The sequence below is a fragment of the Cetorhinus maximus genome, chromosome 2 (assembly GCF_964194155.1).
Source record: "Cetorhinus maximus chromosome 2, sCetMax3.hap1.1, whole genome shotgun sequence".
Taxonomy (NCBI): Eukaryota; Metazoa; Chordata; class Chondrichthyes; order Lamniformes; family Cetorhinidae; genus Cetorhinus; species Cetorhinus maximus.
Window position 1 is genome coordinate 138,664,819 of NC_135880.1, and position 256,687 is coordinate 138,921,505.

The window sequence follows — 256,687 nt, forward strand, 5'->3', positions numbered from 1 at the left end:
GGAAACCAGTGGGTGGGAAGGAAGACATGTCTGAAGATTGTTTTGGAAAGTGACATCATCGGAACAGATGCGACAGAGGTGAAGGAACTGAGAGAATAGGATGGAGTCCTTACAGGAAGCAGGGTGTGAGGAGCTGTAGTCGAGGTAGCTGTGGGAGTTGGCGGGCTTGTAATGAATATTGGTGGACAGTCTATCACCAGATATGAAGCAGAGAGGTCAAGGAAGGGAAGGGAATTGTCGGATATGGACCATGTGAAGGTGATAGAGGAGTGGAAATTGGAAGCAAAATTGATAAATTTTTCCAGGTCCAGACGAGAGCATGAAGCGGCACCAAAACAGTCATCGATGTACCGGAGAAATAGTTGTGGAAAGGGGCCTGAGTAGGACTGGAACAAGGAATGTTCCACATACCCCATAAAGGGACAGGCATAACTGGGGCCCATGCAGGTACCCATAGCCACACCTTTTATTTGGAGGAAATGAGGCAAGTTTAAGGATATATTGTTCAGTGTGAGAACAAGTTCAGCCAGACGGAGGAGAGTGGTGGCGGATGGGGCTTGCTCGGGCCTCTGTTCAAGGAAGAAGTGGAGAGCCCTCAGACCATCCTGGTGGGGGATGGAGGTGTAGAGGGATTGGACGTCCATGGTGAAGAGGAGGCAGTCAGGGCCAGGGAACTGGAAATTGTTGCCATGACATAGGGCATCAGAGGAATTGCAAATGTAGGTAGGAAGAGATTGGACAAGGGGAGAAAGAACAGAGTAAAGATAGGAAGACACGAGTTCCATGGGGCAGGAACAGGCTGACACGATCGTTCTGCCGGAACAGTCCTGTTTGTGGATTTTGGGGAGGAGGTAGAAGCGGGCTGTCTGGGGTTGGGAGAGTATGAGGTTGGAAGTTGTGGAGGGAAGACCTCCAGAGGAGATGAGGTCAACGACAGTCCTGGAAACAATGGCTTGATGTTCGGTGGTGGGGTCATGGTCCAGGGGGAGGTAAGAGGAAGTGTCTGAGAGTTGGCACTCAGCCTCTGCAAGTTTGAGGTCAGTACGCCAGACAACAACAGCACCACCCTTGTCGGCAGGTTTGATGACAAAGTCAGGGTTGGACCTAGGAGAATGGAGTGCAGCAAGTTCAGAAGGAGACAGGTTAGAGTGGGTGACAGGAGCAGAGAAATTGTGACAGCTAGTGTCACGCTGACAGTTCTCAATGAAAAGATCAAGAGTAGGTAAGAGGCCAGAGGGAGGGGTCCAGGTGGGGGGAGAATACTGGAGGCGGGCGAAAGAATCCGTGGAACGTGAGGAGGACTCCTGCCCAAAGAAGCGAGCACGGAGACGAAGGCAGCAGAAGAAGAGTTCAACATCGCGCCGAGCCCGGAATTCATTGAGGTGAGGGTGTAAGGGTATAAAACTGAGTCCCAGTTCTCCTTTCATTAGTGACCTGGTGATGGGATCTTTTCTTGCTGAGGCCTCAGCTGAAAGATGGCACTCTGACAGTGCAGCACTCCCTCAGGCTTGATGATGTGCTCAATGCTCTGGAGAAGGATTTTAATCCTTGGCCTTCTGACTCATGGGTGAGAGTGCCAAAACCTGAACCAAACTGCCATATAATTCAGCACTTGTAAAAAGTATCTTAAAAGGGGTATTATTGTTACCTTGGAGGAGGGAACAGGTCAAACACAGCCATGTGTTTTTTAATCACCCAGTATAGGAAAATAGGGTGGAATTTTACTGCCCTGTCACAGCAGAGGTGGAGCCGTAAAATGTGGCAAGCCATTCGAAAGTACATTGACTACAGCGGGGCCATAAAATCCCGCCGGAGTAAAATTCTGCCCGTAGGAACTGTCAGCCTCCAGAGCCTATCCACCATTCCATTGGATCATGGCTGATTTATACCTTAACTCCAAGTACTTACTTTTGCTCCTAACACCTTACCCTTACCAACACAAATGTATTTGTCAATCTTGAAACTTTCATCATCCGAAGCATTTTGGGGGAAATGATTTTCAAATTTCCATTACCCTTAATGTGTAAAAAATGCCTCCTGATTTCACTCCTAATCGGCGTAGCTAAAATTTTAAGATTACGCCCACTTGTTCTGGATTTCCGCACCAGAGGAAATAGTTTCCAATTTTAAACACCTCTAATAGATCATACGAACATACGAAATAGGAGCAGGAGTAGGCCACTTGGCCCCTTGAGCCTGTCCCACCATTCAATGCGGTCATGGTAATCTGTTTGTGTTTCGAATCCTACATTCCCATCCATCTCCAATGACCTTTGATTTCCTTGCCTAACAAGAATCTATCTACTCTGCCTTAAAAATTTTCAGTGACCCCGCCTCCACTGCCTTCGAAGGCAGAGCATTCCAAAGTCGCACAACCCTCTGAGAGAAAAAAATTCTCTTCATCTCTGTCCTAAAGATCACCCGTCAACTGTCTAAATGCAAGGGAGCACAAATATCAGCATCACATACTCCCAGGTTAGGTGCAGCAAAGGTTAGACACAAAATGCTCAGCATCCAGGCCTCAAGCATTTCTGAGTGAAGCTGCCAGTTTACTGCCCATTTGATTAGACACTGGCCCACTGGGACCTGAGTTTGAGTGGTCCAGCCCAGGATGGTGGGATAAAAATCCCCTTCCTCTGCTGGCTGCAAGGGTCCTATTATGAAAAGATTTTGGAATATATTAACCCTGCCCCTAGTGAAACTCACAAAACCCGCCTCAGTTCCGCACGCTGTTATGCATACAAACAAGACAATACTAGTTTCACCATATGAATAATTAATTGTTCAAATGAATCATGTCACTGTAGTAACTTTCCAACAGCAATAAACCCCTTTAATAAAGACAAAGAATGCAGGGAACACAGTACGGCAGGGCCCAGTGAAGCCAATCAGTGTTTTGGCCACAGACTTTCTGATCAGAACTAAAAATGTAAGGTTAAGTGAACACCTTCATGATGCCAAACAAAGTGAGTAGGGACACAGCAATAGCTAGAAGTAATGATGAAAAATGGTTTAGGATATGGTAGTGTAGTGGTTATGTTACTGAACTAATAGTCCAGAGCCTGGGCTAATAATATGAGAACATGATTGTCTGAGAATTTGAGTTTGGTTTAAAAAACACCTGAAGATAGAAAGATAGTTATCAGTATAATTGATGATCAAATCATCAGTTTGATGCAAAAACCCAACTGGTTCACTGATGTCCTTTATGAAAGGAAATCTGCTGTCTTTACCTGGCCTGGCCAATATGTGACTCCAGTCCCACACTTCAGTGATTTCTTCTTAACTGCCCTCTAAAGTGGTCAAGCAAGCCGTTCAATTGCATCAAATCAGGGCAACTAGAGATGGGCATTAGAGATAGCCTTGCCTACAACACCCATATCCCAAGAATGAATTTATTTAGCAAATGCAAATCCCGAAGCCAAATGAGTTTAAGGTGATTAGTCCGCCACTTAATCTGTAGAGGGACACTCCTCAGTGATATGCAACATTATTTGTGTCTGTCCACAAGTGCACAAGGGTTTGCACAGAGGCCTCAGAGCTGGAGGTTGGAGAGTCCTGGTCTGTCCTGAACCTGTTTAGCAAGGACCATTCTCACCGTGGTTGTTCAAAACCTGCCATTCAACAGATGATGTTTGTCACAAGGAACTTGTTAGTGATTTCCTGTGTTTCCCATTCCTTGATCCAAAAGATGTTAGCTGGTAAATCTTGCCCAGGAAGGTTGCTCCATATGGGGCACCGAGATGAAAGGTGAGCAGTAGGTGGGTTGAACAGTTAATCATGCAGTGGTAAGTAAGGTACAGCATGGATAGTTTCAACCAGCTTGTAGGTTTTTGTCAGTCGGCAGATGTGTGGTGGAGGGATGTTTGCAAGGGCAGGGAGTGCTGGGACGGGTGGTGAGCAGAGGGTTTCAACTATGATGCATATCATTGCGTTCAACTGAGTGTCCACAAGGTGTGTGTGTGATGACCTGTGCCAGGCAAGTGCACACTACTCTGCTGCGGAGTGTGGTAGGGCAAGTGCTGACGTCTGGAGTATTGTGCCAGCAGCGCCCCACATAGATCCAGCAAGTTTGGTTAGTAGATTGTTTCTGGTTTTGGCCTTTACTGCTCTTTTCTTCAAATGTCCCCAAAAGGGCAAGGTCCTATCTAGAGTAACCCCCAAGTATGTTGGGTTAGGATCATACTTTAGTCTCTGGCCCTCCATGTAGATATGCAATTCCTTTTTTGACACTGGCATTGCAGAGGTGGAATACACTGGATATGGTTTTGGAGCGATTCAGTGCATCAGTTAATAGCCATGGTCATGAAAGTAAGTTTTAGGCTGCAGCTCTGTCTGGTAGGTCAAACTCTGAATAGATAGGAAATATTGTGTGGTGTGACATAAAGGTGTGAGAAAGTCTAAAATTGACCCCCATCTTTTTTTAAAAATGGAGAATGGCCTAAAAATGTCAGATGAAATGCAAGGGTCAGTTCAACCAGCCAGGGATGGTGTGTGAGAAAGGTAGAATGAGAGCAAATGGTTCCTCTTAATATTTCAGAGAATGGAATTTGGCAGGGAAAACTTACCCTGAGCATAGCCAGTTATTTAAATTCTTTATACAGCTCTGTTTACTTCTGGGCTCAGTGAACGACGCCTGTCTGAATCAAAATTGCTGGTTTTGTCATTTACATAGTTGGTGAACAAAGTCCAATTATTGTTTAACTAAAGTCAGTGATAATAAATCCACAAGCTTTCTGCAGAGTGAAATAATTTCTGAAAGTCGGAAGATCGTTGCCTTTCTCTTTGAGTGGGATGGGTTCTGGTGCTTGTCTGGTTACTGGAACCTAGGTATTTTGGAGGTGTGGAGCTGAGGGGAGGGGGCGGGGATTGTTGTATTGTCCACAGTGCCTAATGAAAAACATGGAGGTAGAGCCTCTTGACTCCAGATCTCTGCCTTGCAAAGGAATAAATTGAAATGAATGAATACATCATGGGACTGAATAGAATTGGAATAAATATCAAAGGTTGAATGGCGAGTGCAGAGTGTGATTGACATCATCAATCTCTGCTGCAGTCCATACTGTTGATACTAACCTGTCTAGTTCCAGGTTTTATTGCCTGAGGCCCAAGTTTCCATTGCAATTTGCCTCAAGCCAAAAATTCCAATGCGCATATTCATTGCTCCATGGAGTGCTGCTGTGGTAACAGAGGTTTGAAAAGTTTTTATTATTATAGTTGGGGGCCAGGTTCCGTTGACAAAAAAGAAAACTCATTTTTATTGCACTTTTCATGTTCTCTGGGCACCCCAAAGCACTTCATAGTTTGTGAGGTACTTCTCATAGTCCGCTTGACTCTGAGTCAGAAGGTTGTAGGTTCAAGTCCCACTTCAGAGACATGAGCAGATATTCAGGCTGACATTACAGTGTGGTACAAAGGGAGTGCTGCACTGTCGGAGGTGCCATCTTTTGGATAAGATATTAAACTGAAGACCTGTTTGCCTTGTCACATGGATATAAAAGATTCTATAGCACTATTTCAAAAAAGAGCAAGATGATTCTCCCCAGTTTACTGGCCAATATTTCTCTGTCAACCAATTTCACAAAAACAAATGACCTGGTCATGATTGTTGTAATGTGCCTTTAAGGGATAGCAGCATGCCATCACTTTAAGGGAAGTGTGTCATGTGATCCAGACTCAGTTTCACTTCAGCCTGGAGCAGAACACAGGCACACAGCTCTGCAGCTCTGATGTCTTCAAGCTTTATATCCATGTGTATCTGTTCCCATGTACCTAGTCTTAATAAATGAACACACAATGTGTTTGCACAATCCCTTATGAGTGATTGGTGCCTTTATATCATAATAAAACACATGACAATGACCACATTGCTGTTTGTGAGACCTGGCTGTGCCCAAGTCAGCTACTGTTTCCAACATTACAACAGTGACTACACTTCAAAAATACATAACCTAGCTGAGGTGATTTGGGATGTTGTGAGGTCATATAAGCCACTATATGGGCTGAATGTTATCTGGACGGCGCGGGTCATGGCAGCGACACCAAAAACGGGTGTCGCTTCTGCACGAGCGACATGCAGCCGGCAAATGCAATCACATGGTGGCCAGCCTGTTAATGGTCTGGAGGTGGGAGAGGGCGTCCAAATGGCCAGTGGGAGCTGGCCACCAGGTGCTGATCGCGGAGTCACCTGACTAAAAGGCAGGTTCTGGCACCATCTTTAAAGGGTTTCCACACCTGCTAGTGGTACTGCCTTGTGCTTAGGTTTGCCTCAGCAACAGTGCTGGAGATCACTGTGGCTCAACCCTGGACCCCTCCATCCCTGTGACTCAATCTGCTGCCACCATGGCAGGGGGAAGACACTGGGTGGTCCCACAGTTTAGCAATGCTTCCCTATACGTTCCCTTCCAGGCTGTAATGGAAAGGCAAGAAGTCCTCTTTCCAAAAGAAGGCAAGCAGAGACCCTGACCAAGCAAGCCTGGATGGAGATTGTGGAGGAGGCCAGCAGCCGTGGGGTCACTCCCCCCTGTTCCTGGGTACAGTGCTGCAAACGAATCAATGATTTCCTTAATTCATCCAGGGTGTCCCCCCCCCGTATCTCTCCCCTTGTTGGGGCTTGCACGTGGCAATTCAAGATGGAGAGGAAGTAATTACTCAGGCAGGAGCATATTCTTTCAGATGCATGGCTGCATCTTGACGACAGTCGACCATTTGTCTTTGCTGACCCCTATCTCATCTTTTGTGAGCAAATGTATGGCAGAGGCATTTGGGAGCCTCCATAATGGGCCATCGGCATACGTGTTGTGCCAGATTCCGGTGGGAAAACTAACGGTGTTCCTCCTGCTTACAATAGAAATGGGCCCACAACAACAATGAATGGACAAAGACTAATGGAGAAACCCCAGATATTTGTGCTCTGACCCAGCAGAGAAGAGGCCCTGGAACTGGCTGACTCGCAGGCCAGCTGCACAATTACTGATGACATGACAGGAACATCAACACAGGAGAGTGGTATAGTGGTCATGCGTCCACCATTGGACATATAGAGATCCACATCAGGCATGGTTGAAATGAGGAGATGTGAAGCCCTTTACTGTTCAAGAGGAAAGAGACCCAGGCTGTTCATCCTTTTCTAATAGATATAACATTTCACTTTTGATATTATACTTGTAAATCTTAATTGCACCCAATCCAGTGTATCTATTTCTTTTTTTATAATATGGTGACCAGAATTGTTTATGGTGCTCCAAGTGTGGTCTAACCAAGGCTTGATACCAGTTTAGCATCCTTTCTTTACTTTTCTGTTCTATTCCTCTGGATATAAACCCTACTGCTTCTTTTGTGTTTTTTATGGTCTTATTAACCTGTGCCACTACTTTCTGTGATTTGTGTATTTATTGTCTCATATCTACCCCATTAAGATTCACATTATCTAATTAATATTCAATCTCCTTATTTTTCTAAACAAAACATAACCCCTCACATTGATCTATGCTGAAATTAATTTGCCAATTATATGCCCATTCTTCAAGTTTATTAATATCCTCCTGTAATTTGCTGCAGTCCTCCTCAGTACTGACTATCCGCACCACCCCCACCTCCCCCAGACCCTCTCCCCCACAACCATTCAGTATCACCTACAAATTTAGAAATGATGTTTTTGATTACAAAGTCCAAATTATTAATGTAAATTGTGAACAGCAGTGATCCTGGTGGAACACTACTTCACACGTCTGCCATTCTGAAAAAACTGTCCTTTGCTCCCACGCTCTGCTTTCTGTCTTAAAGCCAGCTGACGACTCATTCTGCCATTGTTAACTCCTCAAAAAAATCAACGAGGTGGGTCAAGCTAGATTTCCCCTATTGAAATCTAAGCTGTTTATCCATTATTATATTTTTGCTTTCTACCTGTTCTTCTACTCACTTCTTTGGTAGAATTCTACCTCTACTGGCTAGCTGATTGTGCCCTGGACATTTTTTCACCTCCCTTCTTAAGAGAGGTATAACGTTAGCCATCCACCAGTCTTCTGGCACTACACCTTGTCCGATACATTATTAAAATTTGTAGTAATTTTTTCCCTAGACTCTTTTAAAATACACGGATGTAATCTGTCTTGCCCAGGGTTTTTCCCCCTTTAAGTTTGATTAGTTCAATTAATATTTTATCTCTTTAACTTTAAATGCAGTTATCTTATTTCTAATCTCACCTTCTGATGTCATGTTCACTTTTCCAGTTTCCTAGTAAATACTGAAGCAAAGTAACTATTTAATATTCCTGCCAATTCTCTATCGCTGTCTATGATATTACCCTATCTATCATTAAGTGGCCACATTCCCAACACAACTTTACTTTTTCTTTTCATGTGACTGTACAGAATACTTTAGTATTTTATGTTCCTTGATAAATTAATTTCATAGTTCCGCTTTGCTCTCCTAATGGTTTTTTACTTCCCTTCTAAATTTTTCATATTCTCCCTTGTCACGCTCTTCCCTGATTTCCATGTACTTTGTGTCTCTTTCCTTACTTTCAATATTTTTCCAGTGACTCATTAATTGTTAGCTTGTTCTTGTTTTCTAATGGAATATACTTTTCCTGGGGCAGAATTTTCTGCCTTTCGGGCGGGCGGTGCGAGAGCGGGCATGGGCAGGCGCAGACCAGATCGGCGCCCGCGATTGGATCCGCGCCACCATTTTATGCAGGCAGGCCAATTAAGGCCCGCCCAGCATGAATCCCGCTGAGGACAGCGGGAGTAGGCGGGTGCTGGCGGGACTGCAATGGCCACAGGGTCCAATGGCGAACCGGCGGCCTGTTTTAAAAAGTTGCTACAGCCTTTCAAAGGCTGCGAATCATGGCCAGTGGAAGGGCTCCCCAGAGCGCTGCTGGTGAGCAGGCCAGGCAGAAGGGTAAGGCAGGGGGGGCACTGAGCCCCTCATTTTTCAGATGATTGCCTTGCTGCCCTCCTCGAGGAGGTGGAAGCATGGCGGGAGGTCCTCATACCCCAGGAATGGAGGAGGAGGCGCCCCCACATGACCAAATGCGCCTGGGAGGAGGTGGCAGAGATTGTGAGCTCCCGCGACGTGGTGCAATGCACCTGGATCCAGTGTCGCAAGCGCTTCAATGACCTATTGTGCTCAGGAAGGGTGAGTACCATGTTGGGATTGGTCATTTAACCGAGCAGGTAGGCTTTCTCCCCGGTAACCCCGCCCCCAACTCTGAGTGTAGTGACTACATTGAATCATTGATGGCATGTGTCCTTCGCTGGGTGGGCCAGCAGATATTGCCCATGCCGAGGTCACCCTGAGAAGGTGGTGAAGAGATGGGTTCTGCCCTCGCAGCATGTGGTACACTAAGACCCACATGACTGTTTTGGGGACAACCTGGAGGAGCTGCACCTATGCACAGTGCTGGAACTCCAGGACATGTCAAAGTCAGGGTGAAGACATGCTGGGAGGGGAGCTTCAAGGTGGCGTTGGCACCGATCGATCTGCTGTCCTGTGCACTCCACGTGCTTGCGCCTCCTTGGTATGGAAGGTTAGACCGTGTGGTGCCTAATGTGATGTAGGCAGCATTTGGCCAAGGGTGAGGGGGACAGGGGGAATAGGCCTAGCATCTTTGTGTGAGTGTTCGGCAGCAGCGGGGTGAGGAGGCACTGGAGCCCTGCAATGTCCCTCTCTGGTTGGGGTGGGCTGTCCACGTACAACTAACACTAATCAATGCCCTTCTCTCCTTTTCAGGAGAAGAATGCATATAATGCCGCCGAGCATTCTCAGCCAGTTTGAGCAGGAGGCCTTGGATTTGGAGAGGCACCAAGCGCCCAAGTCCACCGGTGTCGGTGAGGCTGGGGTGCCACAGGCAGGTATGTTTGCTCAGCACTGAGGTCACCATTGTTCTCCCAGCAACCATGGCAGTGCTGAATGTTCAGTGATTGAAGTTTGCAACATGGCTTGACCATTGCTTATGGAAGGATGAGCACATAATGATCCGGGGGACAGGGATGCACATTGACATTGTCTCCACGTTAACTGATCCAATGTCCTTGTTCTTCCTTTCAGCATCAGCGGAGCAGGGCCGGGAGGAGGAGCAGCAGAGGCCCCTTCTCACACCTGAGGGCCTTGAAGTCTCACCAGCCTCACACCATCTCTGCCAGGCAGGCACCAGCGCAGATACTAGCACCTCGGTGGGAATTAGAACATTGGCTAGTCTCCCGGGGCACAGCGGTGAGGGCACTTCACAGTCGCTGGAGGAGCTGGGAGAGACAGAGAGTGGCCATGGCGCCAGCAGTCACAGGACTGCAGGGGACCAGGCACATGCTCAGTCGGTGCCTGATGATGTGCCTCTGGAGTCATCCGCAATGCAGCAAGTGCAGGAAATGCGGCCGGGTGTGTGGGGGCATCTGGTGGAGATACCTGAGGCTATGCTTGGCTTGGTGTCCATGGTGGAGGAGTCTATGCCGACTATCGCCAAAGCAATGAGCCTCATGGCCGAGCGCCACGCGTCCTCCATGGAGAGAGTGGCGACTCTTGTGGAGAGGCTCCTCCAGGAGACGCATCAGGGCTTCCTGGGGATGCACTCGGACCAGCAAGCCCTCACATCGGCATTGACCTCAGCTGGTCAGTGCCAGTGTGGGAGATGGTCTGGGCACCAAGTTTCCCAGCTCGGTGCCCATCTATCCACGGTGAGCAGGGAGGTCTGAACTGACCTCACGTCGGCGCAGCAGCTGCCTGTCATCTCTGCAGGCTCCTCTCAGGGTGCTCTGGATGAAGGCGACAGCTCCTCCGCCCTTCTGCCAGTGACCGTTGCGTCCAGTGAGGCTGTGACGACTGGGGAGATGCCAGCTGTGGAACTGGCCACTCCCTCCCAGGTGGGGCCAGCACAGGCTCCACGGGCCAGAGGACGACCATCAGGGTCATCGAGGCCAACAGGACAGCAGAGTGAGCAGGCTGTCTCAGATGCCAGTCCCAGCGAGGGGTCAGCACCAAGACATGGCACCCGAAAACATAAACGTAAGGCACCTTAGGCACACCACGGGTTTATCACTGGTGCTTTTGTCTTGGACCGCAATGAGGTCTTTATGAGTTGGTGTGATTTTTAACACCTTTATCATTTTGTTTCATTAAGTTTCTTTGGTTGTAATATTAAATTCAGATATGTCACAATAGCTGAGGGTGCCTCTTTTCTTCTGCAGGTGGATGGTTTCCAAAAATGTTACGAGTGATTTGTGGGACATTCAGCTTTATTAACAAGGACCTTAGTTAATGTTCCTATTCAGGCAGATTTTGCACTTAGGCATCGAGTATGGAGCCTGCAGACCAGGCTTGTCCTGGAGGTCCATATGTGGTGTACTAGCTGAAGGTTCATTGGATTAAAGCCTCCCGGGTGTCCCTGCCTCCCTGGAGTATGCCCAGGTCAGCGTCTCCCCCTCAGCGTTTCCCTGTGCGTGTTGATCCTCGGACTCACTGCTAGACTCATCGTGTGCAGCCACAGCCGCTACGTCGACGTCTTCATCGTCCACTGCGTCGCCTCTTTCCAGCGCAAGATTGTGGAGAGCACAGCATGCAACCACTATCAGCGACACACGATCTGGGGGTACTGGAGTGCGCCCCCTGAGCGGTCCAGGCATCAAAAGCGCATCTTGAGAATACCAATGGTTATCTCCACCACAGCCCTTGTGGAGGCGTGGCTCCTATTGTACCGCTGCTCAGCTTCTGTTCTTGGATGGTGGAGAGGTATCATGAGCCACCTTCTGAGGGGATAGCCCTTGTCACCCAGCAGTCATCCATCAAGCCGGGCTGGAGCACTGAAGAGCCCCGGCACCTGGGAGTGTCTGAGGATGTAGGCGTTGTGGGAGCTGCCTGGGTACCTTGTACAGACTTGCAGAATCAGCATCCTGTAATCACACACTTTCTGCATGTTCATGGAGTCAATGCCCTTCCTGTTGGCTAAGGCACCCAGCTCACCTGCTGGTGCCTTGATGGCCACATGTGTGCAGTCTATTGCACCCTGGACGCGGGGGAAGCCAGCAATGGCCGCAAAGCCTCTGGCTCGCTCTATCTGGCTTGCCTGGTCCCAACGGTGGTGGATGAAGGTCAATGCATGCCTGAACAGAGCGTCTGTCACCTGCTTGACACAAGTGTGGACAGCTGACTGGGAGACACCGCAAAGATCACCCACCGAGCCCTGGAAGGAGCCAGAGGCATAGAAGTTGAGGGCAGCTGTGACCTTTAGTGCTGCTGGCATGGGGTGTCCACCCACACAGTTCATGGAGGTCTCAGGCCCAATCATCTGGCAGATATAGTTGACTGTCTCCCTTGAGAGATGGAGCCTCCTTTGGCACTGCACCTCAACCATACTGAGGTAGCTGCTTCACCACCTGTATACCCTGGCAGCGGGATAATGGCGTCTTCTGCAGCCCCTTCCACCTTGGACAACCTCTTGGCCCTGCGCCCCTTGTGCCTGTGCCTGTACTCCCAAAGGTGGCTCCCCTGAAGGCTGAATGTGCATTCCTGGCCTCCTCCCCCTTCTAGCCCTCCCTTCCTCCTCAGAGGAGGTGCCTCCAGTGGAGAGTTCAGCTCCCATTCCCAGGCTAAGGGAAGCTTCCTGAAACATGCAGCCAAGAAAGATTCCTCACTGTAGAGTGCTGACCTGAAGGTTGTGATTCCAGTCCAAGCAGCTAGTATGAGTTTTGAAGTATTGCAGGTCACACAGGCAAGTATCAGTAACTTTGAAGAATCAATATTTGACAGAGCACACTCGTGACCCCACTGAGCCCTCTTATCTCGCCCGTGGATGATACAAATTATAGATTATACAAATGTGTCCTTCCCGCCTGCCTGTTGCGTCCGTGCGCCGACCCAAAGATTGCATGGGCCCCGACAAATCGCCATCAAATGGTGCCTCAAGGGACCTACGTGACCCGTTAATTAATGACGGGCACGCATCAAAGATCAGCACGCACCCGCCCAATGAAATATCGCAATGGCGCGCAGTGATGTTGGGGCGCTTACCTGATGTCACCACATGTCATTTTACGCGCGGGCGTGCAGGACCCGCCCCTGCATGCCAACAGGAAAGTTCTGGCCCTGAACACAATTGAACACCTTTTGAAATGTTTCCCATTGCTGTTCTATATCATTGTGTGTCAGTATTTTTGGCTATTTTACTTTCCCAATGCAGCTGAAGTTCAGCATGCTGTTACATGGGGAAGAGGAGACTCCACCTTCTTCACCTACTGAATTCGATACCTTTTCACCTTCTGCAACAGACATTCCCATCTCTTCATTGCCAATGTCCTCATGACCCTCGCAATCTCAAGTGCTGCCTCTTCCATTGTAGCCAGGATGGTGAGCTGAGGCGTTCCTTGTCCATGGTGCGTCCTCTCCTTCACATTGTGTGCCATCTTCTCCGGCAAGGACAAAAGAGAGAGAGAACTAAGGCAATGTTGCCCTCCAGCAGCTCCTCTAAATAAGATGCTGAATTCATCAGTGCTGCCAGGTCCTCAATAACACGGGGGCTTTGAGCCTTGCTGACGGGTCAGTGACTACCCTGGGAACACATTTCTCCCATGTTCAGAAGAACCAGGTGCCCTCGAGATACTCAGCTGTGTCTGTTGGAGGCTGGAGGCCTGCTTATTTTGGCCGGGTGGCCTTCTCCTGCCACCCTCTGGGAACAGCCAAAACATGGCCTCAAGGGTGGCATCGCTAAACCTTTAGGCAGCTCTGCTGTGGGTGCCTGGCCTCAGCCTCTTCTCCTGTTGACTTCTGCCTTCTATCGAGTTGCAAAATGGCTGCCACAGTAATGGTTGACATCATGCCATGAAATTGGGCCCACAATTTCAGACTCCCACCTCCTTCCTGTGCCCACTGTCACTAATTGGCCAACAAACCAGACCTCCAGCCAATTAGGGACAACGTTGGGGAAATTCAAACCCTGTGACTGCTTCACCCTTAGGGGAGTGTCAGGACCCGGAAAGGGTTCCGTGTCGGGGTCCCGATCCCAAATGGAAAATCCTGCTATATGTCTTCTTGTAATCTCCTGTCAAGTATTAACAGCATAGGAACTAGTGACCTCATTTTCCCTCAAGGAGAAAAGTACTACAGCAATAGGTAAATGTAGGTCATGCTTAACAAAATAAAATGCTCAACAAGGAAATCTTACCAAATGTCTGAGTTCAGTGACCCAGTGAAGATTACACTGAACTGGAAAGCCTGCTAAATGTAAATGCAGATATTTGCACAAATAATAGCTTCTCCTGTATGGGCTGGTTCTCAGTCAATAAAATTTTAGTCCTAAATAATCTTGTAAATGAGCACGCCACATGCCTTATGAATCTTTCACCAACCTTCCACTGTAAAATGTAAACAATTCAGAGACAGTGAATAAAACCTAACTGAAGTTTCACAATGTTTAAAAGCCATGGGGACCTATTTACTAGCACAGTTGTTCTCAAAGTCTTTTGCTTGAAGGACCCCTTTTCACATAGATTAGTAATCATCAACCCCCATCTAAATTATAGCACTATATAATACTCATAATATGAAAGTACTGCGTATAAACAGTGTTTTAAGAGTGCTTTTAATGAAACAGGTATTTACTTAGAGTAGCAATTTGAGGACTATTCACTGATGTAGACAACGATGAGACAGACCAGACACACCAGAGATAAAGGATCAATCGCATTTTGCTCTCAATATGGTTAAAGTTTGCCTGTTAATGGCATACACACAAAGTCAGTTCACAGATCACATCCAATACAAACAGCTATTGGCCAAATTAGTATTAACAGCAGCCTCACCCCATTCAGATGTTTCACAGGCTCAAAGCAAGTTATTATTTTGACTTAAAAAGTAACTTCCCATAAACATACGAGTTTCCTTTACTCCAATTCAATTACAGAGTGGTCATTTGCACATTCTCAGAATATTTTACAGACCTGTGCAAACCCAGTTCAGCCCCTTAGTATGATTTAATCGACAACAACTCGTATTTATGTAATACCTTTAATGTAATAAACCATTCCAAGGTGCTTCACAGGCACTTTATGAAGTATAATTGGACACCAATACACATAAGTCGACACTTGAGAAGATGGCAGAAAGGTTTGGTCAAATAAGTAGGTTTTAAGGAGTATTTTAAAGTGGGAAAGAGAGGTGGAGAGTATTGCGGAGGCAAGGGTCTCAGCAACTGGAGGTATGACCACCAATGATGGAACAATTAAAATCAGGGGTGCTCAAGAAACCAGAATTAGATGAACACAGATATCTGTGGGTTGTGGGGCTGGAGGAGATTGAGGAGATAGGATGGGGTGAAACCATACAGGAATTTGAAAACAAGGATGAGAATTTTAAAATCAAAGTGTTGCCTGGTTGCCAATGCAGGTCAGTGAGCATGGGGGTGATCAGTCAAAGGGACTTGCTGCAAGTATACAGTCACGGGGAGCAGACTTTTGGATGTCTCAAGGCCTCAAGGTTACACATGTTAGAACGTGCGAGGCTAGTCAGGAATGCATTGGAATAGTTGAGACAAGAGGGTGACAAAGGCATGGGCGAGGGTTTCAGCAGTAGATAAGCAGGGGCAGAGATGAAGTAGGGCAATGTCAGGGAGGTGGAAATAGGCGGTCTTAGTGATGGCAAGAATATGTTGTCAGAGGTTCATCTTGGAGGCTCATTTATGACACTAATTATTCAAGGAATTTACATTACTGCAACATAGCTTAAGATTTAAGTAAGTCAAACTGGCAGCTTTTCCACAATCACAACAACAAAACTAACAAGAAATTAATATAAACTTTTTTTTTGGCAAAAATATACTTTATTCATAAAATATCTTCAATCACATTCCAAACCATTTCAAAAACACCCTTACAAGGGTACAATCCGGTTAAACTTTTACAAAATGTATCACCAGGTGCATCAGTACAAACAATGTTACCAATCATTTACAGCCTTTCATTTTGAGCTGTACAGCCCGAGGGACTCTAAACAGTTCCCAGTCCCTCGGTGCACTGTGGCAGAAAGGTCTTAGACAGCGACCCTTCCCCATTGCGCCTTTGCGGCAGCTGCCCCAAGCTTTAGTGCGTCCCTCAGCACGTAGTCCTGGACTTTGGATTGTGCCAGTCCGCAACACTCGGTCGGGGACAAATCTTTGTGCTGGAAGACCAACAAGTTTCGGGCAGACCAAAGCGCGTCTTTCACCGAGTTGATGATCCTCCAGCTGCAGTTGATGTTTGTCTCGGTGTGTGTCCCTGGGAACAGCCCGTAGAGCACAGAGTCCTGTGTCACAGAACTGCTCGGGATGAACCTCGACAGCAACCATTGCATCTCTCTCCAGACCTTCTTTGCAAAGGCACAATCTACAAGGAGGTGAACAACGGTCTCGACCCCACCACAGCCACCTCGAGGGCAACGTGCAGAGGGGGTGAGACTCCTGGCGTGTAGGAAGGATCTGACGGGGAGGGCCTTTCTCACCACCAGCCAAGCCACGTCTTGGTGCTTGTTGGAAAGTTCTGGCGATGAGGCATTCTGCCAAATGACTTTGACAGTCTGCTCGGGGAACCATCCCACAGGATCCACCCTCTCCTTTTCCCTCAGGGCCTCTAGGACGTTACGTGCTGACCACTGCCTGATGGACTTGTGGTCAAAGGTGTTTTTCTGCATAAATTTTTCCACGAGGGACAGGTGGTACGGCACGGTCCAACTACTTGGAGCGTTCCGCGGCAGCGTGGCCAGACCCATCCTTTGCAACACCGGGGACAGGTAGAACCTCAGCACATAGTGACACTTGGTGTTTGCGTACTGAGGGTCTACGCACCGCTTGATGCAGCCACACACAAAGGTGGCCATCAGTATGAGGGCGATGTTGGGCACGTTTTTTCCCCCTTTATCTAGAGGCTTGTACATCGCGTCCCTGCGGACACGATCCATTTTTGACCTCCAGATAAAGCGGAAGATGGCTCGAGTGATCGCCACCACGCAGGAGTGTGGAATGGGCCAGACCTGCGCCACGTACAGCAACAGCGAGAGTGCATCACACCTGATGACCAGGTTCTTACCCGCAATGGAGAGGGAGCGTCGCTCCCACATGCCCAGTTTCCTTTTCACCATAGACACTTGCTCCTTCCAGTTCCTAACGCATGCCCTGGTCCCTCCGAACCATATCCCCAGCACCTTCAGGCCGTCAGCCCTGACAGTGAAGGGGACAAAGGATCGGTCAGCCCAGTTCCCAAAGAACATGGCCTCGCTCTTCCCACGATTTACCTTGGCTCCCGAGGCCAGTTCGAACTGGTCGCAGATGTGGATCAGTCTGTGCACCGACAGCAGATCCGAGCAGAAGATGGCGACATCGTCCATGTACAGGGAGGCTTTTACCTGAGTGCCTCCACTGCCTGGGATCATCATTCCTCTTATGCCCGGATCCTTCCTGATGGACTCGGCAAAGGGTTCTATGCAACACACGAAAAGAACAGGCGAGACAGGACAGCCCTGCCTGACTCCAGATTTAATCGGAAAGCTATCTGTTTCCCACCCATTGATTGAGACTGCGCTACTGATGTTGGTGTAGAGCAGTTGGATCCAATTTCGAATTCCGTCCCCAAACCCCATTTTGGAGAGCACATCCACCATGTAGGTGTGCGATATTCTGTCAAAGGCCTTCTCCTGATCCAAGCTGATGAGGCAGGTATCCACACCCCTGTTCTGTACATAGGCAATCGTAGGAAATTAATATAAACAGGAAGTGCTAGAAACATTAAGCAGGCCAAAGGCAGCATTGTAATGCACCTGCTCACTGCAGGAGGCCAAACTGAACGCACTTTAGTATCAGAGCAGCAATTGGCCTCCCACCTCACCTCCACCAAGGGTAAATGCTAACTGCTGAGAACCATGGCAGCAGAGGTGCCCATCACCATAAAGAAGGATGAATATTTGGGAGCTTCAGCTATTTATGCAGGACCGATGCTAACCGCCATTAATTTACATAAAGCCATTAATTTACATAAAGCCATTAATTTACATAAAGCCATTAATTTATATAAAGCGGGCAGCTTGCCTTTCTTTTTTCGACTGTTTCTCCCCTTTGTATTTTTCTCCTCTTACTTGCTGGAGAAATTATTATGCAGACCCTGTGAAAAGTCTCTTGGTGCCTCTAGGAGTCTGTGCGAATCATTAGTAGATTAGTCAGTTACAGTGGACAATCATCATCGTCAGCCACAGCCCAATGTCAGCTGACTGCTTCATGACTGACCCAGTCATTGTCCCAGTAAACTTTGGGAAAAGCTTTGTCCTTTTCGTGGGCAAACGTGAGCGTTTAGAAAAAAAACAAAACCATGAGATTTGTAGGTCCTAGGGCAAGACCATGAGCAAGGCTTAGAAATCACGTATTTTGCAATGAATTTGTGAGAGTTGGCATGTCTGAAAGTGAGGGCGGCCAGCTTACCTGAGGCTAACAATGAAGGGGAAGAATATTTTTGCAGCTCTTATGTTTTGCTGAGGAATTGGCTTTTTAAAACAAGCTGCAGCAATCTGTTGTGCTTTGGCTGCAGTGAGCTGAAACTTGCACTGAGGCTTCACCCGAGCATCTTCAGTGACCTTGAGAGAAATTTCACCAAAACCCTGGAGAAGGTTTCTGCTGATTTTCCTCTGGTTACTGTGGAAATTCAACTCTGCAGGGTTTTAGCAAGGTTTCTTGCTTGACAGCATCTGGCACCCTCTGCTGTCCAAGCTCATTAAGTGCAGTAAATCCCAATCTGATCCACTCTGATTCAAGCAAAAGTGATATGAATCACTGCAAACTTCCTTATACTGTTTCCTTTTGGTCATTCAGTCTCACAAAAAACTCATTGCAGGTTTAACAAAGTAAGAGATAAAAGTGGGCCAAACTAGCTTTTGACAAGGGAATGTAATCAGAGTATGCCACATTCATTAACTTTTTCAGAAGTGTATGAATAAAAGCTGCATCGATACCCGATTCCCTTGCATATTTGCATGTTCTGAAACAAAATTGAATCGGGTACCATTATTAAACTGTATAGTTTTAGAAGAGATGTTAAACTGAGGCCCCATCTTGCCTGAGGTGGATATAAAATATTCTATGTAATGATTTGAAGAAGAGCAGGTGATTACTTCCCGATGCCCTGGTCACTATTCATCTTTCATCCAATATAATTTGTGGGACCTCGCTATCCGCACATTGGCTCCATGCTTCCTCCACTAACGAGTGATTACACTACAAAAGTATTTCATTCACTGTGAAGTGCTTTGGAATCTCTTGAGGATGTGAAAGGTGCTATATAAACACAAGTTCTTTCTTTTGCCAACCAATAATGCAGTGACTGTAGTTGGAAAACTTGTAGACATGGACATAATTGCGAGGCTTGGCTACAATGTCCTCATGGTCAAATAGCCAACTGACACTCACTGCCTGGACTCATGGGTGAAGAACACCCATTTCAATGAGGTGATGCAGGGAAGGCTGGTGCTGGTCAATGACATAGCATTGTTCTATCAGTAAACACATTTGTTTCAAAAAAAGGAGTTTTTGGAGTGCGTTGAACTAATGTAATCTGGAAGAACATCTCCTCATGAAAAATGTGGCATAATGAAAAGTAGATCCAGGCCTGACCAGACTGTGAGCCAATTCTTTTATTTTATATTTGGAAAACAACATTCTATAAGTTCAGGTAGTTATAAATCAATGAGGGCGCAATAATCATCATACTTGCCTTCTCTTTTTGGGGCTGGATTTTCAGCTTGGCGTACAGGTGCGCGCCCAACGCGCACGAGCGTGAAATAGCGAGTGATGACATCAGGCGAGCGTCCTGACGTCATTGCGCACTCGCGTGATATTTCGGTCGGCGGGCATGCGCAGGAGTCAGCACCACACCCGCCGACAATTAAGAGGGCTGTTAAGCCCATTAATAAACTAATTAAACTGAATTTTTCCCTGCCCTGTCCAACCTTACGGTTGGCGGGTGAGTGACAAGACCAAGCAGCCTTTAGATTTTTGAGGAAAACTCATCCATGGGCGGGTTGAGGTTTCCAATGTTAATTAAAAATAAAATACATTTTTTTTTAAACTCATTTTTAACATGTCTCTGCTCATGTCAGACCTGGCTTTCTGTAGTCATGTGACTGTGTCATGAGGCTGCCTCTGGAGACATACATCTGACAGCATTCAATAAAGACTATCACTGAGACAGACACTGATGAAGGCTGCTGTCCTTATACATGAAACACTTCCCTCCCTGTCATGAGACCCCCACACTTACCTGGTTCTGGACTCTGAGACTTAGAATCTAGGGACTCCTTGTAATCCCAGTCCTTGCCACTGGTGCTGCAATCAGATTGGCCAGCAGCTCTCTGAAGCGGGACTTGCTCCCGAGCGAGGGGTAGAAGCCCTGTCTCCAGCTGATTAACACTCCTCGGAATGTTAAATGGCTGTGGGGCTGCTGTAATTGGTGGCGATGCTTCCCATGTCAACTCTTCAGGTGGCATAGCAGGAAACCCTGCCATCCGAAACATCCTGCTCCACAAAACACATCTTGCCAATTTGAGGACCTACTCATTATCCTGACTCTCTGTCTCCTATTTCCCAACCAATTCCCTGCCAATGTCAATGGGTTGCCTCCAATTTCATGTGCTCTCATTTTTGTTGAAGCTGTTATGTGGAGGCTTATATAACTCTTGCCAACATGTAAACCTTGAAGCAGGTATGGCTCCTGTGCCCCATTTCTTGCATGTTAACCCTGTCTGACTCGGTAGCACTTTCACATCCAGACCAGAAGGTTCACCTCTAGGTCAGAATTTGAGCACATAAGCGCAATTTTAACCCAGCCTGCCACACAGGTAGCAGTGAAAGGAGGGATGAAATCAGATTTGGGTAATTTCCAAACTGTTTATATGCAAAGCATTTATCTCATTGAGGTTTGTGAAGTCTTGCTGTGTGCAAATTGACTGCCATTTGCCTGCTAAACTACAGTTTCTAAACTTCAAAAATACTGATTGGCTGTGAAGTGCTTTGGGATGTCCCAAGAATGAGGACGGTGCCACATAAATACAAGTTATTCGCAGAGTGATGGGAAAAGATAGAATCCTGTTAATGTTTTATCTGAATGCTGCTGTTGGGGTTTCTAAAGTAACAAACTTCTCCAAGAGCAGGATTTTTACCTTGTCGGGCGGGCGTGGCAGGCTGGCCTGTGAGCGGCCGTGAAACCAACCATCATCCAAACAAATGGCCGGCCAGCATGAATCGCGTGCTGAAACGCTCAGCGCTGCCTGGGTGGGGGGGGCGGGGGCGAGGGCGAGGAGGGCGAGCACGGAAGTCAGCGCATGCCTGTGAGTGCGCTCAGTGAATGCTCCCTGAAGGCACAGAGCTGCCTCAGGGAGCTGAAGGCTTCTAACATTCAAAATAAAGATTTTAAAATTAAGGTAAACATGTCCCCTCATGTGGCTAAAAGGGTTAAATAATGAGGACAGTTTGCATAGATTAGGCTTGCATTCCCTTGAATATAGAAGAGTAAGAGGTAATCTAATTCCGTTTTTACATCATTACGAGCCATCGCCATTGGCATCGCCATCGCCATTGGCATCGCCATCGCCATTGGTGTCCTCATATCGAGTCGTTATGTGTCATCACAGGTTGGCTCGTTTAATGTTCATCTTGACATCTGGTTCAGTGACCCAATCAGCACCATTGTGAAGAAAGGTGTTTGCACTCAAGGGAACTTTGATTTTTGGGGGAAAAAAACCCCAGAGGCAAAGTTCTGAAGAAAGAGTATCCAAAGCAAGAGGTTTTTTTTTTGCAAGCATAAAGCTGAAGCCTGGCCTGCTCATCTCTGTGAGAAAGACCCATTTCTTGACTCTGCAAGCTGATTTCAATTTTGGAGCTTCAGCAGCACCTGCTATGGATGAGGCGCAGAAGCCATTGAGGTTTTGTGCGAGAGAGGTATTTTCTACCTTACGCAGGTGCAGTAAAATTGTTTTCCTTGTCTCTGAGTTGATTGGGTGAAAAATACAGGTCGTACCCTTCAGGAGGCTGACTCTGAAGCCGTCTGCAACTCCCCCAAGTCAGGCCTTTGTTCAAGTTTGCAGCAGGTAAGGCAGAGGAGCCATTTTAACATCAGTGAGAGAGCCATTTGCAGCATCTGAGGATCAGCATCGAGGTTCTAAATCACTCAAAGCCACCTCCGCTGAAACACTTTTGGGATATCCTCAAAGCATTCCAGAAAAGGTCAAACATCTCCACCAACTCATGGTGACCAACCAAAATGGGAAAAGGTTCATTTGGGAAGGCATCAAACACAGAAACTGGGATGTTCTGGTCCCGCCCGTGGCAGGCGTAATGGCGGGTGGGAAGGGAAAAAGTCCATTCCCTGTCAGGGTCAAAACAGATTGCGATCATCTGCTCCTGCCCTCAATGGCGGCGCTCTTTTCCTACCATGCCATGTTGGGAATGCCATTTGAATACATTCGAATATCATGAATGTTCAATATTAAGGCAGCTTGCCAGAATCACGCCCCCATGCTGGATCAAAAGGCCACACCAGTGTCTAAGCAGACCGGCATCATTCACAACCACATATAAACAATGCACCTGGCAACCTGCACTTCACGCTTGACTCACACAGCGCTCGTGGCACCTCGGACTCCACACCGGCTTCGCAGGAAGCAACACTTCACTTTCAAGGGGGGCTCTATATACCAGGCCAGTGGCAGGGGTGGGTTGTAACGTGCTGCAGGGCAAAGGCTCAACTGGGGTTGGGGTTGGGGAGACAAGACAAAAGCAAGGGAAGGGGCTATAGAGCAAGGGCTCAACCAGGGCGGGGGGGATGAAAAGACAGAGGCAAGGGAAGGGCCTGAAGGACAAGGGCTTGATTGGGGGGAGGAACAAGACTGAGGAAGGCTGTACTTGGATACATGACTGGGAGGGGAGATTGAGGAAGGCTGTACTCAGATACATGACTGGGAGGGGAGACTGAGGAAGGCTGTACTCAGATACATGACTGGGAGGGGAGACTGAGGAAGGCTGTACTCAGATACATGACTGGGAGGGGAGACTGAGGAAGGCTGTACTCAGATACATGACTGGGAGGGGAGATTGAGGAAGGCTGTACTCAGATACATGACTGGGAGGGGAGATTGAGGAAGGCTGTACTCAGATACATGACTGGGAGGGGAGACTGGAAAAGGCTGTACTCAGACACATGACTGGGGTGGGGTTGGGGGAAGCATCCACTGGGCCAGAAATGGGAGAGAGTCCCTTACAAAAAGATAGAAGTGAGCTGGGGCCAGAGTGGGATTGTGGAGTGATGAAGTGCTTCAGCTTACATTGTTGAGCTTCTAAAGACAGTCCTTGTCCCAGACAAGAGAGGGGGAGGGCATGTCAGTCCACTGTCAGTCGTGCCCAACATTGTATGGGCAGGGCATGGTCATCACCTCACGCACGGCAGTATGTGGGGGGTTTCTGGCATAGTACTTGGCTGCAGATGGTACAGTAACAGTCAGGGGAGGCACATGCAGCTTGTAGATGGGGAAACAGCTAGTGTAAGGGCGGGCACTGGATGCTCTCAAGGGGGGTCCCTATATGTGACATAATAGTAGGCCTCAAGATGGGGAAGGGTAAGCTCTACATAGGACATAGGCACATCCACCTCAAACAACGCAGGGGGTAACACAGGAATATCAACCTCAATTACAAAGGGATCAAGGATTACAACGGGAGGACTGAGAGTAATAGGAGGGAGGGAAACCTGAACATTATACCTATCCAGAACAATGGGAGGGATTTCCACAGTTGGACAGGGAGGGTCGAAACTGGCCTGGTAATAAAACCTGAGGACCACCATCTTGGAACCTCAAGCAAGTTGGTGCGCAGGAAGTGAAACTAAGGAAAAGCGCTGTTGGGAAGAACTGTTAGGGCTTCTGAGAGGAGTGGACCACAGCACCGGAGGGTCGATTAACGGTGCATCCATCTGGAACCTGTATTATCACATGAGGAGGAATGCACAGCTGAGACATGTTAGGAGCATCTCAATAACTATAGAGGCAATATGGAGCTTTCAATGTAAAAGTGCATTCATGTGAGACTAATTCCAATGCGTTCCAATTATTGATCTCCCTGCAATAGCCCATTGTACCAACTGTGGTAATTCCCCAGTGTGATAATGATTCTAAAAACAAGTGGGCACTTGGACAAACAGGAGAAGCCTCTTGGAAACCCCACCTCAGAACCCTGAAGCTACCAGGTTCAGAGATGGGAACTCCCAGGTGCCCCCTAAAAGCATCTTATCCCCTCACAGAGCACGTGCCCTCATGTGTATTGCAAAGGATGTAGTCATAGTGTCCAATGAATGAGTAATTTAATGCCTTGAATAAATGCAGGACATCTAAGTGCCTGGCCAAATCCATTGCATTGCAGTAGGCCTACTGAAATGGGGCTGGGTTAGGGGAGGGCGCGGAGGGGGGTGGGCAAAGCATACTGTGACACTGAGAGCAGTCATTGCGATGGTCAGGAGTGTGTTGGCTAATAGGTGCCTGGATAGTAACCAAGCCCTTGATCCCACAGTCACTCACGAGTCAGTGACAGAAAGAGAACCTTTGTAGGCTGGTGTTCAGTCATGTCCTGCAGAGAGGAAATCTTCAGGAAGCTGGAGGGTGCATTTAATGTTGCCTGCATCATCGCATGGAGGCAGGAGGAAATGCGGAGAAGAGTGCTACAGCAGCGCCAGGCTCACCAAATGGAGGAGCTTCACCCTGATGAGCAAAGGACAACAGGGCCGCCTCCGGACCCAGAGGATGAGGCTCTCAGAAATGCTGTACAGAAGATGCATGTCTTTTCTGCAGATGAGCGAGAGACAGTGTCGTTGATGCCTCCACATGTCTAGGGAGCTGGTGGCTCACATCTGCCACATTCTCCATGAGTTGATGCGTAGGGATTGGGAGGACATCCTCTGCCAGTGGCTCTGAAAGTCCCTGCAGCTCTTAACTTCTACGCAAGGGGCTCTTTCCAGGGCTCCACAGGGGACCTCTGTAGGATCCTTCAAACTTCCACCTACAAGAGCATACAGGGCAGTGATGAATGCCCTGTTTGCCAAGGCCCACAATTTCATACACTTCGCTAGAAATCAAGCTAGCCAGGCAGCCAGAGCACTGGGCTTTGCTGCTATTTCCAGATTCCCACTGTGCAGGGCGCCATCGACTGCGCTCATGTGGTCATAAAAGCCTCCCTGGCAACAGGAAATGCAATACATCAACAGGAAAGGCTTCCACTCACTCAATGTGCAGTTGGTCTGCAACCACCAAAAACACATCATGCAAGTTTGTTCGAGATACCCAGGAAGCTGCCACAACTCCTACATCTTGAGTAGATTGCAGGATCCCGGACACCTTTGAGGGACCGCACAACATCCAGGGCTGGCTCCTCGGTGACAAAGGCTATCGGCAAAGGACGTGACTGATGATGCCTGTCTGACGGCTACAAGATCCAGCTGAGGGAAGGTACAACGGTGCTCATTCCACCACACGGACATTGATGGAGCAGGCCATTGGCACCTTGAAAATGCAATTCTGATGCCTGGACAGATCTGGCGGAGCACTCCAGTACACTCCCCAGGGAGTCTCATGGATCATCGTGGTTTGCTGCACCCTGCACAACCTGGAGCTGCAAAGTGGGTAAATGAGATTAGGTAGTTAGGTCAGGTGTTTCTCACGTGTCGGTGCAGACTCGATGGGCCAAAGGGCCTCTTCTGCACTGTGAATCTGTGATTCTGTGAACTTGCCAGATGCCGAGATGGAGGAGCTGCATGTCTCCTCCAATGTGGAGGACATCAAGTCTGATGAGGGTGATGAGGTTGAGGAAGCTGAGGCTGCAGGGGAAGAAGCCTTGGCCTGGGTCAATAGAGACAGACATGCACATGAGGTGCTCATAGCCACCAGGTTCCAAGAGGATGGCGATGAGTAGCAATGCTTATCCCGTCGGAACAATGCCCTCCATGATAGGCCCACATCACCACCAGCAGGGCTAATCTCCTCAACCATCTTCTTCAATCGGAAATTGAGCATTTAGACATTCTTTTCACCATGTCCTCATCCTTTGAAGGATGATGAAGCCTCTGGGGCACGTGTCCTGGCTGAGATGAGGTACCAACTGCTGGAGGTTATTCCAGTATCACAAATCAGAAGGTGCTGCCTCTTCGAGCATGTCTCCAGCATCCCAGTTGCTAAAGCAGCTGACAAGAGGCAGGAGTTGCACTGCAGTCCTCGGTGGAATCATGGCGGTGTACTTTCAGCCTGACAAAGTGCCTCAAGAAGATCCATTTCCAGCAACGGATAAATGCCTTATGTGTCACTTTGATAGTGATTCTGTGAGGCTAGACGTAGGCTAAGGCAGGCGAGGATGTGCAACAGGTGTTAATGCTTGTTCAAAGCACTCAGTCCTCATTGTTACCTTAATCCCCATTACATTGAGACCCTCCACTCTCACTTAGGGATATGGGACTCCAGTTAGCCTGGCCTTTCAATGGACATTGATCAACTCACGATGGCCATTTGCCTAGCGGAGATGAAAAAGTCTCCTTTTCGACACTATCAGTTTCCCATAATCGTCAGCCCTGGACCTTACGACCCCAAAAATGCAGGCGCACTATGGAGCCCTTAAGGTTCCGCTTTGTTGAAAATAAAGGGCACGCATCAGCTGCATTACATCCTAGCTCCAACCCACTTCTGTCCTGAGCATTGTCTTCCCATCAGGCTCACATATGAGCATCGAGACCATGCCCAATGATTCCATTAACTGCAAGACACCTCCATATGGATGTAGCATCGCTGAGCTCGGTGAGTGTTTAGGGGAGGGGAGGCTAAGCAGAGTGAATGGGCCAGCGCTGCATCCCTTATAAATTGCAAACCCTCATGGATGACAGGGAGCATGGAGTTCAAGGAAAGATTACCCTTCTCCATGCACATCTACATCTCTCATTGCACACTACACCTTCACCTTTCCACAATGCAGATGAGTCAGGAGACTACATGAGCCTCCATCTTACACAAGCAAGAATGAACGTCACTTGAACCTGCAAAGTATGTCGACAAGATGCCTTGCACAAGCACACTTTACATTGAGGGTGAGGCGTCACTGATGTCGGGAATGAACTGAGAAGGGACACACACTGTGATGAGATGGCTGCACACAACATCGACCAGAGGCACATGATGCGAAATCTGTGATAAGTGGGGGGAGGGAACATGGTGTGACATCTGATCAAGCACAACACAACTCAGCACAGAGGAGGCATCCACAAGAGGAGATGTGGAATGGGTGCAATTCTATTTACATTGGCGGAAAGTATATACATGTGGTGAACACCCAGGCCACCATCGTACTCCTAATATTTCTTGATCTTCCTAATCCTATCGCTATGTCTTAGTGCAGCCCGGACATCCACAGTGGAGGTGGAGGCAGCCTGCTGATTGCTATGCCCTGTTGTCTGTGATGACTTTGGTGGGCATCCTCTAGAGGGCTGGGACTTGCAAGGCTTGCAAAGCCCTGCTTTGGGATCACAGGCAGAAGGGGTCGGGATTAGCTGAACACTCCCGGAGTCACCTGGGTAGCTGGCCCCAGGGTGTCCAGCTGCTGCTCCTCATCCCTAAGGGTGCCTGAGGGCCCCTGGCTGACTCCTTGAGGGGAAGGGGCACCTGGAGTGAGATATAGATGCCCTGGCCCCCTCTCATATAGCCACTGGTGGATGCCACCAATGCCTTCAGCAACGGAGTGTAACTCCCATAGCAGCACAAGCACAATGTCCTGGACCAAGATCTCCATGGCAGCCACCATCCCACCGGTGTTGACTTTGGTGTGCTGGCACGCCAGCGCTATCTCTTCAGATTGAATGCAGATGGACTCCTCCATTGTACGTTGCATTCTGTGGCATGCAGCTGACAGCCCTGCTTGATAGTCCCATGTCTGTTGCTGCTCCTCCAACATGTGCATTAAGGCCGAGTCTGCAGGCTTGTCATCTGACTGGCACTCAGCAGAATCCTGGCCTCCAGCAGTCCCTCAAAGTGCCAGCGGCCTTGGGTGTCACTTCCTCCATCTGCTGTGTACCAGGATCTGTGCTGTGCCCACCAGAGTGTGACACTGAGCCTGCTGCAGGTCTAGGTCCTGCTGTGGTGTGTGTCTATAGGTGGAGACTGTGGGTGGAGACTGTGGGTGAGTGCTGTGTTGGGCCTTCCACAAGTAGGTCCTCAAGATCCACATCCGAGGCGTCCTTGGGAGATGAGGGTTGGCTCCCAGTGTTCATAGGGTACTTGGCTGTAGTGTCTTTGAAGGAGAGTAGAGGTAATTAATGCATGGCAACAGATTCAAAGACATAACATTGTGCTCACAGTCTCAGTGTCTGAAGGATCAGCTGGTGCAGGGTCCTCACTTGGGTGTGTGCCACCGACCTCACTGTCACCTCAGGCACAGTCCCAGTCCTCTCCGGCCAGGTGAACTGCAAGTTCCTCATGCTAGGTGAGGGCCCTCAACTCTGGCATTCCACCACCAGCCTGGGATCTTTCCCTCTTATTGTGGGTGAGCTTGACCTGCATGAAGACAAGTGGAGAGAGTGTGAGCAGGAAGCATGCCAAGGCAGATGAAAAGGCTGCTTGCCTTGTGTGGGTGCTGAGTGGGGCCTGTACCAGGATGAGGACACAAGCTGCACAGGATGTGAGCCCAGATGGAGAAGTCAGAGTGTGTGTGGGAGAGTGAGTGGTGATGTCCCTTGTGTTGGTAGTGTGTAAAATCGCTGTGGACAGTCATCCTGTGAATGTGTGAGGGGCCTTTTGAGACTGTGAGCTGAGAGGGATGAGAAGGCTGACTTACCCTGTCATAGGGATGAGATCATTCATCTGTTTGCGGCACTATATTGCTGTTCTCCTGTGGACTGAGTCGGCACTCACCACCACAGACACCTCCTCCCAAACCGGGTTGGTGACCTTGTTGGACTTCCGCCAGCCATCCCAGGAGTAGTGAAGGTCACAGTGGGCCTCGACAGCATCCAGGAGGTGACCCAGCAAGCCGTCATTAAACTTGGGGGCTGCACTGTTCCTGCTTTTGGGGGCCATCCCTCACCTGGAACAGTCCAGGGCTGCAGACATTGAAAGATCCGTGTGCGGGTGCGGTTTAAAGATGGCGCACGAAGCAAGGATCCACTGATGTCAGAGCGTGTTGGGTGAATCACAGGCTGCCTGCCGGTGAAACTGTGCGTTTCCAGCTGAAGCATATTTAATGAGGCGAGAAGTGGACAATCGGGTGCAAAAATTTGGCGTCGCAGTTGGAGGGAAAAAAGCTCTTTTTCCCGCCCGCCACCGCACTTAGTCCCTGGAAGGAAAAATCCCGCCCAGAAGCTTGGTCAGGAACATGCGGAGGCTAAGTCAAGGCGACGGAATGTGTGTAAAACCCTCCAGGCCACTCCTCTAACTGACCCTCCAAACAAAACCTTCCCAGATGCGGCAGAGTCTGAAGATTGTACATTGGACTTATTAACCATTTCAGAACCCATCAAATTGGAGTGGAAGCAAGTCATCCCCGAATCCAAGCGACTGCCTAAGAGAGAGAGAGAGACTGGTGAATATTATCTCATTTCAATTTTACAGTATTCCTTTTATATTTAGTGATTTCTTTTACTTTGCAAGTTACTTCAGCAAGGAATGAACAGTGCTGCGAATCTATGGTACAGTTTTTTTTCCAGGCAGAAATGTCCGTAGGAACCTACCTCTAGCTTTAACATTGATTCCTATGGCAACCCATGATTCACTTAAAGTCGCTTCACTTAAAGTTGCGATTTCAAGAATGCAACCACAACTTTAAGTGAGGACTTACTGTGCAAGATAGTTTGGAGTCATTTAAATGTCATGAACCTTTGACCCAGCCTATAAGTTATCAACAAATAGAGACGTGTCTAATGCTAAGGAAGGCAGAAAGTAGAAAAAGGTACACCGTAACAGCAACAAAATCAGATCTAGGCCGTTCAGGGGTGATGTCACGAATTGTTCCTTCACACAAAGCATAGTGGAAACCTGGAATTCGATCCCGCAAAATGGATGTTGAGGTTGCATCAACTGAAAATTTCAAAGCTGAGATGATAGATTTTTGTTAGGCAAGCATATTAAGAGTTTTGTAACCAAGTTGTGTAAATGAAGTTAAGATACAGACCAGATCTAACTGAATGCCAGATCAGGCTTGAGGGCTTGATTGGCCTTGTTCCTACTCTTGTTCCTATGCTCCTGATCCTATAACCAAGAAACAGAACCATTTTTCTGCAGCATTTTATAACTGTGACTGTTTCTCTGATTCAGAATTCATGGTCTGATGATGGAATACACCCTAAATGTTAAACGGTCCTCCTCTTTACTGACAGGCTGACCTGCTGTGTACTTCAAAAATTTACATTATTTTTCTTTGTGTCAGAAGTCTCAGTGTTTATCTGTAAAAGACATGGTTGCTGCTATTGAATGAAATTCCCTTCTCTGCTGGCAGTCACTATGCTACTGCTATCATCTGTCTCTCAATTTGAGGATGGCATCTACTCAGAGTTGTAAGTCTCTGCCATGGGTCTTCATGTAACTGAACAGGCCGATTCTTTACCCCCAGGTCTTTGGGCAGGTTTGTAGTGTAGGATTTGCTTCCCTTTTGTTCCTTCTCTGCCACCACTCTGCCTCATCATTAAAGCATTTTGACTCAAAGAATGGTACAGCTTGATGGACAAATTGTTTCCATTTAGAACGATTGGTAACAAGGTCCTCCCAGTCATTCATGTCAATGTTGCTGCACTTCAAGGAGAGCTGAGTGTCTTTGAAGCATTTTCTTTGTCCTCCCCTGGAACACTGGCCATTTGAGAGTTGAGAAATCAGAACATGGTAGGGGATATATTTTTCAGCCGTTTGGACACAGTGTCCAGTCCATCATAGTTGATTTTGCAGAAATTTTGCCTGAGTGCTTGTGGAGCTAGCTCCAAGGAGGACACTAGCATTTATTTGATGGTCGTCCCATTGAACCCGGAGAATGTGGCAGAAGCATTACTGATGGAATTTCTCTTGCGCTCTTGTGTGCCCCTAATACATAGTCCAGGTCTCACTGCAGAACAGGAGTGTGGTGACGACAACTGCTCTGCACATTGGGCTATTGTTGACTTGTGGAGGTCTTCGTTGTCAAACACTTGCTGCCGTAGTTTGTAGAAGGCTGAGCTGGCGCTGCTGATCTGGTGTTGGATCTCCTCATCAATGGTAATCTTTTGAGAGAGGTGGCTGCCAAGGTATGGGAGGTGTTCAACATATTCCAGTCTCTCCTTCAACATATATCAATGTAGGCGACTCTTAAATACCCTCTGAAATGGCCTAGCAAGCCATTCAGCTGCATAAAACCACTATAAAAAAGGAATGAAACCGGACGGACCACCTGGTATTGAACTAGAAAGTAGAATCGACAGCAACAAACACAACTCTATCGACCCTGCAAAGTCCTCCTTACAAACATTTGGGGGCTTGTACCAAAACTGGGAGTCAAGCATCTGCCTGACATAGACATACTCATGGAATCATGCCTTACAGACAATGGCCGGGATTTGCCAGCCCCATCGTAATGGGACCCACCACGGGAAATACAATGCCCAACCAAAAGCCCATTGACTTTCGGTGGGACTGGGCGATCCCAGTGGCGGGCAGGGGCAGAAAATCCTGCCTAATGTCTCAGAAACCACCATCACCATCCCTGGCTATGTCCTGTCCCATTGGCAGAATAGAACCACCAAAGGTGGCAGCACAGTGGTATACAGGCAGGAGGGAATTGCCCTGAGAGTCCTCAACATTGACTCCAGACACCATGAATTCTCATGTCATCAGGTCAAACATGGGTAAGGAAATCTCCTGCTGATTACCACCTACCATGCTACCTCGCCCCAAACAGCTGATGAACCAGTACTCCTCCATGTTGAACACCAGTTGGAAGAAGCACTGAGGGTGGAAGGGCAACAGAGTGTTCTGGTGTGTGACTTCAATGTCCATCACCAAGTGTGGCTCGGTAGCACCACTATTGATTGAGCTGGCTGAGTCCTAAAGGATATAGCTACGAGACTAGGTCTGCAGCAGAAGGTGAGGGAACCAACAAGAGGGAAAAACATACTTGACATCGTCCTCACCAAGAGCTTCCATGGGTATATAAAAAGAAAAAGGGTAGCTAAAGTGAGCATGGGACCCTTGGAGGATGCGACTGGAGAATTGATAATGGGGAACAGGGAAATGGCAGGTAATTTAAACCAATATTTTGCATCGGTCTTCATGGTGAAGGACACTATAAACATCCCAAAGATATCAGATAAGCAAGGAGCTAATGGGAGGAAAGATCTTGTAACAGTCGCTATCATGAGGAACAAAGTATTTGACAAACTAATGGGACTAAAGGCAAACAAGTTGCCAGGACCTGATGGCCTGCATCCAAGGGTTTTAAAGAAAGTAGCTGCAGAAATGGTGGAGGCATTGGTCGAAATATTCCAGAACTCACTGGATTCCGGGAGGGTCCCAGAGGATTGGAAAACCACTAATGTGATGCCCCTGTTCAAGAAGGGAGGGAGACAAAAAGCAGGAAGCTATGGGCCAGTCAGCCTAACATCTGTCATTGGGGAAATGCTAGAGTCCATTATTAAGGAAGAAATAGAAGGACATTTTGAAAAGCTTAACACAATCAAACAGAATCAATTTGGTTTTGTGAAAGGGAAATCATGTTTGACAAATTTGCTACAGTTTTTTGAGGATACAACAAGCAGATTTGATAAAGGAGGACCGGTAGATGTAGTGTATTTGGATTTCCAGAAGGCATTCAATAAGATGCTACATAAAAGGGTATTGCACAAGATAAGAGCTCACGGTAATGGGGGTAATGTATTAGCATGGATTGAGGATTGGTTAGCACACAGAAGACAGAGAGTTGGGATTAATGGGTATTTTTCAGGTTGGAAAGATGTAACTAGTGGAGTGCCACAAGGATCAGTCCTAGGGCCTCAATTATCTATGTTAATGACATGGACGAGGGGGCAGAGTGTAATGCATCCAAATTTGCTGATGATACAAAAATAGGTGGGAAGGCATGTTGTGGTGAGGACATAAGGAATATGCAAGGGGATATAGATAGATTGAGTGAGTGGACAAAAACTTGGCAGTTGGAGTTTAATGTAGGAAAGTGTGAGATCATGCACTTCGGTAGGAAGAATCAAAAGGCAGACCATTATTTAAATTGAGAGAGACTCCAAAAAAGTGCAGCACAGAGGGATCTGGGTGTTCTTGTGCATGAAACACAAAATGTTAGCATGCAGGTGCAGCAAATAATTAAGGTGGCAAATGGAATTTTGGCCTATATTGCTGGGGGGTTAGAGTCTAAAAATGGGGAAGTCTTGTTACAACTGTACAGGGTGTTGGTGAGGCTGCACCTGGAATACTATGTACAGTTTTGGTCCCCATATTTAAGAAAGGATATACTGGCATTGGAGGCAGTTCAAAAGAGATTCTCTAGGCTGATTCCTGGAATGAAGGGGTTGACTTATCAAGAACAGCTAAACAGGTTAGGCCTTTATTCATTAGAGTTTAGAAGAATAAGGGATGATCTTATTGAAATGTACAAGATTCTGAGGGGGCTTGACAGGGTAGGTGTTGAGAAGATGTCTCCACTAGTGGGGGAATCTCGAACTAGGGGACATACAGAATAAGGGGACACTCATTTAAAACTGAGATGCGAAGGAATTTCTTCTCTCAGAGGGTAGTCTAGAACTCTCTACCCCAGAGAGTTCTGGAGGCTAGATCACTGAAAGAATTTAAAGAGGAGGTAGATAGATTTTTGAAATATCGAGGAGTTGAGGGCTATGAGGAGCTGGCACAAAAGAGGAGTCGAAGCCTGGGACAGATCAGCCATGATCTTAGTGAATGACAGGGCAGGTTTGAGGGGCCAAATGGCCTACTCCTGCTCCTATTTCTTATGTCCTTATGCTCTTATGATCGCAGGATGTTCAGCACCATTTGCAATTCCTCAGATACTGAAGCAGTCCATGTTCAAATGCAACAACACCTGGACAATATCCATACTTGGGCTGACAAGTGACAAGTAACATTCACGCCACACATGTGCCAAGCAATGACCATCTCCAACAAGAAAGAATCTAACCATCTCCCCTTAACATTCAATGGCATTACCATCACTGAATCCCTCACAATCAACATCCTGGGGGTTGCAATTGACCAGAAACTGAACTGGACCAGCCATATAAATACAATGGATACAAGACCAGGTCAGAGGCTGGGAGCTATTCACCTCTTCAAAGATTAACTGCCCTCTGGTGTGAGTATTAGGTACTGGCTAAATGGAAAACTCTTTAACCTCAGGCACCTCTGTGCCAAAACTAAACTGACCACCATAGACACACAGGATCTACAGTTTGCAGATGACTGCAATGTCATTGACCACTCTGCACCAGCCTTGCAAGCCACTTTCAATCTCTTCCATTCTTCATACAAGAGACTCGGCCGGTCCTTAAATGTTGTCAAAACAAAACTCATATGTCAACCCGCACCTGTTCAGTCAAATAATCCACCTCCCATATTATTTGTTTATTCATTCACAGTATTCAGGTGTCACTGGCTAGGCCAGCATTTATTGTCCACCCCTAAATGCCCTTGAGAAGGTGGTGGTGGGCTGCCTTCTTGAATCGCTACAGTCCATGTGGTGTAGGTACACCCACAGTGCTGTTAGGGAGGGTGTTCCAGGATTTTAACCCAGCGACAGTGAAGGAACAGCGAGATATTTCCAAGTCAGGATGGTGAGTGGCTTGGAGGGGAACTTTCAGGTGGTGGTGTTCCCATGTATCTGTTGCGCTTGTCCTTCTAGATGGTGGCGGTTGTGGGTTTGGAAGGTGCTGCCTAAGGAGCTGCCTAAGGAGCCGTGGTGAGTTTCTGCAGTGCATCTTATAGATGGTGAACACTGCTGCCACTGTTCGTTAGTGGTGGAGGGAGTGAATGTTTGTGGAAAGGGTGCCAATCAAGTGGGCTGCTTTGTCCTGGATGGTGTCAAGTTTCTTGAATGCTGTTGGAGCTTCACTCATCCAGGCAAGTCCTGACTTGTGCCTTGTAGGTGGCAGACTGGCTTTGGGGAGTCGGGAGGTGAGTTATTTGCCACAGGATTCCTAGCCTCTGACCTGCTCTTGTAGCTACTTGTGGCTAGTCCAGTTCAGTTTCTGGTCAATGGTAACCCCCAGGATGTTGATAGTGGGGGATTCAGCGATGGTAATGCCACTGACTGTCAAGGGGCAATAGTTAGATTCTCTCTTGTTGGAGGTGGTCATTGCCTGGCATTTGTGTGTCATGAAGGTTACTTGCCACTTGTCAGCCCAAGCCTGGATATTGTCCAGATCTTGCTGCATTTGGGCATGGAAGACTCCTCATGGGAAGCCTCCTGACATTGATTGCCACATGAAGAGTGGCACTAATTGCATTTTACTTTGAAGAAATTGGCACATGTACATTGGGTTAAATGGCTTCCTTCCACACTGTAATATTCTTTGATTCTATGACCCTAATAATAGCAGATCAGTCCAAACTGAAACATGATCCACTGAAATATTTGGGGCTGGGACTTCACATCAACATAAGGTTGCTGAAATGAACTGGATGAGCTAGTTTCTCCCCCACGCAAAAAAATAGTTTAATATTATTGAAAAATGCATAAGTAATCTTAGGTTTAATCCTTTTATTAAGCATGTGAGATGTGGCAAACTGAATAAAAATTATTATTTATTATGAACCTGACAAGGTTCCGCATCTATTATGCTGCTGCCATAAAAAAGCAACTTCTACCAACCATACAAACATCGGTCAGGCTATTGTGACAAAACATCACCAAAGAGAGGAAGAGGACTGCTAATAAACTATAGAATTTGTACCAGAAGATAAATTTGTCTATATCACAGGGCTCTTGTCAAGAGCATTGAAAGGCTGTTTGAAGAAAAAATGAATGGAAATTTTGAAGAGAGCTATTAGCTTGACGGATATGGAAAAGGTTAATTATACTTTTCAGTATGCTTCAAATTACTTAGTTTCATGAATTTGCTCTCCTTGTACATGCAGGAACTTATATTGGGAATTTGGTCCTGCAGAGCAGTGTGCCTGGAATATAGCCTGCCTGAATTTCTATTGCCCACAGTTTTCCAATGATTCTGGCACTCTTTCTGTATAAAATTGGATAAGACCCAAAAACAGGCTTTGGGATCCCAGCGTGTGATTAATCTGTGTCTGTTCATTGTGCTGCAATGTTCTGCAATATTTTTGTGTGATGTCATGTTTGAGGAGCTGTCAGTGTATGTGAGTTGTGGGTGTAAGACTTGCATCAATGCTAAGTGTGTGAGGGTAAAGAAAAACATATTAACTGAAAGGTTGGGTACTGATTGATGGAGATGGTAGGTGAGCAATGGGGATGTAATGAATGGAGCAGTGGATGCGGCTAGTGGTGCAGTTGGTAGGATGTGCCATTTGAAGATTGAACTCTGTCACCTTGGCAACATGTTTCAGATCATGAATCTTCTTTCTGCACCGCATCCATGTTCTTGGAACTACAGCCCAGACACTGATTTCTACTACTACTTGTTCCCTATTTGCATAACATAAGCATTTTCACAGCATTAGGCAAATAGATTTTTTTTTTAAAGTCTGACTCTATACTTACACAAAATTATGGTTGAAAATGAAGACATGCTGTGAAATGCTGCTGAACCATAGGGTATATTTATAATTCACCACTTTGAATGATGCATGCGCTTACAAGCCTAATGCTGCCCTTCTTGCAATGAATGCTGCTAATGAGGCAATTTAAATCATAAAAGCTTACAGCACAGAAAGGGGTATTCTTTGCAAGAAGAGTCATGCTCAGCCTCACAACCCTGGTTTTTGTCTGTAACCCTGTACGTTCCTCATCCTCAAGTAGCTTCACAGCTCCCTTTCAAAATTCTTTAAAATTATTTATGGCATAATTTTCCAATATCTTTTTGGATACAACATTCCACAACATTAGACAACTCTCTAAGTAAAATAATGCAGAATTGATTTTCACCCATAGCCACCTGCAAATGTTTTATAAACTGCACAAGTGTTCCTTGGTAGGCTAGGTGCAATTGTCATTGGATCATTAGAAAGTTGCTGTTATTGTATTTTTATCTTGGAGAATAGCATGAAGTATTGGAAGGATTTGTAGGCTAATTAATGATCTCACAGGTCCTTCCATCTTTATACCTGTTGATAGGGTGGTCAGTCCTACAAGGTGGGTGGGTTTTATAGGCTCCATAGGAGGGGGCCAACCACAACCATACTTGTGGATAAAAGCGAAATACTGTGGATACTGGAAATCTGAAATAAAAACAGAAAATGCTGGAAAAACTCAGCAGGTCTGGCAGCATCTGTGGAGAGAGAAACAGAGTTAACATTTTGAGTCTGTATGACTCTTCATCAGAGCTTGTGGATGTCAACCCAAAATTCAAAACCAGAGCTGTGGTCTTCCCTGACTTGCTCTACCTGGAGCAGATTTCAAAGCCAACCCCTTTTGGTTTAGAGAAGGGAATGTTACCATTGTGTCATAGTCTTACTTCATTAGGAAGCAATTTGTTTGTTTCATTGGGGTTAGTGACTTTTTTTTATCTTTCACGGGATGTAGGTGTTACTGGCAAGGCCAGCATTTGTTACACATCTCTAGTTGCCCTTGAACTGAGCGGCTTGCTAGGCAATTTCAGAGGGCATTTAAAAGTCAACCACATGACTGTGAGTCTGGAGTCACATGTAGGCCTGACCAGGTAAGAATGGCAGGTTTCCTTCCCTAAAAGACATTAGTGAACCAGATGGGTATTTATAATAGCTTCATGGTCAACATTACTGAAACTAGATTTATATTGCATTTTTATTAACTGAGTTTAAAGTCCGCCAGCTGCCATAGTGCAATTTGAACCCGTGTCCCCAGAGCAATAGCCTGGGTCTCTGGATTACTCGCTTAGTGACGTAATCATTACATCACCACCTCCCCTGAGAGCAGAGTACTGCTGTTTTGGGAGGGTACAATAAACTGTTAAAAGAATACCGAGGCATACTGAGTTGTGAGACTGGGCCATGTTCTGCACCTGGACAGGTTCAGGTCAGGCTTTAGAGTTAAGAGTTTTAGAGGGATGGTGTGGGTTCACCCACTTACACCATAATGGAACATGCATAATTTTACACAAAACTCTAACTGTGATCTAATTAATGTTTTGTACATTACCTTATTTTATACTGTGGATTTTAATTCCCAGGTTAAGCTGGAGAGGGCTGATGAACCTCCTACTCAGGAGTCTTCATGGGATGCCTGGCTGATTTTAATGGTTGACTTTTATCAATATCCTGCTGGCTAGCTATCTGCTTGAAATGGGCATTCAGAGGCAGGCAACTGGCTGCCAGCAGGTGAAAATCAGGTAGCTTAAAGGCTGCCACCAGGACTCTGCTAAGTCGTGTGGGAGGTTTGGTTTTGTAGGCTGGAAGGGGATAGCCACCTAAGGTTTCTACTCCTTCCTGTCCCACAAAGAAAAGCTTTGTACTCACTTTTTGGGACATCCACTGGATATCCAGCTAGGTTTCACTGGTTGGTAGAAATGGCAGCAATATTTAAGATTTCCATACGACCAAAAGAAACCAAATTCCGCCCAACAGCCCCACTGTGTGCTGCATCATTCTCCTCTCAATCTTCCTCTCAACTCGCCAATGTTGTATTGTTTATTGCTCAGCCAAGAACAACTGATTCTTTCAGGAGGTAAAACATTAACTGTAATTTTATTTGGGTTATCTGGAAGAGGGGTCAGTACTAGTGTGCAGAGTTCTGTCTACAGTTTGTGGTTAAGCCACCTTGAGACCGCTTCCATTTACTTGAAGATTAGTTACTATTAGTCCATGGTACAAGTGATTGTAAAAGATTCCCACAAGTGTCTTAAAAATTAACTACCAGCTAGATAATTGGCAGATATATTTAGATCCAAAGCATGTTGCCTAATGACTACCAGCGCAATGTGGTGAGTTGAATAAAACTTTTCTTTGATAGGTGCATCTAGGTGGGTTCGAGCCCCATAGGCCACAATACAAGGCTTGAATCAGCATTCACATTAACTCAAATATCTCAGATTACTGCTGCTACCAGATATTGGTGTTCCCTTTTTGTATTCACTGACCAACGAACTGGCAATGCTGAGAGCAGACCTTTTCAAACCTTCCGGTGCCAAAAAAAAAGATCCAGGCAGGGAAAATCAATGGTGAAAGAAAAGGATACAAAGAGGTAGAGTTACTTGGAAGCTTAGGAATACAGGCTGAGGAGCTGGGAGATGTCAGTCATCACCTTCTCAGGGCAACTAGGGATGGTCAATAAATGACGGGCTTGTATGCAATGCCCAAATTCCCAGGAATCATTTTTTAAAAAATGATGGTTCATCACCACAAAAAAGGTGTAATTGCAATGTGACAAGTTTACATGAGCAGTGGAGATAAGAGAAACTCACTTGCGGAAGCTTTGATTTCCCAGGGGTAGACAGCATTGCAGCTGGGTCCCTACCTGCACAGCTATCTTCAATGATATCCATGGAGAACATCAGGCCACACAACTATACAAACAAATTTCTCCCCCAAGGAATTTATAATGGAATTGTAGGCAGATGATAAGATTTTTGATATGAAATTAAGTACTCTTCCATGATGTTGCACAGGAACTGTCTTTAGGTATCAGAAGGTAAAGAATAATAGGACCAAATTCAAGTGTTGACAGCGGTCATGGGGCCAGAGGGAAAATGTAGAGTGGGAAGAGGTAAGGTAGTGGAGTTAGACACAAAGGGATGGTAGTAGATGAGGGTTCGGCCCTGAGGGGATTGAAATGGGTAGAGCAGAACTAGAAGCTGGGAGCATTCCTGTTGTTATAAAATAGCAAATCATCTGATTCACCATGAGCAATGCCATAGGGGATTTAATACTCTCTCCTGCAATAGGCCAGGATGCTGGATCAATTAAAATTTTCAAGAATGAGATAGATTGATTTTTGTTAGGTAAGTGTATCAAGGTGGGTGAAAAGCAACTTACAATTATATAGAAACTTTAGCATAGAAAATGGAGTTAAGGAATCAATCATGATCAGTACAGAAGGTTTGAGGGGCTGAATAGTTCTGATGTTCCAAGTTAAATCAATCCCCAAAGCATGGAAAATAATTCCAGAATAGCATTTAATAAGAATGGAATTTAATTGATTTAGTTATGGTAAAGACCCTAATGTTATTCTTTACATAGTATACACAATGCTATTGTCATAAAACAATGAATTATCTGACTTACTATGAGCTATGCCACAGGAGTTTTAATAGTCTTACATAAAAGTCTGGGATCTAATGTGCATTTTGCCAGTCATACTTCTTGTGCCTCATTTCAGCGTCATGCTGTGTAGCTCATTCCAATTGCTGACACACTTTCACCTGATTGGCTGAAATGTTGTATTCGTAAAACAGCGACAATTCACACCAGGACATATTTAAATCTGGCTGTCAAAAATCAGAATTGTCCAAAATTCAGACATTTTTGAAAATATTTCTTTTGATATTCAGTTAAATGAAATTCGGACTTCTTGTCCAACCACCAGGACAATCTGCACCAAACAAGTTAACTGGCTCCACTACTTGTTTACAGTGGCTCACTGGTCTAGTTCCCATGCTCCAAGTCGACCTGAGCAACCCTTGACCCCACCCGATCCAGCTCAGCCCGAACTGCCTGACTTCTGCGCATGCAGATTAGTGCTGTTGTTGTATCTGTAGCATTTACTGTGATTTCCTGCATTTTTTGCCATTGCATCATATCAAAAAGGCCAGCCGATATCCCCATGGGTAGCACTGCAAAGATGAAGCATATTTCATTGCCTGTGGCCAAGAAAGTGGAATTACTGCAGAATTTGAATAGAGATGCGTTAGTAGGAAAGCTAAGTAAGGAGTATGGGTTGTGTACCTCCACCATTTATAATTTAAAGAAACAGAAAGACCAGATCATGAATGTTTTGCTTAAGATGATGTTCAGAAAGAAATGAATGAACAAAAAACTATGCACACATCTAAAAGTGATGATTCAAACAAAGTGGTGGTGGAGTAGATGCGACTAAGGAGGAGTGAGAGGATGCCATTGACTGTGTGGATGTTGATTAAGCAAGCCAAGGTTTTCTGTGATGAACTGAATATGCGACTACACTTCAGGTTGGTTACCTTAATTTATTATGGCATCGTGGAATAAGGCAATTAAAAGTGTGCAGTGATAAAGCCTCTGCAGATCATGAGGCAGCTGAAAATTACATAGACAAGATGGCCAAGTTAATTGCTGATGAAAACCTTTTGACTGAACAAATCTATAATGCTGATGAAATTTCCCTATACTGGCATTACATTCCAAGGAAAACTTTAGCAACAGTTGACGAGAAGATACCAACAGCTGTAAAAGGTGCAAAAGACAGGCTTACTACACTTGGTTGTGGTAATGCGGCTAGGACGCATGTAAGCTGATGTGTATCAGAAAAAGCCAGCATCCAATATGTTTCAAGGGGCATAAGAGTCTTTCCAGTTCACTATATGCTAACAAGAGAGTGTGGGTAACTAGGCAAATTTATTTGGACTGGTTTGAGAAGTACTATGTTCCTGAGGATCGTGCTCATTGTAAGTCAGTTGCATTTGATGAAAAGTGTAAGATATTGTTGTTGCTTGACAACTGCTCAGCACATCCTGGTGATAAATTTCTCATGAAAGAATGTGTTTGGTATATATCTAGCCCCAAACATGACATAATTTACCCCCGAGGGTCCATCCATTCCAACTTATGCCACCTCATGCCACCCACCCACACCCATGGCCCCTGATACTCCCTATGCCAACCCATGCCCCTCTACCCACAGCCCTTGGGCCCTCATACCCAAATGCCCCCCACATCCCATGGCCCTTTATAGCCCCTATGGGCCAACTTAGTACCAACTTATGCCAACCCATACCCCCACCTTCTTTGTGGCACTGATAGTAATTTTGATGTTTTCTTCTGCAATGTGTCTTATAACTGTAATTCTGTAAATCACCAACTTCTGGGCATACGCTAGGTTTTCTTTTTAAGCATGAAACCTAACATTAATTGATAAAGAACATAAAAAAGAATTCAATCTTCTAGAATCATAGACGTTTACAGCACAGAAAGAGAAAATCCAGCCTATTATACTGTTTTGGCTCTTTGAGTGTTAATAATTTTGAATGCTGCAGATGATACAAAACTTGGAAGTGTATTAAACAATGAGGCAGATACTAATAGGATAAAGACAGACTGATGAAAGGGGCGGCACATGGTAGATGCAATTTAAAGCAGAGAAGTGTGAAATTATGCATCTTGGATCAAGGAGTGAGGAGGGACGATATGAACTAAATGGAATAATTTTAAATAGCATGCAGGAATAGAGTCTTCGGGGTGCATATACATAAATCTTTGTAGGTAGCAAAAGTCTGTTAAAAATACATTTGGGGTCCTTGGCTTTATCAATAGAGGAATAGAGTACAAAAGTAAGGGAATTATGCTCAGCCTTTATAAAATACTGATTCGGCCTCAGCTGGAGTATTGTGTTCAATTCTGGGCACCAGATTTTAGGAAGCATGTCAAGGCCTTGGAGAGGATGCAGAAGAGATTTATTAGAATGGCATCAAGGATGAGGGAGTTCAGTTATATGGAGAGATTAGAGAAGATGGAGTTATTCTCCTTTGAGCAGAGAAGGTTAAGTCACAATTTGATAGAAAGGTTCAAAATCATGAAGGGTTTTGATAGAGTAAATAAAGAGAAACTGTTTCCCATGTTACAAGGGTTGGTATCCAGAAGACATTGAATTTGGGAGTTATATGGATTACCTGGCTCCCAAATGCATGTAAATCAAAATATAAGACTCTACCTCAGCGGGGTTATCTCATGTCAACTGGATTTTGCATCAGGTGGAGTACAACAGCTGCCCTACAAAGTCGTGTCTTAAAAGTTATAGGAGATGAATTGGAACTTTATAAATTTGCTTTCCAATGTTGTTTTAAGGTCAATGATTTGGATGAGGGAGCCAAATGTAACGTTTCTAAATTTGCTGACGACACAAAACTTGGTGGGAATGCGAGCAATGAGGAGGGCGCTAAGAGACTTCAAGGCGATTTAGACAAGTTGAGTGACTGGGCAAATATATGGCAGATGCAGTATAATGTGGAGAAGTGTGAAGTTATCCACTTTGGTAGGAAAAACAGAATGGCAAAGTATTATTTAAATGGTGATAGATTGGGAAATGTTGATGTACAAAGGGACCTGGGTGTCCTTGTACACCAATCACTGAAGCAAGCATGCAGGTGCAGCAAACAGTTAAGAAGGCAAATGGTATGTCGGCCTTCGTTGCAAAAGTACATGAGCAAGAATGTCTTACTGCAGCTGTACAGGGCCTTGGTGAGACCACACCTGGTGTGCATTTTTGGTCTCCTTACCTAAGAAAGGATAAACAACATGGGTACAGTGCCGGAAGTGCTTCAATGATCTCCTGTGATCGGGAAGGGTGAGTACCATGTTGGCATGGGTCACCTAGCACAGCAGTTAAGAGCTGCCCATCCCCCTCTTGGACCTCACAGATTTTACAGTATGAGTGGCAAATGTCAAAGAGGAAGCATTTGGCCAAGGGGTTGAGCCCTGGCTGCTTAGAATGAGTGTCTTGCAGCTCCAGGGTCACGAATCGACTGAGCCCTGTGAGATGTTGACCAGGTTGCAATGGAAATGCAAGTACAGAATGGACTAATCAATGCTCCTCTATCCTTTCAGGAGAAAACATCCCATAATAATGCCGAGAGGTTGCGGACTGGCAGGGGTCCGCCCCAACTATTCATCTTGACCCGTTTTGAGCAGGAGGCCATGGAGCTGGAGAGGTGCCATGTGCCTAGGTCAACCGGCCGTGGTGAGGTTGGGGTGCCACGGGAAGGTAAGAGTGCAGTGCACTGAGGTCAGAATGTCTGTCACAGCAACCATTCCACTGTAGTCTCTATATTGATGTAGGCCTCGAACCTGTAATCCCCATTGATAATGGAAAGACGAGGGCATCCTGATCCGGGTTTCAGGCTTGCACATTACCAATGTAATGACTTCAACTAATGACATGTCCTTGGTTCTTCCTTTCAGGCTCACCAGAAGCCCGTCGGGGTCAGGAGCCTGAAGGCCCACCGCTGACCCCAAGAGGGCAACACCCAACAGAACGCACCTACATCACACTCTCTCTGCCAAGCAGGCACCAGCGCCGATACCAGCACCTTGGTGGGCAATAGATCGGCAACTAGTGTCTCACAGCAGCTTGGTGGGCAATAGATCGGCAACTAGTGTCTCACAGCACATTGGTGAGGGTACTTCACACTCACTTGAGTTGCAAGCAGAGGCAGGGAGTGCCCAGGGCACCGGCAGTCAGAGGACTGCTGGGACCAGGCATATGCTCAGTTGATGACTGATGATGGGCCTCTGGAGTCGTGCCTGAGGCAGCAGATGCTGGACATCCAGCAGGGTGTGCGGGAGGATCTGGTGGAGATACATGAGGGAATGCGTGCTATGGTCTCCGTTGTGGAGGAGTCCATGTGGAGCATGAGCAATGCGATGACCCTCATTGCCGAGTGCACTGCCTCCTCCATGGGGAGAGTGGCGACTCTCATGGAGAGGCTCCTCCAGGAACTGAATCAGGGGTTTCTGGGGATGCACTCAGACTTGCAAGCCCTCACACCGGCAATGACCTCAGGTGGTCAGTGTTAGTGTGGGAGATGGATTGGGCACCCAGTATCCCAGCTAGCTGCCCGCCCATCATTGGTGAGCAGGGAAGTCCACAGCAACCTCACGTTGGCACACGAGCTGCCTGTCATCTCTGCGGGCTCCTCTCAGAGCGCTCCAGATGAGGGCAGCAGCTCCTTTGCCCTTCTGCCAGTGATCATGGCATCTGATGAGACTATAGCGACTGGGGAGAAGCCAGCTGTGGGACTGGCCACTCCCTCCCAGGTGGGGCCAGCACAGGCTCCATGGGCCAGAGGACGTCCACCAAAGTCATCAAGGCCAACAGGACAGCAGAGTGAGCAGGCCATCTCCAATGCTGGTGCCAGCGAGGGGGGAGCACCTAGACGTAGCACCCACAAAAACAAACTTAAAACACCTTAATCACAACGTGGCCTGAGCACGGGTGATATTTGTTTTCTCCACTTTTAATTTAATTCAATTCTTAAGTGGTATGATGGAGAACACCTCTGAATTTCATTTGTTAACCTTATGGCAGGTGCCATTTCATTAAATGTGTTTTTGTACAAGTTCTGCAGGTGCAGGGCAACCCATGATGTTATGATTGACTTGTTTCTCATTAAACTTTATTGAAGTGGCACAAAGCAAATGTTGTTGACCAAGCAAATGTTCTGATCAGGGATTGAGTATGGAGCCTGCAGCGCTGGTATGTGGTGGTTGTTCTTATTTGGTAGGCTAGCTGAAGTAGCGTTGGATCAAAGCATCCCGGGTGTCCCTGCCTACCTGGAGGTTACCCAGGTCAGCTTCTATGCCCTCAGTGTTCTCCTCACTGTGCTCGTCCTTGGACTCACTACGAGACTCATCGTCTGTTGCCTGAGCAGCTGCATTAAGATTTTCTTCCTCCACTGCATCGCCCCTTTCCAGTGCCAGATTGTGGAGAGTGCAGCATGCAACCACTATCAGTGACACACGATCAGGAGGGTATTGCAGTGCGCCCCCTGAACGGTCCAGGCATCAGAAGCGCATCTTGAGAAGGCCTATGGCTTTCTCTGCCACTGCCCTTATGGACCATGGCTCCTGTTGTACTGCTGGTCGGCCTCTGTTCTTGGGTGGCGGAGAGGCGTCATGAGCCATCTTTTGAGGGGATAGACCTTGTCACCCAGCAGCCATCCATCCAGTCAGGCTGGAGCACTGAAGAGCCTCGGCACCTGGGAGTGTCTCAGGATGTAAGCGTCACGGGGGCTGCCTGGGGACCTTGCACTGACTTGCAGAATCAGCATACTGTGGTCACACACTATCTGCACGTTCATGGAGTGGAATCGATTGCTGTTGATGAAGGCACCCGGCTGACCCACTGGCGCCTTGATGGCCACATGTGTGCAGTCGATGGCACCCTGGGCATGGGGGAAGCCAGCAATCACTGCAAAGCCTCTGGCTCACTCTGCCTGGCTGGCCTCATCCTTAAAGTAGTGAATAAAAGTCAATGCGTGCCTAAACAGAGTGTCTGTCACCTGCTTGACACAACTGTGGACAGCTGATTGGGAGACTCCACAAAGATCACCCACTGAGCCCTGCAAAGAGCTGGAGGCATAGAAGTTGAGGGCCACCATGACCTTCAGCGCCACTGACATGGGGTGTCCACCCACACAGTCAGAGCTGATCTCAGGCCCAATCCTCTGACAGATGGAGGTCACTGTCTCCCTTGAGAGATGGAGCCTCCTTCGGCATTGCACCTCAGACATATTGAGGTAGCTGCATCGCCGCCTGTAAACCCTGGCAGCAGGATAGTGGTGTTTTCTGTGGCCCCTTCTGCCTTGGACTACCTGCTAGCCCTGCGCCCCTTGTGCCTGTGCCTCTCCTTCTACAGGTCACTCCCCTGGTGTCTGAATAGGGACTCCTGGCCTCTTCCCACTTCTGGCCCTCCCTTCCTCCTCAGAGGAGGTGCCTCCAGCGGAGACCACAATCCCCATTCCCAGGGTAAGGGAAGGCTGTCTGATACCTGGAAAGCCCCAAGTGGTGTGAAGCCTCCGGGAGCCTGGGAAACAACACTGAGTCCTGAACTGAAGCCTTTTATTTCTGTCAAAGCAGCTCTGAAGCGAAATGAAGATGTCCTGCTCACACAAGCAAGCAGCAGCAAGTTATAAGCTAAAGTTCAAACTACTCGCATTAATAAGCCTACTCACCTACTCTTATCCCGCCTGTGGATGAGGTTTTTGAAAATGTAGCCTGCCCGCCTGCCTGATCCGCCCGTGTGACGCCCTGAAAATAGCACAGGCCACGCAAACTCCTGAACAATTGGCGTCTCAAGGGCCTTAACTGACCAATTAATTAATGGCGGGTGCACCTCCGCCTTCATTGCGCGCACGCCCAGTAAAACATCACGAGGGTGCGCATTGACGTCAGCACGCTCGGCCGACATCAACGTGCTTCATTTCTCGGTCAGACGTGTCGGGTGCGCACCCACACGCTGACCTAAAAATTCTGCCCTAACGGCGTCAAGGGGTATGGGGAGAACACGAGAGTACGGTGTTGAGATAGAGGATTAGCCATGATCATATTGAACGGCAGAGCAGAATCAAAGGGCCGAATGACCTACTCCTGCTCCTATTTTCTATGGTTCTGTGTTAGGAGAAGATGGGCTATTTGCTCGTGGAACAGTATAGCTGTTCATAGCAGCTTGTGAACTTTGAAGTCAACTGGAGGACATTGGAGCTTTTTGTAGGTTTTTTGACTCCAGTTCATAAGAACTCAATTCACTTGAATACACCCAAAACCAGTTCACAGCCTTTGAACAGTGCCAGTTTCTTACCAGGACCAGCAATGTACACTTCTACAATATCTTGACACATGCTGACTTTTGGACTTCAATATCCATTATGCCAACAATAACTAGTTTAACTAGCCTAACATACTTAGTGCATTCCAGTCCCTCCAACAAACAAGAAACAGGTGAAAACCTTGTGCTATCCCAAGATTAAATGACTCTAACCCACAGGCAGAATGGAGAGTCTAAGGTGTGAATGCAGCTTTTTTGATCTGAGTGCACTCTGTTTTACTTCTGTGATGTTCTTTGTAGTACTGATAGTACTTTCGATGCTTACATTCTTTTGCAATGTGTCTTAAAACTATAATTCTGTAAATTACTACCTTCTGGGCACACACCAGGTTTTTTTCTGCAGCATGAAACCTAACATTAATTGATAAAGAACATAAAAAAGAATTCAGCCTTCTAGAGTCATGGGCCGGGATTTTCCGGCCTTGTCGTGGCAGGAGCAGCCGCGGGGAATTCGGTGGCCCAGCCAAAAGTCCATTGATTTTCGGCAGGATCGGACAATCCCAGGGGTGGGCGGGGCCGGAAAATCCCACCCATAGACATTTACAGCACAAATGTGGTCGACTCTTAAATGCCCTCTAAAGTGGCCTAGCAGGCCACTCAGTTGTATCAAACCGCTACAAAGTCAATAAAAAGGAATAAAACCGGATGGACCACCCGGCATCGACCCTGGCACCAGAAACTTCAACAGCAAACTCAGCCCTGTGGACCATGCAAAGTGCTCCTTGCTAACATCTGGGGGCTTGTGCTAAAATGGGGAGAGCTGTCTCACAGACTAGTCAAGCAACAGCCTGACATAGTCATACTAACGGAATCGTACCTTACAGATCATGTCCCGGACACCACCATCACCATCCCTGGGTGTGTCCTGTCCCACTGGCACGACAGACCCAGCAGAGGAGGCAGCACAGTGGTATACAGTTGGGAGGGAGTTGCCCTGGGAGTCCTCAACATCGACTCCAGATCCCATGAAGTCTGCTGATTACCACGTACCACCCCCACCTTGGCTGATGAATCAGTGCTCCTCCATGTTGAACACCACTTGGAGGAAGCACTGAGGGTGGCAAGGGCGCAGAAGGTACTCTGGGTAGGGGACTTTTTTTAAATTCATGCATGGGATATGGGCTTCGCTGGCTGGATTGCTAAATCTGTTTGAAATCTATCCCATTTAGCAAGGTGGCAGTGCCACACAACATGATGGGGGGCATCCTCAATGTGAAGACGGGACTTTGTCTCCACAAGCACCGTGCAGTGCTCACTCCTACCAATACTGTCCTGGACAGATGCATCTGCGGCAGGCAGGCTGGTGAGAATGAGGTCAAGTATGTGTTTTCCTGTTGTTGGTTCCCTCACCACCTGCCGCAGACCCAGTCTAGCAGCTATGTCCTTTAAGGCTCAGCCAGCTTGGTCTGTGGTGGTGCTACCAAAGCAATGTTGGTGATGGACATTGAATTCACCAAGGCTTCTTCGACAGCATCTTCCAAACCCACGACCACTACCATCTAGAAGGACAAGGGCAACAGATAGATAGGAACACCACCACCTGGAAGTTCCCTTCCAAGTCACTCACCAACCTGATTTGGAAATATATCGCTGTTCCCTCACTGTCACTGGGTCAAAATCCTGGAACTCCCACCCTAACAGCACTGTGGGTGTACCTACACCACAGGGACTGCAGCAGTTCAAGAAGGCAGCTCACCACCACCTTCTCAAGGGCAATTAGGGATGGGCAATAAATGCTGGCCTAGCTAGCGATGCCCACATCCCGTAAATGAATAAAAAGAAGACACCAGCATATGGAAATAGAAGAGAAGAATCACGTGTGTAAATTTAGAATACTAAGCAGTGCTTAAGCAGGAATAGGTCCATATTAGATAGGAGTGGACTAAGAGGAAATAGTAAGTTGTTAACTAGGTTCAGAGTACAAAAAAGTAATAAAATCTATATTAGCGTTACTGTGCATTTATATGAATGTGCAGAGTATGGGAAAAAAATTGGTGTGTTACAGGCCCAGATGCTATGTGGAAATATGATGTTGTTGCCACAACAGAGACCTGGCTCAAAGAAGGGCAGGACTGGGTATTAAATATTCCTGGATACAAGGTGTTCAGGAAAGATCGGAAAGAAAGGAAAGGGGGAGGGTTGGCAGTATTGAATCAAGGATAACATTGCAGTTCTGGAAACCCAGAGGGGTCAAGGACAGAATCTATCTGACAAGAGCTAAGAAAGAAAAAAGTGCAATTGCATTGCTCACTTTAGTCTAAAGGCCACCGGCCAGTGAGGAAGATATAGAGGAACAAATTTGCAAGGAAATTACAGAAAGGTGCAAGAATTATAGAGTAGTTATTATGGGAGGTTTTAATTATCTGAATATAGACTGGGGTAGTAGTAGTGTAAAAGGCAGAGCTGGGCAAGAGTTCTTTGAGTGTGTTCAAGAAAATTTTCTACAGAATATATTTCAAGTCAAACATGAAAGGAGGTACTGCTGGACCTGGTTCTTGGGAATGAGGCCAAGTGGATCAAGTTTCAAATTGCCTCCTTCTGTGCTGTAACAATTCTGTGTCAGTAGGCGAACATTAGGGGACAGTGGTCATAAGCTTTAGGTTGGCTATGCAAGAGGACAAGCAACAACAACATCAATCAGGTGAGAGTGGTCTGGCCAAGATAAATTGGAATCAAAGGCTAGAAGGCAAAGCGGTATCTGAACAATGGGCTGCCTTCACTGAAGAGATAGTTTGGCACAGACAAGGTATATTCCCATGAAGTGGAAAGGCAGGGCAAACAAATCCACAGTTCCTTGGAGAACAAATGAGAGATGAAGAAGAAAAAGTGCACTTATGACAGATGTCAGGTGGACAATACAACCAAGGGCCGGGCTGAATATAAAAGGTTCAGAGGGGAAGTGAAAAATCATATAAGAGAAGCAAGGAGAGAGTATGAAAAGAGGCTGGCAGCTAATATAAAAGGGAAAGATGGAGAGGCTGGGGGACTTTATGCTGTAATCCCAAATCTTAGGGCCTCAACAGCTGAAGGCATGGTTGCCAATTACAGGGCAACTCGAATAGGGGAAAGTCAAGAGGCTAGTGTTGGAGGAGTACAGAGTTCTTAAAGAATTGTGGGGCTGGAGAAGGATAGAGAGATAGGAAGTAGCAAGCCCAGAGGGATTTGAACATGAGGATTAGGTGGAAATGTTCAGGCACCAGGAGCCAATGTAAATCAGCAAGCATAGGGGTGATGGGTCGATGAGACATACTGTGAGATAGGATACCATTGAAACTCTAATCCACGGTTTCATCCATTCAGGTTTGACTTCCATAACAAAAACAGAATTACCTGGAAAAACTCAGCAGGTCTGGCAGCATTGGCGGAGAAGAAAAGAGTTGACGTTTCGAGTCCTCATGACCCTTCAACAGAACTGAGTAATATTAGGAGAGGGGTGAAATATAAGCTGGTTTAAGGTGGGGGGTGGGGGGAGAGAAGTTGGGGGGGGGATTGGTTGTAGGGACAAGCAAGCAGTGATAGGAGCAGATAATCAAAAGATGTCACAGACAAAGGAACAAAGAGGTGTTGAAGGTGGTGATATTATCTAAACGAATGTGCTAATTAAGAATGGATGGCAGGACACTCAAGGTACAGCTTTAATGGGGGTGGGGTGGAAAGACTGACAGGGCATTAAAGGCATAGATTTAAAAATAATGGAAATAGGTGGGAAAAGAAAAATCTATATAAATTATTGGAAAAAACAAAAGGGAGGGGGAAGAAATGGAAAGGGGGTGGGGATGGAGGAGGGAGTTCAAGATCTAAAGTTGTTGAATTCAATATTCAGTCCGGAAGGCTGTAAAGTGCCTAGTCGGAAGATGAGGTGCTGTTCCTCCAGTTTGCGTTGGGCTTCACTGGAACAATGCAGCAAGCCAAGGACAGACATGTGGGCAAGAGAGCAGGGTGGAGTGTTAAAATGGCAAGCGTCGGGGAGGTTTGGGTCTTTCTTGCGGACAGACCACAGGTGTTCTGCAAAGCAGTCGCCCAGTTTATGTTTGGTCTCTCCAATGTAGAGGAGACCGCTTTGGGAGCAACGAATGCAGTAGACTAAGTTAGGGGAAATGCAAGTGAAATGCTGCTTCACTTGAAAGGAGTGTTTGGGCCCTTGGACGGTGAGGAGAGAGGACTTGAAGGGGCAGGTGTTGTATCTTCGGCGTGGGCATGGGGAGGTGCCATAGGTGGGGGTTGAGGAGTAGGGGGTGATGGAGGAGTGGACCAGGGTGTCCCGGAGGGAAGGATCCCTACGGAATGCCACCGGGGAGGGTGAAGGGAAGATGTGTTTGGTGGTGGCATCATGCTGGAGTTGGCGGAAATGGCGGAAGAAGATCCTTTGAATGCGGAGGCTGGTGGGGTGATAAGTGAGGACAAGGGGGACCCTATCATGTTTCTGGGAGGGAGGAGAAGGCGTGAGGGCGGATGCGCGGGAGCTGGGCTGGACACGGTTGAGGGCCCTGTCAACGACCGTGGGTGGAAAACCTCGGTTAAGGAAGAAGGAGGACATGTCAGAGGAACTGTTTTTGAAGGTAGCATCATCAGAACAGATGCGACGGAGGCGAAGGAACTGAGAGAATGGGATGGAGTCCTTACAGTAAGCGGGGTGTGAGGAGCTGTAGTCGAGGTAGCTGTGGGAGTCGGTAGGCTTGTAATGGATATTGGTGGACAGTCTATCACCAGAAATTGAGACAGAGAGGTTAGGAAGGGAAGGGAAGTGTCAGAGATGGACCATGTGAAAATGATGGAGGGGTGGAGATTGGAAGCAAAATTAATAAATTTTTCCAGGTCCCGGCGAGAGCATGAAGCAGCACCGAAGTAATCATCAATGAACTTGTATAGGACACGAGTTCGGTCTCAGCTGGCGCATTGCATCCGGCTCCAGGGATCACACTTTAGGAAGGATGTGAAGGCATTGGAGAGGGTGCAGATAAGATTCACGAGAATGGTTCTAGGGATGAGGAACTTCAGTTATGAAGATAGATTGGAGAGTTTAGGGTTGTTTTCCTTGGAGAAAAGAAGGTTGGGAGGGGATTTGATAGAGGTAGTCAAAATCATGAGGGGTCTGAACAGAGTAGATAGGAGAAAATGTTCCCACTTGTGAAAGGGTTGAGAATGAGAGGGAATAAATTGAAAGTAATTAGTAAAAGAAGCAATGGAGACATGAGAAACTTTTTCATGCAGCGAGTTGTTAAGGTCTGGAATGCACTGCCTGAGAGTGTGGTGGAGGCAGGTTCAATTGAGGCATTCAAAAGAGAATTAGACTGTCACTTGAAAAGGAGGAAAGCGTAGGATTACGGGAGGAGAGAATGGCACTATGTGAATTGCTCCTCTGGAGAGTCGGAGTGGGCACGATGGGCTGAATGACCTCCTTTGTCTCTGTAACGAGTCTGTGATTCTGATTAGCCAATCGGAGCGCTGAATGGAACGGTCAGTCCACGTACTGAACGAACGACCAAACAGGGTGGCGAAAAAGGTTGAGGGGGGGGGAATTCGCCGCCCAGGAGGGGTTCCATACGTGCGCGCCCCTTCCCCCGTCAGGCGGTGTGTTGTACGTGCGCGCCCACATTGTCGTGAACGCGCGATATCGCCCGTGTCGGCGTGCCCTTCGTGCGCGTTACCTGCGTCTCAGTGACGTCGCTCGGCGTTGCTGCAGTGACGGTGGAAGATGGCGGCGCGGCGGAGTCAGCTTTCTCCCAGCGCCTCGGATCCCGGGCCGAGCTCGGCCACGGCCCCGACCTCCGACAGGCCCGATTCACCAGGATTCACCGGCGGTAATGCCACCCCCCCGGGTCCTGGGGCGACGGCGCCGCCAACAGTAGGAGGAGGAGGGGCGGTGAGTGACTCGGGCCGCGAGCTGTTCGAGGCCTGCAGGAACGGCGACGTTTTGCGGGTGAAGCGACTGGTGGATTCAGGCAATGTGAACGCCAAGGACATGGCCGGCAGGAAATCAACGCCGCTGCACTTTGCCGCAGGTGTGTAACCCCGTTTCCCGGGAACTCGGGCGATCAGAGCGGGGCCTACGGAAGGTGGGGGTGGGCGGCTGCCTCCTGATGCGCCCGGGAGCCCGGTACTGAGATGGAGCCTTAGCTTCGGGGCCTTGGGACTCGCCGCCGTCAAAACAACGCAGCAACTGTGCGATGTGGCGTGGGGGCGGCGGTGAATGTAAATGTTCCTGTGTGTATGGAGAAGAGCAGTAATAAGGATCACCGGAATCAGCGACCGGGAACGCTGGGCCCCATTGCTACTGTGTGAATATTAAAAACTAATAACCCCACGCAATCTCTACTATATACCAGGGATTCATGTTACTTAAATGGACACTATCCTTATAGAGATCGGGAGCTAAAGAAAATGTTGGGAAGAATGGTACGAGGAGAATAACCCTTTTTTCTGTTGTGATGATGTAAACAATAGTTTCGTTATTGGGTCATTTGTAAAGGGAGAGGGCGGTTGTCCTGAAATTGTGTTTGACGCAATTCTCTTTTCTCAAGTGAAAGTTGTTTGTCAACAACTATGACTGTATGACTCTAGGTCCAATAGGGGAAGATTTACTCTTGAAATTTATTCTCTGACCCCCTTAGGTGACCAAAACCAGTCGAGATGATCTTTCGGGTCATGTTTAAAACCACTTGCCTTCTATATGATGCGATCCCTGCCCAGCCAACAGCCAAATGCTTTTTTTCTTTCATGCTGACTGTTCCGTGCAGTTGCTGTTGCAGTTTTTCAGTTCTCAGGGTCCCCCCAGAAATATTGGAATTACATTCCTTCCTTCCTATTTACCTGATCCAATTTATTTTCGCTCATACTCTTCTCAACCATGCTGCAGTGAGCTGTGGTCCTTGAGTTTCTCAAATGTTGAGTTCTAGAAAGAAATCTCAGGGTGATTACAAAATTGGATATAGTTCAGTTCCCACTACCTACTGAACTGAAAGAACTTGGGTAGGATGTGGTTAATATTGTACAGTTGTTTTAAAAAAAACATTCAAGTGCAAAAAAACATTAAACTGGGTTTTGAAAAACAATGAGATATGTGGTACTTTGTTATACTGTTCCTGCAATTCAGCAGATCTCATTTAAAGTTGCTTTTTGGATGGATTGAAGTGTGGGGGTTTTGAACAGGTCATGTAGACTGTGCATGAAATCCAATAAAAATAGGTAACGCTGAGGTACTAAATTGTATTGTACTTTCTGACAGACTTTCATCAGTTTCTATTGATGTGTTAAGTTCAAAAATAGAAGAACTGCATGAAATGACTACAGAAGGAAATGATCAAGTGCTTCATGAGGCACAAAGGCACAGTGGACCAAGCAGTCACTTAGTTTGCCCAAATTTCTAGGGTTTCTTTGGGGTGGTTCAAGCATTTGTAGGACAGCTGGCCATGGGTTAAAAGGGTACATGTGGGATGGATAAACATTCTGCAGTTATGTTTGTTTTTTTTTGGGGTGGGGAGGGAAAGGAATTCGGGCATATTTATTCTCAAAGTAAGCGGACAATGGAGTGCTGCCTATGGTAGGGTTGAAAAAACTATGTTGATGTATAACTGGCTTTTTCTAGGTCCTTTGCAGTGTGTAATTTTTTTTGGATTAATATGAGAAGTTTGATAAACGTAGGGTACCTCTCTGGAAGGTTGATAAATAGTTTAGGTTATAATTAAAATAGTCAAAGTGCTCCCCTGGGTGCTTCAGTTCAGTTGATTCAAAGAAGGAGTTTTAAAAAAATACAGTGAAGGTCATCAATGTAAAATATGCCCTGCAAAAGCGACATTATTAAAATGATAAAATAAAGCAAAATACTGTGGATGCTGGAGATCTGAAATAAAAACAAAGTTCTGGAAAGGCTCAGCAGGTCTGGCAGCATCTGTGGAGAGAGAAAGAGAGTTAATGTTTTGAGTCCAATATGACTCTTTTGAAGAAGAGTCATATTGGACTCAATGTTCACTCCATTTCTCTTCACAGATCTGCCAGACCTGCTGAGCCTTTCCAGAACTTTGTTTTTGTTAAAATGCTGTTCAACGTCTGATCCCAAGTAAGAAATGAACTAACTTGACATGTAAAACAAAAACAAAAAATGCTGGAAAAATTCAGCAGGTCTAACAGCATCTGTGGAGAGAAAGAGAGTTAACGTTTTGTGTCCGTATGATTCTTCGGAGCTTTTTTGCTTTTAAATTTGATATGTAACTTAGTTCTGGAATGTTCATTATTACACTGTACATCCAAGCCAATTCACATGACATTTTTCATTTAAATTTTGTCTCAAGTCAGAAAGTAATACTAATTTAAACCATTATATTTTATCTTTTTGTTGAAAGCAATTTCACTTTTAATTATCAGTATGGTAGTGAAGTGTTATTAAATGTGTTTTTATGCAGTAAGCTATTTTATGGATACTTAGAGTATACACAGACCACATCACAAGTCAGTAATTTTATTTTTTAGGCCTAGTTTTATATTTGATTGAAATTAACTTTTTGTGCTTGTATTGTTTGTTGCAATGGTTTTGCCATTGAATCTGACTTAGGATTTGGTTGAATGTGAGGTTATTTTCTGATATTTGCTGCTGGCAACAATTAACTGAAATATTTAGAATTGAGTCTTGAATTTAAATTAACTTTTTTGTTTGGAAGACGTTACTTTGAGATGAAGTTGGATGCTTGAAGGTTACACTTCACTGCAAATTCCTTTGCCCCCATTTTTACCGTGCTGATACAAATTTGCAATTGTACATTTACTCTTAGCTTAAGTGTGTTTAGAATCAGGTGGGCCTATGACTTGAAGCATTCCCACATTCACTAAAGGACTAAGAAGTCTTGTGACAGTTATTTTACAGATAGAGTAGATGTCCTGATTAGCGAATATAGTTGTAGAGCACCTTTGCCCCTGGTTGAAGCTGTTATATAGCCTGGTAAACAGTTGTATCTTTGAAGTGCGTTCTTATTTTTCAGTCTCCACAGGTTTCTTAACAAATTTTGATGCTGCTGTATAAAATATTAATTTAACAAGGAATACATTAATACCAGGTCAAATGGAGTGAAATTAATTTTGGCACCTTTTAAACATGACTATAAACTCCTGAATGTTTCTTAACTTAAGGCACAGATCAGCCATGATCTAGTAGAACGGAAGAAAAGCTTCAAAGGGCTGAATGGGCTTTTCCTGTTTCTGTGTAATTGTAACAGCTAAAACATAAGCCTGATGTGAATTTACAAGGGTTTACTTTGAGATAGAAAATTAGAAATTGTATTGATTTTTTTGTACCTTGTATACTTTGAAGTTAACAGCTTCATGTTGGGTGAATTATACAGCCCCTGTTGCTGCAGGCCTAGAATAGTTTTAAAATGGATAATGAGTTTTAAATGGAAATTGTGAGGTAAGAGGGAGTTGGGGATTGAATGTTCCCTCACAACCGTGAGGAGCATATATTGACAGCTGTTCTCAAACACCTCATCACATCTAGATGCAAGCTCCTGGCCTCCTCTTGTTTGTGAGAAGAGCTGTTCACACTTTGGAGACATCCATATGCCTCAGTTTGTTTCTTTTTCTAAAGTGGGGATGCTAGAATGTTAAACAGTTTCCTACAGACTTCTGAAGCTCTGCAAATTTATAGGAGGAGACCAGCTCTTTGAAAGAACTATCCAATTGGTCCTATTCCTTTGCTCCTTCCCCATAACCCTGCAAATTTTCCCCTTCAGGTTACTTTTAAATTGTTTTAAAATAGACTTCTGGTTAATGAAGTTTGATACTAATGGCTTATTTGGTCAGAAATTTCCCCTTGAGTTCAACTAAAGGATATGGTTGGGAGATATAATTTCCAAGAACTTATGACTGGAATAGATTATTTGGCCTGTGGTGTATAAGAGCAAAAGACGTAGGAGCAGAAGCAGGCCATTCAGCCCATCGAGTCTGCTCCGCCATTCAATGAGATCATGGCTGATCTGATAATCCTCAACTCCATTTTCCTGCCTTTTCCCCAAAGCCCTTGATCCCCTTACTGATTAAAAATCTGTCTCTGCCTTGAATATATCCTCTGAGAGAAGAAATTCCTCATTTCTGTTTTAAATGAGCTACCCCTTACTCTGAGATTATGCCTACTCACTTAACCTATCTATATCCCTCTGTAGACTCCTTGTGTCACCCTCACCACTTGCCTATAAAAGTAGGAAATTCTGTTTTCATTATTGTTAATAGACTATTTGTGATGCCAAAAGATATTGATTGAATAAGGAAATCTTCATCCTGCACATTAAAGACTAAGTGTGTAAACTTGGAAGTTAATAGAGCTAGTTTTTGTCTTTATCCTGTGCTGCGTGTTCCGTTGTTCAGGAATTTTGCCAATGTTGTTCTGTTGGGATGGTGTGAAATTGGCCAGCGGAGATGTTTGGTTTAAAAAGAAACATATTCTACCAGCAGGGAATCGTCTAGCTTCAGCCCAGTTCCCTTTGCCATGCGTAGGACCAGTAACTTATTGTATATGCTAGTTTTCAAATGCCAATCCGCAGTCTGCATTGCTGCAACACAGCGGCAGAGCCCATATGATAAAACTATCTTATTGGTGTCTATTAGAGCAAAGCTGTTGGCCGAATTCAATTTTTAAGTTATATTGCGACATTTAATTTTGCCATTTGCCTAAAAAGCACCTGTGGTAGCCATGACTGCAATTATTTTCCATTAAACGTTTTTCATGATAGCACGACATATAAGTCACAAAAGTTAATAGCTACTACCTATTGGATTTATTCTGTTGTCCAGTCTCTTCCCACCTACATTTGCAATTCCTCTGATGCCCTAGTTTCCTGGCCCTAACTGCTTCCTCTTCACGATGGACGTCCAGTCCCTCGACACCTCCGTCCCCCACCAGGATGGTCTGAGGGCCCTCCACTTCTTCCTTGAACAGAGGCCCATACAATTCCCATCCACCACCACTCTCCTCCGTCTAAGCCAAACTTTTCTCTCACTGAATAATTTTTCCTTTAACTTGTCTCACTTTCTCCAAATAAAAGGTGCGGCTTTGGGTACCTGCATGGGTCCCAGTTATGCCTGCCTTTTTGTGAAGTATGTGGAACATTCCTTGTTCCTGTCCTACTTAGGCCCCCTCCCACAAACTTTTTTTTGGTACACTGATGACTGTATCGATGCCACTTCATGCTCTCGTCTGGACTTGGAAAAGTTTATCAATTTTGCTTCCAATTTCCATTTTTGATGGTAGAGTCTACCAATATTCATTACAAACCCACCAATTCCCACAGCTACCTTGACTACACCTCCTCACACCCTGCTTCCTGTAAGGACTCCTTCCCATTCTTCCAGTTCCTCTCGCTCCATTGCATCTGTTCTGATGATGCTACCTTCCAAAATGGTGCTTCTGTCATGTCTTCCTTTTTCCTTAACCAAGTGTTGTGCCCCCCATCCCCCAACAACCATGGTTGACAGGGCCCTCAACCTTGTCTGACACATCTCCCGCATCTCTGCCCTCACTCCTTCCCTTCCCTCCCAGAGCCATAATAGGGCTCATCTTGCCCTCACTTTTCACCCCACCAGCCTCCGCATTCAAAGGATCATCCTCTACCATTTCCATCATCTCCACCATGATGCCACCACCAAACACGTCATCTCCCCCTCCCCCTGACAGCATTCCATAGGGACCGTACCCTCTGTAGCACCCTGGTCCACTCCTTATCCCCTCCCACAGCACTCTTCCCATGCAATCGCAGAAGGTGCTGCAGCTGCCATTTTACCACCTCCCAAGGGCCCAAACACTCCCTTCAGGGGAAGCAGCACTTCACTTGCACTTGCTTCAATTTGGTCTACTGTATTCACTACTCCCAATGCAGTCTCCTCCATGTTGGGGAGACTAAACGCAGACTGGGCAACCGCTTTGCCGAACACCTTCGCTGAGCCCGCAAGCATGACCCAGACCTTCCTGTCGCTTGCCATTTCGACACACCATTTTGCACTCATGCCCACATGTCCGTCCTTGGCCTGCTGCAATGTTCCAGTGAAGTCCAACGCAAACTGGAAGAACAGCACCTCATCTTCCGGTTAGGCACTTTACAGCCTTCCGGACTTTGAGTTCAACAGCTTCAGACCATGAGCACTCTCCTCCATCTTTACCTCTTTTTTTTTAATCCAATGTTTTTATTTTTATTTAAGTTTATTTGTTTATTTTGTTATTTTTTTTTTATACTTTATACATTTTTTATCCTTTTTTCCCAACCCCCCTTTCCCCCACCCCACCTCTTCCACAGGATCATCTGTTACTTGTTTCTGTGTTGTGTTTTCACAGAGCACTGATCCTTGTTCTGCTTTTAACACATTCTGCTAGTTACCTTTATACGACTATCAGCACCACCTTTAGTTTTTAACACTACCATTAACACTCCCTTTGTCTTGAGTCTATGACATCTTTGTCAAACTCTCCTTAACTCCCACCGATCCCTGACCTATTTTGTTCCACCTGCTCCACCCCTCTTAAACAGTATAAAATCCATCACATTTCTACTTCTCTTTAGCTCAAGTCCTACAGACTTGAAATGTTAACTCTGTTTCTCTCTCCACAGATGCTGCCAGACCTGTTGAATTTCTCTAGCATTTTCTGTTTTAATATGTTGTAAGAACCCATTTGGTTCACTACTGTCCTTTTAGGGAAAAGCATATACTGTCCTTATGGAGTCTGGCCTAAATTTGACTCCAGACCCGCAGTAATGTGTTGACTTTTAACTGTCTTCTGAAATGGTCTAGCTCAGATGGCTCACCACCACCTTCTCAAGGCTAGGCATTTAGGAATGGACAATAAATACCAGCCTTCCGAGCAGTACCCACATCCCAAGAATGAATTTTAGAAAGAGATTTAAAATGTTTGGGAATTTGTCAGGATAGTACATACATATTTGTTGCATGTAGGATGACCTAAGCTAGTAGAATTAACTGTTGGAACCAGATTTGGTTCTGCTACCTGAAGTGTGCATTTGTTTGATTTTTTTGTATCTGATGTTCATGTAAAATGTTTGAGCAGCATGCTCAATTATTACAAAATTTTGCAAAAAGGATATAGATGCGGTTGCAAAGGTGCAAAAATGGTTTCCAAGGATGTTACTAAAACTATGTGTAATTATCACAGAAAACTAAACAGGTTAGGCTCTTTTCACTAGGTAGGAGGAGGCCGAGAGGCAACCTGATAGAGATCTTAAAATTATGAAGGGGTTTGATAGGGTAGATAAAAGAAAGGGTGTTTCGACTGTTGGGTTGTCTAAAACGAAAAGTGATAAATGTGAAATAGTCACCAATAAATTCAAAAAGGAATTCAGAAGAACCTTTTTTACTCAGAGTGGTGAGAATGCAGATCTTGATAGTAAAAACAGTTGAGATGATTAGCATAATTGTATTTAAAGGGAAGCTATACAAGTACATGGGGGAGAATGGCATAGAAGCATATGCTGATAGGGTGACATGAAGTAAGGTGGGAGGACGTACGAACATATGAATTAGGAGCAAGAAGAGGCCATATGGCCCCTCAAGCCTGCCCCCCCCCCCCATTCAATAAGATCATGGCTGATCTGATTGTGGCCTCAACTCCACATTCCGCATGCCTCCGATGACCTTTGACTCCTTTGTTAGTCAAGAATCTGTCTACCTCTGCCTTGAAAATATTCCTTGACCCTGCCTCCACCGTTCTCTGGGGAAGAAAGTTCCATAGATTCACAATCCTCTTGAGAGAGAAACTTCTTCTCATCCCTGTCTTAAATGGGAGACCCCTTATTTTTAAAGGCTTGTTTGACGGCTGAACACCGACATTGAATCTGTTGGGTCGATTGGCCTTCTCCTGCGTTGTAAATATATGTGATACTAGTAATATTTTTCCTAACTCCTGCAGCAACCAGAAATTATCCCATTTGTTTTGCAGCTGCCTCAATTTTATTTACACCCTATGATACAAGGCACAATAATGAGTTTTCTGTCTGCCAACTAGATTGTAAAGGTTTGCAGCAGAGACGCTTTGATTTTCAAGTGATGCTTATTAAATCATATCTGGTGCTGCTGTTTGGTTTCTTCAAAGGTCTTCGACTAAGAGTTGGCATTTTTGGGCATTGAAATTTGGCTCTCTGATGTAGAGAAATGGACACTGGTGTCTTTCAACCATTTAATATCAAGGTATTGTATACGTTTGTGTGACCAAATGCTGAGTGATAGCTTTAAGCTAGATAGATAGCGATTTAATAGTTTCATCAAACATTGTCTGATGTCTTTGATATCCTGATGTTGGATAGCAATGTCCAGTTATGATTTTGTACTCCGCTGATTGACCAGCAAAGGGTTGGTCATAACCATCTGACACTCCATACAGTTGGAAGAGCATTGAACTACTGTAGCTGAGTGTCTCCCTATTGCAACCCCACCCCTCTGGGATTCATCAGGAAAGTCTTTGTGCGGAAAATGGAAGGTGAGGCGTGCATCATGTTGGTAGCAGCTGTAATCAGTTATTTTCTTGGTTTAGTCTATTCCAAAAACAATGTACAATCACTGCTGGGTGTAGTTGGCTACTTGTAATCAGAGTGAGAACGAAGGGTAATGTGAGAGCTATTCACCAATAAACCAAATGCAAGGGCATAAGCATTTTCTCTATCAGAGGTGCTACCCTCTCAATATGTCCCATACACTCATGTCATCCACAGATTATACTGCAATTTGGCCTTTTTGGAACAAATTGCAATTCTACTCACTACATTATTTCGAGACTTGATGAACAATAGAATATAGTGACATATTTCACTAATACTTGGCAGGTTGAAACATCTGATATGATGAGGAAATTGTAATTTGGCAATTGTTTTCACTGCCTTTAATACTATACATTTCCCACAGTTTGTTCTGTAGCAGTCCATAGTATTTAATTGTGTCTCTAGTACCTTGAGACAGAAAACTTCGGCTGCATATTTTTGCCCTAGCTTTTTTACTTTCCTTTCCATCTCCTTAGCCTGTAGATACAAAGCTAGGTGTTTCCTTGCCCTTGCTGAAATTGACAAATTGAGCATGTAATTCTGGGGCTTTTCTGGTGTAACACTCTGCAGTACATTAGCTTTTTTGAGCTATTGGGGACTTTGTCAACTGTGATTCAGACAAAAAAATCTGAATTTGGCATTAGCTGTGTGCTGTACCATGTTAAAATAAAGCTTGAATTTTTTTCACTCCCTCTTGTTCAATTTCCTTGCACTTAATTATAATTCTTTGGATACTCGTGCTCTGATTTGCTTACCCTCTTTAAAAATTGATGTAGCAGAATAATCACTTTTGCTTGTATCACACTGAAATATCCATATCGCAGTAATATTCTTGAGCTCAATGTGTAGGCACTTGACCACCTCTTGTCAGTATGCTGGACATCTGGAATTGCATATGAATCTAGGTGGGGGAAATTAAGTAAGAAGAAAGGCTTCAAAGATGTAGCAGGAGGCATGTTGTGACTCGTATGTGCTGCCTCCTGTGAGTTCTGATCTCTTTACTTAACAGTAAGAGATTTGTTAATTTAAGTCATGCATTTAAGGCTCTTTACATGACCGCTTTTTGTATTTGAACCATTTTATATTCTGTCAGACTTCTAGTTTAAAAAATCCTAGTAGATTTCCTGTGGTATTGGTCACAGTGCTATTCTACCATGCAATTTTTGTATGTCTCATTACACAGCTGTGTTTCCTCACTCTGTGGAGCATTCTCCATATCTTAATTATCTCAGTTTACCAGGCAGAAACACAAAGTGGCCTGGTTTCATATGTGTGCTTAAAGCTTTGGTGAGTTGTGACAATTTATCTGCCATGACTGTTTTATCATTGCCTAATCTTAATACACATTACTACTACTTGCACCCTGAAGTTCCAGTTTGTGGTGGGGTGGGAGTGTTGCATCTCGTTAGGATATGTACCCTCTTGTCCTGAGTAATGAGTATTTCTGAATTCCTTTATAGTTAATGATCATCATCTGCAGCAGACAAAGCATCTGTATGGCAAGGTCTATGGGAGGGTCTCGAGGTGACCCTGGCCCGCGTGGTCCTGAGAGCTTCTGTGCAAGGACATTGAAAAGGGAAAAAAATTAACATCAAGCTTTATTTTAACATGTTGCAGCACACGGTTAATGCCAGTTTCAGTTTTTTTATCTGACTCACAGTTAACAAACCTCTCTCCTCTGATTTTTGTCTGAATTTATAGAATTTAAGTACCATCATGCTTTGTGGCTATTGATGTGTATAAAGCTGGCACTGGTTCCTGGAGAATCAGAATACCCATCCATTGCTGCAAATCCTGACTGTTGGCAGCATGGTTAGCCCTGCTGGCATGACTTGACGTTGCTCACACTCTTCATTGAACAAGGGCATTAGTGAGTAAGGATACCTGGTCATGATTAAAGGATAGCGATTGAATCAAGGATTGCTTGTGATGCGAAAATGTTGAACTTTGCACTGATTATAAAGGCCACTTGAACCCTGAGGTTAAGCCAACCTGAATGTTTGGGATTTATATTGATTTTTTTTGGTGGTTCTGCTCATTTTCAGTCGTGGCGGAGTTTGTTTGCTCTATGACTGTTCGGTGTTCATAGTGAAGTGCTAGCATTTAATGCAGTTTTTTTGGGAGATTATATTTGATCCAAAAGCTATTGCCATAATAAATATTAAGGCAGTATGAGGTTATGTTTGGTTGATTGCAAGAATGTTGTTGGGTGATGGCACTTGAATGAACAGGTTGCATTTTAAGAGGGAAGACAGCCGAAACCATCAGTCAACAGATGATTCAAGTCTGCCTTTAGCATTACAATTCCATTATGGAAAGAATTTTATGATATGCTTTTGCACAGGGCAGAATGGAATGCAATGAAGCTTTAGTGAATTTAAAACTACAACTATTTATATATAGTACTTTTTAAGCATAGCAGGACACTGCAGGTTGCTTCAGAGGTATAATCAGACAAAAATGGACACCAAGATAAAGGAAAAGGAAGAGATAGTATAAGGACTGAAGGAGTATCTTATAGAAGGAGGCAGAGAACTATAGAGGCAGAGGGGCTTAAGGAAAGAATTCACAAGTGTATGGCCTAGATGACTGAAGGCATGGCTGACAGTATGAGGTGAAGTAAGGGTGGCATGTACATGTGCCAAAGTCAGGATTGGAAGTGAATTGTAGGGCTGGAGGAGGTTACAGATATTGGGAAGTGATTTCAGGACGGAGATGAAATTTTTAAACTTGAACTGCCGGGGACCTGGGAGACAATCTGGGTTGGCAAGGGGTAATGGGTGAGCAGGGTTGGTGTGGGGTAGGATACAGAAAGCAGAACTTTGGATGAGCTGAGGTTTGTGGAAGGTGCAGAACTGAGACCAGTGGAAGAGCATTGGAGTATTAGTGTATGGAGATGACAATGGATTGCGAGTAAGAGTGAGAGAAACTGAATTGAAGGTTGAAATCACAGAGGATGAGAAGTTGCTGAGGGAAGATATCCCAGTGAAAAGCTTGACGGAGGAGTAGTCATGATAGACAGGGGGCTTAAAGGAAAGGTGAGAAAAGTACTCAAAGGTGGTCACATCACTTCTGTGGCAGTTTAGCCAGGGCAGATAGCGTAAACTAAAGCCAAGCAGGGAGGCTTTGCACAGTGTCGGCACCTGTTTTTCAGCCAAGGATAGGATGTTAATCCAGTCATTTGTAATAAGGTAGTGGATGGCTAGAGCCTTGTTATTGAGGGCATAGATATTCTGCAATTAAATGAGGAGCAGGGGCTGTTTTCCATTGGCAAAAGATCAGCAAGAGAGGATGGTGGAACAGTTCAGGTTGCTCCTCATAAAAAGAACCGGCCAATATGATTCTGATGTTACATTTTTTTCATTTGTAAGTGAGAAGTGCCATTAAGTGCATTATGTCAGAATAAATGATTAAAATTGGTCTATGGACATATCACTTATCATGTGGGAGAGATTGAAATTCATAGAATAAAAAGTTAATATGGTGACAAAATCTGAAATATAGAATGTTAGTACTGTGTAAACATTGAGGCTTTAAGTACCTTTGAAAAAGACAAACAAATTTGTTTTTCATTCCATACATTGTAAATACAGTCCAGCTGAATTATTTCTGAGGAAGTTGCATGATGAACAGAAACTAAAATGTCACTAATTCTCATTGTATAAAGTCTAATTTCATTTTCCACTTCTAAGGCTTTGTTCCTCTTAGCGAACTGCCATTGCTAAAGATTTGGAGCTTTGTTTCTAGCCTCTCAAAATGGGCCGTTAAACTAAGTCAAAAAATCAGACATTCTGATTAAAGGTTACAAACCTAAAATTTGTTTCCTTCTCCACAGATGCTACCAGACCTGCTGACTATTTTCAGCATTTTCTGTTTAAATATTCTGTTCCAGCTTTCCAGACTTTTTTGTTCCTTCTCAGGCTTTTTAAGAGACTAAGGTGTCACCACTAGGTTATTTTCAGGACAATCATTTATTGCTAAGGTAGTTAGATAATGACCAGACCCATGCTCTCTAAGTTAAAGGGCATCCCCTCTCCACCAACATCTGCTAAAAGCATTAAATATCTTGCATAATACTGCAGCGCATTCAAGATGGCTAATGTTCATGCTAAACAAAATAAAAACAGAATTACCTGGAAAAACTCAGCAAGTCTGGCAGCATCGGCGGAGAAGAAATCGGTCAACGTTTCGAGCCCTCATGGCCCTTCAGCAGAACTGAAGCATAGTTTCAACAAGGGAGAAATATAAATTGGTTTAAGGTGGGTGGGGGGGAAGCGACACATTCAGGGTGTGGTGTGAGCAGATAATCAAAAGATGTCAGAGACAAAAGGGTCAAAGAGGTGTTGAAGGTGGTGGTCTTTGTCTGAGAAAAGTGCTAATTAAGAATGCAAGACAGGATAATGTTCATGCTTGTCATGTAAAGAAGGCATTGCTTAAACACAACCTCTTTTAAGTCTTTCCATATCAAAGCCAGATAAACCAGTGCAGTAAGCATAGGAAAGTCACCTTCATCCTGCTGGACACCACTGAATATGTAATGGAACTGATTAGTATTAAGAAAACAATGGCAAGCACCTTTGTATTATTTTTGCTGAGAATTCATCAGTAAATTAAGGGATGACTTCATACGATTTGACTTCACACAGGACTTGGAGATCAGGCACTGCCTGGGGCAAACATTCCTGTTGAAACAAAGTCGGTGTCAGTCAATTCTGGTACCCTCCTGACTGCATTTTCTTAGAGATAACAAACAGTGTAAGTCTCCCTGAAGACATTGGAAAGAACAATTTAAATTTAATATAGTGCCTTTTATGTAAAAGTTATCCAACTGCACTTTGCAAACATGCCTGGTGAGGCAGGGTGTTGCAGATTAGGAGAGGTTGACTAAAAGCTTGATGAAGATATTGCTTTGAGATTGCACGATAGTTGATTGTGGTAACAGATGCCCTGCTAACAATAGGGCATTGAACTGCAATGGAATCACGCTCAAAGTTGATATATTGTGTACCTTGTACATCACTTGAGAGCAGTAAGCTTGGCCCTGGAACACCACCTAATCATAGTTACAAGAAAAGCAAGGATGTGATTGAGCAACGCTGGGTTGGTGCATATCAAATTATGGTGGGGGGGCATGGCAGGGGAAAGACAATTTTGATAATTTGTAACCCAGTTGAGTTTATCAGGGTCATAAGATTATTCCCTTGCCTTAGCTTTTAACTGAGATGGGCAATATAACAATGGGTGTTTTGACATCGCCGTTATGAGTGGAAAATCCATTTTTGTGCATTCCAATAGTTTGAGGCTCCTTCAAGTCAACCACTAGATCCCACAATTCTGTTCAAATTTGTCCCCTTTCTGCTGACCGCATATACAGAGGCACAACATCAGCTTTAAGGTCCAGGCTTAGATATCCCGTTCGCAGTTTTTGTTCTGTCTGATACTTTAGAATGTGCAGCAATTTACTTTGATGTATGTGGATTTCTGTGCCCTTGGAACAGTTGATGCCGTGCAGTAGAATCTGTTGTTGATCATGTATTGTCAGGCTCTGCCACCTACTGCAGGCCCACAGACTGTGCAGTTGCAGATGTATCGGACTGACTTCTTTATGCGTTTGTCTATCAGAATTCATAATGAGGGAACAGTCCGTGTTGTGGTTGCTGCTTCTGCTGTTTCTATGTTTGAAACTTCTCAGGTCTAGAGGTTTAGGAAAGGCAGTTCTGTGATGAGTGGGTTTAGGCCCAATTGTTTTTAATTCACTGATGAATGAGCTGTCTTTTTCTGTCTTTCAACTCTAAGAAACTCAAACAGCCAGTGATAAAAGCATAAAAAACGCAAAAACACAAAAACATGTCTGAGACTTTAAGGGCTGGGTAGGTCACAAGACAGATCCATCAGAATGCATGCCCCATTTTGGATATCCATCTGCTAGTTTGTTCTCCTGTGATATATGGAAGATAAAAAGAGGAAGGTGGGCTGATACAGTAATCCCTCACTTATCATCCCAGTTGTATTTTTTAAAAATGTGGCTCTAAGCGATACAACTTCAAGCAAATTAGATTTTCCGTTAAGAGTTAATGTATAAATTAGGTTCCGCAGCGAGTCTTTCCATGAGCCCCAATTGTCCTTCCCCAGTCTCAGTTACCTGGATGTGAAAACAGTGAATCGATAGTACTTTTGGTCATTTGGAGCGAGGCAGCAAGCAGGGCATTGGCAAGGCAGTGAACAGGGCAGAAGCAGGGCTGATCTGGGAATTTCCCAAGCCAACTGCTGATTGTAGACAAACCTCCCACTGTTCCCTTGCCCTGCTGACGGTGATGGCGATATGCAACACTGACACCAACTACGTATGCAAATGACATACAAAGGAAAATGGTGACACTAATCGGAAAAACAGGCCCTAAAGAATAAATGACTTTTAAACGAAACAATGTTGAGCGGGGAGCTTAAAGCAAGGACTTGCTGTAGTCCCATTGTTTTATTTTATTCAGTCACTTAGTACATTATGTTCAGGTACTGGTGAGAATACTGGAAACATGAAATCCAGTTTTTAATCACTGAAGGATTAATTTAGAGGTGTGTGTGTTCCAGGCCTGCTTTATCAGGTTTGCTGTAGTTTTTCTTATTAACATGAATGAAAACACAAATATTGATGGGAAATTAGATGCCCCCCCTCCACCAACTCCCAATTAGTGCATGCTGTGTATGCTCCCTCCTCCAACTCCCAACTAGTACATGCTGTGTATGCCCCCCCACCAACTCCCAACTAGTGCATGCTGTGTATGCCCCCCTCCACCAACTCCCAACTAGTATATGCTGTGTTTAAAGTTAATTACATCTTAAAAATCATGTATTACCCTTTCTCTTGCCCTGTAAATATCAGCTCCATGGGCATTGGCTGTTCCATCAATCTGAAACATTAGCCCCGTTTCTCAGTCCACAGATGCTGCCTGATATGTGTATTTCCAACATTTTCTGTTCTTATTTAATGCATTTTGTTTGTTTTGTGGTTTTATAAAATAATTCAGAACTTTAATCTATCCTGGATTTAAGACTGCTGCATGAATTTCTCAGAAGTTCAATTTTTACCTCCTAATTTGTTCAGTTTGGTCATGGTCAAGGGTGCACACTTTCATCTAGCAATTTATTTGTACCAACGGTTCCTAGGGATAACAACTAATACCAGATCCGCCTGTTTGGCTTCACGTCTGTCCGCAGGATATTCACACAAAATCTGGAGATAACTTTTCTTCCCTATTTATCTTCTCAAAACCATCCATATTCTTATATCTTAAGTTTCTGCAGTTGGCTGGTTAGAGCCTTGTTGAAACGTTTTTGCGAATTCTTCCTTAGAAGAATGAGTATGGGAGAGTGTGTGGTATCCTGTTATCAAGATGTTTCAAATATATCAATTGAACTCTGTATATGTTTTAAGTCCAATATTTGTGGCCACTATTTTGTACCATATGAGCGACTCTTGATAATAGTGAAGCCAAAGCATCTCATCAACAGCAGTAACTTGTATAATTTTTTAACATAGTAAAACATCCCAAGGTGCTTCACAGGAGCATTATCAAACAAAATTTGACATTGAGCCAGATGATGGGATACAGGGAAGATGACTATAAGTATGGTCAAGAGGTAGGTTTCAAGGAATTACGTCTTTTTGATTATTGAATTCTGCCCTTTTAAATGTTTTTCTGACCTTCGCTTCCCCTCTCCATCGTCCTTTTGCTTCACTCTGGGTGTAGATAACCAGTGCATGTTTTGTTCTCATACCTGATCCTATCCATTGCCACCACTGACTGGCTGCTTTGGAGACTGCCGGAGCATCAGCCGATATTGGCTGAGTAATACGCGCAAGACTCCTCATATGAGGAGAGGTCTGTTTGTTGAGCATTCATGGTGGATTTTGTTGTTATGGAGACGGGGCTTGCGGCAGGCACTTTCTTCAGACCCAGAGCACAAATGAGTGAATTTTAATAAAGGGTTTCAGCCTACCCTGAACACAAAACTGCTGAATGGGAAAAGAGACCCAGTAATGGTGACGTTCCTTAGCCCCAAGCCATGTTCTGACCTGACATGAGCGTCTGTTCATGTTGGCTGTTGAGCGAAGGAGGCACAGCCCACTGTCATCACACTGACATTTCTGATACTTTGGTAGGGTTCATATTCTGTTCCTTTATCATGGGGTAACTGGAAAGTCAGCATGCTGGCCAGATCAGGTGGCTGTTAGATGTTATGAATGATTTGCCTTTCTCAAAGTTACATGGAGTGTAATTTGTAATTTTGAGATTTATTTTGGGATTATAGCAGGGATGGAAACCAGGTTGGAGGGATTCAAACACAGACTTCTGGGAAAATTGCATCTGGATTTGGAAGGTGACAACATGTCTACAAACTTTGGAAAGAAAAGGGAGATGGAGATGAAATGGTAGTTTGTAAGGGTGGAGGGATGAAGGGGATTTTTCGAGGAGAGAGGTCATGACGGCAAATTTGAAGGAGAAGCACCTGAGGAGAGAGGACCATTAATATTATCCGCTAACCTGAGGTCTTGATAGGGAAGTCCACAAGCTTACACTTTGAAAAGCACAGATATTACTTTTAGCCTTTGTCCAAAGCTTACATGTCATTTTGACTTTTTTGGATTACCGCTGTTGTGATCTCATTTTTATCAGTAAGCAGGGTTTTACTCCTTGACCAACTCAGCAGAATCACCTTCTTAATTTAACGCTTATCCAGCAAAGGCAATGCAGCAGCTGACCCTGGCACTGGTACAGTCCCACAGGAGTTGATGATTCACTTGCTAGTGACTCAAATGTTATTGTGTTACTAAAAATAAATCTGTTTGTAAGTGCAAACAACTAGCTTCTGTTGCTCAAGAAGTTGTGAAAACTGGATGATTTGTTCCCATGGGAATAAATATTTCTGTCTTCCCTCTTTCCTCTGATTCCCAAAATCAAAATATTTCAAAGGGCAGAGAACATAGCCAAGACCATTGGATTTTTTGACTTTCATATAAGTGAATTGTGCATTTAGTAACCATTAGCCTGTTGTCCTAATTATCAGGGATAGCAGCTCTTTTGCATATTACAGACAAGGCTACTGTTTTTATTGGCAAACCTGACTGAATTTTGGATTGTGATTCCGAATGTCAGTAAATAACTTAAATTCCATACTTCTAATACATAGGTTTACAAGTTCTTTAATCACTGGAATCAAGCGATCATTTTGTTGGCTTTAACTTCTCTCACAGTTCACATGGTCAGAATTTAGTACATCTATCATGCAGCAGGGATATTTCAAGTTATTGCAGCACATCCTTCATCTGAAGTGGGAGAGCTTTCCTTGGCTGTTTAGAATGGGCTGGTAACTGGTGTGGTGTATTATAGAATAGTTCCTAAAAACCTTGGAATTAAGCAGTTTAAAAAAAATAGAAAAAATAAAATCAAAAGAATGGTTACATTCTCTGAGACCATTTAAAGTCGTAATCACAGAATCACACTGCAGAAGAGGCCCTTTGGCCCATTGAGTCTGCACCGACACGTGAGAAACACCTGACCAACCTATCTAATCCCATTTACCAGCACTTGGCCCAAAACCTTGAATGTTATGACGTGCCAAGTGCTCATCCAGATACTTGTTAAAGGATGTGAGGCAACCCGCCTCCACCACCCTCCCAGGCAGTGCATTCCAGACCGTCACCATCCTCTGGGTAAAAAAGTTTTTCCTCACATCCCCCCCTAAACCTCCTGCCCCTCACCTTGAACTTATGTCCTCTCGTGACTGACCCTTCAACTAAGGGGAACAGCTGCTCCCTATCTACCCTGTCCATGCCCCTCATAATCTTGTATACCTTGATCAGGTCACCCCTCAGTCTTCTCTGTTCCAACGAAAACAACCCAAGTCTATCCAACCTCTCTCCGTAACTGAAATGTTTCATCCCAGACAACATCCTGGTGAATCTTCTCTGCACCCTCTCCAGTGCAATCACATCCTTCCTATAATGTGGCGACCAGAACTGCACACAGTACTCCAGCTGTAGTCTCACCAAGGTTCTACACAACTCCAACATGACCTCCCTGCTTTTGTAATCTGTGCCTCGATTGATAAAGGCAAGTGTCCCATATGCCTTTTTCACCACCCCACTAACATGCCCCTCTGCCTTCAGAGATCTATGGACACACTTGCCAAGGTCCCTTTGTTCCTCAGAACTTCCTAGTGTCATGCTGTTCATTGAATACTTCCTTGTCAAATTACTCCTTCCAAAGTGTATCACCTCACACTTTTCAGGGTTAAATTCCATCTGCCACTTATCTGCCCATTTGACCATCTTGTCTATATCTTCCTGTAGCCCGAGACACTCAACCTCACTGTTAACCACTCGGCCAATCTTTGTGTCATCTGCAAACTTACTAATCCTACCCCCCACACAGTCATCTATGTCGTTTATATAAATGACAAATAATAGGGGACCGAGCACATTCCCTGTGGTACACCACTGGACACTGGCTTCTAGTCACTAAAGCATCCTTCAGTCATTACCCTCTGTCTCCTACAAGTAAGCTAATTTTGAATCCACCTTATCAAATTACCCTGTATCCCATGTGCATTTGCCTTCTTTATAAGTCTCCCATGTGGGACCTTGTCAAAGGCTTTGCTGAAATCCATATAAACTACATCAACTGCACTACCCTCATCTACACACCTGGTCACCTCCTCAAAAAATTCAATCAAATTTGTTAGGCATGACCTCCCTCTGACAAAGCCATGCTGACTATCCCTGATCAAACCTTGCCTCTCCAAGTAGAGGTAGATACTCTCCTTCAGAAATTTCTCCAATAGTTTCCTTACCACTGACGTGAGACTCACTGGCCTGTAGTTCCCTTGCTTATCTGTACAACCCTTCTTAAATAGCGGCATCACGTCCAGTCCTCTGGCACCTCCCCCAGGGCCAGAGGGGAATTAAAAATTTGGGTCAGAGCCCCTGCGATCTCCTCCCTTGCCTCCCTCAGCAATCTGGGACACAAATCAACCAGACCTGGAGATTTGTCCACTTTTAAACCTGCCAACACCTCCAATACCTTGTCACTCCCTATATCAATTAGCTTAAGAACCTTGCAGTCTCTTTCCCCGAGTTCGATACCTTCATCCTCAACCCCTTGGGTGAAGATGAATGTGAAATATTCATTCAACACTCTAGCGATGTCCTCTGGCTCCACCCATAGATGTCCCTTATGGGCCCTACTCTTTCCCTGGTTATCCTCTTCCCATTGATATACTGGATTTTCCCTACTTTTATGAGCCAGAACTTTCTCATATTGCTCTCTTTGCTCTCCTAATTGCTTTCTCAAGCTCCACCCTGCACTTACTGTACTCCACTAATGCCTCTGCTGATTTGCTTCCCTTGTACCTGCTAAAAACCTCTCTTTTCCTTCTCACTGTAACCTGAATATCTCTGGTCATCCATGGTTCTTTGGGCTTGTTACTCCTTCCTATCACCCTTGAGGGAACATGTTGAGCCTGTACCCTCCCCATTTCCTTTTTGAACGGCCTCCACTGCTCCTCTGTAGATTTCCCCACAAGTAGTTGTTCCCAGTCTACCTTGGCCAGATCCTGCTGTATTTTACTAAAATCCACTCTTCCCCCCAATCCAAAATATTTTTTTGCAGCTTGTCGATTTCTTTGCCCATAACAAACTTAAACTGTACCATGTTGTTGTCGCTATCACTAAAATGCTCGTCCACCACCACCTCAGCCACCTGTCTGGCTTCATTCCTCAGAATTAGGTCCAGCATTGCGCCGTCCCTTGTTGGACCCTCTACATATTAACCTATAGGTTCTCCTGTACACATTTCAAGAAATCCACTCCATCCAAGCCCTTAACACTACGTCTATCCCAATTAATGTTGGGAAAGTTGAAATCAGCTAATATAATTACCCTATTGTTATTGTTTTTACACACCTCCACAAATGGTGCACATATTTGCTCCTCAACTTCCTGTTGACTATCTAGGGGTCTATAATAAACACATAACAATGTGGCTGCCCCTTTTTTAATCCTAAACTCTACCCACAAAGCTTCATTCGATGCCCTCTCCAAGATATCATCTCTTCTTACTGCAGTAACTGACTCCTTAACTAATAATGCAACATCTCCTCCTCTTTTACCACCCCTGCTGTCTCGCCTGAAGCTTCTATATCCCGGAATGTTGAGCTGCCAATCCTGCCCCTCCCTCAACCACGTCTCAGTGATAGCTACTATATCGCAATTCCACGTGACAATCCTCACCCTTAACTCATCCGTTTTACCTGTAATACTCCTGGCATTAAAGTAGAGGCCATCCAGCCTTGCCTTACTCCCTTGAAACTTAATGCTCCCTCTGACTTGATTGTTTTACTGTTTTATGATGTGTGCCTATTCTGCTAACATTCTGTTTCCCCTCCCCCTGCTGAATTAGTTTAAACTCCTCCCAACAGCACGAGCAAACCCGCCTGCAAGGATGTTAGTCCCGCTCTGGTTCAGACGTAGACTGTCCCGCTTGTACAGGTCCCACCTTCCCCAGAAACGGTCCCAGTGATCCAGGAATCTAAAACCCTCCCCCCTGCACCAACTCTTAAGCCACGTATTCATCTGCGCTGTTCTCCTATTTCTGAGCTCGCTAGCATGTGGCACAACTTGGTTGAACCATGCGGCTAGTTAGTGTTGGGTTTGAATTCCAGCAGGATTCACCTAACATGTCATCTTCTGAGAGATAAAATAAGCTCCATGTTTTAGGATATTAGGTGGGAACAGGAAATTCCATGGGCTGTACAAAGGTTGCCACACTTGTTTCGACTAGTTGGTTGTTAATAGAGATAGGGACCAGCAGTGCAGCTAAGTGCAGAAACCGATTGAAGACTAATCTGGGGTGTGATCTCTTTTTGAAGTTTATCCAGTGTAAACATACATTGAAAAAGCTTAAAATTGGGGTTTAATTTAAAAAGAAAAAGTTCAAAAGATTTGAATACCTGCAAAAGAAAATATAAGTTACTTGAGGCTGTAAAAACAAGTGCAAAAACAATCTAGGGCTATGCTATGTGGAAACCTTGACAAGTACCGATAAAGTAAAAAGGAGAAACTGCAAGTGCTATAAATCTTAAAAAAACAAATGCTAGAAACATAAAGGTAACTGAAATAAAAAGGTAGGTAGGCTATAATGTTTGGTCGTGCATCAGGAGACGGAAGCAAGCAATTTAGTAAGGTTTGGAAAAAAAAATGTGGCAGACTGAGCTGATCGACCAGTTTCCATCAAGGTGTTCATGTGTTAATGTCTAGTTGGAAACAACTAATGTAAAATATCAATACGGTCCTGTATGCAGATACAAAGGACAAAGAAATTTGGAAGTAGTGGAGAAGTAGATGAATAGATATGAGAGGTCTCTGTACACAATGTGATAAAGAGAGAAGAAAAATGCATCAAATAAGAAATGAAGAGAAAATGCAAGTGAAATACAGTGGTTCAGCCAGCCACAGGATGAGAAAAAGATTGTGTTGAATTCAGTGTGATTAAGGATGTGGTAAATAAAGTAGGAGACTGATGCCCAAAATGGACATAAAATAAATTAATGAGATATAGTCTGTTGGAGACAGAGTAATAGGATAATTTATGGCACAGAAGGAAGCCATTCAGCCCATCGAGCCATTTATGGTACAGAAGGAAGCTGTTCAGCCCATCCAGCCCTAGTGTCCCATTTCCCCCTGTTCTATCTCCGTAGCCCAGCAAATTTATTCCCCTCAAGTGTCTGAACAATTTCGTTTTGAAACCATTGATTGTCTCTGCTTCCACCACCCTCGTAGGCAGAGAGTTCCAGATCATTATGCTTTCGCTGCATAAAAAATGTTCTTCCTCACACCACTGCACCTCTTGCCCAGACCCCTAAATCTGTTTCTTCTAGATCTTGTACTATCAGCTAATGGGAACAACTTTTCTTTGTCTACCTGTCACCTATCAGACCTCCCATCAACACCCTTTGCTTCAAGGAGAACAACCCCAGCTTCTCCAACTTAACCTTGTAGCTAATTTCCCTAATTCCTGGATAAATCTCCTCTGCACCCTCTCAAGAACCTTCTCATCTTTCCTAAAGTGTGGTACAGGTATGGTTAAAGACCATTCCATTAAATTTATAATTGCTTCATGAACAATCCCGAGCTGCCACTTTTGAAGCCATGTGTATGGCTGTTCCTTTGCACAACAGACAGACTATATTTGTAAGCTTCCTTGGGTCAGCTGTTTTTCAGGTCCATCTTTCTGCAGGTGTGCAAGCTCGGCTGAGAAGCCCCCTCCTTGAATCTTGACCCAGGCGGAAAATGGTTTTCATTCTCCAATGCAAATGTCCTCCAATTATCAATGCCTCACAGATCAGCTTCTCTCAGAGAAATAACATGAATTGTTCAGCTTCATGATATACCATGTTAGTCGTTCCATCTGTCAAACTGTCAACCAAGGGGACAGATGCCTTTATATGATGAGTCTTGCCATCTTAAAAGGACAATTCTTCCTCCTCTATTGCCAATCTTGGCTTGCTCCTTTGTGTGTGTCATGAGTGTTTGCAGTGTAAGATAAAATAAATTCTACATGTTGGATAATCCAGCTACCTTTACAATGCTGAGAAAAATTGCAATTCTTAGAAGATGTTTTATTGTACAGGAAGTGAGCTGCACCCAAGCAAAGCCATGACTGATGTGTCTCAAGTTGGTGAGAATTTTTGTCACTGATAACTGCAGCAGGAATGTCCATGTCTTTTAATTATTACACTTATACATGTCTTTAATGAAGTGTAACTTCCTGTCTGCCATTGTTTCAGTATTTCTAGCTGCATTAATTGTGCAGGATGTGAAAAAATAGCAGCCCCTGCTTTCATACTACTGTTTTGACAAGTTGCATAAAATTATTTTTTAAAAATCACCAGTTTGTAGATAGCTCATCTACGTACAATATAAATATTGTCAAAATGTTGATTTGATTTTTTTTATTCGTTCATGGGATGTGGGCGTCACTGGCTAGGCCAGCATTTATGGACCTTAATCCCTAATTGCCCTTGTTTGAAGGGCATTTAAGAGTCCATCACCTTACTGTGAACCTGGATAGAAAATATAGACCAGACCAAATAAGGACATTTCCTTTGCTAAGAACATTAGTGAGCCAAATGGGTTTTTACAACAATTGACAATGGTTTTGTAATCATCATAAGACTTTTAATTCCAGATTTTTACTGAATTCATATTTCACCAGCTGCACTGGTGGGATTTGAACCCAGGTCCCCAGAGCATTACCCTGGGTCTCTGGAATACTACTCCAGTGACAATGCCACTACGCCACTGCATTGGAAGCAGTTCAAAGAAGGTTCAATAGGCTGATTCCTGGACTGACGGAGTTGTCTTATGAAGAAGTATTAAGCAGGTTTGGACCTATAATCATTGGAGTTTAGAGGAATGAGAGATGATATCGACACATATAAGATGTTGAGGGACCTTGACAGGGTAGATGCTGAGAAGATGTTCCCCCTCGTTGGAATTGATAGAACTAATGGGCACAGTTTCAGAAGAAGGAGTCTCCCATTTAAGACCGGCTTAAAAAAAAATTCTTCTCTCACAGGGTCATTAACCTTTGGAATTTTCCATCCCAGAGAGCAGTAGAACCTGGGTCATTGAATATATTCAAGGCCGAATTAGAAGATCTTTGATTGACAGGGGAGGGCTATGGAGGGCAGGCAGGAAAGTGAAGTTAAGGACACAATCATATCAGCCATGACCTTAGTGAATGGCAGAGCAGACTCAATAGTCCAAATAGCCTACACCACCTATTTCTTATGTTATTTCAGACAGCTTATTTGAAATTAGTTTTACTGCTAACTTCCATTAAAATTTAATCTAAAAGGCATTAATATCAAATATATACTGAATTCACATTTTATTCAAGTAACTAATCACCCTGTTTTAAAAAGGCACGCTTTTGTAGAATATCCTCAAAATATTGATACTAACCATGAGCTGAAGCAGCTATACATGCAAAATAGATTGAGTCTTCACACTTTTTTCCCCCCATTAAAAAATGTACTCAATGTTTATTTGCACAACAGTCAAATATTGTTAGATCTACTATCAGTCAGTAGAACTTTGAGAGGCTGACCTCTTCAAAAAAGAATATTCACAGTATAGCAAATATTGGCCAGTGTTTTAATTGGCAAATTGGCCAAAAATGCAAAATTTAGAAAACAAGCCTTTGAGTTTGTTTCAAACTGGATAAGTTGGAATCTTGACCAGCTGTAGTTGTTTATTAGGAACACATTTGATGAGCGTAATAAATGCATTTTGTCATAGGCAGTGCTGCAACATGACCTAAAGGCAGAAGTTGAAATCATTACTGCTATTTATTTACATGCAACCTTTTGCGAAAGAGAATGAAAGCTAAGAGAGTTTGATAAGCAAATTGAGGTGAAACAGTAGTATAAGGTAAGAATCTAGTGAGGGAAATTGCTTAAAAGTAGTGATTATCAAAAGGAAATTATATCTACAATAAGTACACATTTTTTGTCACTCTAAAGAAGCTACCTGTTTGCTGCTTCCTTCCCTTTCTGTGTTCCACAAGTGCACGTTTCATGAGTTCATTCTAAATCAGATTTCCTCCTTTGAGAAAATATATTTTTTTCCAACCAGTGGCAGCAAACGTTAAGAACTTGTAGATTTAGGTCCATATTGCATTTTTCAGTGGTTGTGTCACACACAAATGCCCATGCATTGTTTCTCTTAGTTTGTGGTCAGTGTTTAAAGTTGAAGCATGACTATTTGCTTTTAAATATAAAATAGATTTATGTCTAGAATTTGTAGTAACTTTTGGTGATTGGGAAGAGAGCAATTTAGCTTATGATCCCAGCTGCTTTTTTGAACTGCTTTTATAATGGCCTTAATAACCTCTTTGTAAGGGATTTTTTGTGACCGTTGTAATCTTCTGTTTCAAAGATGCTATGATGTGTATAGGGTCACATTGCTGTCCAGTTTTGTTCTGTAATGCCCTATGAATATTGATTGTCAGGGAAATGTAATGTATAATATCCTGATTGTTCAAAATTCAAGTTGGCCCTCAAATTTGAAACCTGACTTCCTTTTGGGTGGGTAAAATACAGCATTGTTTTTCTACAAAGTTTCAAACAGGTCAGCACTGTCATCTAGGATTGTTATATGCGAGCGTTTTGCTTTTATACCTATCTTGAATTGTATTGTTTATAATCTGCATAAATAAGCTGAATGATGTTCTTGCATTGAAAAGAATATTGTTGATTCTCGAAGGGTTGTAATGCTTGTGACCCAAGAGTTAAACACTGTAGCATTGCTAATTGAATTCCTTTTGACTTAATATTCTTGTAGTATTGGGCAGTTGTGGAATTGCAGTTTGTGGATGATTTAACCACGGAATTTTGCATCTTGTTTCAGGATTTGGCAGGAAGGATGTTGTAGAGCATCTCTTACAAAATGGTGCAAATGTTCACGCACGTGATGATGGCGGTCTGATCCCGCTACACAATGCCTGTTCGTTTGGACACGCAGAAGTGGTCAGTTTGCTGCTGTGCCATGGAGCAGACTCAAATGCTCGAGACAACTGGAATTATACTCCCTTGCATGAGGCAGCGATCAAAGGAAAGATTGATGTCTGCATTGGTAAGTAATTTACAATGTTTGGAAAATTATCCAAGATGAGCAGCACATAGAGACAGAAAATGTTTCCATTAAGATGTTTTGAAAGTGACTGAATAGCAGGAAGGTGCAAGGCATTTGGTTAACATTTCAAATATAGATTTGAAAAAGAAAAGGAAGCTCAATGGAGCTCTTTCAAACTCTCTCAGTTCAAAATACTTACGCTATTTTGGATTTTGAGCAATAGCTAACCAGAAACTTCAAAAAAAATGCTAAAGACTCCAAACCAACGCTGGTTATAGGTATAATACATATAAAAGCATGCACTTAACTTGACACGAATTAAGCTGCTAGCATATTAAAGAGGGGGAAAAATGAAAGCATGTTTTTGCAGTGTCTCAAATCTTTGGAGGAGGATAGAAGTACTGAAGACACTGGATTTATTTGCTAAGGGAGCAGGGAGAATATGCTACCAGGAAATTTAGATTTTTGATGAGTCTTCTATCATTTTGGAGTTCACTCTGAGTCTGCCATTAAAGTCAGAAATAATTATCTTGGAAATAATACAAATACTTTAAACACGAAAATATTTGTTGACCTTGATACAGCTTGACAGCATCCGGTTCCTTTTATTAGGAATTTGACCCTTGTGTGACTGCGTGGCAGTTGTTTGTGTTGCATGCTGACATTTAACATTTCTGATCCATTGCCTGCTTTTACAGTTTTGCCAGAAAAATTTGCACAAATTTAAATTTCTCTCACTTGCTCCATTGTTTGTCGCTAAGTCACTGTGTGGCTTGATTTTTCTTCCTATTCACTGTTGAATCATATGACTCATGGTTTGAGGGACAGGTTACTTAATGGTCCTTGGATAAAGAGCTTGGTAAGGAATTTTGCTGGTCTTCGACTACTTAGCTTGCTGCTGTGAGGCAAACTTTCATTTGAGTTAGTGTTTTGCTTTTACTACAGTCAGTGATTTCACTGCAGTGATATCATTGATTTTAGCCCTGTCAGAATTAATGTTCACATTCCACCTCTCATGATTGTAATTGACATATTAATCACACTAGTGAATGATTGATTTTAACCACATTACACCTACCAATTTAGTTATACTTCAATGAATTGCTTTGCTTCACAATCTCTTTGGCTAGAGAGCAGTTAGAGTTCATTTGAATCTCCCTGCAAACCACATCCCACCCCTCCCATCCACCAATAATAGTAATCTGTTCCAACAAACCCCAAAGGCCTTGGTGACTCATGGGCAACCTTTGCAGCACAGAATGTGGAATCTGCACCAATTTCAACTGGCAAATGTCACTTGGTTCATCAGGTTAACTGCCAATGGTTAGAGTAAATGGTTTGAACTCCCCTTTTCACAGGAACTTTATGTGGCATAACGTGATAAGTAATCTGAATGAGAAAAAGTGAAAGATACAGTGAATGGACACAATAATCTGCATCTGAAGCATTAATACAGTTTGCAGTTCATAGCCTTTATTCATCTTGTTCCCAGAGAATAACAGTTTCTACGTCTGTATGAAACCTCCCTTCCTGTTGGTGTCATGTATTTGTGATTACATAATTTTGTTTAAATGTGATCAAAACAATAAGATTTTAAAATCAATAGCTGCCTGGTAGGAATTGTCGTGTGTGTTCAGTCTGTTTGACTCAGTACCAGTGTCACCTCTGAGTCACAAGGCAATGGGTTCAGATGACTGGATTTGGACCTGGGTTCTAGCACTCCAGAGCAGTGCTGAGGGAGTGTTAGATTGCTGGAGGTGTTCTCCTTTGCACATGACATTATTTCAAGAAGAGAATGGAATTCTGGACATCAATCCTCCATTGCCCAACATTACCAGAAACAGATTAGCGTGTCATTATTCGTGGGATTTTACTGATTCAGATTGATTTGCTGCATTTGTCTGCAGAACAATCAGCCCATTTAAAAGTAATCCACTGTATCTGAAATGTTTTGGTCATTTCTGAGAGATGTGATGAGCTTTGTAAATGCATGCCTGTTTTCATTTTATTGAAATTCTTAAGGAGTTCAGATTAAGCTTTGGGATGCCAATGTACAGAAACACAGTACTAGTGTGGTTTACGCTATTAGCTAATGTCAGAGACCAAGGTTAAATGTGTTAAGCATTTGTTTGCTGGTATTTTACAGCATATTGACAAGATCTGTATTTACTGTGAATGAGGAGACTGTGCAACACTCATAAAGTGTGAGCCCTCATCTAAGTACACTATCTCTCTAGTGCGCGTTTCTATTTCTATTTTCCATTGCCTGTAAGGTACTCATTCTTAAACTGGAAGAAAGTTGCTACTGTGAATTCATACTGGCCAATGTGATGGTCTGAATTTGGACTGTATTTAATATTTTCATACTTCATTAGCTCTACCTGATGATTTGAACCCTAATAGTGAAGAGCTAGTAGACCACATGTGCTCAGAAGAAGTCATATGGATTCGAAATGTTAACTCTGTTTCTCTCTCCACAGATGCTGTCAGACCTGCTGAGTTTTTCCAGCATTTTCTGTTTTTATTACATGTGCATGACAGTTGAGTTCTACTCCCTTGTGAGGCAATTTGCATATAGCACAGGATGTTTAAATATACACTAATTTTAACCTGGTGATGTTGACTCCAGGTCTAAGAGGTTGATTGTCCACATAAAATGTGAATAGTGGTGTGCTCTCATCTTTATGCTTTTAAATTCCAGCCTTCTAAGATAAATTGCATTTATTAATTTCCACTCCCACTAGAGGCCTCTATTTCATGCACCTAGTGAAACTCTGGACTTGCTGTCCAGGGTTGTCAAGCTTTTTAACTATAAAAAGTCAGCAGTTGAACTTGAATCTTTGCACAGCCAATGCTAACTATACATTTTCTAGCAAGATTTATCAGATAATAAACTAAGGCCATTTGTAGGATTGCCAATGCTGCCCTGACAAAGATCAATGACCTCGACACAGAAGAGAGAGCCTTTCTAGGTTATTTATTGTCTCCCAGATGGTTTGTTTAGCCACTGATCTCCTTCCCCATCCTGTCATCCTTTAAGTTTGCATCAATGCACCTGGTGCACTTACAGCCATTCAAGATGCCAATGCTGGAGAAGGAAGTTCTTCATAATTGCAACAATTTGCAGTATTAAGCACTGGATGAAGTGTTAGAAGTGGCATGTGTTCTTCATTCACATTGTTTATTTAACAATGAGAAATTGCCCTATATTTATGAAGAAATTGGGTGGACACCATCCTAAGACTGTGCATGGGCAATGTTGATACCATCCATGTCAAATACTCTGCCCCTCATCTCTGCATCCCAAGTAGTGAACCATTGTCCCAATTGATAGTTTAAAAACATGTAGGTCAAAAATGTGATAGGTTTTTGCGCTCTAAAACTTATTTCTAAATAAACAGCATTGTGTCAAGGCCTATGCCCCATTCAAACACCATTCCAGATATTAGCCAGTGCTTTGTATTGTGCTCATGAAGCCTCAACTTTGTTGGTTCTCTGAAACTGGCCCTTGAAAATTGCGTTACCAGTTTTATTAGTAAGAGTGAGCAAGACTGATTTACGAGAAGTTGCATCACAAATTTAGTTCAACTTTTAAGAGGTTGTCCTTTAGATTCTTAGTCTTGACATTAAGACAAGGATGAGATCAGTCCAGTAGTGAGACAGGATGGGATAACTACTGTAGTGAGAAATGATCTGGGCTTGCAAGATCAGAATGTAGAATCAGTTTGGGTGGAAATAAGAAATAGCAAAAGAAAGAAGTCACTGGAGGGAGTAGTTTATAAGCCCCCTAACAGTAGCCACACTGTAGGACAGAGAAATCAGAAATAATGGGGGCTTGTAAGAAAGATACAACAATAATAGTGGACAGTTTTAATCTTCATATAGATTGGGCAATCTTAATCTTCATACAGATTGGACAAATCAAATTGACAAAGGTAGCATTGAACACAAGTTCATAGAATGTTCAGGACAGTTTCTTAGAACACTATGTTCTGGAACTAGCTAGGGAGCAAGCTTTTTTATACCAGTTAATGGGTAATTAGACAGGATGGTCTCAAAGTAAATGACCCCCTACGCATCAGTGATCATAACATGGTATCATTTCATACTCAGTTTGAATGTGAGAAATGTGGGCCCGTAACTAGTATCTTAAGTGTAAATAAAAGCAATTACAAAGGTATGAAGACAGGATTCTCTACAGTTGACCAGGAAAATAGACTAAAAGATAAGACTGTAGAAAAGCAGTGGCAGATATTTAAGGAGATATTTTCTAAATCTAAACATAAGATAGATTCTATTGAGAAAGAAAGACTCCGAGAAGGATGCACCATCCATGGCCAACTAATGAAGTTAAGGATGGAAGTAAATTGAAAGAAAAGACATGCAATACTGCAAAGATTAGTGGTAGGCCACAAATTGGGAAATTTTTAGAAACCAGAAAAGGATGCCTAAAAAAAGAGTAATTAGAATGAGAATAAACTGGCAAGAAATCTAAAAACAGACATTAAAAGCTTCTGCAAGAATATAAAAAGGAAAAGAGTTGCTAAAGTGAGCATGGGTCCCTTAGGAAATTGCAGAGACTATAATCAAGTATTTTGTATCTGCCTTCGCAGTAGAGGACACGAAAAGCATCCCAATGATGATAGGAGAAAATCAAGGAGCAAAAGGGAAGGAGGAAATTTAAATGATCACTATCACTAGAGAAAAAGTACTAGGAAAACTAATGGGGCTAAAGATTGACAAGCACCTTGGACCCGATGGCCTGTAGCCTGCAACCTGTGTTCTTAAGAGAAGTGGCTGCATTGATTGTAATCTTCCAAAATTCCCTAGATTCTGTAAATGTCCCAGCAAGTTGGAAGACCACAAATGTAACACCACTATTCAAGAAAGGAGGGAGACAAAGCACAAAATCATAGGCCAGTTAGCCTAACATCTGTCTTTGGGGAAATCTTGGTATCCATTATTAAGGAGGTAACAGCAGGACATTTAGAAAATCATAATACAATCGAGCAGAGTCAACATGGCTTTATGAACGGGAAATGGTGTTTGACAAATTTATTAGAATTCTTTGAAGGTGTAGTAAGTAGGGTGGATAAAGGGGAAACCAGTAGATGTAGCTTATTTGAATTTCAAAAGGCATTCAATAAGGGGCCACATAAAAGGTTACTATGTAAGATAAGATCTCATGATGGTGAGGGTAATATATGAACATGGATAGAGGATTGGCTGACCAACAAGAAACAGAGTCAGGATAAAGGGGTGATTTTCATTTTGACTAATTGTAAGTAGTGGAGTGCCAAGGGTAATTTGATAGGTCTTCAAGATTGTCAAGATGATGATGAGACAGATATTGATCAATTGTTTCCATTAACTGGCGATAGAGTAATGATAGACAAAAATTTAACATAATCACAATGAATTAAAGGTGAGGTTACAAAAACATTCTTCATGCAGAGGATGGTTATGTTGTATTTTGTGCTACACAATTGTTGAATCAGATCCCATTCTTTTCAACGGGCTAAGTCGCTGCTTGAAAAAGAAGACTATTGAAAGTTTTAGGGAATGAACAAGAGTGCAATTATACTAAGTGAAGAAAAATATGCAATTCTTGCAACAGTTGGCCCATTTCTGTTATATGACTATGAAACGCTTTTGTGCTAGACCTAGCTGATTTAGCTATAATTAAAGTTTCCTGATTTCCGCGCTCTCACTGCCCATGTTGGACTGTCTCGAACATTGAGAGATGCAGATCAATTTTGATTACTTTCACACAGACTTGCCAGATATACAATTTGTTTGAATTCCTGTGTGTGATATGATCAAAATCCATATTGCATATAACGAAGGTGGTACATCCAGAATATTGATTACTCGTTCAAGATCTTAAAGAAGTGCAGGACCTTACGGATAATTCCTTCCACGCTGTGTCTTCCCATTAGTTTGGAGAACTGCATATTTGTGTATGTGGTTTTGAATTACCCTAAGGAATGAAGAATACTAAAGATGCTGTAGGAGATCTTACAGTAGATTGAAATCATTGCAAAAGGGGATTTTTTTGTTTTTAAGAAAAACTCTGTTAGAACCCTGGAGAGAGTGATCAAAGTCAGAATGATTTGAATGATTTTATCATGTTTTTGTTTCAAGGTCCCCAAAAGGGCTGAATGCATTCCTTAAAAAAGAATCCAGGGCTTTTGTGAACATTTAGCAATGCAGAGGTATTCAAGTTAGAGCTCATGAAGAAGAATCCTATGCGGATGAGAAGGCCTGTCGATGCCTGATCTGTCACTCAGGTTTGCGTTCAAAGTGAATGATACATGTAGATTTAAATAGCTGAACATTAACTTGCTGTTTCACAGGATTGAAGAGTCTGTACCTTGTTAGATTGAGATAGTAGCCAACTTACATTTTAAATTTGAAAATATCAAAGCATATAATTTTATTAGAATGTAGTAGCCTTACCAAATGCCCTAATAGTGAAATATTTGAGTTAGAAAAGCCCTTTCCTTCCTCAGTCCTGTGCTAAGGTGATGAATAACAAGCAGGATTTGATTCAGTGTATGTGCTGAATGTACTGAAAAGCTAATGAAAGAGGCTTTCTGATGCATCAAGTTTGAAGGAAAAAATAGCAAAGCTTGATTATGTTAGCCATAGAGTATAGATTTTATTCATTCACGGGAATTGAGCGTCACTGGCAAGGCCAGCATTTGTTCCCATTCCTAATTGCCATTCAGAAGGCGGTGGTGAGCTGCCTCCTTGAACTGCTGCAGTTCATATAGTGTGGGACTAGATACAGCTATCCCTCATTTAGCACTCCTTATGTGTTCCCAAATAACGGTGTGCTGAACGAACACCACATTATCATAAAAAAATTAGAAGGTGGGTTACGTTCCTGATCAGTAATTTTTATATTAAAAAGCTATAAGCTGCCTTTAATCTAACTGATCCAAAAATCCTTTTTCTATCTCTTAACTCATAATAACTTAGTAACTCTTAATAACTTACAGTACAAACTCTTTCAACTTAACTCCTGTTCATCACTTCCTGCCTCCAGCTCACTGCACTTCCAAACACTTCACCTCACCGGCTCTCCCGACTTGCCACTTCCCTCCCCAGCCTTCCCGATCACCACCTCTCCCAACTCGTGGCTTCACTTGCCGACCCTTCTGGTTTGCTGCTTCCCTTCCACCCCCGGGACCTCCCGCTTGCTGCTTCTCTTCCCCCCCCACCCTTTGCTGTGCCCCCGACCCGGGCCTCCTCTTTGCCGTGCCCCAGCCTGGGCCTCCCACCGGCCGCGCCCTGGCCCAGGCCCCCGGCCATGCTCCCTGGTCAGAGATGAGTTACCTGCTGCAGAATTTCCAGCCTCTGAGCTGCTCTTGAGCCACAGTGTTTATATGGCTGGTCCAGTTAACTTTCTGGTCAATGGTCACCCTCAGGATGTTAATGGTAGGAGACTCAGTGTTGGTAATGCCACAGAATGTTAGGGGGAGATGGTTAGGTTCTCTTTTGTTAGAGATGGTCATCACTTGCATTTGTATGGCACGATTGTACTTGCCACTTATCAACCCAAGCCTCAATGTGGTCTAGGTCTTTCTGCCTGCGGGCTGGAACTGTTTCCATATCTGAGGAGTCATGAAGAGTACTGAACACTTTGCAGTCATCAGTGAACGTTGCCTCTTTTGACCTTATGATGGAGGGAAGGTCATTAAGGGATATAGGGAACAGGCAGGACAATGGAGTTGAAACCCAAGATCAGCCATGATCGTATTGAACGGTGGAGCAGGCTCGACAGGCCATAAGGTTCTTGTGTTGATGAAGCAGTTGAAGGTGGTTGACCTAGGATAGTCCTGCACTGGTGATGTGGGCTGAGATGATTGGCCTCCGACAACCATCTTTCTTTTGTTGTGGCACAGCCGATGGTAAATGCTAAGTTGTTCAAATCCCAAAGGGAAACTTGAAACAGCTGCCACAACTTGTTTTGCAGTTTGTATAAATTCCGAGATGCGTGCCTTGAATTCAGTAGTAATAAGACCACCAAGTCTTAACAGGTTTCTTACCAAACTAAATTAAACCTTTATTGATAGAATTAACGAGATCAAACTTTTATTAATAAGGTAAATGATTTTTAAATACATACATAGATCTGCAAATAACTACTATGATAACTTTTAATTCTCCTAATCAATCTAACCCCCAGTTACACTTTCATTAAGGCAACAGTAAGACACACAGATTTTAAAAGACCAAGGCAAAGAAACATGATACCTTGAACAAACCGAATTCAAAGTGTGTTTTCTTAACTTCAGTTCTTTGAAGACAGCAGCTTGAGGCATAGATGCTGAAGGCTTTTCACACTTGTAAGATCTTAATATGCCTACTAAACTTCACCTGGCTAGGTGACACATTTCACTCCTCCTTTGAAAACAATCTAGCCTGGTTTATTTAAAAATGCAAACGTATTTATACCGTACATTCTAAACTTCCCCCATGTTTACATCAAAGCCTTCAGACCAGCTGCCTTTAATCCAATTAAGTCTCTCTCTCTCTCACACGCACGCACGCAGACGCAGACACATCCACTATTACTCTATTTTACAATAAATTCCAATAACATTGAGAATTATATCTTCCTGATACTTTGTGCCAAATATTACTCTTAACAGGGGAGAGTTTCCTCTGATTCCCGTAGAGTAAAGGGTTAACATCAGAAGAATACATGATGTTGATATAATAAAAGAAAGCAAAGGCCAGGCGAGCGCATGGATTCCTTCTTCAACAATCTGTATAGGGCTGGCAGGGAACTCTGATTATGGAATCTTAAGGGATGAGCTGATTCACGACAGAATTGTAGTCAGGGTCCTAAGTGACACATGGGGAGATGGTGGCATAATGGTAATGTCACTGGACTAGTAATCCAGAAGCCCAGGATAATGCTAAGGGATCATGGGTTCAAATCCCACCTCAGCAGTTGGTGGAATTTAGACTCAATAAATAAATCTGGAATTATAAAGCTAGTCTGAATAATGGTGACCATGACAACTATCATCGAATGTCGTAAAAACCCATCTGGTTCACTACTGTCCTTTAAGGAACAAAATCTGTCATCATTACTTGGATTGGTCTACAGACCCACACTAATGTTTGACTTTTAAATGCCCTCTGAAATGGCATTTCACTGCAAGTCACTGAGTTTAAGTGCAACAAATGCTGGCCTTGCCAGCGTCACCCATATCCTATGAAAGAATTAAAGAAAAAAAATCTCTTTCAGACAAGAGAGGATTTAACACCAGTAAAAGCAGTGCAGATTGCAAGATAAATGGAACTCAGGAAACCGAATCAGGCGTTTGTTCGCGGGGAAGGAAAGGCCCCGTGGAGAAGATCGAGTGAGATCATTCAGTTTGAATGTCATAAATGAGAATGCTTGCCAAAGCCTAAGCGCGCCAACTGACCTTTGAAATGTCTCAGGTGTGGCAGGAGCAAACGGCACAAGTGAGAAGAATGCCCAGCAGGTGGGGAAGAGTGCCACAACTGTGGAAAAACAGGCCATTTCAAAACAGTTTGTCGTTCAAACACTGACAACCTGTAAAAAGAGGGAGAAAGTTTTAAAGCAGAACCACATACAAGAAGTGAACGAAACACAAGCAAAGGAATTAACCTTACTGGGGGAGGTAAATAATACTGAAAACAAGTATTGGAGCATTAAACTCAAAGTGGATGGGCAGCCCACGGAGTTTAAACTGGACTCCGGAGCAGGGGTTTCAGTTTTATAAGATGAAGTCAAATGGGTCAAATAGATTACATTGCAATCCTCATCTATTAAATTTCAAGGCCCTGGTGGGACAACTTGAAGTGAAAGGCCAGCTCATGGCAAAGCTGAAATATGAAGACCAAGAAATTCTCAAACCTCTCTGGCATTCAAAATCCAGAATGCTCTCTACTAAGCAGACAGGCATACCTAAAACTGAAATTAATCTATAAAGTGGATGAAGTTGCTGATGAGAATTTGATTGAATTTTACATCTAGTTTGAAAGAGCGAAGAATGGGTCTAAGACTAGTATCTTAAACTTAAATAAGGGCAACTATGTGGGCATGAAAGCTGAGCTAGCTGAAATAAACTGGGCTACTAGGCTAGAGGATAGATCAATAGAAAAGTAGTGGCAGACATTTAAGGGGATATTTCAGAATACTCAGAATAAGCGTATTGCTACTATAAAGAAAAAATCTAAGGAGAGGACGCACCATCCATGGTTAACTAAAGAAGTTAAGGAAAGCATCAAACTTAAGGAAAAAGCATATAATTGCGCAAAGATCAGATGATTGGTCAGAATATAAAGAAATGCAGAGAATAACTAAAAGGTTAATCAGGAGAAAAAAATTAAGGAAGCTAGCTAGAAATATAAAAACGGAGAACAAGAGTTTCTACAGGTATTTAAACAGGGAAAGAGTAAGTAAAGTGAGTGTTGGTCCCGTAGAGAGTGACAATGGGGAACCAATAGATAATGGAATGGTGGATGAAATGAGCAAACATTCCAGTAATAGCTGTAAATTAAGAGGTGGAAGGGAGAGGGGAACTTGGTGAAATTACAATCACTAGGGAAGTGGTGCTGGACAAACTGATAGAGCTGCGGGCTGCCAAGCCCCTGGGTCCAGATGGACTTCACCCTAGGGCATTGAAAGAGGTGGCTAATGAGGTAGCAGATGCATTGGTATTAATTTTCCAAAATTCACTAGATTCTGAAAAGGTTCCATCAGACTGGAAAGTAGCAAATATAACCCCTCTATTCAAGAAGGGAAGGAGGCAGAAAACGGGAAACTATAGGCCAGCTAGCTTGACGCCTGTCACGGGAAAGGTGTTAGAATCGATCATTCAGGAGGTTAAACCTGAGCACTTAGAAAAACTCAAGGTAATCGGGAAGAGTCAGCATGGTTTTATGAAAGGGAAATCATGTTTAACCAATTTATTGGAGCTATTTGAAAGAGTAACATGCTCAGTGGATAAAGGGGAGCCTGTAGACATGCTGCACTTGGATCTGCAGAAGGCATTTGATAAGATGCCACACCAAAGCTTATTGCAGAAAATAAATGCTCATGGTGTAGGGTATAACATATTAGCATGGAGAGAAGATTGGCTGGCTGGCATAAAACAGAGTATGCACAGTGGGTCTTTTTCTGAATGGTAGGATGTGACGAGTGGAGTCCAGCAGGGTTCTCTGCTGGGACCTCAACTTTTTACAATTTATATCAATGACTTAGATGAGGGGAGCGAAGGTATGGTAACTAAATTTGCAAATGAGACAAAGATAGGTAGGAAAATATGTTGTGAAGAGGATGTAAGGAGGTTGCAGACAGATATAGATAGGTTGAGTGAGTGGGCAAAAATCTGGCAGATGTATAATGTAGGAAAATGTGAATTTGTTCACTTTGGCAGGAAGAATAAAAAAGCAGAGTATTACTTAAATAGCAAACAGTTGCAGAACTCTGAGCTGCAGAGGGATCTAGCTGTTCTAGAGCGTGAGTCACAAAAAGTTAGTATGCAGGTACAGCAAGTAATTAAGAAAGCTAATGAAATGCTATCCTTTATTAGAAAAGGAGCTGAACATAAAAGTAAGGATGTTGTGCTTCAGTCATACAGGGCACATCTCATATATTGTGTGCAGTTTTGGTTTCCTTATTTAATGAATGATGTAAATGCATTGGAGACGTTTCAAAGGAGGTTTACTGGATTGATACCTTGAATGAACAGGTTGTCTTATGAGGAAAGGTTGGACAGGCTTGTTTCCACTGGAGTTTAGAAGAGTGAGAGGTGACTTGATTTAAGTAAATAAAGTATTGACAAGGTGGACATGGAAAGGATATTTCCTCGTGGGTGAGTCCAGAGCTAGGGGACACTGTTTTAAGATTGGGGGTTGCCCTTTTGGGACAGAGGAGGAGAAATTTTTTTCTGAGGGTTGTGTGACTTTGGAACTCTGCCTCAGAAGGCAGTGGAAGCAGGGCCATTGAACACTTTTGAGGTAGATGGATTCTTGTTAGGCAAGGGAATCAAAGATTTAACAGGGTTAGCTAGGAATGTGGAGCTCGAAGCACAAAAAGATCAGTCATGATTTTATTGAATGGTGGAGTAGGCTTGAGGGACTGAATGGCCTACTATTGCTCCTATTTTGTATGTTCATATGAAAACCACAGCAGTACGTTTCGAAATTAATTCCCAAAATTGTTTACAGGTTCTAAGAAAGCAGAAGCAATTGCTTTTTGTGGACAGGACAGGCTTTATAGGCTTTATAAGGCTCTGGTCAGACCACATTTAGAATATTGTGAGCAATTTTGGGCCCCGTATCTCAGGAAGGATGTGCTGGCCCTGGAGAGGGCCTAGAGGAGGTTCACGAAAATGATCCCAGGAATGAAAGGCTTAACATATGAGGAACGTTTGAGGACTCTGGGTCTATACTCGATGGAGTTTAGAAGGATGAGGGGGGATCTGATTGAAACTTACAGAATACTGAAAGGCCTGGATAGAGTGGACGTGGGGAAAATGTTTCCATTAGTAGGAGAGACTAGGACCCGAGGGCACAGCCTCAGAGTAAAGGGAAGACCTTTTAGAACAGAGATGAAGAGAAACTTCTTTAGCTAGAGAGTGGTGAATCTATGGAATTCATTGCCACAGAAGGCTGTGGAGGCCAGGTCATTGAGTGTATTTAAGACTGAGATAGATAGGTTCTTGATTGGTAAGAGGATCAAAGGTTACAGGGAGAAGGCGGGAGGATGGGGTTGAGAAACTTATCAGCCATGATTGAACGGCGGAGCAGACTCGATGGGCCGAATGGCCTAATTTCTACTGCTATGTCTTATGGTCTTTTGGACCTTTCATCAGAACTGGTTATGATTAGTGCAAGCATGGCTTTTGAAAAACAAGTCTCTTGGCAGTTCCGTCTGTTACTGACTACAGTGTAATAAAACAAAATGAAAACAAATTCAGCATTGAATCATAACTATAAAGGAGGCATAAAACAACTGCAAAGTTGTGTATGTAATGTTTAAAAGTTAGAATGCTTTAGACATTGACCATAAATGAAAACTGAGTATTTATGCAGATTAAATGGAGTTAGACATGCAAAGACATGCTATATCTGCAATATAGCTGCAAAGTTAGTACTACCTCAACAACAGTCAGTTTTAAAATGTGCTCGTCTATTTGGAAATCTATCTGATATCTCACCTATTGATAATATTGAACTCACTTAGCTTGTCTGTAAAGGAAAACCTCCTTGAAGGCTGACATATTTTGTATTTCTGCACTTTGGTATTTAGGTGTGGATTTTTTTAAAAATCAGTTAAGATAGTGGATTGCATTAGCAGAGGGATACAGTACAAACCAAGAGATTCAATCACGTATAACCTGTCAGATTCCAGCTGGAGCGCTGTGTTAATAATTGGAAGGGCATTCCCCTTGAAAGGCCCAAATGATGAAAGCCTAAGTTTGTTTTCTCTTTGGACAAAATGAAATTTCTCGGTGATCTCAATGAAAATTCCAAGATTGTAAAAGATATTGAGACTGGATATGCTTCATGACATGTGGCCTCATGATAACTGGTTGACTACAAAAATTTGTACACGTTTGTATTTTTATAGTGTAGAATGCAAGTAGGGGAAAGCCAAACAAGGTATGTATAATACCGAAACAAATCACCGTCAACTTGATTTGTAATTTTCCAGAATTTAATAAAAATTGTGAACAATTTCTATCTTCAAAACCGAACTGCATTCGAAAAACACCACCTATACTATAATAAATAGTCCTACATGGACTTTGAATGAGAATAAATCCTAAGTTTAGTATTTTTGAACAGAAATTTGTACTCAAGGATCCATTCACTGCTTTATTATATTAGTATTGTTTATGCCAGTTACCATTTAATTAGATGACTGCAGGCATTAAGGATTTTAGCCCACCCATTATATTTTGTTGGAATACTTCCAATGTTTTGCCAGGTTTGCTTTAATATAAGTACTAACCTATGGAAGGATTTTAGCCTGTCCATATTATTGCATAAACCTAGGATAACTGTTATATATTGGGTCGTTGAGCTCAAGACTGAACATAGTAAAACTGAGAATGTTTCATGGGTGCTAGCAGGTGCATTTACTGCTGGACATGCTGCCTCTGAAAACTCGGACAATGCAGTGTGTCCATGAATGATTTATATTATCAAGGTCATATCCCAATTGATCATTCTTTGATTTGTTTCTCTGACAACAGTAAGTGTTTGCTGCAGTGCAAGTTTGTGCAATGTATTACTATTCATGTACAATACCTAGAAGAGCCTCAACAGTTAGCAGTGTTTGTGTTCCTGAGATGAGATATTGCTTCTGTTTTCCATGTACAGTTCTTCTGCAGCATGGAGCTGATCCCAACATTCGGAACACTGATGGAAAGACAGCTCAAGATTTGGCGGATCCTTCAGCAAAAGCTGTACTGACAGGTAAGATGAGTTTGATCTTGCCAATGTGTCTTTGCTGCATTCCTGTATTATCTTTTCTGCCATCACACCCCCTCCAAAGAGAGATCTTGTTGTTTTAATTAAATCAGTGTCAACAACTTGTAAGCTACTATCCTATTCTTAGTAACACATACAGTCAACATTAAATATTAATTGCTGTGCTCTAATTGGTATGGGTTGCTTCTTGTTTGAACAGTATAGCATTAGTAAGAAATGCCATTCGTTATTCAATGCATTTTATATTCATTCCTTTTAATGCCAGTTGTCTAAGAACTTTGCTTTTGAGCTATTAGTGTAAAGCTAATCAACAATACAGAAACAGGCTAGGCTCTTTCAAGTCTGGTCCTCCATTCTTATAGATCATGGCCGATTTGTACCTGAACTATATTTATATACCTTTGATCTGTATCCCTTGATACTCTTGTCTAATAAAAATTTTTCAATTTCTGTCTTTGATAATGTCAGCATCATAGCTTTTGGTGAAGAGGTTTCCTGATTTCCATTACGCTTTGTATGGAAAGATTTCTTAATTCACTTCTAAATGGCTTAGTTCTTATTTTAAGATTTAGACCCCCTTGTTCTGGATGAGGAAATAGTTTCTCTGTATCTGGGCTATCAAATGTCTTTATCATTTTATCACCTTGACTCGATTACCCCTCAACCTACTACGTTCAAAGGAATGCAAGCCAAATTTATTTGTGGTAATTGACAGAAGAACCAGAGGTAACATGAGATGGTGAAAGCAAATTCAATAATAATTCTCAACAGGGAATTGGATAAATACTTGAAGGGGAAAAGATTGCAGGGCTATAGGAAAAGGGCAAGGGAATGGGACCAATTGGATCGCTCTTTCAAAAAGTCAACACAAGCAGAGTAGGCTGAATGACTTTTGTTCACGAGAAAAGAGGACTAGCCTGTTCGTCCTTTCCTGATAGACATAATCTTTTATTTCTTGTACTATACCTGTAAAATTTTTTGTACTATCTTCAGTGTCTATCATTTTTACAATATGGGATCCAGAAGTGTACACAGTATTCTAAATGTGATCTAATTAAAGTTTGATACCAGTTTAGCATAACTTCTCTGTTTTTCAATTCTGTCCCTCTAGAAACAAACCCTAGCGCTTGGTGTGCTTTCTTTATGGCCTTGTTAACCTGTGTCTCTTTAATGATTTGTATATTTGTAACCTAAATGTCTCTGTTCCTCTACACTATTCAAATTCTTTCTTTCCGAGTAATATGCAATTGTCTTGTTTTGTAGTATCTTTCACTTGTGGTGAAAATCATTTGCCAATTATATGCCCATTTTGCAACCTTATTCTATGAAGTTTATACTCTTATAATTTATCCCTTTAAGGCCTGGTATTTTGGGAGATCCCATGCTGTACCTGCTACAAGGCCAGTATATCTTTACTGAGGTCCTGTGTCTAAAAATGACCTCATCTCATGCTCTCCCCTCCATCTTTTTGCGCTCTCTGACCCCCTCTCTTCACACTCTGATCCTGGGGTCAAAATAATTCTCCTCTTAAGCCTCTCCTTGAGATTTTCTCAAGCGCTACTTTTTGATTTTTGAGGGCTCCTTTTTGGTTTTCAGTAACTCCTTTCTCATTCTCATTAACTTCTTTATTAGGTGATGCAGTCGCGCTCTAATCTGGGTTGTATCTGGGTTGACAAATGAGGCATTTGGACTCTCACAAGCAGAATTTGAAGAATTCATCAATATCCTCAATCATCACTCCTCCATTAAACTTAAAACCACAACACACAGAGAAAGCATTACTTTCCTAGACACTACAGTATTTAAATTGGCACATGAAAACAACAGGCATAAGTAGCAACAAAATTTTTTTTCAAAACAACTGACACACAACAAGAGGGTACACAAAGGAGAAAAGGCTAATTAATCTTGTTAGGGATGAGTGACCATAATATGATGGAATTTTGCATTATGTTTGAAAGTTTGGTAGTTCAATCTGAAGCCTGGGCCTTAAATTTGAACAAAGGAAGTTATAAAGGTATGAGGGGCAAATTGGCTGAGGTGAATTGGGAAAATACATTAAAAGGTATGATGGTACACAGGCAATGGATAGTCTTTAAAAAATTATAACATAGCTTACAGCAATTGTACATTCTTTCAAGGCACAAAATGCCCCCAAAAAAGTCAGTCAACCGTGGCTAACAGAGTTAAGGATTGTATAAGATTAGAAGAAAAGGCCTGCAAAAAGAAAGTGGGGAGCTACAGACCTGTTAACCTTAGATCAGTAGTAGGGAAAATGCTAGAATTTATTATAAAAGATGTGATAAATGGACACTTGGATAATGATGATTTGATTGGGCATAGTCAACATGGATTTATGAATGAGAAATCATATTTGACGAACCTGTTGGATTTTTTTGAGGGTGTTATTGGCATATTTGATAAAGGGGAGTCTGTGGATGTAGAGCACTTGGAATTTTCAGAAGGCTTTTGATAAAGTCCCCCACAGGAGGTTGGTTCGCAAAATTAAAGCACATGGGATAGGAGATAATATGTTGACATGGATTCATGGAGTGGTTAACAGGCAGGAAACAGAGAGTAGGAATAAATGGGTCTTTCTCACAGCAGGCTGTGGCTAGTGGGGTACCGCGACGATCGGTTTTGGGCCCCAGCTGTTCACAATATATATCAATGATTTGGGTGTGGAGACCAAATGTAATATTTCCAAGTTCGCGGATGACACAAAGCTAGGTGTGAATGTGTGTTGTGAGGAAGATGCAAAGTGGCTTCAAGGGGATTTAGACACTTAGTGAGTGGGCAAGGAAATGGCAGATGGAATATAATGTAGAAAAATGTAAGGTTATCCACTTGATAGGAGGAACAGATGTACAGAGTATTTCTTAAATGGTGAGAGATTAGAAAGTATAGATTCAGAGGGACCTGGGTGGTCTCATCAATAAGTCACTGAAAGCTAACGTGCAGGTGCAGCAATCAATAAGGAAGCTAATGATATGTTAGCCTTTATCGCAAGAGGATTTGAGCACAGGAATGGGAAAGCTTTGCTTCAGTTGTATAGATATTTGCCTTTATTAGCCGAGGCATAGAATATAAGAGCAGAGAGGTTATGCTGGAACTGTATAAAACACTGGTTAGGCCACAGCAAGAATATTGCGTGTAGTTCTGGAAGCCGCATTATAGGAAGGATGTGATTGCGCTAGAGAGACTGCAGAGAAGACTTATCAGAATGTTTCCTGGGCTGGAGAGTTTTAGTTATGAGGAGAGATTGGATAGATATATTTCCCCTGGAGCAGAGGAGATTGAGGGGGGACATGATTGAGGTGTATAAAATTGAGGGGCCTAGATAGGGTAGACAAGAAGGAACTTGGTGGCAGGGGGCATAGATTTAAGGTAAGGGGCAGGAGGTTTAGAGGGTTGCTCCCTATGCTCCCTAGCGTAGACACCCCTAAAATACTTTATCTCATTACAATTCATTACAAACTCAGCATTCCCTTCATTACAACAATGCCTATACTTGAAAAGTATTACATTGACTGAATAACACTTTGGGATGTCCCAAAGTCATAGAAAGCATTATTAAAATGCAAGTTGTTTATTACTATTTGGCATCTTAGTGTATTCGAAAAGGTTGCATATTTGCACGACTGGGACCTGAATATTCGCGGGTATTTGACAGTTTGGAAGGATAGCAAGACAGGAAAAGGTGGTGTGGTAATTTTGTTAGTCAAGAATGCTATCAGTACAGCCATTAGCTCAGCTGCGAAGAAGGGTCATACGGACCCGAAATGCAACTCTGTTTTTCTCTCCACAGATGCTGTTAGACCTGCTGAGTTTTTCCAGCATTTTCTGTTTTTGAGTGAGAAATGATCTTAGTTCAGAGGATTAAAATGTAGAATCAATTTCGGTGGAGATAAATAACAAAGGAAATAAGTCACTGGTGGAATTGATTTATAGTCCCCCTGACAGCTGCTACACTGTAGGACAGGGCATGAATCAATAAATAATGGGAACTTGTAAAAAAGACACTGCAATAATTGTGGGAGATTTTAATCTTCATATAGATTGGGCAAATCAAATTGGCAAAGGCACCCTGGAACATGAGTTCATAGAGCAGGGCTTCCCAAACTGTGGGTCATGACCACAAGTGGGGTCGCGAGATAGGAGATTTTGGGGTCATGCGTTCCGAGACAGCAATGACTGCAGTGGAGCTCGGACTGAATGCTAACAGCTGCTCGGCCCTTGTAGATCTTAGCTTTTTTTTTGTTGGTGGGCTTCTCTCATAGGCCTGACTGCTGCTGTGAAAAAACCTGTAAGAAGGTAGGTGTTTATTTTTTGTAGAAAGATTGCCTTTTCATCAACATCACCCACACTCCCTCCAACAGCTGAAGCCTCTCCCTCCACCCTGCTGAATAGCTGAAGCTTCTCCTCCCCTCACTGAACAATTGTACCCCCCAGATTTTAACTCTGGGGTCACTAAGTCTGAGGTATTAAAATGGGGTCACACCAGGAAAAAGTTTGGGAAGCACTGTCATAGAGTGTACTCTGGACAGTTTCTTAGAACAATGTATTCTGGAACCAACCAGGGACCTGATAATATGTAATGAGGCAGGATTAAGAAATGACCTCATAGTAAAGGATCTCTAGGTATGAGTGATTGTAATGTGATAGAATTTCACATTCAGTTTGAAGATGAGAAATTTAGGTCTGAAACTAGCGTCTTAAGCTTAAATAAAGACAATTATAAGGATACAAAGACGGACTTGGCCAAAGTGGACTGGGAAAGCAGGTTAAAAGGTAAGGTGGTAGAGTAGCAATGGCAGACATTTAAGGAGATATTTCATAACTGTCAACAAAGATATATTTCATTGAGAAAGGAAGCCTCTACGAGAAGGTTGCACCATCCGTGGCTAACTAAGGAAGTTAAGGATGGTATCAAATTGAAAGAAAAGATGTGCAATGCTGAACAGATAAGTGGCAGATGAGAAGATTGGAAAAATTTCAGAAATCAGCAAAGGATGACTAAAAAAGTAAGAGGGAGTAATTGGAATATGGGCAAAAACTAGCAAGAAATGTAGAAACTTTTAATGTCTGTTTTTATAAGTGTATAAAAAGGGAAAGAATAGCCACCATGAGCATTGGTCCTTTAGAGGGTACTGGGATACTGAGGAATTAATAATGGAAAACAAGGAAATGGTAGAGGCTTTGAACAAGTATTTCTTCACAGTAGAAGACAAAACAAAAACAACTGAAGAATAGTAGATAAGCCGGGGACGAAAGGGAGGAGGGGCCTTAAAGCAATCACAATCGCTAGAAAAAAAGTACCAGGAAAGCTAATGAGACTAGAGGCTGACAAGCTCCCTGGACTTGATGGCTTGCATCTTGGTGTCTTAAAGGAAGTTCCCAGCGGATTCGTCAAATGCAACACCACTGCTAAAGAAAGGGGAGAAACAGAAAGCAGGAAACCATAGGCCAGTTAGCCTAACATCTGTCATTGGGAGAATGCTAGAATCCATCATTAAGCAGGTGGTAGCAGAACATGTAGAAAATCGTCATGCAATCAGGCAGAGTCAACATGGTTTTGTGAAAGTGAAATCGTTTGACAAATTTATCAGAGTTCTTTGAGGATGTAATGAACAAAGTGGATTAAAGGGGAACCAGTAGGTATAGCGTATTTGGGTTTCCAAAGAGCGTTTGATAAGATACCACATAAAAGATTACTGTGCAAGGTAAAAGCTTGTGGTGTTGGGGGTGACATATCACCCATGGATGGATAATTGGCTAACTAATGGGAAGCAGAGTCGGAATAAATTACTCATTTTCAGTTTAACAAACTAAACTTGTGGACTACCGCAGGGATCCCTGCTGGGACCATAACTATTTATGATCTATAGTAATGACTTAGATGAAGAGTACATTGCAGCCAAATTTACAGGTGATGCAAAATAGGTAGGAAAGCGAGTTGTGAGGAGGATACAGAGAGCCTGCAAAGGGGTCTGGATAGGTTAAATGAGTAGGCAAAAAATTGACAGCTGGAGTATCGTGAGAAAGTGTGATGTCCACTTTGGCGGGAAGAATAAAAAAGTAGAATATTATTTAGATAGATACTGCTGTACAGAGTGACCTGAGTTCCTTGTACATGAATCACAAAATATTAACATTCAAGTAATTGGGCAAATGCAACGTTGGCCTTTATTGCAAGGGGGATGGAGAATAAAGATAGGGAACTATTGCTACGACTGTGCAAGACATTGGTGAGACCACAGCTGGAGTATTGTGTACAGTTTTGGCTCTGAGGAAGGATATACTTGCATTGGAACCAGTTCAGAAAAGGTTCACTAGGTTGATTCCTGGGGTGAAGAGGTTGTCTTATGGGAAAATGTCAAGCAGGTTAGGTCTTTACTCATTGGAGTTTAGAAGATTGAGAGGTGATCTTATTGAAACATATCAGATTCTGAGGGGGCTTGACAGGGTAGATGCCGAGAGGATGTTTCCTCTGGGTGAATCTAGAAATAGTGGTAAGGGGTCTCCCATTTAAGACAGATGAGAAGGAACTTCTTCACTCAAAGGGTCATTAATCTTTGGAATTTTCTTACGCAGAGCTGTGGAGGTGGACCATTGAATATATTCAAGGCTGAGTTAGGCAAACTTTTGATTGACAAGGGAGTCAGAGGGCTTTGGGGGACAGACAAGAAAGTGCTGTTAAAGTCATAATCAGATTAGCCACTGTCTTATTGAACGGCAGAGCAGGCTTGATGGGCCGAATAGCCTAGCCCTCTTATTTCTTATGATTTTTTTGATCTTATGAATTCATAGTTTTTTTTAGATTAAAAATCTATGTGGAATAAATGCTATTACTTCCCCAGCTACCTCAACAGTCATTCTTCCTCCTGGGATCCTATTCTCACTTTATAATGTGTTCTCCCCCATTTTCCAGATGTAGTTCCCCCTTTCAATATTAATTTAATTTTCAGGGGCACAATGTGTCTCTGACCTTCACAAGAGCCAAACTCTCCATGTTCAGAAGCATTCTACCTCTGCCTGATTGTTTGTTGACGTGAAGAAATTACTAAGCTATTTTCCTCACTGTACATATCAGTTGTAAGTAAAGGAAACACTGAATAAGCTGAAAAAAATGAAAGTTGCCTTTTCCACATTTTCTATTAATTCAAAAGGCAAACCTCTTTCTATTTTGAGTTTGTCAAATTGAAACAAGATCCTCGTTTTGAACCACCACTACCAATTCAACTTTCCTTCTTATTACTAAAATATAAGCTGCAGCATAAAAACTAACAAGTACCTTTCTTGTGTAGTGGTTATGGTACTGAACTTAAAATCTAGAAGTCATGTGTTCAAATGCTAAAATTTAATTCAGTAAATCTGGTAATTTGTGAACTAGCATATTACTGTATTACTGGCTGCTGACAGTATTCATTCTTCTTCCATACCTATGGTAGTTCTTTGAAAAAAAAAGTATACTTTTTTTGTTTCTACTGGTGACAAAGATCCACAGGTTACCTTGATATTTGTGCACATTAAATTCATTCCACGCATGGATGGAAAAAACTAGAGGGAACATTGCTCTCTGCTTCCCTCCTTTCAAATTCTCGCTCCCCTCTTCATGCCCTTCCTCCACTCCCCCCTTCCAAAAATAAGTGCCTGGAACCAGTGGTTCTGTAAAAATCATAAATTTAGTACCAAATTAAAATACTGTAGATGTTGGAATTCTGAAATAAAAATTTAAAAAGCTGGAAATGCTCAGCTGGTCAGGAAACATCTGTGGAAAGAAGCAGAGTTAACGTTTCAGGTCTATGACCTTTCATCGGATCTGTGTTCAGAACAGCAATTCTGATGAAAGGTCATCAAACTAAAACGTTAATTCTTTCTCTCTCCGCAGATGCTGTCAGATCTGCTGAGCATTTCCAGCATTTTGTGTTTTTATGTCATGAATTCCAGTGTTTGCGTGTCCAGGCATTTCTGGGATAGAAACAAGCTACCACATCAGGTACCTGTCTCAGCTTTGATCTCCCAGTGCCTCCTGCTGCCCTTGTGCTGCTCAGTGACTTGCTGTTCTGTTATGATACTTAAGAATTAGCCGAGCGGAATTGGATTAGTCACTGATTATCTGATCTGTTCATAACTTTCACTGTAGTGGAAGGTAACTACATAACGTTTATTGGAAGAGTTAAGAAAATCAAAGCCATTGCCTTCAGTTGTTATTACAAACTTCATGACAAACTTTGTTCTCCAGCCGCCAACTGCATCCCTCTCCTTGGCAGCTATCCAAGGCTGAATCATACTGCTCGCAAACTTGGTGTCATATTTGACCCCAAGGCACGCTTTTGACCACATATCCGCACCATCACTAAGACCGCTTATTTCCATTTCCTTAATATCAACCGATTCCTCTGTTGCCCCTGTCATCTGCTGAAACCTGAATTCATGCCATTGTTACATCCAGATGTGACAATTCCAACGCATCCAAGCCAACCTCCTAAACTTGAGGTAATCCAAAACCTCACCCATGTAGTTCATAGAATGAATACAGGACAATTTTTTAGAGTAGTATGTTCTAGAACCAACAAAGGAGCAGGCTATTCTAGACCTGGTAATGAGCAATGAGACAAGATTGCTCAATAACTTCATTGTAAAGGAGCCTTTCGGTGACAGAGATCATAACATGATGGAATTTCATGGTCAGTTTGAGGGGGTGAAGTGTGGGTTTAAGACGAGTGTTCTAAACTTGAATAAAGGTTAGAAAACAAAGCTAGCTAAAGTGAACGGCGAAACTACGTTAAAAGGTAGGACAATGGGGGTACTTCCCAAAGGTACTTGAAAATCAAAAAGTGAATGGAAGGGAGGAAATTAAAACAATCATCATCACTAGGGAAAAGGTGCTGGGAAAACTATTATACCTAAAGGCTGACAAGTCCCCAGGACTCGATGGCCTGCATCCTAGGGCCTTAAAAGAAGTGGTTGCAGAGAGATAATGCGTGAGTTACAATCTTCCAAAATTCCTTAGATTCTGGAAGGATCCCAATGGATTGAAAAATAGCTAATGTAACACCTTTGTTCAAGAAAGTGAGGGGCAGAAAGCAGGAAGATACAGGTTAGTTAGCCCAACAACTGTCATAGGGAAATTTCTAGGATCCATTATTAAGGAGGTTATAGCAAGACACTTAGAAAATCACCATGTGATCAAGCAGAGCCAACATGGCTTTGTGAAAGGGAAATCATGTTTAACTAATTTGTTAGATTTTTGAGGAAGTAACAAGCAAAGTGGATAAGGGGGAACCTATAGATATGGTGTACATGGATTTCTGAAAGGCATTTGATAAGGTGCCCCATCAAAGATTGTTACACAAGGTAAGAGAACATGATATAGGGGGTAACATATTCACATAGATAAAGGATAGCTAAGTTAACAGGAAGTAGAGTGTAGGGATAAATAAGTCTTTTTTGGGTTGGCAAGCTGTATTGCCACAGGGATCAGTGCTGGGGCCTGAACTATTTACAGTCTACATCAATAATTTTGATGAAGGGACTGAATGCATGATAGCTAAATTTGACGATGATGCCAAGATAAGTAAGAAAGTAAGCTGCCAAGAGGAGGTAGGCTTACCCTATGAAGAAAAGTTGAACAGGTTGGGCCTATACGTATTTTGTATTTGGAAGGGATGTGGCTAGGCCAGCATTTATTGCCCTAATTGCCCTTGTTCAGAGGGCATTTAAGAGTCAACCACATTGCTGTGGGTCTGGAGTCACATGTAGGCCAGGCTAGGTAAGAACAGCAGATTTCCTTCCCTAAAGGACATTAGTGAACCAGATGGGTTTTTACAACAATCGACAATGGTTTCTTGGTCATCATCAGACTTTTAATTCCAGAATTTTTTTATTGAATTCAAATACATTACCTTGGGTCTCTGGAATACCAGTTCAGTGACAATACCACTATGCCACCACCTTCCCATAGAGCTGGAGTTCAGAAGAATGAGAGATGATCTTATTGAAACATATAAGATCCAGAGTTTTAAGAATAAATTAGATAGATACATGGATAGGAGAGGTCTGGAGGGTATTGGACTAGGTGCAGGTCAATGGGACTAGCGGAATAATATTTCGGCACAGACTAGAAGGGCCGAATGGCCTGTTTTCTGTGCTGTAGTGTTCTATGGTTCTAGGGGACTTGATAGGACAGATACTGGGAGGATGTTTCCGCTTGTCTGAGGGTTGGGGGAGCGGGGGGGAACTAGAAATAGGGGACACAGTTTAAGAATAAAAGGTCTCCCTTTTAAGACTGAGATAAGCAAAAATTTTTCTCTGAGGGTCATTAGTATGTAGAATTATCTTCCCCAGAGACCAGATGAGGCTGGGTCATTTAATTTATTCAAGGCAGAGTTAGACAGATTTTTGATAGACAAGAGAGTCAAGGGTTATGAGGGCAGACAGGAAGGTGCAATTGAGACCACAACCACATCAGCCATGATCTTATTGAATGGTGGAGCAGGCTCAAAGGGCTGAATAGCCTGCTGCTGCTCCTAGTCTTATGTTCCTATGCCCTTGCACCAAGTCTTGGCCACCCGTCATGCCTGTGCTTTTTGACCTACATTGGTTCCAGGCTAAGTAACACCTCGATTTTTAAAATGATCTCCCTTGTTTTCAAATGACTTCATAGCCTAGCCCTTTCCTAAACCTGTACTCTCCTCCAGTCTTACATCTTTCGGAGATATCAATGCTCCACTAATTCTGGCCTCTTGAACATCCCTGATTTTAATCACTCTGCCATTGGCAGCCATCCTTTCAGTTGCTGAGGCCCTAATTTCTGGGAACCCCCCCACCCCACCCCATAAACCTCTCTACCTGTTTATCTCTTTTTTATTCATTCATGGGATATGGGCATCGCTGGTTTGCCAGTGTTTATTGCCCATCCCTAATTGCCCTTGTTCAGAGGGCACTTAAGTGTCAATCACGTTGCTGTGAGTCTGGAGTGACATGTAGGCCAGACCAGGTAAGGACAGTAGATTTACTTACCTCGAGCATAAGTGAACCAGATGGGTTTTTACAACAATCGACAATGGTTTCATGGTCATCATTAGACTTTTAATTCCAGATATTTTTTTTATTGAATTCAAATTCCACCATCTGCCATGGCGGGATTCAAACCCAAATCCCTGGAGCTTTACCCTGGGTCTCTGGATTACTAGTCCAGTGACAATACCACTATGCCATTTCCTCCTTTAAGGCAGTTCTTTAAACCTACCACTTTGATCAAGGTTTTGGCCTAAAACTCCTTCTATGGCTTGGTGTCAAATTTTATTTGATAACGCTCCTCTGAAGTACCTTGGCATGTTTCACTATGTTAAAGGTGTCATATAAATGCAAGATGAGATTGTCTGGATAACTCATTCATTAGCCATGCTGTCCAAATCCCTATTTAGGTTTAGTGTTTTCAATGTTTAACAGTCTGTTTTTGGCAGTTTTCTAGCACTTACAATTTATTGTTCTTGTGACACCCTTTATATTCTAGTATTTTGCCACATTTGAATATTAAGTGTAGTTTCGTTACGTAAAATGTGTGCAGATGATTGCAATATTTACTTCCATTTGCAGTTCCTCAGATAATGGAGTAGTCAATGCCTGCGTGCACCAGTACCTGGGTAACATCCAGGCGTGGGCTGATAAGCGGCAAGTAACAACTGTGCCGCACAAGTGCCAGGGAAAGACCATCAGCAAGAAGTGAAAGTCTAATCGCCTCTGCTTGACACTCAAAGCCCAAATCCCCCACGGACAGCACCTCAACCTCTGTAGGGGAGACTTTTTCCTGTAAATATGATAAATAATATCATCTTGTTTATTTAAAAAGAGCTCAATCTCTGCATATGAAAGTCTTAGTAGCTACAAGGGCCCCAAGTGACTGAAACTTTATCAGTTTCAACCTAGTTCTTTGTGAATTTGTCTCCAGAAGAACAAAATTACTTTTAAGTGTCAACTTCACTCTGATGTAGGAAGCTAACTGCCATGGTGCAACAGCAAGTGGGATACTGTGATTGGTTTTTGTAAAGTCGAAACTTATGTTTGTGCATATGTAATTTCTATTAAACCTCCAAATGTTGTATCAGATTTGCACACTCCGAAAAAAATGCAAGTACAAATGTTTCTTGTGACAAAAAAACTTTAAAAAAACACTTGTGCTGGAAATACGTTTTTCAGATAGCAATGTCATTATATGAACGATGTAAGAGTCAGTGGAAAAGGGAGGGGTGTGAGGTATTGGTGGGGGTGGATTTCTGAGTAATAGCCTTGTTTCACATTTTTAACTATTTCAAAAATGCCCCTAGTTTAAAATGTGCTCGATCATAAACATTTTTACTTGGCCAACTTAGGAGAAATAAACCTAGTTGAAAGCAAGCCGTATCATGTAAATAATTGAGGATTTGGGCATTGATCACGCTTAGTGTTTACTACACCCTCCACTAGCCTCGTTGCCTCTGACTTGAAACTGTTCATTTCATTTTTAAAACTTTAATACCAGTTCCGCCTCCCTGCCCATAATTGGAATATTTCGATTTTGTTTTTGCTACAGCTGTGTGTGCAATGCAATGACCTTTCCCTGAAAGTTGTGTGCGGTGTTCCTTGCCTTCCCCCTAGAAGGTGACTTTGAGGACTTCCATTTATGTATATTTTTTAGTATACAGTCAACTCCCACTGTTCGTGACACCCTCTGTCACAAATTTGTTTACCTGTGCGAAACTGTACACCTGGTCATGGCCCCAAATCTTCGCCTATCTATGATTTAACATTTAAAACTTCTCACCTAAAAGATATAGTGGTCCTGAAATAAATAAAATAATTTTAGAGGCCATAAAAAGCAAGGTTTCCGTGTTGCCTTTTCCCTGTAGAAAGTGCACACTGCACATGTGCTGCCTCTAACTGCACGTGGTTTACTGTGATTTACAGGATTCAGCAACTCCCGATGAATATTTTTCAGTACAAGTACAGTACAGGACTTCACAAAGAATGAGTTGAATGAGAACCAAGCAGAAAATATTCAGGAAAATGATCACTTGACCAATAAGTCACAGTCTTAGACTGAAAAATGGTGCAAGTGCTACCATGTTGGCCAGGGAATGCTCTGTCAATGAATCCACAATTAGGTATATTAGGCAGTCTGAAAAAAAGATAAAGGCCTCTGTTAGCATTTTGGTAGTCATACTGCCAGGTTTAACTTTTATAAGTAGGAGAGATCCACACTTGGAGAAAATGGAGAAGTTACTCAACGTGTGGATAGAGCAGCATCAAAGGAGCACCCCAGTTAATGGTTCAATCATTCAAAATAAGGCACTTGAATTGTATCAGCACATTAATAGTAGTAAAGAGGATAGTGCTGGTGTCACTGGTGACTATGAAATTGGTACAGAAGGTGCCTCTCCTTTGACTTCCAAAGGATTCTTAGCCAGCTCAGGATAGTTTGATCGCTTTATGAAGTGTTTTGGGCTGCATAATGTGAAGTTGATGGCTAGGCTGCTTCAGCTGACCATGCAGCTACAGGAGAGTTTCCCAAAGCGCTGCAGGAGTACATTGAGGAAAGAGGCTACCAGGAGGGCAGGTCTTCAATGTAAACGAAACTGGACTGTTCTGGAAGAAAATGCCAAATAGGACCTACATACAAACATAGAATTAGGAGCAGGAGTAGGCTACTTGACCCCTCTAGTCTACTCCACCATTCAATAAGATCATGACTGAACTGATGATAACCTCAACCCCACATTCCTGCCTACCCACGATAACCTTTCACTCCCTTGTTAATCAAGAATCTATCTAGAAGACTCTGTTTGCACCACCTTTTGAGGAAGAGAGTTCCAAAGACTCACTACCCTCTGAGAGTTTCTAACATACAAATTATGACCTCCTTATCAAAAGAACAAAGGACAGCGCCTGATTTTAAAGCAGCAAAGGACAGACTGACATTTGCTTTCTGCCAGAGGTCAGGACTTAACTGAAGGAAAATAACCTGTATCTCAAGGTTCTGCTAATCCCAATAAGCACCTGGGCATCCACACTCTCTTGCAGAGGTCCATCCAGATGTTGACATTTTGCTTTTACCCCCAAATACGACTTCAATTATCCAACCAGTGGGCCAGGGGTCATTGCCTCATTCAAAGCTTACTACACCTGATGAAGTTTCAGCCACATCCTTCAACTTATGGAAGCAGATCCGTCAACCACAGTCCGTGATTGCTGTAAGGAATTCAACATCCTCATAGCAGTAGGCATAATTATGCATGGGATGAAGTTAAAGCTTCAACCATAAATGCCGGCTTAAAAAAAGTTTGGCCTGAGGCTGTGAACGATTTCACAGAGTTCCCCAATGTGGATGCTGAAGTGGCCAGGATTGTTGACCTGGCAAAAAAAGTTGCAGGGTAGGGATTTGAAGACCTGACCACAGGTGACAAATTTTACGTTCTTGTTTTCTTGCATTGTCAAACAAATTCCTGCAGTAAAATTGTCTTGAATTTACTCAAAAGCATAGGGCAGAATCATCCCAGATTTGCACTAAGTGCGGTAACAGGTGGGAAAAAGGATGTTTTACCCGGCAGCCGCAATGACGGCTTTTCATGCCGTATCGTCTTAATTCCGCCTCATCAATAATGCATTCGTGGGAAGCACACAGTTTCGATGGTGGCCGGGTTCTCATTCGCCCACCACGCCATCACCTCACCGCTTCATCATGCCGGGTGCCATATTTAAAGTGCAGCCGCACGGGCACCTCTCAGTGCTTCCAATCAAGGACTTCTGCAAAGAAGAAATGGCCCTGAAAGAAGACTGCAGCCCCCCTTGACCACCTTTTTGACGTAGTGGAGGCCCGCCGTGATGTCCTCTACCCCAGCTCTGGCCGCAGGAGGAGCAGTAACATCACCAATTCAGCATGGGAGGCAGTGGCTAGAAAAGAGGACAGCCACCCAGTGCCGATAAAGGATGAATGATCTCCTCCGTTCCGCCAGGGTATATCATTCGTGTCATCACTCTCAGCTCTCACACTCTCAAACCCATCACACATTCATAGGAATCTCACTCACTGCCAGTTCAAGGGACATCACCATTCACTCTCTCACACGTCATCATCCTCAACCTGTCCATGGGACCACTCACCACCCACACATGCCAGGCACACTTATCATCCTGCCTGTCAAGTGTCCTGCTTACACACCGTCTCTATTCATGCAGGACAAGCTGGCACACAACAAGAGGGAGAGATCACAGACTGGTGGAGGAATGCCTGATATCAAGGTCCACCCAGCTGGCTGGCGAGAATCTGGACTGGCCCTGTGCTGATGGTGAGGTCAGCGGTGCTCTACCAAGTGAAGATCCAGCAGTGCAACATCCATCAGGCAACCATGCTGTGAAAGGTGTGTCCTGTTCCGCAGTCCCATGCCATGCACTAATTATCTCTCCTTGCTTTTGCAGGCATGTCTGGGAAACAACTGACGGAGTCCACGACCCAGGGCCACCAATTAAGCCCCGAAGAAACTTCTGCAGAGGAATCTGAAGGCACCTTCATTGAAGACCCGTCACAATGCTCACCCAGCCCTGCACCACCGCAGAGTAGCCACGGGATCACAATCTGGTGAGCACATTGCACTGTCTGATCCACAGCAGGCGGGGGCATGGACTTACAGGTATCTGGCATTCGCAGGCCAGAAATCTGCTGAGTCCGAGTCAGATGAGGAGCCTCTGGACTCGGTCATGTGTCAGTTGCTGGAGTTGCAAAGATAAGCTCGAGAACATGAGGAAGGGGTGTCTGCTGCACTCCTCAGATTGCAGGCACGATGGAAGAGACAGTCTACCTTTAGGCTGAGGTGATAGCACCAGATACCAATACACCGAGGCCAACACTGGTAGGATGGCGGCCGCCATGGAGACCTTGGTCCAGGACATCGGCTGCATTGCTGCGCAGGCTGAACTCCATTGCTGACGCCATTGTTGGCCTCCAACAGTATGTACGCCAGAGGGGTGCGGGGCAGCTTGATCTCCATCCAGCTAGCCCTTCTCCTCGAGGAGTCAGCCAGGGGCCCTCGGGCACCCATATGGCGGAGGATCAGCAGGTGCACACCGTAGGGCCTCTCCGGCAGTGTCCGGCCCATCTGAATCTTCTCTTCCTGTGACCCCAGCAGCCCCTGCGTCACAGGCTGAGGAGGGTGCCACAGCCACACAGCAGGACCCCAAAAGCAGGCTGGCACCCTCCAGGTCTCGACCCTGCAGATGACTTCTGCCAAGGTCATCACAGGCAGTATAACAGTCAGTAAGCTGCCTCCACTTCCGCTGTAGATGTCCTGAGAGCACTAAGACATAGCAGGAGGCTTAAGAAGCTGAAGTTGCACAGCCTGGACACGGCTGTTAATCACTTGTAATGTTCACCATTGTAAATGAACTCCCAAAAATGTCTCCCTGCCTATGGCTCCTTGTTCTGATGAGCAGTGATCGTGTCACTCAGATGTGAAACCTTGGTTCTTGCACAAGATAAAGCTTTGTGCAGCCTTCAGACCAAAGTGATGGTCCAGCCTCACATTCACTGGACACATTACTGACGCCTGCACCTCGATGGTGCTTGTCATTGCTGCTAGAATGACGTGGGCAAGCATTAGAGTTCTGTCATTCTCTGAGTGCTCTCAGCACCTTTAAGGTGGGGCTGGCCCCCATCTCATCAGCATCTGTGACCAGTGACTCTGTGTTCCTGAAGGGGTCAGGTACCAAAGACGGACAAGGATCAGGTGCTTTTAAAGTTTCACGGCCGAGTCTCCATGATGTGACCCTCATCACAGAGTGCAAGTGAGCTGCCCTCAGCCAGACGAGTCAGGCATTCACGGGCTATGTGAAGATCTATGGAGTGTCCTCACTGCATGTTGTCATCATCCTTCTGGAATCTAGCAACTATTGGGGCCTCCACTGCATCCCCATGATAGGAGCCTGATCACAAAGGGTATGTGCACTGCCATCAGCCAGACTGGAGTCAAACATTTGCGGATGCAATATGAGGATCTATGGTGTCTCCTCACTGGATGTCGTCATCATCCTCCACAAACCTGGCAGCTGAAAGTACCTCCTGAGTGTGCCTGTCTTGGCTGACCAGTGTGATGGCCTCATCGCTGTAATGCTAGCCTTCGAGGATCTCCTCGCCCTCATCCCCGCCGACATCCTCCTCATCAGAGGAGACGTCCAGCTGCTCGATCTCCTCCTCAGCCAGCTGCTCTCCCCATTGCAGCACCAGGTTGTAAATGGCGTAGCAGGCAACGACGATGTGTGACACCCTCTGTGGACTGTATAGCAGGGCTCTGCTGGACCAGCCCAGGCACCAGAACCTCATTTTCAGCATCTTGCTCTACCGAGGTGTGAGTTACAGCATGAGCCTTGTTGTACCGTTGCTCTGCTGCACTCTGAGGCCGCCACACTGGTGTCATCAGCCCTGTCCTGTATGGGTAGGCCTTGTCCCCGAAGAGTTACCCCTGCAGCCTCTGGACAGTGGAAGACGTCAGGGATCTGAGACCGACTTTTAAAAGGGAGAATGTTGGAGTCATGGACACTGCCTGGGAACTGAGTGTGGACCTACAGGATTTGTTTTTGGTGGTCGCACAGCAGCTGAACATTTATCGAACGGAAACCCTTACGGTTGACATTGTTAACAACCTGTTGCGATGGGGATCTGAGCGCCACGTCAGTGCAGTTGATGGCACCTTGCACCTGTGGAATACCTGAGACCTGGGCGAATCCCAATGCTCTTGCATCCTGGTTTTCCTGGTCCTGGACGAAATACACAAAGTTGTGCCCCTTCGCAAAGATGGTGTCCGTGACCTCATGGATGCATTTGTGGGTGGAGGCTTGCAATATCCCACAGAGGTCACCTGTGGAGCCCTGAAAGGAGCCACCAGCATCAAAATTACGTTCTACCGTCACTTTCACAGCCACGGGCAGTGGATGCCCTCCATGTCCCCGTGGCACCAAATCCTGCAGCAGCTGGAAGATCTGACCAATCAGTTCCCTAGACGTGTCCCCTAATGCATCCCGGAGAGTGCTGGCCACCATTTGGATGGTCAGAGTTTAGTGCTGCCCAAGACCCCACCCACCTCCACCTGACCGATTGGCGGTAACTTTGCCCACTGGACTGCATGCTGTCCTCTTAGCTCAGGAACAGACATTCTCCTAACCTGCACTGCAGGACTGCTCTGTTAGCTTGAACCAGGGGGCAGACTGATCCAAACCTGAATTATGACATTGCAAGGGCTGAGAGCGCCTCCACCAGTGACTGCTCCATGGCCAGCTTTAGCAAGGAGATTGAGTAGAGAGAAAGAGAGGGGCCCCACTGAGCATAGAGAGAGAGCCCCCAGTGAATACATTTAGACAAATGAGACTTTCCCTTAAATAGAGCGGGCAGACTTTCCTTTTAAAAGGGAGCGGGCAGACTTTCCTTTTAAAAGGGAGCGGGCAGACTTTCCTTTTAAAAGGGAGCGGGCAGACTTTCCTTTTAAAAGGGAGCGGGCAGACTTTCCTTTTAAAAGGGAGCGGGCAGAGTCACGAACCACAACATGGCGCAAGTTCCGGAGAAGCAGCTGATTGGTGAGTAGGATTGGTGAGCATTTACAGTCTTTAAAGTAAAAGTAAGGTCTTTAGTTTGTGTATGGGCCTCTAGTCTTTTTCTTTCTTAAAATTAACTTGTTAAGTATAAGATCGATACTGGTGTATAAAAATAATTACAATAAAGTGTAAAGAGCAAAGATACTAGAGTAATTAACTAATACATTAAATAACATGCAATAGTGATGGCAGGGCGGGTGATGCGTTGCTGCTGCAGCATGTGGGAGCCATAGAACACAAAGTTAATCCAGAGCGAACACATCTGTATTAAGTGTTTGCAGCTCGAGGAACTTCAGATCCGAGGAGGAGCTGGGGTCTGAGCTGCAGACATTGCGCCACATCAGGGAGGGGAAAAGTTACCTGGACACTTTACTTCAGGAGACGGTCATACTCCTCAGATTAGGTAATTCCAATTTGATCTGTTTTCAGGGAGAGGAGGGTGTGACTGCAGGTGAGGCAGATACGGGGACCTGGGGGTAGCCTCGGCTCCTGCAATTGTCTAAAAGCTGCGAGGTTCTTCCAAGTTGTGAGGGCAAGAGCAGGGAGGATGAACGAACTGACCATGGCATTGTGGCACAGGGAGGCATTCAAGTGGGGTAAGGAGATAGGAATGTAGTTGTGGTAGGGGACAGTATAATTAGGATGATAGATACTGTTCTCTGCAGCCGTGAGCATGAGTCCCGAAGGCTGTGTTGCCTGCCCAGTGCCAGGGTTAAGAACTTCTCCTCAGGGCTGGAGAGGAACTTGGAGTGGGCGGGGAGGGATCCAGTTGTCGTCGTCCACATTGGTACCAACAACAATGATAGGACTAGAAAGGGGGTTCTGCTGAAATAATTTGAACAGTTAGGAGCTAAATTAAAAAGCAGAACTTCCAAGGTAATAATCTTGGGATTACTACCTGAGACATGGGCAAACTGGCATAGGGTAAATAAAGTTAAGGAGTTAAATGTGTGACTCAAAGATTGGTGTGAGATGAATGGGTTTCAGTTCATGGGGCATTGGGACCCGTACTGGGAGAGAAGGGAGCTGTTTCGATGGGACAGGCTTCACTTGAACCGTGCTAGGATCATTGGCCTGGCAAATCGAATAAGTAAGGCTGTAGAGAGGGCTTTAAACTAAATAGAGGGGGGAAGGGTTCTGGAGAGGAGCTACATAGGCTTACAAAGCATATACGATTCTTAGGGGGCTTGACAGGGTAGATGCTGAGGCGTTGTTTCCCCTTGTGGGAGAGCCTCGGACCAGAGGGCATAATCTCAGAGTAAGGGATCGCCCATTTAAGACAGAGATGAGGAGGAATTTCTTCTGTCAGAGAGTAGTCAATCTGTGGAATTCTTTACTGCAGAGGGCTGTTGAGGCTGTGTCGTTAAGTATATTGAAGGCTGAGATAGACAGATCTTTAATCAGTAAGGGGATCAAGGGTTATGGGGAAAAGGCAGGAAAGTGGAGTTGAGGATTATCAGATCAGCCATGATTGCATTGAATGGCGGAGCAGACTCGATGCACCAAATGACCTCCTTCTGCTCCTACGTCTCTTGGCCTAATCATGCAACTGTTCTGCAGTCCACTAAAATACTCATTATTTTGCAGCCTCTGCATGAGGGGTGAAAGGTTCAGGGGCATTTGGTGGCAATTTCATGCCTCTGTGTTGCTTGAGTGGACAGATAAGCTAGAGACCCGACTCCAAGCAAGCCAACTTGGCTGTGTCCGAACTGTCTTAGCTGCGGAAGAATGGTCACTTTATACAAGGTTCCCTTAATGCATGGCCACTTCCCTCCCCACCACCTCACACATGTTTGTGCACTGCCATCAACTGCAGCGCAGCACCTGCTCACCCCAAGTTGTCTCAACCGCAGTGCAGCCCTTGCCCCCCACCCCCAAGCCCCCTCAACCACAGCGCAGCTCTTGCCCCCCTCCCCAAGTCACATCAACAGCAGTGCAACCCTCGCTTCCCCTCACCCACCAAGCCACCTCAACCGCAGTGCAGCCCTTGCCCTGGCACTGCATTGTCAGCCAGCTGGGGAAAAGCGACTTGCCTGTGCCCTCGCCTAAATGGCGGCGCCTCAACCTTGAAGTCCAAGGGCTGACTTTGGCGAGCGTTGCACAACGTTACTGTGCACTCACCTCCGAGTTCACCTCAATGTTCAACCCGCCAAGTGCATGCCTTATATATGCTGTTGTGAAACACTTCGGCGTACAATCACACCAGCTTGCTCAGATGATCCAGCGTGGGGGGATGATTCCAGTGGGCTGGGCTTATAATTATATGCCGATATATTACAATGAGTTTCCTGACATCCGATGGCAGGAAACATGTCCCACCATTGACGGGCAGAGTGGGCGATTGAAAACTGGTTTTACAACGCTGTGAAACTGATTTTTGGCCTTCTCACCATATTGTCCGCTCATGCAGCCAAACACGCCCGTGCTAGCGGGCACAGAAAATTCGCCTATCGTTTTTATTGCCTCTTTTCCTTTAGAAGTGTAAAATTTTGGGATGGTTGGAACCTATTTAATGACTCCTATTATAAAGTATGTTCGCCATTTGTGATTTTGCCATTTGTGAGATTTCGCAGGAACATAACCCCTGAAAACTTTATTCTTTTTAAAATAATTCAGTTTTTGTGTGTGTCTAATCTTACAGAATGCTTTCTGCATGGAGAAGAGCACAGGTGTAATTTGGGTAGATCAGAATTGGTCTCCTCTTCTACAAGTCACTATTAATCTTTGAAAATCTGACCAGAAAGGCAATCCTCATCTTGGATCTTAGGCTGGATTTTCTTGACAAGCAGCTCTACTGCTTCCATATTTTCCATACATTTTATTCTTTACGGTATGTGGACATTGCTGGCTAGGCTAGCATTTATTGCCCATCCCTAATTGCCCATGAGAAGGTACTGCGAGCTGCCTTCTTGAACCACTGCAGTCCCTGTGATGTAGGTACATCCACAGTGCTGTTAGGGAGGGAGATCCAGAATTTTGAACCAGCAACAGTGAAGAAACGGCGATAGATTTCCAAGTTAGGATGGTGAATGACTTGGAGGGGAACTTCCAGGTGGTGGTGTTCCCATGTATCTGCTGCCCTTGTCCTTCTAGATGGCAGTGACCATGGGTTTGGAAGGTGCTGTCTAGGAAGCCTTGATGAGTTTCTGCAGTGCATCTTGTAGATGGTGCACACTGCCACCACTGAATGTTTGTGGACGGGGTGCCAATCAAGCGGGCTGCTTTGTCCTGGATGGTGTCAAGCTTCTTGAATATTATGGGAGCTGCACTCATCCAGGCAAGTGGAGATTATTCCATCAGACTCCTGACTTGTATCTTGTAGATGGTGGCAGGCTTTGGGGAGTCAGGAGGTGAGTTACTTGCTACAGGCTTCCTGGCCTCTGACCTGCTCTTGTAGCCACAGTATTTATGTGGCTAGCCCAGTTCAGTTTCTGGTCAATGGTAACCCCCAGATAGTGAGGGATTCAGCAATGGCAATACCATTGAATTTCAAGGGGTGATCGTTAGATTCTCTCTTGTTGGAGATGGTCATTGCCTGGCATTCATGTGGTATGAATGTTACTTGCCACTTGTCAGCCCAAGCCTGGATATTGTCCAGGGCTTGCTGCATTTGGATATGGACTGCTTCAGTATCTGAGGAGTCGCGAATGGTGCTGAACATTGTGCAATCTTCAGTGAGCATCTCCACTTCTGACCTTATGATGGAAGGAAGGCCGTTGATGAAGGAGCTGAAGATGGTTGGGCCTCAGACACTACCCTGAGGAACTCCTGGAGTGATGTTCTGGAACTGAGATGATTGACCTCCAAAAACTACAACCATCTTTCTTTGTGTCAGGTATGACTCCAACCAGTGGAGAGTTTCCCCCGATTCCCGCTGACTCCAGTTTTGCTAGGGCTCCTTGATGCCACACTTGGCCAAATGCTCCCTTGGGGTCAAGGGCAGTCACTCTCACTTCACCTCTGGAGTTCAGCTCTTTTGTCCATGTTTGAACTAAGGCTGTATTTCAAAATAATAGACTGCAAACTAATTGCTGAGGGGGCCACCATGGATTGCTCCAGCATTACTTTACATTGCGCATTTGATGCTGTAGCTTTCAACCACACCTCACTGCTTGACCTGTGACCCAAGAGGGTATTGGGGCCACTGTCCCATCACCATAGATGGGTGCATTGACGCTTTGGAGCTTTTTCTTAACATTCAGCATTAAATATTAACATTACTCCCACAAATCAGCCCTCAATTTACAAATAAGGACAGATCCTTTCAAGCATATGCCCTACTCAAGCATAATAAACAGCTGCATGTCTAAAGATGGTCAGAAGCTTGTTTGAATGGTTAGATCTTGCCAGTCTGGATTGTGTGAAAAATGTACCGATGGTTATTTGATAACTGGTGAAGCACTTTGCTCCTGATTTGTGGGTTTGGAGGCTTCTTCAGACACCACCTGTACAGACCTACTGCCATTATTGGCATCTGAACCACTTTTAGAAACCAACTCGGTCTTCAAAATGGAGCATTTTCAAAAACACACCAGATGCACAATTTAGACTACAGACGATTTGGAAGTGGAGCTCATTGCAATGTGCAGCATGTATCGATTGAGCTATTCACTGTCCATGATTTCAGCTACTCTGTAATCATGCTGATCTTGGTCTAGGAGAACATTGTTTATTTTGAACCCTGTTGGACATGTCTACTTTATTGGATTTAAAGCTGATACTTGTCTGAACAAGTATCATTATAATGTCAATTTCTGAATTAGCATTTCATGTTTTCAACTATGTGAAAATTAACTTGGTGGGTTTCTTAAAATAATGCATGCATTCATATAATTGCACATATATATGAAGGAGATCATCTTGTGTCTGGCTGAGTTACTGAATGAATACTTTACATTGGTCTTCACTAAAGCGGATACTGCAATATTGGATAGGATAAAACTAGATAAACAAAAGGTACTTGGAAGATTGGCAGTACTCGATGTAGAAATATCAATTGGTTCAATGCTTTCTATATTCCTGAGGGAAGTAAAGGTGGAAATTGTGGAAGCTCTGCCCACAATCTTCCAATGTTCCTTATTTATGGATATGATGCCAGAGGACTGGGAGGATTCCAAATGTTGCACCCTGCTGTAAAAAAAAGAGACTAGTGAACCCAACAATTAAAACCCAGTTAGCCCAATATGGTGGGGCAACTTCTAAAGACAATAATCTGGGGCAAAATCAGTTAGCACTTGGAAAAATATTAAAGAAAGCCAACATGGATATGTTAAACACAAATCGTGTTTGACTAAATTGATTGCATTCTTTGCAATGGATAAGGTTAATTAGGATCATACGGTTCATGTTGTGTATGGGTTTTCAATAGTATTTAATAAAGTGTCACAGAATATACTTCCTAGCAACATTAAAACCGAAGGGATTAAAGAAGAAGTGGCAGTGTCAATATGAAATTGACTAAATTACACAGAGTAGCGATGAATGGTTGTTTTACAGACAGAGCTTTGGTGTACCCCAGGGTTGGAATTAAGACTACTGCCCTTTTTGAGATATGTTAATGGCCTGGATTTGGGTATACAAGGTTTGATTTCCAAGTTTGCCGATGACACAAAACTGTTTACTGCATGACCTAATGTGGAGGATAGTAACAGTCTTTAGAAGGACAAAGACTTGTGAAATGGATATATGGGAGAGAAATTTAAAGCAGAGAAGTGTGAATGGATATACTTTGATAGGAAGCAAAGGAGAGACAATATAAATTAAACAATAAAAGGGTTGCAGGAGCGAAGAGACCTGGGGGTGTATGTACACAAACCTTTATTGGTGGCAGGACAAGTTGAGAAAGCTGTTTTTTTTTAAAAATCGTAAGGGAGCCTGGCTTTATTTGTAGAGGCATTGAGTACAAGAGCAAAGAAGGTATGCTAAACCTTTAACAAACACTGATCAGACTTTGACTGGAGTAGTGTGTTCAATTCTAAACACCACACCTTGGGAAGGCTCCCAAGGCCTTAGAGAGGATACAGAAGAGATTTACTAGAGTAGTACCAGGGATGAAGAGCTTCAGTTATGTGGGGAGACTAGAAAAGTTGGATTTGTTCTCTTATGAGCAGAGAAGTTTAAGTGGAAATTTGACAGATGTTCAAAATCATAAACTGTTTTGATGGTAAATGAGAAACTGTAACCAGTAGCAGAGGAAAACAGAGTTAGCGTTTCAAGTCTGCATGACTTCTTTGGAGCGGACTCAAAACATTAACTCTCTTTCTTTCTCCACAGATGCTGCTAGATCTGAGTTTTTCCAGCAGTTTTTGTTTTTAATTCAGATGTCCAGCATCTGCAGTATTTTGCTTTCACCAGTAGCAGAGGGCTGGCAATCAGAGAATTCAGATTTAAGGTACTTGGAAAAAGAGCCAGAGATGATATGAGAATGTATTCAGATCCTCATGAGCCGAAGCAGATTCAATTGTAACTTTCAGAAGAGAATTGGATAAATACTTTGAAAGGAATTTTTTATAGGGCTTTATAGAAAGAGCAAGAAAGTGCGAATAATTGGACATCTGTGAGCAAAATGGCCCCCCTCTGTGCCTTATCAAAGTATGTATGATACTGATGTATACTATTATAGGCTAAGCAGTAGCTTCCTGTTCTTTATCAGACGCAGCGTTACTTTTATAATGGACACAAGTTTCTGTGCTTAAGGGCAGACGTTCTTATTTTGATCCTTCCATTAGCCTAGAAGCTACTACCTTTACAACAGGCCCTACAGCCCATCAGATTTAGCCCTGTAGCCATTCAAGTCTGTTACCAGAAGACACAGGACCCTGTGTAGTTTTTCCATTAATGAGAATGTGCATCACTAACCCCCCTAATCCTTTCTGTAACTGTGGACTAAGCATTTATTGTATATCTGCCAATCTGAACAGCAATAGAGCTTCCTATGTAACTTTTCTAATGGACCACCAACCTCGATGACTTCCTTCAAGTCACTAATCACCATCATGCAAGAAAATCATCCTGTAAGCTTCTCTCTCCAGCCTGCCCCTCCCTAGTAATTTCCATGATTGCTATGCTTTCTCTCCTTGTGTCACAAGATGTCCGCTCTCATTGTAGAATGCCTTCCAATTAAACACACCAATGTCAGAACTGGGCTCAGTTCATAACTTCATGCAATTAATTGTATGGATGGATAACTGTATCAGGAGCAAACTAAGGGTAATTTTTAATTTATTCATCGGATAAGATCATAACAAATATGAACAGGGGTATTTGACCCTTCAATCCTGCTGTACCATTCAGTAAGATCAAAGCTGCTCTGATTGTGGACTTAACAACGCTTTCCTGCCTGCCCCCAAAATCTTGACCCCCTTACTAACAAGGCCAGAATTTATTGCCTTGTAAAGGTGGTAGTGAGTTGCCATCTTGAACTGTGACAGTCTGTGGGATGAAAGTACTCCCACAGTGGGGTTATGTAGGGAGTTCTAAGATTCTGACCTTGCAATGATGAAGTGACAATATATTTCCAAGTCAGAATGGAGTGCGGGTGGAGGTGATGGTGGTGCTCCCTACTGCCCCTTGTTCTTCTAGATGGCTAGAGGTTGAAGGTGCTGTCGAAGAAGTCTTGGCGAATTGCTGCAGTGCATCTTGTCATGCAGCAATGGTGTGCTGGTGGTGAAGAGAGTACATGTTCACGGTAGTGTTTGGGGCACCAATCTACTGGGCTGCTTTTTCCTGAAGTGTGTTGTGCCTCTTAGGAACTGTTGGAGCTGCACTCGTCCAGGCAAGTGGAGAGTATTCCATCACACTCCTGACTTGTGCCTTGTAGATGGTGGAAAGGATTTAGGAGTCAGGAGGATAGTCACTTGCTGCAGACCATATAGCCTCTTACCTCTTGTAACCACAGTATTTATGTGGCTGTTCCAATTAACTTTCTGGTCAATGGTAAATCCCAATATATTGATGGTGGGGAATTCCACAATAGTAGTACAGTTGAATGCCAAAGAGCATTTAGACACCTTTTTTATTGGAGATAATCATTCCCTACTGCTTGTGTGGTGCAAATATTACTTGCCACTTATCACCCCTAGCCTGAATGTTGTCCCGATATTACTGCACGTTGGCATGGGCTGATTTATCACCTTGAATACAGTATTCAGTTCCATTTGCAGCTCATCAAGTTTACCCACTTCTGACCTTAAGATGGAAGGAAGGTCATTGTTGAAGCAGCTGCAGATGATTGGGCCGAGGACTCTGCCCTGAGGAGCTCCTGCAACAATGTCGTGGGGCTGAGATGTTTGGCCTCCAACAACCATAAACATGTTCCTTTGTACTAGTGTTATACAATCCCTTTGGACCAATAACCGGAAAAGGAATCCCCAGACAACCCCTGACAGATGGAATTGACGGGCAAGATTTCACTTGTTAAAACTTGCTATAACTGTCAAACCCAAAATCAACATAATATTAAGCATGTATTAACAGACCAATAGTAGTTAAATGGTCGATGCATCAAATATGCATCTTACAAAACTACAAGCACTCTGATCACTCCCCACACATATGTGGCACAGTTTTTCCAACTAGGCTGCCGATATGTAAGATCTCTCATTTTCCCAGTCCTATCAATTCCGCCTTCCAGTCACATTCACTGGCAGCTGTATTCCATCCAAAGTTCTCAGATACAGTTAACATCCAAAAGGCACACTCCTCCAGAACCACCTTAGCTAGGTTCACAACAGTCTTGATGGCACAGATTCCCCAGAGACTTCTTTATCCAATCCCTTTAATAAATCCCATTAAACGGCCTGGTAAGCTCTGACAAAACTTAAGCAGCAGCCGTAGACTTGTTCAATTTATAATCCCAGCTCTTCCAGTCTTCAGCTTTCTGACCTTTTTAGCTGTATTGCATACGCACAGCTCCTTGTAAATGTACCTTCTCTGGTCCCCCTAGCTGCAGAACTGAACCTACACTAAGAGCCCTGTCTCTGTGTGTACTGCTGCTAAACACAAGCTGTATGTAACTCGATGTCCCAATTCTGTTTGATTAGCCTTTCTTTAAGCTTTTATCCCCATTGCAACCTCAGCCAGAGTTCAACTTTTCAGAAGTTATCTCATACCCAAGAAGTCCAAATATCCCCCTTTCCAGAAAGCTCTTTAGTTTTACTTTGTATTTAAATAGACATCTCACAAATACAAATTCTCTGCCAAGTACCAAGCTCGTCACATCAGCTATCACACCAACCATTGGAGAGTTTTCCCCATGATTCCCATTGACTTCAACTTTGCTAGGGCTCCATGATGTCAAATACTTTCTTGATGTGAAGGACAATCACCTTCACTTCATCTCTGGAATTCTGCTCTTTTGTCCCAGGCAAGTGGTCCTGGTGAAACCCAAAGTGAGCACCAATGAACCGGTTATATTTTTTTTGATGGAGCACAATTCTTCAGTACTACAGCCGGCCCTTTGCTGTACAAAGTGCTTCAGCAGTTTCTTGATATCACGCTATTTGTATTGAATTGGCTGAAGTTTGGCTTCTGTCATTCTGGCAACCTCAGGAGGAAGCCAAGATGGATCATTCACTCAACACTTCTGGCTGCAGATGGCTGCAAACACTTCAGCCTTGTCATTTGCACTGATGTGCTGGACTCTGCCACCATCGAGCATAGGGATGTTCATGGGGCTTCCTTCCTTGTTTAATTATCCTCCACCATTCACAATTGGATGTGCTAAGACTGCAGAGCTCGATCTGATCTGTTGGTTTCGGGATTGCTATAGCATGCTGTTTCTGCTGTTTGGCGGGTGGATAGCCTTGTGCTGTAGCTTTGTCAGGTTGGTGCAACTGGTGTTACTCTTAGCATGCTGTTCTATGCCACTCATTGAACCAGAATTGATTCCCTAGCTTGGTGGTAACGGTTGTGTGAGGGATATGCCACAAGATGTCGATTGTGGGGAATGCATTTCCAGTGCTAGCTGTGCACAACAGCGCCTCAAGAATGCCAAGCTTTGAGTTGCTAGATCTGTTCTGAATCTATCCCATTTAACATATTGGTAGTGCCCTATAACATGAATATGCTGTCACTGTGAAGACGAGACTTTGTCTCCACAAGGACTGTGCAGTGATCATTGCTACTAATACTGTGTTGACAGATGCACCTTTAACAGAGAGATTGGCAAAACAAGTTTATCCCTCCGAGGTTTTCCACCCATGGTGGTTGACAGGGCACTCAACCGTGTCTGGCCCATCTCCCGCGCATCCGCCCTCACACCTTCCTCTCCCTCCCGGAACCATGATAGGGTCCCCCTTTGTCCTCACTTATCACCCCACTAGCCTCCGCATTCAAAGGATCATCCTCCACCATTTCCGCCAACTCCAGCATGATGCCACCACCAAACACATCTTCCCTTCAGCCCCCCGGTGGCATTCCGCAGGGATCGTTCCCTCTGGGACACCTGGTCCACTCCTCCATCACCCCCTACACCTCAACCCCCTCCCACGGCACCTTCCCATGCAACCGCAGAAGGTGCAACACCTGCCCCTTCCCCTCTCCTCATCGTCCAAGGGCCCAAACACTCCTTTCAAGTGAAGCAGCATTTCACTTGCACTTCCCTCAATTTAGCCCACTGCATTCGCTGCTCCCAATGCGGTTTCCTCTACATTGGAGAGACCAAACGCAGACTGGGTGACCGCTTTGCGGAACACCTTCGGTCTGTCCACAAGCATGACCCAGACCTCCCTGTCGCTTGCCATTTCAACACTCCACCCTGCTCTCATGTCCACATGTCCATCCTTGGCCTGCTGCAATGTTCCAGTGAAGCTCAACGCAAACTGGAGGAACAGCACCTCATCTTCCGACTAGGCACTTTACAGTCTTCCGGACTGAATATTGAGTTCAATTTTAGATCATGAACTCCCTCCTCCATGCCCACCCCCTTTCCGACCCCCCCTTTTCTAATAATTTATATAGATTTTTCTTTTCCCACCTATTTCCATTATTTTTAAATGTATTTCCATCCATTGTTTTATCTCTACCTTTTAGCCTATTTTGATCCCTTCCCCCCCACCCCACCCCCACTAGGGCTATCTGTACCTTGCTTGTCCTGCTTTCTACCCTTAATGTCACCTATTAGCACATTCCTTAGATAATATCACCACCTTCAACACCTCTTTGTCCTTTTGTCTATGACATCTTTTGGCTATCTCCACCTATCACTGGCCCTCTATCCAGCTCTACTTGTCCCACCCTCCTCAACCACCTTATATTTCACCTCTTTTCTATTTTTCCTTAGTTCTGTTGAAGAGTCATTCGGACTCGAAACATTAACTGTATTCCTCTCCGCAGATGCTCTGCGACCTGCTGAGTTTTTCCAGTTATTATTTTTGTTTTGGATTTCCAGTATCTGCAGTTTTTTTGCTTTTACCCCTCTTGTTGATTCACTACCTGCTGCAGGCCCAGTCTAGAAACAAATGTCCTTCAGGTCATGGCCAGCTGGTCACTATTGATGCTGCTTAGCCACTCTTTGTGTTGGACATTGAAGTCCTGACCAGAGTACATTCTGTGTCCTTGCTATCTCTGGTGTTTCTTCCAAGTGGTGTACAACTAGGAGAAGCATGGATTCATCAGCTGAGGGAGGGTAGCAGATGATAATCAGCAGGAAGTTCCTTGCCCACGTTTGACTTGATGCCATGAGACTTTATGGAGTCTGAAGTCAATGTTGAGAAACGAGCCACTCCCTCCCGACAATACCACTATGCCCTCACCTAAGGCGGGGGTCTGTCCTGCTGGTAGGACAGGACATATACCCCAGGATTAATGATGGAGGAGTCTGGGATATTAGTTGAAAGGTATTATTTTGTATAATTCTATCAAAGGCTTTAAGAACAAAGTGTAGTTTCTTTTTTTAAAAAAGTAGGAATGCATGTTCCTTTACATTTTTTGTTCCCGCCCCCTAAAATGGCATCACTGCAAAACGGCTTGATTTCTTAATATATAAATTATTAATGGACCTGTGTATCCACTATTTGCAGTTACTTTAAAGCTTATATCCAGGCCTTTCCTGGAGTTTTCTCATGATGTGTTGTAGGATGTAGTTTGGTACTTACAGGAAGTGTGCATAATGTGCAAATCTTCTAATATATTGCTAGCAGAGTCCTTGTGGCATTATGTTCGGACCATGTCGGAGTTAATATTCAGGCCCCCATTTCAGTGACTGGTTAAGACACTTTCTTTTAATTAAATTGTATTCTTGGTTTTTTAGTGGTGTTTTGGATTTAGTTCTGCAGCTCTGCCCAACATTCTATGAAAACCATGCAATTTTTATTCATACTAGTTTTAAAGCTGAGAAGCACAACGGGATAGTATTCAGAATGTATCACCCAAAATTAGTGGTAGTATTCCATCTCGTAAGAGAATGATTTATGCCTTGATGGCCAACTCTATATTAAGCATTTCCTGGTGTGGCTCAGGAACCTCATTCTGGTGTGGCAGCCTCTGCCACAACAGCTGCAAAGGAAGACAGTGGGCTGAGAAGGTGCAGGATTCACTGGCCTCTGTTTTCTCTGGACTCCCTTCTTGGCCGGCTGAGCTTTTCATTTCTGTTCAGCTCTTCTAATGCTCTTCCCAACAGTCAACCGCCAGAGGTCACGGTCGTCAGCAACTGTCTCCGAGTTGTCAGTGTCTGCCATCTTCATATGTTGCTTGCAGGTATTTTTTGTAACAGAATTATGGATATCCAGGAGGTTGTGACGCATTGGCCACTTTACTATGTGGAAGGCCGTCATCCATCCGTTGAACATGGCCAATCCAGCGTTGATGTCACACCAGGCAATGCTTAATATAGAGTCGGCCATCAAGGCATAAATCATTGTCTTAAGAGATGGAACACAGCTAGAATTAGATGTGTGACATTTAGTAGGCCGAGGCATTGGAAGAACTGAAGTCAAGTTGGAGTTTGAGTGCACTACAATGGGTTTGGGGGTGTTTGCCAGCATAGAGAGATTCTTATATCTGGCATAACTATGGAAGAACCTAGGTTTTCCAGAATTGTGGAGAGGAAACCTGGGACTGGTAAAGCAAGTGGAATTTGGGGTATGACTCAGTGGTGGATTCTGAGTATGTCTGCCCATGAGCAAAGAGCATGGGCCTGAAGGCACTGAGAAGGGGTGGGCCCGAAGGCATTGAGAAGGGGTGGGCCCGAAGGCACTGAGAAGGGGTGGGCCTGAAGGCGCTGAGAAGGGGTGGGCCTGAAGGCGCTGAGAAGGGGTGGGCCTGAAGGCGCTGAGAAGGGGTGGGCCTGAAGGCGCTGAGAAGGGGTGGGCCTGAAGGCGCTGAGAAGGGGTGGGCCTGAAGGTGCTGAGAAGGGGTGGGCCTGAAGGCGCTGAGAAGGGGTGGGCCTGAAGGCGCTGAGAAGGGGTGGGCCTGAAGGCGCTGAGAAGGGGTGGGCCTGAAGGCGCTGAGAAGGGGTGGCCCTGATCTGGCAGCACTGGTATGGAACTTTCTAGCATCAAGTATTAAATTTGGTGTTTGGTTCCGTTGATTCTTGAAATGTATATCTGTCTTTCTATCCCTCCACTCAGCTATCCCTGTATACCTATTTTTCAGGTGGCTTTAATTAGAATGTTTTTTTTAAAGAAAGAACAGGTGAGAAGAGGCTGTTTACTGTCCAAATTCAGTTGTCTTTTTTAAAGAACATAATTAAAATGAAGGTGCTGTTTATCTTGGTCTTCTTAGTACGCTCATATTGTAGAGTATTCAAAAGCAATTCAAATTAGAACACATGTGTAATTAACTCTGCCATGTTTTTTCTTTCTCTGCCTCAACCAATCATTCGTATATTTTAAACAAACAAATTTTACTTGAATAAAGCTCTGAAATTTGCTTTTCTTCAAATAATTGAGAAATAACTAAATGGATCATGTTGTACAGTGAAGCATTCTCATCATTTAGCTGGTTTAAATGCTAATGATGAATCTTGAAAATTATGCGTCCTGCAGATGTGAAGACTGCAAGCCTTGTTTTAAGCTAACAGGCACCTCTCTGGATGAAAATTTCAAATCCAGAATTGAGAGAGCTGACACTTTCAAGTAAAAAAATGAATAAACTACTAAATACTAAAGGACATAATACAATACAGTTGATAATCTAAATGATTAGTAATTTTTAAAATTTGCTTTAAAAGCTTATTTGAAACTTTTGCTGAGAAGAAAAAATGGTAAACAAAATTTTAAGCAAGCATTGAGTGATTTGATTAGTTCATCAGCAAAGTGTCACTACTTGATCAGCACTTCACCAAACATCTAGACAACTCTCCCCAACCCCTGCCAACCCTGTTCCATTGTCAGCATACCATGGCAGCTGTGTGCTATCTTCTGGATGCACTGCAGCAACTCGGCAAAGCTTCATCAGCAGCACCTATCAAACCTGCATCTTTGATCCTGTGAAAGCCCTTTCTTTTAGTTTGATACGATCTCCTACCTCATTTGTTGTTCGTGGCTGCTTGACAGACGTGTGACAAATGTCAGGTTGATAATTCAAATGAAACCAAGCTGAATGTAGAAAGTTCAGAGGAAAAATCAAAAAACAAGCCTGGAGAGTGTATGAGAAGAGACTGGCAGCTAACGTGTAAGGGAATCACGTTCTATAGCCATATAACAATAAAAGGAGAAGTTTGGCCAATTTGGGACGAAAATAGGGATTTACACAAGGAGGCAGATGGGCATGGCTGAGGTACTGAATGAGAACTTTGCATCTGTCTTTACAAAGGAAATAGATGCTGCCTGGTCCGGCCATTATCACATTCTGCTTTCCACTCTTAATGTCACCATTAGCACCTCCTTTAGTCAGTACCACTGCTATTAACAACCCTTTTGTTTATGACATCTTTTGCAATCTCTCCTTTGCCTCCACCTATCGCTGGCCTTCTATCCAGCTTCACCTGTTCCACCAACCCCCCCCCTTGAACAGTATATATTTCACCACATTTCTACTTCCCTTTAGCTCTGAAAAAGAGTCATATGGGCTCAAAACGTTAACTCTGTCTTTCTCTCCACAGATGCTGTCAGACCTGTTGGTAATGCTCTGGGGATCCAGTTTCGAATCCCGCCACAACAGATGGTGGAATTTGAATTCAATAAAGCAATCTGGAATTAAAAGTCTAATGATGACCATGAAACCATTGTTGATTGTTGTAAAAGCCTACCTGGGTCGCTAATGTCCTTTAGGGAAGGAGATCTGCTGCCTTTTACCTGGTCTAGCCTACATGTGACTCTAGACCCACAGCAATGCGGTTGACTCTTAAATGTCCGCTAAACAAGGGCAGTTAGGGATGCACAATAAATGCTGGCCTAGCCAGCGATGCCCACATCCCATAAATGAATTTTAAAAAGTGAATGGCAAAAGAACCAAGATGATATGAGGAAACACCCTTTTATGCAGTGAGTGGTTAAGGGTCTGGAATGTACTGCCTGAGAGCGTGGTGGAGGCAGATGCGATCATGGCTTTCAAAAGGAAATTGGATAATTATCTGGAGAGAAAACATTTGCAGGGCTACAGGAAAATACAGGGAGGAAGTGGGAGTAGCTGTATTGTTTTTGCAGAGAGCCAGCATGGACATGCCGGACTGAGTGGCCTCTTCCTGTTCTGTAACCATTTTATGATTCTATAACTATACAAGTTGGGTACACATAGGTTTTGTATCATACCAAATACTTTTAGCACTTCCCATTGATTACCTGTAGGTACATTCATTAACAATTCATTCCTGTTACTATGGTCAATTTATTTCTCCTCCTATTGAAGTGCAGCTTAATTAAATTTAAAACCTAGGTTTGTGACTCTCCTTTTCACTCCTCACCAATTCAATCATATGGTCATGATTTGCTAGCTGATCTTTCAGGACAGATTGCTAACTCATTCTGGTTTGTTACCCTTCGCTAAATCCAGGACATTCTGTTGCCTTGTTGGTTCTAAAACATATTGTTCTAGAAAACTGTCGCAATACATTCTTGAAATTCACTGCCTTTGCCACTTGTAGACTGAAGAAGCAGAGCAGCTCATGAAAATTAAAATTTCCCTTTAGAACTACTTTGCCTTTGTATCAGGGAGCATACATCAGGCATGTCAGCCAGGACTGAATTAGAGTTCTTGATCTGATGATGGCCAAGGCATGTATAAGGCCTGAGGGGTTGATTTGGGGAAAGGCCAGTATTGTTACAAAAGTTGATGTGAGCAAGGTTATTTCCTTAGATAATATTTCAGATGCTCTTCTGTCCTGGATGTTTTTTGTCTGCTGTTTATGCTTTCACTAGGTTTCTGAAGACCTTCATTCTCATTCAGCTTCTTTTGTCCTTCACTATCAAATTGATGGCTGTTAACCAGGGAAGAGATTTTTCCTTTAGGAAGTGGTGTAAGAGTTGGGAGACATTGACTGGCTGAGGCCTTGATGGGCTTGTCGCTCTTTTCTTTTTTGCATGCTCATGTGTCAAATTATTCAGCCAGTTCACAAGAATAGCCAATTACATTCAGTTGTGTCAGCCATGGTTCAATTGGTTGTACTCTTAAAACTTTGAATCAATTGAATGCCCCATTCTAGGGTTGCCACCCCTTCAGGATTGTCCTGGAGTCTCCAGGAGTTAAACATTATCCTCCTAGGCCCTGCTGTAAGCAAAGCCAGAAAAAAGTCCTGGAGGCTTAAAAAATATTTTTATTAATTTGCTTGGAACTTTTATTGGTTATAACAATATTGGAGAGAGGAAAGAAAAAGGCTGTTTGACTGGGTGGTTACAAGACTTTTAGAAATACCTCCAGGAATATGTGCAGCCAGGGTTGGCAGGCTTACCCACTCTAAAGCCTTGAACACAAGGTGCCATCTTTCAGATTAAACATTGGACAAAGGTCCCATCTGCTCTGTCAAATGGACATAAAAGGTCTTGCGACACAATTTATTACAGGGGAGTTATCCCTGCTGTGCTGGCCAATATTTATACCTCAATCAACATCACAAAAACATTATCCTGTCATTATCACATTGCTGTTTTGGGAGTTGGCTGTGCAAAAATTGACAGCCATGGTTCCTACATCGCAATACTGACTATACTTCAAAATTACTTATTGGCTGTAAAGCGCTTTGGAACATCCTGAGGTTGTGAATGGTGTTATAAATGAATGTCTATCTTTTATTTGTGTATACAAAGTTAACGGGCACAAAAATAGCCACAGTGTTAAGGCTGCTATTGGATATTTTTGTGCATCTTTTGCAGTTGGACCACAGCAATTTTGATACTTTTACACCTCTGATCTGTGTGAGTGTGATGGTTGAGACAGGCTGCTGTTGGATTGACTATTTGGTTCAAGTCGAGTAAGAACTTCAGTGTCAGTGTTGATGGTTAATCATATTGCTGTATCTTTTTACATGACATTATTTTTGGAAGGCTCTGAAAATGCAAGAAGCTGTAGTTGAGAAATTGTTTGCTTGTTTTAAGATTATAGTTTTTATGAACATTTGATTTAATGCCAAAGCAATTCGATGTTAAAATAGGCTCGTATTAAAATCTAGATCATTTAACATTGTTGAGTTCAGAATCTGAATAACATTAATGCAAAATTTATGGCATTACTAAAGGGTAGGAGAATTAATTGAACTTCAATAGGATAACACCAAAATAAGAAATGTGCTATCTTATACATTAAACAAACTAATTTTAACAAAATATTTTGCTATTCTAAATTGTAAGAATGGAGAATCAGCTACATTTTGATCCAGTAGCATTGGCATTGTGTAAATTCCATTTAAAAGCATATTTTGATTTTTCTTTTCTTGAATAGGCTCGCTAAATTTTTAAAATCTATCCTCAATATATTTCTTCTACATCTAAGGTAGTTTCCATGATGGTTTTTGACAAAGCCAATGCTCAGGGAATTGAGCCAGTATCACCATGGTTACCATCTTAATTCTAGTATTTTGTGCAAAGAAAGTAGCACCATGTCTGCTAGAAAATCAGCCCCTGCATGAGTTTATGTAAACGTGTAAGCACACGTGCTATGCGGAGATAGCTATCAATCCCCATTTTAAGCTTTTTATTGCACTCATCATAAACTTGGTGGTGATGCTTGAATTGAGCATGGAAACTTGCTCTCTCTTCCTATTGTACTGGACGCCTAAAATAAACTCGGCAAATTTTAGTGGATTTATTGTGCCAAGTGTCTTTATTGCCATAGAAACATTTGTCTTTATTTAAGCCTGAGCTCATACCTATTTAATAACCCAGCGCTACACTTGGCTGAACTGCTGGTTCTCTGTGGTGGTGGCAGGGGGGGGAACAATCTTAAAAAGCTGCCTGTTCACCCCAAGAGGATTTAGACACCACTTTAACTAGTGCTCATAGCATAAGGCATGAAAACTACTGTGTAGATTTTACTAATATTAATGTATATTTACATTTTGCCCCTTTGAATTATATGATTTAGTAAATAGAGGTATTGTTTCCTTAGCTGCAATATAATTTTAACAGACATGCTTTTGAGTGGATAGCTTTAGCAAGTTGGATTAAATCTGAAGTGTAAGTCATAGGAATTTATTTGAGAGCAGAGACATGCCACATACAATTTTTGCGGTAAATGGTGAAAGTAATTGTCATTATTAAAGAGTCTGCAATCTCAAACGTCTGCAGTCAAAAGCAGGTGGTAGCCATGAAATGGGGAAACCTGGCACTTGATGCTGTCATCAGAGTAATTGCATTTAAAGGCAGTACGTGTGCAGTGATTGGCTATTTGAATGGCTCTGTATGATTTGTAACCAGTCTCCAAGGCAGTAGTGATGCTTCTGTCTTCAGCTCTTAGCGGCATTGCTTCATTACCCAGTAGGGTGTGGACTTTCAGTATATTTTTTCTGTTTATACCACTAATAATATGATTTTTTGCAATCTCACAGGTGAATACAAGAAGGATGAACTTCTTGAAGCAGCGAGGTAAGTGGTATCTGCTCAATATGTTGGTAAAGACTCTGAGAATGTGCTTCAGTCTTAAATTATAATGAATAAAATGTGATGTTTTTCAGGCTACTGGAGGAGCTGTTTTTCCTCCCTCCCTCTCCTCCCCCCAGTTTTTAAACATCTATTTGAAATGTTTACATATCCTGCATATTTTCTGTGAAGGATCACGTCCCTTTCAGCTCATTGATTTGATGTTTTATTCGAGCAGCTGAGGCCTAATTTAGAGCCGTTTTCTTTGAGATGAATCTTTCTGCCAGTTTTCTTCTCCATTCAAAAGGGCTTGACCCTTAGCCACTGTACAGGGCCACAGGTGCTGCTTGCCTGTTAGCTGTTCTTCCATATATGTAAGTACTGACAGTGACAGCTATTAAAGCACCACAGACAATCCTCACCCAATCTTCATTCAGTTTCCACAATTGGATAACAATTAGATGTCAGACCCTTTACTGGTTTTATGTCCTTTGTAAACTTGTGAATGCTGAGTCACACAGCAAGCTTTCTCCAAATACAGCCCATCACCTGGATATGATCATCCTTTTACTGATTCTTCTCCTGGCTGCAAGATGACTTTAGTAGTTCACTGCAGATCTCAATATCTCCCAATTGAAGGCAGGGGTCAGAACTGTGGAAGATAGTTCTTCATTGCATGAGATGGACATTTGAAGTATATTGGAAGCTGCTAATGTTTGAGCCAATTGGTCTGTCACAGACTATTGTTCTAAACTTGCTTGCGTTTTACATTGTTGAGCTTATTTAAGTGGCGCCCTGCTTGTACAAGGGGTACTTGTCTGAAATTGCCAAAGTAGCCAGATGTGACTGCGGAGGCAGCAGCAAGTCGTCAAATTCTATGCTCAAGTTGACCTGTCCAACTACTTTTTCCGCCCTCTTAATTAATCTTGTGTAACACTGGAGCAGAATGAGCGATACCACCCAAAACATTGAGGAGACAGCCAACGTTTCTTAAGTAAATGAGGATGTTTATCTCTCATTGATTGCTGAGATGGGTAACTTTGTAGGTATCCAGTGCATTGATCTTGATTGACTCATTAATGGAATTAGGAGTAGTTGTGTCAACAGGGAGTGTGATTTCCACTTGGCTGCAGATTTTTAAAAATCCTAATGGATAGTGTATCCCATCTGCAGGAACAGATATATGACCAGTGATCTACTCTTGTGCATTGCTCGGCTTTAACTGGTAAAGCTACACCCTCGCACATTCCCACTCCCTAACGTGAAATTGATCGCTGTGAGGGAGTGAATGTTCCCTTCACACTGTGTAAACAGAAACCCTACAGGTGGACATAAATTTCTCAGCTTGAGCTGGAGATTGTAAATGTGGTTTTAAAAAGTTATTTTTACAGATGTTCTCTATTTTAGCTTGAATAGTAGGAACTAATACATTTGTCTTCTTGCCTAGAAGGTGAGGACTGGGATAATATTCATGGGTATAGTTGCATATTGATTATGTTACTGGACTAGTGACCTAGATGCCCTGAAGCCTGAAGACTTATTTTAAAACTAGCAAAAGTAAGGTAGTTCTGGGTAGGATACAAATTTTGTAATTTCACATTTCATCTCTTCTGTACCTATCGCCTTATAGCTGTACCTATAGCCTTGTAGTATGCTACCAATGCTGTCAAGATAAAGCTTGCAGTGCAAGCTATTCTCAAATTATTGCTGACTGACTAATAAAACTACAGTGCTATTTAGATTTGCTTACTTCCCTTCTGGTTGCCAGTAAAATTTAATTGAAGTTCCCTATTGTTCTGTTCCGAATAATCCCTGCACCCTGGTGTTCAATTTCCATTGTGACATGCTGTTTGGAGAAATAGTGTTTTACCTTTAAAAAGGAAGCATTTATCACTTTCATTTCTTCCCATTTATTGTCTGATTGTTGACTTGAAGCAAAATTGCAGCGGAGTATGACAAAATTGATATCACAACTGAAAAAGATTGCATATATTGCTATAGCTACTTTCTAAATTTTACAGTTTTATTGGTTAAAATAAATTACTTGCATTTTGGTATGTCCTAATCACATCAACATCAATGAATTATACTTGTATGCCTTTAGCATAATAAAACATTGGAAGGTACTTCACAGGAGCATTACAGAGCTAAATTTGACACCAGACCACACAAGGAGTTAATAGGCTACATAGCCAAAAGCTTGGTCGAAAAGGTAGGTTTTAAGGACTGTCTTAAAGAAGGAAAGAGAGTTAGAGAGACAAAGAGATTTAGGAAGGGAATTCTGGAGCTTAGGGCCTCAACAGCTGAAGGCCCGGCTGTCATTGGAGCAATTAAAATCAGGGATACTCAAAAAGCCAGAATTAGAGGAGGGCAGCTACCTTGGAGGATTGTGGGGCTGGAAGAAATTACAGAGATAGGGAGGGTAGAGGCGAGGCCATGGAGGGATTTGAAAATAAGGATAAGAATTTTTAAATGGGAATGTTGCTTAATTGCTGACCCAGTAGCCACTATCGGTCAGCGAGCACGGGTGATGGGTGAATGGGACTTTGCGTGAATCTGGACACGGGCAGCAGAGTTTTGGATGACCTCAAGTTTACAGAGGATAAATAGTGTGTATTGGGGTGGTCAAGTCTAGAATTAACAAAGACATGGTCGAGGGTTTCAGCAGCAGATGAACAGAGGCGGGGCAGAGCTGAACGATGTTATAGGAGTGGAATTAGGCAGTTTTAGTGGTATGTGGATATGTGTTCAGAAGCTCATCTTGGGGTTAAATCTGATGTCAAGCTTATGAACAATCTGGTTTGGCCTTAGATAGTAATCAGGGAAATGAATGGAGTTGGTAGCTAGGGAACAGACTTTATAGCGGGGGACAAAGACAATGACTTCGGTTTTCCCGGCATCTAACTGGAGAAAATTTCTGTTCATCCAGAACTTGATGCTAGATAAGCAGTGCCACAATTTAGACATGGGTGGAGGGACCGAGAGAAGTGATGGTGGGATAGAGCTTGGTATCATCCACATACATCTGGAAACTGATGCTGTGCCTTCGAATGAATGCAGCCAAAAGGCAGCATGTGGGTGAGAAATAGGAGGGGACCAAAGATAGATCCTTGGGGGTTGTGGGGTGCACCATGTATGGCATTGTGAGAGTGGGAAGAAAATCCATTACAGATGGTACTCTGGCTATGATTAGATAGATAAGAATGGAGCCAGGTGAGTGTAGTTCCATTCTGGATAATGGTAGAGAGAGACCATAAGACGTAGGAGCAGAAGTGGGCCATTTGGCCCATTGAGTCTACTCCAGCATTCCATGAGATCATGGCTGATCTGATAATCCTCAACTCTACTTTCTTGCCCTTTCCCCATAACCCTTGATCCCCTTACTGATTAAAAATCTGTCTATATCAGCCTTGAATATACCTAATGACCCAGCCTCTACAGCCCTCTGTGGTAAAAAAATTCCACAGATTCGCTACCCTGGGCCCAGACTCTCCCACAAGGGGAAACAACCTCTCAGCATCTAACCTGTCAAGCCCCCTAAGAATCTTATATGTTTCAATAAGGTCGCCTCTCATTCTTCTAAACTCCAATGAGTACAGGCCCAATCTACTCAACCACTCCTCATAGGAAAATCCCTCCATACCCGGAATCAACCTGGTGAACCTTCTCTGGACTGCCTCCAATGCCAGTATATCTTTCCTTAGATAAGGGGACCAAAACTGTTCACAGTTAACTAGCCCAACTAGTGCCTTGTATAGTTGCCGCAAGACTTCCCTATTTTTATACTCCATTTCCTTTGAAATAAAGACCAACATTCTATTTGCCTTCTCTATTACCTGTTGAACTTGTATGTTAGTTTTTTGGGATTCATGCACAAGGACTCCCAAATCCCTCTGTGCTGCAGCCTTCTGCAGTCTTTCTCCATTTAAATAATATTCAGCTCCTCTATTCTTGCCAAAGTGCTTAACCTCACATTTTCCCATATTCTATTCCATCTGCCAAGTTTTTGCCCACTCACTTAACCTGTCTATATCCCCCTGTAGACTCCTCGTGTCACCTTCACCACTTGCCTTCCCGCCTATTTTTGTGTCATCCGCAAACTTGGCGACAGGAACATTGAAGGAAGTTGTGTAGTCAGTCGTATCAAAGACTGCAATGAGCTCAGGAAGAATAAGGAGGGTTAGTTTACCTTTGTCACAGTCTCACAATGTAATTTGTGACTTTGATAACTGTACTGTGACAGGGGCAGGAACATGTTTGAAGGGATTGAAATATGGAGTTCCAGTAAGGATAGGTATAGATTAGGGACAGCAATGCATTCAGGGGTTTGAGTAAAAAAGGGAGGTTGGAGATGGGGCAATAGTTTGCATTAACAGTTGGCTCAAAGGTTGGATTTTTGAGGGAGTGATGACATGCAGATTTGAAAGAGAGAGGGATAGTGCTGGAAGAAAGAGAGCCATTGACAATATTATCTAACATGAGAACTAGATAAGGTAGTAATGTGGTCAGCAGTTTCATGAGAACAGTGTCAAAGGAGCTTTGGATCTTGTGGACAATATGACCTGGTCAAGAGCATGAGGGTAGATGGGAGAAAAACAAGAAAACAGAGCAAGTTCAGGACTGGGGCTGGGAGGAGCTTTAGAGGAAATTTGGCCTAGTGGGAAGTGAGGGAGACAGCTGATTGGTCACAATCTTAGTCAATAAGACATTGATGAGTTCCTTGTGCTTCATTCAAATGTCTTGAAACATTTCATATAATTGCTTTTGACATTTAGTAATCATTAAGCAAGGAAACATAACAGCTACTTTGAAACAGCAATATGCTACAAATACCAATGAGATTGGTGACGATCATTTTTTCATGGCATTGGCTGAGAGGAGAATTTTGGTCAGTACTTCCTGCACTGATTTGAATAGTCATGGGATCAACAGAGCAAGCCAATGTGACCTCTGGATATAATCTCGTCCAAAGGTCGACACTTCTCACAATGCAACATTTCCTTTATACTGCACTGGAATGCAAGCCTAGAAATGCACTCAAGTGATGGTTTCAGTCTTCTGAGGCCTGCCTAAAGGCAGGAAATTTCAAGTTTTGATAGTGAAGCCTTCTGCAAAAAAAAGGAAAGAACACAGATCTAAATAGTTTGATCGTAGAATTGCAACAAAATTGTTTTAGGGTGCATGAAGAGGAAGTTGCCAATCTTTCAAATTTAGGCTGATACATACAGGTCCTTATAACAATGAGGTAGCTTTCTCTACTCAAACCCACAATTAGAGAAATAAGTTCCCTTGAGGATTGTTTACATTATACCCCTTATTACACCAGAGCAGCACTAGACGTTGCCATTTCAAGTTTGCAAATGTTGAATGAAACTACCTATTATTGAACAGTTTGCACAGTGGACTGGCTAATGTGCATTGATTAATCTGAACATTTCATGTCGAACTTTATGCTTCCCAACTACTTGTTAAATCCCTTTACTTATATCCAGATCTCAAGCAATCTAGTGTCCAAACCATCCTATTGTTCTTTCTTTCCGTTCCTCTTTTGTCTATTTTCTTGGGGAACCATTGGTGGAATATGAATACAAGCATGGGAATTTCAAAATCAAGGCATTGCTGGACCCGACGCCAATGTAGAGCAGCGGCCTCAGGAGTGATGGTGGGGATTTGGTGCAAGTTAGGATACAGGCAGAAGAACAAACAAATTAGGAGCAGGAGTAGGCCATTCAGTCCTCGAGCCTGCTGCGCCATTCAGTAAAATCCTGGCTGATCTGATTGTGGCCTCAACTCTACATTCCGCCTATCCCCAATAACCTTTGACTCCCTTGTTAGTCAAGAATCTATCTACATCTGCCTTAAAAATATTCATTGACCCTGCCTCCACCGCTCCGTGGGAAAGAGAATTCCAAAGATTCACAACCCTCTGTGTGAAAACATTTCTTCTCATCTCCATCTTAAATGGGAGACCCTTTATTTTTAAACTATGCCCTCTAGTCCTAGTCTCTCCCTTAAGGGGAAACATCCTTCCAGCTTCCACCATGTCTCAGGTTCCACCCTCAGGATCTTATATATTTCAATAAGATCACCTCTCATTCTTCTAAACTCCAGTGGATACAGACCCAGCCGGTCCAACCTTTACTCTTAAGATAACCAGCACCATCCCCCACCCCCTCACCAATCCCTGGTATCAGTCCAGTGAATCGTCTCTAATCTGTTTCTAATGTAATTATATGCTTTCTTAAATAAGGAGATCAAAACTGTACACAGTACTCTATAATGTGGTCTCAACTGTAGCAAAACATCCCTGCTTTTAAGTTCCATTCCCTTGCAATAAACTACAATATTCCATTTGCCTTCCTCATAACTTGCTGTACCGGCAAACTAACTTTCCCTGATTCATGTACCAGGACACCCAGATCCCTCTCTTCCTCAGAGTCCTGCAATCTCTCTCCATTTAAATAATATGCTGCTTTTCTATTCTTCCTGCCAAAGTGGACAAGTTCACATTTTCCCACATTATATTCCATCTGTCAAATTTTTGCCCACTCGCTTAACCTATCCATGTCCTCTTCACAACTTACTAAACCATCTATCTTTGAAGAGTTTTGGATGAGTTTAGGATTATGGAGGGTGGAAAGTGGGAAAGCCTGGAGACCATTAGAATATTTGTCTGGAAGTATGGATGAAGGCCTCAGCAATAGATGGACTGAGACAGGTGATACAGAGATAAAAGTAGGTGATTTTGGTGAAGGAGAGCATATGTATCAGAAACTGAGCTCCAGATCAGATAGGATAAAAAGGATGTGAACAGTCTGTTTCAGCCTCAGGCAGTGACAAAGGAGGGAAATTGAGCCAGTGACTTAGGGAAAGGAGTTTGTGGTGGGGTCGGAAAGCTTTGACTTTCCAATAGTTAATTAGAGGAAGTTTCTGTTCATCCATTGAAGGTCTGACAAGCAGTGTGACAAATTCAGAGGAAAATGGTGGGGTGGAGTCAAGAGAGGCATTTGTAAATCTATTATGATTAAAAATTCTTCTGTTTGGGCCCAAACAGGCTGAGTGAGAAGTCATTGCATCAACTGATCTTGCTCCATGTTGTCCACAATTATTGTTTCAGTCAGCAAAGGCATCTAATTAATCCCAATTTCTATATATGTTTTATTTATAATTACATCAAACCCTTGGATGCCTGCTGACAGCCATCTTCCAGGGCTTGTTGCCTTCAATTTTTAGCTTGGGCACTTATGACAGAAAAATAAAACTGCTCTAAAGTCAAGGATTTTTATTGTCAAACTTTATTTATAAGCTATAAAAATAAACATCATAAAAACAAATTGCATTTTATTTAGCAATCCGAAAGCAAATTATCAGAAATCTAGAGCCTGGGGGCAATGCTTGTATTTTGGTTTCAAGTTTAATGTGCATTACAAATGAAATTGATTTTTGGAACTATAGTACTTATTTTTTTCATAAGGATCATTCTGACAAGTTGTAATTTTGCTGGGATCATGTTTAATTTAATGAGTCTTAAATAGATCTCAGTTTTCTTAAGGGTTATCTTTGCCTTGTCTTCCTAGAGTATTGAGTAGATAATGGGATGATGGGATTCACACATTGTCCTTTCAGTCTGGGAACTTGGATTTGAATTCCAATGAAGAATTCTTCTCCCTGGTGACTGTAAGAGATTTATGTAAAAGAAGCTTGGGGAATTTGAACCCAGCTGAAGTTGTTGGGAGTGAAAACCTGACTTGCTATAATTTGGCACTAAATTGACCACTTTACTCTAAGCAGTAAAGATAGTATATTGCAATAAAATATTTATACTGGTGTAGGAGGGTGTGCTGCTTTAGAGTTGGGAGCTGAGACATTTTGTTGGAATGGAATAGCAGAAGCTTTACTATGTATCAAGCTTATCCTGCTCCTGTCCTGGAAATGCTGAATCCTGGCTATGTAAGGTGTAGAAAAATGTTTCATGTTGCAACATTGGCACCCATTTGCTTAATAAACTAAAAAACATTAAATTAGTCTATATTGTTAAATGCTCCCAATTAAAACTCAGGACTCCAATGTGGCTTTCTGTTATAAGAGTTTTGTGTTTGTTTTCATCGAAGTTGTGCTTGAATTTTGGCCCTCTAGTTACTGGATCAGTGACGTTATTTCTTCACCCTGATCCCTAGCCCCCTGCCCATGCTCACCTCTGGTGTGTCCTGCCCCCTGTGCCTCTAAGTACCTGTTGTATACTACACTTGGACACACATACACTAGGAAAATAAACCAGATTCAGATTGCAGGTGAGATTAGCCCTATTGCTCAAGGGACCCTGTAATAATAATTCAATACCAGGGGTGTGCAGCAGTAATTAACACGGAGGCTCTTGTGGGGCCAGATTTGAGGGTGGGTGCACATCAGGGCACGGGTTGGTCACTTCAGGATGTTTTTCACATTCTGCTTGTATTTGAGTGTGTTGAGTAACTTTGTGTACAGTGCTTTAAAATGGAATCACAAAGACATACTTATTTTTTAATAAGTAATAACTTTTTTTCTCTATCATGCATCAGTATAGCTCTGAGGACCAGGTTCAGAGATGAACTTCTAAATTTAATTCAAAAACAGAATTACCTGGAAAAACTCAGCAGGTCTGGCAGCATCGGTGGAGAAGAAATCAGTTAACGTTTCGAGTCCTCATGACCCTTCGGCAGTTCTGCCGAAGGGTCATGAGGACTCGAAACGTTAACTGATTTCTTCTCCACCGATGCTGCCAGACCTGCTGAGTTTTTCCAGGTAATTCTGTTTTTGTTTTGGATTTCCAGCATCCGCAGTAGCTTTTAGCTTTTTGTTTTTATTTCTAAATTTAATTCCCTTTTCACTGCTTTTGATTGTGAGATCTTGCATTGTTCAAAACTTAATTTCTTCAGTTGCTGAAGCACTAGTGCATTGAGAATTTTTTCTCCTCTAAATGTAAATGTTTTCCTTTCCAGGAGCGGTAATGAAGAGAAGCTCATGGCATTGCTTACTCCATTAAATGTAAACTGTCATGCAAGTGATGGAAGAAAGGTAAGAATATGTCATGGCTTTGCATCTTAATTACCTAAGCAGAGGTGTACAGGAACTGAACAAAGAGCCAAACCCTAGTTGACTGGGAAGATTTTGGGTCTGTTTACTTAGTGTTCAGACTTGTAACAGCATGTACCCAATGAATTGTCAGATTACTTAGGATCTTTATTGCCACCACACCACCATCGCCCAACCCTACACACAAAAATTGGAAGTTGGATATTTAAGTTAAACTTTGTCACTAGGATTTCACCTAAAGCGTGCAAGTATTATGTCCACTTGAATTGTGGGGAAACAAGCTGCAGTTTGCCTTGAGAGAGCATCTTGTGGTGCATAAACACAAGTGAAATACTGGTGCTTACAAGCCTGTCGCCAAATGTGGCAATGGTTGTTGCATTTTGAGGTGTTGAATCAATGGGATCTCAAGACATTTATCGTGCAATATTTAACATGTATGGTATAAACGTTCTCATTTTTGCTATAGGGTAGCAGTATCAAAGGTATTAAATAGGCTGGTGACAACATCAACGGTGATATTTTTGTTTGTCTGCTAAACTAGGGATGTCAAACTTAATTTATATGATGGGCCTGATCCGAAATCCTGGCATTTGGCATAAGTCACATTCATCAATGGACACAGGGTAGAAATTGATATATATTGTGCCCATTTTATACCCATTGGTTCAACTTAAATTTGCAAAGAAGGGTCTTGCACCTGTTTCGAGACAACATTTTTGTAAAATATAAGAATGACTAAGTGGAGCGTGTGTCATGCAATGTCCATCTAGTCTTTCAAGTTCAGCAACAGTTCTTAAATGACCACTGGAAGCTGCTGAAGAAATGGTGGGGAAAATATGTTTACTTCCCCTTCTGTGGAGCGTGGTGGAGCAGGAGCCGGCTGCTGCCAGCCGATACTCATTCCTCCTACATCTCACTCCTCCATGTATTGTGATGTAAATTCAAGGCTGCAGCTCCCTGTATGCAGTGGGAATCTTCAGACTTCATCCTCTTGTTCCCCATTTGTCCACGAGTAGAAATAATCTTTTAATGTTTACCTACTAAAAGGTCCCCAAGTTTCACTCACTTCAATTCTGCTTGCCCCTCTCTCTCTGCACCACCCCCTCTCACCATATTGTTGCTGCTATGCCCAGCTCTGCAAGAAATGATGAGTCCCAATACCACCCCACCCCTTTCCCCAGTTCTCTCTTGCTTCCTCCAAAACCCATCATGATGCCCATTCCCCACTCTCCTGCTCCTCTGAGACCTGATTCCTGACCACAGGGACATTCCCCAATCCCGATTTTTCCCATCTCCCTAGTCTTGTCACCCTCTCCCCAACTACAACTCTTTCTCTCTCAACCAATCTTGCTACTTGCCCTGAAAATTCCTGTCTTCTCACTGCACGAATCCTTGTCTCCTGCCTCCCTAGCCTCTGTTCTCCATCACTCACCCCTTCCATTAGCTGGCCCTGTTTCTAGTCACCCCTGATCAGGCGCTGGCTCTCTGTGTTGGCAAAGGATGATGTTGTGGGGACCTGCTGCGGCCAGGAAATTTAGCAATCCTAACTATAGCACCCTGTGGGCCGGTTTAAATTGTTCAGCAAGCCGAACCTCTGACATCCCTGCATTAAACCAATATTGAGCTTGGTATAATGTATGAGCTACTTGCTTTTGGAAAGTACGTTGCTCCAGTGGCGTGCAGGGTCTGTTCTTGTCTTTGTTATTACTGCCATTGGGAAAAGCTCGGCTTGATTTGAACATACTTCATTTATTTAGTGTATTGGTATATCTGTCATAATTTGTAAAGCCTGAATGATGGAGTGCATTTCAGTAGAAGTGATTTTCATTTGTGAGAGCAAGAGTTGAAGAAGAGCAATCTTCAGGTCAACTTACCCCATCTTTATTATTGTCCTGTTTTCCATAATAGTGACATTCACATTAGCTGTGAAATCCATGGCCCAATGTTTTTACCTGTTGGAGTGCAGTGTGGGCTAGGAAGACTGGAGATAAAATCAAAAGAAACAAAGTTGGGGATACTTTTTGTGAAATTCCAGTGGCATCCCTCAAATAGAGATGGTGGCGTGCGCTAAATTTATCAAATAAGTTGATGTTACCAAACTGACTAGATGCAAGTAACACTTTTATAAACTTCAAGAACTAATGCTAAAATCTCTGCTGGAACAAAGCCTGAAATATTTTCGCACCTTCTCAAATACAATTAGGGATGGGCAATATAAATCTGAAACAAAAACAAAAATAGCTGGAAAAACTCAGGTATTTTGCTTTTATCTTAGGGCAATATAAATGTTGGCCTAGCCAGTGATGCCCACCTCCCATGAAATAATTTTAAAAACATGATATCTGTGAGGTTTTTTAAATCATAAATCCTCATAGCTTCAATGGTGTATCTTTCATTGATATTTAAAGCACTTGATTTTGTCCTAATTTTGTACAAAATCGAGATGTGCTACTTAAAGAAAATTGACCACTCTATCAAATCAAATTTTTTCATTGGTCAGCTGGCTAGCTGATTGTCTTACTTGATTTAATGTTTTAAGTGCCTGCTACATTTACTGTATAATCCTATGAGTACAGAACGGTAGCTTTCACCTGTATATCATGAACACATCAGAAATTGCACTGTCCAAATTTTCAGTCAATATGGGAAAAGTAGTTCATAAATTATACATTAAAAATTAATAAAATAAGCAATAGAAAAACAAATCAGTTAGCTTTTGCACTATTACTTTTCATTTTGATGGTACTTACTCAGGTTTCTCTGGATTAAATGTGATACTAAGTAAATATGTTCAGTTTTGCACCAATGTGTGGTCGGTCACAAGGTATTTGCATGAGTTGCAGAGAATAGCTACAATGACTCAGATAACAATGTTTCATTAATGAAGTACTTGAGTGTTAAGAATGTTATACATAAGTTTACTATCACTAATGTTTGGGCAAAACACAAGCTCAGAGTGGTATATAGTGATTACTTTTACTAAATAAGAATTTTTTTTCATTTTTGACATTGCAGACTGCAGAACCTCACCCCATCAGTCTACGATGTAGAAATGGAAATATGGTACACTTCTTATGCACTATGGTTATTTACTGGTACTGCAGTGTCAAATCTACGGTCTGTGACTTGTTCAAAAATTTTATATCCAAAATTTAATGGATGTGGGATATATAAGTAAATGGCTGATTATATGTACGATTTAAGTATTGCAGCTTGCAGTGTTGCCAGTCCATGTATTACCTCCCTTTTGTTTCCCCTCCCTCTGTCCTAATTTCACCTCCATGATTTCTGACAAAAATGCTCGATTTACAGTGCATTTTGGAAATGAATATCAACTTGTATGTGGATCAGGTTGCTATTTTATTTGCAATTATGTTGCTGATATCTTGCTGAAGTAGCATGATTTGCTGGCTAAAATGACTGTAGTATGAAATGTACAACATATTAGGTTTCAAGATACTTGTGACCAAAGCTGAGATAGCAATGATTTTAACAAACGTTTATTCTAAGTCCTGGCCCTCTATGAGCGTGGATCATAAAATAGTGCCAATGATTTTTTAATTAATTTCAATAGGCAGAGAATGATAGGCAGTGCACCTGCAGTTTTTTGATCTTTGGTCATGGCAGGTCAGATATTACACCACAGGCGAGGACTTTGAATTTATTGTTTGCAAGATTTTCTAATTGATGAAAACCCTCAATAGACATTTGGGCAAATTTCATTGTAAGTTTTTCCATAACCTGGAGAAACCTTAAATAGAAGCTCGAGCTAAGAAGACTCGCAATTGAACATTTAGATAGCAACTCTTAAATGAATACTTGAAAAAGATGCAAACACTCAAATAGAAGAGTTACATAATGCACCTTATTTTCAGGCTATAAATCTCCTCTTTGTAAAGTAGCTTTAAGATAGACACACTTATTACCTACAGTCAGTTGATGTGATATTGGAATGCCATTCAGACATTTCGGCTTGAAACCCTAAGCATGCCTGATGCTTGCTTTGTTGTTGACATGGCCAAATATTGACAGTTGCTCTTGAATTGCTGGATGGATTGCAAGTCGGAATTGGAAGGGAGAGAAAACTTAATTCTTATGTTTATTTTGCATCATGTTGAATGGTGAATGCTCTAGTCTGTGATTCACACACCATTTTTCCAGATGAAGATCAGCGTGAAAGTGGACAATTGGGACATGGATGTACAATTACCAAAAGGACATAAATTTCTCTCCTTTCGCTAGTTTTGTGGCAAGGTTGGAGACTGAATAAATTGGGCCTTTGTGAAATAATTTCTTGTGCTGCATGGCGGGCATGAAGGGATAATGCTGCTAACGGATTGCTGATGCTGTTTTTTGCACATTGCGTGCGGAACTTTACAAACAGCTATGCAACAGAATAGCGCAAGTTACAATAATTCAAATACTGTCATTTTCTTTCAAGGTGGTAGCAGCAGTGCAATGATATAGAAAGGCCTAACTTTATATTTGAATAGACTATTATTTTTAATAAATTGAACAGGAAAAAAATTCCTGCATCAAGATCATGGTTGAATGTCCGGCCCTGCCACGGGGATATCGTTGAGGGTTATTTTGTAGAGCAACAGAACTACAGCAGTGATATGCCATCTTGATGAGGTTCAATGAAAATACATATACAGTTACCATGCTAAAGTTGTAAATACAGATCTTTTCCTTGATATAAAAATGTTTTCACTTTTGATTTCTGATGAACTTATTTCAATGGTATGTAGGAATCTGTGCACCAGTAGATTATTTGGCAAGTTATTAACCCACAAACACACCTCATTCAACTGAAAAAATATATGCTTCGGGTCTGGACATTCAGATTCAAGATGGAAGCTTTGTGGAGGCCAAAGTTTTTACCACTTTTCTATGATGACGGTTGATTGTTTCTTGAATATGTATGTGATTGAGCATTTTACATTTCTTTTATGGCCTTTGAAATATAGTTATTCTATTTTTCTTTTACTTTTTTGCCTGTTGTCTTTGTATGGCCTTTTAGTGGGTTTCTGTACTTTTTAAATTCTCCCCTTTCCACCTTAGTTCTTTTACCCTTCATTCACCTCGCCCTCCCTATGGATAGAGTGTTTTGTATTCAAAACCTTGCTAAACCAAGATGACAAATATAGATTCACTTTTTTCCAGAAACTGGCCCTTAATTGAAAAATGCATCAGTACATTTGATTCGCAGGTCTATTCACCCAGCAAGTTTGCAGCTTTCATCCTTTGAAGATGGAACATCCATAGCTGTATACTCAATATTGCTGAGGTTAACATTGTGACTACAGGTCATGCTCTTCACCGAATGATTGACACTGGTGGAGAATCTCAGTCATGATCTTCCATGTGCTCTTCTAGCTTTAATTTTCTTCAGCTAGATAATTATAAGTTCTGTCTTTACTTTCATAAATCCATCATATTTCAACTATTGGGCCCGGCTACTGTGGGAAGTTCATTTTCTTCCTTATCCCAGTCTCATTTATGGCACAGAAGGAGGCCATTCAACCCTAGGAGCCCATGCCGACTCTCTGTAGAGCAAACCAGTCAGTCCCAACCCCCTGCTCTGCCCCAATAGCCCTGCAAATTTATTTCCTTCAAGTGCCCATCTGATTTCCTTTTGAAAGCGTTGGTTGTTTCTGCTTCCAGTACTCTCATGGGCAGCGAGTCTCAGGTCATTATCATTCGCAGCGTAAAAAGGTTCTTCACATCCCCCCTGCAATTTTTTCCCAAAACTTTAAATCTATGCCCCCTATTCCTTACACCATCAGCTAATGGGAATTATTTTCCCTTGCCTCCCTTATCCAAACTTGTCATAACCTGTACACCTCTATCAAATCTCCCCTCAAGCTCCTTTGCTTCAAGGAGAACCCCAGTTTCTCCAACCTAACCTCGCAGCTAAAATCTCCCATCCCTGGAGCTATTCTGATAATTATCCTGTGTACCCTCTCAAGGTGTTCTCCCTCCCTTTGCCACCTCTTTGGAAAGTGTGTATTGTTCCATGGCCACCGTTGTTTGGTGTATTTTTCTAGGCCCCTGATGTCTTGCCCTAGTGGTCTTTATCTATCTGTGAGCCTTTGCCACTGACTGTAGATGTGCTATTTGAATGGGAACCATATGAGATTAGTTTAATTTTGGGGGCGACATCTGAAGTCCACACATCTACTGTCTGCGACTTGTTCAAAAATTTTATAGCCATAATTTAACGGATGTGGGATTTCTAAGTAAATGGCTGTTTATATGTGCAGTTTAAGTATTGCAGCTTGCAGTGTTGCCAGCCTATATTTCCCTTTTGTTTCCCCTCCCTCTGGTAATTTCATTTTCATGGTTTCGGACATAAATGCTCGACTTAGTGCACTTTAAAAATGAACACCAACTTATCTGTGGCCCAGGTTGCTATTCTATTTGCGATCAGGAGCAGGATCCCAGCCTGATTTCCACTTTTCAATCCCATAGATTCAGTTGCTCACTAAATTTATTGAGTCATGAGATACATTTGGAAGCTTCTGGCCTGAATTTGTTCTGCAATTCAATCTTCAGAGAGATCTCTTGAGAGTAGAAAGATTTTGCTGAATTGATATATTTCAGTATGGCATCCTGTAAAATAAGATTTTTAAAAATTGCAAGTCTGGGCAATTTCACTTCATTTGCCAATGAAAGAAGATACCCCATCAACAATTAATGTATTAAATATCTTGGTATAGCTTAGTGATGACTATTAGGCACCAAATGAAGTGGGCATTCACTCACTTTAGCTGTACTACTTCATCAGTTGTGCTCATTTCTTTTGCTAGACAACTGAAGTTCTAGAATGTTCCTGCTGCCGCACCGTTATCTTTGGGATGGACTCATGATCTATCCTTACCCCTGTCTTTCTTATCTACGCACTTTGGTGACATCGTCCAAAGGCATGGAATCAGCTTCTAAATATATTCTGATGACACGCAACTTTACCTTTCCACCACCTCCATTTCTTCACTACCTTTGTGCTGTTAGGTTACTCATCCAACCTCCAGTCCTGGATGGGCCCACACTTGCCATTGATTCAGCCTGCCTCCCCGGCCATTGCCCCTAATTGAACCAGAATGTTTGCACCCTTGGTGCCACTTAATTAATCTCTGCTCACTTAATTTTTATTTGCATTCAGCCAAGCTAGATTTTACTGCTATGGGTGTGTGGAGAATGCACATTATTTGAAGGACAAAGATCACCCTACAAGGGAGATCATCTTTTCAGAAGGTATAAGTCTTCAGTGTGCCCTTGTAGCTTTTTGTAAGGTGGTCCTGTGTATTTAAGAGGATGCATATAAATAGCTTTATGTATTTACACTGTTTCAATATTGTCCCTATTGACATAACATTATAACAAATTGTGAACATCTGCTCTGAACATTTGTAGGGAATTATTGCACGTTCATATTCATATTATACAATAATAAAAATACTAATGCCCCTCAATGACATGAATATAACAGTAATATTCCATCCCAAACCCCCTCCATGACAAGGTCTGCCTGCTTCCACTTCACTTCCATACATTGCCATTTCTACTTTGTCTCAGCCTATCTGCTGCTAAAATTTTCATCTACCCCATACCTGATTTTTTTCCAGCGATTTTTGGTGCGGCCTTCCATTCTCCACATTCTGTAAAGTTCACTTCATCCAGAACTCACATTCTACCTATACTAAATCCTGCCCACTCATTTATTCTTGCCCTACTTTGGCACTGCCCCCCTCCCTGGTGCCTTAAATATAAAATGCTCATACTTGTGATTAAAACCCTTCAAGCATTGCCCCTCCCCATCTCTGTAACCTCCTCTAGTCCTACTACCCAATCTTCTGTCCCAGAACTCTCCATTTCTCCCAACTTTGATCCCTTGTGCATGTCCCTCATATTTTGTTCCAGCATTAGTAGCCATACCTTCAGTTGCCTACATCTCAGCTTCAGGAATTCACTCCTCAAACCCCACCTTCCTCCTCCTTTAAAACCCACTTGTCACCCCCTCTTAATTTCTCCTCCTTCAGCTTGGCATCCATTTTTCTCTGATTACACCTTTGTGAAGTGCTATGGGATGTTTTTCTATTTTACCTACATAATATAAATGTGAATAGTTGAAGTAAGGTGATCGTATGGAATAATCTTTACTCTTTCATTAAAAACTATTTTCTGGGCTTTTCTTTCAAAAAGTTGACTCATTTACCCTCGAGTAGTGTAAGTATCAAATTGCCTTCCATTGTTGGCACTACTGTGATATAGTCCAAGAAGAGAACTTGGAGATAACCAGTCTTTCTGATATGGTTTTTCTCACTTTGTGTAGTGGACTTTGTTCTTGCTCCTCTTAATTGTTTTAGACTCAATATTGGCATATTTAGACTTAGTTATTTAATTTCAGCTTTTTGTCCTATAGTACACGCTGCATTGGAAAAGACACAAGGACTATGTGTAAGCATTTATGGAATTGTAGGTTCAGAATAGAAAACTTTTGACAGTCATCTCCCTCGTGATTTCCCCCCTTGTCCAATCATGGGTCCGTCTGGGAGTATATGTAAGGTAAACATTGCACGAATGAAGATAATGGTGTAGTCACCCTCTGACAGGGAAGTTCAATTGCTTTGATAGACTGTTTCAGTGCACAGGAAAGTTATGTTTCACTTCTTCACTGAACTTACCTTTGCATCTCTTGAGAGTGAGGATGTATTCAAGGTAGTTTCCAAATAAGTTGTAATGAACCATGTTTTTGCTGTTTGTTTTACATATTACAATAGCCTTTCCAAATCAAAATGTTTCATTAAGTTGTGCAGCAAATTTTTTTCATTTAAATATCTCCCACACATAATGGGAGTAAAGCCTAACTGGATAGATTTTGGGAAACCATACACAAAGTAGCAGCATAAAAATGCCATGCCGTCTTCTACATCATGTCTGAAAAGAAATCCCAGGACTTGCACCATTGTGTCATTTAATTAAATGGTTGTATTCTCTGTTTACCTACTTTTTTTATATGAATGCTACCAAGCTAGGTTTTGCTCCTAAGGGTGTAGGGAGAATGTATATCTCCCTATGAGGGAGATCATTTTTTTCAGAGGGTGAAAGATGGCCTTTTATATTTTAGAGAATGCATATCAATAGAGAATACTTGCAGTGTTCCAGTGGTGTCCCTGTTGATATACCATTATCACTCTGCTTGAATGGACATGGAACCCTGGTTCTGAAGGTTTGTAGAAAATTACTGAAGCAGTTGAACTTATTCAAAAGTGCCCAGCTCTTATGATCTTGTGCAAACAATAAAATGGCCCCAGTGATATGAATATGACAATATTATCTAACAGTTTGTAGTTAAAGGAAAATTCAAAGATACTGTCATTGAAAAAAGGGTGTTTATAAACCAAACATGGAATAAAGAAAAAACTCAAAATACTCATGGATCCATGTTATGAAGTGAATGAAAGTCTGTTCAAAATATAGCCAAATGATAGGAAATATGTCCTTGTGTCATATTATAACCTTAATATACCATAAAACTGCTGTGGAAAGATCGGTTTGGACCTCACAAGTGTCTGGAGCTAATTGCTGGATCTTATAGGTTAATTAAAGGTGTCTAAATTAATGCTGCCTGCCTTATTAAATGGGTTGTTTCTGAGCGAATCCTGTACCTTGAACCGTAGACAGCTTCATCTGGGTATGGAAAAACAAAAAGTGGACCTTCAACTGAATCTAGGAAGGGGAAAGAGGGAAGTTTCAAATACAAATTGAAATCTGTGGATGACTAACTGAGAGAGGTAAACGACTTCTGAATGAATACCATCCTTGATTCCATGAATGGAAGTGCGTAGAAGTTGCAACACAGAAATAGCTCATTCGGCTCAGCCGGTTTTAAACACCCTCGCCTTCCCCCCATCTCTTTTCTCACAAAAATCCTAATCGCATTTATTCACCCTGTTTCCGTATGCCTTCATCCATCTTGATGTTGTTTTTGACCTGGCATGGCTTCACAAAACCCTTGTTCATGGCTAGGCAGCACCTATTGCCCATCTCTAATTGCCCTTGTTCAGAGGGCATTTTAAGAATCAACCACATTGCTGTGGGTCTGGAGTCACATTTAGGCCAGACCAGGTAAGAATGGCAGATTTCCTTCCCTAAAGGACATTACCCTGGATCTCTGGAATACCAGTCCAGTGACAATACCACTATGCCAAATTGGGGATGAAGATAGTGGAATCTTCAATTTCCAATCTCCCTGAGAAGTTGCCAGCAGTTTGGAAAATTGTAAATGTGATACCCTTGTTGAAGAAAGGGTATAAGGATTTTCCTAGTAACAGCAGCCAGTCAGCTTAACACCAGTGGTGGGAAAGGTTTTAGAAATAATGATCAGGGGAAAAATTCACAGCCACTTGGTGAGATTTGAGTTAATTAATGAGAGCCAGCATGCATTTGTAAAAGGCAGTTGTCTTTAATGAATCTATTTGAATTTTTTGGTGAAGTAATAGAGAAGGCTGATAATGAGAATGCAGTGGATGTTGTCTATATAGATTTTAAGAGAACATTTAACAAAGTACCACATAAATGGCTGGTTAACAAAATTGAGGCTGATGGAATAAGAGGGTCAGTATCAGCGTGGATAAAAACTTGACTTAAGGACAGGAAGTAGCGAGTGGTGGTAAATGTTTTTTTTCACACTGCAGGATGATGAATAGTGGTGTTCCCAAAGGGTAGGTGCTCAGACCGCTGCTTTTTTGATATATATAAATGACTTGGTTAATGGAATACAGAATAAAATTTCAAAATTTGCTGAAGATACCAAACTTGGAGGTGTAACAGACAGTGAGGGTGAGACCTATTAAATAGGCGAGCAGAATGGGCGTACAAATGGCAGATGGAATTTAAATACATAGAAATGTGAGGTGATTCATTTTGGCAGAAGGTATAGGGAGAGACAATATATACTTAGCATAGTTTAAAGAGTATGCAGAGATAGAGGGACCTGGGGATTAATGTACATAGATCTTTGAAGGTGGCAGGGCACATTGAGAAAGTAATTAGCAAAGCATATGGGATCTTGGACTTCATAAATGTATTGAGAACAAAAGCAGGAAAGTTATGCTAAACCTTTATAAAGCTCTGGTTAGACTACAACTTGAGCATTTCATCCAGTTCTGGTCACCACACGTAGGAAGGATGTGAAAGTCCTTGAGTGGGCGCAATAGAAATTTACCAGAATGGTTCCAGGTACAAGATTAGGTTGGAAAAGCTGGGGTTGTTCTTGGTGCAAAGGAGATTGAGGGGAGATTTTATAGAGGTGTACGAGATTATGATAGATTTAAATAAGGGAGAAAAAATAAGCTGTTCCCATTAGCTGATGATACAAGGACTAGGGGACACTTTTTAAGAATTTGAGCAAGAGATCCAGGGGTGATGTGAGGGAGACCATTTTTACACAGCAAGTGGTAATGACCTGGAACTCACTGCCTTCAAGGGTGGCGGAACCGGAGACAAATGATTTCAAAAGGAAATTGGATAGGCACTTGAGGAAAATAACCTTTAAGGTCATGGGGACCCAGCTGGGAAATGCATTGCCCTACAATGAACTGGCATGGATTTAATGAGCCAAATGGCCTCCATATATGCCATAAGGGCTCTGTCAATTCTGGAAAGAATTTCTCTTACTCTTTCTGCCAAATTTCATATCTAATCTATAATCTACGGACTTTGTTCTACACCTCTTAACGCAGTCTGCTTCTCTCTACTATGTCCTGTCATTTCATAATTTTTGACATTTCTATCACATTACTGCACAAACTATCAAGGAAGCCCCAATTTTCTAAGTACTTGAATTGATTGGGCAGTTGATGTCATCATATATATCTCTAAGACATAAAACAAGACTCAAAAATTGAGGTCATGAGCAATAGCATTCTGAGTGTAAACATTGAGTTGACTCCCCTTGTGGAACCTGATCTTTTTCAGCTTGTAATGAAAACTATTTATATTATGATTGCACCTGAAAGAATGAGAGCTGGAAGGCAAAAAGCACTAAACCAATTCTCAAAGTTTCTTTTATAAATAACTTTTGAATTTCTCTGAATATTTTTACAATTACTTCTGATTTTTACCTCCTGCCTTGCACAGAAGCAGAATGTAGTGTTTTGATTTGTTGCATTTCTCCTAGCCTCTTTGTTAAAGCAGCTTTGTGTCAGTCTGACCATCCTGTTTCTAGACAAACAACTGAGTTACTAGGTGGTATTATGTATGGTTTGGCAGAAAGAAATCATTGTGTCATGTCAAAAGTCATTGTAGAGCCTCCTTAGGATAAACATAAAGTTTAATATCTTTAAAGCTAGTATTTGACTGTCTCTGGGTTTCAACTTGATTGTTCTGTATTAAGTATAGGTGCTGTTGCATATCAGAAAGGTCATCTCTTCTTCAAGGGTATTACTGTTGCTTTTACGACACCCACCTCTTCAGATGGAAGTATCTTCCACACACACACACACACATACACACGGCTCTGTCACTGTTTCAGGAGTTCTCTTATGCAGTTGAATTTTCATACTCCATTTCGTCTGAGAAGATAATGTAATTGGTTTGTGGGAGCGAGGACTAAGTAAAATGTAAGAAAGCAGAATTATTGAATGTCTTTCTGACATTATGTGAAATATGTTAAATAGGCAATACCCTAAATCTTTTGTTTACAGTTTTGGCTTAATTCGATTGGTATCTTTCTTGAATCACTTAAAGCATCTTACAAAGTAGGAAATAACGGTGTCGGTGCCTTCAAATACACTTCCAATCAGTATATCCTTTGGTCACTTATCCATTGTAATGCTTCATTAAATTTTCTCCAAGTTCATGTTGAAGTTGAAGTTTGATTTTTCTGGAAACACTGTATGGATAAAACTTGTTTTGCTACCTCAACATTTTATAGGATTTTTATCAAATGTAACTAGTGATTTCCTGTTGAACTGTGCATTTAAAAAAAAATGGTATGTTGGAAATTTTGTCAAAATAATGGAAATCTACTGAGAACAAAATACTCTTTTTTTTAATAAATGATGTGAAGCCTTGGCATTCTTATTTGCACATTAGTAAATCATGTACACTTCCTGTTATCAGCAACGTGATATAAATTCATGAAGTGGTAAGCCAGTTCTTGCATCATTGTAGACCATTGATTATCAAAGCTTCATAAACACACTTCTGCAAAAATGTAAATCTTTGCTGAAGAAAATTTTTCAGTTAGAAATTTGCACGTTCGTATGTATTTTGCACATTTCAAATTGCTGCTTTTACTTATAAATTTTAGTGTTCCACAATTTTGACCTGGTGCCAGGTGGATTTGCTTGTTATTTACTTTGGGTAAATTATTTATATATTGTGCAGTATGAGCATTCTGTTGCTTTAGCAATTAAATTAATTCTAAATGTGTAGCATTTCTCTAGACACAACTAATTTGTTCCTGCCTAATTAAGTATTTATGAGGGGATTTTTTGTGACATTTTCTCACTTAGCTGTGGCAAACTGATGTCCAAAATTCTCAGCTCATGTCAAATCTTTGAAGGTTCCTGGGTCCTAATTTAACCCGTTAATTCATTTATACAGATACTGACCTTAAAGTTCCATTTGAATTTGGTTCAGTTTTCTTTTGATATGGGTCAGTTGTGGTATGGGTTCTTGTACTCTGCACTGGCAAGGTCTACCTGTTCCTGACTGGGTTGTAGCTGGACTTTGCAGAAGTCTTCAGTAAACTGATCATGAAGCCAGATGTGGAGCAGTCTACAACCGAGCCTGTTGCTCCTTTTGGGAAAGGGTAGGCAAGAGTGGGTAGCTGTAATAGAGAAACAATGATGCATGACTCTTGAAATCTTACTGCAAAATAAATCTTGGCAGAATAAAACAATTTGGCTATCTAAGTTATATTTTAAATCTATTCTGCTCTGTAATTTCATTTAATCTGCTGAGTTTTTCATTTTCACGGGAGGATAATAGCTGTTGTACACTGGAGTTCTTGATTTCCCCTGGAAAATTATGTACCAGCAACTAGCTAGCTGGTACTAAAACTAGAAATAAAATAAATGCAGTTTTTTAATATTTTGTCAGAATTTGGAATTTATGGCGAGACACGTAACCTATCTGTTGACAAAAGCTTTATCTCTCATCCCATGAGCCAACCAGTAAAGACACTTGAGACCAAGCCTGTCAGTTGATGTAAATCATAGTTCGTGCTAGACTGTTGCAGATGCACTGTGCAGTGGATACCTATTTGCTGTCTCTAATGAAATATAAAAATGTATTAGCTAGTTTTCTGCACGCTTCATAACCAAATCACCACTGCATCTAATTCTTGGATAATTTTTGTATCAAACCCAATAATTCTTTAGAAACATACATTTGTACAAAATTAGTTTCTTGACTGAAAATACAGGTTTGACACTGGCTATCTTTTAAAATCACCAGTAGGTTACTTTTAGCAAAAAAAAATTACATTTACAGAAAAGAAAGGAAATTATGATTGGTTCTGCAGACTGACCTGCAAGATACCATGCATATTTTGCTTTCTAAAACAAAGCCTACTAGATCAAGGCTGATAATTTGTTTTGTTATTTATTTTGTTGTGGGTTCATTTCCCCCCACCCCTCCCACCTGCCCCCAAAGCATATTGAAGTATTTGAGTTTCATTACCATTTATCAAAGATAGACTTTAAGGTTAGAGTATTTCAATCAAAGGAAGGTTGATCAATTTACTTGGCATTTTAAATCTAAACTCTACAAGGTTGGTGCTGATCACCAGATGACAGTTATTGTCAACAGTTTCTTTCCATGTGGTATTTGTCTTTTTCTCAAAGGTAGACTTTGCAGATCAGTACCAGCTGCCCTGCAGGTGTTGATCTATTAACCTAGTTAAACTAGCAGTGCAGCTATAATTATACTGAGAGGTGTCAGCTGTGGCTAAGTTCATAGCACCCTCACCTTTGAGTCAGAAGGTTGTGGGTTCATGTCCCACTCCCGGAAACCAAGAACTGTGAATGTACTCGAAAGAGTTACATGCGATCTGTTGATAACTCAAAAGAGTTATAATTATACTGATCTTGGTCTAGGTGATCAGTACTAATTTCAGACTGTTTTCATGTGTACACAGCCATGCTTGGTTTGAAAAAGGACTTAATGGAATGAAACATTTCTGATTAAAGCATGACTTCTGGGAATAAAACATTGTGGAATATATTGCTTATTAGAAAATATAATTATAGCTCATGTTAATTACAAGGCAAAAAATGTCAATTTCATGATTTTTTTTGCTTCAGTGGAACCAACTATAGATAGTGTAAACATAAACACAGTCATTCAACAGACAAGTTTAAATATCAAAATTACTTAACACCTTAGGCTATTTATCATTTTTTTAAACAGCTTTTTCTAATTTTAAATCCAAATGTTCTAACCTTAAATGCTATTAACAACATCTTGCGCATTTATCAACCTATATCATAGATTTTCACCTTCAATGCCTGATGTTAATTTGGTGCAGTGGAGGATCATCCAACCATTGTAGAACCTGCCTGAGTGCAAATTGGGCACATTCAATGTTGGTGGACAGCCTGCTCCACCAGATTATCAACCAGGTGCTCAAAATGAAAATCTCTCCCTATAGATTTTGTACGACTGTCAACATAGGATTTCCTATTTTTGTATTGTTGTAAATATCCATTATCAATACTTGTTGCCATAAAGCTGTACAGAAAGGGAACTTATGAATTGAAAACTGAAGTATTGAAGACTGCTTGGTCCACAGGATTGTGAATGCAAACTATTAATGCCTATTGCGAATTATTTCTGGAAATAAGGGTAATTTAGCCTATTTCAGATAAGGGTTTTGGTCAAAAATTGCTTTAGTTTATGCTAATTATTTTCTAAATTGTTGGTTGTTGCTTCCAGTCTACTCCTCTTCACCTGGCTGCCGGTTACAATCGTGTCAGGATTGTTCAACTCCTCCTCCAGCACGGAGCTGATGTACACGCAAAGGACAAAGGGTGAGCTGAGTGCTGAATTTAACGCAGTGTGTTAAAATTATAGTACATCATCTTGGCGCTGATTGCATTTCAGAGCTATCAAAGGCCATCAGCTAAAAACTTCATGAGAGGTATTTCAGTTCCCAAGGTGAAACAGTGAAATACTTGTTATAATCCTCTCACCAATTTCTGCTGCTCTACTGAAAATGAGAAAATCCATGTTGTTCTAGCAGAAGTTAACACTTTTCTACAGGGACACATCAATGTTTGCTGCATTGAGAGAGAAGTAGATACACATTTTTAAAGTATAATTTGCATAGAAAGTATTTAACAGTAAAGGATACTGTAATAGATTTTCTATCTGGTGCAAAATTGCTACTTTAAAACAGATTATGATGTTTGCACTTGTGTGCTTTGCTCTCTCATTGAAGTAAAGCTTAAATCAGATTCAGGGGAAAGTGGATTTTAACTTAGTATGTGGTCTGCAGGGGCCCACAGACAAAAAACTTAAATTTCTCTTTAATAGAATATGAAACACAGAAGATTAGCCTAATTTTACAGAGCATAAAGTATAATGATGTTTATAAAGTAAAGCCTGTACATTAATCACCCTCACAAGCCACCTCAGCAGTCTGAACAGACCTGTTATTTTCTTGTATACAATATCTATGGTTTAGAGTGAGCCATAAAGAAATAGATTAATCTTCTCATGCCACTTCTGGTATCAATTGAGAGTCTCAAACCAGTATTCTACAGGTGTGGGGATTTAATTCTATTCTTCAGGCAGTGGAGAACTTTTCTTGCTTTATGAATAGTTAGTCAATGTCCTCTTATGTGCAAGAACATTTTTTTAAAGGCATGTGTAATCAAAGGTAAAACACAAATGAAGTATTCTGGCAGCTGTGTTCTGTTGCTTTAGCTAATTTTGTGACAACTTTTATTTCCAAAGGTTGATAAATAGGGCTGTAGTTCAGGCATTGATTTATTTAAACCCCTGAAGGGTACTTGATATACAATTGTTTCAATTTGTGGAAGTCACTGTATGACTTGTAAAATTGTATTTTTGAATTTTCACGTTTTGCAATTTTTATCACCAGTCTTAGTTAACTTAGTAAGAAGCTTAAGGTGAAACAGTCTCAGATTACCACGAAACTTAAACATGTGAAGTCTTCAATAAACTATAAGCCTAGTTAAAGTCAAAGTGCCTAAGTTTCAGCCTTGGTTCACTGATGGCATTCTTGCCTCCGAGTCAGAAGGTTCAAGTCCCACTATGGAAACTTGAGCACATAACAATGACACTCCAGTGCAATATTGAGGGAGCGTTGCACTGTCAACCGTACCACCTTAGCGATGGAATTTTAAGCCAAGGCCATGTCTGCCCTTTCAGGTGGCCGTAAAGATCCCATGATACTATTTGAAATTCCCTCAGTGTGCTAGCTAAAAGTTATCCCTCAACCAACATCACTAAAACAGATTATCTGGTCATTTACTCATTGCTATTTGAGGGATTTTGCTGTGCGCAAGTTGGCTCCTATATTTCCTATAATGCAACAATGGCTACACTTCAAAAAAGACTTCATTAGCTGTAAAGCATTTTAAGGCATCCTGAAGTCATAAAAGATGCTATTTAAATGCAAATTTGTCTTTAACCAGTTTTCAGTTAATTGCATTAATGGGTATATGGCTTATTCAGAAAAACAGTTATCACATGCAGAGCATAAGGACCTCCTGAAAACTGTTCATTTGCCATTTAAATGTGGAACTTATGTATGACATAGTTGCCACCTGGTTAACATTTTCGTGATGCTATGTTCAGCAAGTTTTTGTTTAAAAAATGCATAAATTCAAAATTGTTGACAGTCACAGATTCTCCTGTCAATGAATTCTGGGGTAATTGAAATTTTCAACTTTTTAAGGCTTAGCTTTACACAGCCAAAATGTATAATCTACCACGGAATATGGAACAAAGGCGGGTAAATGAATTTGAGGTGTAAAACATCTATAGAATGGTGGATGGGTTCAAGAGGTGAAATGGCTTGTTTAAAGTAGTTTTAGTAAGCTTAGTATTTGACTGGATTGGCATCTAATTTATAACATGTAAACTGGGAATTTTTGATTTTCAGATTTTGCTGAATTTCCACAGCATTGGGTCACTAGTCAAACTCTGAACTCTGAGATTTTAACTCCCGGCAGTCAATAGTAAATGTGCAATTCCTCTTGTGTTGGTGGCAGTTCTATGTGTAATGGTAGAACTTTAAAAATTCCAACAGTACGAGATCGATTGTTCTCGAGCATCGTCTGTGCTATCGTTGAATTTGTGCAGAAAGATTGCTTTTCCAGCATCCAGCCTTGAATGTGCCAGTTTCCTCCAGTCAAATATTGGTAAGACTGAAGCCAGCACCATCGGCACCTGTTCCATCCCGTTGCCATTGAGTCCATCCATGCTGCCTGGCCAGTGTTTCACGATGAACCAGACATCTTTGATTCTGAGTTAAGCTTCTGAATTTCATAAAGGGAGAGGCCAAGGGCAGAGCCGAGCAGGGTAAAAGGTGAGGCTGTGAACGAAGTAGCACAAAGATGCTGGGAACGGAGCAGCCGAAAAGGCGAGGCGGGGAGCAGAGCAGCCTACAGGCAAGGCCAGGAACAGTGGAGCAGTGTAAATGGTGAGGCAGGAGCAGAACCAAGCAGCCTAAAAGGTGAGGCCGGGAGCAGAGCCAAGGAGTAGGCTGTCTCTGGCTGAGAGTCTGAGCCGAATGGGCATAAATATTGTCAAGTGATGTCACAGCTCAAGGAGTCCACATCGTGAGTATACTGGTAAATGTTTAATTTCAAATTAATTTAAATTAATCAACTGGAAAGTAAAACTAAATCACTTAATTAGCATAAAACTAAAGCCAATTTGATAATTTATGTAATTACAATCAGTTATATTAATTAATCAGATCTTGGCGATAAAGTTAAAATTAAATAACAAGGGATTTTAACACTAAAGTGTTTCAAATATTTCAGTAAATTAAAATGTGAGGAGTATAGATAAGTAAGTATTTAAGTTAATCTCTTTGTAAAATGAACTGATGTCAGCACAAGAGAAGCAACTGATTGGTGAGTAGCTGGTGAATATTTATTTAAGTCTTGCCTATTTCTGTTAAGTCAGTTAATAGTCTAATAGAGGCATGGCAGCATCTCAATCTTATGGAGTGCACATCTTGTTCCATGTAGGAATTCCAGGATACTTCTCGTGTCTTGGGCAGCCACATGTCCAGGAAATGTCATCAGCTGCAGCAACTCGAGCTCTGGATTTCGGAACTTGAGCAGCAGCTGGAGTCATGGTGGTGCACCTGCAAGGCTGAGTTGTCTAAAGTAATATGTTTCTGGATGTGGTCACTTCACAGTTGAAGGCAGTGCAGTCAGGGAGAGAATGAGTAGGGTCAAAGTAAAAAGGAATGTAAGAAGGTGTAAATTCGATTTACAACACATGTATGTGACTGCACAGAGTTAATAAAGTTAAGCTGCAGGCGCATATAGACTTGGGGGCATATGATATGGCAATAATGGAGACCTAGCTCAAAAAAGGCCAGAACTACATACTAGATGTTCCTGGATACAAGGTGTTCAGGAAAGAAAGGAGGAGGGGTGGCATTAAGATTAAGGATAATGTTATAGTGCTTTAGAGGGACCATCAGCCAATCAAACCAAGCTGATAATGTAAGAGTCCCTGAGTGTGAGTGTATCTTGCTGTCCAACCGATATTCAGTTCTGAACGTTGGTGAGAGTGATGGTTCATTTGGGGATTGCAGGCAGAGCCAAGTCCATGGCACAACGGTAAAAGCAAAATACTGGGATGCTGGAAATCCGAAATAAAAGCAGAAAATGCTGGAAAAACTCAGCATGCCTGGCAACATCTGTGGATAGAGGAACAGTTAATGTTTCAAGTCTGTATTTTTATTCCACTGCACAATAGCTGGCTCAACTGTACAGTGTGGGGGCAGGAGGAAGATTGGAAAAGCAATGGTGACATGAGATTGGATAGAACAGACAGGCGTTTCTGTGGCTGCAGACATGAATCCAGGGTGGTATGTTGGCTCCTTGGTGCCAGGGTCAAGGATGTCACTGAACAGCTACATAGCACTCCTAGAGCGGAGGGTGAGCATCCAGCGGTCATGGTCCATATCTGTGCCAGCAACATTGGTAGAAAGAGGGATGGGGTCCTGCAGGCCTGTTTTAGGGAGCTAGAAAGGAGTCCAGCAAGCAGGACCTCAAAGGTAGTAATCTCTGGATTACTCCTGGTGCCACATGCTAATGAGTGTAGAATTTGGAGGTTAGAACAGATGAACAGCAAAAAATGACAAAAAGATTAAGGATGGAAAAATTAGACTACGAGAGAAAGCTAGCTGGAAATATAAAAGTTGGATAGTAAGAGTTTCTATAGATATTTAAATAAGAAAAGAGCTAACAAAGTGAGCGTTGGTCATATAGAAAGTGAGTATGGGGAATTAATAAAGGAAAGTAAGGAGATGGCAGATGAATTGAACAGGTATATTGCATCGATTTTCACTCTAGAGGATACCAGTAACATCTCAGAAATAGCTGTAAATCAGGAAATGGAAGGGAGGGAGGAACCAAGGAAAATTACAATCATCAGAGAAGTGGTATTGAGCAAACTGTTGGAGCAAGTCCCCGGGCCCTGTTGGACTTCATCCTAGGGTCTTGAAAGTAGAGGCTAGTGAAATAGTTGATGCACTGGTTTTAATTTTCTAAAATTCCCTAGATTCGGGGAAGGTTCCATTAGATCGGCAAATAGCAAATGTAACGCCTTTATTTAAAAGGGGAGGGAGACAGAAAGCAGGAAACAACAGGCCAGTTAGCTTAACATTTTTCAAGGGAAAATGTTAGAAGCTATTATTAAAGATGTTATAGCAGGGCACATAGAAACGTTTTAAGCAATCAGGCAGAGTCAACATGGTTTTGTGAAAGGGAAATCACGTTTAACCAATTTATTGGAGTTCTTTGAAGGAGCCGCATATGCTGTGGATAAAGGGGAACCGGTGGATGTACTGTACTTGGCTTTCCACAGACATTTGATAAGGTGCCACATCAAAGGCTATTGCAGAAAATAAAAGCTCATAGTGCAGGGGTAGCGTATTGGCATGGATAGAAGATTGGCTAGCTAACAGGAAACAGAGGGTAGCCTCAAATGGGTGGTCTTCTGGTTGGCAGGATGTAATGAGTGTGTGCCACAAGGATCAGTGCTTGGGCCTCAACTTTTTACAATTATATAATTGACTTGGATGAAGGGACAGATGGTATGGTCACAAAATTTACTGTTGACTCAAAGATAGATAGGAAAGTCAGTTGTGAAGAGGACGTAAGGAGGCTACAAAACGATATAGATAAGTTGTGAGCGGGCAAAGATCCGGCATATGGAGCATAATCTGGGCAAATGTGAAATTGTTCATTTTGGCAGGAAGAATAAGAAGTATATCATCTAAATGGTGAGAAATTGCAGAGCTGAGATTCAGTGGGATCTGGGTGTCCTAGTTCATGAATCTTGAAAGGCTAGTATGCAGGTACAGCAAGTAATTAGGAAAGCTAATAATGTTATTTATTGTGAGGGGAATTGAATGTAAAAGTAGAGAGGTTATGCTTCAGTTGTATAGGGCACAATTTCAAACTTTGCAAATGCTGCAAAACTTGGACATGTTGTGAACTATGAGAAGGATAGTGATACACTTAAATAGGAAATAATCGGACTGGTGGAAATTGCAGACATATGGCAGTTGAAATTTAATGCAGAGAAGTGTGTCATGATACATTTTGGAAGGAAGGACAAGGAGAGGCAATATAAAAATAAAGAATGAAATTATAAAGTGAGTGCAGAAGCAAAGGGACCTGTGGGTATATGTGCACAAATCATTGAAGATGACAGGGCAGGTTACAAAAATGGTTAATAAGGCTATGGATCCTGGGTTTTATAAATAAAGGCATAGAATAGAAAAGCAAGGAAGTTATGGTAAACCTTTATATAACACTGTTTCAGGCTCAACCGGAGTATTGTATCCAATTCCAGTTCAGGAAGGATGTGAAGGCATCAGAGAAAGTACAGTAAAGATTTACGAGAATGGTTCCAGGGATAAAAGTCTTCAGTTATATGGATAGATTAGAGAAGCTAAGGCTGTTCTCCTTAGAGGAGAGAAGGTTCAAAGGATAGTTGATAGAGGTCCTCAAAATCATGATGAGTCTAGACAGACTGGATAGAAAGAAACTCTTCCCATTGGTCGAAGGGGTGAAGACCAGAGGACACCTATTTAAGGTGACATGAGGAAAACATTTCTTATGTAATGTGTGTTTAGGATCTGGAATGTACTGTGAAGGCGGATTCAACCATGGTCTTTAAAAGGTAATTGGATAATTATTCGAAGAAAAAAACTTCAGGCTACATGGAAAGAACAGGAGAGTGGCACTCACTGTGTTGCTTCTGCACAGGGCTGGCATAGTCATGAAGGGCCAAACCACCTACTACTGCTTTGTAATCGTTCTATGATTTTTATGATATAATCTTCATTGCAAAGATCACCTATTTCGACCTCCACAATATCACCAACCTCCACCCCTACCTCAACCCATCTGCTGCTGAACATCACACTCATTCCAGACTCCTCCAATCCAGTGTACTTTTGGCCAGCCTTGCATCCTCCACCCTTTGTAAACCTACTACTCATCCAAAGCTCTGTTGGCCATATCCTATCTTGCATCAGGCCCTGTTCATCTCTATCCTTTTCTGATGTACATTGGCTCCTAGTCCCTTTAGTATTTTCCCCTCACTATGTTTATGCCATTCTATACTTCGTACTCCTCCTCCTCAAGTGCCGTGTCTGCATCGTCCTCTTCTGTGAAGACAGATGCATCTTTTTCATTGAGAACCATGCCCACATTCTCTGCCTCAATACACAGGTTCCTCTATGGTCTCTAATTGACCTTACTCTTCCCTTAGTTACCCTCTTGATGATTAAATATTTATTTGGTCTTGCAGTCTCTTACATGGAACCATATTGAATGTTTTCTGAAAGTTCCGAGAAATAACATCCCTAAACACTCCCATATCTACCTCTTTAGTTATCTCTTCAGTAAATTCAACTAGGTTAGTTAGACATAACGTGTTCTTTACAAATCCATGCTGACTCTCCAAGCTCATTTAGCAGATATTAGTAGCTTGCCCACAACTGACATTTGACTAATAGGCCTATAATTTCCTAGTTTACCTTTCTTGCCCTTCCTTAAAAAATGGAGTGACCGTGGAAATTTTTCAATCCAATGGGATAATTCCTAAACCAGGTGAGTTATAGAAGAACATGGCTAATGCATCAACAATTTTCTCAATATCAGCTATTATTACCCTGAGTGGAAGCTATCAGATCCTGCAGATTTGTCTATCATTATTCTTAATTAACCATGTTTTTACTTATCTTGAAGCTAGTTAGTTCCTCATCTTCATTTATTTTTAGTTGTCCTTATATCTCTGGTATTTTATCCTGTAAATACCAGTATTAAGTAGCTATTTAGTAAATGTGTCATTTCCTGATTTCCAATCAAAATATCACCTGTGTCCTTCATTAGGGACATGCATGACTCTTAGCCATCTTCTCTTAATATATTTGTAAAAATCTTTAGTTTTGTCCTCGTCCTCCACAAGCTTTTTGTCACATTCCTGTTTTGAGGCTCAATACCACTTTAACTTGTTTGAAAACATCACAACACAGAAATGGGAATGGTATATTTTGGCCTAACTTCCTTGGCCAAAGAAAGGTCCCACTTCTTGACTGCTATACGTTTTTGTTTCTTTTTAATGTGTCTAAGTATTTGGGACAAATGTTAAGAAACTAGATTTGGCCACGTTTTGATATGTTTGCTGCCGCACGCTGTCACACCCCCAACTGAAATAGTTGACTAGCCAACCAGCCTTGACTGTCCCAGGTTCACATGAGCTGTGACCTGTTATTTGGGATAAGGCAGGGGAGTGGGACTAGGTAGAATGTCCTTTCAGAGAGCCAGTGCGGACTCGTTGGGCCAAATGGCTGCCTCCTGCAATGTAAAGATTCTGTGATTGGGTGAGATACCTGAGGGCTATCAGCACCCAAAAGCCCCTGCCTCAGTAGAACATACAAACATACAAAATAGGAGCAGAAGTAGGCCATTTGGCCCCTCGAGCCTCTTCTGTCATTCAATAAGATCATGGCTGATCTGTTTGTGTTTTGAGTTCTGCATTCCCATTTACCCCCGATTACCTTTGATTCTCTTGCCTAACAAGGACCTGTCTACCTCTGCCATAAAACTATAGTGACCCCACTTCCACTGTTTTCTGAGGCAGAGTTCCAAAGTCACACAACCATCTGAGAGAAAAAAAATTCTCCTCATCTCTGTCCTATAAGGGCAGCCCCTAATTTTAAAACAGTGCCCGCTAGTTCTGAACATGCCCGCAAGAGGAAACATCCTTTCCATATCCACCTTGTGAAGTCCACTCAGGATCTTATATATTTCAATCAAGTCACCCCCCCCACTCTTCTCAACTCCAGTGGAAATAAGTCCAGCCTGCCCAACCTATCCTCATAAGACAACCAGCTCATTACAGGTATCAATCTAGTAAACCTCCTCTGAACCATCTCCAACGCATTTATGACCTTCCTTAGATAAGGAGACCAAAACTGCACACACTGTTCAAGATGCTGTCTCATCAATGCCCAGGATAAAGGGAAAGTTATATGTGGGGTTCAGTGATTGTATTGAATTCCCTTGGCCAATTGAACAAATCAATAAGATAATTTTTTTTTAAATTGCTTTTAGTTAATGTACATTAGTTTATATCTTTTAATATGTAAAATCATTTCACTGACTTCTGCTTTCTTTCCTTAGTGGCCTTGTTCCTCTTCATAATGCTTGCTCATATGGCCATTACGAGGTCACTGAACTGCTGCTTAAGGTAAGATCAACCACATTCATTTTTAGACTTCAAATCATAAATATAAGTTGCCTATGCATTGACATTTAAAACTTCATATTGTGCTTTTGTTTAACTTATTAAGTAGTCAGATAGGTTCATCTGCTGTTCTTCCTCATGTATACAGTTCTGGATCTACAAGCTAGAGAGAAGTCAGTGTATTTTCTGTTCTCTACTTAAGACTATTTATTTGAACATAAGGAAATGCAGCTGAATTTGCCCTGGTTTTAATGGAAAAGCTGCTTGCGACAGTCCACATTGTTGGACACTTCAAAAGTTTGCAGGGTAAATTGAATCAGTGGCAAGTTGTGTCACATGACTGAATTTTGTAAATTATGGGAATAGCAGCATTTTAATATTTTATTGTCTTGGGCCCTGACAAGACACTAAACAAAAATAACTCTTAGATGTTGTATTAGTTACAATAGTGAAGGGTTGTAGATGTTATTAGAATTCTGTTTTATCTTTTAGCATGGAGCCTGTGTAAATGCCATGGATCTCTGGCAGTTCACGCCACTACATGAAGCTGCATCCAAGAACAGAGTGGAAGTCTGTTCACTTCTTTTAAGCCATGGTGCGGACCCCACTCTAGTTAACTGCCATGGTAAGAGTGCCATGGATATGGCCCCTACTCCAGAGTTAAAAGAGAGGCTTGCCTGTAAGTATCAGAACTGTACAGAGATCTTATTGCAGTGAACATTCTTGTATATTAAACTAGTTACAGCTTTAAAATTCTAATTTTTTTTTCTGTTCATTTGTTACGGATTGGAGAGAGGCAGGCAAACTGTCCCTATTTCTTCTTACCACCTGCCTGTAAGCAAAAGGTGTATTGAATTACTTTTAAAGCATGTGGTGGTGTGGTTTCCCAATCCCTCGGTTTGCATGATCCAATTTACTGATAATCTGCAGCAAACTTGTGTTATCATTAACTCAGAAGGTTAGTTTATTTCACATTCAAAAAGAAGCCGGGGGAAGAGTGCTCGCAACTTCCCACTCCAAACACGCGTACGCATACACACATACACAGTAAAGGGGATAGGAAAAAGGAGTTTGACAGTACACGAACACAGAAATTAATATTAGTTCATGTGATTTCAAGAGTCTGAGAAGTCAAAGTCCAGAGGGAGTTTCCATTGTGGCAGGGTTCAGTCCCAATGAGTTTCCTTTGCAGCAGGGTTCAGTCCCAAAGAGTTTCCTTTGTGGCGGGGTTCAGGGTTCAGTTCTCAGCCACCCCTAATCCCCCCCCCACCCCCCACTGGCAACTGCCCTCCAACACGCCGACCATTCTCCTCGCCCACCCCACCACTGACCACCTGACACCCTTCCCACCTCCCCCTGACTACCCCCACTGACCAACAACAACCCCCCAACTGATCACCTGACCCCCCCCCCCAACTACCACCCACTGATCACCTATCACCTGACCCCCTCCCATCACCAATGACCACCCGATGGCCCACCCCTCACTAATTTCAGTGTAAGTAATGTGATTGCCACTCCACAGAAGTTATGGCCCAGTATTTATATTGCTGGTTCAGTTAAGTTTCTGATCACTGGTAACCCCAAGATGTTGAGGATTCAGCAGTGGTAATGACGTTGTCTGTCAAGGGAGGCTGGTTAATTGTCTCTTGTTGGAGATGGTCATTGCCTGGCGCTTGCAAAGTGCACATGTTACTTGCCAATTAGGAGGTGTCAGCTGTGGCTCAGTTCATAGCACCCTCACCTTTGAATCAGAAGGTTGTGGGTTCATGTCCCACTCCCGGAAACCAAGAACTGTGAATGTACTCGAAAGAGTTACAATCTGTGACTGTTGATAACTCGAAAGAGTTACTTGCCAATTAACAGCCTAAGTGTTGTCCAGGTCCTGTTACATAAAGGCATGGACTGCTTGAATATCTGTGGAGTCACGGATATTACTGAATACCGCAATCATCAGCGAACGTTCTCATTTCTGACCTTATGATGGAGGGAAGGTCATTGATGAAGCAGTTGAAGATGGTTGGGCCTAGGACACTACCCTGTGGAATTCTGCAGCATTGTTCTGCAGCTGAGATAATAGGCCTCTGACACCACAACTCCAGTTTTGCTAGGGCTCCTCGATGTCACACTCAGTCAAATGCTGCCTTGATGTTAAGTGCAGTCACTCTCACCTCACCTCGCCTCTGGAGTTCGGCTCTTTTGTCCATGTTTGAACCAAGGCTGCAATAAACTCTGGAGCCAAGTGGTCCTGGCGAAACCCAAACTGAGCACCCATGAGCAGGTTGTTGCTGAGAACCACTTGATAGCACTGTCACGACACCTTCCATCACTTTGCTTATGATTGAGGGTAAACTGATGGGGTGATAATTGGCCGAATTGGATTTGTCCTTGTAGTAAGTGGACTTGGGTATAAAGTTGCGGTATGTGCATTTGTCCTTTTGAGTTAGGAGGGAGTGAGATGGAAGAAGGGAAAAAGAGTTACCAAGTGCATTATCCCACCAAGAAAGGGATGAAAAATTTAAGAAAGCACAACCCCAGCTTGTGTATTATTTGAGTTTCCATTTGCATTTTAAAATTTGCCGCACTGAACATCTAAGCTAATTAATTCAATTATTTTTCCACCTTAAACCCTTCTCTACTCCTGAGATCACAGCTGCAATGTTTGATAATCAGATCATACCATTATCATTTAACCTATTTATGAAGATAAATCTCACTCATTCAAGAAATTAAAATAAAACAACTGATTTAGATGTTGTAATCAAAGCTGCACACCATAACCCACACACAAGTTTTGGTAAATGTTGCTTATTGTCCTTGAGAATATTTTGCCTGTTATTTATTTGATCTTTTACAATCAATAATGACATATAACTCATTGCCTTCAGTTTTTGTTACTCCTATTTATTAGTCCTTAACAGATTCTCAAATTTCAAGTTTTCAAACATATGTTTTCTCATTACAAGGGCAATTTTGTGTTTTCAATTTCTGTTATATTTGCACTATAGTTCCGAAACCTGTTAGCATTATTTGAATACCCATCGTTATCTCTTGTTGGGTGGATGGATTAATTTATAGCCATCATGTGAGAAGAGCTCCAATCTATGCTATTAGAAATTTTACACAGCCTTCTAGCCCTACAGAAATTGGTCATTCTCCCTTGTACGTGCACCAGATATTCTTAAAAATCATTTTTAAAAATTATTAGTTTTCAGCTTGGAAAATTGTGGAAAATTAATACTGAAAACTGCCTTTTCTTTTAAACAGATGAATTTAAAGGGCATTCATTACTGCAAGCTGCCAAGGAAGCAGATTTGACAAAAGTGAAAAAGAGTCTTGCTTTAGAGATAATAAATTTCAAGCATCCACAGACCCACGAAACTCCACTGGTAATGATCTGAATTCCTATGCTTAGTTATTGTAGGAAACTTATTTTAGTGTTTGTATTTTTATTCAGAAAATATGAAAAAAAGAAATATGCAGATCGCACACAAAATCTTTAAAACACTTGTGCTCTCAAAGAGCTATCCACTTAACACCATCCCCTTGCCCTTCCCCCATATACCATTTTAAAATGTCCTTTCTCAATATTGATCTACTTCCCTTTAAAAGCTTTTACACATTCTGCTTTAGGTAAGGTAGAAAATATATGGACTAAAGTCTTGTGTTCTAAAAAAACAAATCTCCTCATTTTCTAATAATCTTTAATCTATGTCCTCTAGTTACTTAGCCCCCATTTCTCTACATAATTTTGAATTCATATAAAATCTCTTCTGAGCTGACTGGTGCTCAAATGCGAAAAGCCAGTTTCTCTGGTCTCTCCTCATTACAAAAGCCCTTGTATCATCTTAGGAATCCCTTCTGCACCCTCTCCATGGTCTTGACATCCTTCCTAAACGAGGAGACCCAAAAATGTGCACAGTATCCTGCAACCTAGTCAGTGATTAATATTGGTTTAGCATCACTGATTTGCTTTTCACTTTTTGCCCCAATTTATAAAACCCATGATCTCATACTTTATGGCCTGTCTTCCCACTTTTGAAGTTTTGTGTGTCTCCAGTTCTCTACCCCTTTTAAAGTTCACTGTAACTCCTGACGCCGATTCCCCCAGGAACAATAGCGTGCGTGCATGCTTGGCTTGCACTCCATCCACCGGCACATGCATGGCTGCTCACATCAGTGAACTGGTGACAGTACGGATTTTTGCCTGCACAAAGTGATGTCACTCAATGTCTGCAGCTTGGGGAGTCATCCTGGCTGCCACTGGCCTGCCTCCTGTTTGGGCCCCTCCCCCTCCAACCCTCTGGATGACCCTTCTGCCTCACTGCATGATTCTTCTTCATTTCCAATCGGAAATAGAACTTTTATTTTGTCCAAACATGGCAGCTTTCTTCTCTGGGATTCAGTTTGTTGATCGGAAAGTTTCCTTGACCATTATCCTCATTCCACTAAAAGAACTTCAAATTGTTGGGAAAATTGGAAGAATTTCAAACTCCACTAAACATTAACTTCTCCAGCATTACTAACTTGAAATAAGGCATTTTATTGTATACAGCTTGATGGTGTAGATTTGTGTCAGTATTTCTTCTTTTCCACATATATATGCCATCTTTTAAGCCATCACTAGAAGTGTGCCCTCTGCAGTTGTGGCGTCAGTAAACTCTTCCCTTAAAGTTTTACAGTTTGGTGTGTATGTTGTCTCTTTATTCTTGTAGAAGGTGTCACTTCTCTCATTTATCTGCATTAAATTTAATTTGACATCTATCTGCCTAATCTACTAATGTGCCTAATTCCCCCTGAAGTAGCTTACAGTCCTTCTCAGCTAACCATGCTCTCTTTTGTGTCTCCTGTAAATTTTGATATGTCCAATACCAAAACTCAAATCTTTTTGTATGCATTCCTCCCTACCAGAGTTGCTGATACTAACCCCTGCACCCCTCCAGTCTGAAGCATTTAACCAGCGCTCTGTGTCCTTTCACCAACTTCCTGTCTGCACTGCCGCATTCCCTTAATTTTATCAACAAGTCTCCCATTGAGCATTGTAATAAAACCCCTGTTATTTGCATTCACTGCTGCAGATGGGGCAGAATAACATCTAAGGATGCTTAGACATTTTGTGATCAGCACCTTGCACAGGATACACATCTTCGTAGCAGATGCTCTCAGTAGAGAGCATATCCATATGTTCATGTGGATTCTCCATTTGGAGATTACCCCATCACACTTTAGTGTCGCTGACTGGAAAATACCATTACATTATTTCATAGAATAAGAGGTTACTGAAATTATTATGCAGTAATGGGACAGCAGAGTGGTGACTCTAGATGGTTTGTGACACCTTTTGGCATGGGAATGGCCTGTTAGTTTCCTCTGCATCCCTTCCATCCACCAGTCCACTCCGTTTTACATCAGTATGAGTTATTCTTGAGATTCGGCCTGAGATCACGTCAGTTATCTGCAGCACTCCTTACTGGCTCAGGAAAACTTAACTATTGGTTCTCCTAACCTTCACTATCAATTGGCAAATCTTTTTGACATGCTCAGTGCTGTCTCAGTGGGGGAACAATCCAAAACAAAGCTATGGCCAAATTGTCAAAGGTTGCAAAGTGAAGATGATTATGTTGTGCAAAGCTGTTGTCCAAATGTGATTATCCTTCTCTTCAACTTTCCCCATGCCAAGTCAATAAGATGAAACTAGTATTTATTTTGGAGTGATGTTCAATGTCGAAAAATAAAATACCAGAAGTAAATAATCTCATGTTCTAAGTGTTTCTGCAGCAGGAGCAAGAAATTTAACCTTAGCCCCTGAAATGGAAAAAAAATCCCTAATTGATTTACTGATCGGGAACTGAAAGTGTTTAAAATTAATTAAATGAGTTTTGCCCATTTGGTTAGGCCTTCCACTCCTTTGAATCAAGATTGTTTGGGCTGTCATTTTTCATCCTGTTTTCATTATCAGTGTCTCTTCCTTTGAGGAGATGCTCAGCTTTCACAAGTTGTCTGGCCACACAAACACAGCAGAGAGCAGAAATGCCTTCATTATAGCACACACTAAATCAATAAATGCATCTAATATGATGAAGACAGTTCACATTGTCTACATTAGTTGAACTCAATAGTATTTGTCTGAATTCCTTTCTCAGCACTGTGCTGTGGCTTCACAACACCCCAAGCGCAAGCAGGTAACAGAGCTGCTTTTGAGAAAAGGAGCCAATGTCAATGAAAAAAATAAAGAGTAAGTGTTATTATTATTCAGAAATTGTTATTTTCAAGTTAGGCTGTAAAACTTATATTAGATGCTCATGACCATATCAAATTTCATAACTTGAAAATGTTTGAAGATGATTAAGCAGAATGCCTGCATTGTAGAAAGCGAAGGGAAAAATCCTTGAGGGTCACTATGTAAAGGAACTGATTATAAATCTGTGACCCTTGAGAGTGACCTTGATAAGTCACTGGTTATAAGGCTGACCCATAAGTTAACCATGTGAAGGAACTGGTTGTTAGCCCCTGAGGTAATCAGTAGTGATATTTATCCTAACTAGATAAATTCATTGTCATAAGAGAATAAACTCGGTAAATTTCCATTTATGAAACAACCTGTACCTTAACCTGTTGTTGCCTTTGATGTAGTTAAGTTTTGCAGAATAAAATTCTCCCAGTAACTTGAAGTAACATCTTCCTCATAAGATATAAAATTTATATTGATATCCCTAAAAAGCTTCAGGAAATGTAAAGTATTGTTACACTTCCTTTATAATGGGAGTAGACATCTACTGAGTGGCAACAGATGCAATAATTTGAAGCTTTGTAATGTGTTAAATTTTTTGCAGTTTTCTTACACCCCTACATGTGGCTGCAGAAAGAGCACACAACGATGTGGTAGAGGTTCTTCACAAGCATGGAGCTAAGGTATGTGTTTTTCTCCAAAGCATCCACCCAAATAGAGCAGTAAATCTCTATTGCTTCTCCTGCCACCCCACTACTATAGCACCTTGCATTTAGATAGTGCCCTTAACAGTAAAATATTCCAAGGCACTTCACGGGAATGTTATCAAACCAAATTTGACACCAAACCACAAGGTGTTAGGACAAGAGATTGGTCACAGATGTAGGTTTTAAGGAGTGTCTTCATAGAGAAGAGAGGTAGGGAGGCAGAGAGGTTTAGGGAAGGAATTCCAGAACTTAAGCCCTAGGCAGCTGAAGGCATGGCCGGACATGGTGGAGTGATTAAAATTGGGGATGCGCAAGACACCAGAATTGAAGGAGCACAGAGATCTTGGTGGGTGTAGTGCTGGAGGAGGTTACAGAGCGAGGAATCGATGGGTGAGGCCATGGGAGGGCATTTGTAAAACAAGAAGTAGAATTTGAAACACACGGCACCACTGGACCAAAACCAACGTAAGTCGCCGAATAGAACTTAGTGAGAGTTAGGATACGGGCAGCAGAGTTTTGGATGAGATGTTTATGGAGGGTGGATGATGGAGCTGGCCAAAAGGCATTGGGGTAATCTAGTCTAGAGGTAGGAAAGGCATGGATAAGGATTTCAGCAGCAGATAAGAGGAGGCAGGAGTGCAGGTGGGTGATATTATTGTAGGTAAGAGTGGCAGTCTTGGTGATGGAGTGGATATATGGTCAGAAACGCATTCTAGGATCCAATATGATACCAAGGTTGCAGGTGATGGTTCAGCCTTAGAAAGCGACCAAGGCGAGGGATGAAGTCGGTGGCTTTGGAATGGAATTTTTGGTGGGATCAAGACAATGGCTCTGGACTTCCCAGCTTTCAATTGGAGGACGTTTCTGCTCATGTAGCACTGGATGTTGGCCAAGTTCTATGACAAATCAGACAGTTGAGGGGTCGAGCAAGGTGGTGACAAGGTAGAGCTGGATGTTGTCAGTGTATACGTGGACCTGACATTCTGATTTCTGATGATGTCACTGAGGGGCAGTATGAAGATGTGGGAATCTCTTGACACCAACCAGGAGCAGGCTTCAGTTTGGTTTGATGCTGCAAGAGTAAGAAGACAGAGATGCACTGGAGAAGGTGCAAAAAAAAATTTACAAAAATAATACCACAACTGAAAGCTTATAACTATCAGGAAAATCTAGATAACAGGAGGGGACACTTATCTCTAGAAAAGAGAAATCTGAGGGGTGATATGATAGAGGCCTTCAAAAGTATGAACGCGTTTGATAGGGTAGACATAAAGATGGGGCTGAATTTTCACCTGGACTCAGGGAAAAACCAACGTGCGCAATTTCATGACTCAAAGTAAACACCTGATTCATGTGTGTCTTTAAGAGGGATTTTTGTTTTTTCACACAAGTCAGGTTGGCAGTGTGTTTTGCGAGTAGCGAGGGAATGCATGTGGAGTAGGGTACGGATGCAGGCCAGTTAGAGGGCCAGCCTCCATCCTCCAACACAGCAGCCCAGCTCTGGACTTTGTTTAAGGCCCCCTAAACCTCACCCATCACATTCCCCCATGCTACCTCTATGCCCCCATGCTATCTCGATGTCCCCTTACAATCCCTATGTCACCTCTACGCCCACCATGTATTCTCCATAGCCACTCACCCAGTATGCAGTATGTACTGTTCTCAGAAGCCATGCAGTAGCAATGGGAATTATTTTAAAATAATTGGAAAAACATTAAACTTGTAACAACCCAAGAAAACCCTAAATTCCAACTCTGTCATTGCTACTGGACCAAAAAACCCAATGGAAAACTAGCTGTAATCCTTTAAGTGCCTATTAGGTTTTTAAACAATCAGGAAACCACATCAAAGACATATTCTGTTATTATAGACCTATAAAAGTTTCAATAGTTGTTAGATCAATAAGAACATCTGGTGAGCTGAAGCTTTTGAAACCCAACTAAGCATTCATAATGGAACAGCTGTCATAACAAAAGCTTCCAGTTCCACTGATGCAACAGATTTCCATTTCAAAGCAGAGCGCCTGTCAATCGTGTAGGGCTAGCAGATGAAGACTGTATTTTTAGCCTTCGGAAGCAGGGTTTCTTTAAAGCAGCCAGACCTGCCAGTCCAATTAAATCAGAACACAAAAACACGACAGCAAAGGGCATAGTTTTACATTTTTAAAATACATTATGGTACTTTCTCCATTGAATAAGTACTGTAATGCATGTGAACAAATGCACAATGCTGGTCAATGTAAGGGTCAATTTGCCTTCGCAGGACAGACCTCTATGATGAATCACTGCATTTAAAGCACATCTACATTACAATACAGCACCCAATAGTTACACTCGAAGACACCAAAACATTTTACACTTACTTTTCAGAATGTTCGCAACCACTCAACAGGCTTTCCAATTTCTTTGCAAACCCTAAAACCCTGCAGCAACAGATGAAAATGGTGTATGGGAGGAAATCCAATTTTCTTCCCTCATTTAAAATGGGAACCTTGACATCAATGTGGATTTAGCCTACTAGGCATGCCTGACCTGCAGAAAGGCCAGAGGAAAATAGCACGGGCTTGAGAATGCGGAGAAGAATCGTATTTCCTCCAAAAATAATAATCAAAGCGTGGCCATTTGCGCACTAAAACACAGCTCTGCACCCAGGCGATAATTCAGTCCGAGATGTTTCCACTTCTGGGAGAGGTTAAAACTAGGAGCCATAAAATTAAAATAGCCACCAATAAATCCAATAGGAAATTTAGGAGAATATGTGAAACTCGCTATCACATTGGATAGTTGAGTGAAATAGCAAAAGGGGATGCCAGATAAGTACATGAGAAGAAAAGGAATAAAATGATACACTGATAGGCTGAGTTGAAGTGGGATAGGAGGAGACTTCTGTGGAATATAAAGATCAGCCTTGACTTGGGCCAAAAGGCCTGTTACTGTGCAGTAAATTGTATGCAAATAGGAGGGGCCCAAAGATAAATTGTTGATTGTAGCAGGACATGAGCACAAAGAGGATCGATTGCAGATGATTCTCTGGCCACAACTGAATAGATAAAAATAGAACCAGACGAGGACAGTCCCATCCAGCTGGGCAACAGAGAAGAGGCAATGAGGAGGATGGTGTGGTCAACCACACCATCCACGGGCAGGTTGAGAAAGAATAGTTTACCACAGTAGCATTGGATATCGTTTGTGACTTTGAGGGCTGGTTCAGACATGTGGCAGAGGTGGAAATCTGATTGGAGAAATTCAAAGATGGAGTTGTGGCAAAGGACACAAATTTTGGAGCAAACAACACGTAGAGAGGAAAGATAGGGCGGTAAAAGATAGGGCGGTAATTTATGAGAACAGATGGGACACGAATCGTTTTTTTTTAAGTAGAATGGTGAAGATGGCTGATTGAAGGGGAATGAGACAGCACCAGAAGAGATCAATAACAAGCGTGGAAGAGAATTTGGATAGTCACCAGTTTAGTTGAATTGGATCAAAGGAGCAAGATGAGCTTGAAGGGAACACAACAGGGGAGATAATAGAGAAACTATGAAAAGATGCAAATTTAGAGCAGAGGCGGGGTGGCGGGGGGCTGGGGGGGTGGGGGTGGAATCCTATGGGAAAATTTGGCTTGGGCGAAGGGATGGAAGCAGCAGGGACAGTTAAATAGATGGTCTCAAATTTAGTCCATGAGCTCCTTGCACTTTCTGTTGAGGGTGCAGGTGGCAGTGGTGAGGAATTTAAGAAAATGATTTGTATTGGAGGTGAAAATTATCTTTGCATTCAGGAACAGTGAATAGTTTTGACAGCAGGACTCCAGTGCTTCATGTTCAAGTCTATTTGATGATGAATGGCTAAATCAGTTTACCATGACTGTTCAAGTCAGCACCCATGGACTTAGGGGAGTCGAGATGAGGACCAATAGAATTGACCACGGTGAGAAAAAGAGCAATGGTTTTAATGAGAACAAGGGCATTTTCCAAGCTCTTTTGTTGCTGGCAGTGGTTCCTTCTGGGATCTGACTGTACAGAAAGCAGCAGTCATCTGGTATCTCCCCCAAATAACCGTTCTTCACATGTTAGCTGGGCAATGATTGTTGGCAGACAGTTTGATTGAATGGGATATCATAGCCAAGCCAGATCATTTTACATACTTCGCAAGATTAAAAATCCCAACTTTTTTTATTTTGCATATCCCTTCCTAATCCAGAGGCACCGAGCTCAATTAGTGTCCCCCAACTGAGCTCCAACTCATGACTGAAATTGAATAAATGAAATTGGTGTGATGTGCCATGTGCCTACTGTTCTACATGTTCTTTTATGGAAACTTCAGAAAGTGACCTGTTGTGAGTGAAGTAACAAGTCAGACAGTTTTGTCCATGCTGTAATGATATTGGTACTGTTCAGATTTTTTACTCTAAAATAATAAACAGCTATATTATTCAACAAGGATAGGGTTCTCGTGTTGTGGTGTGACACACTGAATATTCAGATAAGCTATCAAAGATGTAAACAAGAAATCTTCTGCCATGACCAATGCCCTCTTTTCCATAGATCAATGCTTTGGACACTCTTGGTCAAGCAGCTTTACACAGAGCGGCACATGGTGGTCACCTACAGACATGTCGCCTCTTGCTGAGTTATGGCAGCGACCCTTCCATTTTGTCCCTTCAAGGATTTACAGCTGCACAAATGGGGAATGAGTCTGTGCAGCAGATACTCAACGGTAAGTTTAATACAATATGCAGGTCACATTAGGTTATACTCCTATGGTTTTATTCATTGTTTTACTAAATAGGAAAAGGTTTTACTGATTCATAGTAAATTTGCATGCAGATATGAAGAGTTAAGAGTTGCTATACAAACTGAAGGTTCTTCACAGCTTGTAAGTTATGTGTGACTGTTGCATCAAAAACTTGGTCACTTGATTGGATTTTAATTTAGTGTATGGGGTGTAATGGATCAAATGTGTACTTTAGGAGTTTTATTGAATTCAGAGCAGATGTGTAACTTGGGAACCTGACTGAATTTTGCACTTCTACTTCAGCAACCCATGTAGCTGTGGGAAGAAGAAACCAATTTAATATTAAAAATAAGATGATTTAACATCGTAGATTTTTTTCTGGAATTGTCTCTTCTGTATCTAGTGTTCGCTGACAGTGCACACACTGACTTACAGATGGCGTTGAGAAAAGTTCAGTTAAGGAAATAATCTGAATAAATCAAATAAGTAGCAGAATATAATATTTCAAAGCATGAGTGGTCAAACTGGCAATCAAATCACTTTGCAACTGAACTTTGCAAAATGTTGTTGGATATAGTGGGAATTAATTGTTGGAGAATGGGAAGTTGTGCTGTACAAAATAAAGTCACCTTACTCTGTTTGGAGGAAAGGGCAATGTACAAACCTGTGTGTGGGATCTTGCTTTGTGTAAGTAGACCACTGCTTGCCTTCAAAATAACAATAATTGCACTTTGGTACATCCTGAGGATATGATAAGGGCCACTGGCTAAATACATATTTGTGTAAAATACGTTGTGAAATATCTTTCCAAATTGAGGAAGAGCAAAATACCGAGAGAAAACAAGCAAGCTGCTTACAGCAATGTTCTATTTTGACACTTGACATGTGATGGTGATCACAGGGATTCTAACCCTTTCTTTGAATGTTTTTATTTAGAGAACGTCCCCTTACATAATTCAGATGTTGATTATCGGCTTTTGGAGGCAGCAAAGGCTGGAGACTTGGAAACTGTGAAGGTGTTTAATTTTTATATAATTTTTAGTAGAAAATAATTAATGAAGCTTCTGTGTTTTTCTTCAGTTTGTCAGAGTCAAAAGATGATTGTTTTTTAAAGGGAAGTATCTGCACACTTAATGGTTTCTCAATCCCCTCTAGCTGGTGTCAAATGATTTCTCTCTGCTTCTGGTCTGAGATAAACATGCTGAGTTGAACTCCACTCATAGCAGCATGAATGGAGTTACCAGATTACCAGCAGCATTCCTCATTCATGAGATTGTTGGTGCTTCGTAACCTTACCTGGAAATATAATTTTTTTCTCTAAGCTGGCTTCAATCAGAGTTAACTCAGAGTTACTGAGTCAGCTGGTAACTGTTCAGTTCTCCAATTTATAGCATTAAGGATTATGTGACAGTTCACCAAAGTGATTTTTCCATTTTCATACAATTGAATGCCTTACCCCCACATGTCCATGCAGTCGTGTCTTTAGATTTTTAATGTTATTTGGCCAGTGCATAAGTTATTTTATCATTATAAGATTTAAAATAAGTGATCACGAAATAATGAAATTAGAATTTTGGTATAATTTATGCAATTATGGCATCTGCTAGAAGCTGAGTATTCAAATATAATGGAAATCAGTTGGTGACTGTGACAATCTCTTAGGTATGGAAAATTCCTTAAGATCAGGTATGATATTTATAGGGTTAAGTGATTGTTCCTTAGCATAACTTTGAAGCAGGCTGCTATCATCAATATTGAGTTTATTAATAATCCATCATAATTTTTAATGAGGATAACATTTGTGATGCTGTAATTAAGATTACTGCCAAAGTTAACAGATTTTCAGTGTTTCAAAGTAGCAAAGCTCATAGCTGAAGGAATATATGTATATGGAGGGTTAACTCGAAATTAGAGTCCAAAAGTAAAATAGAAATCCTTGTGATAGATTACATATCTGTGCAAAAGGGAACATTTCAAAGCACAAGGTACCAGTAATTAGTCAGAAATCAATATGATTAAACTTACTACTTTCACTGAAGTTTTTAGTCACATCACCTAATATTTCCTTGTCTGGCTTAGTGTAAGATTTTTTTGGATTACATTCCTGTGAAGCACCTTTGGACATTTTACTATTCTAAAGGCGCTATAGTTATATTAGGAATAAGAAATTATTACATGTAAAAGAATAAACTCTATTGAGTGAGAAATGGAAGATATAGTCTATTGAGATTAGCTTAATAAGCGTTAAGAGGGCAACAGAAAAGCAAACAATGGATGGTAATAAGAAGGGTCCAAAAAAATCCTTAAATTATACATAAATTATTACGACCGTAAGGTATAAGTTAGGTGGAAGAGGTAAAGGATAATCAGGAAATAAGGGGCCAGATCTTCCAGTCAGCGGCGATGCTGAGGTGATCTTCGCTGACTGCGAAGATAATTACACCAGTACCTTTTTCCGTACTTGCAGCGCGGCCTTCCTGTCCCGGCTGCAGCAGTGATACCTTGGCACAACCATCCCAGGAGCGCACCAGCGAAGAGAAGCAGCAAAGAGGCTACGCCACCTTTTTACAACATCTGCTGTGTTCAGGTAAGTTTTAAAAGGTCGTAAAGTGTTAGCGGTTGGACGAGTGAGTGAGAGTGGGTGGGCGGCAGAGAGTGGGTGGATGGGTGGGCAGCAGAGAGTTGGTGGATGGGTGGGCGGCAGAGAGTGGGTGGATGGGTGGGCAGCAGTGGGTGGGCAACAAGACGGGCGAGAGCGAGTGCTGGTGAGCAAGATTGTGAGCAAAGTGGGTGAGTCATCAGTTCTCAGGGGAAATCAATATTTGGTGGGGTGGGTGTGGTGCTTGGGGTGTCTGTGGTGTGCGGGTTCAGCTGTTAATCACTGGTCCGCATCAGAAATTAATAGCGGACAGTACTAGGGTAAGTATCCAGATAAGTATCGCATAACTGGTCCAAGTCTCCGACACTGAGGTCCATGTCGGAGACATTTTCAGACAGACCTGGGCAGTGCAAATCTGCCTGTTGTACGTTTAAACTTCTCAGGCAATTGCTTTGCATGTTCGCAGGTCAGGACTTCTGAAGGGTCCTGGTGTACAACAGTGGTGAACATCTCAACATTCAGCGCTGTTGGCATCAGAAGATCTGACTTGATATGTTCTAAATCAGTGTTTGCAATTGATATATTATTGGTCAAGAGCCACTCTTGGAATTGCTCCTACATACCTCTCAGTAATACCATTTGGGGATTGCGCTTGCAGTTCACTCCACTTTGAGCCCTTTGTTTCACTGTTGCTTTAAGTTGCCAAGTAGAGGCTAGGTACTTCTGCAGAAGGAGAAAGATTGAACGAGCTAAGCTCCAGTAGTGCCATCGATCCAAATTTTTTAAAGAACCTTTTCACTTGCTGTTTGAATGCTAGGATAGCCCTCTGCTTAATAGCTATCTTTTGCTTCCTTTCCGCAAGAAATTAGGCAGGAATGCAAGATGTGGGGGAGACACATGCTGCAAAGCGATATATACAGGTTAAGTGAGTGGGCAACAAGGTAGCTGAGTATAATGTGGGGAAGTGTGAGGTTTTTCACTTTGGTAGTAAGAATAGAAAAGCAGAATATTTTTTTAAAAGGTATGAGTCTTATAAATGTTGACGTCCCAGAGGGACTTAAGTGTACTTTAACAAGCAAGTAAGCAATGTAGGTACAGCAAGCAATTAGAAGGGCAAGTTGCATGTTGGCCTGTATTGCAAGGGGATTGGAGAACAAGAATAACGAAGTCTTGCTACAATTGTACAGGGGTTTGGTGAGACAACACCTGGAATACTGTGTGCAGTTTTGCTCTCTCTTTAAGGAAGGAAATGCTTGCATTAGAGTTGGTACAGTGAAGGCTCACTAAATTGGTCCCTGGGATGAGAGGGTTATCTTATGATCAGAGGCTGAGTAAGCTGGGTCTGTATTCCCTGGAATTTAGAAGAATGAGAGGTGATCTCATTAAAACATACAAGATTATGAAGGAGGTTAACAGGGTGGATACGAAGGTTGTTTCCCCTGGCTGGAGACTCTAAAGTATGGGGGCACAGTCTCAGGATAAGGGACGGATTGCTTAGGACTGAAACGAGAAATTTCTTCACTGAATGAATTGTGAATCTTTGAAATTCTCTACCCCAATGGCTTGTGAATGCTCCATTGTTGAATATACTCCAGGCTGAGATAGACTGATCATTGGTGTCTCAGGGAATCAGAGATGTGGGGAGCAGGCGGAAAAGTTGAGCTGAAGCCAAAGATCAGTCATGATCATATTGAATTGGGGAGCAGGCTCAACTAGCCATATGTTGTTGTTCTCCTATTTCTTATGTAGAAATAAGCATAAACAGTGCCAAATCCTAAACATGACAACATTTCATAATTGGATAGGGCGTGAATGAAAGGGCCTCCAAGAAATTTCTAATTCTGGCCTCTTGTGTATACCTGAATTCCTCCCCCTCACCATTGGCCTTCAGCTCTTTAGGAATCCCTTCCCTAAACCCCTGTCCTTCAATTCGCCTCTTCCCTTCCCTCCTTTGAGGTGCTCTTTAAAATCTAGCTCTTTGACTAAGCATTTGGTCACCTGTCTTCATGCCTCCTCCTTTAACTCTGTCAATTTTTGTCTGGTTACTCTCCTGTGAAGCATCTTCAGATGTTTTACTTTGCTAAAGGTGCTGTATAAATTCAAGTTGTTCACTGAGAGCATACAAGTGCATGGAGTAGTTGAAAGTCACGAGAAGGACAAGATATGGATGTGTCTGGTCTTTACTGATCTTTTTTCCCTATATCGAACACAAAACTGCCCTTGTTGGCATTATCCAAATTAGAATGTTTTAGTCCAGTTTAAAATTATGCTGTAATGTGCATTTTGCAAGGAACATAGAACTGTAAAAGCTTCTATAAATATGTAAGAAGAAAAAGATTAGTGAAGACAAATGTAGGCCCCTTACAGTCCAAAATAGGAAAATTTATAATAGAGAATGAGGATATGGCAGAGCAATTAAACAACTACTTTAGTTCTTTCTTCATGGAGGAAGACACAAATAACTTCCCAGAAATACTAGGGAACCAAAGGTTTAGTGAGAAGGAGGAATTGAAGGACATTAGTATTACTAAAAAAAACAGTGCTGGAGAAATTAATGAGATTAAAAGCCATAAATGCCCAGGACCTGATAATCTACAACCCAGGGTACTAAAGGAGATGGTCATGGAAATAGTGGATGCGTTGGTTGTCATCTTCCAAAATTCTGTAGGTTCTGGAACAGTCCCAGCAGATTGGAGGGTGGCAAATGTAACCCCACTATTTAAAAAAGGAGGGAGGGGAAAAAACAGGGAATTACAGACCTAACATCAGTGGTAGGGAAAATGCTAGAGGTTATTATAAAGAATGTGATAACAGCACACTTAGAAAATATCAATGGGATTAGACAAAGTCAACTTGGATTTATGAAAGGGAAATCATGTTTGACAAACCTACTGGAGCTTTTTGATGACGTAACTAGCAAAATAGATAAGGGAGAACCAGTGGATGTGGTATATTTGGATTTTCAGAAAGCTTTTGATTAAGTCCCACAGGAGAGATTAGTGTGCAAAGTTAAAGCATATGGGATTGGGGGTAATATTTCACATGGATTGAGAATTGGTTAGCAGACAGGAAACAGAATGTAAGAATAAACCGGCCTTTTTCGGAATGGCAAACAGTGACTAGTGGGGTACCGCAGGGATCAGTGCCTGGACCCAGCTATTCACAATATATATCAATGATTTGGATGAGGGAACTAAATATTTCCAAGTTTGCTGATGACGCAAAACTAGGTGGGAATGTGAGTGGTGGTGAGGATGCTAAGAGGCTTCAAGGCAATTTAGACAAATTGAGTGAGTGGGCAAATGCATGGCAGATGCAGTATAACGTGGATAAGTGTGAAGTTATCCGCTTTGGTAGGAAAAACAATGGCAGAGTATTATTTAAATGGTAATAGATTGGGAAATGTTGATGTACAAAGGGACCTGAATGTCCTTGTACATCAATCACTGAAAGCAAGCATGCAGGTGCAGCAAGCAGTTAAGAAGGCAAATGATATGTTGGCCTTCATTGCGACAGGGCTTGAGTACAGGAGCAAGGATGTCTTACTGCAGCTATACAGGGCCTTGGTGAGACCACACCTGGAGCATTGTGTGCAGTTTTTGTCTCCTTACCTAAGAAAGGATATACTTGCTATAGAGGTAATGCAGCGAAGGTTCACCAGACTGATTCCTGGGATGGCAGGATTGTCGTATGAGGAGAGATTGGGCCGAATAGGCCTGAGTTCACTGGAGTTTAGAAGAATGAGAGGAGATCTCATTTTTACGTATAAAATTCTGACAGGGCTGGACAGACTAGATGCAGGGATGACGTTTCCTCTAGCTGGGGTGTCTAGAACAAGGGGTCACAATCTCAGGGTATGAAGTAGGCCATTTAGGACTGAGGTGCGGAGAAGTTTCTAGTAAGCTTCTAGAACCTTAGTAAGAGGACAGTGAACCTGTGGAATTCTGTGTAGGCTAAGTCACAATATATTTAAGAAGGTAATAGATTTCTGGACTCTAAAGGCATCAAGGGGTATGGGGAGAGAGCGAGAGTATGGCGTTGAGATAGAGGATCAGCCTCGATTATATTGAATGACGGAGCAGGCTCGAAGGGCCAAATGACCTACTCCTGCTATTTTTCTATGTTCAAATTGCAGTTTATCGTGGATACTATCTTTCTTAAAATGCTGCAAATGGACTTGTATTAAGATAAGTGATTAGCAAGAGGATTACTGCCTTTTTGGTGAGGGAAGGGAAATTAAGACACTTTGATTTGTCTAAGGTGCATCTCATCATTTAATTTTTCACCTTGTCCTTAAGAGTTTCCTTTACAGCTTTTTAATAAAGGACCTAAGCTAAGTGGGTCCTGGCCTCCTTTTTCCGCCCCCCCCCCCCCCCCCCCTCCCCCCACCCCCTTGAAAACTTCTGCTCATCCTCCTACCCATATCTTAAATCGTGCCAAGTCCCAGTAACCATCACCCCTTGGCTCCCCACCCAGAACTTCTCAATGTTGAAATTTTCATTCTTGTGTTCAGATGGCCTTGGGACTTCTCATCTCTGCAGCTTCCTCCCATCCCACAACCCTCTGAGAACTTTGTGTTCCTCCAATTCTGACCTCTTGTGTATCCCCAAATTCCTTCACACTACCATTACCTGCAGGCCTTCAGCTGTCTCGGCCCTAAGCTCTGGAATTCCCACCCTAAACCTCTCCACCTCTCTTCCTTTACTACTGCTTAAAACCAACCTCTTTAATCAAGTTTTTGGTCACCTATCATAATGTCCCCTTATCTGGCAGTGTTTGTGTATTACCCTCCTGTGAAGCACTTTGAAACATTTTGAAATGTTAGGGATGCTACATAAATGTAGGTTCTCATTAGTAATTTGACATCAGTAGTACATGATTTTAAATTACTTCTGAGTGAGAAGTTTACTGATGCCAAGGCTGTAGACAGCGAATCTTGACCAAAGTGGTTTACAGTTGTCAGTAATTAGAATCAAATATTGTGAAAATATGTAAATAGTAAGTTTATTTAGAAATATTACCAAATCTGGGGCCGAAAAACCCTGTGGATTAAGGCTTTGCTCAAACTAATTTGGGCAAGAGAAGAATGAAATTTAAGGCCAGTAGCTTGAGGACCTGAAGTTCAGATTGGTTAAAATGATGACCCCTTTGCAGCAAACCCCAGGTAACTTTCTCAGTCAACTCACAAAGCTTTCTCTTCTCACTACCATTGAAGCATTAAATATTAATATAAAAACAAGATTCTGCTCCTCAGAAATTATTCATTTATTGTTCTTCAGATTTATAGATGGAGTAGATGGAACAGCAAACAAAATTATGGTGCTCCAGTTTATTGAATCTTTGGCTTGTAATCGTTGGAATTTAATGAGTAGCTTTACTTTCACTACACTAGACTTTCGTGAAAGTAGAGCTACTCATTATGTGAATCTAGTTTGACTTTAATAAGTGTTTTACAAAAGAAACAAATCAAAAATCCAATAATGTTTACTGATAAGGCTGTAATTTATTTTAAAGCAATTGTGCACAACCCAGAATGTGAACTGCAGAGACCTGGAAGGACGGCACTCCACACCACTACATTTTGCAGCAGGTTACAATCGGGTGGCTGTTGTCGAGTACCTGCTTCATCATGGAGCTGATGTGCATGCCAAAGACAAGGGGTGTGTATATGTACACTTTGGGATTTGGTTTGTTTCTCCTTACGAAACTTCCATGTTTTTAAAAGGAGGGGAAAAAGCAGGTTTGGTGTAAGTGTTGTTGCAAAGCTGTAGAAAACTATAAAAAAGTGTCTTCCTCCTCCTCCCCCTGCTCGCCCAGCCTGGGTCCCCTGCCGCAGCCGCCAGGCCTGTGTCCCCTACCCTTTCTTATCACTACAATTAAACTGCCTATTAAGTCATATGTAAATGAAGGCTATAATAATTACTCATTGAATTATAAATACCAAGAATGGTATTTATATATTTAAAATTAAAATAACTTTTTTTAGCACTTTGGAAGAAATTGTCCAAGGAAAATCGCTACACAGAGGTTGACCACAAGATAGTAATAACTCTAGACTCTGTCCAAGCAAGGTGAACCTAATAACCAATATAACAGTTGGAGAAGAACATTTTGTGGGGAAACAAAATTGAGGTTAGACCCAATTCAAAGTTTCATATTTTAAAATAATTTGAACAAACAGCTGGGAGTAATCATTTTATTTGGTGGAATATACGCATTGCTGAAATAAAATCAAAGGACTAGACATAAATTTTAAGCTGCACATTTGTTAAATTCATAATTTAATGAATTGACACAAGTATTGAGTCACACAGTAGTAAGCCATTGCATGTACTTTGGACAGAATTTGTGAAGTAAGCTAAAAATGAACCCTGAAGCCAGCTTTCCCCAAAACCCTAACAAGTTTACAGGTGAGTAGTTGAGGTAAGCTGTACAGGTCAGTCAGACCTGAAGTTCCTTTTCCTCCCCTGATGACTAAATTAACTTATTTCAGCCAAGATGTTGACATTTGTGATGCACTTGACCTCGACACCCATGGATTAGGCAGGGGAAAATCAGACAAGGTTCCTTGTCATTATTGCTTCCCTCCTGAAAATACTTCTGTGTAGAAATCAGGTGATGACAGGTTCTGGTCTGTCTGTGATACTCCCCATCATCATGTCGCCTGAAAAGCCTCAAATATGATTAGAGGCCACTTGAGCTGGCTCTTGCTGCCACCTCCTTACACGAAGCAATGATGCTTTCAGGAATGAAGAGGAGAAAATCGGCAACAATGTTTTCTATTATTTTGTCAGAGGTTGCCTAGAGCCACAAGCAAGTTTTAGAAGTGCAATTAATTTTGCAACTGCCCTTATTAATGAGTTCAAAGAAGCGTGGATCTAGATTTGTATTTACAATTTTTGAGTGAGATTACATGGGACTTAGGAACGGGAGTAGGCCATTCGATCCTTTGAGCCTGCTCTGCTATTCAATAAAATCATGGCTCATCTGACTGTGGTCTCAACTCCACCTTCCTGTCTTCCCCTCAATACCCTTGACTCCCTTGTCTATCAAAAATCTATCTGACTCAGCCTTGAATAAATTCAATGACCCAGCCTCCACCTCTTTCTGTGGAAGGGAATTCTATAGACTAACAACCCGCCAAGAGAAAAACAATTTCCTCATCTCCGTCTTAAAAGAGAGACCACTTATTTTTAAATGATGACCCCTTGTTCTTGTCTCCCCCAAAAGAGAAAACATCCACCCAGTATCCACCCTATCAAGTCCCCTTATTTTATTTGTTTCAATAAGATCACCTCTCATTCTTCTAAACTCCAATGGGTACAGGCCCACCTGTTCAGCTTTCTTGATAGGATAAGCCCTTCATCCCAGGCATGAGCCATGTGAACCTTCTCTGTACTGCTTCTAATGTGGTTCTATCTTTTTTCAAATAAGGAGACCAAAATGGCACACACTGAATAGTTGAGGCTCCAACACTGCTTGCGAACATGAAAAAGACCCATTTATCCCTACCCCCTGCTTCCTGTTAGCTAGCCAACCCATTATCCATGTTATATGTTACTCCCTACACCATGAGCTCTTATTTTGTGTAGTAACCTTTGATGTGGCACCTTATCAAATACCTTAATTTGTTCAAATGTAGTAATTATTAAATTTAAACTCTTCACCCTTCAGGGGTTTAGTGCCCTTGCACAATGCTTGCTCGTATGGACATTATGAAGTAGCAGAACTGCTGGTGAGGCATGGTGCTTCAGTGAATGTGGCTGACCTATGGAAGTTCACACCTCTGCATGAAGCAGCAGCCAAAGGCAAATATGAGATTTGTAAACTGCTGTTAAAGGTATGTGGTTTTCAATCTGAAAGACTTGTATGTAGGCTTAGTAATTTTTATCAGACCTCTTCATACGATGCACATGAGGGGCAGTCTCATAGTATTTATCAGACATTCTATCACCTCTCAACACTCCTATCATTTGTCTATCTACCCATGTCTAGAATTTTATGCAGGTCTTTAACACTGAAAATTAAAGTTTTGACTTCCAGGTAAAAATAATAAAGGGAGCTTTTATGGAGGTTTTACTATAGATCACTTGAACATGCACACTCAATACAAAGAACAGATTTCAGATTAGATTCAGGCTTTATACTGTTGGTATTTAAAATTTGAGGTCAACAGAATTAATGTCCTCTGGACCATGTTTTGGGATTTAGTTGTCTAAGGGTCTTGTTTACTGCAACAATTACTACAAGAGGGCTGAATGCAAAGGGGTAAAAGTTATGTTACAGCTGTACAGAGTGCTGGTTAGATCCCTTCTGAAGCACTGCATTTGGTTCTGGACACTGAGCCTCAGGAAGAATATATTGGCCTTGGAGCCAGTCCATCAAATATTCACCAGAATGGTACTGGGGCTAGAATAATTAAATTATGAGGGCAGGATGCATAGATGAGTCTTGTATTCACTTATATGCAGAAGATTAAGGGGTAATCTACTTGAGGTGTCTAAGATGAGCCAAGGAGTTGAAAGGGTAGATAAAGAGAAATTATTTCCTCTAGTTGGGAAGCCTGGAACAAGGGGCGTAAACTCTCAACTTTTTATTCTTTCATGGGATCTTGGCATTGCTGGCAAGGCCAGCATTTGTTTCCATCCCTAATTGCCTTGAAAAGGTGGTGGTGAGCTGCCATCTTGAACTGCTGCAGTCTATCTGGTGCAGACATTCCGTAGTACTGTTAGAAAAGGAGTTGCAGGATTTTGATCCAGCAACTTTGCAGGAATGGCGATATAGATCCAAGTCAGGATGATGTGTGGCTTGGAGAGGTACTTAGCAGTGGTGGTGTTCCCATGCACCTGCTGCCTTTATCCTTCAAGGTGATAGGGGTCACGTTTGGAAGGTGCCGTGGAAGGAGCCTTGGTGAGTTGCTGCAGTGCATCTTGTATATACATACTGCTGCCATTGTGTGTCGGTGGTAAAGAGAGTGAATGTTTAAGTTGGTTGGTGGAATGCAAATGAAGCAGGCTGCTTTGGTGCCTGGACGGTGTCAAGCTTCTTGAGTGTTGTTGGAGCTGCACTCATCCAGGCAAGTGGAGAGTATTCCATCACACTCCTGATTTATGCTTTGTAGATGGTGGACAGGCTTTGGGGAATCAGGAGGTGATTACTCGCCTCAGAATTTTCAGCCTCTGACCTGCTCTTGTAGCCACAGTATTTATATCGCTAGTCCAGTTCAGTTTCTGGTCAATGGTTACCCCAGGATGTTGATGTGGGAGATTCAAAGATGGTAATGCCATTGAATGTCATGGGGAGATCTCTCGTGTTGGTGATCGTCATTGCCTGGCACTCGTATGGTGCAAATGTTACTAGAGCTAGACTGCCTGGGTTGATGTTAGAAAGCACTTTACACAAAAGTTAGTGGAAATCTGGAACACTCTCCTTCAGAGAGCTATTAAGGTTTGGTTAATTCAAAGTTTCAAAACTGAGCTTGATTTTTTATTAGGCATGGGTATGAAGGGTTATAGAACCATGGGTAAATGGAGTTAAGAATTAGATGAGCCCTAATCTAATTGAATAATGGAACTGGCTCTAGGGTTGAATGGCCTGCTGCTGTTGCTAAGTGCCATTAAGAATGGGTCAGTTTATATAAAAGGAAGCTCGTCTAAATATGTTATTGAGGTCGCCTTCATTTTTCTCAGCATGGAGCTGACCCAACGAAGAAGAACAGAGATGGGAACACACCTCTGGATCTTGTGAAAGAAGGGGACACGGATATTCAGGACTTACTAAGAGGCGATGCTGCTCTGCTCGACGCTGCCAAGAAAGGCTGCCTAGCAAGGGTCCAGAAGTTGTGTACCCCAGAGAACATAAATTGCAGAGACACTCAAGGAAGGAACTCAACACCACTTCATCTTGCAGGTAAAATCTTACCTAAATGTTGTCCCATTGCTGATCCATTCTTTTTATGAACTTTCTGTTTAATTAATCTGATCTAAGTTCCTCTATATATCACTATATCTCACTGAAGTTTGTACTGTTCCAGCCCAGCATTCTTATTTTGACTGTTATCATATTCTGTTTTCATGCTGAAATTATGTTATCCTTCCCATTTTTCAATTTTTCACCAATGTTCACAGTTATTTCTCCCACCTAATTTAACAGAACTAAATCAATTGTGGCGGATGGTGTCAAGCCATTTGAAGTTCGATCAATCAAGCACTACTGTTCAGTGGTGATTATCCAGGGAAAATCAAATGGGTGCCATGAAACATTTATTTTGTGCAGCAAGTTGATTTGGAATATGCTGTCTAAAAGGGAGATGAAAGCAGATGCAGTAGTAGCATTCAGAAGAAAATTGTTTAAATATTTGAAGGGGAAATAATAGGTCTATGGGGAAAGAGCAAGGGAGTGGGATTAGTTGGCTTCTCTACCAAAGATCCGGCACAGGTACAATCCACTGAATGGCCTCCCTTCCATGGTATAATTCTATATAACATCTAATGAATGGCCACTTTTATAGCATATTGTAGAATTGTAACCTGAGCCCAGTGGCAAGAAGAAAGGAGAGGGGAAAATGCAGCAGTACCTGGTTATAGAGACTCAGTGTTGCACTGAAGATAACACTGTAAGGCAGGGAAGGGAAGCAATCTTTGCATTCCCCAGATTGTCACTAGAAAAGTAATCCAGAGACCCAGGCTAATGCCCTGGGCACACAGGTTCAAATCCCACCATGGGAACTGGTGGAATTTCAACTCAATTAATAAATCTGGAATTGAAAGCTAGAGTCTGTAATGGTGACCATGAAACTATCATCAATTGTTGTAAAAACCCATCTGGTTCACTAATGTCCTTCAGGAAAGGAAATCTGGTGTCCTTACCCAATCTGGCCTATATGTGACTCCAGCCTCACAGCAATGTGGTTGACTCCTAGCTGCCCTCTGAAATGGCCTAGCATGCCATTCAGTTCAAGGGCAGTTAGGGATGGGCAACAAATGCTGGTCTTATCAGTGACACTCACATCCCATGAAAGAATACATTTTTTAAAAATCCCTGCTGATATACTAGAAATGCAAGATTGCTTTGTATGTAGCCATCTAACTTGGTCCCTGGCCTCTGGTAATTTTTATAAATCACCTGCGATTCTAAAGTAGTGTACTTACTCGTATGCTAAAGTAAGAATAATTAGTCAATATCCTGTTATGTGTAAGAACGTGTCTTTCAGGAAGCATATTATCAAATGTAAAGCACTGAAATAAAATACTCCGACAGTTGTTGCTTTAATTAATTCTGTTACTTTATTTTTATTTCCAAAGCTTGATAGATGGGGCTGCAGTTCAGGAACTGATTTACTAAACCGCTGTGTGATACTCAGTCCACAGACCTTTCAAGTTGTGCAAGGCTCTGTATGACTTGTATTCAATTTGTACACAATTTGAATTTAAAATTTTACCCCCCTTATCGTCTATTTCAGATGATTTAGTGACAAACTTTAAGGTGAAACAGTCTCAGATTGCCACAAAACTTTAAATGTTTTAAAACTTAAAATGCCCAGGTCATGAGTTCAGGTCCACAGAAACTTGAGCACATAATCTAGACCGACACTCCAGTGCAGTACTCGTGACTGTTGGGGGTGCCCTCTTTCAGATGATTCATATAACTGAGGCCCATCTGCCCCCTCAGATGGGCATAAAATGTCCTATGGTGTTATTTGAAGATGAGCAGTGACGTTGTTACCTCATTGCTGTTTGTGGGACCTTGTTGCAGGAAGATTGATAGCCACGTTTCCCTACAATAGTGACTACTCTTCAGTGCTTATAAAGCCCTTTGGGGTGCCCTGATGTGAAAGGCACTATATAAATGTAAATCCTTTGCTTTCTAAAATAAAATATTTAACGGTAACAGATGATTTATGAAAAATACAATTGTTCCTCTTTAGTGGGTTCAAGGGTGTGATATCAGTGATGTTGAAAGAAGCAAATGTGGCAAAAATCTGGTACTGAAATCCGATTCAGCTGCTGTGGCTACCTCTCATTTTCACAGTAAGAACAGACATTTCATGTGTTTGCCTCTTCAGAGTTTGTTGATAATGATGCATTATTATATTCACCTTTACCACAGATGTGCCCCTGATCAGGAATTTGAAGCTTAATTGTCAGGCAATGATCAGGAAGTTCCTGAAATAGCTAATTCTGTAAAACTTAGCACAAATACTAAAGTTCTCAAATATAACTGAAAAATGTGCATGCTGTAACATTTTTAATTAGTTTGCTTTTGTTTGACAGCTGGCTATAATAACCTTGAAGTTGCTGATTATCTTCTGGAGCATGGTGCAGATGTTAATGCACAAGACAAAGGGGGCCTCATTCCCCTCCATAATGCAGCGTCCTATGGGGTAAGAAAACACTACATTATCAGCTGTCACTAATTTTCATAACATTCAAAAAGAAGCTGGGTGAGTTCTCGCGAGTAACCAACATCTATACATATAGAAGGCACATAAGTAATCAGCAATTGATACTTAGTCACTCTAGCTCTTGGGGCTCAATTGTAGTCCGTGGTTGAATAGGAATTTCTGCAGGTTTTTCCTTAAAGTGTCCTAAGAATGTTTCTCTATGCCTATGTAGCAAATTGCATGACTGCGAGGGATGGAAGGAGAGGATTGATGGGGGTAATGGTGTGCAGAAATTGCTACCTCACAAGAATGAAAAAAGCCTGGTGGACATGGTGTTGTTTGTCTGTCCTTTTTAAAACATTTGTCTAACTTAGATGTAATTAACCATTTAAGTCAAGGAAATCAAGCTGAAATGTAATTGTACAGACCAGTAAATAGATTTTAAAAATTAGAAACAGATTGAGAATGTTTTTGTCAGAAAACAAACTTGATTTTTTTTAACTTAACTGTTTTCTTCAAAAAAAAAATCAATAATAAAAACTATGAAGTCAAATGTTCCCAGTGTTTGCAATAGCCGGAGGGATAAAACATAAATTGATGTTCTTGATTTTCAATATAGAATGTTGCAACACAAGCAGACCATTGAGTCTATGCCAGTGTGTAATCACAGAAATTACATCGCAGAAACAGCGTTAGGCCAATTGCAGCTGTGCTGTTGCCATTGCTTCAGCTGGAATAAATTAGCCCCATCCCTTTTCCAATTTTCTTTTTCAACTATGGTATTTGAATATAGGTAAAACTACATTTTTAAGGCGCTATTTTGCTTTCCTTTCAGCATGTGGATATTGCAGCGCTTTTAATCAAATATAACACCTGTGTCAATGCAACTGATAAATGGGCCTTCACTCCATTGCATGAAGCAGCACAGAAAGGAAGGACACAACTTTGTGCTCTGCTACTGGCTCATGGGGCGGATCCTACCATGAAGAACCAGGAAGGCCAGACTCCTTTAGATTTGGCTACAGTATGTTCTAATTTGAAAACCGTAACAAGTATTTGATGATTTACATTTTGCTAGTGTGTGTTTATGTTGTTGATAACAGGAGCTGTATAAATTGATAGTTAATATTTTAGAAATTTGTGTTAAAATTTCTGATGCTATGCATTTATAAATGTTCTTGTTTTTCTTATTTCAGGCTGACGACATCAGGGCCTTGCTTATTGATGCTATGCCACCTGAAGCCCTCCCTAGTTGTTATAAACCTCAGGCAACTGTTGTTAGTGCAGCAGTGATCTCTCCAGCTTCAACTCCGTCTTGTTTGTCTGCTGCTAGCAGTATAGATAACCTGACTGGCCCTCTTGCAGAGCTAGCTGTTAGTGGTGCCTCAGGTGCAGCTGATGGAGCTACTGGCACTGAGAGAAAAGAAGGGGAAGGTAGGCTGACTGAAACAAATCTTCTATCGATGCCAGTTGTGGGGAAAGTCTCTGAGCTGTGCCTTCACTTGAAGAGCTCAAGTCAATTTCCTTTTTAAAAATGGAAAGGAGAATTTCTCATTGTTTCTGAAGTCTTTGTCAGTACTATTGCTGAGTTTAAAAGCAAAATACTGCGGATGCTGGAAATCTAGAACAAAAATACCTGGAAAAACTCAGCAGGCCTGACAGCGTCTGCGGAGAGGGATACAGTTGACATTTCGAGTCTGTATGACCCTTCATCAGAACTAAGGAAATAGAGAAATGAGGTGAAATATAAGCTGGTAGAAGACGGTGGGACAGGAGAGCTCGATAGGGGGCCAGTGATAGGTGGAGGCCAAGAAGAGACTGCCAAAGATGTCATAAACAAAAAGACAAAGGGGTGTTAACGGTGGTGATGTTATCTAAAGGATGTGCTAATGGGGACATTAAGGGAAGCAAGCTAGTGGCAGATGGCCCTAGTGCGGGTGGGGTGGGGGGAAGGGATCGAAATGGGCTAAAAGGTGGAGATGAAACAATAGATCGAAATAAATTTTAAAAATAGGGAAAAGAAAAACATATAATTGTAAAAAAATAATTATAAATTATTGGAAAAAAGGGGATCAGAAAGGGGGTGGGGATGGAGGAGAGAGTTCATGATCTGAAATTGTTGAAATCAATATTAAGTCCGGAAGACTGGTGTAAAGTGCCTAGTCGGAAGATGAGGTGCTGTTCCTCCAGTTTCCAGTTCCAGTTTGTTGAACTTCACTGGAACATTGCAGCAGGCCAAGGACGGACATGTGGGCATGAGAGCAGGGTGGTGTGTTGAAATGGCAAGCGACAGGGAGGTCTGGGTCATGCTTGCGGACAGACTGAAGGTGTTCTGCAAAGCGGTCACCCAGTCTGCGTTTGGTCTCTCCAATGTAGAAGAGACCGCATTGGGAGCAGTGAATGCAGTAGACTAAATTGAGGGAAGTGCAAGTGAAGTGCTGCTTCACTTGAAAGGAGTGTTTGGGCCCTTGGACAGTGAGGAGGGGGGAAGTAAAGGGGCAGGTGTTGCACCTTCTGCGGTTGCATGGGAAGGTGCCGTGGGAGGGGGTTGAGGTGTAGGGGGTGATGGAGGAGTGAACCAGGGTGTCCTGGAGGGAACGCTCCCTGCGGAAAGCCGCAGGGGGAGGGGGGTGAAGGGAAGATGTGTTTGGTGGTGACATCACGCTGGAGTTGGCGGAAATGGTGGAGGATGATCCTTTGAACGCGGAGGCTGGTGGGGTGATAAGTGAGGACTAGGGGGACCCTATCATGGTTCTGGGAGGGAGAGGAAGGTGTGAGAGCGGATGCGCGGGAGATGGGCCAGACACGGTTGAGGGCCCTGTCAACCACCGTGGGTGGAAAACCTCGGTTAAGGAAGAAGGAAGACATATCAGAGGAACTGTTTTGGAAAGTGGCATCATCAGAACAGATGCGATGGAGGCGAAGGAACTGAGAGAATGGGATGGAGTCCTTACAGGAAGCGGGGTGTGAGGAGCTGTAGTTGTGGGAGTCAGTAGGCTGCGTTTAGTCATCTTGTTCAGAGTTACCCAGTAAAGGACCACAATTCCAAGTGATTACTTGAAAGCCACGAGTTTATCACCAGGATTTTGATTAAGCACAATGGATTTAACTGAGGTGTTATGATTCACTACCTGGCATTGCACACCAAGTTATCTACCTATGCGTATCTTTTTAATTTGTTCTCAGGATTTTAGCAGTGTTGGAATGACCATATTTATCCCTAGTTGCCATGGGAAGATAGCAAGAGACCTTGAACCTCTCCAGTTAATATTTCTATTAGTGCTTCCACATGGTTTTATTAGGGAATTCTAACACCTGGTGACATTGAAGGAATACAAGTCAGAGTGCTGTGCGGCTTGGAGGGGAACTTGGAAGTGATGTTCCCATGACATTCCTGCTCTGGTTCTCAGTGGGAGTAGTTGTGGGGCTGGCCACTGTTATTGAAGTAACCTCGATGAATTGTTGCAGCGCATTTTGTATGTGCTGCGGCCTCAGCCTACCAGTGATGGAGAGGCTGGCTATTAAGATTGGTGACTGTTCTTGCTCTTCCCTGGATGTTGTTGATCTTTCGACTATTGCCATTTCAAACATCCAGGCAAGTGGTCAGTGTACATCACATACTTATGCACTTGTCAATGGTGGAGAGACTTTGAGAGGTCAAGCGGTGAACAATATTCTCTCTAAACTGCGCAGCCCCGCAGCAACCTGAAAGTTCCCATATAGGCCACACAAAAGTCATCCCCATTAAGTTATCATGCATGCACAGCCATGCAAAATAATTTAAAAGGCTTGCACAATTAAATGAATTGGCCAAACACTACAAAATAAATAAAGGGTACATTGGAGATGAGCACATTGTACTCAACCTCTGCCCTGCTCTTATAACCATTTTACAAATGCTAAATGTCTGCAATTCAATCGTTGTTAAAGCAACTGAATTGCATCTTCTAGTAACTAATCCAAGCTAACACCTTTATCGCCTTTCACAGAATCACACAGTGCAGAAGAGGCCCTTCAGCCCGTCGAGTCTGCACCGACACATGAGAAACACCTGACCTACCTACCTAATCCCATTTATGAGCACTTGGCCCATAGCCTTGAATGTTATGACGTGCCAAGTGCTCATCCAGATACTTTTTAAAGGATGTGAGGCAACCCTCCTCCACCATCCACCCAGGCAGCGCATTCCAGACCGTCACCACCTCTGGGTAAAAAAGTTTTTCCTCACATCCCCCTAAACCTCCAGCCCCTCACCTTGAACTTATGTCCCCTCGTGACTGACCCCTCAACTAAGGGGAACAGCTGCTCCCTATCTACCCTGCCTGTGCCCCTCATAAACTTGTACACCTCGATCAGGTTGCCCCTCAGTCTTCTCTACTCCAACAAAAACAACCCAAGTCTATCCAACCTCTCTTCATAACTTAAATGTTTCATCCCAGGCAACATCCTGGTGAATCTCCTCTGCACCCCCTCCAGTGCAATCACATCCTTCCTATAATGTGGCGACCAGAACTGCACACAGTACTCCAGCTGTGGCCTCACCAAGGTTCTATACAACTCCAACATGACCTCCCTACTTTTGTAATCTGTGCCTCGATTGATAAAGGTAAGTGTCCCATATGCCTTTTTCACCACCCCACTAACATGCCCCTCTGCCTTCAGAGATCTATGGACACACACGCCAAGGTCCCTTTGTTCCTCAGAACTTCCTAGTGTCATGCCGTTCATTGATTAATTCCTTGTCAAATTACTCCTTCCAAAGTGTATCACCTCACACTTTTCAGGGTTAAATTCCATCTGCCACTTATCTGCCCATTAATGCGAAGCCCTGGCTATCTATTGAGGTGTTTGTGGAAGATCCCAGGCACAATTGGGAAGCTAAGCAGGGAGTCCTGATGCTATGGCCAATATTATCTTATTGCTGTGTTCGAGTTGTCTGCCTGAACTCAATACTCAAAGTGCTTTCGTATAGTCTGAAGCTGTGATAAAATGCTATAATAATGCAGATTGTATTTTCCTTATGCATTTAACATTCATGTATTTAATTTGATATTGAAAAATATGAACAGTTGTATTTTCTTTTCAGTTACTGTACTCGACATGAACATAAACCAGTTCCTTAAAAGTCTAGGCTTGGAACACCTGCGGGATATTTTTGAAAGGGAACAGGTAAGTGAAATTCAAGCTAAAAACAGAAATGTTGGAAATACTCAACAGGTCAGGCAGCATCTGCAGCATGAGAAACAGATAATATTTCGGGTCGATGATCTTTCAGCAGAACAGGAAAAAGTTAAGAGATGTAACAAGTTTTAAGCAAGTACAGAGGCAGGAAAAGTTGGTGGGGCTGTAGAACAAAAGGGGTAAGGTCTGATAGGCTGGAAGGCAGGAGAGATTAAATGACAGAAGGGATGGCGGTGCAATACAAAAGGAGATGGTATTGGGACAAGTAAAGAAAGAGAAGGGGAGGTTTAATTGGAATAGCAGACACCTCACCAACAGCTGTCATCCAAAAAAAATGGGGGCAGAGGCTATAACCTGAAATTGCTGAACTCCTTGTTGAGTTCAGAAGTCTACAAAGTGCCGAATTGAAAGATGAGGTGCTGATTTTCAAGCTTACATTGAGCTTCATTAGAACTGCGCAGGAGGCTGAGGACAGAGAGGTTAGAGTGGGAGTGGGGCAGAGAATTCAAAAGAGAGGCAAATAGAAGTTTGGGGTCACATGCACTGAACGGGTTGTTCCGCAAAGCAATCACTCAATCTGCTTTTGGTCTCCTCAACGTAAAGGAAACTATATCATAAGCAGTGCATTTGGTATACTAAGTTAAAAGAAGTACAGGTAAATCACCTGGAAATGGTGTGTGGGGCCCTGGAAAGTGGGAAAGGAGGAGGTAAAAACGCAGGTGTTTTATCTCCTGCACTTGCACAGGATGGCACTGTGGGAAGAGGAAGGGTTGTTGGGGATAAGTGAGGGGTGAATGACAATGTCACGGAAGTATTTTTAGCTTGGGAGTGATGTTTAAAAATTTGAATAGCTGTTTGCTCAGCTCCAGAATTTGATGCTATGCTGAAATTTTCAGATCACTTTGGATGTGCTGGCAGACATGGGACATGAGGAGCTGAAAGAAATTGGAATTAATGCCTACGGGCACCGTCATAAATTAATCAAGGGTGTTGAACGGCTTCTCGGGGGACAGCAAGGTAAACTGAATTATTGTATGTTGGCTTATTCTAAGTTGGAAACTACAGTATTTTCATGTAGCTGCTGTAGCCACTACATGCCTAAACTTTATGACTCAGGAAACTGAAGTGTGTAGGCCTGAAAGCCTTCGCCTCATTAATTGTGAAATGCCTTGGTGAAGAAGAATTATTTATTTAAACCCTTTTTAGAAATTTGAAGTCTTCCAAAATTTAATCTTATGAGTTAAGCCTATTCCTATCAAGTTTTTTTTCTGTTTTGATTGTCTTTTGCAAAGAGTTGGTTACATTTTAGCATCAAGTGTGTAAAGTAAAATCAGGTCTCACTATTACCAGCATATAGAACATTGCATTCGTAGTACAAGGCATTGGTGACACCAGACCTAAGCCCTGTGTACAGTTTTGGCCACCTTAGTTAAGGAGAAACATATATTTCTTATATTCATTCACGAGATGTGCGCTTCGCTGGCTGGGCCAGCCTTTATTGCTCATCCCTAGTTGCCCTTGAGAAGGTGGTGGTGATCTCCCTTCTTGAACTGCTGCAGTCCATGTGGTGTAGGTACACCCACAGTGCTGCTAGGAAGGGAGTTCCAGGATTTTGACCCAGCGACAGTGAAGGAACGGCGATATATTTCCAAGTCAGGATGGTGAGTGATTTGGAGGGGAACTTCCACATGGTGGTGTTCCCATGTATCTGCTCCCCTTGTCCTCCTAGATGGTAGTGGTCTGGGTTTGGAAGGTGCTGTCGAAGGAGCCTTGGTGAATTCCTGCAGTGCATCTTGTAGATGGTACACACTGCTGCCACTGTGCATCAGTGGTGGAGGGAGTGAATGTTTGTGGATTTGGTTCCAATCAAGCAGGCTGCTTTGTCCTGCACATTGTCAAGCTTCTTGAGTGTTGTGGGAGCTGCACTCACCCAGGCAAGTGGGGAGTATTCCATCACACTCCTGACTTGTGCCCTGTGGATGTGGACAGGCTTTGGGGAGTCAGGAGGTGAGTTACTTGCTGCAAGATTCCTAGCCTTTGACCTGCTCTTGTAGCCACACTATTTATATGGCTAGTCCGTTTCAGTTTCTGGTCAATGGTAACCCCCAGAATGTTGATAGTGGGGGATTCAGTGATGGTAATGCCATTGAACATCAAGGGGCAATGGTTAGATTCTCTCTTGTTGGAGGTGGTCATTGCCTGACACTTGTCAGCCCAAGCCTGGATATTGTCCAGGTCTTGCTGTATTTGGACATGGACTGCTTCATTATCTGAGGAGTCGTAAATGGTGCTGAACATTGTGCAATCATCAGCGGACATCCCCACTTCTGACCTTATGATGGAAGGAAGGTCATTAATAAAGCAGCTGAAGTTGGAAACAGTTCAAAGGTTCACCAGGCTGATTCCTGGGATGATGGGATTATCCTATGAGGAATAGTTGAGCAGGTTGGGCCTATACTCATTGAAGTTTAGAAGAATGAGAAGTGATCTTATTGAAACATATAAGATTCTGAGGGCGCTTGATAGGGTAGATGCTGAAAGGATGTTTCTCCTCATGGGGAATTTAGAAGTAGGGAGCACAGTTTCATAATAAAGGGCCTCCCATTTAAGACAGATGAGGAGGAATTTCTTGAGAGTCATTAGTCTTTGGAATTCTCTTCCTTAGTGAGCAGTGAAGGCTGGGTCATCAAATATATTCAAGGCTGAATTAGATAGATTTTTGATCGACAAGGGAGCCGAGGGTCATGGGGTCAGGTAGGAAAGTGGAGTTAAGACCACAGTCGGATCAGCCATGACCTTATTGAATGGCAGAGCAAGCCCAAGGGGTCGAATGATGTGCTGTTACTCCTGTTTCCTTTGTTCTTATGCTCTTATTAAATGATTTTCTTCCGTTTTGATCATTAAATCTGCTCCATATACCAGAACTTTATTTGACTTTCAGGACACCCTTTACAGAGTTTGTCTAGCCTTGGTTGGTTCTGGGATATGCCATGTTTTATCTGTCCTGATTGTCATTATAAACACCTCCCTGACATGTCTGCTCACTATTGTGAGACCACCTGTGCCTCTGATGCCTGTTTCTGTGCTCCGTAAGATTGCTGGCTGAATTTTAATCAGCTAATATTGATTGCCATCTTCCCAGGTGCAAATCCTTATCTGACTTTCCATTGTGCTAGCCAAGGAACCATTCTTATTGATCTCGCACCAGATGACAAAGAGTACCAGTCTGTGGAAGAGGAGGTACTATTAACTTGATATCTGTTGGGTTTTCTTCAAAGTTCAATAATTCATGCTCTGGATTTCCCTCTATAAACTTCTCCCTCTGCCTCATTCAACTCCTTTAAGACTCTGATTAAAACCAATCTCTTTGACCAATCTTTTAGTCAACCCCCCTAATATTTCCTTTGGCTGAGTGTCCATTTTTTCATTATGTTTGAGTGCTTTTGGGCCTTTGCCTATATCAAGTTGTTTTATATTTGTAAGTTGATTTACTATAGTTCTGTAGTTCACTGCATTTGTCCCTTTAAACAATAACTGAACAAGGCTAATTCAAGTTCATACCTAGTGTGCAATGCTCTGTATTATAATCCCCTGTCCAGGTGTGCATATGCCTTTGCACTCGCTTGCCTTTGCGAATCAACTTTGATCAAATAACTTTGAATAGTTAACACTGAGTGCCATGCACATTTTTTATATTTACACGCCTGCATTAGGTGTTGGAAAATTAAATCAAAACTTAAGCAGCAATGTCAATTTTCGTAGTTCTAGTTTTCATTAAGCTGGAAAAGTGAGCTTGATGGCCAGTTTCAGTCAAGCTGAGGTAAATTTTTCCGATAAGGAACCCAATTCCAAAATTGATGCTGGGCTTAGTAGACATCAGAAAAGGAATGTAAATAGAAATAAGGTGAAGGTGAATAGGAGTGAGGAAACATGTAAACTCGTCAATTTATCTGTATGCTGCTGTTATTTTAATAGGTTAATGCTGCTATGGGTTGTATTTGTTATCTGATGAACAAACTGTAGTCAAAGGGGTGAACAATGATTAAACATTCAAGGATATTGACAGAAATAGAGAAGGTGAATGCAGATTAATTTGACATAACTCTCTGAACACTAATTGTTTGCTCCAGTGTTTCTATTCCGTAGTCTTGTATTGAGCACTTATAGAAGAAACATTTGTTTCACACTGAAAGATTGTTTGTCCCTGGAAAAAAGATACAAGTTTAAGCAGCAGTAAATGTAATTGCCCTCTGTTGCCACTGTCTGTTACAAGCAGTGGTGAACAGGTTCATTTTATCTGTTCTGACTGAAGGATCTTCTTAGCATAAGAAAGGAAATGAGTGCAACCATAATTTTAATTGGATATTTTGTAAACATAATAATGTAGATCAAAATAGCTCTGTATTCTTAGATGTGCATGTGTTCATTCTGCCAAAAAAACGGATGCACATATTGCTACCTTTCCTTGCCTTATTGTTCCAAGTATGTTTGTGTTTGCTATATACAGTGTATATATCTATATGTGCTCTATAAGGTGCAAGTTTGCTCTAGCCTTTACAGTCTGGCCCTTACGCCCACTGGCCTTTGTGCCCCCCAGCCCTCGCCAACCCCAGCCCCCTTCTTTCTTCAAATATTTGATTAACTATTATAAGAAACAGCTTATTTATATATGCCCTCTCCCGTCTTCAAGACATCCTAAAACATTGCATTCAGCTTTCAAAGTCTTTTCCTGCTATGGAGGAATGAACATTGACAAAGATGTTGTTATTTAGATGCAAAGCACAATCCGTGAACACAGAGATGGTGGGACAGCAGGCGGAGTTTTTAATAGATACAACATCATTAAGGTAAGAAGTTACTGTATTTTCATACTTTTAATGCTTAATTTAGTGGTTATTTTTGTTAAATGTTCAGAAAAAGATTGCCTATTTGAAATTCAAGCAAGTCATTTCAGAACTTCTGTGGAAAATGAAGATAATTGCTACTTTTGAACTAATTACTAAAAGAAAATTGGATGCAATAGTGCATCATGTTGGTGGCAGTGGATGTTGCTCTGTCCCTCACAAAAACTCATTCCTGCTGACTACCACCTTTTTTCCCTGATTTTAGATCTGACCAACAATCCTGTGATTTTAGTATAAGTAAAACAGTTTTCTTTGGATCCTGCTTGGTGTTTAATATTTGTGAAATGATCCCTTGAAGAAACAAAATGTCTTCTGTGTTCAAATGTCAACATTCACCTCTGTTAACACCTGCTGTTCCTCACTTGTTCAGACTTTAGATATAAAGAGCTTTGTTTGCATTTTATAGGGAAAGTACCTCAAGGTGCTGCCTGCTTAAGATTTCACGACACTCCAACTTTTGAGGTTCAGCGCCTGTCCTTTTTATCCCATCATCAACATAATTTCCCAATAACAATTATACATAAGGCCACCTCTGATTACTTCCTTGTGTTTCTCTCCACCAACATCCCGCTTCCCCCTCCAAACCCTACTTTCTTCTGTATCCCCAGAAACAACACTCACCCAGTTCATTTTAAGCCCCATTTCCAAAATTCCAATTGTCTAGACTTTTGCCCTTCATTTATCAAAACATTTCTGCAGCCACCAATCTGCCTAGCTACATTCTCACCTCCACTTTCGATGTTCTTGTCCCCATTAAAACCACTTCTCTCTCTAGTTGTGCTCCTCTTGGTATTGCCCATATCTTTGTTGCCATAAGCCCAGGGGATGCAGACTTGAACAGATATGGTAGACAACTGGTTTAGCCATTCACCACCAGATATGGCTGAACCACATAAATCATTATCGTGTCCTCCTGTTGTCTGTGAAAACGATTCACTATTCCAGGATCAAAAAAGCAGCATATTATTTAAATGGAGAGAGATTGCAGAACTCAGGAACTCTGGGTGTCCCGCTACGTGAATTAAGAAATGTTAATATGCAGGTACAGCAAGTTATTAGGAAGGCAAATGGAATGTTGTTGTTTATTTCAAGGGGAATGTAATATAAAAGCAGGGATGTTTTGCTACAGTTGTACAGGGCATTGGTGAGACCACATCTGGAGTACTGTGGACAGTTTTGATCTCCTTATTTAGGAAAGTATATAACTGTGTGAGAAGCAGTTCAGAAAAGGTTCACTCAACTGATACCTGAGTTGTGAGGATTTCTTATGAGGAAAGGTTGGACAGACTGGGCCTGTATCCATTGAAATTTAGAAGAATGAGAAGTGATCTTATTGAAACATATAAGATTCTGAGGGGACTTGGCAGGGTGGATGCAGAAAGTATGTTTCCCCTTGTGGGAGAGACTAGAACTAGGGCACACAGTTTAAAAATATGGGGTCTCCCATTTAAGATGGAGATGAGAAGAAATTTTTCTCAGATGGTCGTGAATCTTTTGAACACTCTTCCCCAGAGATTGGTGGAGGCAGGGTCAATAAATATTTTTAAGGCAGAGATGTATAGATTCTTGACTAACAAGGCAGTCAAAGGTTATCAGGGACAGGCGGAATGTGGAGGTGAGGTCACAATCAGATCAGCCATGACCTTATTGAATAGTGGAACAGGCTTGAGGGGCCATATGGCCTACTCCTGCTTCTAGTTCGTGTGTATCATTCTGGAATGCAAAGGTAACCCCTGCTGCTTTTCTGTACTGAAAACCATCTCCTAAAACCCTCTTCCCTGTTTTCCACAGCCTCACCTCCAATAAGTGCAAGGAGCTCATGGGCAGAATTTTACGACAGCGGGATTTTACGTTCCTGCTGTCGTCAATGGGATTTATAACGGCCCGCCGCATTTTACGGACCAGTCCCCACCGAAATGGGGCCGTAAAATTCTGCCCCATGTATTTCTTTGTCACGAAGATTGAGACTATCTGCAGTATGTACCATCTGCAAGATGCACTGGAGAAACTCAGCAAAGCTCCTTAGGCAGCACATTCCAAACCCACGACTGCTGCTATCTAGAAGGACAAGGACAGCAGATACATGGGAACACTACCATCTGCAAGTTCCCCTCCAAGTCACTCACCATCCTGACTTGTAACTATATCGCCGTTCCTTCACTGTCATTGGGTCAGAATCCTGGAACTCCCTAACAGCACTGTGGGTGTACCTACACCACATGGACAGCAGAAACTTCCCTTTCTGGCTTCCATGTTAGCTGATGTGTTAACGATTCCCTTTCCTCAGGTACTGCTCCATACCTTTCAAATCAGACATCATCAGCCCACTCCGCAAAAAGCTAATGCTTGACCCCCCCTCTCCCCTTGCAAACTACAACCCTATCTCTAACCTCCCTTTCCCGCAAGCCCTTGAATGTGTTGCTGCCTCCCAAATTTGTGTCTTTTTCCAGGAGCTCCATGTTTCAATACCTCCAATCCAGTTTCTGCCCCTGCCAAAGTACTGAAACGGCTCTTATCAAAGTCACAAATGATACCCTAAATGACAAAGGTAAACTATCCCTCCCTGTCATCCTTCACCTGTCTGCAACTTTTGATACGGTTGATTACATCTTCCTCCAACACATCATCACCAACATCCAGCTAGGTGGGAGTGCACTTGCCTGGTTCCAATCTTATCTATTTAACTGTAACCAGAGAATCACCTACATTGAACATACGAATTAGGAGCAAGAGTAGGCCACTTGGTCCCTCAAGCCTGCTCCGCCATTCAATAAGATTTTGGCTGATCTGATTGTAACCTGAACTCCACATTCCCACCCACTCCCGTTAACCTTTCACCCCTCTTGCTTATCAAGAATCTATCTACCTCTGCCTTAAAAATTTTCAAAGACACTGCTCCCACTGCCATTTGAGGAAGAGAGTTTCAAAGGCTCACGACCCTCTGAAAGAAATAATTCCTCCTCATCTCTGTCTTAAATGGACAATCTCTTATTTTTAAGCAGTGACCCTCCCAGTTCTGGATTCTCCCACAAGGGGAAACATCCTTTCCACATCCACCCTGTCAAGACCCTCAGGATCTTATATGTTTCAATCAAGTCGCCTCTTACTCTTCTAAATTCCAGCAGATACAAGCCCCTAGCCTGCCCAACCTTTCCAATGCTTCCAATGCATTTACATCCTTCCTTAAATAAGGAGACCAATACTGTACCCAGTATTGCAGATGTGGTCTCAACAATGCCCTGTAGAACTGAAGCATAACCTCCCCACTTCTGTGTGTCTAACAGCATCTGTGACGAGAAAGACAGAGTTAACGTTTCGAGTCCGTATGACTTCTTCAGAGCTAAAGAGAAGTTTTTTTTTACTTCTCTTTAGCTCTGAAAAAGAGCTCTATGGACTCGAAACGTTAACTCTGTCTTTTTCTCCACAGATGCTGTTAGACCTGCTGAGCTTTCCCAGCATTTTTTTTCGTTTCAGATTTCCAGCATCCGCAGTATTTTGCCTTTATCTCCCTACTTTTGTATTCAATTTCCCTCACAATAAACAATGACATTCCATTAGCTTTCCTATTTACTTGCTGTACCAGCATATTAACCTTTTGCAAACCATGCATTAGGACACCCAGATCCCTCTTCATCTTTTCTATGCTTTTTTATTCTTCCTGCTAAAATGGACAATTGCACATTTTCCCACATTATAATCCATTTACTAGGTCTTTGCCCACTCACTTAGCCTATCTATATACCTTTGTAGCCTCCATATGTTCTCTTCATAACTTACTTTCCTATCTATCTTGGTGTCATCAGCAAATTTAGCAACCATACCTTTGATCCCTTCATCCAAGCCATTTATATAAATTGTAGAAAGCTGAGGCCCTAGCACTGTTCCCTGTGTCACACGTAATAAAACAAAATGCAGGAAAAACTCAGCAGGTCTGACATCATCTGTGGAGGGAGAGACAGAGTTAACATTTCGAGTCTGTATGACTCTTCAGAGCTAAAGAGAAGCTCTGAAGAAGTCATATGGGCTCGAAATGTTAACTCTGTTTCTCTCTCCATAGATGCTGTCAGACCTGCTGAGTTTTTCCAGCATTTTCCATTTTTAATTCAGATTTCCAGCATCCGCAGTATTTTGCTTTATCCCTGTGTCACTCCACTCATTACATTTTGCCAACCAGAAAATGACCTATTTATGCCTATTCTGTTTCCTGTTAGCTAGCCAATCTTCTATCCATACCAATATGTTATCACCTACACCGTGAGATTTTATTTTCCGCAACAACCTTTGATGTGGCACCTTATCAAATGCTTCTGGAAATCTAAGTACAGTACATCCACCAGTTCCCCTTTATCCACAGCAAATGTTACTTCAAAGAACTCCAATAAATTGGTTAAAGATGATTTCCCTTTCACAAAACCATGTTGACTCTGCCTGATTACCTGAATTTTTCTAAGTGGCCTGCTATAATGTCTTTGGTAATAACTTCTAACATTTTCCCTATGACATATATTAAGCTAACTGGCTTTAGTTTCCTGCTTTCTTTCTCCCTCATTTATTGAATAAAAGAGTTACATTTGCTATTTTATAATCTAATGGAACATTCCCCAAATCTAGGGAATTTTGGAAAATTAAAACCAACTATCTCTCTAACCACTTCTTTTAAGACCCTAGGATGGGGTCCATGAGGACCCAGGGACTTGTCAACCCACAGGCCCAACAGTTTGCTCAGTATCACTTCCCTGCTGATTGTAATATTCTTGGGTTCCTCCTTTCCTTCCATTTCCTGATTTACAGCTATTTCTGGGATGTTACTTGTATCCTCTATAGTGAAGATCAATGCAAAATACCTGTTCAATTCATCTGCCATCTCCTTATTTTCCATTATTCGTTTCCTGCAATGGTTTTTCTTCCCACTCCCACACAATCACCTCTGACATCTTTTTTTATTGTTTCATCAGATGTGAGTGTTGTTGGCAAGACCAGCATTTCTTGCCCATCCGTAATTGTACTTGAAAAACTGGTGTTGAGCCACCTTCTGGAACTGCTGCAGTCCATGTGTTGTAGGTACAGCTGAGGTGCTGTTAGGGAGGAAATTCTAGGTTTTTAACCCAACAGCAGTAAAGGAGAGATGATGTAGTTCCAAGTCAGGATGGTGAATGGCTTGGAGAAGAACTTGCAGTTGGTGGTCCTGCTCTTTTATGCTCTTGTCCTTTCTAGATGGAGATCTCGGGTTTGGAAGGTACTTTTGAAGGAACCTTGGCAAGTTGCTGCAGTGTATTGTGTAAATGGTGCACACTGCTGCCACACTATGTCAGTGGTGAAGGGAGTGAATGTTTAAGGTTGATGGGGTGCCAATCAGGTGGGCTGCCTTTTCCTGTATGGTGTCGAGCTTCTTGAATATTGTTTGAGCTGGACTCATCCGAGCAAATGGAGAGTATTCCATCACATTCCTAACTTACATTTATAGATGGTGGACAGGCTTTGGGAAATTAGGAGGTGAATTACTCACCACAGAATTCCCAGACTCTGCTCTTATATTTATTTTTCTATAGTTAGCCCAGTTAAGTTCTGGTCAATGGACAACCACCACCACCAACAAAACCCCTGAGCATCAAGGGAGATGGTTAGATTCTCTCTTGTTGGAGATAGTCATTTCCTGGTACATGTGTTACAATCCACGTAAAAGCTGATAGCTTTTTAAAAGAAATGAATTCCCCAAGCGACCAACGGAAATAGACCGCTGGACAAGATTTCACTTCTTAAGACTTGTACTGTAGAATCAACATTGAGGAAACATTAAATTAACAGGCAATTAATACATCAAATTAAAAAAAGGTACTTGCGCATTGACGAAATAAAGCAACCAAAATATATCTTACAAAACACTTCTACGCAGTGTATTTAAAAGCAAACCTGTTGAACGATTCCACCCTCCCACTTACTCACCCACCCGCACCCCAGCATTGAATTTGGTAGTATAAACACATTTAAAAGCTAGAATGAATCCAAAAGCCCATAAACCACAGTATAAACAATTCAATGCACTTGAAAACACGTTGAACCATTTGTAAACAATTAAAAGACAACAGATGAACGCAATTGAAAGTGTTTAAAAGGTTTAAAATTTTTCCTTATTTTACTAGACTGCACTTACTGTAAAATGCACATTACCATTTACTTCATCTTAAGTACTTTTAGAATTCCTTTCAAAACTTTTCCATGTTTCCTACATTACATTAAAGGTATACAAACTCATAAATCAATTAAAAGCCTTTGAAAGATTAAAAGTTGTTTTAAAGAATGCTTAAGAGCTTTAAAAACACTCAATGCTGTAAGGCTGCTGGACCTCCAGGTGCATTCCTTCCACTACTGTCATCAAAGGTGGTGTAGCCTCACATTCTACGCTTCGCCCTCTAGCCATCATGACTCTCTCCAACGTTGGCTGCACCTTCCGGGACAGAGTCCCTGCTGCTCCAGTGAAGAATGGTAAGGCTGTAGTTGCACCTTTGCTTCACTGCTGACCAGAGACTGCTGGGCCAATACATTATTTAATCTTATTATTTGAAGCTCAAGCTGCACAAGCAAAGCCCCTTTTAAAACGACTTGCTTTCCTTCATACCATAGCACTTTCAAAATTTGAATTCAATTTAAAGATAAAATCTTGAACTGAAGAACTGGCTTCAGTAAAAGAGAGTGAAGCTGTCAGATTGTTGTAAAAGCCTTACTGATTCAATAATGTTCTTTAAGGGAGGAAATCTGCAGTTCTGTTCTGGTCTGACCTATATATGACCCCAATTCCACACCAACATTGTTTCTTAACTGCCCTCTGAAGATGCCTAACAAGCCACTTTATTGTATAAAATTCATTTGGTTCAAAAACTATAAAGCACCTCCCCACCTCAGGGCAACTAGCAATTCACAATCAATGCTGGCCTTGCCAGCAACACCCACATCTCGTGAATGAATAAATAAAAGCAATATGACTGAGCAGGTAGCTTCCTTTATAACAATTATTTCTGAGCCTTTTATTATGTTTTGGCCCACATGCTGTTACATCAGGAACAAAACTGAAAGCGTGGCTTAGAATTAGGCTGTATTTTGTATGTTGAGGGATAGAGGAAGCTCACTTGGTTTAATTAGGTATTGGTGTGTTGGCAAAAATATGTATAAAATTCTTTTCAGATTCAGAAGGTTGTGAACAAGAAACTACGGGAAAGGTTCATTCACAGACAAAAGGAGGTAGCAGAGGAAAATCATAATCATCATAACGAACGGATGCTCTTTCATGGTAAGTCATTAGAGGTTTCAAAGTGAAATATAACTTGCATGCTCATTGTAAAGCAAAGTCACCGTCTCATGCACCCACACTGATCTGCTCACAATCACTGTTTTATTTTGGCACCTTCCAACTCTAACTTTCTTCTTTCAAGGATGTTAAGCTGAGTTTCAGAACAAGATTTTATACAAATAGGAACCCCTAATGTGCAAAATGCATAAGGGAAGGGCCTTATTTCTATTACTCTTCCCTCACCCAAAATAAATTAGATGGCTGCTTCTTAGTTTTCGATGGTTGAATTAGTTATGAAGTCAAAATGTCATGTAACTTTTTTCCATCAAAATGTCCTGTTCATAACAAAACATTCAATACACAGGCGAGAAAGATTGGAAGATATGAAAAGAAGCACTGCCTATTCTGAAACCAGATGGATTTGTGGATTTTGTTGTTTGTTGGACTTTAAGAAGCCCAAATTGAATTGTAGATTGTGACTATTTTTATGTAATGCCACTAGCTAAGTCAGTCAGCCTGCTGCCCTTTCTATGCACGCATAAATCTGTTCTCAAACAGTTTATAGTTAGCCTTTTTTTCTCATTTCATAATCTTTATGTGCTAGAAAAGTCCCTTCCCTCTTTGCGGTCTGCATGTCACCTCTTACCTTACTAGGGAGTGCAGGATTGTTTGGACCAGCCCTGCACATGAATGTTAGTGGCAGTAGTTCATTTTCTCTCTATAAATGCCAGCTGGAGTCTATAAACCTGGCAGGTTTAGGATGAGGTTGCAACTTGTCACCTGGGAACCAGTGACACTAAGGCCCCATTGACACTAATGTAAAAGCCGACCATGTTAACTTCAATGGCAAAAAGACAAAGTGAAGGTAAGCTTTAAATTTAATTCTTCCTCCTGCTTACTAATGGTCCTAAAGCATTTCACTTCATTTAGCACCCTGCTAAAGCACTTGGATTCATCAAGTTTCAGTGACCAACCTTTCAGTTTGTCTTTCCAGTGCAGCTTCTATTACTTAACTGGACAGGCCACAAATGATTTACTTTAGCAAGCTGCACTTTAATTCTTCATAGATTTATGCTTTGTAATGGCTGAAGCAATATTTGAGAGTGGGATAATTGTCCTGTTAATCCATGTATGTTATGCTAATGTGAATTGTATACTTTCATTCTAGGTTCTCCATTCATCAATGCGATCATTTACAAAGGGTTTGATGAAAGACATGCATACATTGGTGGGATGTTTGGTGCAGGGATTTACTTTGCAGAAAATTCCTCTAAAAGTAATCAGTATGTCTATGGCATAGGTGGAGGTACTGGATGCCCAACCCATAAGGATAGGTCATGTTACATATGTCACAGGTAAGGGTCATGCTTCCTCTGTGGAAAATATTTCAGGCTTATTTTGCAATGAAATGGAGAAGTGTGACTGATAATTCAGTACAGTATTCAATTTGGGAAAAGAAAATATTCAAACTTGTTACTTTATGTATATTTAACCCTCCATCAACATTATCAAAATAGGTACAATATTGGCCTAGATCTTCCAGTCTCCGGGTAGTCGGAGAACGGACATACCCTGGAAGATGTGCTACGGGACCTCTCCGGAAGCCCCAACTCAGTGGAAGCTTGAACATCCGATGGGCAATGCTCCTGCTTGTTGGGATCCTCGGATAAAGTCTCCAACTCTCAATTAGAGTTGGAGACTTTGAACCGTTCTAATTTATTCACTTGAATAGTTACCCAGGAAATGTTGGACAGAAAAATCCTAGTTTAACTCCAGGGTAACCACAGAACAGACTCGCCAGTCACTTGCACTGACCCCCTCAATCCCCTGCCAACTACTGCCCCTCACACGACACCACCACTGTTACCCCCCCACCCCCACAAACTCTACCTGACCCAACATGAGTAGCCCTCAGCACCCGACTGCCCCCACCCCGACCACCCAATTTCCCAACCCAACCCCACCGCCTAACTCCCCCCGGTCTGGCCTGACTAGCCCCTGACCTGACAATCAGTCCTGACCCGCCTGCTCCCTCGCCCGCATTATGTTATGTAGCCTTCAATATTAAGGACCCAGTTGTTGCCATCCTGCAGCCATGTCTCCATAATTGCTATCAGATCATACTTATTTACTTCAATGTGGGCCATCAATTCATTTGCTTTATGAATACTGCGTGCATTCAGATAGAGAGCCTTCAGTTTTGTCTTTTTGTTACCTTTGTAACATCTAGGCTTGTCTGTTGATGTACTCTTAGGGTTTTTCTTCCTGCCATTCTCTGACCCTCATTTCTCATATTACTATTTTACTCTCCTGTCATGACTCTACACTTTGAATTGCTACCTCTACCCAAGCTTGATCCATCACCCCTCTTGTTTAGTATAAAGCCCTCTCTACCTCCCTAATTATGCGATTTGCAAGGACACTCGTCCCAGCATGGTTCAGGTGTGAAACGTCCCAACGATACAGCCCCCACTTTCCCCAGTACTGATGCCAGTGCTCTACAAACTGGAACCCACTTCTCACACACCAGTCTTTGAGCCACGCATTTGCCTCTCTAATCCTATTTGCCCTATGCTAATTTACACATGGCTTAGGTATTTAAGAACCTTTAAGATTCTGCTTCGTAATTTGGTACCAAGCTCCTCATACTGACTTTGCAGAACCTATTTCCTAGTTCTACCTATATCATTGGTACTACATGTTCCATGACAACTGGATCCTCCCCCTCCCACTGCAAGTTCCCCCCTAGCCCTGAGCAGATGTCTCGAACCCTGGCACCAGGCAGGCAACATAACCGCCTAGACTCTCGCTTATTGCTGCAGAGAACAGCATCAATCCCCTTCACTGTACTATCCCCTACTACCACTACATTCCTTTTTGCTCCCCCCCCAGCTTGAATGGCTTCCTGTACCACAGTGCCATGGTCAGCCAGCTCATCTACCTTGCAGACTTCGCTTTCATCCGCACAGGTTGTGAACACCTCAAACCTGTTTGACAATTGCAAAGCCTGAGGCTCCTCCCGTACTGTCTGCTCAGTCCCATTATCTGCCTCACTGACAGTCACATTCTCCTGTCCCTCATCGCTGACCAAAACAGATGACCCTCTTCTAAGAGTGTGACTGTCTTCTGGAACAAAGTATCCAGGTATTTCTCCCCCTCCCTTATGTTGCGCAGTGTCTGCATTTCAGCTTCCAGGTCAATAATCCTGATCCAGAATTCCTCAAGCTGCTTACACTTGCTGCAGACATGGATCGCCTTGACGTCCAAAAGCTCCCACTTCTCACAGCTGCAACATAACGCCTGTTCCGCCACTCTAACTTATGTTATTTAGTTAATTTACTTTAATTACTTTATTCCTATGTATGGTACAATTTACTATGTTTATTGAAGGCTAGTAGTTTTTAATGCTTTTTTGAATAAAACCAACACAGGCAGGATTAGCCGATTCATCTCCTCTGCTGTACCATGTACCATTGTATGTGATTCTGTATCAATGGCCCTACTCTTTGCCATGTTTCAGTTTTTAAAGGAATATCTGAGCTGGTTTAGGTTTTAGGGTTTCCTTTAAAGTGTGCATGTGCAGAATAAGATATAGATAAATTAAGTGCTGCTTGTGACTACTTCCACCATCTCACTTGTACTTTTGAGCAGTGCATTTTTTATCTCTCCTAGTACATTCTTCTTTTGGTTCTGCATAGGTTTTCCCTCATCTGGTCAACAAAGCCTCCTGACTGTGCTTTCGCTCACACACACACACACACTGCCTCTTTTCACAACAACCCCTCTTGTCCTCATAATGCATGTGCTGGCTGTTTTAAAGAGCCTATTCAATTAATCTCCGTCTCTGCTCTTTCCCTATAGCGCTACAATCTTTTTCCTTTACAAGTATATATCCAATTCCCTTTTGAAAGTTATGAATAATTTTTTTTTCCACCACCCTTGAAAACACTGCATTCTAGATCAACACAAGTCAATGCAAAAACAAAAATTCTCCATCTCTTCCCAGTTATTTTGCTAATCTTAAATCTGTGCACTCTGGTTACCAATTTCCCCTGCTAGTGGAAACAGTTTCTTACCATCTTATCAAAACCCCTCATAATTTTAAAACCACTATTATGTTAACCTCCTCTTGACATTCTCTTCTTTAAGGTGAATAAACCCAGGATCTCTGGCCTTGTTACATAATTGAAGTCCTAGTATCTACTCTGTACCCTGCCCAAGGCTTTGGAGAGTATATTTGAACCAGCTGAGGGTCCTTTAAGGAGCTCACCTGTGGATACCCAAAACCTTAGCCTATTCTTTCACTTTTCAGATGCTGAAGGACATGTTGCCTATTTCCAACAGTTTCTGTTGTTATTTGCTAAATTCTAGTTGACTTGAAGTTCTAATTCATATTCTGCAAATTTATTTTGCAAATTCTTTCATTGACATCATGGATAACTGCATTCTGTCTTGTGACAAACTAGCAAGATCAAGGGCTCAATCCCTGATCTGCATGGTGTTATCTAAAGAGAAAGGAAAACATCAGTTTGTGTTCCTGCTGCTAAATGTCTTTCCCTCCACTGCATCCACTCCACCCACCTCCCCGCAACTGCAGACCTGGATGAAGAAAATGCTTCAGATTCCAGTGTTTTGGTTTACATTGTACTGTGCTTTTTATATGGGTTCATTTAGTCCTGTATAATATAAACTCCCAAACTTCTGTTGGCATCTAATCTAGATATGTATATTTTTAATCATTATGAATATAATCTATGCAATATAATGTCTGAATCTATCATCAACGCTTAAGTGATGTAGTAAGTAAGCTTGTTCCGCCTCATGTTTTCCTATGTCTGAAGGATAATATAAAATTTAGGTCATATATTTAGTTCACAAGGCACTATGTTTATTTTGATTGCAGACAAATGCTCTTCTGTAGAGTTACACTCGGGAAGTCATTCCTACAGTTCAGTGCAATGAAGATGGCTCATGCCCCACCAGGGCATCATTCTGTGATTGGGAGACCTAGTGTCAATGGACTTGCTTATGCAGAATATGTCATCTATAGAGGAGAACAGGTACTGAACTTTCTGGGGATTGTTTATCCTTAACTACAGAAATGAATGAGAAACGAGCAATGTTGAGAGTCAGTTACTAGAAGATTATGAAGATTGAGTCAGTGTAATCATGTAAACATGAAAGCTTCTCATGTTAAATCTCATATTAATCATTTACCTGGTTAATTTAAAGTGACCATTGTCCATCTTGTGAATGAGTGTAATATGACTAACCCATATGGGGTAGTTTTTTGTGAACTCTGCCTGTTGCTTGAGTTTTAGTGTAATATTTTGTGCTTTAACTGTGATTCAACCAGGCTTTGGTAGACTGAAATATTCATAGTTCACAGACCTTAGCCGGTTGTTATCAACACTGATGTTTAAATTATCACACGATTTACCAGATATTATTGTACAGTGACACTGAAGTTGGAATTAAACTTCAGTTTCTTTGAGGATTTTCTGTAAAAAAAATTAGCTGTACATTACAGAATATTTTCTGATTAATCAAGTTGTATCTCAGCTGAACTAAAGAGTAATCCAGTTGGTTATTTAAGCCTACAATTACATATGAATATTCTGCCTACAAATTGAAGGGTGAATTCTCTAGGGATGCTACCCCTTTGAGTTGGATGTTATAGAGTAGCCAACTTGGCCAAATATTCAATTAAACAATTATTTTAAAAAGAAATTCTCAAATTAGTTGGCTGTTATGGGACACCAAGACAAATCCCTGTGTGATACCACAGTTTAATAACATTTGATCCTACCCTGCAAATACTAAATGTCAGCATGGCCCCATTAGCAGTACTCTCACTTCTGTGACAGAAGATTGTAGGTTCACTCCAAGACTTGTAAACACAGTCAGGGCTGACATTTCAGTACTGCATTGTCAATACTGGATGAAATAAGAAATGATGTGATGGATATTAAAGACTTCATTGCTATACAGCAATTAAAGAAAAGCTGGGAATTCTCCTGGTGGCCTGGCCAACATCTCTCCCCCAGTTAATAGAAATCAGACTAGGTACTCATTGATCTTATTGTTGTTGCGGGACTTTGATGTGTGAAAAATGGCGCCACCATTCGGCCAGCTCCAGAGGCACACAAATCAACAGCTAGGATAATTGTACCTGCCCATTCCCTTTGTTGCAGTAGATAGGTGACCTGGGATAATACGACTTTTGAGGAATGTAACCCAGTCTCAAAAAAAGTTCCTTATCTTAAAAGGCATGTATTTATTATTATTATGGTTATCTGGCAGACTTAAATGCATTCTTTGGAAAATGCAGCTCTAGATTTCACTAATCAAATGTTGGGTTTCAAGTTGCTGTTTGAATAGTATTCTGTCTCATTGTCCTTTGCATTTTAGCCATTTTAACACTTGCACATCTTTACCCAGGCATATCCAGAATACCTCATCACATATCAGATCTTGAAACCAGAAAGTCCGTCACAGCAGATAACGACAAGTGAACAGAAGTCATAGTCCAAGCGAAATCTTTGCACCAAAGTGAACTTGCACCTAAGGCTCTGTGTGATGAATGCCTTTCCATGTGACTGTTACAATATTTATTTGAGAGAAACTTTAACAATAAAACTGGTGTTTCAGTTTATGATTCTTTACTTCCCCCTCAAGAAAGAAATGTTGATTTCACCGCCAGATCCAAAAGCTGTGTATTGTAAATTGTCCTTCCCTCTCAAAGAATGCTTATTATTATTAGCTTTGGGCTACATTGGATTTACTATTTTTACTTGTTCTCCCTCACACCTCATTTTTCAAACGTACTGGAGCTTTTGAAGTGCTGTTGGTTGGGAACCTTGTAGGACAGTTAAAAAAAGTACCTCACATGGCTTCTAACCTTGATCACCATAGTTACCTCCATGGTAAATTCAAGTCCTGGAAGAGGTGATCTGTTATAACCAGCTTTGGCATTGAGCTGTCTCTTTTTAGCCAGCCAGTATATCTAATAAAAACTGAGGTATTTGAACCATAACACCCCCACACAAAAGGCAAAGAGCTGGTCTGTTTGTGAAGAGACTTAAGTTGCTTAATGTGGGGCAATGAATAAAAATTATGTAAACCAGCGATGCTGCTTCAACCAAGATCAGTGACGCAAAAGTCAATAGCTCACAAAAGTTAATAATCAACATGCAAATGAACATCTAAATCAAATGTTCTTATAGGGCACGTAATTTGCATGGGTATGGCATCTACAATAACAGTTTGGTTTTCCCAACTTTGAAGATTGTTCCATCTGTTCTGATAGTTTTGAGTATCCACTGAAGTTTTGCACTTTCACATGACCTAAGTTTAATTTTTGACATTTGTGTATAGTTCACATGAATGAAAACTTAAATGTTTGTCTGTAGTCTTAAAAAATGTGGATAATGGCTATATGTGTAAAGTATGAAGTAAGATTCTTCACAGATAACTGATGCCATCCTGACACTGCTAACAATAATCCCAACATTGACTAATGTGCAGCATAGACAAAATGGAATAAGCCTCAAACAAATATGGACAGTTGCATTGCATACTGGTTGATCATCCTATTCAAAATGGTGATGTGGAACAAAAGTTAGCTTGAAGTTTTCTAGTGCAACCTGATTGAGGAGTGTTGGATATCTATAAATAACAAAAAACACAACTCACTTTATAAAGCTTTCTGAACCGTGAGATTCTGTTAGCTTTGTGAATAAAATTTTAGACGATTGTGTGCAGCAAGACTGTAATTTACTCTGGGAGCATGATTCAGATGACAAAAACCACAAGAATGAAACCAGAGTACTTTATGGATGTCTTTAGAGCCCTGAGATTAAATTGCATTTTTGTGTGTCTTCAAATTCTATCATTTTTGAGAATAATCTCAAAATGAAGTGATGCTAGTGTCTTAAAACTATGCTGGAGTACATTAAAGCTGAGGATCTTATAAAGTCATCACTGCAGAATAATGATGCAATTTTTCAGTAGGCTTAATGGAATTTTAGTTCTAAAGCCAAACTAAATGGTAATTGAAAGTGCAGGATATAGTTTTCTGAAAATTATTACAGTATGATTTTTTTGGCGTGTGCAGAACATCCCTGATGTCAAGTATGCATTATGTAGCTGATCCAGTCATCATGTGTGCTTATTGTTTGATCCTGACTGGCTGCTTACTTGTACACTCAAATAGATCTGGTATCCCAATGCATTGTGGGAAATGAGAGTCTGATGGATGTTTTGTTCAAAAGGAGATAAGATGAATTAGATGTTTCTTTCGGGAGGGGGAGAGAAGAGTGTGGTGGTCCCATTCAGTCAGGTTTGTATATCCAGCCATAGCTCTGCCCTTCCACATGTGCCAGAGTTGATGTGAGTCCACGTACATGTCTAACTATCCATGTTAGCTATTTGTAGTATATAAGGAACCTTGCCCTTTACTGTTTTGGGTGGTTTGAACGTTGTTACCATGTTTTGCTGTTTAGGCTCTCGACCTCTGCTCCTTTTAGTGTGTTTTGCTCTTGAGACTATCATCACCTGGTCTCTCTCTTGTATTTTGCTGTTCATACTCATCGCCTACTCCAACTAGTGTGAACTGTTGATCTGGTTGAATTACTTGTATCTGATGTGATGCACAATGGTGTCATATTGCAGATGAAATGGATTTTCTTTTGAAATCTGTTACCTTTAATATTCAAAACCTTGAGTAAGTAATTAACTGTCTTCATCACAATCTGTTGACAATTCCTTGTATTTGTAAATGGCATCACCCTCCTTTTGTGTTTAGTTGTGCGTGCTGGTAACATATAATCCATACCTAAGTAACAGTAGTATCATTGATGATCTGTGGCTCTGTAAAATTGGAATGTTGTTTAAAAGCTGTTCTTGAGTTTCTGTAGGGGGCCCGGTGGACAGGGATAGAGTGGTTTGACCTGAAGTGAAATGCATTTGAAAAATGTTAAATTCAAGAATCTTTCATATTTATTGTTCAATGCAAACTTGTAGCAAATTTATCTTTTGAGTCACATGAAGTGTTAGAAGACACTGATGATCGCAAAACTAATTGTTGGCTAGTTGATTTCTGAAAATCAACTTTCTAGTAGTATATACTGACCAGTGCTCTAATGTGTTAGTACATCACTAATGTTAGTTGGAAACATTCTTACTGTGAGAATTTTCACATTATACTGATATGGTTGGTCTGCATTTGCTTCAGGAATTAGAATTGTAAGTGTTAATGTACCATCACACTGCAAGGTCATGTCGATATTCTGGAATGATTCATCTCTGAATAAGTGACTAAGTTAAAACTTCATTGTACTAAAGTGTTGCAAAAATAGATGTGATGATCTGTAAGCATATGTGACATCAAAGCAATGCAATCCTGAAAGGGGGTCTTGATTTTTTTCTTTTACTTATGAGAAACTTCACCCCTTAATCTGGGCTTTTTTTTTAAATGTACCTTGCAATAAAGTTCACATAACACTTGATGTTTAATGCAATTAGTTACACCTCTGCCCATTTCACAACTATATTCAGTGGTCAATTTGTGAATGTACCAGTAGATTGGGGTTAAAACTAAAAGCAATTTGAAAATTGTGACCATAACTATAGCTTGCAAGTAAATGCAAAGTTCCATACAAATGCTACATTTTTAATCTGTACTTGAATTTTTCCAGCGGTTTCCTACTATTTTATTTTCTCAGATTATGTAAGTGTTCACCTTTGGTTCCACAGTGTGGCTTAATTATTGGACAGCAACCTACACTAATTGTATTTCAAACCCTCATCGCTAAACCGTATCAGAAGGTGTAATCATTTAGAAAAGCTTGCTTGCTGCATGACTGAAGGTGTGTATAAGCTTATTTTTTTAAACAGTCTACATAAATCCCCAGAGAATGATAATTGCCTGATGGTTTGTTTTACAGCCAACATCACTGCAGTAAAGCTTTGATATGATGACCTTGTTTGCACATTTGTTTTACTGTTGTATTTAACAATTCACATTAATGCTGCATTCATGTATCCATTAATTTTATATTTTGCACAGATAATCACATTTTAGAACAATTTGAGTTATTTTAGCATATTTTAGTGGTTTGAGATATTGAGATTGCAAGTCGAGCTACATTTTTGTCTTGCCTTTAAGGAATTAGCAATGAGTGGACGGCAGATGGTATTATATGCAAGACGATTGCACAGATTGTTATTGGTAATACAGTTTTACCATCTACCAGCTGAGACGCAGGTATACATCAACAGAAAACCCCTGTTTTGAGCTAAATAAATTTTTGAAGGAGAAAAGTAATGTTTCTTTCACTTTACAAATCCCCGTTAAAGCAGACAGTTTAAGCTTTTTCAGTAGTTTGTCCATGACACACTTATGCTGGCCACTGGCCTACTATCAAATGCATCCACACTTCCCAAACTGTTGGCATAAGAGGTATTTATACTCTTTGAATAGATGTGTTTCTGTGCAGTCTGTAAAATGTGGCTGACAGTTCCATGCATAGACTGTGGATGATATCTGGATAGGATTCACCCCAAACACATACCACAGTTCTTAATAAATCAGCTCCCTTTGGTAAATTGATGTATTTGTCATTTAAATAATATATGCAGCAGAATTTAAGGAAAGAAAATCTTTTCAGTCCTTAAGTGAATTCACCAGACTAACTGCCTTCTTCATTAGGTTATGTAAGCTTCCTCCTCCGTCAGATTGAGCTGTATTTTTTCTTTTATTACGCCCTAGATTACCATTTACAGTATATGTTATGGAATGTATTATGTATTGTACTTGATAAATCAAGTGACCTTCTGTTTTGTATTTTACTTTGTAATTATGGTATTTTTAATATGCACATTTTGTCAATACAAGGTGCTAATGTTTTTGCAGGAGAACACTTGAAATGGGTGTTGAGTAATTTAATATAGATGCCATTTACTTTTCCAGTGGCTTGAAATTGTACGTATAAACAATGGAGACTGTACATATGTATTTTAGTTTGTAAATGTATTGGTAGTAATATCAATGAAAATAATGTTGGAAATGTGAATATGTTTACACCAACAAGAAGGAAGGGAGAGATGTAAACCTGATTGGTATAAATAGCTGTTTTTATTTTAATTATAATCTTGTTTTTCCCCCCTATCCTTTCATTTAAGTCTCTGATTATTCCTAAATTTCAGAGTGTACAGCTGTGTGGAAGGTTTGACTTGTAAAGATGTGCTGAGTTGTGATGTGTGTGGTACTGAAGTAACTGTTAATAAACTGCAGTGATGCCAACTTAATGAAACTTGTTGCTGTCTGAGATTTGTTTCTGAGAGTTGTGATGAGATCAAACACCGAGTCATACGGACTCAAAACTTTAACCCTGTTTCTCACTCCACAGATGCTGCCAGATCTGTTGAGTTTTTCCATAATTTTCTGTTTTTATTTCAAGTACTGAACTTATGTCAGCAGAGAAAAAGTATTGGCTAAACTTGAGGAAATAAAAGCCATCAAATCCCCAGGGCCTGATTACATCCTAGGATTCTAAAAGATAAATACAAAGATAGTGGATGCACTGGTTATGATTTTCCAAAATTTCATTACATTCTAGAATGGTCCCAGCAGATTGGAAATTAACAAATATAACTCTGCTATTGAAGACAGAATGGATAGATAAAACAGAATCATGGGCCAGTTAACCTGACATTGGCTGTCAGGAAAATGCTGGAATCTATTAAGGAAGTCTTAATGCACCTTATAAGGATCATAATATGATCAAAGTCATCATGGTTTTACAAAAATGTAATTGTGTTTCGACAAATCTTAAGTTCTTTGAGGATGTAATTAGGGGTGTAGATGAAGGGAAATTAGATATATTTGAATTTCCAAAAGGCATGCAATAAGGTGCCATATGAAAGATTACTAAGTAAAATAGGAGTTCATGGAGTTTGGGCTGATATATTGGATGGAGGATTGGTTAATGGACAGGAAGCAGAGAGTGGGGAAAAATGCATTTTCAAGTTGTCAGGCTGTGACTGGTGGAGTGCTGCAACGATCAGTGCTGGGGCCACAGCTATTTACAATCTATATTAACTTCGACGAAGAAACCAAGAGTAATATATCCAGGTTTGCTGACTATACAAAGCAAGGTGGGAATGTAAGCTGTGAGGAGAGCTCAAAGGGATATGGATAGGCTGAGTGGGCAACAAGGTGGAGTATAATATGGGGAAGGAAGAATGTGCTGGATTATGGGGAGAAGGCCAAGAGATTACCTAACCATCTCCCTGTGACATTTAATGGTATTACCATTGCTGAAACCCCCACTTAACCTCCAGGATGTTGGTACCATTGACCAGAAACAACTGGACTAGCTATATAAATACTGTGGCCACAAGAGCAGGTCAGAGGCTAGGAAATCTGCAATGAGTTACCACCTGACTCCCCAAAAGCCTGTCTACCAACTAGAAGATTCAAATCAGGAGTTTGACGGAATACTGTCCACTTGCCTGTATGAGTGCAGCTCCAACACCATTCAAGAAGCTTGACACCATCCAGGACAAAGCAGCCCGCTTAATTAGCGCCTCAACTACCACCTTAAACATTCAATCCCTCCACCACCGACGCACAGTGGCAACAGTGTGTACAATCTGCAAGGTGCACTGCAGCAACTCTCAAAGGCTCCATATACAGCACCTTCCAAACCTGCAACCTATACCACCTCGAAGGACAAGGGCAACAGATACATGGGAATGTCATCACCTGCAAGTTCCCCTCCAAGCTACACACCATCCTGTCTTGGAACTATATCGCCGTTCCCTCACTATCACTGGGTCAAAACCCTGGAACTCCTCCTAATAGCACCGTGAGTATACCTACACCACACGGACAGCAGCGGTTAAGAAAGGTGGTTCACCAACATCGCCTCAAGGGCATTCAGGGATGGGCACAGAAGCTGGAAGATTGTCTAGTTTGAAACTGAAGGAAAAATCTAGTGGTCGTCAGAGTCTTGTGGCAAAAGCACCCAGCAGATTAGCTTGGAAGTATTGGGAAAGTAACCAGAACAAGGGGCTGAGGAATCCATAATCAAGAGGCAGTAAATGAAAATCTTACCTCTGAGAATAGCTGGAACTGAGAAGAATTATAATAGTTCCCTGAGGACTGTGGCATACTTTTGTGTCCCTCCAAAAATAAATAACTTTCAGATTGAAGTGTCTTGAGGAAAAGGCAGGTGATGATATTCCCATGTATCTGTTGCCCTTGTCCTTCGAGGTGGTGTAGGTCGCAGGTTTGGAAGGCGCTGTATATGGAGTCTTTGAGAGTGCGAAGTAAGAAGTAAAATCGAGTGCACAACACAATTAGTTATAACCAAATTTTTAAAGCTTGTTTTGTTTAATTTTTTATGCAGTACAGCTTGTTTTAGTTTCTAAACATGAAATCTTGTGGCATAGTTCTGTTAGTTAAAACCAAGTATTCAGATTTCTCTTTAAATATTAACAGTCACCAACAGGATCATAACAGCCATCTGGATAACCAGCAGTCAATCTTTTAGGACTGACATGAGAAATTTCTTCACTCTGTTGTGAATCTTTGAAATTGTCTACTCCAGAGGGTTGTGGGTGCTCCATCATTGAGTATATTCAAGACTGAAAGATTTTTGATCTCTCAAGGGATCAGAGGATATGGAGAGCAGACAGGAGGAGGCAGAAGATCAGCTGTGATCATATTGAAAGGCGAAGCAGGCTCGAGGGGCCAAATGGTCTGCTGCTATTTCTCACTTTCTTCCCAATCTTCTTCACATTGGCACTGGTCAATAAAAATATGGGGACAGACTTTAAAAATTGAGTCATAATTAGAACGGATTTTGAGGTATAAATTATGAAACAATTGGGACAAGGTAGATGGGAACAATGTTTTCAGTTGTTGATGGGTCAAGAATGAAGAACCATAGATACAAGATTAGGTGCAAGAGATTTAAAACAGGGCAAGAGGGACTTCTTTACATGTTTATACAGAGAGTTGTGAGGCTATGGAATTCACTTCCAGGATTAGTCATTGAGGCAGGAAATGTCAGCATTCAAGACTAAATTGGGGAGGCAGATGAAGGAATATGGGAACAGGATGGGTAAATGTAATTCAAATAATTTACTTGGGGAACGTAAATGGTGCTATGGACTGGGTGGGCCAAACCATCTGTTTTTGTGTTCTAATGTTTATGTATAATTTTAACTCTTTCAAAATCCCAGTCCATGACTTGAGCACATATCCAAGTTGACATTTAAGCGCAGTACTGAGGGAGTGCTGCACTGTCAAGAGGTGCTGCCTTTTGGATGAAATGTTAAACCAAGACCCCATCTAACCTATTGAGTAGGTCATAAAACATTCCAGCATATTCCCAGTGTTTTAGCCAACATTCCTCTCAACTAACAGCACGTAAACAGATTAGCCAATGATTTATTTGTTTGCTGTTTGTCAGGCCCTTACAGCTTGCAAATCGGTTATGTGTTTATATGCATAACACTAGCAAACAGCATTTGGGGAAGGGAATGGAGAAACACTTCATTCATTGGTTGTACAGTGCATTGTGAGTACATGTGAGGTGTTATAGAAATGTAAATACATCATTTCTATGCCCACATATGACCCCAAAAAATGTAATTTGGCTTCTGAGTCAGATTTGCCCTGAATTACAGGATTAAGTTAGTCACTGCCTGCCAACACATTCTGATTTTATCTAGTTCAGTGTTAAAAACAAACTAAATTTGCAGCAATTACTGTGAGTTTTGCACTGCTATTGGTAGGGGCATTGTTACATATACTAAGTGTACAGTAACATTACAACATATGGGATGAGATGAGCGCATCTATACTGCTATCGTGAGTTGTAGAAGGAGGAGTTGGGATCAGAAAGATTTGCAATTGATAATTAATGATTACAAAGTTAGTACACTGGAGACCCTAGGATTGCAATAGACTGCTTGGATACAATCAAGTGATTCATAACCACATGCACCACCACAACAACCTTTGGCAAATATATCTCTACATCTACTGAGCTGATGTGGTAAAAGGACCATTATAAATGGGTCAGCTACACTTAAACTGCAATACTCATTGTCAGGAAATGCCAGACTGAATTAGTTGGTGGCAGCCTGAGGCAGATGGATCATGGATTCAAGCCCCACTCCAGGACTTGAATATGAATCTAGATTGCACTCAATGTTAGAAATGCCATCACTCTGACAAGGCATTAAACTGAAACTTTTTTTGCCTGGTGGCATTAATTATCGCATGGCATTATTTGAGGAACAGCAGTGTTTCCTCACCTTGCACCCCTGCCCCCAGTGTCTTGCTCAACCAGCACTGCCAAAAGAACAGATTAACTGCTGCTTTATCTCGCACAATGATAGTGGCTGTTGTAATATGCCTTTAAGGGATAGCAGCATGACATCACTAAAAGGGAAGTGTGTCATGCCACCCAGTCTTTGTTCAAAGGCAAAAGTGAAACTAAGCATGCATACGCAGCTCTGCTGTTGATGTCTTCAAGCTCTCTGTCCATGTACATCTGTTCTCATGTGCCCAATTTTAATAAATGACCCCACAATGTGTTTGCCCAATTTCTTATGAGTGATTGATGCCTTTACATCATTATAATAACACAACAATTAACTACTGCTTTATCCCGCATAATGATAGTGGCAGCACTTCAACAATAATCCATTGTTTGTGAGGTAGCTTGAGGGGTGTCATTAGATGCTGTACTGGAAGAAGAGACCAGATTCAGGGAACATTGCAGCATTTGAGAGAATAATGAGTAAGGTGCAGAAAATTGTTTATCACTGATCTCACCCTCGTTAGAGCTTGTGGTACTTACTGCACAACATATCCTACTGCTTTTCAGAACCTTGGAGAAGAATGACAGCAAACCTAAAGATGTTCCTATAACCCGGAGGCAGTAGAAAGGTCATGCTGGGTGTTGTCAGCATATATGTGGAATATGTCCACATGGCTATACATGAGGACAGCAGGTAGATCAGGCAGAGGAGCTGTGAAGCATACATCCTTGGAGACTCCAAAAGTAAAAATGTTGGGGCAAGAAGAGAAGTCTTTGCTGAAGCTGCTCAAACTATGACTTGATGAGTAAAAGTGGAATAAAGCAAGGCAGTCCCTGAGCAGGCCAATGACGGAGAGGCACTGGAAAAGGATGGTGAGGTCAACTGTGCCAAAGACTGAAAATAGGATGAGGACCATTTAGCTCTTTAAGTATGTTCCTCTATTCCATTAGACCATGGCTGATTCTCAACTTTTCTCCATATCCCTTGATCCCCTTACCTAACAAAGATCTAATGGAGATAGAAACAGGAATAGGTAATTCAGCCCCCTGAGCCTGTTATATTTTCTATGAAGGAAAATGCACCATTATCACGTGCATAAAGGAAGTCATTTGTGGCTTTGATTAGAATCACTTCTGTGGTGTGTCAGGGACAGAAACATGATTAGAACACACAAATAAGGAGCAGGAGTAGGCCATTTGGCCCCTCGAGCCTGCTCCACCATTTGATAAGATCATGGCTGACCTGATTGTGGCTTATACTTTCAACTCTACTTTCCTGTCAACCCCCTATAACCTTTGACTGCCTTGCCATTCAAGAATCTATCTAACTCACCCTTAAAAATATTCAGTGACTCTGCATCCACTGACCTCTGGGGAAGAGAATTCCACAGATTTATGACCCTCAGAGAAAAAGTTTCTCCTCGTCTCTGTCTTAAATGGGATACCCCTTATTTTTAAAATGTATCCCCTAGTTCTAGGGGAAACATCCTCTCCGCATCCAAGCTGTTAACTCCCCTCAGGATCTTAAATTTCCACAAGACCATCCCTCATTCTTCTAAAATCCAATGGATACAGGCCCAACCTGTTCAACCTTTCCTCATAAAATAATCCCTTCACTCCAGGAATTAGTCAAACCAAAACTATACACAGTACTCCAGGTGTGGTCCCACCAAAGCCCTGTACAAACGTATCAAAACATTTATATTCCATTCCCCTTGCAATAAACAACAACATTCCATTTGCCTTCCTAATCACTTGCTGTACCTGCATTCTAATTTTTTGTGATTCATGTAACCAGGACACCCAGGTACCTCTGTACTGGAGAGTTCTGAAATCTCTTTCCATTTAAATAGTATACTGATTTTCTGTTGTTCCTGCCCAAGTGGACACATTCACATTTTCATACATTACACTCCATATGCCAAATTTTAGCCACTCACTTAAGGAATCTAAAAAGGGATATAGGTAGGTTATGTCCTCTTCACAACTTACTCTCCCTATCTTTGTGCCATCAGCAAACTTAGTAACCATACATTCGGCCCCTTCATCCAAATCATTGATACAAATTGTAAATAGTTGTGGCCGAACACTGAAACCTGTGGCTCTCCATTAGTTGCAACTTGCCAACCTCTAAATGACCCATCTAGCCCTACTCTGATTCCTGTTAGCTAACAAATCCTCAATCCACGTTAGTACGTTACCCCCTATACCATGAACTCTGATTTGCATAGTAACCTTTGATGTGACACCTTATTAAATGCCTTTTGGAAATCCAAGTACACCACATATACCAGTCCCCCTTTATCCACATTGCATGTTATTTCCTGAAACACAATTTCCCTTTCACAAAACCATGTTGACTCCGCCTGGTTGCATTGAGATTTTCTAAGTGCCCCGCTATAATTTCCTTAACAATAGATTTTAGTATTTTCCCTAAGACAGATGTTAAGCTAACTGGCCTGTGGTTTACTGCTTTCTGCCTCCCTCCTTCCTTGGATAGAGCAGTTACATTCACTATTTCCCAATCTGATGGGACCTTTCCAGAATCTAGGTTATTTTGGAAAACTACAAACAATACATCTACTATCTCAGTATCCATTTTTTTAAAGACCGTGTGCTGAAGTCTGGGGACTTATCAGCTGTTATGGCACAGCCAATGGTAAATGCTGAGTTGTTCAAATCCCAGAGGGAAACTTGAGACAACTGCCATAACTTGTTTTGCAATTTGTATAAATTTCGAGGTGCATGCCTTGAGTTCAGTAGTAATAAGACTACCAAGTCTTACAGGCTTCTTACCAAACTAAATTAAACCTTTATTAATAGAAGAAATTATTTTAAATACATACATAGATCTACAAATTACTACTATAATAACTTATAAATCTTCTAATTAATCTACTTCCCAGTTACACTATCATTAAGGCAACAGTAAAACATAGATTCTAAAAGACCCAGGCAAAGTAAATGATACCCTGAACAATCCAATTCAAAGTGAGTTTCTTCAACTTCAGTTCTTTGTAAAAAGCAGCTTGAGGCTTAGATGCTGAAGGCATTTAACACTTGTTAGATCTTAGAATGCCTAGCCTTACACACAGTCCCCACTCCTTTTTCCCCTTTGAATGCAAATTCCCATTGTTTCACTATATCTTTGGACTTTACTTCCCCAACCATAAAAATCTCTCACAGTACTAATTTTACCAGTAATCTTTGGGAAAAATAAACACACTGTTTCTGAACTTCATCTGGATAGGTGATACATTTCACCCCTCCTTTGAAAGCAATCTAGTCTAGTTTATTTAAAAATGCAAATGTCCTTTTACACCTTACATTCTAAACTTCCCTCCACGTTTACCTACTTAACATTTCAAACCTAGCTCATCTTCTAAACATCAAAGCCTTCAGACCAGCTGCCTTTAATCCAATTAAGTCTCAAACACGCACACACACGCACACACAGATACCACTATTTTACAATAAATTCCGATAACATTATTATATCTTCCTGACACAGCCTTTTGTTCTAAGAGTATTGCTGAAAAAAGAGATGTCAAATCTTTTCGTCTTGCACTCATCAAGAGACTTCGCAAGAATGCCAATATAAGGGGAAAACAACAATTTATACTGTATGCGAAGAGAGTGCTGATTGGTTGGCAGGTGGACTCTGATTGATAGAGATGTTGCCATGGAGAAAACACCAGTGATGGTGACTGCCAAGCATTGTTTGAAATTTAAACCAGGCAGCTTGACCCTGGTCAAGGCATTGTTCTGAGGAATGAGTCAGCGAATGGCTGTCACTTATTTTGTTTAGCTGCAACAGGTACAATGCAAAAAACGGGGCCCTGTGTATTAATATATGTAGCTTCCAGTACATGCAAATGTGCCACACAGCGAGCCCGACTGACAATATTAAATTGGTCGTTAGCGTTATGCTGGTTGTCAGCATTGTGCCTGTTTTTATATTTCTAGCTGGCTTTTCCTCATACTCTAATCTCTCCTTCCTTTTTTAAAATCATTCTTTGCTGGTTTTTAAACTCTATCCAATCTTCTGACCTATCACTGATTTTTGCAGGACTGTATGGTTTTTCTTTCAATTTGATACTATCTTTAACTTCGTTAGCCACGGGTGGTGCGTCCTTTTCCTAGAAAGGTGCATCCTTTCTTTCTCACTGGAATGTATCTTTGCTGACTTATATGAAATATTTCCTTCAATATCTCAAAAAGAATTTTGTGGGAAAGATGGGCACAGATTTTGGAGGTAACAACACATTTAAAGACTTTGGAAAAGAACGTGAAATTAGAGATGGGGTGATAATTTGCAAAGACAGACTGTTTGAGGCTGCGCGTTTTGAGAAAGGAGTGATGACAATGGTTCTGACAGGGAGGGGAACCGTTTAAATTATTAGCTAGAATGGGGCCCTAAAAATGAAGTTGGGTGGTCAGCAATAAAAATAGGAAATACTGGACGAACTCAGCAGGTTGGCAGTATCTGTGGAGTGAGAAACAGGTAACATTTCAAGTCCGTATCACTCTCTCTCCACAGATGCTGCCAGGCCTGTTGAGTCTTTCCAGCATTTTCTGTTTTTATTTCAGATTTCCAGCATCCGCAGTATTTTGCGTTTATCTTTGGGTAGTCAGCAGTTTGATTGGAATGGGATCAAGAGAGCAGGTGGTAGGCCTCATCAACAAGATAAACTTGGAGAGCACACGGGAAGTTAGGAGAGAAGCTAGAAAGAGATGCAAGGTCACGGCTAGAGCAGGAGATCTTGGGGGAGGTCCCATTGTTTCCTTCACCTTCACAAGCATCTTCAGCATACAGAAGCTGAATTACTGAAGTTGGAGTGCTTTTGGTTTTGAATTAAAGGCAGCATTGGTTGAACAGCCAGGTCCTGGTGGAGTTAATGAGACAAAGGGGTAGGTTCATCAATGACCTTGAAAAATTTATCCAAAAACTGTTGGTCAGCTTTTTTTTCATATCTGCTGGTAGATCTCCTTGTAGAAGTCAATGTCATCATTGATTGCCCTGTTGACTTTGGTGCTACGTCTTTTGTCTGGATCGTCCTCAGTGAGGATTTCCACTGCTTCTTCAATAAGTTGGAAAGCTTTTGACAACAATTTTGTTGTTAAAATTCAAGGGGATGGTGTTTTGACAGTGGGATTTTCTTCATCAGCTCGTTGTTTTTCAAGCTGCATTAAATCCTCATTTGACAACTCTTTTCTGAGGGACTCGAGCAATTCCACCACGTCAGTCTCCTCCACCACTTCAAAGCCAACTTCCTTTGCTAAGGTAATGATCTCCCACTGAACTTCAAGGACAACATTGTCAAATCCTCTGAGATTGTTGACACGTTCGGGCCATGCTTTTCACCACATACCATTCATACATGATGACGTAACTTCATCCCATGAATCAGCAATATTTTTGATATCCTTGAGGATATTATAGGCTTGCCAGAATTCCCAGATTTGGCTTATTCTCAGCGTCTGTTTTCTTGATGAGCTAGGAATAGGTACAACACAAATAATAAGCCTTGAACCTCACTATTGCCCCCGATCCATGGGCTGTAGCAATGAAATCGTGTTGGGTGGCTGGAAAACCACCTTAACATTTTCTGATAAGTCATTAGGGTTGAAAGCATGACCTGAGGCATTATCTAGAAGAAGCAATATCTTGAAGTCGATATTTTCTCTGGCACAATATTCCTTCCAAGCAGGGATGACATGGAGACAGAACCATTCTTAAAAGAGTTCCCCTGTCAACCAGGCTTTCTTATTTGAATGACAAATGACATGCAGATGGAATAGCCCTTCAAAGCTCTTGGTGTCTCTGACTGGTACACCCACTAAGGGCTTAAACTTGAAATCTCCCGCAGCATTTCTACCAAGCAAAGGAGTTAAGTGATCTTTGGCAGTCCTAAATCCTGGCGCAGTCTTCTCTTCCTTAGAAATGTACGTGATTTGTGGCATACGCTTCCAATAAAGCCCAGTCTCATTGACATTAAACACTGTTTTGTCGAGTAGTGACCTTGTTTGATAATTTTCTTCAAGTAGGCAGGGAATTCATCAGCCAGTCTGTACTAGCACTAGTCACTTTGCCAGTTAATTTGTTGTGCAAATAGCAATGCCTCTTAAAATGCTCGGATCAACCATGACTAGTACTAAAGCTTTCTGACTTGTGAACTCTCATCCTGCTCATTCTGTAAGTTGTCATGCAAGTTTTTATCTTTTGCTTGGATGGCCATCATACTAAGAGCCACATTGCATTGGCTTTGGTCTTCCATCCAGGCTGCCAAGAGTCTTTCCATACTTTCCATGATGTTGCTTCTGGTATGACTCATCATGGTAGCACTTAAAGGTGCAACACTTTGCACACTTTGTTTGCATTGGTCTGCACGACCATGAATTGTTCTTATTATCATGGGGGGAGATAGCCCAAGCGGGCTCCCGAAATCAACTGCTCGTGCTCCGGTCTAAAAATGCTTTAAAACCTCTAATATGTTTTTTAAAGTCATAATTTTTCTTTTCTTCTTAGTAGCACCAGGCTCACTACCATCAACCACTCGGGATTTTTGACTCAAGTTTAAGAGGAATTCTAAGGAATTGAAACAGTAAATTACTCACGCACTTAAATCATAAGCTTCAAACGACCTCAAACAATTTCAAAATGGTAACTCTGGCTCCACTCTGCAAAGTCTCATAAGGGCCACACCTGATGCTAACAAAATCAACAGAAGATTGCAGACTCAGTACAACAATGACCAGTCTAGGCTGCGTACCACAATTCATCTTTCCCACTGCAAGCAATGTACATACTGCACTGTGCAGTGCTTTTCTCCCAAAAGGCTGTTGAAGAAACAACAGTGATCTTACCTCAAGGCTCCTCTCACATCAAAATGGTGCTGCCAAGATCATGGAAAGCAAATCTCTGCAATGCACAACTGACTTCATGATGAAAGTCCCAACAGTCAGTGCTTTCATTCATTCAACTGTAGACTTGACATTAAAGCTGAACAACATTTAACAAAGCAATGATAAGTGGTGATCGACTGTATGGAAAGCAGGAGGTTGCTGTCCGAGTTGTCCTGCTGTTCCAGAAACTTTCCTCTAACAGTATCTCACCAAGATAATTGCCATTAAAATACATGAAGGGCATAAAGTTGCCTACTTATCCATTAGGTATGCACTGAACTCACCACAAAAAATTAGGGCTTATCCATTTAAGTGGAATAGATTTTTTAACAGTGTGATAAGTCTTAATCAACCCCTCTGGCACTGAAATTTTTTTTTGAAAATGCGGTTCTCATTCCTTTAGATTTTAATTATTGTTGGAGATGTAAAAAATTGAAAACTAAAAACAATTTTCTCATATTTTTTCTTTCTGCCTCTCATCTCTCTTCCTAGATCCCATATTTCTTTCCCTCTCTTTATTTCATTCCCTGTACTTGATTTGGCAAAGAATTAAAAACATTCTAACTTACAATTCCTGAGTTAGACTTTGTTAGCGCCCATTTTTGGGCTTGGGGTCATACAAGCCTTGTGCTGTCTCCTCATTTCAATGATTAGTGTTCAGTCAAGCACACCCTGTACTTCTGGCTGGCTGAACGCTCAACACGGGGCTTACAGCAGGACAGGGCTATAAGGTACATGTTCCTGCAGCTCTTAAAGGCAGCTTGTACCTCATATAGGTGGGCTGCAGTCACTAGATGGAAGATGCCACTGACTGCCTATAGTGCAAGTAGCTACAAGTGGAAGCTGTACAAGTGAAGAGAAAGTGCTCCGAGGTTCATGGATATGGTGCTGGAGGCCTTAGTGTTGGAGGTCAACTGGGTGACCGAGGTCATATTTCCTCATGGGGCCAGATCCTCAAGGAAAACTCTCAACAGCAAATAGAAACAGGTGGCCAGGAAGCTCCGAAGCTTGTGGTGCAATGAATGGCTAGTCGCTACAGACCACAGAATCCAGGCCAATAATTAGTTTCTTGCCCCTGAGCCTGATCTATGAATCCAGACATCTTCAGATGTCCATGCAGGGGTAAGATCCCATCTTTCTGTAACAGTTTGATTTACGCTATCCTTTTTTAAAAAATCCCTTAATCCCCTTCTGAGAGGAGAAGGATAACTGGGAGAGGCCTGTGGCCAATAATACTCCCACTGATGACATTTAAGTGCAGAAATAAAATGCGACTCAGTGATCCCTGTTGTGAAAACGAAGCCAAACCCAAAATTGTTTCTGGTTGTTTCTTCTCAACTGAAAGGAGCAGACCTTCCTGTGCCTGCACCTGGGTTACATGGGTGTATTGGATCACATGCACAGAACTTGGTGAAAAATCATTGGCTGGGACATAAAAGGGCCAACTTCAGGTAAGGGACCCTGCTTGAATTTTCCTCCTTGCACTGTATCCAGTCACCCTAATACACCTGTAAATTCCCAATTTTATTCAATAAGAGCAACAATTTGCACTTGTATAGCACAACCTAAAGTAATATCCCAATGTAAATCTCATATAACATAATTCAATAGGTGCTGAGCTGGATAGGAGAGAGTTCCAAAGAGTAGGAACAAGTTGGTGGAATTTTCTACCACCAATGATGGGGTAAAGGAAGGGTGGAAAGCCCAAGAGACCAGAAGCAGATAAACGCAGCATTGACGAGGGTACTTAGGATTGGAGAGGATTTCAGGGAAAGGGTGAGGTAGACCAAAAAGTGATTCCTAGACAAGGATTTTGAATTTTTTACTCTTGGGATGTGGGCATCACTGCTGGACCAGCATTTATTGCTCATCCCTAATTGTCTTTGTTCAGAGGGCATTTTTTAAGAGTCAACCACATTGCTGTGGGTCTGGAGTCACATGTAGGCCAGATCAGATAAGGACAACATATTTCCTTCCCTAAAGGACATTAGTGAACCAGATGGGTTTTTACAACAATCATTTCATGGTCATCCTAGATTTTTATTGAATTCAAATGTCACCATCTGCCCTGGTGGGATTTGAACCCAGATCCCCAGAGCATTACCCTAGGTCTCTAGAATACCAGTCCAGTGACAATACCACTATACCACCACCTCCCCATAAACAAAGGAATGAATGAATGCATTTGGGGAGGATTGGGGTGAGCATCTCAGGTAGGGTGCAGAAGGGTAGAGGGTGGGAGTGATAAAATAGAGTAGTTGAGTCTCAAGGTGAATAAGGATTTCAGCAGCCTTGGTTGTTGAAGGGGGTTAGCTGAGGTAGTTAATGCTGAGGAGGCTGAAGTAAGCAGTTTTCAAGATGGATAGGATGCTGCATTTAAGGTCAGCTCCAAGTTGAACAGGACACAGACTGTGAATGGTCTCCTTCTTCCTGGGATTGATTGCAGCCAGAGCTAAGGAATCAGAATTTATGACAGGGCCAAAGACAATGGATTCGGTTTTCTGATGATGAGCTGAAGGTGCTTGTTACTCATCCAAGATTTGGTATCAGGTCAGAAGTTTGACTGTAAGGAGACAGTTGAGGGGTCATGAGAAGTGGTGGAGGGTTAGAGACAGGTATCAGCAATGCAGGTGTAGAGGTTCACCCTGTGTCTTTGGATGAAGTCACAAAGGCACAGCCTGTCGATAAGAATGAAGGGAGGCGCAAAGATTGCATTCTTATAGGATCCTGCAAGTGTCAATGTTGGGGAATGAAAAGGAACCATTCGAGGAAGTGCAATCTGTCTTGGGGTTGGAACCATATAAGGACAGTCCCAAGGAGCTGGATGATGGAGGACGGGAATTGAAGGAGATGAAATTTACAATCACACTAAACACTGCAGAGGACAAAGAGACATAACTGCCTACTCTTACCATCACATCCTCTTTTTCCTCTTCTTTAACTCTTCCTTGCGTGCAACTCCCTTCATCCAGGAAGGTAACTAAGGAAATAGTGTATTATGCAGTCCTATCAATCAGTGAGCTCGCAACCAAAGGTGAAACCATCAGTGAAAGAGGACATTCTGCTGCATGGAACAACTGGACAGGAGAATTCAGTTTCTTTTTGGAAGACTGAGATCCTTACGAGCATATAATTTAGAATTTGTTGTGAGGAATCTTAGGTAAAAGACTTCACAGGATTGCTTTTCAGATTTTGACAGCCAAAACCAAGTTGAACCCAATGTTCTAGTATTTCACAATATGACAAAGCAAACATACCAAGGAGACACAAAACACAGGAAACGTGATATGAACACAATGAGTTAATCCCCTTAGTCTTTTCAACAATGCTGTAGACTGGCTATTATTTTGCAGAACCTCACACAGTAAAGGAGTAGAATTTCAATGTGCCTGCTCCACATTCAAGTCACCCCCTTAAATGCTCAGCCTAGGTTTAAAACCAGTTCTGAGGAAATCTAAGAAACTAGAGTTACACAAGCAAAGTACCACAGCTAGAAATCTGAAAATGCAACAGAAAATGCTAGAAATAAACAGAGAGAAACAGTTAACATTTCAGATCGGCGACCCTTTGTCAGAACTGAGAGTACTTAGAGATGTAACAGTTTTTAAGCTAGAGAAAGGGAGGAGGGGAGGGACAGGAAGGCTTTTTGCCTCATTTAAGTATCAGTGACCTGAAATTCTAACTCGGTTTTTCTCTCTCCACAGATGCTGCTAGACCTGCTGAGTATTTGCAGAATTTTCTGATTTAACATTTGAAAACATGAGTTGTTCTTTAGTGAAGAAATTCATCAGCCCACATGTGTTTGTCACATCCAGGTCAGCTTCTGGGAAGTTTAATTACAGCTACAAAACCAGTAAAATTTAGGTACTTTTGAAGCCAAACCCCATCTGATCACTTATGTAAGACTCTCTCGATTATTTATAACACAGGTACACCTCTCTTACTGTTCTGCTGTGCTTTGTATATATATGATAGATAATTACCCTTTCATCTCTTGCCTCCAATCCCTTTCTAACAAACCTTTGATTTCTGTTTTGTCTTATTATTACCTTGGTGGCCCTCGTCTCCACATATTCATTGGGTTGAAACCAAGATGCCAATCTACCTCCTGCTTCAGATCATTCTTTCTCTCAACTGTGAACCTTCAGACTTCCAGACTTTACCTCATCTTCTCTCCTGCGAGGAGCGTTCCATCACTGGAGTTTTGACCCCACACCATCTACTTGTCTGCTGCGATAAACACACGGGCCTCGATATTATGGTCTCCCCCAATGCCAGGCGGGAGAGGGTCGGGAGCTTAAATATGGGATGTGCATCCCCAACATGAATGCACACATCGCCCTTTTTACAACAGATATCAAGGTACTAAGAATGATATCAAGGTATCAAGAATGTCCCACACTAAAGAGGCAGGAAACTTAAACATAGAAGCACAAACTTTAAGACAGAAAAGGAGACCATTCAGCCCATTGTCTCTGTGCTGGCTCAAAAAGAGCTATCCAGCCTACAATATCATTTTCCGGTCCTTGGTCTGTAGCCAAGTAGAATATATCACTTCAAGTGCATATTCAGGTATTTTTTAAATGCATTGAGGATTTTTGCCTCGAATACCCTTTCAGGCAATGAGTTTCCTATCATGAAATTGGGAACCGAATTTAAAATTCACTGCCCTGTGCTTGTTTCTCAGTGGTCGAGAAACCTGGGAGTGATAGGGAGGCAGGAGCTGTTGGCTCCACAAGGCAAGTCCCTTTATTCAATAGGAATGCTTCCCCCCAGCCTCTCCAGGGGGGCATTTGACCTCCCCACCATTGAACGTGGCCGTTCCCTTCCCTCTACCACTATGGCTGACCTTCTCCTGTCTGTATCCTGTCTCCCCCATCCTAGACCCAACATCAATCTTCCTCCACCCCCACTGCACTGACTGCCAGGGACTACCCTCAAGGGTCCTCGTGCGCCAACTCCTGCCACTGGTTTTCCCTCCCGGTTACCACCCAGGCTGTCAAATTGGCCAGCTGAACAACAAATGACAATGAGGTCCTGCAGTTAAGCTCAGCAGAACATCTGGATCCTGACTTGCTGGATTCTTCAGCTCTTTTTGACCTTCCCCCCACCCTCCCCATAATTACCTGGTCTGTCATTGCCCAGTGGACAAACAGATGCCTCTTTTTTGAGATCACATTTACTCCAATTTACATTGAAGGCTAATGATCTTTCTAGCCCAGGTACAAAGGGATATGTCTGGGGCGGAGGTCAGTGGATGATTACTCAATGGCTTGTTCTTCTTCCTAGCTTTATTATGTGACTAGGTAATTCCCTGAGGATACAGGCTGAAATTAGGTTGCTGTCAGGAGATGGCTTTATGCAGTTTGGCAATTACAGGATTAATAAAAGAGGGAATAACCAATGGCATTAATGTTTAAACTAATTTAATAACTCCACGTTCAGTTGTTCATATGACTCAATGAGTTTATCCAGGGCGCAGCTGAGGCATTAATTGTTAGGGCTGCTTCACTAGATATGTTAGGAAGGAAACAAAGTATTCCACTCCTGATTGCTATCGTGTGTGTGTGTGTGTGTGTGTGTGTGTTTGAAGGAGGGTATATTTATGTCTGTGTATCTGTATGGGTGCATCTGAAGAAGATTGCGTCAGTAGAGGGCAGGATTAGCTTTGGCTATGAAGCTTTTTACAGCTGAATGGCCTGTCATGGTTCCCTGGCAAGGTATGTCTCTTCTTAGGCAGTCCCTCAGGATCGAGGATGACTTGCTTCCACTCCAGCTTGATGCGCTCTGAGATGGCTGGTAATGTCCAACGTGTGATCTGCAAACGCTGCCAAATGTGGAACAGGTGATGCTTGGAGGGCCAGGTGAATCAGTTGTTTGGAGGTTTGTGTGTTCTCTCCGACACCTTGATTTTGCCTCTGCATGTTCCAAATGAAGCGTCTTTGTGTTTGGTACCTTCTCAATTGAACTTTCTCCATTTTGGCCAGGCACAAGCCAGGGACAAAGGAACATAGGAGCAGGAGTAGGCCATTCAGCTCCTCAAGCCTGCCATTTTCCCACACTATCCCCATATCCCTTGATCTTATTAGTATCTAGAAATCTATCACTCTCTGCCTTAAATATACTCAAAATCTGACCTTTCACAGCCCTCTGGGGTAGAGAATTCCAAAGATTCACTACCCTCTGAGTGAAGAAATTCCTGCTCATCTGCCTTGCCACTTATTCTGAAACTGTGTGCCCTGGTTCTAAATCCCCTCAGCCAGGGGAAATACCCTTTCTTCATTTATCTTGTCTATCCCTTAAGAATTTTGTAAGTTTCAAAGAGATCATTTCATATCCTTCTAAACTGTAGAGAATACAGGCCCAGTCTGCTCAATCTCTCCTCATAAGGCAGTCCTGCCATCGCAGGAATCAGTCCGGTGAATGTCCACTGCACTCCATCTATGGCAAGAATATCCTTCCTAAGGTAAGGGGACCAAAGCTGTACACAGTACTCCAGGTGCAGTCTCACGAAGGTTTTATACAATTGCAGCAAGACATCTTTACTCCTGCACTCAAATTCTCTTGAGATAAAGACCAACATGCCATTTGCCTTCTTACTTGCTTGCTGCACCTGCATGTTAGCTTTTAGTGAATTGTGAACGTGGTCCCTTTGAACATCAACACCTCACAATCTTTCATTATTTAAGAAATACTCTGTACCTCCGTTCCTCCTTCCAAAGCTGATAACCTCACAATTATCCACATTATATTTCATCTGCCATGGCCTTGCCCACTCACTAAGCCTGTCCGAATCCCCTTGAAGCCTCCTTGCATCCTCCTTACAATTCAAACTCCCACATCGTTTTGTGTCTTCTGCAAACTTGGAAATATTACACTTAGTCCCCACATCCAAGTTGTTGATTTAGATTGTGAACGGCTGGGGCCCATGTACTGATCCTTGTACCTCACTAGTTACAGCCTGCCAACATGAAAATGACCTGTTTATTCCACACTCTGTTTTTAGTTCTTTAGCCAATCCTCAGTCCATGCCAGTATATTACTCACATTACCATGTGCTCTATTTTTGATAACCAACCTCCTGTGTGGGACCATATCGAAAGCTTTCTGAAGATCCAAATATCTATTCTGCTGGTAATACCCTCAAAAAACTCCCAACAGGTTTGTCAAACATGGTTTCTCATTCATAAATCCATGTTGACTCTGTCCAATCAGATCAGCTGTGTTTGCTGCCAATGCTGTTCATGCACAGATGTGTGTGCGGCTGCCATTTTTACAGGGGGCAATGTGTAGCAGGGCGCATGCACGGTCATCAGTGTCCCTGGAATTGCAAATATTACAGAGCCGGTAGCATCAAGTTAACACTTGTAACAATCCCCTCCATCCATAGCTCACCCCAAACCTCACAGGCAGGGTTGGAATTCGCAAGTTGGCAAATGGGACCCACTCTGTCCACCCATCCTCACCCCCAACCCCCAATTAAAACGACAGATCACATTGGTGCCTTTTTAGAAATTTATTAAAAGATGAAATATCAAATGAAATGGCTGGGGAGAGAGAGGGAAAGCTGGAGAGGCGGGGAAATGGCTGCGCCCAAGTGCCCGCCTGGCACGGGGCTCAGGAAGCGAGGAAATGTTTGAAATTTCAGACCAGCCATTTAATTAGCTCAGAGGGATGGTCACCTGGCTGTGTATTTTCCTGTGGTATAAATCATTCCGGGGATACATGGGCAATGAAATAAGATTCTTTATTAAAAGTTTGAAGACTGCTGAAAAGAAGTTGTCGCTGTTTATGAAGGTGGATTTGTGTCTCCTGAAAATGGTGTCATTGGATTCTGTGCTTGCACTGACATGTGCGCTTGTGCAGACAGCTGACAGTGGCCATCTTGCGTTAGCAGGAGAAATAGTGAATCAGATCATAATTTTCTAAGGGCAGAGTTTCGCCCTGGTCGGTGGGCTCGGCAGGGAGTGGGCAGGGGCATTCGGGAAGCCGACCGCCTCCCCCGATCAGGGCCGGACTGCAATTTCATGCTGGCGGGCCAATTAAGGCCCGCCCAGCATGAAACGTGAGTGCGAGCACTCAATGCTGCCTGTGCGGGCTGGTGAGGAGGGTGAGTGCGAACTTCACACATGTGCACGAGTGCAGGATTGAAAACCTCCCCGAGGCACATGCCTGCCTCAGGGAGATGAAAAGTTTTTAAAAATAATAATAAAGATTTTAAAAATGTTATAAAGCATGTCCCCACATGTGAGTCTGTCACATGAGCAGAGGCGTGTTATAAATGAAATGTAAAATGTTTTATTTTATTTTTGTTTGCTGTTGGAAACCTCATCCCGCCCATGGATGAGGTTTCATAAAAAGTGCAAAGGCCGCTTGGCCTTTTTGCCTGCCGACCAACCATAAGGGTAGATGGGCAATGAAAAACTTAACTTAATTATCTTCTTAATAGCCTTAATAGGTCTTTTAATTGTCGGCGGGCGTGCTGCTGATTTCCGTGTGTGCCCGCTGACCAAAATATCGCGCAACTGCGTGTTGACATCAGGCGGGTATCCCAACGTCAACGCGCGTCATTTTACGCTCAAGCGGGTCGGGTGCGTGCCGAGGTAAAAATTCTGCCCTAAGTGTTCAGTTATCACATCCTTTATAATAGACTCTAGTATTTTCCCTATTACTGACATAAGGCTAACAAGTCTGTAGTTTACCATTTTCTCTCTCCCTCCTTTCTTAAACAGTGGGGTTACATTCGCAACCTTCCAATCTGCAGGCACCATTCCAGAATCTACAGGACTTTGAAAGATGACCATCAATACATCTACTATCTCTATAGCCACTTCTTTCGACAATTTGGGATGCAGATCATCATATCCTGGGGTTTTATCAACTCTCAGTCCCATTAATTTCTGCAGCACTACTTTTTTTACCAATACTAATTTCTTTCAGTTCCTCATTCCTGCTAGTCCCTTGGTCCTGGAAGGTTTTTTGTGAAGACAGGCACAAAATAATTATTTAGCTTCTCTGCCATTCCCTATTATAAATTCTCCTGTCTCTGTCTGTTGTAAGAATTAGTATCCTATGAATTAATTCCTTGTAATAACTTCTTTTAGTAATCCTTTAAATTGTCAGCCATGAGACGCAAGACTGTGTGCTTAGTATAAATTGCTGATTGAGTGGAATGTGCCTTTAGTCACAGACATGCGCTGTAATATAGTAAATAATGTTGATCATGTATCCTGCTCAATGAACAAAGACGTTATGACAATAATAAATTAATCAAGCCCATAACTGATCAATGAGCTACAGTGGCCTAATCAGGATGGCTAAAAATGAGGCTTTTTCCGCACTCAAGGGTAAAGCAATCAATCCCCTTATACGGGATAAGGCCAAAGGCCATTAAAAAGGAGAACCTTGAGACCCTCGGCAAGCAACTCACAGAAAAGAAAACCTCAAGAACCAGAGCCAGAGCAACTGGGCTTCTACAGTCCGGGGCTCGACTGAACCAGTTATATCCTGTTGCCTACATTAAGCACAATCATTTTGATTGTCTGAGTAAATTTATTAAGTAATAATCATACAATCATTAAAGACAAATACTTGTACCTGTGGTAGGTTGTGAGCAGTCATGATTCCAGGCCTGTAAAGTGAGTTAATTCTGATAACGATTTTACACTGTAATGGACTTACATTTGCCTTTACTAATCTTTTCCTTTTTACATTCCTATAGAAGCTTTTACAGTCCATTTTTATGTTTCTTGCTAGTTTACATTCATATTCTATTCTCTGTTTGTTTATCAGTTTCTTGGTCCTCCTTTGCTGAATTCTAAAATGCTCCTAATCCTCAGGCATAATACTTTTTTTGGCAGCTTTATAAGCCCCATTCTTTGATGTAATACAATCTTTAACTTCCTTTGTTAGCCATGGTTGACTCAATTTTCCTGTTGGGGTTTTTGTGCCTTAAAGGCATGTATATTTGTTATAAGCCATGTATTTTTTTTAAATATTAGCCATTGCCTGTCTACTTGTCTACTATCATACCTTTTAATGTATTTTTCCAATCTACTACAGCAACTTGTTCCTCATACGTTCATAGTTTCTTTTGTTTAGATTTAAGATCCTCGTTTTGGATTGAACTACATCACTTTCAAACTTAATGCAAAATTTTCAAATTTTATGGTCACTCTTCCTTAAAGATTCTTTTACTATAAGATTATTGATTAGTCCTTTCTAGATCCATAATACTAGATCTAAAATAACCTGGTCCCTGGTTGGTTGCTCAATATAGTGCTCTGGAAAACCATCTTGTACACATTCTAGGAATGTGTTCTCCTCAGCATTAGAGCTAATTAGATTTACCCACTCTATATGTACATTGAAGTCATACATGATTACCATGTTACCCTTGTTACATGGACCTCTAATTTCCTGATTTATGCCATGCCCTACATTACCACTATTGTTTGGTGGTCTATAAACAATTCTTACTAAAGTTTGCTTTCCCTTGCCATTTCTTAGCTCCACCCATACAGATTCTATATCTTGTTCTTCTGATCTAAGATCCTCTCTCGCTAATGTACTGATCTCATCCCTTATTGTCAGCACAACACCACCTCCTTTTCCTTTTTACCTATACTTCCTAAATATCAAATATCCATGAATATTCAGCTCACAGCCTAGGTTACCCAGCAGCCACATCACCATAATGGCAATTAGATCATACCCATTTACTTCTATTTGTACCATTAGTTCATCTACCTTGTTATGAATGCTGCATGCATCCTGATAGAGTGTAACCCATCCTCCTTGTACAGATCCCACCTACCCCAGAACCGGTCCAAATGCCCCAGAAATCTAAAGTCCTCCCTCCAACACCCTTTCTCCAGCCATGCATTCATTCATTCAATCCTCCTATTTCTACACCTACTAGCATGTGTACTGGGAGTAATCCTGAGATTGCTGCCTTCGAGATTTTTCCTTTCAATCCCTTTCCTAGCTCCCTAAAATCTGCTTTCAGGACCTCATCCCTTTTTCTACCTATGTCATTGGCAGCAATGTGGACCATGACTTCTAGTTGCTCACCCTCCCACAAAAGAATGTCCTGCAGCCACACTGTGACATCCTTGGCCCTGGCACCAGGGAGGCAACAAACCATTCTGGGGTCACATCTATGGCTGCAGAAATGCCTGTCTGTTCCCCTAACTATCGAATCTCCTACCACTATTGCTCTTCTACTCTTCTTCCTCCCCAGCTGTGCAGATGAGCCAACCATGGTGCCATGGATTTGACTGTTGCTGCCCCCCCGCTGAGGAACCATCACTCTCACCAGTATCCAAAACGGAAAACTGGTTAGTGAATGAAATAGACTCAGGGGATTCCTGCACTTGCTGCCTTGTACTCCTAGACTGCTTGGCAGTCACCCATTCCCTCTCTGCCCAAGCTCCTAACCTGCAGAGTGACCACTTAGATGTGCCATCCATGTGGTTCTCAGCATTGCCGATACACTGCAGTGACTGCAGCCATTGCTTGAGTTCCAAAACCCGGATCTCAAGTTTCTGCAGCCAGTGACACTTCCTGCACATGTGTTTGTCTAAGCCACGTGAAGCATCCACGGCTCCCCACATGCCACAGGATGCACATTCCACAGTGCTGAGCTGTCCTGCCATACTTTATGCTTACTTTTGGAATATTTACTATAAACTGGAGATTAGAAAGTAGAATTACTCCCCCTTACTCATCAAAAGACTTGTGCCCCTGAACTTGCCACGCCCCTAGCCAAGCTGTCCCAATACAGCTACAACACTGGTATCTACCCAGCTATGTGGAAAATTGCCCAGGTATGTCCTGTACACAAAAATCAGACTAAGCCCAACCTGGCCAATTACCACCCCATCAGTTTACTCTCCATCATCAGTAAAGTAATGGAAGGGGTCATCAACAGTGCTATCAAGTGGCACATGTTTAGCAATAACCTGCTTACTGATGCCCAGTTTGGGTTCTGCCAGAGCCACTCAGCTCCTGACCTCATTGCAGCCTTGGTTCAAACGTGGACAAAACAGCTGACTTCCAGATGTGAAGTGAAAGTGCTTGCCCTTGACATCAAGGCAGCATTTACGAAGTGTGGCATCAAGGAGCCCCATCAAAACCAGAGACAATGGGAATCAGGGGGAAAACTCTCCCCTAGGTGGAGCCATACCTAGCACAAAGGAAGATGGTTGTGGTTGTTGGAGGTCAGTCATCTCAGCTCCAGGACATCACTGCAGGAGTTCCTCAGGGTAGTGTCCTCGGCCCAACCATCTTCAGCTGCTCCATCAATGACTTTCCTTCCAATATAATGTCAGAAGTGGGGATGTTCACTGATGATTGCACAATGTTCAGCACCATTCGCGACTCCTCAGATACTGAAGCAGTCCATATCCAAATGCAGCAAGATCTGGATAATATCCAGTTTTGGGCTGACAAATGGCAAGTTACATTTGCATCACACAAGTGTCAGGTAATGACCATCTCCAACAAGAGAGAATCCAACCATTGCCCCTTGATGTTCAATGGCATTACCATCACTGAATCCCCCGCTATCAACATCCTGGGGGTTACCATTGACCAGAAACTGAATTGGACTAGCCATTTAAATACTGTGGCTACAAGAGCAGGTCAGAGGCTAGGAATAGTGTGATGGGTAACCCACCTCCTGACTCCCCAAAGCCTGTCCACCATCTACAAGTCTCAAGTCAGGAGTGTGATGGAATACTCCCCACCTGCCTGGATGAGTGCAGATCCCACAACACCCAAGAAGCTTGACACCGTCCAGGACAAAGCAGCCCGTTTGATTGGCACCACATCCACAAACATTCATTCCCTCCACCATCGACGCACAGTAGAAGCAGTGTGTACCATCTACAGGAATTCACCAAGGCTCCCTCGACAGCACCTTCCAAACCCACAACCAGTACCATGTAGAAGGACAAGGGCAGCAGATAGATGGGAACACCACCACCTAGAAATTCCCCTCCAAGTCACTCATCATCCTGCTCACCGATGGCAAAATTCTGCCCCCAATAAGTGTAGGCCTTGAACTTTGACCCCGATTTATATGCTCCCATTCCGGACTGGTTCATGCAGGCCCATCACCTCTCTGACTCCCAGTCCCCACTTTCATTTGTTCAGGCCACAAGAAGCTTGAACCAATCATCATCTGTTTTATCGTGACATCACACGAAATTTTTCTCAGGACACAGTTGGTCTGCTCTGGAGCCACAGACTGGACTGGGCTGACTTTTTTTTTGTAAAAATATACTTTATTCATAAAATATCTTCAATCACATTCAAAACCATTTCAAAAACAACATTCCAAGGGTACAATCCAGGTTAAACTTTTACAAAATGTATCACCAGGTGCATCAGTACAAACAATATTACAATCATTTACAGCCTTTCATTTTGATCTGTACAGCCCGAGGGGCTCTAAACAGTTCCCAGTCTCTCGGTGCGCTGTGGTAGAAAGGTCTTAGACAGCGACCCTTCCCCATTGCGCCTTTGCGGCAGCTGCCCCAAGCTTTAGTGCGTCCCTCAGCACGTAGTCCTGGACTTTGGATTGTGCCAGTCCGCAACAATCGGTCGGGGACAACTCTTTGTGCTGGAAGACCAACCAGTTTCGGGCAGACCAAAGCGCGTCTTTCACCGAGTTGATGATCCTCCAGCTGCAGTCGATGTTTGTCTCGGTGTGTGTCCCTGGGAACAGCCCGTAGAGCACAGAGTCCTGTGTCACAGAACTGCTCGGGATGAACCTCGACAGCAACCACTGCATCTCTCTCCAGACTTTCTTTGCAAAGGCACAATCCACAAGGAGATGAACAACGGTCTCTTCCCCACCACAGCCACCTCGAGGGCAACGTGCAGAGGGGGTGAGACTCCTGGCGTGTAGGAAGGATCTGACGGGGAGGGCCTTTCTCACCACCAGCCAAGCTACGTCTTGGTGCTTGTTGGAAAGTTCTGGCGATGAGGCATTCTGCCAAATGACTTTGACAGTCTGCTCGGGGAACCATCCCACAGGGTCCACCCTCTCCTTTTCCCTCAGGGCCTCTAGGACGTTACGTGCTGACCACTGCCTGATGGACTTGTGGTCAAAGGTGTTTTTCTGCATAAATTTTTCCACCAGGGACAGGTGGTACGGCACGGTCCAACTACTTGGAGCGTTCCGCGGCAGCGTGGCCAGACCCATCCTTCGCAACACCGGGGACAGGTAGAACCTCAGCGCGTAGTGACACTTGGTGTTTGCGTACTGAGGGTCTACGCACCGCTTGATGCAGCCACACACAAAGGTGGCCATCAGTATGAGGGCGATGTTGGGCACGTTTTTTCCCCCTTTATCTAGAGGCTTGTACATCGCGTCCCTGCAGACACGATCCATTTTCGACCTCCAGATAAAGCGGAAGATGGCTCGAGTGATCGCCATCGCGCAGGAGTGTGGAATGGGCCAGACCTGCGCCACGTACAGCAACAGCGAGAGTACCTCACACCTGATGACCAGGTTCTTACCCGCAATGGAGAGGGAGCGTCGCTCCCACATGCCCAGTTTCCTTTTCACCATAGCCACTCGCTCCTTCCAGTTTCTAACGCATGCCCCGGTCCCTCCAAACCATATCCCCAGCACCTTCAGGCCGTCAGCCCTGACAGTGAAGGGGACAAAGGATCGGTCAGCCCAGTTCCCAAAGAACATGGCCTCGCTCTTCCCACGATTTACCTTGGCTCCCGAGGCCAGTTCGAACTGGTCGCAGACGTGCATCAGTCTGCGCACCGACAGCGGATCCGAGCAGAAAACGGCGACGTCGTCCATGTACAGGGAGGCTTTTACCTGAGTGCCTCCACTGCCTGGGATCGTCACTCCTCTTATGCCCGGATCCTTCCTGATGGACTCGGCAAAGGGTTCTATGCAGCACACGAAAAGGACAGGTGAGAGAGGACAGCCCTGCCTGACTCCAGATTTAATCGGAAAGCTATCTGTTTCCCACCCATTGATTGAGACTGCGCTACTGATGTTAGTGTAGAGCAGTTGGATCCAATTTCGAATTCCCTCCCCAAAGCCCATTTTGGAGAGCACATCCCCCATGTAGGTGTGCGATATTCTGTCAAAGGCCTTCTCCTGATCCAAGCTGATGAGGCAGGTATCCACACCCCTGTCCTGTACATAGGCAATCGTATCCCTGAGCAGCGCCAGGCTGTCAGAGATCTTCCTGCCTGGCACAGAGCAGGTCTGGTCAGGGTGAATCACCAATTCCAGAGCGGATTTGACCCGGTTGGCGATGACCTTGGACAGAATCTTATAGTCCACATTCAACAGTGAAATGGGTCGCCAATTTCTAATTTCCTCCCTTTCCCCCTTGTGCTTGTAGATGAGGGTGATGATGCCTTTCCTCATGGATTCTGACATGCTGCCGGCCAGGAGCATACTCTCGTACACTTCTAGCAGGTCTGGGCCGATCAAGTCCCACAGAGCCGAATACAACTCCGCCGGCAGGCCGTCGCTTCCGGGGGTTTTACTCTTCTCGAAGGACTCGAGGGCCTTAGTCAGTTCGTCAGGAGTTAGCGGTTTGTCTAGGCTCTCCCGCGTACTGTGGTCTAAGACCTCCGTGATAGAGGACAGGAAGGACTGGGAGGCCGTGCTGTCCGTGGGCTTCACGTCATACAGTCCGGCATAAAAGGATTTGCTGATCCTCAGAATGTCGGACCGTGATGACTTTACTGAGCCGTCTTCTTCCTTCAGGCTGCTGATCACAGAGCGCTCTCTGTGTACCTTTTGGAAGAAGAAACGTGAGCACGTCTCATCCTGCTCCACGGAGCGGACTCTGGAACGGAAGATGATCTTGGAGGCCTCCGAGGCAAAGTGCGAGGCTTGCTGGCCCTTCACCTCTTGGAGCTCCTCCTTGACATCGACCCCCATCGACTGCAGCCGGAGCAGATTCTGCATCTTTTCCTGGAGTCGGGACATTTCCCTCTGTTCCTTTCTAGCTTTCTGGGTGCCTTTGCGGATGAAAAACCTCTTGATGCTTCCCTTGATCACTTCCCACCAGTGTGTCAGGGACTCAAAGAGGGGTTTCACGGTTCTCCAACCTTTGTAATCCCTCTTGAGCTCCTCAATGTTCTCTGGGGTCAGCAGTTGCACATTTAGCTTCCATGCCCCCCTGCCCACCCTCAGGTCTTCCTCCAAGTGGCAGTCCACCAGTAGGAGGCAGTGGTCAGAGAAGAACACCGGCTTGACGTCGGTGGATCTGACTGTGAATGCACGGGACACAAACAGGAAGTCTATCCTGGAACGAATGGACCCATCTGGCCGCGACCAGGTGTATCTACGCTGCGCTCCGTCTGCAGGGTTGCTGAAGACGTCGTGCAGCTTGGCATCCTTAACTGTTTCCATCAGGGATCTGGACGTAGCGTCCAATCTGCTTCCGGCCCTGCCGGATCGTCCAGCCGCATCGATGATGCAGTTGAAGTCCCCGCCCAGAATGACCGGCCTGGAGGTCGCCAGCAGCAGTGGGAGCTGCTGAAAAACCTCCAGCCGCTCAGCCCCTTGTGCCGGGCCATACACGTTAATTAACCGGAGTGGAGCGTTCTTGTACATTACGTCTGCTACGAGGAGTCGCCCGCCCACCACCTCCTTGACCTCGGAGACGGTGAAGTTGCCTCCCCGCAGCAGAATACCCAGGCCGGAGGAACGAGAGTCGTTTCCGCCCGACCAGATCGATGGCCCGTGGGACCACCATCGTGACCATTGCCTGTAGGAGCTGAGGTGCGGTATCGCACACTCCTGCAGAAACAACAGGTCAGCTTTGACCTTGGCTAGGTAGTCCAAGGTCGCAACACATCGCGTAGTAGATTTAATGCTACGCACATTTATGGATACAATCTTTAAACCCATTTTAAAGCATTTATTCTCCTACCAAACCCACTGTCTCTGAGAGTCCCAGACCTTTAGTCTGCTCCTTCATACCCGTAGTGAGCTCAAATTCCTTCACTTTGGATGGGCTGAGGTAGATCTCCTTGGCCGTGTTCTGCTCCAGTGGCATCTGGAGGTTCACGTAGAGAGCGGGTTTTGAGATGACCTTTGCTGGAGAAGCTTCTCCAAAACTCACCCCCTCTGGGGTGTTGCTGTTCCCGGCTTCCTGGAGCTGGGGTGCGATGATTGCCTCACTGCTCCCAGATTCCAGGGGCTGTGCTGCACTGGCCTCCTCAGGTTGCAGGCAAAGTTGGGGTGCGCTGGTCTCCTTGTTGTCTCCAATTTTCTGGAGCTCGGGTGTCTCGTCCTCCAACGCCCTGGAGCTTTGCCGCCTCTTCTGTCGGTGCCGCTCTGGCACTTCATCATCCGAAGAGCTGCTGCCCTTGTCATCCGTGTCGGATGGGAGACGCCTCTTGCCGCTTCTCTGGGAAACGCCTTTGCTTCTTCTTCGCTCCCTCTTACTTTTCTTGTTCTTCACCGTCCGCCACTCCCCCTGCTGCTTTTCCACTGCTGCCTCCTCCTCCATTGATTCGCTGTCCTGAGGACTGGGAGGTTCAGGGGGTAGTGCTGTTGATTGGCTCTCTGTTGCCTCAATCTCTTTCTCCACCTTGTCTCTCTCTGTGTCCTCCTTTGTCCCGTTGAGCTCCCTGGGGGCCTTGGTGGTTGGAGTGACACGGAACCTTTCTTCTGCTTCCCCCTGGTCGGCTTTGGCTGCCTGTGCGTAAGTACGGCAGCGTTTGGGGCAGGTCCTGTAGAGGTGACTTGCCTCGCCACACAGGTTGCAGCACTTGGCCTGTTTGCAGTCTTTTGTCTGGTGCCCTTCCTGTTTGCAGATCTTGCAGAGGGAGGCGCTGCAGTTGGCCGCCACATGACCAGCTTTGCCGCATGAGCGACAATGCTTGGGTTGCCCAGCGTAGACCAGGTAGCCCCGGTTTCCCCCGATAGCGAAACTGGAGGGAGGGTGGAAAATGGCTCCCTTACCATCGGTCTTTAGCGTGACCTTAAACAGGCGTTTGCCTGTCCAGATCCCCAAGTCGTCTCGAATCTCGGTGCCGCTCCCCACCTTATCGAAGTACCTGGTGAGGAAGGTGACCACGTCGGCGACAGGGACGAAGGGGTTGTACACATGCACCATCACCTCACGTTCCCGTTGCAACGGCAGAGAGAAGTGCGGCTCCGCCGTCAGGATCTTCATCTCCGGCAGGTCTCTCTTCTCCTCGAACACCCTCAGGAGCCGGACGCAGTCTGCCACTCGCTTGAACGTCACGTCAAAATAACCACCTTTGCGGGAGTCGTGCAGGGTGAAGATCTCCGTAGCTTGGAAGCCGCACGCCTTCAACAGGATCCTCCTGGTGAAGAAGCCCTGATCCATAGGTGATCCTCCTTCGCTGTGGTTCACCGTGACTCGGACGGTGATAGGTAACCCACGGTATGGATTTGGATTGCGATTGGTTATCGCCCTTCCCTCCCGACCTTGCCTTGGCAGGACCATGGTGTCGCCCCTGCAACACTTGATCTTAGCCAAAAGGCCGAGACTGGACTGGGCTGACTGCCTGTCTTGGGGTCCTCCTCTCGTCCGCTCCTCGAGGTGCTGCTGACTGCCTGACTCAGGGTCCTCCTCTTACCCACTCCTCTAGGTGCTGCTGACTGTCTGCCTCAGGATCCTCCTCTCATTGGCTCCTCGGGGTGTTGCTGACTGCCTGTCTTGGGGTCCTCCTTCATCCCCTCCAGATGATGCTGACTGCCGATCTTGGGGTTCTCCTCCATCCCCTCCAATTGCTGCCAACTGCCTAACTCAGGGTTCTCCTCTTGCCTGCTTATTACTTCTGTGAGTTGGCAAGGATGTTTAACCTGATCAGGGATGCTTTGAGGACACCCCTAAAGTGCTTCCACTATCCTCCCGGGAGTCTCCTGCCGTGACGGAGTTCCAAGTAGAGCCGTTGCTTCAGGAGTCTGGTGTCAGGCATACAAGCAATATGTGCTGCCCAGTGGAGCTGGTTTTGAGTGATTAGCGCCTTGATGCTGGGCATGTTGTCTTGGGAGAGGCCAAAGCTGCTGGAGTGGCCTTCTTGCCACTGGATTTGGAAGATCTTGCGAAGGCATTGCTGATGTACTTCTCCAATGCTATGAAGTGCCTGCTTTAGGTTGTCCAAGTCTCCAAAGCATACAGGAGTGCGGGGATCACTGCTGCCCGGTAAACCATGACCTTAGACTCGGGCTTGAGATTATTGGTTCACAAATACTCTTTTCCTCAGTCATCCAAAGGCTGAGTTGGCACATTGGAGGCAATGATGAATTTTGCCATCTATATCTGCCTTCATCGAGAGGTATTTCATCAAGAGGATGCTCCCACAATACAGAAAATCGTCCATATTTCCAGGCTTTCACCATTGATTTTAATCGAATGTAGGGAGGTGTTTTGTTGTGGGAATGGTTGGATGGGGATCTTAGTTTTCTGGGTATTTAGTGAAAGGCCCATGTGCTCATATGCTTGAGAGAAGCAGTCAGCAATGACCTGGAGTTCAGTTTCTGAGTGAGCACACACACAAGCGTCATCTGCAGACTGAAGATCTATGACTGAGGTCAGAGTGATTTTAGTTATGGGTTGAAGGCATTAGAGGTCAAACAGTTTCCCACTTGTCCATGCCTGCGGGTAATTTCCTGGAGGTGAGGTGCAGCTTTGCAGCGAGGAAGATGGAGAAGGGGGTTTGTGCGATGGCATAGCCTTGTTTAACCCCAGTCTTCATGCAATAGCCTCTGTGGTGGTTCCCTTGGTGAGGATCACGGCTTGCATGTCATCATGGAGTAGACAGGGGATGAGGACAAATTTCCGAGGGCAGCCAAATTTGAGAAGGATACTTGATAAGCCTTCTCAATTGACAGAGACAAAGTCTTTCATGAGGTCGAGAAAGGCCATGTACAGCGGTTGGTGCAGTTCTTTGCAATTTTCTCGGACTTGGCACACAGTGAAGATTGTGTCTATGGTGCGTCTTGATGAGCAAAAATTGCACAGCAACCCTGGAAGGAGCTCTTCGGCCACTGAGAGGAGACAATTGAGAAGGATTCTTGCATTGATCTTCCCTGTTACAGGCAGCAGGGAGACTCATCTGTCATTGCTGCAATCAAACTTCTTTCCCTTCTTGAATATAGTCACAATCACAACGTCCCTGAGATCCCCTGGCATGCACTTCTCTGCCGAGAAGAGGGAGACGAGACTGTGCAGCTGTTCTAGGCCTATATCTCAACCGTGTTTCAGAATTTTGGCAGGGATTCCATTTACTCTAGTGGCATTGTTGCTTTATAGCTGTTGAATTGCTTTTCCAACTCTGCACTGAGAGCTGTTGATTCTGGTGAGCGAGGGAGTTTTAAGGGTTAATTTCTGTATAAAGTCTAGTTTTTTCTTTAATTTAGCAATAAACTAAAAATTAAATTACCCCTTAAGTTAAGGGAAGTTAAGTTTTATTCCAGCTTTAAAACTGTGGTATACAAGCTCTCTGAGGGCAGCTGCAGCTAGTTAATTAGGTAGCTAGCTTAAACTGGTTTTCAGAAGCTTGAATCAGTTGCTTATCAGAAAGTATAAAAACAGGCCTTCTTCAGGACTGTTTTGTCTTCACTGAGTGCTGCTTTGAGTGTAGAGTGTAAAGTGAGAAGTTGGTCAGTGAGGGAGATGCTTCTTTCTTTTTCTACATTTTTCATCCTCCAGTAGTTGGCTCTTACTTTGGTACAGGGGGAGAAGCTGATTGGTGAGTAACTGGTATGTTGTTCTATTTATTCTACTTATAATAAATAGTTTTTAAAGTTACGGTTTGGCAGATCAGCTCAGCCGAGTGGAGTGTACATCCTGTGGTATGTGGGAAGTCATGGATGCACCATGTGTCTGAGACGAACACATCTGCAGGAAGTGTCACCGGCTGCAGAAACTTGAGCGGTGGCTGGAGCCACTGTTGTGCATCTGCGAGGCAGAGAACTACGTTGATTGCATTGGATGGCCAATCTCTTCTGTGCAGTGTTGGCACTGACGACCTCTGCCATCGCCTCCCAAGCCAGAGTGGTGAGGATGATGGGCCCCCTGCGGCCAGAGTGGGGGTAGAGGACATCGCGGCGGGCCTCAAAGGTGTCCAGAAGGTGTCGCAGGGATGCGTCACTGAATCAGGGGGCTGCAGTCTTCTTGCCTTTTGGGGCCATGTCTTCTGTGCAGCAGCCCTGGGCTGGAAGCACTGAGAGGTGTGTATGCAGCTGCACTTAAAATATGGCGCCCAGTGCGAGGAAGCAGTGAGGTGACAGCGTGGCGGGTGAATTGGAGGCCACCCGCCATAGCGTGTTTCCCAGGAATGCATGATTAATGAGGGGGGATTGGGACGATACGGCACAAAGAGCCGCCATTGCAGCCAGCGGGAAAAAACGTCCTTCTCTCGCCCGCTACCGCACTTAGTGCAAACCTGATATGATTCCGCCCAGAGTCTTAGTTGAGGAGTTCTTCAGAATGCTCTCCCCAGTGAGCATTGACTGCTGCCCTGTCTTTGAGCTCCCGACTTACTTGGTTCTCAGTGGGGTGGGCTTGAGTGCTTGGGCCATAGATCATCTTGACAGCGCTGAAGAAATCGCACATGTTGTTGGTGTCCATACGCTTTTGGATCTCCCACGCTCTTTCTAGCCCCCACCTCTTGTTGTTTATGTCACGGGTTTTAAGCTGTACTGTTGCCTTCAAATGCCTGTAGGACTGCTGCATTTCTCTTGAAATATGGTGCAGTTTGGTGAAGTGTTGTGATATATGATTGTGCAAGGGACTGAGGATGCGTTCCCACAGGACAGCGCACCAAGAGTTCAACAATTTGGGGGAGGGAGAGAGATGGTCAGGGAGGGAGTTTTGAAAAGAATCCTTGCTAAAATACTCTGAGATAATTGGCCTCCGTATCTATCTAACTTAATTACGGTTCATTTGTCACCATTGCAGTCATGTAAAGCGAATCCAGCAGAACAATCTGAGCCAGTCTAACAGTTCCCTAACATTAAATATAAGCAAATGAAGCATAATAGCATCAAGTCAGCACTTGCAGTGCCAACTCTGGTTGCTCGTATTCCTGGAGGCTTTAACACAATATCTTGCATCTCTAGCTACCACCAGCCCCCGCCCTCCCCTGCGCTGCCCCCACCCCTCCACCCCAATTTAAAGCTTTCCTTCTTTAACCTTTAATCCTTTTCCAGTGTTTTTACATCAAACAAACAAAAATGAAGAATGCAGTGCTCTTATTCCGTCTTTGATTTTCCTCCTGAGACACTCACAGCTGTGCCCTGGAGATGAATCCTTCATTCCTGGAGACTCCAAGGCAATCCAGGAAGGTTGGTGACCCAAGTTAGCACAGAACCATGGTTTTATTCATTTCTACTTGCCTTAGTTACACACTCGCTCTCATCCAAGTAAATTGTAAGACATTTCTTTTTTGTTTATTCTATTGTTATATGGGAATGTTTACATCATCACATTGCACCAGAGTGGGTGTGATTAGACTCATTGCCCTGTTAAACTGAGCGCTTGTTCTGGTCATTTTGAAGACAAGTTATAGACAAGTATGATATGACCTGTGCATACCTCCTGGGACACGATGGGTGGAATTTTCCGTGCATGCTGCCATCAGACGTGTTTGGCGGAGTGAGCGGACAATATGGCGAGAAGGCCAAAAATCGGTTTCACACCGTTGGTGGAACCAGTTTGGAACCATCCACTCTGCCCATCAATGGCGCGCCGCATTTCCCACCGTCGGATGTCAGGAACTCATTGTAATACATCTGCGTATCATTACAAGCCCAGCTCGCCGGAATCATCCCGCCCATGCTGGATCATCCCAGCACATTGGTGTGATTACACGCCGGCGCGTTTCACAACAGCATTTATAAGGTGTGCACTTGGCGAGCTGCACTTGGATGGGAACTTGGAGATGAGTGCACAGTAACACTGCGCAGCGTTCACCAGGGCTGCCTGTTGGACTTCAAAGTTGAGGCACCGCGCATTCAGGCAAGGGCACAGGCAAGTCGCTTTTTCCTAGCTGGCGGACAGTGCGGTGCTGGGACAAGGGCTGCACTGCAGTTGAGGTGGGTTTGGGGAGGGGGTCAAGGTTCTACACTGCGGTGGGGGCAAGTTGGAGGGGGCAAGGACTGCACTCCAATTGATGGTAGTGCACAAAACACATGCGGGGCGGTGGGGTAGGGAAGCAGCCACGCATTAGGGACACTTTGTATAAAGTGACCATTCCTCTGCAGCTGAGACAGTTCAGGCACAGCCACAGTGACAGGATTGGAGCCAGGCCTCTAGCTTATCTGCTCACTTGAGCAATGCAGAGGCATGAAAATGCCACCACGTGCTCCTGAACTTCTTATCCCTCAGGCACAGACTGCAAACTAATGAGCATTTGAGTGGACTGCAGAACAGTTGGACGACTGGGCATGTTGTACAATCTCTTTGCTAAAGTTGGCATGGAGCAGTCACTGGTGGAGGCGCTCACAGCCCCTTTGCAATGTCAGCATTCAGGTTTGGGCCAGTCTCCCACATGGTTCAAGCTAACAGTGCAGCCTTGCAGTGTGGGTTAGGAGAATGCCTGTGCCTGAGCTGAGAGCAAAGCATGCGGTCCAATGGGCAAAGCTGCCACCAATCGGTCAGGTGGAGTGGGGCAGAGGTGGGTCGGGTTTCGGGCAGCCATGCAGCGCACTAATCTCTGGCCATCCAAGTGGTGGCCAGCACTCTCCAGGGAGTGTTAAGGTGCCTTCAGACTTAACCAAGAGTGGTTCTTAGTACAGGTATAAAAATAAAAACTACTGCGGATGCTGGAAATCCAAAAAAAAACAGAATTACCTGGAAAAACTCAGCAGGTCTGGCAGCATCGGCACAGAAGAAAAGAGTTGACGTTTCGAGTCCTCATGACCCTTCAGCAGAACTGAGTAAAGTTAGGAGAGGGGTGAAATATAAGCTGGTTTAAGGTGGGGGGGTTGGGGGAAGAGAAGTGGTGGACGGGTGGTTGTAGGGACAAGCAAGCAGTGATAGGAGCAGATAATCAAAAGATGTCACAGACAAAGGAACAAAGACGTGTTAAAGGTGGTGATATTATCTAAGAGAATGTGCTAATTAAGAATGGATGGCAGGACACTCAAGGTACAGCTCTAGTGGGGGTCCTCGAAGCTAAGTTGCTGACATTGATCTCCTTTTCCCACTGGTGACAACAGTGTTGCCTGGAGGGTTTTCTGTCTGCTGGAGTGAACCCTCCCTTAAAATATGCTGACTTGTTTAAATGGCATCAAAAATGCCCAGTTTATAGCCAAATGCCCCAAACAGGCATGCGTCCAATAAATAGCACGGGTAGTGCTGATTGCATATCTGACTCATGATAATGAGATACCAGCACCAATTTCACATGCCGCCTCGGACCATGTGATCAGGTG

At 42.7% G+C, this 256,687-nt stretch overlaps 1 protein-coding gene across 5 annotated transcripts; it reads left to right on the forward strand.

Moving 5' to 3' along the window:
- Window positions 1-53,325: 53,325 nt before the first annotated feature.
- Window positions 53,326-221,340, forward strand: tnksa (tankyrase, TRF1-interacting ankyrin-related ADP-ribose polymerase a). 5 transcript variants are annotated; one of them, XM_078570078.1, is made up of 29 exons: window positions 53,326-53,667; window positions 79,658-79,882; window positions 94,262-94,357; window positions 131,913-131,949; window positions 140,922-140,997; window positions 144,031-144,078; window positions 156,964-157,058; window positions 165,945-166,011; window positions 166,501-166,687; window positions 169,276-169,397; window positions 172,152-172,243; window positions 172,842-172,920; window positions 177,485-177,656; window positions 178,611-178,690; window positions 180,142-180,261; window positions 185,788-185,933; window positions 187,948-188,113; window positions 189,963-190,182; window positions 192,546-192,655; window positions 193,491-193,679; window positions 193,852-194,089; window positions 197,742-197,824; window positions 198,733-198,853; window positions 200,979-201,076; window positions 202,609-202,683; window positions 209,920-210,025; window positions 211,194-211,380; window positions 214,929-215,085; window positions 216,467-221,340. In XM_078570078.1, exons 1-29 carry the CDS (start codon window positions 53,361-53,363, stop codon window positions 216,551-216,553), a joined length of 3,786 nt encoding a protein of 1,261 aa, XP_078426204.1. In that variant the 5' UTR covers window positions 53,326-53,360; the 3' UTR covers window positions 216,554-221,340. The 5 variants fall into 5 exon arrangements, 4 of the variants coding, with proteins under 4 accessions (XP_078426204.1, XP_078426215.1, XP_078426209.1 ...); XR_013580461.1 differs by lacking the exon at window positions 200,979-201,076; XM_078570089.1 differs by lacking the exon at window positions 180,142-180,261.
- The last annotated feature ends 35,347 nt before the right edge of the window (window positions 221,341-256,687 follow it).

What these genes read in the sequence shown, in the direction of transcription:
- tnksa (XM_078570078.1), top strand. Translation starts at nt 53,361, where the DNA reads ATGGCGGCGCGGCGGAGTCAGCTTTCTCCCAGCGCCTCGGATCCCGGG. An exon ending in GATGTAGAAATGGAAATATG is followed by an intron (nt 144,079 to 156,963) that starts GTACACTTCTTA and finishes TGTTGCTTCCAG; the next exon opens with TCTACTCCTCTTCACCTGGC. An exon ending in GCTTCTCGGGGGACAGCAAG is followed by an intron (nt 198,854 to 200,978) that starts GTAAACTGAATT and finishes CCATCTTCCCAG; the next exon opens with GTGCAAATCCTTATCTGACT.